At 44.4% G+C, this 269,514-nt stretch overlaps 2 protein-coding genes across 2 annotated transcripts; one reads left to right on the top strand and one right to left on the bottom strand.

Moving 5' to 3' along the window:
• The first annotated feature begins 38,216 nt into the window (after positions 1-38,216).
• TERT (telomerase reverse transcriptase) lies at positions 38,217-158,939 on the top strand. Its single transcript, XM_065398258.1, has 16 exons — positions 38,217-38,453; positions 40,021-42,004; positions 48,897-49,092; positions 57,561-57,750; positions 62,839-63,021; positions 67,360-67,521; positions 70,732-70,827; positions 101,429-101,514; positions 103,954-104,067; positions 107,482-107,553; positions 120,006-120,194; positions 123,582-123,708; positions 124,024-124,085; positions 130,154-130,278; positions 137,417-137,554; positions 158,836-158,939. Exons 1-16 carry the CDS (start codon positions 38,217-38,219, stop codon positions 158,937-158,939), a joined length of 4,065 nt encoding a protein of 1,354 aa, XP_065254330.1.
• A 13,193-nt stretch (positions 158,940-172,132) lies between these two features.
• Positions 172,133-263,548, bottom strand: LOC135873401 (sodium-dependent neutral amino acid transporter B(0)AT3-like). The gene is made up of 12 exons (XM_065397864.1): positions 263,389-263,548; positions 248,300-248,440; positions 235,185-235,322; positions 206,595-206,776; positions 206,156-206,266; positions 187,512-187,624; positions 185,274-185,402; positions 184,333-184,489; positions 183,002-183,206; positions 181,053-181,212; positions 175,693-175,855; positions 172,133-172,288 (listed from the first exon to the last, which is right to left on the bottom strand). Exons 1-12 carry the CDS (start codon positions 263,546-263,548, stop codon positions 172,133-172,135), a joined length of 1,815 nt encoding a protein of 604 aa, XP_065253936.1.
• Between the last annotated feature and the right edge of the window lie 5,966 nt (positions 263,549-269,514).

Raw genomic sequence — 269,514 nt, 5'->3', positions numbered from 1 at the left:
GTATAACTTCTGGAATATACACTTTAAACTGCATCACACAACACCATTCTAGGTTGACACCGGACATGGAAGGGCACAAATTGATGGGGGGTTAAAATCTCATGGCTGACCTAAGCTGTATGGAACTTCGAAATAAGAGTCCTCTGGCTTAAAATAGTCTTCCTGGAAGGAAGGGGAAAGTAACCCAAACAGTTAAACTTCTTAAAATATTGTCACGCTTTTAGACCATGATATGACTTTAAATCTTAATTTATTTTTAAATGGCAGAGATTTTTATTGTAGAAAGCTAGTGAGCGTGTGCAGCAACTGTCAGTGACTATTTTTAGTACATATATAAAGTTGCATAAACCTTTCCTGCATTGCTAGGGGAATGGGTCCCTTGATTCCCCATTAAAATGGGTATTTATATGACTGACACAAAGCATTTTGATGTACTAGGAAAATACTCTCTTAAACAGTCTTGCAGCCTTACATGTTTGCATGATAGACACCATTGTGAACTATTGTGCCAACTCTCATATGCTTTCACAGGCAAAAGTTTCCTAGTCCTCTTGATTTGTATTTTAAATTAGGTAAAGAAAACATACAGCATTCAGCTAATTGGAAGAGGATTGCTTGAACTGATACTTGCTCAGAATATTATTTATAGAAAAACCATAAGTAAAACAACCTTCAAAATGTGCCCATAAGTTAATTTTATTTCCAGTAGCAACAATGTTTAAACGGTGAAGTGTCACTCTAACTTCCTATCATGTTATCAGTTTGGATATTGTATTTATCACTGAAATTCAGCACTTCTTGCAAATTGTTAGAATATGCTAAAATAAAGTATATTCAAATGGTAGAACAGTATGCATTTAGAACCCCCATTATGCAGTTTTATGAAATAACAACTTGCATTTAGTGAGCACTATAGTTAAATAACCTGCATTGAGTAACACTGAAAATACATGTTGCTTTCCTCGCAATAATAAACAAAACATTTGATTCCCAGAACCAGCATTAGCAGCTAAAGCCTAGTTTAATTAAATGCTTTGTTTTAAAGTTAAATTGATTAACTTCTAGAGACTTTATGTGGAAAAAACCAACACTGCTGACCAAAGCTACGTCTTTCTTTTAATTTACTGCGTATTTTTGGTGGGCTGTCAGAACAGTTTTTTGGGTTTTTTTGGTTTTTTTACTTCAATATGCCACTAAATCAAAATGTAAATAGTTCAAGTGAAGAAAATGTTGCTCTAATTTTGTCATAAATAGAAAACAATGGTTTGTTTTATACAGTAGGCGTTGTCAAATCCCAGTGTTCTAATGGTTTGAAAGCACAAAGGCTGTCGTCCTGTAAAGACAAGGCATATGCTTAATTTGACACACTGAGTAGTCCTACTGAAGTCATTGGATCTTAACTTCACTTACACTGAGGCCCCTTTACACCATTCTGATAGTGTAAAGCTGTCATAAAGTGGATATTAGTTTAATGCCCACTTTAAGGCCACTTTACAATTCAGTAGTTCCAAGGGCCTGATTCTCATTTATACTAAAATCCTTTTACACTGCTATAGCAATGTAAAGTTACACATGTGCATAAGATCTTGTAGGATTGGGATTGAAGTTGAGACAACCAAGATTTTTCTCATGTTGCCAGCTGCAGCTCTGCATTTTTATGCAGACTGCTCTAGGACTCCTATTTCATAGTAGTAAACATCTAGTTTTGTATGTTGAAAATAACTTGTCCTGATATTTAGTAACTTTATACATTGGTCCTTTCTGTGCCATTTTAAAATGAATTTGAGTCATTAATTTTTCTGAAGTGGCCTCTGAAAGTCTAATTACTGCATTCAGGTAATTTACATTTATATTGAACATTCCTTTTTTGTGGGTAATTGTTTGAAAATCACTCTTACATCTTTATGTACTGTTAGTTTATTACCCTTCATAACTTTCCATGTCTTCTGGTGATATAAAAGATGAATAATTTCCCATACAACAATGGTAATGCTGAATGTAAGGTTAGAACATTTGATGTTGTAATAAAGCAACCAGGCTTTTTCAGGCTTTGAATCAGTGATTTGTTTCCTGCATTCCATTTGCAAATAAAACATGTGTGGGATGAACAGTTTGAGTTTTGATCTATTATTAGAAAGACTAAGGCCTGGTCCACACTAACCCCCCACTTCAGACTAAGGTACGCAAATTCAGCTATGTTAATAACGTAGCTGAATTCGAAGTACCTTAGTCCGAACTTACCGCGGGTCCAGACGCTGCAGGCAGGCTCCCCCGTCGACTCCGCGTACTCCTCTCGCTGAGCTGGAGTACCGGTGTCGACGGCAAGCACTTCCGGGATCGATTTATCGCGTCTAGACAAGACGCGATAAATCGATCCCAGAAGATCGATCGCTTACATCCGGACCAGGAAGTAAGTATAGACGTACCCTTAGTTACTGCATGTGTTACATAACTTAATGACGGATGAAACAGGAACTGACATTTCTTTTTTAAAAGCTTTTTTTCGGTGCAATAAAATAGTCTTACAAAATGATGAAGTGGTGTTCCATTGAATACTGCATGTTTTGAGCTATCGTCCTCTTGGTTTGAAATAGATTTAAAATGTGTCAATCTTTTCCTCCTGAATTTTTCAAACATAAATGGAAAGAGCTTCAATGCCTTTCAGAGGAGAATACTATTGAAGTGCAAAATATTATATTTTAAAATGCAGGATTATAGATGTACATTGTACTCATGATAATACGTGTGTTCTTCTGGCACACTGACACACAAGATGAGCTAAGTAACCACCATTTTAGTATAGATTGTATATGACAAATCCTATGGTCTCTGTTGGATTTTAAGGGCTACATTTAGAACTTCCATAATTAAATCCCAAGCATTATTTTAAAAAATGCACAAATAAAACATTTGAGTTAAGTAGGCTGTCTTGTGCAACTTGAGACAAGCTCACCACATCTTAAATCTCCCTTAGTAATGCTCTCTCATTTGCACGGTGGCAAGAAATTGAACTATATAATGTCACAAACTATTAATAAAGGATTATCAGAATTAGGAATAGTGGGATTTTAAAAGTTGCTTAAAACATTTGAAAATAGCCAGCATGTTCAAGGTGGACCTGCAAGGAGTTAGTCCTGATTTCGTTTTCCTGCTGCATTGATGTTATTGTGGCACCTTTAAGACTAACTAACTGTTAGTCTTAAAGGTGCCACAGGACCCTCTGTTGCTTTTTACAGATTCAGACTAACACGGCTACCCCTCTGATAATTGATGTTATTGTTATCCTACCTTCCCACACCTAAAACTCTGCAAGGGTGCCCTACTCTCTACCCACCCACCCCAAAAAAAGAAAAATTCCAGGGATGCACCAGGTCCTGGGGCCAAACAAACTCAAGCTGCAGAAGCAAATTAAAACGCAGCCTCAGCAGGGACAAACTGCTTCCTACCGTTTTTACTCTGGAAATTCCCTTGTGCTGATTGGCTGTTTGGTCCATCTGTTCCCATCCCCTTCCTCAGTTTCTTCACCTCAGCATCATTCTACTTGCTCTTCAAGCTGTCCTGTTTCCTCTGCCTTTCACTATTCACCACATCTCCTTCCTTTTGTCTTTTGTTTAGCTAATTGCCCATAACAAAACTATACCCAAAGAATGTTATAAGAACTCAATCTTGGAACTAGCATATTAGCAAATCATCACTTTGTTCACTCGCCTTGTAGGTTGTATCCTTTTCCTACTTCCTTTGTCATAAAAACGGTCATATTGGATCAGACCACTCTTTCATCTATCCTGTTTGTGACAGAGGCCAGCAACAGATGCTTTAGAGAAAGGTGCAAGAAATCCTACAGTAAGCAGATGTGGGATAATTTTTCCACTATGAAGGTCTCAGCCTAATAGTTAGAGATGCCGTGAAGTATGAAGCTTTTTCTATCCCTTCCAAATTTTTTGTTAGCAATAGCTATTAGAACTCTGGATATGTTATACATATAAATGCCCAGTATCCTGACTCTTGCTAGCATTTGGTCTTAATATCCCCCTGCAATAAGTTCCAAAACCTAACTATGCATTTTGTTGAAAGTATTTTAGTTGGTTTTGAATTTCCCACCTTTTAATTTCTTTGAATGCCCCCTTTGGCTTTATATTCTGAGAAAAAACAAGTATTATAGAAGGAACTGGTAGGAAAACCTGTAAATTGAGGTTGCCTGACCCTTTCCATTATAAGACCCTGTTTTCAGTTGCTTAAACTTGGCCAAAATGTAACCATTTGGACTGAAATTTTCAATGTCTGCCTTAAACTGATTTTTTGGGGGGAGGGGGGAGAGTTGCAGTTAACAGTTAAACTATTTTAGAAGGAGATGAGGAGAAAATATGTTGAATTCTTACAACTGTTTGTAAGACCAAAGCAGACTGCGAAGAGTTACAAAGGGATCTCCCAAAACTGGATGACGGGGCAATAAAATGGCAGATGAAATTCAATGTTGATAAATGCAAAGTAATGCACATTGGCGAACATAATCCCATCTCTGTATATAAAATGATGGGGTCTAAATTAGCTGTTACTACTCAAGAAAGAGATCTTTGAGTCACTGTGGATAATTCTCTGAAAACACCCACTCAATGTGCAGTGACAGTCAAAAAAGCTAACCGAATGTTGGGAATCATTAGAAAAGGGATAGATAAGACAGAAAATTTTATATTGCCTCTATATAAATCCATGGTATGCCCACATCTTGACTACTGTGTGCAGATGTGGTCACCCCATCTCAAAAAAGATATATTGGAATTGGAAAAGGTACACAGAGAAGGGTAACAAAAAATATTAGGAGTATGGAACAGCTTCCCCATATGATGAGAGATTAATAAGACTGGGACTTTTCAGTTTGGAAAAGAGACGACTAAGGGGGCGATATGATTGAGGTCTATAAAATCATGACTGGTGTGGAGAAAGTAAATACGGAAGTGTTATTTACTCCTCATAACACAAGAATTAGGAGTCACCAAATGACATTAATAGGCAGCAGGTTTAAAACAAACAAAAGAAAGTATTTCTTCACACAACACTGTCAACATGTGGAACTCTTTGCTAGAGGATGTTGTGAAGGCCAAGACTATAACAAGGTTAAAAAAAAAAAAAAAAACCTAGATAAGTTTATGGAGAATAGGTCTATCGATGGCTATTAGTCAGGATAGGCAGGGATGAGGTCCCTACCCTCTGTTTGCCAGAAGCTGGGAATGGGTGACGGGATGCATCATTTGATGACTACCTGTTCAGTTCATTCCCTCTGACGCACCTCGCATTGGCCACTGTTGGAAGACAGGATACTGGGCTAGATAGACCTTTGGTCTGACCCAGTATGACCATTTTTACGTATGTTTCATTGAAAACCTCTTCCAACTCCATGCATGAAGCTGGAGGGAGGCTACTAGTGGAGTTCCTCAAAGATTGGGACCGGTCATATTTAACATTTTAATGAATGACTTTGGCACACAATGTGGGAGTGTGCTAGTAAAATTTGTGGCTGGCACAAAGTTGGGAGGTATTGCTAATACAGAGGAGGATTGGAATATGACACACGAAGATCTGGATGAACTTGAAAACAGGAGTAATAGAAATGGGATGAAATTTAATAGTACAAAGTGCAAGGTCATAAATTTTTGCTATAAGATGGGGACATATCACTTGGAAGCTACAATCAATTGTGATGTGGCCATGAAAAAAGCTAATGCAATCCTAGGATGCTTCAGTCAAGGTATATCCAGCAGAGATAGGGAAGTGTTATTCCTATTAAACAAGGCACTAGTAAGCCCTCACCTGGAATACTGTGTGCAAATCATAGAAGATTAGGGTTGGAAGAGACCGCAGGAGGTCATCTAGTCCAACCTCAAAGCAGGATTATCTGGTCTCCCGTGTTTAAGAAAGATGAATTCAAACTGGAACAGGTGCAGAGAAGGGCTACTAGGATGATCAGAGGAACAGAGAACCTACCTTATGAGAGGAGACTTAAGGAGCATGGCTTGTTTAATCTAACAAAATGAAGGCTGGGAGGAGATATGATTGCTCTCTCTCAATACATCAGAGGGATAAAGAGGAGTTAAAAAATTAAGTTAAGGGCCAATATTGGCAGAAGAACAAATGGATATAAACTAGCCATCAATAAGTTTATACTTGACCTTAGACAAAGATTTCTAACCATCAGAGGAGTGAAGTTCTGGAACAGCTTTCCAAGGGGACTAGTAGGGGCAAAAAAACTAACTTGTTTTAAGAGTGAGCTTGATAAGTTTATGGAGGGGATGGTATGATGAGATTGCCTACAATGGTATATGGCTCATCCACAACTGCTATTGGAAAATATCTCCAGTGGCTAGAAATGGGACACTAGATGGGGAGGGCTCTGAGTTACTATAGAGAATACTTTCCCAGATGTCTGGCTGGTGGGTCTTGCCCAAATGCTCAGGTCTAACTGATTGCCATATTTGGGGTCAGGAAGGAATTTTTCCCCAGGTCAGATTGGCAGAGACCCTGGGGGATTTTCACCTTTCTCTGCTGCATGGGGCATGGGTCAAAGAGCCAAGGAGGTGGGACAGGAGCACTGAGATTGGATAAAGAGCCCAGGGAAGGAAATTATGACTGGGGACACAATTGCTGGTTTGAACTAGTGTAAATGGTGGAGTGTCTGTAACTTGAAGTCTTTAAATCAAACTTTGAGGACTTCAGTAACTCAGCCAGAGGTTATGGGTCTATTTCAGGAGTGGGCAGGTCAGATTCTGTAGCCTGCAATGTGCAGGAGGTCAGATTAGATCATGAGGTCCCTTCTGCACTTAAAAGTCTGAGTCTACATTTTGGAATAGGAAATTTGGCAACAGGATCATCCCAGTCTGAGGGATGGACCTTTTGTCATCGGTCAAAATCTGTGCAAATTTTGCCAAGTTAAAGGCCTGTATGCATTGAGCATGCTCCATCCCCTCACAGCTCCTATGTGCTGATTGGATTGTGCAAACACCATTCCCATAGAGTGACTGAACATGGTCCATCGTAGGGCCGCTGAGGCTGAACCAGATTTTCCCTGTTTTTTCTCCTCCTGGAGGGGTGGAGGGTCACTGTGGTACAAGGCACTAGAAGAGAGAACAGGAAGAGTCTTTCCTGTGTTCTCAGTGCTCTCTGCTTGTGCTCACCCAGCATGAAGGTAAAGAAAAGAGAGCAGCGGATGTGAGCAGAGGGGGAAAAAAGGACAAAGGGTCTATAACTACTAGAATATACCTCCAGAACCTGATGCTGTCAGCAAATATATCTGAAATCCACTAGCGAAGTATGTCTCGTCCACAAAGCTGTGATAACCTATTGCTGCTACTAGTTACTCTGATAGCTCAAGTGGTAGACGTCTATGCTGCGGATCTAAAAAGTCTGGTTCTGTTGATGATCCATGTCAATATGCTGCCACAAAATGAAATTTCTGTTTGCTTTTTCAAAAACTTTGGCGGGGGTGAGAGGGAGCGTTAAGTATAACTTCCTACATTAAAAGAATGTTAAGGTAACAAACTGAAGTATTCAAAAGTTAGGAACTTTGCCTGTGCAATCTTAATTCAGCCCCCTTGTGTATGTATTAAGTCTAATTAAGACATGATCACATACAATTTTTTCCACAAGACCCTGCATCGATCAGTGCACAGAATGGACAGTGCTCAGGGAATGAATCAGGGTTGTGTAGAGGAGACTTGTCTGTAGGATCCATTCTTTAGTTGTTGCAGAAGTTTGAAGGTGTGTAGCGAATGAAGCAAGGGATAGGAAGAGAAACAACGGTCTCATGCCTTGTCCTTGCCTCAGTCCTTTCTTTTTTCCTACCCCTGGCTACATCCCAGTTCTGTTCTCCTCACAGAACCAATCCCAGTCTCAACTCCTCAGGTTTCTCATTCCGGTCTCCATGCCCCGCCATTCCCAAATCTTCCCCTTACCCCTCAGTTCCCAGTCTCCAGTATCTTTGACTAGCCACTTCCAGTTCCCCACCCCCCAGACCCTCATCAAATCTGAGGCCTGGTCTACACTACGAGTTTAGGTCGACTTTAGCTGCGTTAAATAGACTTAAGCCTCGACACGTTTACACTACGAAGCCCTTTCTTTCGACTTAAAGGGCCCTTTAAACCGGTTTCTTTACACCACCTCGACGAGGGGATTAGCGATAAAATCGGCCTTAGGGGGGTCGGAATTGGGTTAGTGTGGACGGAATTCGACATTATTGGCCTCCGGGAGCTATCCCACAGTGCTTCATTGTGACCGCTCTGGACAGCACTCTCATCTCAGATGCACTGGCCAGGTAGACAGGAAAAGCCCCGCGAACGTTTGAATTTCATTTCCTGTTTGCTCAGCGTGGAGAGCACAGGTGACCATGCAGAGCTCATCAGCACAGGTAACCGTGATGGAGTCCCAGTCCCAGTCTCGCAAAAGAGCTCCAGCCTGGACCGAACGGGAGGTACGGGATCTGATCGCCATCTGGGGAGATGAATCAGTGCTGGCCAAACTCCGAAACAGTAAAAGAAATGGCAAAACATTAGAAAAGATCTCCAAGGCCATGAAGGACAGAGGCCATAACAGGGACGCACAGCAGTGCCGCGTGAAAATTAAGGAGCTAAGGCAAGCGTACCACAAAGCCAGAGACGCAAACGGAAGGTCCGGGGCTGAGCCGCAAACATGCCGCTACTACGAGGAGCTGCATGCCATTCTAGGGGGTGCAGCCACCACTACCCCAACCGTGTGCTATCAGTCCCTCGCTGGAAACAGGGAAGCGGGTTCGGCGGACGAGGAAGATGAGGATGGAGAGAACATCATAGATAGCTCACAGCAGCAAGGAAGCGGAGAAACCAGTTTCCCCAACAGCCAGGATATGTTTGTCACCCTGGACCTGGAACCAGTAATCCCCGAACTCACCCAAGACCCTGTGGGCACACAGGGGACCTCTGGTGAGTGTACCTTTGTAAATATTACACATGGTTTAAAAACAAGCGTGTTTAATGATTAATGATTAATTTGCCCTGGCAATCGCGGCCAGTACAGCTACTGGAAAAGTCTGTTAACGTGTATGGGGATGGAGCGGAAATCCTCCAGGGACATCTCCAGAAAGCTCTCCTTCATGTACTCCCAAAGCCTTTGCAAAAGGTTTCCGGGGAGGGCTGCCTTATCCCATCCGCCATGGTAAGACACATGGTAGGTACCACGCCAGGCCAGTAGCACGTAGTCTGGAATCATTGCATAACAAAGCATGGCAGCGTATGGTCCTGGTGTTTGCTGGCATGCAGACAACATCCATTCCTTATCGCTCTTTGTTATCCTCAGGAGAGTGATATCATTCACGGTCACCTGGTTGAAATGGGGCGATTTTATTAAGGGGACATTCAGAGGTGCCCCTTCCTGCTCTGCTGAACAGAAATATTCCCCGCTGTTAACCACGCGGTGGGGGGGAGGGGTGAAGTGACCATCCCAGAGAATTGGGTGTGTGGGGGAGGGGAGTTAGTTGGGTTTGTGCTGCATGTTAAACCTGAAACCGCAGCCCCTCCTTTTACATTGCAAACCCATTTTAAATCGCCAACCCAACGGGTGCTTGGTATGGTTAATGAGAGCAGTACTGTTTTAAACCATCCCCACTTGTTAACAAGGTTAAAAAAGCCAAAAGACTGTGTCTTACCATGGCTGCCTGCAAGCTGAAATCTGTGGCCTGGCACTGCGTGAGCGATCTCTCACACCAAACCGGCAGGCCCTCAATATAAGAGGAAAAATGCGACCTTGTAACGAAAGCACATGTGCTGTGTGATGTGAACAGCAAAATCTAACGTGAAAGAGTGTACCCCATTGTTCTCTAAAATGTATCTTTTTTAAACAACTCTCCCTTCTCCTCCACCAGCTGCAAATGTTTCACCTTCACAGAGGCCAGTGAATATTCGAAGAAGGAAGCGAAGGACGCGTGACGAAATGTTCACTGAACTACAGACTGCCTCCCACGCTGACAGAGCACAGCAGAATGCGTGGAGGCAGTCAATGACTGATTTTAAAAAAGCCCAATATGAGCGAGAGGACAGGTGGCGGGCTGAAGAGGAGAAGTTGCGTGCTCAAGAGGAGAAGTTGCGTGCTGAAACGCTGGCTGAAGAGGAGAAGTGGCGTCAACTTGTACTCATAAAGCAAGAGTCGATGCTCCGGCTGCTGGAGCATCAAAGTGATATGCTCCTGCGTATGGTTGAGCTGCAGGAAAGGCAGCAGGAGCAGAGACCGCCGCTACAGCCCCTCTGTAACCAACAGCCCTCCTCCCCAAGTCCCATTGCCTCCTCACCCAGACGCCCAAGAACACGGTGGGGGGGCCTCCGGCCACCCAATCACTCCAGCCTAGATGATTTCCAGTGCAATAAGTTTTAAAGTTTTAAAGTGCAGTGTGTCCTTTTCCTTCCCTCCTCCCCCACCCATCCCGGGCTACCTTTGCAATTATCCCCCTAGTTGTGTGCTGAATTAATAAAGAATGCATGAATGTGAAGTAACAATGACTTTATTGCCTCTGCAAGTGGTGCTTGAAGAGGGGAGGGTAGGGGAGGGTGGGGTGCTTGGTTTACAGGGTAGTAGAGTTAACCGGGTGGGTGGGGGGGCTGCAATTTCATCAAGGAGAAACAAACAGAAGTTTCACACCGTAGCCTGGCCAGTCACAAAACTATTTTTCAAAGCCTCTCTGATGCGCACCGCGCCCTGCTGTGCTGCTCTAACCGACCTGGTGTCTGGCTGCGCGTAATCAGCGGCCAGGCGATTTGCCTCTACCTCCCACCCCGCCATAAATGTCTCCCCCTTACTCTCACAGATATTGTGGAGCGCACAGCAAGCAGCAATAACAATGGGGATATTCTTTTCGCTGAGGTCACAGCGAGTCAGTAAGCTGCGCCAGCGTGCTTTTAAACGCCCAAATGCACATTCCACCACCATTCGGCACTTGCTCAGCCTGTAGTTGAACAGGTCCTGACTCCTGTCCAGGCTGCCTGTGTATGGCTTCATGAGCCATGGCATTAAGGGGTAGGCTGGGTCCCCAAGGATCACGATAGGCATTTCAACATCCCCAATGGTTATTTTCTGGTCCGGGAAGAAAGTCCCTTCCTCCAGCTTTCGAAACAGAAGAGAGTGCCTGAAGACGCGAGCATCATGTACCCTTCCCGGCCAGCCCACGTTGATGTCGGTGAAACGTCCCTTGTGATCCACCAGGGCTTGCAGCAGCATTGAAAAGTACCCCTTGCGGTTTATGTACTCGGTGGCTTGGTGCGCCGGTGCCAAGATAGGGATATGGGTTCCGTCTATCGCCCCACCACAGTTTGGGAATCCCATTGCAGCAAAGCCATCCACTATGTCCTGCACGTTTCCCAGAGTCACTACCCTTGATATCACCAGGTCTCTCATTGCCCTGGCAACTTGGATCACAGCAGCCCCCACAGTAGATTTGCCCACTCCAAATTGATTCCCGACTGACCGGTAGCTGTCTGGCGTTGCAAGCTTCCACAGGGCTATCGCCACTCGCTTCTCAACTGTGAGGGCTGCTCTCATCCTGGTATTCTGGCGCTTCAGGGCAGGGGAAAGCAAGTCACAAAGTTCCATGAAAGTGCCCTTACGCATGCGAAAGTTTCGCAGCCACTGGGCATCGTCCCAGACCTGCAACACGATGCGGTCCCACCAGTCTGTGCTTGTTTCCCGGGCCCAGAATCGGCGTTCCATGGCATGAACCTGCCCCAGTAACACCATGATTTCCACATTGCTGGGGCCTGTGCCTTGTGAGAGGTCCATGTCAATTTCCTCATCACTATCGTCGCCGCGCTGCAATCGCCTCCTCCTCCTCCTCAGCTGGTCCTGGTTTTGCTTTGGCATGTCCAGGCTCTGCATATACTCCAGGACAATGCGCGTGGTGTTCATAGTGCTCATAATTGCCGCGGTGATCTGAGTGGGATCCATGATCCCAGTGATAGCTATGGCGTCTGGTCTGAAAAAAGGCGCGAAACTATTATCTAAAGACCAGGGGAAGAAGGGAGGGAGGGAGGGAGGGAGGGGCGAGTGACGACATGGCGTACAGGTACAGGGAATTAAAATCAAGAAAGGTGGCTGTGCATCAGGGAGAAATACAAACAACTGTCACACAGATTGCCCACCCCAACAGAGATTGAACTCCTAAGCCTGGGTTTAGCGGGCCGTTGATTTGACGGAGGGAGGGGGGAAGGAAATTAATACAGAACAAATCTATTTTTTACATCTTAAGACGACAGTGCAGCATGACTGATAGCCCTCGGCATTTTCTGGGTGCTTGGTAGCAATGTAACCCTACGTGTGCCAGCCACATCTCTGCCAGCACCCAGATCGCCCTCGGCCTTTTCTGGGTGCTTAGCAGACAATACTTGGCAGAAAATAGTATACTACGACTGGTAGCCATCATCGTCCAACGAGGACGGTTAAAGGCAGTAGCCAGAAGGATCGGTAAAGGCGCTCAGGCTACAATAATCTATGAGCATTTCAGGCAACCTGTAAATTTGTCCGACGAGGATGGTTACCAGTCGTAATAAACCATCTACTGCCAAAAGGCAAGGGGCTGGTGCAATGCAGCCCCACGGCTGCCAGCCCCACAGCTACCAGCATCCCGATCGCCGATGAAGGCTACCACTCATGCTGCACCGTCTACCGCCAAAAGGCAGTAAGCTGCTGCTGCTGTTTAGCAATGCGGTCCCACGTTTGCCGGCACCCGGAAGACATATGGTGACGGTGAGCTGAGCTGAGCGGGCTCCATGCTTGGTGTGGTATGTTGTCTGCACAGGTAACCCAGGTAAAAAGGCGCGAATCTATTGTCTGCCGTTGCTGTGACGGCGGGGGAGGGGCCTGACGCAATGTACCCAGAACCCCCCACGGCACTGCTTTGCATCATTCGGGCATTGCGATCTCAACCCATAATTCCAATGGGCGCCGGAGACTCCGGGAACTGTGGGATAGGTACCCATAGGTACCCATAGTGCAATGCGCCGGAAGTCGACGCTAGCCTCGGTACTGTGGACGTGGTCCGCCGACTTCATGCACTTAGAGCATTTTATGTGGGGACACACACAATCGGCTGCATAAAACCGGTTTCTATAAAACCGGCTTCTATAAATCCGACCTAATTTTGTAGTGTAGACAAGCCCTGAGTTTCTGTCAAACTTTGCCATCCCCACTGCCTCATTTCCTGTCCCCAGTCACAATTTCCTTCCCTGGGCTCTTTATCCAATCTCAGTGCTCCTGTCCCACCTCCTTGGCTCTTTGACCCAGTCCCCCCACCAACTCATTTTAGCCCACGAAAGCTTATGCCCAAATAAATGTGTTGGTCTCCAAGGTGCCACAAGTACTCCTCGTTCTTTTATCTGATCTCAGTCTCCCTCCACCTATGGGGCCCCAATACCTCTCCATTTCTTTCCACAGATCCCAGTCCTGGTATCTTTGCCCAGCCAGTCCCAGTGTCCACCACCCCCCCTTTCCACCTCCAGTCCCAGTCTACTTGCCCAGCCAATCTGTCTCCACATCCACCCTAACTCAATCTTCCCTCTTCAGTCCCAGTTTCTGCTCCCCACCCCCACCCCCAGGGGCTTCTTGTCCTAACGTTCTACTCCCATCTTTCCCTCCCCCTCCCCCCCCCCCCCCAATCAGGCTCTTATCCCCTCTGCATTCAGATCAAGCAGATTTCTCCATCATGCTGTCTAGGTTTAGCAGGAGGTGAAAGACCAAAGGAGAGACAGGCTCCCTGCTCTAAATTCAGGTGACCAGACCAGGCACAGTCCACAGCAGCCCATATTGTTTCCTACAGCAAATAAACTGCACTCTGCACACAACTCTTCCAACTGCTTTCTGGTGTGCTTAATGTGCTTCTCTGCTCATCCTGCCTTTTCTGCTCTTCTTTTCCCTTACCTGAAATATACAAACCGAATCCAACAAACAGTAACCTTTTCTGTTTCCAACCTTCACCCTCTTTAATCATTCTGCAACTAGTTTATAAGTGCTGGGAGTGCAGTCTTTGGCTAGCTGGAAACGGGGGTACAGATCCTGCTACTACCCCACTGTGAAGGAGCTTGGGGCATCAAAGATTGTGAGTCGCCTTGTTACCCCGTCTACAGCATGAGAGAGTCTTACTGTGCCTAGCTGGCTGTCATCTCCCTAATACCACCAGTCTTTCAGCCAGTCAAGCTCTCTCTTCTAGGCTATGCCAACCCTGTCTTCCCCTGGCAGGTTAACAATTGGTGCACCCCAGTCCCCGAGAACCTTTGAGGCATTCCCCTGTAATAGTAAGAAAGGATACAGCCGTGGGTAGGAGAATGGACATAAGGAGGAAGGGTAGTGTAGATACCGGTCTCTAGGTGATACTGGCAGTAGAATGTCTGTGCCTAATCGGGTAAAGAACATGAGCGAAGCCAAACAGCAAAAATTAAGATGTTTGTACACCAATGCGAGGAGCCTCGGTAACAAAATGGAGGAACTAGAGTTACTGGTGCAGGAAGTGAAACCAGATATTATAGGGAAAACAGAAACATGGTGGAATAGTAGTCATGACTGGAGTACAGGTATTGAAGGGTATGTGCTGTTTAGAAAAGACAGAAATAAAGGCAAAGGTAGTGGAGTAGCATTGTATATCAATGATGAGGTAGACTGTAAAGAAATAAGAAGTGATGGAATGGATAAGACAGAGTCTGTCTGGGCAAAAATCACATTGGGGAAAAAAGCTACTAGAGCCTCCCCTGGGATAGTGCTTGGATTGTGCTATAGACCATCGGGATCTGATTTGGATATGGATAGAGACCTCTTTAATGTTTTTAATTAAGTAAATACTAATGGGAATTGTGTGATCATGGGAGACTTTAACTTCCCAGATATAGACTGGAGGACAAGTGCTAGTAATAATCATAGGGCTCAGATTTTCCTGGATGCGATAGCTGATGGATTCCTTCACCAAGTAGTTGCTGAACCAACAAGAGGGGATGCCATTTTAGATTTGGTTTTGGTGAGTAGTGAGGAACTCATAGAAGAAATAGTTGTAGGGGACAACCTTGGTTCGAGCGATCATGAGCTAATTCAGTTCAAACTAAATGGAAGGATAAACAAAAACAGATCTGTGACTAGGGTTTTTTATTTCAAAAGGGCTAACTTAAAAAAATTAAGGAAATTAGTTAGGGAAGTGGATTGGACTGAAGAACTTGTGGATCTAAAGGCGGAGGAGGCCTGAAATTATTTCAAGTCAAAGTTGCAGAAACTATCAGAAGCCTGCATCCCAGGAAAGGGGACAAAATTCATAGGCAGGAGTTGTAGACCAAGCTGGATGAGCAAGCATCTCAGAGAGGTGATTAAGAAAAAGCAGAAAGCCTACAAGGAGTGGAAGATGGGAGTGATCAGCAAGGAAAGCTACCTTATTGAGGTCAGAACATGTAGGGATAAAGTGAGAAAGGCCAAAAGCCATGTAGAGTTGGACCTTGCAAAGGGAATTAAAACCAATAGTAAAAGGTTCTATAGCCATATAAATAAAAAGAAAACAAAGAAAGAAGATGTGGGACTGCTAAACACTGAGGATGGAGTGGAGGTTAAGGATAATCTAGGCACAGCCCAATATCTAAAAAAATACTTTGCCTCTGTCTTTAATGAGGCTAATGAGGAGCTTAGGGATAATGGTAGGATGACAAATGGGAATGAGGATATGGAGGTAGATACTGTATTACCACATCCGAGGTAGAAGCCAAACTCGAACAGTTTAATGGGACTAAATCGGGGGGCCCAGATAATCTTCATCCAAGAATATTAAAGGAACTGGCACATAAAATTGCAAGCCCATTAGCAAGAATTTTTAATGAATCTGTAAACTCAGGAGTTGTATTGTATGACTGGAGAATTGCTAACATAGTTCCTATTTTTAAGAAAGGGAAAAAATGTGATCCAGGTAACTACAGGCCTGTTAGTTTGACATCTGTAGTATGCAAGGTCTTGGAAAAAATTTTGAAGGAGAAAGTAATTAAGGACATTGAGGTCAATGGTAATTGGGACAAAATACAACATGGTTTTACAAAAGGTAGATCGTGCCAAACCAACCTGATCTCCTTCTTTGAGAAGGTAACAGATTTCTTAGACAAAGGAAACGCAGTGGATCTAATTTACCTCGATTTCAGTAAGGCATTTGATATGGTTCCACATGGGGAATTATTCGTTAAATTGGAAAAGATGGGGATCAATATGAAAATTGAAAGATGGGTAAGGAACTGGTTAAAGGGGAGACTACAACGGGTCTTACTGAAAGGTGAACTGTCAGGCTGGAGAGAGGTTACTAGTGGAGTTCCTCAGGGATCGGTTTTGGGACCAATCTTATTTAATCTTTTTATTACTGACCTTGGCACAAAAAGTGGGAATGTGCTAATAAAGTTTGCGGATGACACAAAGCTGGGAGGTATTGCCAGTACAGAGAAGGACCGGGATATCATACAGGAAGATCTGGATGACCTTGTAAACTGGAGTAATAGTAATAGGATTAAATTTAATAGTGAAAAGTGCAAGGTCATGCATTTAGGGATTAATAACAAGAATTTCTGTTATAAGCTGGGGATGCATCAGTTGGAAGTAACAGACGAGGAGAAGGACCTCAGAGTATTGGTTGATCACAAGATGACTATGAGCCGCCAATGTGATATGGCCATGAAAAAAGCTAATGTGGTTTTGGGATGCATCAGGCGAGGTATTTCCAGTAGAGCAATGGTTCCCAAACTTTAACAACTTGTGAACCCCTTTCACTAAAATGTCAAGTCTCGCGGACCCCCTCCTAAAAATGAATATTTCCAGGGATTTTCTCCTTTACCTGAGCATAAATTATAAAAGCAGTGGTCTTGGAAATATTACACACTATTTATTATTAATTATTATTTATCATGACAGTATTTTTATTACATTATGAAAACAGCAACACTCTTCCAAGATCTCACTTTTGTAGCTTGTATCCAGGGCCGGTGCAACCACTAGGCCAACTAGGCGGCCGCCTAGGGCGCCTAGTGGTTGAGGGCGCCTAAAAGCCCGCTCAGGCGTGGAGGTGGAGTGAAGGTGAGCTGGGGCGGGGGGAGAGCCGCCCGCAGTAACAGGGAGGGGCGCACAGGGGAACCGCTCCCCGCCCCAGATCACCTCCACTCTGCCTCCTCCGCTGAGCACACAGCCCCCATTCTAATTCTCCTCCAATCGGCGCCACAAGCCTGGGAGGGGAGGAGAATTAGAGTGGCACCGGCGTGCTCAGAGGAGGAGGTGGAGTGGAGGTGAGCTGGGGCGGGGTCCCCGGGCGGGGTTAGCTGCCGCAGAGGGGGGGGGCGGCGGGCGGGGTTAGCTGCCGTGGAGGGGGGCTCCCCGGGCAGGGTTAGCTGCAGAGGGGGAGTAGCTGCTGCGGGGGGGGCTCCTCGGGCGGGGGGGCCACGGGGTCCCTAGGTTGGGGGGTGGCGGGCGGGATTAGCTGCCGCGGCGGGCAGGGTTAGCTGCCGTGGGGGGGGGGCTCCTCTGGTGGGGGGGTAGTGGGTGGGCGTGGTTAGCTGCCACGGGGGGGCGGGGTTAGCTGGGTGGGCGGGGGTGGCGCAAGGTGGAAGTTTTGCCTAGGGTGCGAAACTTCCTTGCACCAGCCCTGCTTGTATCACTTTGAATAAGCCTGTTATAAGACAAGGCTCCTATGTTTCATCAAGGAGTATCAGATGTGAAACAACATGAAGGTATTTAAAAAGCCAACTCAAAGAGTTCCTCCTACACAAGCATTCAGGTCTTGAGCAGTCCTGGCAAACAATGCACGTTACAACAAAGCTTAAACTTGTTCTTTATAATAATTTTTAAAACAATACTAGCTGCCTATTTAATTTTAAAAACAGCAAAAAATATCCACCTCCCTTTCTTATAAGGAGTCTTGAAGTTGAAATCTCCTCAGTGTGATAGATATGCTTGCATTGATCTGCTCAGCTCTTGGTGTGAGGCGAAACACTTGGAGATGGAATTAGAGCTGAAGCGCTTCGATCTGGAAAGGGCTAAACTGGGTCTACCAGATAACCCTAACAGTCCTTCTCCAGGTACCTGCTCCGCATTCCAAAAAATTCCCCACATACAAGGTAGGCGATGATACAGAGACCTTCTTAGAAAATTTTGGGCCTGCCTTGGGTACAGCATCTCTACAGACCAGTATACGGTCGAGCTGAGGCTGCAGCTCAGTGGACCCTTGGCAGAGGTAGCAGCTGAGATGCCTAAAGAACACATGAACAACTATGACCTTCTTTTAAAAAAAGGCCAGAATTAGAATGGGGATAACACCCAAACATGCCCGTCAGTGGTTCAGAGCCCTAAGGTGGAAACCAGACGTGGCATTTTCCCAATATGCCTACCACTTTGTAAAAAATTGGGATGCCTGGCTATCAGGAGCAAGTGTTAAATCTCTGGAAGATCTGTCTTTCCTAATGCAAATGGAGCAGTTCTTAGAGGGTGTTCCTGAGGAAATAGAAAGGTACATCCTAGATGGGAAGCCCAAAACTGTAATCGAGGCGGGGGAGATCGGAACCAAATGGGTGGAGGTGGCAAAAAAGAAAAAAGCTAGTAGCAGTTGGAGCGGATATCAGAAGGGGCAACCCGAAACAACACCCTACCACCGGGGGCAGCCCAAGGCCCCACCTACACCACAAGGAAAACCCCAGACACCTTATCGTCCCACCACACCATTCTCCAGCAACCCATCTCGCCCCAGTGACCAGTCAGTTGGGCAATGTTTTAAATGTAATGAGCTGGGGCATGTCAAGGCCAACTGCCCCAAGAACCCCAACAGATTACAGTTCATCACACCAAAGGTTCCCAGGCCCAGATGCCTCCCAGATACCCTCAGAGTGAAGGGAAACTGTGAGTGTGGGTGGGAAGAAGGTTATCGCGTGGAGGGACACCGGAGCACAGGTGTCAGCTATCCACCAATCCTTAGTGGACCCCAAATTCATCAACCCAGAGGCCCAAGTGACAATTCAACCCTTCATGTCAAACTCTTTAAACTTGCCTACAGCCAAGTTGCCTGTCTAGTACAAGGGCTGGCCAGGAATGTGGACTTTTGCAATCTATGATGATTATCCCATTCCCATGCTGCTGGGGGAAGACTTGGCCAACTATGTGAAGCTAGCCAAGAGGGTGGGAATGGTCACCTGCAGCCAGGCTAAGCAAACCTTCACACCTATCCCTGTTCCAAAGCCTTCTACCAGGGCCCCGTCTGTGTTACCAGAGACCCAAACTGAGGTGGTGGAACCGGACCCCCTGCCAATGACTGCAACAGCAATAGTGAATCCAGTCCCAGAGACCCAACCAGAACCAGCCCCAAAACCGGAATGGGCGGAGCCACCAGCACCAGAACCATTGCCAGCACTGAATCCAGTGCTTCCAACCCTGTCTACAACTCCAACGCCAGAGAGCACCACCAAGCCTGCACTGGCAGCAGCAGCTAAACCTGCGCAAGAGGCTCAGCAGGAGCCTGAAATACCGCATAGTGCACCAGTGGAGAGCGGTTCACAATTGTCGGAGAAAAACAGAGTTCTCACTCTCAGGTTGGGTGCAGCAAATCAGATACTTTTTTATCTCTAGCAATTGCGTGGAGGGAGAGAGCTAAACAGGTCTCTCTCTAGGTAAACAATTACAGCAAGCATTTATACCTTTGTTACATACAATAATGAGCAACAGCTGCATTTTGTTTATACATAGGTCATCCTGATATCTTATTTTTCTCACCTATATTTAGACTATAGTCTACATTCCATACTTATCTAACACAAGGTCACAACAACTTCTCACACAGTTCTTTCCCACTTGCCTCACACAATCCTCGCTTCTACAAATCTCGTGTTATTAGGGTTACAGCTAGCCTGACTCTTGCTAACAGAGGGGACTGTTTGACTATGAAATCCCCTTCAAATTCCTGTCAGTTCTTTCTCTACTTCCACAGAGTCAACGGACACAGCCCCATCACCTACATCGCTTCCAGAGGACCAAGTCCAAGTCCACAATCCAGTGAGGAACTGATGTCTCCAGCATCAAGGGAACAGTTCCAGGCCAAGCAGGAAGCAGATGACAGTCTCCAGGGAGCTTGGATGGCAGCACGGAGCAACCCACTCAGCTCTTCTAATCGATCCTGGTTTGTTGTAGAAAGAGGATTTTTATACAAGGAAACTCTTTCTGGTGGGCATCAGGAAGACTGGCATCCTCAAAGACAGTTGGTAGTTCCAACTAAATACCAGGTAAAGCTCTTGAGCTTAGCTCACGATCATCCTAGTGGTCATGCTGGGGTGAACAGGACCAAAGACTGTTTGGGGAAGTCCTTCCACTGGGAGGGAATGGGCAAGGACATTTCTACTTATGAGGTGTGAGGTGTGCCAAAGAGTGGGAAAACCCCAAGACAAGGTCAAAGCCTCTCTCCAGCCACTCCCCATAATTGAAGTTCCATTTCAGCGAGTAGCTGTGCATATTCTGGGTCCTTTCCCGAAAAAGACCCCAGAGGAAAGGAATACATACTGACTTTCATGAATTTTGCCACCCAATGGCCGGAAGCAGTAGCTCTAAGCAACACCAGTGCTAAAAGTGTGTGCCAGGCATTAACAGACATTTTTGCCAGGGTAGGTTGGCCCTCCGACATCCTTACGGATTCGGTAACTAATTTCCTGGCAGTGACCATGAAAAGCCTGTGGGAAGCTCAGGGGGTGAACCACTTGGTTGCCATCCCTTACCACCATCAAACAAATGTCTTGGTGGAGAAGTTTAATGGAAGTTTTTTATTTATTTAGTTAGTTAGTTAGTTTGGGGGCCATGATACATAAATTCATAAATGAGCAATCCAATGACTGGGACCTAGTGTTGCAGCACTTGCTCTTTGCCTACAGGGCTGTACCACATCCCAGTTTGGGCTTTTCACCATTTGAACTTGTGTATGGCCACGAGGTTAAGGGGCCATTACAGTTGGTGAAGCAGCAATGGGAGGGGTTTACGCCTTCTCCAGGAACTAATATTCTGGACTTTGTAAACAACCTACAAAACACCCTCCGAGACTCTTTAGCCCTTGCTAAAGAAAACCTAAAAGATGCTCAAAAAGAGCAAAAGGCCTGGTATGATAAACATGCCAGAGAGCGTTCCTTCAAAGTAGGGGACCAGGTCATGGTCTTAAAGGAACTCTGGGCCCATAAGATGGAAGCATCGTGGGAGGGGCCATTTACAGTCCAAGAGCGCCTGGGAGCTGTTAACTATCTCATAGCATCCCCCACCTCAAACCTAAAGCCTAAAGTGTACCATGTTAATTCTCTAAAGCCCTTTTATTCCAGAGAATTAAAGGTTTGTCAGTTTACTGCCCAGGGAGGAGATGACGCTGAGTGGCCTGAAGGTGTCTACTATGAAGGAAAAAGTGACGGTGGTGTGGAAGAGGTGAACCTCTCAATGACCCTCAGACGTATGCAGCGACACCAGATCAAGGAGCTGTGCACTAGCTTCGCGCCGATGTTCTCAGCCACCCCAAGACGGACCGAACAGGCATACCACACGTAATGCTCGCCCAATTAGAGCCCAACCTTACCGGGTGGCTCCTCAAGCCAAAACTGCTATAGAACGGGAGATCCAGGACATGCTATAGATGGGGGTAATCCACCCCTCTAAAAGTGAATGGGCATCTGCAGTGGTTCTAGTTCCCAAACCAGATGGGGAAATACGCTTTTGCGTGGACTACCGTAAGCTAAATGCTGTGACTCGCCCAGACAACTATCCAATGCCACGCACAGATGAGCTATTGGAGACACTGGAACATGCCCAGTTCATCTCTACCTTAGACTTAACCAATGCCTACTGGCAAGTACTGCTAGATGAATCCACCAAGGAAAGGTCAGTCTTCATCACCCATGTAGGGCTATATGAATTTAATGTGCTCCTTTTGGGGCTGCAAAATGCACCTGCCACCTTCCAGAAACTTGCAGATAGTCTCCTAGCGGGATTGGGAAAATCTGCAGTCGCTTACTTTGACAATGTGGCCATATTTTCTAATTCATGGGCAGAACACCTGGAGCATCTTTGAAAAGTCTTCGAGCACATAAGGGAGGCAGGACTAACTGTTAAGGCTAAAAAGTGTCAAATAGGCCTAAAGAGAGTGACTTATCTTGGACACCAGGTGGGTCAAGGAACTATCAACCCCCTACAGGCCAAAGTAAATGCTATTCAAAAGTGGCCTGTCCCAAAGTAAAAAAAACAGGTCCAATCCTTCTTAGGCTTGGCCAGATATTACAGGCAATTTGTACCGCACTACAGCCAAATCGCAGCCCCACTTACAGACCTAACCAGAAAGAACCAGCCAAATGCAGTTCAGTGAACTGAAGAGTGTCAAAAGGCCTTTAGCCAACTTAAAACAACACTCATGCCTGACCTTGTGCTAAGGGCCCCAGACTTTGACAAACCTTTCCTAGTAACCCAGATGCATCCGAGAGTGGTGTGGGAGCAGTTTTAATGCAGAAAGGACCAGATCAAGAATTCCATCCTGTCGTGTTTCTCAGCAAAAAACTGTCTGAGAGGGAAAGCCACTGGTCACAGAATCACAGAAAAGGAATGTTACACCATTGTGTACACTCTGGAGAAGCTACGTCCATATGTTTGGGGATGGCATTTCCACCTGCAAACCAACCATGCTGCGCTAAAGTGGCTGCATACCGTCAAGGAAAAAAACAAAAACCATCTTTGGTGAAGTTTATCTCTCCAAGATTTTGATTTTAAAATACAACACATTTCGGGAGCTTCTAACAAAGTGGCTGATGCACTCTCCCGTGAAAGTTTCCCAGAATCAACTGGTTAAAATCGTCCTTAAAATGTGAAAAATATTGTTAGTTTTTATATAATCAGTAGTATGTCTAGAGGTGCATGTGTCTTATTAATTCTGTTTTCTCCTAGAGCTCCAGGAAGAAATCACAGCCAGCGTGGAACAGGCTGTCCAGCACCGTCTGTGATTTGGGGGGGCGTGTCATAAACATAAAGATAAGGGTAGCATAAAATCCCTCCTGGGCAGCTGTACTGAATCACTTTACCTGTAAGGGGTTAAGAAGCTCAAATAACCTAGTTGGCACCTGACCAGAAGGACCAATGAGGAAAGAAGATACTTTCAAATCTGGGGGGGAAGGTTTTGTTTGTGGCTCTCTTTGTTTGTTCGCTCTCTGGATGGAGGGAGAGACCAAGCAGGAACAACATCTCCTGAAAATATACCTGGAATAATCCATCTAAAATTACAGAAATTGTAATTAGGCAAGGAAATGCATTAGGTTATCTTTTGTTTTAGCTTGTGAATTTTCCCTATGCTAAAGAGGTAGTTTTAGTCCTGTTTTTGTAACTGTGAAACTGAGTCCAGAGGGAAGTCCTCTGTGTTTTAAATCTTTTTATTTACCCTGTAAAGTTACCTTCCATCCTGATTTTGAAGGTGTGATCCTTTTACTTTTTCTTCATAAATAAAGTTCTTCTTTTAAGAACCTGATTAATTTTCAGTGTCCTAGAAACAAAGGGTTGGTCTGTGCTCACATTGCTAACCAATTGGTTGGTAAATTATTCTCAAGCCTCCCCAGGAAAGGGGGTGAAGAGGCTTGAGGGGATATTTTCGGGGGATAGGGATTCCAAATGACCCGTCCCTGAATTTTTGGGTAAATCACTTGGTGGTGGCAGCAATACCGTCCAAGGACAAGGAAAGGAATTTGTGCCTTGGGGAAGTTTTAATCCTAAACTGGAAAATATAGACTTAGGGGATCTTTCATGCGGGTCCCCACATCTGTACCCCAGAGTTCAGAGTGGGGAGGGAACCTTGACAGCACTTGTGAGCACTTAAAATAAAATAAAACTTACTTAAGAAAGAATGGAGAGTTAACTAAAAACAAGAGAGGGTAATGGAAACAAATGCTTAGAATACAAAACAAAATATAAAACACAAGCCAGGGTCTACACTTCTTAATATTTACCTTTCCTAGCTAATAAAGTAGGTTTCACCCTCAAAGCTTAGTCTGTTCCAGAGCTAGCTGGCTTCACAATAACCAGGATCTATTTTTTAATGAAAACACCTCATGCCTCAAGATGTTTCCTCAGTAAAAGGGTACAGAGTGCTTGTGCTCAACTTTGATTATACTGAAACAGTCTTTTGTATTCATTCATAGGCACGGTGATTGTCTGTTGTAATGTTCCTTTTTTTACTCCAAATGGTTTCAATTGTTTGCTGTTATCTTGGATTTTCTGTTGAAAGTCTTGGGATGAAGCAAGTTTAGACCAGTGGTCTCCAAAGTGGGGTGCGCAAGAGGATCCTTGGGGTGCGCGGCAGGAGGAGTGCTTTTTTTCTTTTTCTTTTTTTGCGCTTCGTCAGGCGGGAGTCCGAGCGACTTTTTTTTTTTTTTGCTTCGGCTCAGCAGAGGGTGCGTGCTCAAAATTTTTTTACTGATAGTGGTGCGCGATCAAAAAAGTTTGGAGACCACTGGTCTAGACCACTAAGTCTTGCATTTACTATCCTCCAGAGATACTAGTGGAATGTCCAAAGTGTTATCATCACTAGATGACACTATATCATCTGTTTTTCCCCCCAAATACAGAACAGAAATAATTATTGAACACTTCTGTCTTTTCTGCATTGTTATTGATAGTTCTACCATTTCCATCTACTAATGGACCAATACCAATGTTAGGATTCTTTTTGTTCCTAATATATTTAAAAATCTCCTTCCTATTGTCCTTAACTCAGATGGCCACATATTGCTACTTGTGTACTGTTGCTTCCCTTATCAATTTTCTAAAATGTCTAGCTCCTCACCTGTATTCATTACAATCAACTTCCCCTGTCTTCCATTTGTTTTATATTTGTATATATATATATTTTTATAGCTGCCTTCACTTCCCCTCTAAACCATGTTGTTTTTTTAATCAGTACAGCCTTCTTCCTCGATTGTGGCTTTTTGGGCACCTAGTAAGGTGTTTTTAAATGATTCCCAATTTCCATTCACATTTTTCTGATTAAATTCTTGCTCCCAGCTGATTGGCTCATAATTGTTTTCAGCTTTGTAAAATTAGCCTACACCAAGTATATGTATTGCTGGTCTGGACTTTATTCTGTTTGCACATTATAAATGTGATCGAGTCATGATCACATGTACCTAAACCACCATTAACTTTTAGTTCTGTGATCAGTTACTCTTTATAAAAAAGCAGTCAGCAGCAAACCAGCTGAGCAGTGAACAGCGGAGGCTAACAGAGGGAGTTTGTCTGGGATCTGTCTGACAGAAGGTACGCTAAGTGCTGCATTAGGGGGGCTGTGTTGGTGAGTATCTGAGTGTCTGTTGCGGGGACAGTTTGTCAGTTTGACCGTGTGCTTGATTGTTTGAAAAGTGTGAATTGGGAGTGCTTTGTTCCAGGTGGGCCTTGAGTGGGCCTGACTGTTATAAAAAGGCAGTCAGCAGCGAACCAGCTGAGCGGTGAACAGCGGAGGCTAACAGAGGGAGTTTGCCTAGGGAAAGCGCACTGAGGCTTTCATCTTGCAGGCTTCTCTGAGTAGTTACTGCAACAGCTGAGGAAGCTCTTAGAAGGAAGGTAATATGGATGGTGAGCGATCAGCTGTTGTTACCTGCACAGGATGTGCCATGTTTGTCTTTCTTCCACAGGACAGAAGCAACTTTGTCTGTACAAAGTGCAAGCTGGTCTCCATATTGAAAGAGAAGGTTCAAGGTCTGGAGAAACAAGTATCGACCCTGCGTTCCATAAGAGAAAATGAAGATTTCCTGGACAGACGTCAGGATATGCTTCTACGGGCACAACATTCTGAAGAATCAGAGCAGGCTGCGCAGCGGGGACAGAAGGACCATGAAGAAATTTGGCAGCATGTGACCTCCAGAAGAAAGAGGAGCGTCCATGTACCAGCAATGCAGATATAGGTGAGCAACCGTTTTCATGTTCTCTCCACAGGTACTAATGTGGAAAGTGGACTAGATGATACATCTGAGGGAAGGGAGCAGAAAGTGACTCCACCGATTGGAAGGTATGAGATGCACTGTCCTAGGGATGGGGGTTCCACAACCACCGCTCCCAAGAGAAGGAGGTGGGTGGTGGTGGTCGGGGACTCCCTCCTCAGGGGGACTGAGTCATTTATCTGCTGCCCCAACCAGGAAAACTGAGAAGTCTGCTGCTTGCCAGGAGCTAGGATTCACGATGTGACGGAGAGACTGCCGAGACTCATCAAGCCCTTGGATCGCTACACCTTCCTGCTTCTCCATGTAGGCACCAATGATACTGCCAAAAATGACCTTGAGCAGATCACTGTAGACTACGTGGCTCTGGGAAGAAGGATAAAGGAGTTTGAGGCGCAAGTGGTATTCTTGTCCATCCTCCCTGTGGAAGGAAAAGGCCCGGGTAGAGACTGTCGAATCGTGGAAGTCAACAAATGGCTATGTAGGTGGTGTTGGAGAGAAGGCTTTGGATTCTTTGACCATGGGATGGTGTTCCAAGAAGGAGGAGTGCTAGGCAGAGACGGGCTCCACCTAACGAAGAGAGGGAAGAGCATCTTCGCAAGCAGACTGGCTAACCTAGTGAGGAGGGCTTTAAACTAGGTTCACCGGGGGAAGGAGACCAAAGCCCCTGAGGTAAGTGGGGAAATGGGATACCGGGAGGAAGCACGAGCAGGAGAGTGCAAGAGAGGAGGACTCCTGTCTCGTACTGAGAAAGTGGGACGATCAGCAAGTTATCTTAAGTGCCTATACACAAACACAAGAAGCCTGGGAAACAAGCAGGGCGAACTGGAAATCCTGGCACAGTCAAGGAACTATGATGTGATTGGAATAACAGAGACTTGGTGGGATAACTCACATGACTGGAGTACTGTTGTGACGTTGCACTCTATATGATTTTTTGAAAATATGCTAATGTAACTGGAATATGCTTCATGCAAAAGGTCTCTTGTAAGGTATCATTACAAAGCTTATAATCTACTGAGTGTGATCATCCTATTTGTATAAATGTACCACTCTTGTATCTGAAACTAGAAATATGAAATATAACTCTGAGGCCCTATTGTAATTATGCAACGTGTGGGCCATTAATGGTGGTTTGGAATCTTGATGACTCCCATTAACCAGGACAATTGACTGCAGCTGGCTCTGTTTTACCTGTAAGTCTTCCTGTATACGTGTGTGCTGGCAAGTGGGTAATGAAGTCTTACAGTGACATGTGATCATGTCACCTGAACTGGAATCCATCTTTAACCTGGTGCTTTTCCATTGAGAAGGGTGGGGTGGGAACCCAGAGGGACAAAGGATTCCCACCTTATGCAAAAGATATATAAGTGGGTGGAACAGAGAAAAGTGGGAGCCATCATGAGGAATCCCCTAGCTACCATCTGAGCTGGAACAAGGGCTGTACCAGGGGAAAGGACTGTGCCCTGACTAGGAAGGCATCCAGTCTGTGAAAGAAACTTATTGAAACTTCTCTCAGGGTGAGATTTTATCTGTACTCAGTTGTATTACTGTATTAGGCTTAGATTTGCGTGTTTTATTTTATTTCACTTGGTAATTCACTTTGTTCTGTCTGTTACTACTTGGAACCACTTAAATCCTACTTTCCGTATTTAATAAAATCACTTTTTACTTATTAATTAACCCAGAGTATGTATTAATACCTTGGGGGGGGGGGGGAAACAGCTGTGCACACCTCTCTATCAGTGTTATAGAGGGTGAACAATTTATAAAATGGATTTATTTGGGTTTTAGACCCCACCGGGAGTTGGGCATCTGAGGGTTAAAGACAAGAACACTTCTGTAAGCTGCTTTCAGTTAAGTCTGCACCTTTGGGGCAAGTAATTCAGACCATGGGTCTGTGTTGGAGTAGATGGGCGTGTCTGGCTCAGCAAGACAGGGTGCTGGGGTCCCAAGCTGGCAGGGAAAGCAGGGGCAGAAGTAGTCTTGGCACATCACTTGGAAATTCCCAAGGGGGTTTCTGTGATTCAACCCGTCACAACTGTCATGGATGGATATAAACTGTTCAGGAATGACAGGCAGGGCAGAAAAGGTCGGGGAGTTGCATTGTATGTAAGAGAGCAGTATGACTGCTCAGAGCTCCGGTATGAAACTGCAGAAAAACCTGAGAGTCTCTGGATTAAGTTTAGAAGTGTGAGCAACAAGGGTGATGTCGAGGTGGGAGTCTGCTATAGACCACCAGACCAGGGGCATGAGGTGGACGAGGCTTTCTTCCGGCAACTAACAGAAGTTACTAGATCACAGGCCCTGGTTCTCATGGGAGACTTCAATCACCCTGATATCTGCTGGGAGAGCAACACAGTGGTGCACAGACAATCCAGGAAGTTTTTGGAAAGTGTAGGGGACAATTTCCTGGTGCAAGTGCAGGAGGAACCAACTAGGGGCAGAGCTCTTCTTGACCTGCTGCTCACAAACCTGGAAGAATTAGTAGGGGAAGCAAAAGTCGATGGGAACTTGGGAGGCAGTGACCATGAGATGGTCGAGTTCAGGATCCTGACACAAGGAAGAAAGGAGAGCAGCAGAATACGGACCCTGGACTTCAGAAAAGCAGATTTTGACTCCCTCAGAGAACTGATGTGCAGGATCCCCTCGGAGAATAACATGAGGGGGAAAGAAGTCCAGGAGAGCTGGCTGTATTTTAAAGAATCCTTATTGAGGTTGCAGGAACAAACCATCCCGATGTGTAGAAAGAATAGTAAATATGGCAGGCGACCAGCTTGGCTTAACAGTGAAATCCTTGCCAATCTTAAACACAAAAAAGAAGCTTACAGGAAGTAGAAGATTGGACAAATGACCAGGGAGGAGTATAAAAATATTGCTCAGGCATGCAGGAGTGAAATCAGGAAGATCAAATCACACTTGGAGTTGCAGTTAGCAAGAGATGTTAAAAGTAACAAGAAGGGTTTCTTCAGGTATGTAAGCAACAAGCAGGGCCGGCTCCAGGCACCAGCTTACCAAGCAGGTGCTTGGGGCGGCCACTTCGGAGAGGGGCGGCACGTCCGGCTGTTCAGCGGCAATTCGGCGGACGGTCCCTCACTCCTGCTCAGAGCGAAGGACCTCCCGCCGAATTGCTGCCGCAGATCGCGATCGCGGCTTTTTGTTTGTTTGTTTTTGTTTGGCTGCTTGGGGCGGCCAAAACCCTGGAGCCGGCCCTGGCAACAAGAAGAAAGTCAAGGAAATTGTGGGCCCCTTACTGAATGAGGGAGGCAACCTAGTGACAGAGGATGTGGAAAAAGCTCATGTACTCAATGCTTTTTTTGCCTCTGTATTCACGAACAAGGTCAGCTCCTAGACTACTGCACTGGGCAGCACAGCATGGGGAGGAGGTGACCAGCCCTCTGTGGAGAAAGAAGCGGTTCAGGACTATTTAGAAAAGCTGGACAAGCACAAGTCCATGGGGCTGGATGCGCAGCATCCAAGGGTGCTAAAGGAGTTGGCGGATGTGATTACAGAGCCATTTTCCATTATCTTTGAAAACTCATAGTAATCGGGGGAGGTCTCGGATGACTGGAAAAAGGCTAATGTAGTGCCCATCTTTAAAAAAGGGAAGAAGGAGGATCCGGGGAACTACAGGCCAGTCAGCCTCACCTCAGTCCCTGGAAAAATCATGGAGCAGGTCCTCAAGGAATCAATTCTGAAGCACTTAGAGGAGAGGAAAGTGATCAGGAACAGTCAGCATGGATTCACCAAGGGCAAGTCGTGCCTGACTAACCTAATTGCCTTCTATGATGAGATAACTGGCTCTGTGGATGAGGGGAAAGCAGTGGACTTGTTATTCCTTGACTTTAGCAAAGCTTTTGATATGGTCTCCCACAGTATTCTTGCCAGCAAGTTAAAGAATTATGGGCTGGATGAATGGACTATAAGGTGGATAGAAAGCTGGCTAGATCGTTGGGCTCAATGGGTGGTGATCAATGGCTCCATGTCTAGTTGGCAGCCGGTATCAAGCGGAGTGCCCCAAGGATCGGTTCTTGGGCCGGTTTTGTTCAATATCTTCATTAATGATCTGGAGGATGGCGTGGACTGCACCCTCAGCAAGTTTGCAGATGACACTAAATTGGGAGGAGTGGTAGATATGTTGGAGGGTAGGGGTAGGATACAGTGGGACCTAGACAAATTAGAGGATTGGGCCAAAAGAAATCTGATGAGGTTCAACAAGGACAAGTGCAGAGTCCTGCACTTGGGACGGAAAAATCCCATGCACTGCTACAGACAAGGGACTGAATGGCTAGGCAGCAGTTCTACAGAAAAGGACCTAGGGGTTATAGTGGACGAGAAGCTGGATATGAGTCAACAGTGTGCTCTTGTTGCCAAGAAGGCTAACGGCATTTTGGGCTGTATAAGTAGGGGCATTGCCAGCAGATCGAGGGATCTGATCATTCCCCTCTATTCGTCATTGGTGAGGCCTCATCTTGAGTACTGTGTCCAGTTTTGGGCCCCACACTACAAGAAGGATGTGGAAAAATTGGAAAGAGTCCAGTGGAAGGGCAACAAAAATGATTAGGGGGCTGGAGCATATGACTTATGAGGAGAGGCTGAGGGAACTGGGATTGTTTAGTCTGCAGAAGAGAAGAATGAGGGGGGATTTGATAGCTGCTTTCAACTACCTGAAAGAGGGTTCCAAAGAGGATGGATCTAGACCAGGGATCCCCAACGCGGTGGCTGTGGGTGCCATGGCGCCCGCCAGGGTATCTATGTGCACCTGCCTACTGGCCGCTGGACAAGCAGCCGCCGAGAAGTGGCAACGCCAAGAAGCGTCACCGCTGAAATGCCGCTGATTTTTGGTGGCATTTTGGCAGCAGCGCCTCTTGATGACGCTACTTCTCGGTGGCATTTCGGTGGCTGCTTGTCCAGAGGCCACGCTCCTCGGCAGCTAGTCGTCCGGCGCCCGCCACATGGAAAGGTTGGGGACCACTGATCTAGACTATTCTCAGTGGTACCAGATGATAGAACAAGGAGTAATGGTCTCAAATTGCAGTGGGGGAGGTTTAGGTTGGATATTAGGGAAAAAAATTTCACTAGGAGGGTGGTGAAGCACTGGAATGGGTTACCTAGGGAAGTGGTGGAATCTCCTTCCTTAGAGGTTTTTAAGGTCAGGCTTGACAAAGCCCTGGCTGGGATTATTTAGTTGGGGATTGGTCCAGCTTTGAGCAGGGGGTTGGACTAGATGACCTCCTGAGGTCCCTTCCAACCCTGATATTCTATGATTCTATGCTTTGTTAAAAGAACAGGAGTACTTGTGGCACCTCAGAGACTAACAAATTTATTTGAGCATAAGCTTTCGTGGGCTACAGCCCACTTCATCGGAAGCCCATGAAAGCTTATGCTCAAATAAATTTGTTAGTCTCTAAGGTGCCACAAGTACTCCTGTTCTTTTTGCGGATACAGACTAACACGGCTGCTACTCTGAAACCTGTCATGATTTGTTAAGATAGGTCTAGTAGACAATTCCCCTGTGTTGGCTGCAACACTTCTTGAGTTAGGAAATTGTCATCTATAATGTTTAGAAATTCCAGTGATGTTTTGATATTGGCAGCATGAGACTTCCAGCATCTGTCACTCATAGGGAAATATCGGGATGCCGGGGGGCGGGGGGGTGCCAATGGAGCAAAAAAAAAAAACACCCAAGAGCCGGCGGCGGAGGAAAAAACAAAAACAAAAGCAAAAAAAAAAAAAAAATTGGTTGGGGCTGAGCACCCACCAGCAGCTCCACGCACCGCCCCCCCGCACCAACTCACCTTTGCTCCACCTCCACCTCCACTGAGCTGGGGGCCGCATCCTGCTTCTCCCCTCTCCCTCCAGTGCTCGCGCTGCCATACAGCTGATTAGCGCAAGCCTGGGAGGGAGGGGTGAGGAGGAGGAATGCTGCGTGCTTGGGGAAGAGGCGGGTCCAGGGTGGGGATTTGGGGAGGGATCCAATGGGGCAGTGAGGGGGTGGGGTGGGGGCAGGGCAAGGGTGGGAATTTGGGGAGGGATACAATGGGGGAAGGAGAGGGGGGAGTCGGGGCGGAGGGGCACGAGTCTCCTCCGCCTGTGCCCTGGAGGGCAAAATATCGGGACAATTCGCATCCCTCAGGACATGGGACAAACAAGTAAATATCGGGACAGTCCCGATAAAATCGGGACGTCTGGTCACCCTAGTCACTCACATTGAAGTCCCTTATGATCACATGGCTTTTTTTCCTACACATTGTAGATAGATGTGTAAGGAGGCAGTCATCCTATATCCTAGTTTGATATGGTGGTTTGTAGTAGACACCAACTAATATCTCATCTTGTCCTCTGTCTGTTAGGACATTGATCTGTAAACATTAGACATCATTTTCTTCTGAGGTATCAGTAACTCAGAAACAGAAATGCCATTTTTGATATAGAGAGCCACTCCCCCACCCCTTTTGTACACTCAATCCTTCCTAAAAAGGTTATAACCATTGACTTTAACATTCCAATAGTGTGAATCATCCCACCAGGTTTCAGTACTTGGGGTTTTAAAATATGGGTCACCCTACTACAGTTTTGATAAAAAGGTTTTTACCCTGTATGTTTGTTTTCACTTTAATTTTGTTGCCTGATTCTTTGCATACAATAAAATTCTAATTTTGGAAACTCAGAATACAATATCTTTATTAGTTTACAACAAACAGCAGAGGATTCACAGCAGGAGGCAATAATACATTCATATTTATTTTCCATACATGAGAGACACTATTTCATGAAAGCATTGGACAACACTACTGTGGCTGACTATTAAAATAGTCTTTTAAGGCCTTCCTCAGTTATATAGCTCCATGATTGGCTCTTCTAATAGCTCTTGTGTCTGGCTGTTCAAATTCAGCAGATAGATGGACCAGCTTGACCTTCCACCCTAGTGGCAGTTTTTCTCCTTTTGCCTCAACAGATATTATTGCAGTACACAACATGCAGCGATCATAAAGGGGATGTTTGCCTTGCTGAGATCCAGTGCCAGTGTCCTTTCCATCTACCAAATGCACATTCAACAATCATCTTGCAGCTTCTTTCTTTGGTGCTGTCACATGGTCAGCAAAGGTTCCACAGAAGGCTGGGTTCCCAGAATCACTATTGGCATTTCAACATTGCCAATGATAATGCACTGGTCAGGGAAGAATGTTCCTGCATGCAGTGTTTTCAAAAGTCCTGAGTTCTTAAAGAGAAGCACATCATGCATCTTCCCTCACCAGCCCACACTGATAGCGGTGAAGTGTTCCCAGTGATCCACTAATGCTTGCATAACCATGGAAAACTATCCTTTTCGCTTGGTGTACTCAGTGATAAGGTTGGATTATGCCAGAATAGGGAGATTAGAAAGACAAAGTGGGTGAGATATCATCTTTTATTGGACCAACTTCTGTTGGTGTGAAAGACAATAACAATAACCTGTCATCCATTAACAACCCCACGCCCCCAGCTGCCTTTCCTCCCCTCCCTTCCTTTCCCCCCTATAACTGGAGGAGTGTTAATGGGCCATTTCACCTTGAATGGTCCCTTGAAATATATGTTAACTACTTATGCTAAACAACCTGTTACACCTTGTATTTGGCTGTGACATGCTGAGTATGTTTCCCACCCAAAGAGCTCTGTGTGAGCTCTAAAGCTTGTCTCTCCCACCAACAGAAGTTGGTCCTTTAAAAGATATTACCTCACCCACCTTGTCTCTCTAATATCCTGGGACTGACACAGCTAGAACAACACTGCATAAAAGAATACGGATATGTGTGCTATCACCTATCACAGTTTGGGAACCCCATTGCTGTAAATCCAGCCACTATTTCCTGTTCATTACCAAAAGTCAGAGTCCTGTGTAGCAGGAGATGGATGCGTAAGTGCACGGATGACAACAAATCCCACTGTGGATGGTCCAACCCCAGACTGATTGCCTACTGACTGATAGCACTTCAGCTCTGCAAGCTTCCAGAGTGTGATCACCACTGAGTTCTCCACTGTCAATCCAGCTCTCATTCTGGTGTCCCTGCGCTCAAGGTCTGGAGTGAGCTCAGCATACTGTGACGTTCCCCTGGTGTTATCTGGACCGGTGATCTGCTAGGTCACTCCAATCCTTGACTCTGGCAGCCAGCCTTACCCTGCTCTGCTGTGAGAACCCCCACTCCTGGGCTGTTCACGCACAGCCTCTAGCATGTAAACTGCTCCTTGGATTGTGCAACCGAGTGACACTAGCCAATATCTCTGGTCCCAGACACAACCATAGGAACCTCCGTCTTGCAGTGTCCAGTTATGCCCACTGGACGCTGCAAGCTTATATGAGTTTGTCAATTTAACAAAGAAATTGATATGTACCAGGCTTGTTATCCCAAGCGAGTCTCTGACACGCTTCAAACCAAACACACTGCTTCCGGTAGAATAAACAAAAAGATTTATTAACTACAAAGATAGAATTTAAGTGATATTAAGTGCTGGCAAAAAGTCAGAGTGGTTACCAAAATAAAATAAAATAAAATATAAGCACGCAGTCTAACCTCTCAACACTATTACACTGGGCAACATCTGGATTAAGCAGCTTTTCTCACCCCACTGGATATTGCAGTCCTCAATATACAGGTTTGTTCCTTAAACCTGGGCCAATCTCCTCTGTTGGAGTCTTGTCTTCTTCTCAGTGTCTTAGTTGCTTGCAGTGAAGATGGGGGCAGGAGAAGGGCCCAGTATGTGTCCACTCTGTTTTATACCCTCAGTCCATGTGCTTGGGAAGCACAAGTCCAGGCATGTCTGGGGGGCATTGCTGAGTCTCTCCAAGCAAGGTTCAGCAATTCTCCTGGTGTGGCCTCATGCAGGTGAGTCATTGCATTGTAGCTCCCTTGCTGGACAATGGCTGTTGATGGGTTGTTTGACACCCCACCTGGGCGTTGGTTACTTTCCTTGCTGTTGCCTCTGGGGAGATAATATCTGGCTGATTCCCCAACTTACAGCATGTTTTACTGACCACCATACAACACAATTCTGTATGCATTAATGATACATATATATGGATAGAGAAATTACTTTCAGCAGATCATAACCTTTCCCCTGATACCTTACAAGCAATTCTTTATATGTAAGATCATGATTATATGAAAATTAGGAATATGGGCGTTACAGTATACTCCCCCAGGCTATAGAATGTCACACACACTCATCCAGTAATGTGGCCTTTAGCACATTAAATGTAAATGTTCTGCAGCCACTGCTCATTTACCCAAAACTGCATTATGATAGGATCCCACCTATCAGTGCTCATTTTTTGGGCCTAGAAGTGGCAATTCACAATGTGGAGCTGCTCTGTGTATGTCAGCCCCAACCTGGTGTTTTTATTTTCACAGTGTGAATCAGCATCCAGTTATAGCCGCCCCAAGCAAAAAAAAAAAAAAAAAAAAAAAAAAAAAAGGGGGCGGCCAGACTGCCGAAGCAAAAAAAACAACAAAAACCGGCAGCCGCAGGGAGCGCGTGGAGGGCGGTCAAGGCAGGTCTCAGAGGGGTGAAGGGCGGCACCTCGCAGCTGGGCGAGAGGGGCTCCCCCCTCCAGCCTTGGGGTTTCTCTCCCGGCCGGGCAGGCAGAGCCCCCGGGGGCTGCAGGAGGTGCTGGCTCAGCCGCTCCTTTAAAGGCGGCTCGGCTGGGCCGGGCTCAGAGTGGCGCGGGAGGGGGAGGCCGGTGCAGGCAGCAGGGAGTGGCACGTCCCAGGAAGCCCGGAGGCACCGTGAGCGGCGGGGATCGCTAGTTCCTGCCCCCCCGGGTCAGGGTCCGTGCCCCTGCAGGGCTGGGCTGGGACTGGCGGAGCGCGGGGAGCCGGCCGGGGGATCCGGAGCTGCGGACCAGGCTGCCAAAGCAAAAAAAAAAAAAAAAAAAGAACCACGGCAGGGCGGTGGGAATGTGCCGCCCCAAGATTGGCCGGAATGCCACCCCTTACAATGTGCCGCCTCAGGCACGTGCTTTCTCGTCTGGTGCCTGGAGCCGGCCTTGCAAAAAGAGGACACTGCCATGGCGGAGGAGGGAGGGAGCTGGACGGGGGTACAGTTGGAGAGTGCTGGAGGGGTGTGTGTGTGTGTGTGTGTATACTGGGATGGGTATTTGGGAGGTGCTGGAAGGCTGTGTACAGGAAGGAGGTATTTGGGAATGCTGAAGGCGTTGTGTGTACTTGGGGGGGTATCTGGAAGTGCTAGAAGGATGTGCGCACACTGGAGGGGTGTATCTGTACTGGAGGGAGTACCTGGGGGGTGCTAGAGAAGGTACCTGCAGCCTCACTATCTTGGTGGGGAGCAGTGTTGCTCCCTGTCACAGTGTCAGAATGGCTGGTGCAAGGCCAGGAGTCAGGACCCAGTGCAAGCTGCCAGTCAGCACATCCATCCAGGCCCTCCACCCCAGGGCTGGGAGCTGGGGGTCTGGGTGGGTGGGATCTAGAAGCTGTGGCTGCAGGGGAACAGACCAATCAGCTGCGGATGCAGGAGAGGGACCAATCAGGGCACAGAGAGGACTCTTTCTGACATGGGCACTGACTCTGTGGGTACTCCGGGGCTGGAGCAACCACAGAAAAAAAAAAAAAGTGGGTGCTCAGCACCCCCGGTAGCCCTGCCGATCTGCTCCTTCCCCTCCCCCCCAGCACTTCCCACCTACCGGTGGGTCCTGATGATCAGCTCTTTCCCCTCCCCGCAGCGCCTCCTGCCTGCTGGTGATCAACTGTTCAGTGGTGTGCAGGAGGCGCTGGGGGGAGGGCGGGGTGCGCTTGGGGGAGGAACAGGGTGGGAAGAGGTGGGGTGAGGCCTTGGGGGAAGGGGTGGAGTGGGGGCAGGGCCTGAGGCAGAGTAGAGATCGAGCACCCCCGGAAAAATTAGAAAGTTGACGCCTCTGTTTTCTGAGCTGCAAAAATCCCACACATTGCCTCTTAATTGAAAAAATGCACCCAGGGAGAGGGCGGAGGATCAAAAAAGAGACAATGTCCAGATCTGGGAAAACCTGGACATCTGCAATTACAGGAGAATCATGCATCCTGTATTAGCAACACTCATGAGAATTGCGCTGAGCTGTATCCATGTGCAGGATACATGCTTCTGCAAGAACAATGTTGGAGACTAAAAAGTGGTGCACAGGACTGTGGGAGTTTTAAAAAATGGCATGAAAATTATGGGTGGAGAAAGTGGCATTGTGGGAACTTGACCTCCAGCTCTTAGAAATCCCTTGGCAAATCACTTGTATATCACAAAGCACTGTGAAAACACACCACAAGGCACTGAGCTGGACAGCAACATGGGGCACACCGACATACTTACCTGTGGTGTACCATGTTTACACTGACGCAATCACTCATGGTGAGTACACACAGGACCATCACAAATACAACCAGGAGCCCAGTGGCACCTTAAAGAGGACCATCACAAGCACCCAAGTATGCACACACCCAATCGATATACAGAAATTGGTGGCTGCACTGACCTAACTTTGGGTCAAGCAAACTTTGCAGTGTGCACATGGCATGGAGAACACCAGATACAGAACTTGGATGATTGCCTCCCCATCCTACCCACAGATCAGCCTCCCTAACTTTTCTAATTGAGCACTGTGTCCTATAATTAAATAAAAGGAGCTAAACGAATCTCTTTTAGAACCTCCTTGTTTAAATGCATTCTCTCTCCACAGAGAACGTGAGCGGTCGCTGCACAATCCTAACTGACAAATATGGTGTGGAAGCAGTTCACTCCTCGCAGAAACAGCATGCTTCCTCCAGCCCAGCCCTTGGGCCGCCTCCACCTCAACTCCTGCATGGTACGCGCGCCTCCCGCCCAGCTCACTGCTAACCTCAGCTCCCCTGCCCCTTATGCCTAGTCTGCTCCTTTGCGCTCCGGGGCGCGTGCGGCGCCAGTGAAGCCCGCTCAGGGAAAGGGCGGCGCTCCCGGGGGGCTTGTGCAGGCCCTGGCCGGGGTGCGAACAGGCTCACTCAGTAGGTCTGCGCAGGCAGGAGTGTGAGCATGTGCAGGAGCCAATAGGACTGGGTTGGGTTTCCTGTTGCCCCTGGGCTGGGGGTGAGCGAGTTGTCGCTGCTGTAGAGCTGTTGCTCCGGGCCCCGGGAACTCAATAGGTGCAGCGGCACACGCGGAATTTGTGGGTCTGGGAGGGAGACATTAGTGCTTCTGGGAAAGGTGGGTCGGTCCAGCAGGGAGGCGGCTCCGCTCGACTCCAGAAGCATGGCAGGCTCTGGGCCCTTTCGTGCCGTGCTGGCCATGCTGGAAGGCTGCTATGCCGAGGTGCTGGGGCTTGAACAGTTTGTGCAGAGGCTCCGGGAGGCGGCTGCCTGCGGGCCTGGCGAAGCTGAACTGCTGCAGCGCGGAGACTCCGAGCTTTACCAGACGTTTGTGTCCCAGTGCGTGGTGTGCGTCCCCCGGGGAGCCCGAGCCATCCCCCAGCCCGTCTCCTTCCAACAGGTACTGCCTGGGCCGGGGGTCGGTGTTCGCTGGGCAGCGGGAGGACGCTTCAGGGAGGAGGCTGGCGTGCCCCACTCTGTGGTGGGCAGCTATCGCCTACACCGCAAGCCTCTTGCTGGAGCGAAATGAATGGTTCCTGACTTCTTGCCTTTTCCACTGAAAATCATTGGAATTAATCCGCTTTTGAACAGCAGACTCTGTACTCCTGGCCTAGTTTGTTCTTCTGGTTGCTTGTACTCTAGCAAGCACCAGAGTAACCTCGTCTGGAAGGAAGAGCCTCTCTGCTTTCCTAGCCTGGCTTTTTTTCTCTTCTCACTGAAACAGCGATTCTGAAATGCACAGCGTGGGGGTGATAGTGCTGCCTGGGCGGCAGTCAGCATGGCGGTGGGCGTTTCTGGGGACATTGCACTGCAATAATCTGTAAAAGTGTTTGCACCCAATTAATGGTTGCTGCAAATACTGACTTCTGTTTCTCCCTCCAGCCCCAGATCGCTCAGCTGCCCCCACAAAAGGGGGGGGGGGGAGAATCATAGAGCTTTTTGTTGTTTTTCTATGGTCTTTAATTGGCTCGTGGATCTAATGTCGACCCTGCTCCTTGCCCTCCACATGTAATGGTGCTGCTCCTGTTTCCTCTTCTGTTCTTCTTTTCTTCTCTACTCTTGGTTTATGTGTGAGTTAGATCATGCAATTTTTCTTTAAGACAACAGCCACTCAGATGATTACTTTTATTCTTGGGGCTAGGTAATCTCTGTGGCCTGGGGGCAGGGGCTGTCTCTTAGGTTCTCCTGTCACAAGCCCAGGTTTTTCCTGTTTCCTTGATGGTGATGGATGAGAGCAAGTTTCCTGGTCCCTAGGCTGCATCTAGATCAGAGTCAAATCAGGGTTAAATAAAAGATTATATATGTAAGGTTCCTTGCCTTTGTATTTTCCTTGTACACTAACATCTAAAAATTAAAAACAGTGGTTTGTGTAATCAGAGCTGAATAATATTTTCACATTTTAGGAAAATATAAAGGGAAACAATTCTGTTCTATTATGTAAACAACAAAATCTTTTTTCCCTTTCTCTTTCAAAGCTACTGTATACAGTTATTGAAATGGGACTCCAGCTATAAGCTTATTGACCAATTTGTAAAACCATGAGCTGATATTTTATTGTTGTTAATTTTACGGTAGCACTTGAAGGCCCCAACCAAGACTGGGACCCTGTTTTGTTAGGTTCTGTGCAGACAAGCAGTAGGAGACAGCCTCTGGAATTTACAATCTAAATAGGATAGACAGTGAGTGGGGGGAGAAAGAATTTTGCCAATTTTACATAAGGGGAAATGAGAGGTTATTGATTTGCCTAAATTCAGAGTTGTAGCTTTCAATATGTCATAGCATGGAGTAGGAGTTTTCAAATGTGACATAATGTGGCATAATCCTTAATCTTGTTTTTAAAAGTCTTAATCTAGAACCAGAGTGTGGGGCTTTGCATGCTCTTGCACACACCTTTTAATAAAAAGGTGTATCTGTTGTTTATAAGGGGGTCTGACATGTAAAATTAACTTTTTTCTCTCTCTCTTCAGTTATCTAGTGAAAGTGAAGTAGTAATAAGAGTCATTCAAAGACTTTGTGAAAAAAAGAAGAAGAATGTCCTTGCATTTGGGTATACATTATTGGATGAAAACAGTTCCTATTCACAGGTTATGTCTACTTCAAATATATGCAGCTATCTACCTAATACTGCAACAGAAACTCTTCGGATGAGTGTCCTATGGGAAACGTTATTGAGCAGGATAGGGGATGATGTTATGATGTATTTATTGGAACACTGTGCTATCTTTATGCTAGTGCCACCTAGTTGCTCTTATCAAATATGTGGGCAGCCTGTGTATGAGCTTACTTCAAGTAATGCAGCACCTTCCGCAGTGTTTGTTAAACAAAGGTATTCAAAAAGTAGACATAATATTTTGTTTGACTACGTGCAAAAAAAATTTCAGTTATCAAAGACAAACAGGTGGAAATGGAAACCAAGATCAGAAATTAATATCTTGAACACTAAAAGTCAAAGGAATAATAAAACACAAGGCTCTGTGCCTGATTATGAGCATTCTGCCACAGCTAAGGGAGCTGTTGGGCAAAATTCTAAAACAAACAAACAGGTCAGAATGGCCACTGGACACCTGGAAAATCGCAGAGGACCTAACCTATATCCAGTTGCTACAGCCACACCTTCAAAAAGGAAGCTTGATAGGGATCAATTTGAAGTTACAGCTAAAAGGATGAAGATAAACCTAAGGGAAGAAGAGGATGCTTGGAACCTTGGTTCTAATGTAGATAAAAATAAGTTCACTCTGGACATCATTTATGATACACAGTCTCTTTCATTTGTAGAATCATTTTCTGTAAATAACTTTATTAAAATAAAGTCCATTTCTCAAGAAAATGAGGGCAGAGCAGAGACTCCTGATGCACCTTCTTTAGTGCAGGAAGTTCAAGATAGTAAGGAAAAGTCTGTGACAGATGATGAGAATTCGTTAAGGCTGCATGTTCAGTGTAATAAACTTTATAAATCTAGCACCGAGACTAAAACAAATTCCAGCAGAGAGGGAGTTGAGCTAGATATCTGTAAATTTCAGGTTGGTTCTGTACAAATGAAAAAAGCAGAAGATACATTTTTAAAATACAGAGGGCTTAAGTGCCCCCCAACTAATATAGCTAAGAAGCTATCCAATAAAATCTCACGTTCCAGAGTGTACATTGGGAGGAAAGGTCTCTTATATTCTTCCAGGAGCTTCCGAGAATGTTTTCCTAAATCATTTTTATTGAATCGCTTAAAAGGCTGCCAGGCAGGGGGACAACGACTTGTAGAAACGATATTCTTAAACAGCAAAATATTGGTGCAAAAATGCAGTGAAAACACACCAAGTTACAACTGGAGAAAGAAGAGATTGCCCAAACGCTACTGGCAGATGAGAGATGTATTTCAAAAATTGTTAAAGAATCATGCAAAGTGTCCCTATTTAGTACTTTTAAAAAAGAATTGTCCGGTCTGGATTTTTGAGACAAATTCAAGCAAAACTGACACAATGTGTCAGTCAGTTTCATGTGATGGAGTACAGATTGATAGGGAAGCAGAAGGTCATCTTGGGAAAGAGCCTCCTATATGTTTGACTAGCAATGGCAGAGAAGGTGGTTACACTGCTGTTCCAAATGGTTCGTGTTCGCTTTCAAAAAGAACTTCAACTGATTTAAGTATCTTAAGCAACCCTGAGAAATTTGTGTTTGGGCGAACAGAAAATGAAAGACAAAATGCTAAAGACTTCTGTGATCCTGGCTTGAAGGAGCTTCTCAGACAGCACAGCAGCCACTGGCAGGTGTATGTTTTCGTGCGGGAATGTTTAGACCTGGTGGTACCAGCAGAACTGTGGGGTTCTAGCCATAACAAATGCCGTTTTTTAAAAAATGTGAAAACATTCATCTCCTTGGGAAAATTTGCCAGGTTTTCTTTGCAGGAATTGATGTGGAAGATGAGAGTGAATGACTGTACGTGGCTTCGTGTGATCAAAGGTACTAATTGTAATATTAAAATAAGGCATTATACAGTGGAGGCAGCTGACCAATGTTCAGATTTAACCCAAGTGAGGACTTGAACTGAATGTTCAGTGTTGAAAGGCTAGTGTGGTTGCTTATTATTAGGGCTAGATTCTGTGACTTTCCGTGACCTCCGTGACTTCTGCAGAGGCCAGTGTGGCTGACCCCAGGGCCGCCCAAGCAGCTGGCTCTGGGGCCAGGTGCTTAGGTGGCCCCCAGAACAGCCACTGCTGGAGCAGCCCCAGGGACAGCCACACCAGCCACTGCTCCGGCAGCCCCCAGCGGTCCCGGAGCAGCCGCAGTCCGCTGGCCCCAGGCAGCGGTTCTTGGGTGGCCGGCCGGAGCAGCTGCGGTCCAATGCCCCAGGCCTGCCGCCCCCCCCAGCAGCAGCCCCCAGCACCTCTCCAGCAAAACACCTCCTCCCCCTCTCCCTCCCCCCCCGATTTAATCACAGGTATTTTTAGTCTAAGTCATGGATAGATCACGGGCTGTGAATTTTTGTTTATTGCCTGTGATGTGTCCATGACTTTTACCAAAAATACCTGTGACTAAAAATTATACCAACTGGCCCCAGATAGTGCTTTCTGTAGCTAATAGCTAGACAGGTTCCTTTACAACTCCCTGTTCCTATGTGCTTGAAACTTTCACTATTTAAACTCACATTTTCCATGTCTCTGCCTGAAGGTGGTTTCTTAAATTTCTTCACTGTGTTTTAATATGTTAGATCTGAAATAATGCATATTGGATGGCATGGCTCTCGCAATGAATACTTTGTTCAGTTTTGGTCACTTTAACTCAAAACAAAATATGTAGAAGGTGTCCAGAGGGGAAAAAAAAATCACTGTTTAGTTTAGAGAGGGGACATGATCGAGTTATAGAAAATAACAAATGATATAGAGAAGCGCAGCTGGGAAAGCTTACTCATGAATTATGAGAGGACATCCAATTAGGCTAAAAGGTAACAAATTTAAAACTGGCAAAAGAAAATACCCTTCTACAAAATGCAGAGTTAAACTGGAATTTGCTGGCAAAAGATATAAATGACTCCCAAGAGTTCAGGAGGACTTTTAAAAAGTATTGAGCTTATTGATATTAGGACTATCAAAAAAACTTCAGAGAGAGACCCTTATCCTGCAGGATATAAGTCTTATACTAAGCTGTTCTGGGGGTGAGCGTTGGTTTGGTGGAAACGTCCTTTGTGGGGTGGATGCTGTTCCATGACCTATTTTTTTGTCCCTTTCTCTGAAGCATCAGGTACCAGCCAATATTAGAGATAGGATATCAAACTAGATAGTCCAGTCTTGTATGGCAGCACGCAATTTAGAAACATATATGTGTGACCCAAACTGACACAGGCCTCTCTTGCTGCCAGGTCGTGTTTTTTTTCTCAGGACAGATAACTAGCAAATGACTGATCTTTTAAATTTCAGAGATGGTATACAGATCCTCATTAAGGATCACCCCCTGTTAAGTCTGGGGGGGAAATGGTTTGGTCTAAAATTTATTATGAACTGAAAAATCACTTAATATGTCTACACTAGGGGGCAACGCTGGCATAGGCTTCCTAGTATAGACATTGCCCAACTAGGAACTAAAGGCTAATATTATTAAGTCTGGGAAATTCCTTTTCCTTTCCTTTTTATTTAAGAAAGGAAATTTAAATGGAAGACCTGTGTTAACACCACTTTGAAGTTTACATGTTTGAGAAAGGAAATGAAAAAGTTAAGGGTCCTACAGAAATGTTAATGAAGCCCCAATACACATCATGGATATATTGTAAAATTGAAATAGTAAAATTATTAGGGAGGAGTGCTAGTTCCTTCATAGGTTAGAGCTCCAGCTACCCATCTGTTGTAAGTTTGACTTTTTTTTTTTTCACCCTCCCCACCCCTCTAAATACCCCCAAACTAATTTTTTGCTTGAAATTTCATAGAATCTCATTCATGGACATATTTTGATAAGTTTAGTGAAAATCAAGAAGGCAGTCTTACAGATGTGAGATGAAACTAGTCCATTGCTGTTTCAACACTTAATATTTTTTGACATTCATTATCTAACAAACACTTGCACATTTAAAAAAAAAAAACCTTGAACTTCATTTATAGGATAGATTAAGACAGGAAAAACAGAAAAATCAGTCTTCTTCTCTCCTATCTGTCTGATTAAGCACTTTCATAACTTTGAGTGTATTGAAGTTAATGGGTATATTGAGCATTGAAGTTAATGAGATTACACACTTGTTCAAAGTTATTCATGTGCTTATGTATTTTCCTGAATCAGGATCTTATGTCTCACATTACTGTAATACTTGATCTTAAAGAAACTATTCATTTCCATGTGAATGCAGAAGTACTAATGGGACTGATGTGTTTAATTGATGCACATTTATTTAAAATCTCACATTATAAATGCAGTATTATCAACCCCAAGTAGGGTGACCAGACGTCCCGATTTTATCGGGACTGTCCCGATATTTCCTTGTTTGTCCCGCGTCCTGACCAATGTTAGGTCGGGACACTGGACAAACAAGGAAATACTCCGGAGCTCGGAAGTGCTCGCGCCCCCCCCCCCCCCGACTCTGCCCCCCCCCCCCATTGGCTCCCTCCCCGAATCCCCGCCTCTTCCCCAGGCTCACCATTCCTCCTTCCTGCACAAGCACTGGAGGGAGGCCCGGGAGACGCAGGGGAAGCGCAGGGCCAGGGTGAGTGAGAGTCCGGCCTGGCCCCGAGTGCAGGCAGGACTCAGTTGGGCGGTAGGGAGAGTAGGGGGGCGGCCTGCGGGGCCAGGCGGCGGCTGTTCTCCCCCCCTGGGCAGCGGGACTCGGGAGCAGCCGCTGCTGCAGCTCCCACTGCCGCGGGGGGAGGAAGCGGCCGATGGCCAAGCTCGGCGGCTGCGGCTCTGGTGCCCGGGCCCGAGCCCAGCTGGTGCTATCCCGCGGCAGCCCCGGGGCGGAGGCATCGGCAGCCCAGCCCCATTCGTTCCCCTGCGGGACCCGAGCGGGACGGGGGGGCTGGGGCCTGCTTCCCCCACTCCGGGGCCGCCGCGGGATAGCACCAGCTGGGCAGCAGCCCAGACGCGACTGGCCAGGGGCTGGCCGCAGCGTGCGCGCTGCTGGGTCCCCGCAGCAGGCCCAGGCTCGGGGGGTTCAGGGGCGCCAGAGCCGCAGCCGCCGAGCTTGGCCATCGGCCGCTTCCTCCCCCCATGGCAGTGGGAGCTGCAGCAGCGGCTGCTCCCGAGTCCCGCTGCCCAGGGGGGGAGAACAGCCGCCGCCTGGCCCCGCGGGCCGCCCCCCTCCTCTCCCTACCGCCCGACTGAGTCCTGCCTGCACTCGGGGCCAGGCCGGACTCTCACTCACCCTGGCCCCGCGCTTCCCCTGCATCTCCCGGGCCTCCCTCCAGCGCTTGTGGAGGAAGGGGGGGGTTGTTTTGTTTTTGTTTTTTTTTTGCCCTGCCCCCTCCCGCCACACCCCCCGCCATCCCCCCCCGTGTCCCGATATTTGACTTGGGTGATCTGGTCACCCTAACCCCAAGCATTCAAAAATCATGAGTCAGGCTACACAAAAATCACAATATTGGATTAAAAATTACAAGAATTTAAAAAAAAAAAATAGACTTTTTTTTAAATTTGCCTTCTGATTTCTGTGGTTTTAGGGTGCACTTGCTTCATGTTTCCAAGCTTTTCTCCATGACCATGAGAGCTAGAACTTTACTTCAATGAAAGCTGAGATTCTCATGAAGTAATATGAATCAGAAGCAGGGGCTTTAAGAAAATCTCCAAAAATCTCAGGCAGTGTTTTAAATGCAGTTAAGTGTCTTGTATCATGTGACAAACATCAGAAGCTTTTTGTGTTGAATAATTTAAGACTTCAGAAATTATACTAGGTAAAGTGAGACATTAATAAAAGACTTTGAGGCATGTGTAATTCTCATACCTAGCTTTGGATCAGATTGTACTCCCTGCATGCAGAGGGGATCTTCTATGCATGGGTCCGTCTCTCTTATGGGGAATGGGTTGGCATTCACCAGAGCAACATGTTCCTCACTGCAACACAAAGATGGGTGCTTTGTGAATGCTGGGACCTATGCAGAAGGCAGGCAAAGAGGGCAGTGAGTGAAGGTGCCCAAATTCTGTTATGTTACTATGGATCCCCCTGCTGTAGGTGTGATTCCTCTTTAAGGAGAAGCGCCTCTGGGGCAGTCACTAGGTCTGGGAGTTGTCATAAGCTTGGAAGCCACTGGAGACTGGGAGCTGGCATAGGACCATCCGCTGATCACTCCAGGATATGTGTGATTCCCTAGGATTCCACAGTCTGTTCTGTGTGAAGGCAATGGCATGGTCCAGTGGTATGGGCACTAGCGTATGAGACCTGAGTTCAAGTCCCTGTTCTGCCACAGGTTTCCTGTGTGACTTTGAGCAAGTTACTTAGTTTTTCTGTGTCTCTGTTCCCCATCTGGAAAATGGGGATAATAGCACTTTCTCTCCCTCACAGGTGAGGGTTAACGTATTAAAGATTAAAAGTGCATCCACACTGCATGCTTCTTTCAGCAGCATGTAACGTACATACATGTGTAGACCCCTAGCATGGGTATAAATAGCAGTGTAGACTGTGAGGCACAGCTTAGGAGAGTAAAGAGATGCTTGAAGAGTCTGTGTATGTACTCGAATATATACCCGACGTGGCTCTCTACTTGCCCAAGTCATGCCTCCCTGTCTACGCCGCCGTTTTTAGCAGCAGTGTCCTCCTGCCTCCTGCTGGAGCCTTTCACGCTGCAGCATGAAGTGGTAGTGGTGTGCTTTTCACTGTGGTGTGTAGCTATATGTACGGTAAATGCTGCTGCCAGTGGTATATAGTGTAGAGGTAGCATGAGATTTCAGCCCCTTTAACACCCCATACTATGGAAGAACCTAAGGTGGGGGTATTGGGCCTTTTGACATTATAATTCTAGAAAATTTAATCAGTTCTTTTGTAGGATCTATTGGTTATTCTTAGGTCACATGGTACTTCTTGTAAATTATAATTCAATATTAAAAGCCAAGTAGCTTTTTCTATTTGTCATCAGGTATGAAATGAGAAGAAAAAACCTCCAACTATAAAGCTTATTTTCAGTCGCTTTCAACTTGGTGAAAACCAAACTTCTTGATACTTGTCATGCTGTGTCCAACCATAACACAAATATTTTGGTTAGTAATTCTGGGTGCATCAGAAAATGCATTTTCAAAATATCTGGATACAAATTTTTAGTGTCCCAAATTCTTAAATTTCAGCTAATATCTTTTTGACTCACTGTATTTCAGAGAATATGCTCCCTAGACACTCCAGTAGGATCTTGCTTTTTGGCCCTGATCCAGCAAAACTCTTAAGTATATGCTTAACATTTAAGCATGCTTTGCAGTTTGGTGGATCGGAACCTTTTTTCTCCATGAATAGCAGCATCTTTTTTCCTGTCCTCCATCCCTTCTCTAAAGACTGATTCCATAATGGTGAGAGATTTACATCTGTTGCCCCATATGTAGAAAATGAACTATCTGTTGCAAAGATAACTTCCAAATGTGTTACTTTCATATGTGTATTTTATTGCCTGGATGCTAGAACTTCATTTTCAGAGTTTTTCAAATGTTTAGTGTGTTTTTTTCGGTGATGTTACCTGACATCCATTGAAACGCACTTTATTTTATTTATTTAAATTATGGCAGATTTCCACCAAGATTGAGGCCCTTTTGTGTGCTAGGTGCTGTATAGAGTCCCTGCCCTAAAGAGCTTTCAGGCGAGATATATATAAAGGGTTGGGGACAAGGAAATACTTGTATCCCCATTTTACAGATGGGGTAAATGAGTTTCAACTGTAACTCTCTTATGAAATGTCTTGTTTGGAAATATGTTTAACAGGAATCAAAATTACCACCCATGTGAGATATGGCTGAGTTAACATTTCTATAGGAATCATAGCCTTTTCACTTCTTGACTTATTTTAGTTGTCCTGTTAGCATGTTTTGTTTAATGTTGATTTTGCATTTAATTTGAAAATATTTCTGGCAGAGCACCATAAATCCTGCATTGTAGGGCAGTATTTTTATTGCTTCCATTGCATGACTACCAAAAAAGATACCATCCAGTTTGAATATGACAGTGATCTGAGGTGATCTCACTTTATTAGGCCAGCAGAATATTTTTAGTACAATGTTTGACAAAACAAAGATAACTGCAACTGAAATCCAGACTACAGCCATTACGTTTTTTTTTTATTTATGATGTCCATCTTGAACAAAATCCACCTCTGCAATTAATCTGTGTAGAAGTTTATTAGGAAGCACAAGTATTGCGCTTTTCCTCAGTTAGCCCCACTGGCTCCCCCATTAATTTCAGAATCTGGTTCAAAATTTTCATCATTTGCTTATAAAACAGTCCATGAACTAATAGCTCACATCTCTCTTCTTTGTAATAATTTAGGGCCAGTTTCATCTTTTCCCTCACAATATCTTGCCACTGTGCATGCAAGAGTTTTCTCTGCATGCCAAGGGCTAGAGAGTGGGGAAAGTAAGTTAGATATAATTATTTCTCCTTTGGGCTACTAAATTTGTCACTGATCTGAATGGTTCCATTTCAACACTTATATTGGTTTCCCATGAAGCATTTTGCAACTACAAACTATTCTTTTTATCTTTATACTTAACATGTGCCATGCTTAAAGTCTGCCTAATAAAAAAAATGGGGGCTTAGGCTACTTGGGGGACCAGTCATTGTAAAATTGTTTGACAGTTTCTCTATCTCCCTTTTCCAACCTCAGCCTAAAAAATAGTGTGCGCGCGTGTTGGCTTTTAGAAATGTGAATGACAGATTCTGAATATAATTGAATTCTGCTTATTGTAGGTGATCATTTTGTTCCTGCTTTGGAACACCATTACCGTGAAGAAATTTTGGCCAAGTTCCTATACTGGCTTATGGATACCTATATTGTACAGCTGCTCAGATCATTTTTCTACATCACCGAGACCATGTTCCAGAAGAACATGCTTTTCTTCTACCGAAAACTAATTTGGAGCAAGTTACAGAACATTGGAATGAGGTATTTCTAATAAAAGTCTACCATTTATGAAATATGGAAACCTTACATTTTGCAGTAGTTAAGGTTAAAACTTTGCCCCTCCATCCCATTTTCATTCACGCAATTTCTTAAAACTCATTTTGAGATTAAAATGTTTATGCTGTGACAGTTGTGTGGGAAAACTGATTAAAATCCCTTCAACCATTTTTGAGTTCTCCAAGTGGGGTGTGGGGATGAGACAAGTATTTAATTTGTTTATATTAAAACAAATGTCTCTTTCTCATGGGTAACTCAAACAAATTAACTTCAGAACTAAAAAAATAAAAAGTTACACATGGATAGTGGCAAAGTCCCATAGTCAGATTGGGAAGACAATGTTAAAAGCTACTGAATTCATTTAATGAATGTTCAGTTTAAAAAAATAATAATTCTATAGTACTGGATTGTGGCATTACATAGTATCACAGCTAGGTTTTTCACCTTTAATAATGTCATGCAATAGGAAATGCTATAGCTTTTGCTTTTAAACAATGTAATTCTAGAACTCAATATTGTTTTTATCTTTTAAAAAGTAGTTTCACACATTCAAGTTCTTTGATAATGCAATATTTAAATTTGCAATATTTAAATTTGCAATTTTGAACCCTAAGGTGAGGAAATGCAGAAGTTTAAGATCTAATGACAGTGTTCATTCAAATACATTGTATATATATGGTAACTTCAGTTTAGTTCTTATAGACTACTAACTAAATAATTAGTGTATTGTATGTACAATTTGGCCAAGTTAACACTGATAAGGTCTTTGGGACAACTACTGTATCTTCATATGTGTTGGTACAATACCTGACCCAAGGAGGCCTATTGTATTAATGTATATGGAGTATATGTTAACATAATCCAGTCACTGTCCAGCATTAAACAGTTTTAAACAAAGTTTGGGGTTTGGTATACAGAGAGCTCAGTCTTCTTAATACCATGGCAAACACACCTTTTATACAAAAGTTAAAAAACAATGTAGTATCTGAAATACAAAATATTAAGGTCTTCATTTCAACACCATCCCTTGTTCCCAATCCTTCCCCCCCGGAAGGGACCTCAGGAGGTCACCTAGTCCAAACCCCTGCTCAAAGCAGGACCAATCCCCAGACAGATTTTTGCCCCAAATCCCTTAGCTCCCTCAAGGATTGAACTCACAACCCTGGGTTTAGCAGGCCAATGCTCAAACCACTCAGCTGTCCCCCCAGCTGAAGAGTGTTTTTAGAAAGAAACCCCCTTGTTTGATGGCCTAGCCAAAGGTTGTAACTCCTTTTTGGGGAAAAAAGAAGTTAGTTCAGATGGGCTGGAACTGTCACTGTTGCTGCTGTTAAAGTCTGATCCCGTTTCCTAAGGCCTTGTCTACACTACGAGAGTACTTCGATTTTAGTTAATTCGACTATGTGGAATCGATATTACTAAGTCGAACGTGTGTGTCCACACTAAGGACAGTAATTCGACTTTGTGAGACTTTGTGAGTCCACACTAACGGGGCAAGCGTCGACATTGGAAGCGGTGCACTGTGGGCAGCTATCCCACAGTTCCCGCAGTCCCCCCTGCCCATTGGAATTCTGGGTCGAGCCCCAAATGCCTTCTGGGTAAAAAAATGTGTCGAGGGTGCTTTTGGGCGCCTGTCGTCATCCGTCCGTCACTCAAGCCCTCCCTCCCTCCCTCCCTCCCTCCCTGAAAGCGCCGGCGGGAAATAATTTCGCGCGCTTTTCTGATTACTGACAGCGCGGACGCCACAGCAGTGCGAGCATGGATCCCGCTGCGACCATTGCTGCAGTTGTGGCAGTTCTCAACGCCTCGCAGCTTCTCCTCCACCTGTACCAGAGGCAGCTGCAGATCAATCATGAGAGGAGGCTACGGCACTACCGTGACGGCATGAAGTCGGACACTAGCTCCGACCTCTCTGAGAACATGAGACCCAGCGCCCAGGACATCTCGCTGTCACTGGGTCTTGTTGATACTGTTGAACGGCGATTCTGGGCCCGTGAAACCAGCACGGAATGGTGGGACCGCATAGTGCTGCAGGTCTGGGATGAATCCCAGTGGCTGCGCAACTTTCGCATGCGGAAGGGGACTTTCCTCGAACTGTGTGAGTTGCTGTCCCCTGCCCTGAAGCGAAAGGACACCCGGATGCGGGCAGCCCTGACTGTCCAGAAGCGAGTGGCCATAGCCCTCTGGAAGCTCGCAATGCCAGACAGCTACCGGTCCGTCGCTAACCAGTTTGGCGTGGGCAAGTCTACCGTGGGGGTTGCTGTTATGCAAGTAGCCAGGGCAATCGTCAAGCTACTGCTATCTAAGGTAGTGACCCTGGGAAACGTTGAGCTCATCAGAGATGGCTTTGCCGAGATGGGATTCCCAAACTGCGGTGGGGCTATAGATGGGACTCACATCCCTATCCTGGGACCGGACCACCAGGCCAGCCAGTACATAAACAGAAAGGGATACTTTTCCATGGTGCTGCAAGCACTGGTGGACCATCGGGGACGTTTTACCAATATCTACGTTGGATGGCCTGGCAAGGTTCATGACGCTAGGGTGTTCAGGAACTCTGGTCTGTGTAGACGGCTGCAGGAAGGTATTTACTTCCCGGACCACAAAGTAACTGTTGGGGATGTGGAGATGCCTACAGTCATCCTCGGGGACCCTGCATACCCGCTAATGCCCTGGCTCATGAAGCCCTACACTGGCGCACTGGACTCAGGGAAAGAACTATTCAACTACCGGCTCAGCAAGTGCAGAATGGTGGTGGAGTGTGCTTTTGGCCGTCTCAAGGGCAGATGGAGAAGCCTACTCACTCGCTGTGATCTCAGCGAGACCAATATCCCCATTGTGATAGCTGCTTGCTGTGTGCTCCACAATTTGTGTGAGAGCAAGGGGGAGACCTATATGTCAGGGTGGGAGGTTGAGGCAAATAGCCTGGCTTCTGATTACGTCCAGCCAGACAGCAGGGCGATTAGAAGATCACAGCGGGACGCACTGTGCATCAGGGAGGCTTTGAAAGCCAGGTTCCTGACTGAACAGGGTCTACAGTGACTTTTTACTTTGTGGACACAGATGCTGAACCTGCCCCCGTTTCTTTACCCAGTTACTGTTGACTATCCTTCCAAGTTACATACCCCCTTCCCCACCTTCCCAACAAATAAAATCTGTTCTGTTCTGTTAATGAACAAGGTTCCCTTTTCTACTGTTTTCGCGGGAATGTTTTAAACCGGGGACGCAGACTGTGGCGGGGGGCGGGCTTACTGTTTTGATGCAAATGATGCTTCTAAAGTCCGGGAATGACAGGCTCCGCAGTGCTGCGTTGGTTGTTTCAACGCAGCCTGCCAGCAGTCCTGGGCGGGACTGGATGTATGTGTCGGCCAAGTGACTTTCTGGCAGGGGGTGGAGGGTAACAGATCCCCTGCTGCGTGGCTCTGTGATCCAGGATAAGGACCGCGGCATAGGATCTCTAACTGCCCTCCCCCGACACAAAGTCACAGATCAACCCCCTCGCACCCCAGAACAAGAAAACCGCCTCCCAGACTGACCAGGGTAACTGGTGACTGTGCTGTGTATGTGTCCTGATGCTGGACCTGCCCCCGCCTCTGTAGCCTGCTACAGGTGACTGTCCTGTCCAAGTAACAAACCCCTTCCCCCCCTTCAGACAGAATCCCCTCCAAAAGACACTCTCGGAAACAGTACTTAACAGAAACAGATGTTTTATTACGAACCGCACATGAAAAGGGGGGGGGGAAGGACACTTGGACATGGGCTAGTGTGAGATGGGTAGGAAAGGACTTTTCAAAGTTTGGAACGAGAGCCTTCCATTGCTGCAGCAGTGTGCAGTGGCCGACTGACAGTTTTAACGGCCCTTGCCGCCCCTCCTTCTTTGTACTTTTGGTGAGGGGGGTGTGGGACTTGGTGGCGGGGGAGGGCGGTTAGAGATAGACAGCAGCAGTGCTCTGTCCTCCTGCCTCCGGTCTTGCAGAACATCCACTAGGCGCCGGAGCGTCTCCGTTTGCTCCCTCATTAGTCCAAGCAGGGTTTGAGTAGCCTGCTGGTCCTCCTGGCGCCACCTCTCCTCCCGTTCCATGACTGCTCTGTGCATTTGTGACAAGTTCTCCCTCCACTGTGTCGTCTGGGCTGCCTGCTCTCGTGAGCACTCCATAAGTTCATAAAACATGTCTTCACGAGTTTTTCTCTTCCTTCTTCTAATCTGCGCTAGCCTCTGGGAGTGTGATGCCAGGCTGGGTTGGGAGACAGTCGCAGATGTGTCTGTGGGAATGGGAAAAAGGGAGTAAATTCCTGAGCCAGATAAATGAAGTTGCTAACAAAGAGCATAGTCTTTCTCTGTGAACAACACCATGCACTGCACCTTTCACATGCGCACTCAGGACAAGGTCGAATTTTCGGCCCTCGCCTTATGTGTCTGGGGTCCTGCAGTTGCGATCAGAGAAGCGTTGCTGGACACCTCTACTTCTGCTGCGGGCAAACATGGTAAGCCGTAGACTTGTGGCAGCTTAAACATGTAATAGTAGCACTGGGCTCCTTTCGCACTGAATGCAAGGCCACTCTCTGCTGGCAGCAATCAGGGAAGCATGAGCTCTGCCCCTGTCCCACCACCTCGCGGCTGTCCCCGGGAAAGATCCCTGTATGCTGCCCCTCTGCCGCCTCCACCGCGTGGCTGTAAAGCAGTCCAAATACTAACATTCCCCTCCCTAATTTAAAGCAGGGCGTCATGTGTGACATAACCCTCATGAGGATCTCGGAGACCGAGAGGGGAAGGATGCTGCGTGAATGCATGCAGAGGCCTGGGCCATATGCCGCCATGCTGTGCCGCGCACTGATCCCCGACTACCTCATGGACTCATGGCGTGGGAACGTGTGCTACCACGGGGGACCAAACAAGATTGCCCTGCCGTTGAACCTCGTGCGCATGCTGGAGCGGTACCTCCAGGAGAGCTATGCGGAGCTATCCCAGGAGGACTGTCTGTCCATTCCCGGGCACATTGACCGCCTTTTCCTTTAAGTTGAGCATAACGGACTACAGAGTGGAGGGGCCGTGTTGTGGACTAATCATGAATATCCGGACAGTACTTGATTTTCTATACATAGTTAGTAGTAAAAAGTTTACTAAGCCAAATAAATCATGAACAACAAATTACTGAAATAGTTATTATTCCTGTTTTGTTATAAATAAAAGTTTCTATGTTTAACTGAGTGACTGAAAAGCCCATTCTTAACAATATAAATATTCCACTTATGTTAAAATGAAATGTTTAGATGTTTAAAGCACTCACTGCTTGATCCTTCCCCTGATTCGGTGTCCGGGGTAAGGGCTGTGGACGGTTGGTAGGGGATCTCGGTAAGGGTGATGAAGAGCTCCTGGCTGTCGTTGAAATCAGCGGTGCAAGCGCTGTCGACTGCCTCGTCCTCCTCATCTCCTTCCTCATCTTCCCCGTCACCTAACATTTCCGAGGAGGAACCGGTCGTGGACAATATCCCATCCTCGGAGTCCACGGTCACTGGTGGGGTAGTGGTGGCGGCCGCACCTAGGATGGAATGCAGTGCCTCGTAGAAACGTGATGTGTGGGGCTGGGATCCGGAGCGTCGGTTTGCCTCTTTGGTTTTTTGGTAGCCTTGTCTCAGCTCCTTGATTTTCACGCGGCACTGCGTTGCATCCCGGCTGTATCCTCTCTCTGCCATGGCTTTAGAGATCTTCTCATAGATCTTTGCATTCCTTCTTTTGGAGCGCAGCTCTGAAAGCACGGACTCATCGCCCCAGACAGCGATGAGATCCAACACCTCCCGATCAGTCCATGCTGGGGCCCTCTTTCTATTAGATTGCACGGCCAACTCTGCTGGAGAGCTCTGCATCGTTGCTAGTGCTGCTGAGCTCTCCACGCTGTCCAAACAGAAAATGAGATTCAAACTGGCCAGACAGGAAAAGGAATTCAAATTTTCCCGGGGCTTTTCCTGTGTGGCTGGTCAGAGCATCCGAGCTCGAAGTGCTGTCCAGAGCGTCAACAGAGTGGTGCACTGTGGGATAGCTCCCGGAGCTATTACCGTCGATTTCCATCCACACCTAGCCTAATTCGATATTGCCATTTCGAATTTAGCGCTACTCCTCTCGTTTTCGAGGATTACAGAAGTCGAATTTAAAAGAGCTCTATTTCGAACTAAGTAGCTTCGTGGTGTGGACGGGTGCAGGGTTAATTCGATGTAACGGCGCTAAATTCGATATAAGCTCCTAGTGTAGACCAGGCCTAAGAAGACAAAACAAGACAAGACAAACCCACACAAAAGGTGAGACAAGAGAACAGCAAAGCTAGAAAATGCAGTGTTTGTCTCTGATGTTGACTTGTACTTGCAGCCTTACTGTTAGAAAAACATAGGCAAAGCACATGGGCTTATCAGCTCCCCTAAGACCTGTCAAACTTGTACCAACATTGCTGATTAGGACATTGTTTTAGTTGTTCTGTTTCTGGTCACAGGCTTATTGCAGTGTTCCAAAATATGCAGTCTTGGCTGGCTAAGCCAGATTCTTATTAGAAAGAAGAAGAAAAAAAGGGGGTTAGGAAAGCGGTTAAATAAGGTAGGGAAGGAAAAGGACATGTGGGCCAGGGGGTGTTGGAAGGAAAAGGCGAGGGAGTCTCATGTTGCAGGTGGTGGCTGGGCTTCAGCCAGAGAAGTTAAAGGTGGTGATGCTGGGTCCCTCTCTCTGGCTTGGTCTAATAGAATATCTCTCAGGATCAGGATAATGAAGGCCCAGGTTCCCAAGAGATGAGGTGGCAACCATGATGGTGAAGTTCTCTCCTTCCCTGCTAGCATCGCCAGTAGCCTCTGTCCATTAGTCTGTATTTTCCTCCCAAAGTCTTTTTTCTTGTTTTTTAAACAACCCCAAAAGGAAGTGATGGGCATAATAGTCCATCTGCTTATTATTTTCATAGAATATCAGGGTTGGAAGAAACCTCAGGAGGTCATCTAGTCCAACCCCCTGCTCAAAGCAGGGCCAATCCCCAACTAAATCATCATTTTGTCCACCAATTAGTTTTTGACACACCAATTTGGGTCCAGTTTCACACTTTTCTTGTTGACCAGGCATGATCGTAAGAGCCCTTGAGATAGGTAGGCCTTTTTGTTTGGACTAATTCAGTCTTGCTTTTTTACACCTTTTCATATCAACACTTGTTGTTATAGATTATTGCAACATTCCATTAACTTTCGCTTCTCACAACTTGAGTTCACAATTGGGCCTATAAAGTTGGCCTAATTATCACAACAGGTCCACGGTTGTTGCATTTTCTGGGCAAAACACATTATAAATATTATATAATAATGAGCATTGTTTGGCATATCATATCTTGGGTTCAAACTAGCAACCTTAATGTGCACAAACACATAGGCTTTTACACTTAATACATTACAAAAGATTAATTTATTTTATATTTGATTAATAGCATCTAACATAACCAAATAACATTAAATATTGAACTTAATAAATACTAACAATGTTTTCAACTTTGTTTTTAAAAAAGAATCTGTACAGAAAGACCAGGAAGTTTTATTTACCAAAAAATAAAACAAACACTAGCAACATTTCTGTATGCAGGGGTCCATGGAAGTGGACCCCTGCATACAGACCCATTTACTTGAATGGGACTCTGCACCCTGTGGCCCCATCCTAAAATCTGATCCATGCAGGTGGGTCCTTATGCCTATGTGTGACATTACCCAATCTGGACTCATGGACAACTGTCCCCCCTCAATTCTCCAAGCTGGAGTGCCTTTTACACTGCTTCGTTGTGAGAACAACCACTCCTGGTCTGATTACACACAGCCTCCAGCATGTAAATCACTCCCAGCTATATTGTAAGAATGCTATAGCCAGCCGACATGAGCAAACTCCCATTCCCAGACTTCCCTCCAGAAATGTGCATCTTGTACTGCCCAGCACCCTCCTGGACAATATAAGCGCATATAAAGTCAGTCATTTTATTAATAGAAAATGATGTGCACTAATCCTGTTATTCCAAATGAAGTTTCCCAAACACTTCAATCCAAACATACTGGTTTAGATAAAACAAATCTATTAACTACAGAAGGAGAGATTTCAAGTGATTACAAGTCATGAGGCATAAAAGTCAGAACTGGTTACCAAGAACTAAAAGATAAAACTAAAAGATAAAACGCAACTAACACCTAACTTAACAAGCTGAGTGAATTCAAAGCAAAGGTCTCTCTCACCACAAGTTCCAACAGCCTTACTGGTTGTGTGGACAGGAACCTTAATTCTATTCTGAATAATGCTTTTAGCATAATCTGTTTCCTTTGGTAAAATAGTTTCCACACAGATAATTGAATATATGTGATTATTTCCTGAAACTGAATACTTCACTCGGAAGATAAAATATATGCAACTTATTGTATTTAAGTCCCTTTAAACTTAATGTCCGTTTTTATTTTAGAAACCATTTTGCCAAAGTGCATCTTCGTGCATTATCTGCAGAGGAAATTGAAATAGTACAGCAGAAGAAATGTGTTCCTATGGCATCAAAACTTCGGTTCATCCCTAAACCAAACGGGTTGCGACCTATAGTAAAAGTGAACAGTGTTTCTGGAGCAAAAACATTGAACAGGAAAAGCCGAGACAAGAAGGTCACTGTATTCTGAATTTGCCTATGTTCTTTTTTGTCACATTGTAACTAATATCCAAGGGGGTTGTGGATAGTTGTTTATATTATTATGTATAAATAACATCAATTTTAAAATAAGATTGCAAACTCAGGCACTCAAAAGTCAGGAAATGCCAAAACTAAGGTTGGCCATGCAACTCTATTTTGGGCCCCCCATGCATATGCATTATGACCATCTTTTTAATTACAAGATCACATACAAATCCCCCCACACACCCTCCCCTTTCCCTCACCCTGGATTCATTCAGAGTATAGTTTTACTAGTGTTAACTGAATGAACAGTTATTCAACATTTATTTTAATACTCATTGCAGTAAATAGAGGATGGGACCATATACTGGACAAACAGTCCAAACCCTGCAGTGAAAAACTCTAAATTAATAATTTCCTTATGGGTTTTTCTGTGATTCTCATCATAGAATCAGAGTGCTTCACAAATATTCACAATACCTGGGTAAAATGAAAGGATACTACTCCCAGTTTACAGATGGGGGAACTAAGGCACAGAAGAATATCAAGACCAAAATTGTTGAAGTAATTTGGGATTCCCAAATTGATGTGCCTAGGGCCTAATCTTCAGAATATTTAACATTTTTATCATACTTTATATGTTCCAAATACAGCTCCAATTGCTGTTGTGAATACTCAGCATTTCTGCAAATCTGGCATTTTGTGTCTCAGACTGGGCACCCATGAAATGAGGGATACAATTAATGGCCATTTATGAAAATTTTGATTTAAGTGACTTGCCCAGCAACGTACAAGAATTCTTTGGGCAGAAGCAGGGATAGAATTAGTTTCCCCAGGGTGTCATTCAACTTCCTAAACCACAAGACCATCATTTCTTTTCCTGCAAATCTCCTGCCTTATTTACTACACACTTTCCAACTTCAGAAACAAACGGGGCCAGAGCCCTATAGACACCAGCCCCATTCACTACGCAGCCCTGCTTCATCCCCCCAGCAGGTCCATCCTATGCAGTGAAAGAATCAGGGGGCCCGTGAAAAAAATAGTATGTGATCATGTAATTAAATACTCATTACATATGTTCAAGCAGGTTGAATTAACATTGGCCAGGCAGTTCCTAGCTCTTGAGTGCTCAACTTTGCAATCTTAGCTTTCTTTTGATGTAGCTTTTTATGCTATGTTTTCCCTAATTTCTTTTAAAAAAGGCACAAATGAAATAGGAATTTTATCATGTGGAACTATACTGACTCCTTTTGAAGGTCAAGGTGATCTTTTCATTTGAATCAGGACACTTTTCCCCCAATTGCATACTAATTGCAATGTCAGAAAAGAAACAGATTTTTAAAGTTCTGTGAAGGTCTCTCTTAATAGATCTGAGTCCTTTGGGAAAGTTGATAGTCTTTTCAAAGATCCCATCTGAGTCTTTAAGATTTTCAGGTATGTTCACCAAAGTGGATTAGATCTGTCATCCACCCTGTTTTCTGATGGTTCTCCAGTACAGAACTTGGCTTGTGCAGCAATAGACCAAATTGCAGGAGAACATTTTGAATTTTCAAAAATCTTTGGCTCTCTCAAGTTGATACAAAAATTAAGCTGGTTGAAAATTTTCAAAATATTTTTGAACAAACCTATTTAAAAACTTTGAAGTAAGTGTGTGTGTGTGGATTTTTTCCTCCTAGGATTGAGGACAGTATGTAACAGAATGTTAAACTGCTATGTGGTGCTATGTGTAAAATTGTTATTTAAGCTAACCTTAGCCATACGTAGCAGAGCATTAAAGGATCTTATAGTGAACACATCTGGTGTAAATCTCTCTGAGAAGTAAGCTCTGTAGTCAGTCTATATCTGATACGGAAACCTGAACTGCTACTAGCAGACCTGCAACCTAGTCAACTAGTGCCAAAAGAGAACAGATACAAAAGGAACAAAGGTTGCAGGATCTCATCAACATGCCACTCTTCAGTGACCCAGAGCACTTCAGCTGTGACAGACTTTCATAATGGGTAGACCGGAAGCAGTATTTTGCAAGATTTCGCATTGCAAACAAGGTAACAGGTATCATCTTTAATTTATGCTATGGGCAAGAAGCAGAGCATTTATTTAAATCCTTTGACTTTACTGAATACATTCACAAAAGAGACACTGAAATGGTTCTGGCTATGTTTGATGCATACATTATACCTCTGAGAAATGTAGTTTATGAAAGACCATGTTTTCAACAGAGAATTCAAGAACCAGGGGGAAATGTTGAATGGCTGAAAACTGAGATTTTTGGAACTTGAAAACATGAAAATATCAGAGACAGGCTGGTTATTGGGTTAACAGATAAATTTTTTTCACAGCAGCTGCTATTGAAGGCATACTTAACCCTATCCACAAAAGCAGTCTGAACTCTTCAAACAGCAGAAGAAAAGGCAGGAGCAACTTGAAAAACCTGAAACTAGCTTAGAATCTCTAAACAGCAGGATGGCTAAAAGTCATTATAAAACTCTGGGGTCTATCACTTGTGACTACACAAAACTTGCTTGGAGAGTGAAATTGAATATTTATGACAAGACTATCGACTTCTTGTAGTCATCTCAGAAGGGGCTTACAATTGCCTTAAATGCCTCCAAGAGCTAGAGTCACCTGCAACAGCTCTGACTAGCCCTGGAGGTATTCTGAACTGCATGGGCCCGTTCACCACAAAAACAACATACAAAGACAAAAGCTTTGCATTCAGAGTACATGTGATCAAAGACCTTCTCAGCCACAGCATGGCAGCCGTGATGGGCCTAGTAAGAAAGGTGGAAGAATTCAACAGAGGATTTGATGTTATTGGACATTTGAAAGGAGATACTGTAAAAATTAGCTTAGCAGACAATGCTGAACCATACAAATTGGATGGACAAGGAGGTTGGACAACTCCAGCTTCGTAAAGAAAAATAATTCAGGCCCAGATCATATGTGATCAAGACTGTCAGTGGAGAGTTCAAGAGAAACCATTGACAACTTCAGTTTGTTCCTCAGGAGGAATAATCAACAGAGCAGACTCTATAGATGGTGGATGCAGAATAAGAAGACTCAAGGATTCCAAACTGACCATAGCCAGTTGTTGCAACTAATGGACAGTCAGATGACTAAGCCATTATGCGTTCAGGCCATGTAATTAGAAAACCAGTATGATTCAGAGACACTTAACAGACTGATACTGAAGTTCAAAGATAGTGTGATAGTGTTGTGACAAAGTTCCTCCTCTATCTTGGTGGGTCCTGCGCTTATTGGCGGATTTTCTTGCCTCAGAGATTCACCATGTGGGTTGGGGAACAGCCCAGAGACCTTCCCCTCTGGAAGAACCCACAGTCCAGGTCAATTGGGAGGTTTGGGGGGAACCCGGGCCTGCCCTCTACTCCGGGTTCCAGCCCAGGGCTCTGTGGACTGCAGCTTTCTATAGTGCCTCCTGTAACAGCTGCATGACAGCTACAACTCCCAGGGCTACTTCCCCATGGCCTCCTCCAAACACCTTCCTTATTCTCACCACAGGACCTTCCTCCTGGTGTCTGATAACGCTTGTGCTCCTCAGTCCTCCAGCAGCTCCTTGTGCCTCTTGCTCCCAGCTCCTCACACTCACACTACAAACTGAAGTGAGCTCCTTTTAAAACCCAGGTGCCCTGATTATCCTGCCTTAATTGATTCTAGCAGCTTCTTCTTAATTGGCTCCAGGTGTCCTAATTAGCCTGCCTGCCTTAACTGGTTCTAGCAGGTTCCTGATTACTCTAGTGCAGCCCCTTTCTCTGGTCACTCAGGGAACAGAAAACTACTCATCCAGTGACCAGTATATTTGCCCTCTACCAGACTCCTGTACCCCACTGGTCTGGGTCTGTCACAGTGTATATTTGTAAATGGTAGGAATGTAGAACTTTAAAGAGTGAGAGGTAATGGAATGCTAAACTGTATTATAGTAGTCAACCACATAAAAATGCCTTACTTAAACTAACCTTAGCATACTTGGCAGAGCATTAAAGAATCTTATAGTGAACACATCTGATAAGTGTCTCTGAGAAGTAATCTCTGTAGTCTGTCTATATCTGATACAGGTGCCTGATCTGCTAGTAGCAGCCATGCAACCTATTCTGTACAAGAAGTATGTGACCCAGTATCCCTTTTCTGTGTGTAATTTGTAGCTTTTCTCTACCTATAATGGGGTAACTTGAGGTGCAGGTACCTAGTTTTACACCAGCAGTACAATTTAAGGAGCAGATTTTGCAGGTGCAAACTGTTTTTTTTAAATGTGGGGCTTTTGTGGTCATTGTCTAGATGTGATTAATGACAGAGTGTGACTTTCACCATTAACCAAGGACACTTTTAAAAAAAAAAAGTTGGAGAAGTAAATTAGGCAGTAATTTTGTTAAAAATAATTACTAATCTTATTATGTAAACCATTAAAGTAAAATCAGACACAGTAGAATTGTTATACTAAAGAAATAAAATCTAATCTGCTTGATTTTCACAGTTTTTTATTGAAATCTATAATTGATTTTTCAGTGTAAAAACATGCTCCGAAACACCAAAAAAATTCGGAAATTACAAATTTCTGTACACCTTTGTCATGATTAACATATAACTTTGAGAGGGTGAGAACTCTGCAGTCTGTGTACAAACTTGGGAGGATTCCTAATCCCCAAACTCTGAGACAGGCAAGAGATGGGAATCCTGAGGGGGCAATTTTGTGGTCTTCAGCATCTTGAGCAGCCAGCTCTGACAACTCTTGGATGTCATTTGTTGGTTTCAGAGGGAGTTGTGTACAGCTCTGATTGGCTGCAGGATAGCTATGTAATGTAAAATTGTTTGCAACAGGAATAAAAGCTTTGAGGCGTTTTCTGTGACAATGACCATTAAAGCATTATTGAGGCTTTTTGTGTAGTGCAGCTTACTAGAGAAAATATAGTAAAGATATGAATCAGTTTTGTCTATTTGCCTTTTTTTAACACTCTGTGATTTCAGTAATTATTAGAGAGCCCTGGGTGCTCATTTTTTTGTATGTAAAATCTACATACTGAACGTGAAATATAATATTTTAAGTTTGGCTTTTGGTTTCCCATAGGTTCATTATTTCAACACTCAACTTAAAAATCTATTTAGTGTTCTGAATTATGAACGAACCGAAAACACCAGTCTTCTAGGCTCCTCAGTGTTTGGGAAAGATGATATATATAAAATATGGAGGAAGTTTGTTTCTGAAGTTCTTGAATCAAATGATAAAATACCTCGTTTCTACTATGTGAAGGTATGTTTCCATTATATATTTTCTCCATTGTTCAAACTGATCTTGTTGAAATAATGAAGGCTTTTATTATTTTTTTTAATATTATTTAGGACCACTTTTTTCTTAAAGGTAAGCTTTTCTACTAGCCATGAGCTGAGTGTACAATTGTTTTTCAGCAACAGCTGATGTTCTTAATGCAGCACAGGGAGCTGCTTTCACTGGATTTTTCTGTTTCCATAATGCTGATTCTTTCCCAGTGAGGGGAGTGTTTCATTTCTTTTCTAGAATATTTGAATCAGGTAGTAGTCAAACTATTATGGATCATGTATGTACTTGTTTTTTAATAGCTTCTAGCACTTTTTGTATAAGTGTATATGAGCAGGTGTGGGTGTGTTGGTTGGGATTTTATTTTCTTTAAAATGTAAGTTCAGGGCTTGTGAAGACTTGCCAGATGGGTTTTCAGTCAGAAGAGTATCTCTGTAAGCAAAATTACTCCTGGGGGGATTCTATGCCAAAAAATTCAAAATTTTGCAAAATTCTGCACATTTTATTTGTCAAAATAATGCAATATAATCACACCCGTTTCAATTGTTTTGGTAATTTATTTAAACTACAATACAGAAAAATGTCACAATAACTATTCAGCATTTCCTAAACACATGAAAGTTAAGTTACAAATACTTGGTAACTAATACCCTGAATTCCAGTTATAATCCTGGATTTTCATTTAAATTACATTACAGAACACCAAACAGGAAAAAAAAAGTAGAATGTCATTTTAAATTGCTCAGACTTTCACACATGAAAGTCATACAGTTTTGCTAATCATTGTCCTGGACCTGGCTGGGTACTTTGGGAAGTGCTTGATTCTGATTGTCCTGACATTTTATTAACTGCTTGGTAAATGTTCTATTTGCCTTCAAAGTCTTTTTTTTTTTTTTTTTTTTTTTAATGAGTAAATAAAATAAATCCTGAGTTGAAATCTAACCCCATTGTGCCACTTCGGCACAGGAAAAAAGTGAAAAAGAACATAAATCTTCCTAGTTGAGGATTCCATAAGAAGAATATAAGTAACTATTCCCTTACTGTCATTTATAATAAGGCTCTTTTACATCACTCTGGCAATGTAGGGGCCTTAAAACTTTCACAGGTTTTATGCTCCTGGGGGAATTGACAGAGAATGGGAATAGTTAACTAACAATAGGAACATTAACAATGTTACTACTTAGACAGGCTGCTATATTTCTGCCTCAAAGAATGAGAACAATTAACCATCAACAGCAACTTTAACAACGTTATTACACAGTCAGGCTGCTACAGTTATGCCTCAGAGAATGAGATGATTTAACTAACAGGCAGGCTGCTACATTTCTGCCTCTAGCCTGCCTCATGCATAATAAAAAGCCCTACCCTTCCACGCCAGCGAGCTGCAGTAGCAAATGAGAGGGACAGTCTCTCTCTCTCTTGCTTGTTGGCACGCACATACCCCCAGCCCTGCCCCCCCGATGGTGATCAACCATGCAGGCACGCATGCCCAGCCTCCCTCCCCGTCTCTGAGGCTGCTCCAGGCACGCTGGAACAGATGTGCTGCCTGGGCTGCTGGGGAATTGGTGTGTGTGATGGGTTGGACCCCCGTCCAGGATGCCACCTGATGTACTGGGGTCCCACTGCATCCGCACGTTCCACCAGCCTGGGCTTCTTCACCCTGTCCTTGCTGTGCCAGGCCCTCAAGCCTTCTCTAGTACACACGCAGGTAAGGCCACACCCAGCTGCAGACACAGACTGAAATCAGTTGTGTGTGGAAAGATTCAGCTCAAGGATTTATCCAACACTCACATGCACACCTCCTTTGGGGTGTAAAACCAAAATAATATTGTCTTGCGCAATATAGAAAGATCTGCACAACGCAAGCTCATAAAAATTGCCCCCTCCCTCAAGGTGGAGAGAGAGATGCACAGCTTTTTGCCTCCTCTCTCCCACCCTGGATATGAATTTCACAAACCGGGTTTTGAAATGAACAAGAAATAAGTTTATTAACTACAAAAGTTAAATTTTAAGTGATTATAAGGGATAACAAACGGAACAAAGCAAATTACCGAGCAAATAAAACAAAACATGCAAACTAAGCTTAATACGCTCAAGAAACCAAATGTAATTTCTCACCTTAAATGTTGTTTTAAGCAGGTTGCAGAGTTTCTGTAGCTTAGGCTACATCTACACTACGGGGGGGGGTCGATTTAAGATACGCAAATTCAGCTACGCGAATAGCGTAGCTGAATTAGACGTATCAGATCCGACTTACCCTGTTGTGAGGGCGGCAAAATCGACTGCCGCGGCTCCCAGTCGACGGCGCTTACTCCCACCTCCGCTGGTGGAGTAAGCGCGTCGATTCGGGGATCGATTGTTGCGTCCTGACGAGACGCGATAAGTCGATCCCCAAGAGATCGATTTCTACCCGCCGATTCAGGCGGGTAGTGTAGACCTAGCCTTAGAGTTACAGTTATTTCTCTTTACAGACTGGACGCCTGTCTCAGCCTGGACTCAACCCTGCCTTTCCCTCCCAGGTGTTTTTAGCAGTCTTCCTTCCTGGGCAGGCAATGGAGGAGAGTCAAGATTAACCCCCTCCCCAGCCTTAAAAAAGATTTACCTAAGGCGGTAATCCTTTGTTTGATCCCCATCCCCCTACAGTGGAAAAGTACCAGCAAGTTAAGATATTGTCCAGGGTCACCTGACCCTGCAGTGCCAATGCAGCATCCCAGGAAACTTCTCAGGAAGGAGTGAGATAAGCATTTTTAAAGTCCTATTGTTCTCCTTAATGGCTCATCCAGGCTCTTTGCCTACTGTCTGGTGGGCGTTTCCCAGGTGAAAACACAGTTTTAATTGTTACATAGTTAATATCCCTTACTCCAGATACAGAAATGATACATGCATACAGATTGGATAAACACATTCAGCAAAACATAACCTTTTCAATGATATCTCACATGACCTATCTTGCATAAAACATATCTTAGTTATGCCATATTCATATCATAATAATATTTCTATGAAGAATATGGAGTGTAACGTCATAGCGTGTGTCCCCCGGCAGATTTTTGTGTGTGTTTTTCTGCTTGGAGGGCACAGAAAAATATGGGCCATATGAATTCTGTGCGGAGTACAAAATGCTGATGTGAAAGATGACCTGGATGTGTGAAGGTTTTAGATGGGCGAAGTTCAGGAGCACCATTCTGGTGGGAAGCCCAGCCCGCTTAGCCTCAGCTTCTGTACCTGACCCTACTTCAAAGGCTGCTTTTTTATTTATTTATTTATTTATTTTTGGTCTGCCTCTAACTAGTAAATCTTTTGGATAAATTTGGAGCCTTCCCCTTCTGCCTACCCTCCTTTTCCTGCTGGAGGTGCAACACCCAAGCTCACCCCATAGTCTCCTGGCTGCTACAAATGTAACCCAATGTGTGTTTTTGTCTCTCTTCTAGTGGCTGGTCCACTTAAGAGATTAAATAATTAAGGGAGTTACTACTTGAGCTAAAGTGGAAGAGGCTCATGCTTTTAGCATTGAAGGTCTTATGGTTAGGTACATTGATAACCCAAGGTGAGGGTCATTTCTGAACGATCCAGTGGGATTAGGCTCCTCTATTGCTTCCCTAACCTCAATTTTCGGCAGTACTCTCCTGTGAATAGTTCTGTTGTTTGCCTCAGGTGCTTTTCATTGCTTTTCCAAGCAGCATCACTGCTAGTGAAACTGACCTGACACTTAACTTTACTTTGCCTTTATTTGACAATGCCATGAACAGTGGTAGGTGCACAGCAGCTGTCTGTCTGCAAATTCAGGAAGACATTAGATAGATCATCTTCATGGTCATAATGCATAGAAACATTTTTAAAAAACACCTGCAAAAATGATTACAATAAAGTTATTTAGAATGCAGAGTCAAGCACTGGAAAGTTCAGAAATGTTAGATTTAAGGTTTCATTTGAAAACTTAATTCTGCTCCTTATGTACTCACAATATGCCAATTTCTATTTTCATGGTCCGATACTATTTTTTTAATAATAGGTGTTAAGCAATCTAAATATAGCGACATCTATCACTCCCCTTATAATAACAGCTTAAATTCAGTTAAAGCTGATGGTTTGGGCATCCCCACTTGTCTGAATAAGGGAATGGATTATTCAACATAGAGAACACAGAGTAGCCTTTCATTTTTGTCACTGAATTGGACTAACTGGCCCAACAGGCCTCCTCCAGCCTAATACATTCTGTGCAATTTTGTCCTTTTACCTTAGCTTTGTTCTTATGTGTACGAGAGTACTTACAGTAGCATAATATGGGATTGATTTTTTTTCTCCCTATTTCAGGCTGATGTCACTGGGGCTTATGATACTATTCCTCATGATAAACTTGTGGAAGTGGTCTCTCAAATCTTAGATCCCGAGAAAAGAACAGTCTACTGCATACGGCGCTATGCAGTGATCAAGATTACCATGAGTGGACAAATCAGAAAATACTATAGAAGACACGTATGACTAGTTAATTTCTTATTCTTGCTATTAACATTTTTCTGTATTGGGACATATCTGTTTAATCCTTTTTTAATTAACAAGCCTTAGCTTAATTAGCTAGTTACCATATACATGGACATTCTTAAAAAAACAAAAAATAAAACATACAACCACACTTTATAGGGGAAACTTGCTGGAGGAGACAAGGCCTTTTCCCCCAAGCTTCCTAACAGCTATTCTTCTGTCCCCTTCCCCTGACCACCTCTGCAAGGCGAATAGTAAAGGAAAGTCTGAGTTACCTCTTTACTAGGTAGCTGTTGTTGCCCCTGCAGCCTGTCACAGTACGATGCAAGATTGTGGTAACAAAGGACTTATGCTGTGGTTTAAACAACTCTCCGCTTTGTGATATGAAAACTGTAAGTTTCCATTGTTTTAATGACTGTTAAGTTAATGGATTGGTATGTAGCACAACAGAATTAGGCCCACTGAATATAAGAATGGCCAGGCTGGGTCATACCAATGGTCCATCTAGCTCAATATTCTTTCTTCCAACAGTGGCTGGTGCTGGATGCTGCAGAGGGAATGAACAGAACAGGGCAATTATCAAGTGATCCATCACTTGTCATCTAGTCCCAGCTTCTGGCTGTGAGAGTGTTAGGGACACCCAGAGCATTGCTAATAGTCACTGATGGACCTGTCCTCCATGAACGTACTTGATTCTTTTTTGAACCCAGTTATACTTTTGGCCTTCACAACATCCCCTGGCAACAAGTTCCACAGGTTGACTGTGCATTGTGTGAAGAAGTACTTCCTTTTCTTTGCTTTAAACTTGTTGCCTACTAATTTGGGTGACCATTTTTTTGTGTTTTTGTGTTATTTGTGTATGTTTGTGTTATTTGAAGGGGTAAATAACACTTCCTTATTCATTTTTTTCCATCCCATTCATGATTATATAGACCTCAATCATATCCCTCCCGTTAGTCGTTTCTTTTCCAAGCTGAACAGTCCCAGTCTTCTTAATCTCTCCTCATATGGAAGCTGTTCCATACCCCTAATCATTTTTGTTGCTGTTCTTTATACCTTTTCCAATTCTAATACATCTTTTTTGAGATGGAGTGAGGAGAACGGCATGCAATATTCAAGGTGTGAGCATACCATGGATTTATATAGTGGTATTATGATATTTTCTGTCTTATTTTCTGTCCCTTTTCTAATGTTTCCTCGCGTTTTTAGCTTTTTTTGACTTCTCCTGCACATTGAGCAGATGTTTTCAGAGAACTATCCAAGAAGACTTAAAGATCTTTCTTGACTGCTAACAACTAATTTAGACCCCATCATTTTGTATGTATAGTTGGGATTATGTTTTCCAATGTACATCACTTTGCATTTATCAGTATTGAATTTTATCTGCCATTTTATTGCTCAGTGACTCAGATTTGTGAGAACCTTTTGCAGGCAGCTTTGGACTAACTATCTTGAGTAATTTTGTATCATCTGCAGACTTGGCCACCTCACTGTTTACCCCTTTTTGCCAGATTGTTTATGAATAGGGTGAACAGCACTGGTCCCAGTATGGACCCTTGTGGAGACCCCGCTATTTACTTCTTTCCACTGTGAAAACTGACCATTTATTCCTACCCTTTTGCTTCTAATCTTTTAACCAGTTACTGATCCACAAGAGAACCTTCCCTCTTATCCCATGACTGCTTACTTTGCTTAAGAGCCTTTGGTGAGGGATCTTGTCAAAGGCTTTCTGAAATTCCAAATACAATATATCAACTGGATCACCCTTGTCCACAGGTTTGTTGACCCCCTCAAAGAATTCTAATAGATTGGTGAGGCATTTCCCTTTACAAAAACCATGTTGACTTTTCCCCAACAAATCATGTTCATCTATGTCAGGGTTTCTCAAACGGGTTGCCTCTTGTGTAGGGAAAGCTCCTGGCGGGCCGGGCCAGTTTGTTTACCAGCCCCGTCGGCAGGTCCGGCCGATCGTGGCTCCCACTGGCCGCGGATCGCTGCTCCGGGCCAATGGGAGCTGCTGGAAGCGGCGCGGGCCGAGGGACTTACTGGTCGCCGCTTCCAGCAGCCCCCATTGGCCCGGAGCAGCGAACTGCGGCCAGTGAGAGCCGCGATGGGCCGGACCTGCGGACGGGGCAGGTAAACAAACCGGCCCGGCCCGCCAGGGGCTTTCCCTACACAAGCGGCGACCCCTGTTTGAGAAACCCTGATCTATATATCTGATAATTCTGTTCTTCACTATAGTTTCAACCAATTTGCATGGTACTGACGTCAGGCTTACTGGCCTATAATTGCCAGGATTGCCTCTGGAGCCATTTTTAAAAATTGGCATCACATTAGCTCTTCTCCTGTTACTTAACAGAATTAGTAGTTCTGCAATTTCATATTTGAGTTCCTTAAGAACTCTTGCATGAATACCGTCTGGTCCTGGTGACTTATTACTGTTTAATTTATCAGTTTGTTCCAAAATCTTCTCTGTTAACACCTTAGTCTTTAATAGTTCCTCAAATTTGTCTCCTGAAAAAAAATGGGTCAGGTTTGGGAATCTCCCTCACATCTTTTACAGTGAAGACCAATGCCAAGAATTTCTTTAGCTTCTCTGCAACCACCTTGTCTTCCTTGAGTCCTACTTTAGAACCTCAGTTGTCTCATGGCCCCACTGACTGGCAGGTTTCCTGCTTCTCTTGTACTTAAAAAAAAATTGCTGTTCGTTTTTGTGTCTTTTGATAGTTGCTCTTCACATTTTTTTTAGCCTGCCTAATTGTACTTTTACATTTGACTTGCCAGAATTTATGCACCTTTCTGTTTTCTTCAATTGGATTTGATTTCCAATTTTCAAAGGATGACTTTTTTGTTTCTAACCTCCTCTTTTACTCTGTTTAGCCATGGTAGCTTTTTTTTTTGGTCCTTTACTTTTTTTTTTTTTTTTTTTTTTTAATTTGAGGTATACATTTAGTTTGAGCCTCTATAATGGTGTTTTTAAAAAGTATCCATGCAGTTTGCAGGCATTTCACTCTTGTGCCTATTCCATTTAATTTCCAATTAACTAGCTTCCTTATTTTATTATAGTTTTCCCCTTCGTAAAGTTAAATGCTACTGTGGTGGGTTTCTTTGGTATTTTTCCCACCTTGCAAGGACTATTGATTATTGCTGTTAACTAAAACATCTTTTGCTGAATTTTATCATTTCTTTACTCTCTGTATACAGGTTTCTACTTTCAAGGATTTTATGTCCCATATGAGATTATTTGTATCCCATCTGCAAGAGAGTACATCGCTACAAAATGCCATAGTAGTTGAACAGGTAACTGTTATGAGACATTTCTCTTCAAATGAGGAAGAAAATCAAATAAGTTAATTCTTAATTTATATATTAGAGCAGGAGCTGATAGTGCCCTCTTTATTTAGTTTGCCTAACACTTTCCGTTATAAGAGATTCTTATGACCTTTTCTTTGATCTTTGCTTGCAGCAGGCCTTTCATATTTGGGAAGGGGCCTACTGAGTGCCTTTTCTCTCTCCCTGGAAATTCTGTTCAACGTTTGCTAAAATATGAACAATTACAAAATGTCATTTCCTCTTTCTTGCTTTTGTTTCTCAGGGTAATTTTGGCAGTATGCAAATAAATAAATAAATAGTAAAAAAAAACAACCCCCCTTCCCCCTAAATATACAAGCATTTTAAGTCCAAGCTGATGCTACTGCTAGAGCAACAGCAGCAGTGCACACTGTCCTGCTGATGGGGGTGAGGAGCTGTCAGTGGCTGGGGCCGGAGCTGTCCCCACCCCGCAGCTTGGGACGCAGCTGTCAGCAGCTGGGGTGGGGCTGGGGCTGGAGCTGGAGCTGTCAGCCGCAAGGGCTGGAACTGTCCCCATCCCCCCAGTGGCTGGGGCCAGGGCTGGAGCTGGAGCTGTCAGCCGCAAGGGTTGGAACTGTCCCCATCCCCCCAGTGGCTGGGGCCGGGGCTGGAGCTGTCAGCCGCAAGGGTTGGAACTGTCCCCATCCCCCCAGTGGCTGGGGCCGGGGCTGGAGCTGTCAGCCGCAAGGGTTGGAACTGTCCCCATTCCCTCAGTGGCTACAGCTGAGCTGTCCACACCAGTGACTGATGCTGTCCCCCTCCTGCGGCTGGGGCCAGATCTGTGAGCAGCTGAGGCTGGAGCTGTCCTCCCACCCCTAGCGACTGGAGCTGGAGTTGAAGCTGTTTCCCTCCCCCCGGCAGAGGCAGGAGCTGTCAATCCCCTCTGTGGTGGGGCTCAGGCTGTCAGTCTCCCCCTGCAGTCAGCCCTCTCCCTTGGTTCTTTTTAGTGAAAGTCTTGGACAGGTCACGGCCTTCCATGAATTTTTGTTTATTGCCCCTAACCTGTCCATAACTTTTACTAAAAAATAACTGTGACAAAATATTAACCCTACTAATGATGCATGATTTGCGGGGGAGGGGTGGGGAGGGCTCAGCTTGTACTTATACATAGTAGAATTTGTTTGTAGCTTTTTCCTCTAAAGCAAAACCAAACATAGGAAATTAAAATAACATTTTAGATTGCAGAATGAAGCACTCCAAAATTTGGAAATTCCAGGTTTACAGTTGCCTACAGTTAACCTTAATTCTTTGTCTTGACACCCTGCCCCACCCTGCAGGGCACATGCACTATGATACAATTATGTGTGATTTAGTGATTATGTGATTATATACTATTATATACTATTTTTTTGCATAGGACCCCTGCCGCATTCAGTACACAGGATGGACATGTGGTGGGGCCAACTTAAGGTTTCTTGTGTAACCTTCAGTCTGGAATTTCTTAATTGTTGAATACTTCAACTTTGCTGCCTAAATAATGTTCTTCTAACATAGTTTTGTTGTTGTATGTAATGTATACAATATTGTTTTAGGGGGTTGGTTTTTCAAGTCAGCCATTTTAGTAAAATTTCCAGTGCAATATGGTGAAGTAGCAGTGACACCATAGTAGAGGTTGTGCCAGATTCTTCATTTTAGTGGGGCTGATACAGTTACCTAAAAACTGTGTGTGTTTTGGAGTGAGAGAATTAATGAAAAATGATTGTCGTTTGTGAGCTTATCTGATTTTTCTTTTCCTTCAAAATATTGTAGAAAATTCAATTTGAGCTTAGTTATAGTTTTATTCCAAAAAACATTACATGGCAACATTGTCTTTAGACCCCTTGTAAATTATAATAAAACCATATGAGATATGAAACTTCTTTAGTATATATAGTTTAGAGAAAAGTTTGTTAGAAGTTGCAACATGTTTTATGATCCCCTTTTATGGTTTTAAAAATTAACATTTTGGACACTGATAAGACATGTTAACAATGTCACAACCAAAAGAGTTGTAATAACACAATTGTTGGAGAAAAACAGAGTTCTCACTCCTTCGGTTGGGTGCAGCAAAGTCAGATACTTTATTCTCAAGCAATTGCATAGAGGGAGAGGGCTAAACAGGTCTCTCTACAGGTAAACAATTACAGCAAGCATTTATACTTTTTGTTACATACAATAATGAGCAACAGCTGCATTTTGTTTATACATAGGTCATCCTGATATCTTATTTTTCACATCTATTTAGACTCTAGTCTACATTCCATATTTATCTACACAAGGTCGCAACAACTTCTCACACAGTTCTTTCCCATTTGCCTCACACAATCCTCGCTTCTACAAATCTCGCGTTATTAGGCTAATAGCTAGCCTGACTCTTGCTCACAGAAGAGACTGTTTGCATTGAAATCCCCATCAAATCCCTGTCAGTTCTTGCTCTATTTCCACACAAGTTATAATAAAATCTCTTTCTGCTGGAGTCATCAATCCAAAGGCAGAACGCTTAAGTTGACAGTGCATTAGAGGTATATGTTACCACAATAATTGAAGGCTTCAGAAGATGTAACTGTAATACAGTAACTCCTCGCTTAACATTGTAGTTATGTTCCTGAAAAATGCGACTTTAAGCGAAACGATGTTAAGCAAATCCAATTTCCCCATAAGAATTAATGTAAATGGGGGGGGGGGGGGAGGTTAGGTTCCAGGGACATTTTTTTCACCAGACAAAAGACTATATTATATTACACACACACACACACACACACACACACACACACACACACACACACACACAGTATTAGTTTTAAACAAACAATTTAATACTGTCAAGTATCAGAGGGGTAGCCGTGTTAGTCTGAATCTGTAAAAAGCAACAGAGGGTCCTGTGGCACCTTTAAGACTAACAGAAGTATTGGGAGCATAAGCTTTCGTGGCATCTGAAGAAGTGAGGTTCTTACCCACGGCATCTGAAGAAGTGAGGTTCTTACCCATGAAAGCTTATGCTCCCAATACTTCTGTTAGTCTTAAAGGTGCCACAGGACCCTCTGTTGCAATTTAATACTGGTACACAGCTATGATGATTTTGAAGCTTGGTTGAGGTGGTGAAGTCAGAGGGTGGGATATTTCCCAGGAAATGCCTTGCTGCTAAATGATGAACTAGCAATTGGCTGAGCCCTCAAGGATTAACTCGTTGTTAATGTAGCCTCACACTCTACAAGGCAGCAGGAATGGAGGGAGGGGAGACAGCATGGCAGACAGAGACACACACCCTGTATGTGGGGGAGAGAGAGAGATGTGCATTGCTCCTTTAAGTACGCTGACCCCACTCTGAGTACACTGACTTTTTAAGTAGATCAGCAAGCTGAGATGGCAGCTGCTGCCAGGAAACTCCCTCCGTCCTGAGCCCTGTCGTGTGTCCCCCTGCTCTATGGAAGATGGGGTAAGCAGGGTGAAAGATCAGGGGGAAGGGGGACACCCTGACATTAGCCCCCCTCTCCTCCTCACCCCACACAGCAAGAAGGAGGCTCCGGGGAGCAGCTTCAAGGCAGAGGGCAGGAGCAGCACATGGCAGTGGGGGGAGGGACAGCTGAACTCCCGGCAATTGATAGCTGGGAGGCTTGCCACACAGGGAACTTAGGGGAACGGGGAGCTGATAGGGGGCTGCCGGTCCACCCTGGTTCCAAGCCCCCACCAGCTAGCTGCAATGGGCTGCTCTTCCTGCAAGCAGTGGACAAAGCAGGCGGCTGCCAAACGATGTTATAAGGGAGCATTGCACAACTTTAAACGAACATGTTCTCTAATTGATCAGCAACGTAACAATGAAACAATGTTAACTGGGTTGACTTTAAGTGAGGAGTTACTGTATATTTTAACCCTATCTGGCTCTTTGTCTCTCTGGAGTGACTACACAACACACGGAGATTTCTGAGTCTGCTGCTGCCTTGTACTTCCATATATTTTAAGGCTAGAAGGGACCATTAGGTCATCTGTTGTTAAGTGTAGAGGGCTGGAATGTCACTGGCTCAGTAATGCTGTTCAGGCTGCTCAGTGCTGCCATCCTTGGAGCTCCACTGTTATCAGTATTAGCAGATACTGCAGCCTGCTAATTCAGCAAACCTCAGTGTTACTCATAAAGAAAGACCACAGGCACAGTTTGGTGACAGTGGCACTCGGACAGGTTTACTGCCCTCAAGGTACAGTCCTAGTGCAAACAACTGGGATAAACAACTTACATACCATCTTTCGTGTTTCATGGCATCTGTTCGTTACTTCTCCTTGTTCCTGATATCTTGGACAAAACATCCCTATTAATTATTTTGTCAAACCATCTTATCTTGTACTAGTTTGGGATATATCTGTAATAGCTGGAATATATTTATCTAACTATCTAGTGCCTAGTACCCTAGCAACAGTGTTGCCAAGTTCATGTACCAGACAGTGAACTTGTGAGCATCTGCTTTAATACATGGCCTGACTTTGGTTCAGGCCTCAGATCTCGCACCAGCCCTAATGTTCTAGGCTCTCTCTCGCTACTACATCATCTAGTCTGATCTATATAATACAGGGCATGGAATTTCACTCATTTACTTGAGCCCACTAAGTTTTGTATGGTCCTTGTTCTTTAGCTGAAGGAGTAGGGACTTATGCATTTAGATATTGTGTTTCTTTGTTCAGTCCACATAAAAGCAGCTACTAGGGGTATCATGACAAGTCAGGGCCCAGGTGAGGATTTGAACTGATGGGGGAGGGGGGGGAGTGTAAACATAATTTATTGTCATACATGTATGGCTATGCCTACAAGGTGTGGTTAGATGTTTGGCTACGTGTGTGTATTCCCTCTGTGTGCCGCCCCAGCCCTGCACAGACAGCTGGCATGGCAAACCTCGAGCAAACCGCCCAATGACCACAAGCTCCGTTAAGGGACGAAGGCACCCAGCCAGGTTTATTGTCGACGAAGCACGATATTAGTATCCCACAGATTCTACTGGACCACTAATACATGTATGCCCGTAACAATGGACCAGCTCAGTGAATAGCAGGACTTTCTGTTCCTCCCTAGGCTAGACAAAGATACTCTCTCTGAGATACATCTTTATACCCTGATGCAAACAAGTTAGTACTGCCCGTCTGACATAGTTACTGCCCTCTAATGTGGCTAGTTATCACCGATCACCTTGTACATGTTGGTTTGAACAAAACATCTCTTTTACATACTGTCATCCTGACCTTATCTTTTAGGAGGGGTCAGTGTGTTCCTGTTATCCTTGGGGAATGTTTCTGTACCCTCCTTGATATTGGGATGTTCTGGTACCACATGATATCAGCATGTGTTTGCGTGAGCACTCTGTGACTAGCACTTCTTAGGAATGTGTATTTCTGCAATATCAGCCCAATTCTTGCCAAATTCTGTGAGCAGCTCCTGCCTCATACCAGGCCTCTGATATAAGGGCTTATGTCTCAGGCTCTCTTCCTACTACACAAGGTAGAGTCAAGGTTGTTTGGGTGCTTTTCTTATCTTAACAAATTTAAGTTTCTTTTCAGTGTAACATTAACTCTGACTTTACTGGGTTTATAATGCATGGTTCAGCAATAATTCCATCATCCTTGTAATGACTTTTACTCTAAAACTATTGATACATACTCTCAGCTTTAATCCATCTTTTGTCTGGGAATTTCTTGTATTATTACTATTATTATGAAAACTTTTATACATGAACACAAAACAAAAAATAGAAAGAAAATTCTACCATGTGACATTTCTAATGATTTGAAAATACATCATATTGGCCTTAAATCAATTTCTTTCTTAAAAAATAGCTATTTAAAAGCAGATTGACTGGTATGCCAAAGTAGTCAGTGTGCACCAGTTATGCTAGGTTTACAGCTACTTTGGGTACGTCTATACTTACCTCCGGGTTCGGCGGTAAGCAATCGATCTTCTGGGATCGATTTATCGCGTCTTGTCTAGACGCGATAAATCGATCCCGGAAGTGCTCGCCATCGACACCGGTACTCCTGCTCCGTGAGAGGAGTATGCGGAGTCGACGGGGGAGCCTGCCTGCTGCGTGTGGACCCGCGGTAAGTACCTTGTAGTTCGAACTAAGATACTTGGACTTCAGCTACGTTATTCACGTAACTGAAGTTGCGTATCTTAGGGCGGGTCCACACTACCCGCCCAATTCGGCGGGTAGAGATCGATCTTCTGGGATCGATTTATCACGTCTCATCTGGACGCGATAGATCGATCCCAGAAGCGCTCCCCTGTCGACTGCGGAACTCCTGCTCGCCGAGAGGAGGAAGCGCTGTCGACGGGGGAGCCTGCCTGCGCCGCGTGGACCCACAGTAAGTAAATTTAGTTCGATCTAGGAAACGTCGACTTCAGCTACGCTATTCTCGTAGCTGAAGTTGCGTTTCCTAGATCGATCCCCCGCCCCAGTGTGGACCTGCCCTTAGTTCGAACTGGGGGGTTAGTGTGGACCAGCCCTTAGAATCACCAGAGTAGGTAAAGCATCTGAAGCATATTGGTGAATCTGACCTTTAACTTGCATTGACTTATTGAGACTGTTGCTATTTGAAGAGGGGAGCAGGGGAGCCTGATTGCTGAGTCTTGATGTCTGTGAAATGCAGTGAAACTGAGGGTGCAGTGCCATTGGGACACTGATACCCAAACTACCTTGCCACTATGGATTCTTTACCTAGCTCAACTGTATTTTATATAATCTACTAATGAGAACTCTTGACATATGTCTAGTCTCCCTCATATTACTGAGTCGATATGAAAAAAATAGTTGCATGCAAATTAGCAAATTGTGATATCACAATTAAACCTGAGTGAAGAATGGATTTTTATTTTTATTTTATTCACTGGCAATTCTAAAAAAGTACATAAAATTTCAGTTCAAGTGCAATGTTTCATTTAGATTTGGAGCATTTTTTGTTTTTGTTTTGAAATTTCCTTCAGTTTATTTATTTTTTTTAAAATCCAAAAGTCATTTTGAACTAAAAATCAATATGTTTCATTTAGAAAATGTCAAAACAAAACACTGACTTTTTCAGCATTTGTGTTTTTTACATAAACAATTCAGCAAAACATTCATGAAATGTTTGTGTCACAAAATCTGCATTTTGTTCGTGAAAAAGAGTTTCAGCCAAAAAAATTCTCTCAACCCCTAAGTGAGGCCATTGTGACTAGAGCTATTTGAGCTGTTGATCTGAATCTGTCTGCATTCTATATAATCATAACATTGAGATATAACAGCTGATAATAACTTAGCCATCAAGCCTTAATTAAGTTTCAGATATAGTCTATGTAGAAATTTTGAAGTATCTCTTATTAAGTTTGAAGTGTCTCTTATGACACTGATACTATTATTTATGCAAAGCAAAGAGGTTTAATCCTTGCCTTATATGCAAAATAGAACTCAGTTTTAGCTACAAGGTTGCAACCAGTGCTTCCAAAATGTAGCCTTATAAGACTACCAGATTTTCTGTTCTTTTTTGCAATACTTCTTTATGTAGAATCTTATCTTGGAGGTTTATCTGGATACCACTTCCAGAGGCAAATCTCATTGAAGCTGCTTTTAGTGAGATGAAGTTAATAGAATTCCTTTAAAGAGTAAAGGGACCTAGACAAATTAGAGGATTGGGCCAAAAGAAATCTGATGAGGTTCAACAAGGACAAGTTCTGAATCCCATGCACTGCTACAGACTAGGGACTGAGTGGCTAGGCAGCAGTTCTGCAGAAAAGGACCTAGGGGTTACAGTGGACAAGAAGCTGGATATGAGTCGACAGTGTGCCCTTGTTGCCAAGAAGGCTAATGGCATTTTGGGCTGTATAAGTAGGGGCATTGCCAGTAGATCGAGGGACATGATCATTCCCCTCTATTCGACATTGGTGAGGCCTCGTGGAGTACTGTGTCCAATTTTGGGCCCCACACTACAAGAAGGATGTGGAAAAATTGGAAAGAGTCCAGCGGAGGGCAACAAAAATGAGTAGGGGGCTGGAGCACATGACTTATGAGGAGAGGCTGAAGGAACTGGGCTTGTTTAGTCTGCAGAAGAGAAGAATGAGGGGGGATTTGATAGCTGCTTTCAACTACCTGAAAGGGGGTTCCAAAGAGAATGGATCTAGACTGTTCTCAGTGGTACCAGATGACAGAACAAGGAGTAATGGTCTCAAGTTGCAATGGAGGAGGTTTAGGTTGGATATTAGGAAAAACTTTTTCACTAGGAGGATGGTGAAGCACTGAAGTGGGTTACTTAGGGAGGTGGTGGAATCTCCTTCCTTAGAGGTTTTTAAGGTCAGGCTTGACGAAGCCCTGGCTGGGATGATTTAGTTGGGGATTGGTCCTGCTTTGAGCAGGAGCTTGGACTAGATGACTTCCTGAGGTCCCTTCCAACCCTGATATTCTGTGATTATAAAGAAATGATCAGCTCTCAATAAGGCAATATCCTCACACATTCTGGGAATTACTGGGAAGCTTAAGGCACCACACCTTGGAATTTTCAGGCTTGGTAAACTCTTCAGTTCTTTACCTAATTTTGTTCCAGTGGGGACCCAGAACCTCATTCAGGCTTTTCCACTAGATAATGATATCTTGCCAATCCATGAGTCCATTCACCAAGGGTTAAACCCTTTTTCAGTGACCGTTACCTAACCAACAAATGGGCTCTAAAAAAAGAAGAGGGATGACTCATGGAGTTTCAGAATGCCCCTTTTATAAACTCCTTTAAAATCTGTAATCTGTTCCTGCAGAAACTTCTATTTGGAGAGTATATATTATAGTCCCCACCACCGACAGGCTCTTATTTCCAGATTCCTTGTGTTTGCCACGCATAACAGAGGTTTCCACCTATTTCTGGATCTCTACTTTAAATTTGTCAGTAAGGCACTCTCTTTAGTTTTGATTGAAGTGTCAACTGTCCTGCTCCAGGAGTGTAGTACTCTGACTTTGGGCTTGTCTGCATGACCCTGCATTTCTTACTCTGCCGGGTTGTGAATTGCAGTACACACCAAAGTGGTGCGCTGTAACTGCCCCATGTGGAGGCTGTGGCGTGAACTAAAAAGTGCTTAGTTCACGATAATGTAGTCCTTTTAGGACTATGTTAACGCAAACTAGGCACCTTTTAGTTGGCAGCAGCAGCGTCCACATGGGGCAGTTACAGCGCAGCACTTTTGTGCATGCTACGTTTCACACCCCCGTAATCCAGACTGTGATGTAGTGTAGACATAGCCTTTCTCTGCTTCATTTATACAGCCATACATCCTATGCTTCTATCCAGCACTATTCCAAGTAATGACCCTAGGTCTTTCTTCTGCACTAGGAGCAAGACTGAGGCAGGCATGCAAGTATACAGTGTAACTGGATGACCTTTTAGCAAGTTTCAACATTCAACGTCTTAGTGCTTCATATACAGCAATCTGTCAGGTTCTTGAACAACAAGGCTTCAACATCAACCACCAGAAGCTCCTTCCTAGTACATTTCAAAGAGCTCCTTCTGTGACGGGTTGGATCACAGAAACCCCCTTGGGAGCTGCCACCCAATGTGCAAAGACTACCCCTGCTCCTGTTTTCCCTGCCAGCTCCGGACTCCAGCACCCTGTCTTGCTGAGTCAGACACTCTTGTCTGGCTCCAACACAGACCAAGGGTCTGAATCACTTGTCCTAAAGCTGCAAGTTTACCCAAAAACAGCTCACAGGAGTGTGCTTGTCTTTAGCACTCAGATGCCCAACTCCCAAAGGGGTCTAAACCCAGATAAATCCGTTTTACCCTGCATAAAGCTTATGCAGGGCAAACTCATAAATTGTTCGCCCTCTATAACACTGATAGAGAGATATGCACAGTTGTTCGCTCCCCCAGGTATTAATACATACTCTGAGTAAATTACTAAATAAAAAGTGATTTTATTAAATACAGACAGTAGGATTTAAGTGGTTCAAAGTAGTAACAGACAGAACAAAGTAAGTCACAAGCAAAATAAAATAAAATGCGCAAATCTATGCCTAATCAAACTAAATACAGATAAGTTCCTCACCAGTTCCAGAATGCTCCCTTTTACAGGCTAATCTTCCTTTAGCCTGGGTCCAGCAATCTCTCACAACCCCTGTAGTCACTGTCTTTTGTTTCAGTTTCTTTCAAGTATCCTGGGGGGGTGGAGAGGCTCCTTCTTTAGCCAGCTGAAGACCAAAATGGAGGGGTCTCCCCCAGGTATAAATAGGCTCTCTCTTGTGGGAGGAGACCCCCCTCCTCCCTCCTATGCAAAGTCCAGCTCCAAGATGGAGTTTTGGAGACACCTGGGCAAGTCACATGCCCCTGCATGACTCAGTCTTTACAGGCCGACGCCATTGTCCACATGGTATCTTGCATGTCTCCAGGAAGACTTATGTGGATTGGAGCATTCCAAGATGCATTGTTCCCCAAGTGTTTCCCGATCAGGTACTTAACCTGGCAAATTCCTTCCTAAAGAAGCTGACCAAATGCCTCACCAAGCTTACTTAGAAATCAAGCAAGCATACAGCCCATATTCTTAACCTCAAGTAGAAAATGGTATATAAGTACAAAGGATGAATAGATATAGTAGACCATAACCTTTACGGAGATATGTTACATGGCACAGGCAGCACAAAACATATTTCAGTTATATCATACATACATTTATAAACACCCCCCCATAAAGCCTTATGGGGTACGCTGTCACACCTTCATCTTCAAATATCTTCATTTCCACCCCAAAGTTGAAAATTTTAGACCAGAGTAAGTTAAATTTCATGTTTAAATAAATTGGGGGTTGCTGCTCTGATTGTAGTGGCCTGGTGGGGACTCTGAGGAGGGATAGCACTAATGGGGAGCAGTGTCACATAATTCCAAGGTCTTTGCAACATGCGCTAAATCTAATGTGCCATATTAGCCATGGCTGCTTAGTTAGACTTCTTTTGTTTTGTTCTAACCTGTTAATTTTAAGTTTCAAAACCAGTTGGATTCTGGGTCATATACCAGTCAGGGTCATTCGATCAGGCCTGCTTATGTAGAAGGCAATGCAAGTTTACTGGGTTAACTGCTGAGAACTGGAAAGAGAAGAATGGAAATTCAATCCAAAAATATTTGAGCAAATACAGATGGTATCTGCCCCAGGGAATGGGGTGAAGGGTCTGTTTGTATCCCATTCCAAAAGACCTTAGTCTCTGTTCTTCTTTGAGTGATGGTCCCTATTGTATTTCATTGTGGGTTATACATGTGCACCATGTGTCTGGAGCCAGAGAATTTGAAAGCACTGTCTGTTGGTCCGTGCATGTGTCCTGGCTTACCTCATGCCTGCATCTGAGGGATAAAGGGCTGGGCAGATGGATCACCTCTCCACTTCCTTCTCTCCGCCGCACCTCACAGGACATTTTTGCTCTCCTGAATCCAGAATCCCCTCCTCCATTGGGTGCCTCAGTCTCCAGGGAGATAATATCAAACTCCTTCCAGTGGTTGATTCCCTCAGAGGTATCACCCGTCCCATATGTGGAATACATTTCCCCTCCAATGGCACTGATGGTACTGCTTCTGGAACTGGAATCAGCCTTCTCTTCAGTGGGAGATTCTGAACCATGCAATGAACCTTTCTTCCCCTATCCTACGTGTCCTCCACTGCCCAAAAGACCTGCACCGGTTTGCGATCAACCTCTGCCTCATCTAACTTAGTCACAGCCATGGGGGCCCCTGTGACCATTTATTGACCCCTCCTACTGGTTGTACTGGGGGCCTTGGTACCAGTACTCCCCTGTAGTTTTGATCAAATCTGCCAGGGAGTTACCCCTTGCTTTCCCTCTAGTGGGATGCTCAGATCTGCCCCCAGATCCAGTGGAGGAGGAGGAGGGGGAACATTACACTCTGGATCAGAAAGTTCAGCTGGAACCAGAAAGAGTGCCATCTTCATCCTTGGATGAAGAGGTGACTCCTACATCTCCCCCCTCCAAAAAGACTTCAGGCAGTTCCAGAACCTTCTCCCCAGAGTTGCTGGAGAGCTTCAGATTCCTCTTGAGGAGTTCCAGGACTCCGAGCACAAACTCTTAGACATTCTCCACTCATCCAGACCCAACAGAATAGCTCTCCCCATTCATGAAGCTAGGACAGTTTGGCACACACTTGCCCCCTGCACTCCTACCCCCAAAAGAGTGGAGAAGCGTTATTATGTGCCAGCCAAAGGAGGGGAATGTTTGCTTTCTCACCCTGCTCCCAACTCACGGGTAGTCCATGCTGCTTCTAAAACAGCTAGATAGCAACATCCCCAGTCAATGCTGCTGACAAAGAGGGCAAATGCCTGGATCTGCTAGTGAGAAAGATCATCTCATCATCCAGCCTCCAGTTCAGGATAGCCAATTATCAGGTGCTAATTGCTAAATACAATTTCTTGAATTAGACCAAATTTCATAGAATATCAGGGTTGGAAGGGACCTCAGGAGGTCATCTAGTCCAACCCCCTGCTCAAAGGGGGGGACCAATTCCCAGACAGATTTTTGCCCCAGATCCCTAAATGGCCCCCTCAAGAATTGAACTCACAACCCTGGGTTTAGGAGGCCAATGCTCAAACCACTGAGCTATCCCTCCTTGTGGAGTTTACTGACAGCTTTCCGCAGCAGGACAGAGCTCTGATAGCTGTAGGCATTCTGCACTCCAATCTGCAGTCGATGCTGCTGATACCTCTAGATCTATGGCTACTGCCATTGTCATGCACAGGGAGTCATGGCTCCATGTGTCAGGATTCCCTAGGAGGGGCCAGAATGCCATCAAATACCTCCTATTTGATGAATTGCAACTCTTCAACCAGAAGATTGACGAGTCCCTCCATACTCTGAAGGACTCCAGGACTACCCTCTGCTCGCTGGGGATATACACTGCTGCCCCAAGAGGAAGTTTCACCACCCATTGTTCAGCTCTAGACATATGACTTAGCAGTTTTTCCATCAGAGACCCTATGAACTACCATGGAAGAGACAGATGGTTCAAAAATCCCGCTTCACTGCACCATCTGCAACAGGATCTGCATCTCAATTTCAGCCACCCACTTGACATTATTTTCGATGGGAGCTCGAAAGCCACAAAACATTTAAGCCCAAAAATTCCTGACCCTCACACACCATTTGAGGGTCATCTAGCACTCTTTTTAAACACCTGGAGTCCAATAACAACAGACAAGTGGGTACTGAATGTCATCCACTCTGGCCACACAATAGTGTTTGCATCCCTGCCTCCTCCAAAATCCCCCTCACCATCCCCCTGCCCCTTCAGGACGATTCTCACAAGAGTATTTTCAAACAATAGGTGAACTCCTTTATTGCAGCAAAGAGCAATAGAACACGTCTCTTCTCAATACCAACAAAGTGGGTTTACTCGACGTACTTCCTGGTACCCAAAAAGGGCAGTTGAAGACCTATCATTGATCTCTGTCATCTCAACTGCTTCGTTCGCAGACTCACATTTTGCATGGTCATGTTGGTAGCTATAATCCTATATTTAGAAAAGGGCATGTGGTTCATGGCTCTTGATTTGAAGGATGCCTACTTTCACATACACATTCATCCTACCCAGAGATACTTCCTTAGATTCATGGTGGGCTCTAATCATTTTCAGTACAGAAAACTCCCCTTTAGAATAGAGACTGCCCCCAGAATCTTTTCCAAGATATTTTCTGTAGTAGCAGCCCATGTCAGACGTGATCATCTCATTGTCTTCCCCTACCTCAACGATTGGCTCCTTGTCACCAAGTCCTGCTAGGAAGCCTATATGTCAACTTTCATGATGCTACATCTCCTTTCTTCACTGGGTGCCAAAACACTGATAAATCTGTTTTCACCCCCACAATCTCTGTACTTCATCGGGGCAACCTTGAATTCTATCGCTGCAAGAGTGTACCTGCCCCAGGACAGATTCCAGTCCATGAATAATATCATAGCTTACATCATAAACAGTCCTTGAGTGCTGGTTAAGTCATGTCTGTTTCTCCTAGGTCAGATGGCCTCATGCACCTATGTCACTCCATTTGTAGGACTCTGCCTTCATTGCCTTCAAACATGGCTGCAGTCAGTATACTCTCCAAACCGCCATTCCATGAATGTCATGGTCTTCTCTGCTATGGTGGACAAATCCTCATCATGGGCATCCCCTTTCTCCCTTCCTCTCTGAACAGGACCATTATTACAAACGCATTCCTATTAGGTTGGAGAGCCCACATGAACAGCCACATGGCACAAGGTACCTGGATGTCTCAAGAGTCCAGGATGCACATCAATATCCTGGAGTTGCGAGCAGTCGGGAAGGCCTGCAAGTCCTTTCTTCCATTCATCCATGCCCACCATGTTCTTATGTCAGACTGTTTTCTACATCAGCAAGCAGAGAGAAATGAGATTGGCCTCCCTTTTGTGCAGAAGCAGTCAGCCTCTGGAACTGGTGTATCAGCAACCTCTGGAACTACCTTCCAGAGAAGCAAAATGTGCTTGCAGACTCCCTCAGTAGACATTTTGCAGTTAATTTTGAGTGGGAGCTCCATGACTCAGTGCTGTGAAATATTTTTGCACTATGGGGAACTCCAACCAGGGATCTGTTTGCCTCTCAAGCTAACAGGAAATGCACCACATATTTCTCCAGAGAAGACCTAGGTTGCCACTCCCAGGACAACACTCTGCTTTTTATTTGGTCGGATTACCTAAGTTATGCCTTCTCTCCACTACTGCTCCTGCCATGAGTTCTATGCAAAATACAGCAGGACAGTTCTGGTCTCCAAACCTCCTGTGCATGGCATCCCAACCACCAATCATCCTCCCAACATTTCTTCATCTGGAAAGCTCCTGACCCAGTGGAACAACAAGATCCACATTCACTCCACCTCAGGGCACGGTACATAAGAATGGCCATATGGGGTCAGACCAAAGGTTCATTTAGCTCATTATCCTGTCTTAAGACAGTGGCCAATGCTAGGTGCTTCAGAGGGAATGAACAGAACAGTTAATCATCAAGTGACCCATCTCCTGTTGCCCATTCCCAGCTTCTGGGAAACAGAGGCTAGGGACACCATCCCCTGCCCATCCTGGCTAGTAGCCATTGAGGGACCGATCCTCCATGAACGTATCTAGTTCTTTTTTGAACCCTTTTTTGAACCCTTGTCCTTCATAACATCCTCTGGCAAAGAGTTCCACAGGTTGACTGTGCGTTGTATGAAGAAATTCTTCCTTTTGTTTGTTTTAAACCTGCTGCCTATTAATTTCATTTGGTGACCCCTAGTTCTTGTGTTATGAGAAGGAGTAAATAACACTTTCTTATTTACTTTCTCCACACCAGTCATGATTTTATAGACCTTTATCATATCCCGCCCCCTTAGTCGTCTCTTTTCCAAGCTGAAAAGTCCCAGTCTTATTAATCTCTCCTCATATGGATGCTGTTCCATACCCCTAATCATTTTTGTTGTCCTTCTCTGTGTACCTTTTCCAATTCCAGTATACCTTTTTTTTTGTTTTTTTTTTTGAGATGGGGTGACCAGATCTGCATGGAGTATTCATGATGTGGGCGTACCATGAATTTATATAGAGGCAATATGATATTTTCTATCTTATTATCTATCCTTTTCCTAATGATTACCAACAAATACCAAATACAAATGGTATTTGAATGGGTATCATCCTTAGAACGTTCATGCTACATAGCCATACAAGGCATCCTCTTTAATAGTAGAAAGGACTCTAGAAAATGTTACCTAGCTAAAGGGAAGCACTTTTCTTCTTGGGCACATCAAAGAGGCTTTCTCCCAGAAACTACAGATATTCCTCTCATCTTGGACTATATCTATCTTTGAATACATCAGGTTTGTACATCAGCTCATTGGGAGTCCACTTGGCAGTTATTGCTGCCTACCATCCACCTCAGGGCTACTCGGTCTTCACACATCCATTGACCAATAGATTCTGGAAAGGCCTAATAAGAACCTTCCCATCTATTCTGAAGCCTACTCCCCAGTGGAACATAAACCTTGTTCTCTCAGTACTCAGAAGCCTCACTCCCCCTCCCACCCACCACTGAACCTTTTGCTTCTTGCTCCATATCTCTCCTTTTCATGAAGGTCACTTTCATTGTAGCAGTCACCTCAGCTAGAAGGGCTGGCAAACTTGGAGTGATGGTGGCAGATTCTCCATACACTGTATTCCATAAGGATAAGGTTTCTTTGCATCTGCACCCCAAATTCACCCCCAGGTAGTTTCAGAATTTCACTGTAACCAATCAGTTCATTTACCTCTGTTCTTCCCAAAACTTCATGCTTCTGCAGATGAACAAAGACTCCACTCCTAATTGTTTGGTGGGCCTTCGTCTTTTACCTGCATGGAACAAAAGCAAACAGGAAATCCCTGAGACTGTTTGTTGCTGTAGCAGAAAGAGTCAGAGAGCACATGATCTTCACACAGAGAATCTCCGATTGGCTCTTTGGCTGTGTTCTACTCCGTTCGCTATCAAACCTTCCCCTCTGCCCATGGGGTAAGAGCTCATTCCACCAGAGCACAAGCAACTGTCACAACTATGGCATCTCTTCAGGAGGCACCCCTATTGGACATCCATAAAGCAGTCATGTGGGGCTCTGTTCACACATTTGCAAGACATTATGCCCTGGTGCAGGACTCTTCTGCTGATTGTCTCCTTTGGGATGGTGGTACTCCACTCAGCCCTACCGTCTACTTCCTTGCATCCTCCTCCTACTTAGGTACTGCTTGTCAGTCACCCACAGTGGAATACAATAGGGACCGTCACTCAAAGAAGGGGAGGAGGTTACTTACCTGTAACTGTAGAATCTTTGAGATGAGTGGCCTCTATCTATAGAGGGTAGTGGAAACTACCCACCCTCCTTCCCCTCTGCTTTGGATCGTATCAAAGTGGTTAGTCTGCTCTGCCCTTTATCCCCTCAGACAGAGGCACAAGGTGAGCCAGAGCGCATGTGTGGACCATGGGACACTACTCTCAAATTCTCAGAATCCGGATGCATGGTGTGCATGCATAATCCACAGTGGAATACAGATAGGGACCACACATCTCAAAGAACCTCCAGTTACAAGTAAGTAACCTCCTCTTCCCATCATGATATCCACATGTTCGCAGATATGGAAGATAGTTTGACTCTCATTCCCCTGCATGCTTTTTTCCTTATTCCCTCTGAGAGACAGAAAGGTGTGCAAGGATCATGTATTCATCACTAGCATTAGTGACCCTGATTATGCAGGCTAATGCATGTGCCAATGGACTAACTATGGATTGTCTTCAATTTCAAGGACCTCTTCCTCTAGGGTCCATGTACTTACTCTGATTTCCACTGGTTGAAGCTGTCCACCTGGAACCAGAACAGTTGCATCTCCTAAAGCATGCCTTATTCCTGGGAAATTGTGGTATTTCTGCTAACGTCTAGGAAAGATTTCATGTCATGCTTTTGATAGAGTTGATTCTCCACTTAATGGACACTTTGGAGTATAGCTTGGGAGGTATTAAAAAGGTCTGAAAATTAGTTTCTTAAAGGTTCAAGTTTTTGATCTTGTAATAAACCTCATTCTATTTTATTAAACCCTCATATCTCTCACTTCCTTAAAGCCATTGTTAAGCCTGCCTTGAAGCCAGTGTTCTGGAGCAGCCACGTGTCATCACACAGCCATTGAAACAGTGCCTTTGACTTTCTGTAGGAAGCTCTCATGAAAGTTTGATTTTAATCCTTGTCAGAAGTATCTCTATTTTGTAACCTTCAGTCTCTCTTCTGATAATTAAATTACTGAGGGAGTCAATTAGCTGGAAGCTCTTTCATTAAAGTACCATTCATACAGCTTTTTCCTGAAAAGATAGTACTCAGGCCAGTTCTACACTTCATACCTAAAGGCAATAGACTTTCACTGGAACCAGTCAACTACATTGCTTTTATTTAGTTCTAAGTCCAGATATGGTCTAAAAAGGAAATTGCATATGTTGGCTGTGATGAGAGCAACTATCTGTAATTCTGTTTTCATAGAGCAAAATAGTGGGGAAGGTGAGGTGTGTGTGTGTGTGTGTGAGAGAGAGAGAGAGAGAGAGCGTTTCAAGGCAGCCAAGATGCTTACTTTCAGATGAATAAAACTTGCCATATTTATTCCAGGCTGTTAGGGAGCTTGTGATTTAGCTGATCTGGGTCACTTGCTCTACCAAGGCTACAACAACATCCAGAGGCTGGGGGGAAGTATAGGATGAAATATACTGAGTTGCAACTTGATCTTTGGTTTGCTTCTTTACCAGATAGATAAACTGGTATCATCTGACAGAGCATTTAGGAGTTGGAGTAGTTAATTTTGCTCTTAGTTCTACTCAGTGAATCCATTTTAATTAAGAAGTACTGAATTGAGTCCAAAAGTAAAATCTGTAGGCCTTGGAGGGCCTTTGTGCATTCCCATTTGTAGGATATGGTGTCCCCTTGTGTTGAGTCACAGATCCTCTACCAAAGCCATGTTAGTTAGGATTGCATAAGCTCCCCTAATGATGATTAAGATCAACACCTAAGTGTATATAAAGGATTGTGGCCCTCACCTGTTTCAGTTTCTTCTCTTCCGTAGTAAAGAGTGTTATGAACCTCTCTAGTGGTTAGTTTAGTTTAGTCAGTGTCAGCCCTTTCCCTCTGAGAAAAAAGAGGGCTCCCTTCTGGCTTGGAGACTGCACAACTATCATGGCTATAACTATAACACAGAGGCTAAAAAGGGCTATAAGCTCTGGACTGCCTGTTGTTCTACAGACCTGAAACTGGACATTCGTGTGCACTGTTTAGTATGTTTGGGTGAGGACTGCAGCCTCTTACAGAGCTCAGTCTGTAAGGCCTGTCTAGAACACACTGGTAACAGCAACTTAAATTGAGAGCACCTGACTGGGGACGTGCTAAAACCTACAGCCTTTGCAACATTCAACTAGGCTGATAATGTGGGCCCTCACTGACCCATGTCAGCACCAAGCCCTCCTCCACTAAGTGGGCAAAACCTCACCTGCTGAATTCCAAGTTGTTACTGTCTTTGGCACCAACATCTAGAAAGGGCTTGGACACTGGATCTTCAAAGGCCTTGCTATGATCAGCACCTTCTTAAGTTCGGGAATTGTCCTTGGCACTGAGAGTTGTCACCAATGTCAAAATGTGCACAGGTGCTCTGAGTTCACTGGACTGAAGGGGAAGTGGCTACATCAACAGCTCAGTCCTTTTTGGTACCAGGCACTCTGCTGCCATAGCATTGTTCTTCCTTTCAAGATGCCAGAGAAGAAACAAGATCTGACTTGAATGAGACAGTTCGGATAAAGAGACCCCAACTAATCCTAGGGAAGCTTGAACAAAGAAACAACTCAACCCTCCAAGTGCCAGTGGCACCACAAAAGAGCCCATGTTCACCAATGCATATTCCATATGTGCACTGGGCATTGCTGAGACCAAAGGGTCATCTATTGTATCAGACTTCTGAGACTCCACTATCAGCATTTGACTTTACTTTCAATTTGCAGGCTGTTTGATCTCTGAAAAGCCAGGGAAAAGAACCTTTCCAGCCTCCTCCACAGTCTATCACCTCATTTCACCAAACACCCCTTCAGTCCCAGATGATTAAGGGGACTTTCTACATTGACCCAAGCAAAATGTGTTGTAGCCTGCACTACAGGACATGGTAAAAGCCTCTTTGATCTGGCTCAGTTGAGAGCATCAGGCCCACCATCATTGGCCTCAGTATGTTTACCATGCTTGGTCACGTTCACTACTCTTCCCCCTCAGCTCCTGGCGGCTTTGTCACAATGTCCAACCCTGCTGGCACCAAACCTGGCCCTGCCAGCACCACCTCAGCCCATGCTACCACCTGAGCAACCAATGGTCTTGCCTAGATCCTGTTGGCTCTGGCACCAGTTTTGCTACTGCTACCAACATTGCTACTTGCAGCTCCAGGTAACCAGACGCCTACAAACCTGGATACCATTGGAGATGTTTACATGAATGATGATGATGATGATATCCCTGCAGATTACATTCTGACTAGTGGAACGTCACCAGATGAGAACATTACATCCCCACCAGGTGAATTCCACTAGCTTCAAGAACGGTTGAACAGGATGGTGAATAGACTCAGCTGTACACTCCTGAGGCGCCAACTACAAACTTGGTCCTTTATTTCACATCTTTCAGTCAAAAACTGAAGGTTAAAATTTCCTACCCGCTTACTGTGTCTATTTGATTCAGCTGGAAATGTCTGGCTTTACACCCTCATCATCATCGTCAGCAGTCTTCAGTAGATACAATAGGCTGTATCTGATTCCTAATCAGGACTTTTCCTTCTTTCCTTACCACTCCAATGCTAAGTTCCTGATGGTTGCAGCAGCTGTCAAGAAATCAGAGCACAAAGACCTCTCACTCCTCTTTTGTGACTGAGAGAGGATGCAGACTGAACTGTGTCAGCATTAAGGCATGTTTCTCTGGGTCTGCCTATTATCAAGGAATGCTAGCACATTACCAATATGGCCTGTGGGAAGCTACATTGCCCATCTTGGATTTGGTCCCTGAGGGAAAAGAAATAGCTGGTGAAAGATCTAGCCTCAGAAGGAAAGATTGCAGCTTCTGACCCTTTATGGACTTCAGCCAGCTTATGACACTTCTGCCTGCTGGGATCTCCTGTGAAGAGACACTTCTGGTTGAGAACATGAGGCCTTACTCCTGAGGTGCATGGCCCAATAGAGGACTTGCCTTTTGATGGAAGAGACATTTTCAGTGAGAGAATTTACAAGACTCTCAGGAGCTTGAAGTCCACAAGCTACCATAAGGTCCTTTTGGTTCAGCTCAGCCTTCTCAAGGACTCACCGTTGTACACTTCCTTCAGATACTACAGACTAGCTTTGTCAACCAGATGTGCCTGTGCACCTTAAAGAAAGCCATGGCCAGCATCTCACCCAGTTTATTCTCTGAAATAGCAAGGAAAGCAGAAGACCCATTGCATTGGCTCCACCCACATTGCTGCATTTGCCTCTAAATTGCAGGTTTGACATTATGATTGAGAGCCACATATCAGCATCCTGCACACTATACCCTTTCTCTACAGCCTCTTTATTGTGTGTGTGTGTGTAGGGGTCATCTGCAAAGCCTTGTATGAGATCACATTGTATCACTGGGTATGTCAGATTATTCCATTGAATTCATCCCGAGAACATCTCCTAACCTCGCCTTTCCCAATCCTTTTCCAGGATCCTTCTCATGAGACCTCTTCTTGAAGAGTTGTCAGCTGCCTCCAATCCAAGGAAGCAAGAGAGGAGGTTCCTCGGAAGTTTCTGAGGAAGAGCTTCTACTCAATACTTTGTGATCCACAAGAAAGGAAACTGCCTGTACCCAATCCTATACATGAGAAGACAGAACAGATATGTAAAGACCTTGTAAGTTCAGAATGCTCTCTGTAGATATAACCATCCCCTCCCTGTCCCAAGAAGACGGGTATTCAGCTCTCGATCTCAAAGTTTCTTACTTCCAGATAGGCATTATCTGCAAAAAATACCTGTCTTTTTACATTGAGAACAAACACTTTCAATACACATTTATCCTCTTTGGCCTGTCAACTGTGCTTAGAATATTCACAGTGTCTGGCAGTAGCATCAGCACATCTGAGAAAACAAGGGGTGCACTGTGTTTGCCTGCTTGGATGACAGGTTCCTCAAGGCCAGTTCATGTCAGGAGCTCCTTCACTCAATAGCTCTAATTTGTCACTGGTTTCATGTGCTAGGGTTGGAAAGCAGCTGGAAAAATCACACCTGGTCCCGTGTCAAAAGAGAATATTGACCATAGGAAGAGTTTTCCTCCCAGAAGACTGATTTCTTCAGATACTACAAGCTGTACAGATCCTTTAGCATCAGCTATGCCAAAAACCAAGGTTCACCCTCAGATTTGTCAGGTGCGTGATCATGATATCTACATTTGATACTCCATGCAAGGCTTCACCAGAGACCCTTATAACATTAGCTGGCACAAGTGCACATCCCAAACAAGGACAGAGCAGAGGCATATGACTATCCCATCAGAGGTGTTGCAAAAACTCCCTTGGTGGAAGTCTACAGAGACTGAATTAGCAGGAATATTATTCAGCCATCCAACTCCAATTGCACTGGTCACAAAAGACTCATCCATGCTCAACTGGAAAGCTCACTTTCAGGGTGTGCTATCTTAGGATCTGTGGAATTCACAAAAACTCAGACAACATGACAGCATCCTGGCACTTTGGGACATACACTGAACACAAATCCTTTCTGTGATGCTGGTCAGCTCATGCCAAGGCCCCAGGCCTCAATGAACACTGACAAATGCATAGCTGGAAACCAGTTTGGCTTACTTATGCATAGCTGGAAACCAGTTTGGCTTACTTATGGGTTAGTATAGTTAAAATAGCTATTAGTGTTTATAGGAATATGTTCAATGTTTAGACTTTATGGAATACTTGTAGGATGCTGCATTTATTAATCCTACTTATAATATGTGTAGTCCCTGGTATAAAGTTATATTGAGTGTTTGCATTGTAAACCTCTGTAATTGTGTAACTCACCAAACAGGAAAATCAGCATTAAGGTAAAGTACTTGTCCTGCAGACAAGATGCCTCATTGAAGGTAAATGAGGCATTGTGTTCCATCAGAGGACAGAGACATTGATTGCATTCCTCACTCCCTCCCTGGAGGGGAGACCTGCACATGAACTTATCCCATTGGCTTGGAATTTGGGGTGAAAGCGATAAAAATCCCTGACAAGGAGATACTGAGATTTTTATGCTATCTGGACTCTGAAGGGCAAAGATCCCTAAACATAAGCATCCCCATGCTGCTTGGCATGGGGCAGCCCTAAAGGACATACAGGCTTCTACAATAAGCAGCTCCATATTATCTTCTTAGACTGTAACTCATTTGTGTGTGTGTGTGTGTTTCCTGTTTTAACCTTGTAAATAACTAATTTCTTTTCTAATTAATAAATCTTTAGGTAGTTTATTACAGGATTGGCTACAGGTGTTGTCTTTGGTTTGAGACCTGCGATAAGTGACTGGTCCTTTGACACTGGGAGTAATCTGGATATTGTTGTGATTTTTGGTGTAAAGTGACCATATATGACATAGTCCAGCTTGCCTGGGTGTCAAGATAGACTGTAATACCCAAAGGGACTGTCTGCGACTCCATGGTAAGACTGTTATAGTGTTTTAGGAGTTCACACTTGTTACTGGGTTGGTGAAATCTAATTACAGAATATACAGCCAATTTGGAGTTTCTGCCCTGCTTTTTGACAGTCTGCCCTGAGGTTGGCACTCTGTCGTGAGCCACTCCAGACAGCGTGACACTTCCTGCCCTCTCAGGGCAAATGGTTTAGATCCCTGATGGACAAAAGTGCTTGCATGCAATATCTGAAAGATGCTCTTTTTCAGGGCTCACTCTGCCTGTACCATCCATGTTCTAGTAGAGGGAACTGACAGAACAAAGAATAAAAATCTTCAAGAGGAATTCTTGGAACCTACTTTTTGATCAGTGGAAAAAAGTGTGATAGCCTATCCTTAGATGGCCAGACCTGAGATGTGTTTGTTATGAGAAATGAAAAATTACAGAATGCTAAGCAACAAAACTAATTTTACTTTTTCATTGTTTTTTTTTTCCAAACTATGATATTAGTTTGTTCGAAGTTTAAATATTTTTCACTCTTAAATGAATTCAAAACTGTTTTTAACCAATTACACTATACATTTGACTGTTCTAAACCAAACTTTGTGCTGCAGCCTCTAAACTTACATTACAGACCACTAGTTACTGAATTACCTGATTTGGATTTATGCCTGCAAGTTTAGAGGACAGGTTGAAACTAGCTGAAAAGTTCCTTTCCAGCATAATTTGAAATTATAAGGTAAATAGAGAGTCATATTCTTCTTTTATATACTCTTGTGCAACTCCTTCCATTGATTTTTGTTCATCAAAATTGTATCACTATCAAATAGAATAGGGGTCGGCAACCTACGGCACGCGTGAGCCGATTTTGCCTGGCACACGGCTGCCAGCCAGGGTCCTGGCTGCCGGCCCCGCTCAGCCTGCTGCCGGCTGAGTGAACGGAACCCCAGGCCGGCAGGAGGCTGAGCGGGGCCGGCGGCCGGGACCCCAGACCGGCGGCAGGCGCGCCCCCTGGCTCCCCACTCACCGCGTTCGGGTTCTGCGGCTCCCGGGAGAGTGGGGAGCCAGGGAGTGCACGGGGACCACCGCCTGCATGCATCCGCTGCAGGCGGCTGGGAGCCGCAGCCTGGGCAGGCGTGCCCCCCGGCACCCCCCTCACTGCACTTGGGTTCTGCGGCTCCCGGAAGTGTGAGCCGCCGCTGCCCCTCCCGGAGCTCCCCCCTCCCGCTGCCTCAGCACTTTGCGGGGGAGGGGCTGTGCGCGCGGCAGCCCAGTAGCATGTTTTGCCTCCATGTGGAGCCAGCGTCTGACCGGCATGGGCATGGTAAGGGGAGTCCTGGGGGGCAGTCAGGGAGCAGGGGGAGGTTTGGAAGGGTTGGGAGTTCTGGGGATCCTGTCAGAGGGCGGGAAGTGGTTGGATGGGGTGTGGGAGTCCCAGGGGTCTGTCTGGGGGTGTGGATAAGGGTCGGGGGACAGGTAGGGGGTAGGGTCCTAGGGGGGCAGTTAGGGTGGGGGGGTCTCTGGAGGGGGCAGTCAGGGGACCAGGAACAGGGAGGCTTAGGTAGGGGGTGGGGTTCTGGGAGGCCGTTAGGGGCAGGGGTCCCAGGAGGGAGCAGTCAGGGGACAAGGAGCGGGGGGGGGGTTGGAGGTTCTGAGGGGGGCAGTCAGTGGGTAGGAAGTGGGAGGGAGTGGATGGGGGCAGGGCTCTCCCGCCCCGTCCTCTCTTTTGATTGTTGAAATATGGTAACCCTAGGTGAGGGGGGAGCCGGGGGGCACATGGGTGCTCACGCCCGCATGCATCCGCTGCAGCCTGCAGGAGCCCCCAGGAGGGGCACCGGGGCGCATCCTAGGCAGGAGGGGTGGGGGGGTGCAACTGCTCCCCGCTAGTGGTGCCGCCGCTGCCTTTGCAGGGCTGCTGCCCCCCTGCACCGCGCCGGCTCCTCCATGGCTGGGGCTCGCTGCTGCCGCAAGCAGGACACTCTGGCTCTCCGGTGCCTCCGGAAAGCGCCTTCTCCCTGCCGAGCTGCTGTAGCGGCCCAAGCCCGGCAAAGCCAGTGAGTGGACTCGGGGCGGGGGCCACCGGGGTGGGGTGGGGAGGACTCGTGGGGGCGCTGTGCATCCCCCAGGGGAGTTCAGGAGGCGGGGAGGGGGAACCTGGTCTGGGGAGCAGCCCCTGGGCACGGCTGGCCCCTGGGGTCTATAAAGGCTCGTTGGGATTTGCCCCTCAATGAACCGATGTGCAAGGGGGAGGGGGAGGTGGAAGTTTCGCCTAGGGCGCAAAATATCCTTGCACTGGCCCTGCCCCAGGGGGTGCATGCACCCCAGGTTAAGAACCACTGCACTAAACTGATAAGATCTGCATTTTAATTTAATTTTAAATTAAAGCTTCTTAAACATTTTAAAAAACTTGTTTACATACAACAATAGTTTATAGACTTATAGAGAAGACCTTCTAAAAACGTTAAAATGTATTACCGGCATGTGAAACATTAAATTAGAGTGAATAAATGAAGACTCGGCACACCACTTCTGAAAGGTTGCTGACTCCTGAAATAGAACATGGAACTCATAATTGGCAGCCATGCACAGGGATAACTTAAAGCAATTTTTTGTGGTAGAGGGAAGTATTTTTTCCCCCTTCAGACTTATAAATGTATGTATAGGTGGCCATCCTCTGCTCTGGTTACCTGTCGCATACATTAAACTACAGAATTATGGTAGAATGATAGCAAAGCCATAGTTCAGGTTGTATACCAGAGAATAACTGGAAAAGATTGGAAATATGCTAAATATTTTATGCCAGAAAAAACATACAAAATAGAGTGTTCAGGGACTTAGTTTTCTGTGCAATTGGAATTTTTAGGGATGTGATGTATTTAAAATATTTTGAAATTAAAAATGGTTGTTTTTTGATGTAGGATCCCTAATGTATCACTTTTATATACATGGAAATTCTACAGTAAACCTCTGATGTAGATTACTGTATATCTATAGTTTACAAAAATACCAATTTTATGTTTTTCTCTGTTGTAATTTTTAAGAATAATGTTCTTTGAAAGTGTGGCATTAAAGGTATGATGATTTTATTTTGCTTAGGAAGCAACCCATGTCAACATAGTGCTATGTGTAGGGGTTTACATGATGAACTATTGACTGCGTAGAATTCAGAGGATGCAATATTTACAACTTCTGGCACACACAATAGAGACAAACAGAGAGAAACTCTTTCCCCCCACTCCTTGACATTCCTCTTTCCAGCTTCCCAATCTCCAGTTGTACCAGATGCCCAATCCTTTCCCTCTCCTGCCCTCAGCTCTCTAGCCCCCTGCATCCTTCTCCTTTCTTCCAACCTCTATTCTCCTCAGCTTCCTTTTGGCCCAATCCTCCACACTCCACACCCAGCTCTCCTGCTGCTCCCAGCCCTCCTTGCTCCCAGGGACTCCTCTTCTGCTTTCAAACTCCCCCCTCTCCTCCCTAACCTTGGGGAGCTATCTACCAAGGTACACCAATACTGTATAAAAAGAATTAGTAAATTAATACAAATAAAAACTTCATTTTGTGACATTTAAATTTGTACCCTGCCAACCCAAAACCTTAAAAGCATGAAAATCAGAAGTTAAGGAAAAAGTCACTGGCATTCATTGTCATTTGCACATTGCCAACAACACACCTCATCAGGCTTTTGCTTCCATCTCTTATTATTCCTGGAGGCATTCTGCACCAAAAAATTAAAAATTCTGCACACAATATTTTAAAATTCTGCAAATTTTATTTGTCAAAATAACACTACATAATCACACCGGTTTCAATTATTTTGGTAATTTATTTCAAAATACCTGTCGACAATTATGTCTGCGGGCCCTCCCTTGGTCAGATACCCACACCCCCAGCCCAGCCGCGGGGCCCCCCTTGTCCAAATACCTGCACCTCCACCCTCCCAGACCCCAGCTGTGGCCCTCCCAGCCCAGATCTTCCCCTCCCTCCCCCCTCCCCCCCCCCCCCCCCCGAGCCCAGGGATCCAGAGGGAGAAACAGCCTGATGCTTGGTCCCAGGCTTTTCCTCAGGGCATGCTGGGAACTGCAGCTGTCAGGAACCCACTAGTTCCCTCCCCCGTCAGTGTCTATGTGCGAGCTGGGCTCTGCTGGGTCCAGTGGCCCCTAGTGGTGGCCAGCAGCACTGCAGCCCATTTCTGTGGGAGAAAGGAAATTCTGTGTGCACAATGAGAACAGGAGTACTTGTGGCACCTTAGAGACTAACAAATTTATTTCAGCATAAGCTTTCGTGGGCTACAGCTCACTTCTTCAGATGCATAGAGTGGAACACACAGACAGAAGATATTTATACATACAGAGAACATGAAAAGGTGGAAGTACGCATACCAATTGTAACAGGCCAATCAATTGAGATGAGCTATCAGTAGCAGCAGAAGAAAAAACTTTGAAGTGATAATCGAGATGTCCCATAGAAGGTGTGAGGAGAACTTAACATGGCGGGAAAAAATTCAATTAGTGTAATGACCCAACCATTCCCAGTCTCTGTTTAGACCTAAAAAGAACAGGAGTACTTGTGGCACCTTAGAGACTAACAAATTTATTAGAGCATAAGCTTTCGTGGGCTACAGCCCACTTCTTCGGATGCATATAGAGTGAAACATATATTGAGGAGATATATATACACACATACAGAGAGCATGAACAGGTGGGAGTTGTCTTACCAACTCTGAGAGGCCAATTAAAATTTGTTAGTCTCTAAGGTGCCACAAGTACTCCTGTTCTTTTTGCGGATACAGACTAACACGGCTGCTACTCTGAAACCTGTTTAGACCTAAGTTAATTGTGTCTAATTTGCATATTAATTCGAGTTCAGCAGTCTCTCTTTGGAGTCTGTTTTTGAAGTTTTTTTGTTGCAAAACTGACACCTTCAAGTCTGTCACTGAGTGATTAGAGAGGTTGAAGTGTTCTCCCACTGGTTTTTGAATGTTATGATTCCTGATGTCAGATTTGTGCCCATTTATTCTTTTGCGTACAGACTGTCCAGTTTGGCCAATGTACATGGCAGAGGGGCATTGCTGGCACATGATGGCATATATCACGTTGGTAGATGTGCAGGTGAATGAGCCCCTGATGGTGTGGCTGATGTGGTTAGGTCCTATGATGGTGTCACTTGAATAGATATGTGGACAGAGCTGGCATCGGGCTTTGTTGCAAGGATAGGTTCCTGGGTTAGAGTTTTTGTTGTATGGTGTGCGGTTGCTGGTGAGTATTTGCTTAAGGTTGGGAGGCTGTCTGTAAGCGAGGACTGGTCTGTCTCCCAAGATCTGTGAGAGTGAGGGATCATCTTTCAGGATAGGTTGTAGATCTTGGATGATGCGCTGGAGAGGTTTCAGCTGGGGGCTGAAGGTGGCGGCTAGTGGCGTTCTGTTATTTTCTTTGTTGGGCCTGTCTTGTAGTAGGTGGCTTCTGGGTACTCTTCTGGCTCTGTCAATCTGTTTTTTCACTTCAGCAGGTGAGTATTGTAGTTTTAAGAATGCTTGATAGAGATCTTGTAGGTGTTTATCTCTGAGGGATTGGAGCAAATGCAGTTGTATCTTAGAGCTTGGCTGTAGACAATGGATCGTGTGGTGTGTCCTGGATGGAAGCTGGAGGCATGTAGGTAAGTATAGCGGTCAGTGGGTTTCCGGTATAGGGTGGTGTTTATGTGACCATCGCTTATTAGCACAGTAGTGTCTAGGAAATGGACCGCTTGTGTGGATTGGTCTAGGCTGAGGTTGATGGTGGGATGGAAATTGTTAAAATCATGGTGGAATTCATCGAGGGCTTCTTTTCCATGGGTCCAGATGATGAAGATATCATCAATGTAGCGCAAGTAGAGTAGGGGCTTTAGGGGGACGAGAGCTAAGGAAGCGTTGTTCTAAGTCAGCCATAAAGATGTTGGCATACTGTGGGGCCATGCGGGTACCCATAGCAGTGCCGCTGACTTGAAGGTATATATTGTCCCCAAATGTGAAATAGTTGTGGGTGAGGACAAAGTCACAAAGTTCAGTCACCAGGTTTGCCATGATGGTATCGGGGATGCTATTCCTGATGGCTTGTAGTCCATCTTTGTGTGGAATGTTGGTGTAGAGGGATTCTACATCCATAGTGGCCAGGATGGTGTTTTCTGGAAGATCACCGATGGATTGTAGTTTCCTCAGGAAGTCAGTGGTGTCTCGAAGATAGCTGGGAGTGCTGGTAGTGTAGGGCCTGAGGAGAGAGTCCACATAGCCAGACAATCCTGCTGTTAAGGTCTAAATATCTTCTGTCTGTGTGTTCCACTCTATGCATCTGAAGAAGTGAGCTGTAGCCCATGAAAGCTTATGCTGAAATAAATTTGTTAGTCTCTAAGGTGCCACAAGTACTCCTGTTCTTTTTGCGGATACAGACTAACACGGCTGCTACTTTGAAATCTGTGTGCACAATGTTAATTTTGCAAAATTCTGCGTTGTGCAGTGGTGCAGAATTTCCTAAGAAGTATCTTTATACATACCAAGAAGCCATATGTATTCCCAACTTTTAGACTTGTACTGTCGTGCAAAAAGTTAACTGTGATCTTGTATACTTTTGTATCAAAAGATCGGTGCATCTGATTGTTACACCGTCCATGCATTTAGGAAGTTATTTTGTCTTAATGCTACTGATGTCCCCCTGTTAAGGAGTGCTCTCAGTATTCCTTTTTTTATTTGATTGATAGAAATGAAAGCCTCATGGGGTGTTGGGGTGTTCTGGACTATGTGAAAATGTCAATGTATTCAGGATGCTTTTCCCTTAACTTTCAATTTGCATAATTTTGAAGTTTTGGGTTGGTGTGGTGTGCCTTGTTGCTATCACTATACGAAGGTTTTGTTTATATTATTAAAAGAAAAGGACTGCCCATAAGTATCAGGCAAACCTCAGCTCACCCCTTTGCAGCATTCCTGGAAGATAAAAAAATCCACATGCAGACAGACCCAGATGCAGAACGTGAAGAGGATGATAGATTATGGTAGTATGCTATAGAATATTATAAATGATCATGTGTAAAACAGTGAAGTTACTAGGATGTTATATATCACATTTTATTGTAATAAGTCACTGTATGCATTTTAAAATCACAGTTAGACATTTTTACCTGGCTTTCTCGCCACCTCTCACCATTTTGAGAAAATTGCCTCTTTGCTAAAAATGCAAATGTTGCACAAATTGTGAATTCTGATCTGTTTCCAAATGTGTTTGTGTGTAGTGCATTTTTAAATACAGAATCTAAAATTTTGGTTTTATTGAGGTTTTTGATACTTTAAATCGAGACTAAAATATGCTTAAAGTCAAAGATGCATCTTTTCAACTTGTTCTTCCTTATTAATTAGGACAACATCTTTTCCTTTTTTAATTTTTTTAGAGCCTTTCTTTAAATGAAACAAGCTCCAGCCTGTTTGCTTTTTTTCTGCAAATGATCCATAACAACATCTTGGAGATTGAGGGCAGGTAAATGAGTTTATGAAAAATAACATCAATCTCTGCTATTCTGCTCTGTCAACCGAAAATCTTTCAATTGGCACTAAGGATGTAACCTTCTTAACTAGCTTTCATTAGATGGGATATGTTACTTGACCTTACTTTGAAATGCAGTTGTCATTTAATTTAGGTTAGAATCTATAAAAGCATGAATTGTCTTGGAGTGGAAACTTTTTATTCACATAATAAATTCTGTTTCTTTCAAATGAAAATATACACATTTTTAAAACATCTTGCCGTTTCCTGTAAGTCAGAAACCACTTACAGTTAAAAACAAGTGAATAAATTGCAAAGGAAAGAGATCAAAAAAGCTTTATAAGATTTTTGGAGATTCACAGTGGCTACTAGGAAGAAAGCAACATCAATACAGTTTTACTAATCTTATTTCAGTTCTCTAATCTGCAAAAATTACTTTCCTCTTTTTTAAGTTGGGCTTGTTTAGAAGGGTGAGATCAGGGGAAAAATGCAAATATGATAACTATTAAAAATACTGGTAACTATAAAACTAGATAGCAAAGGTATAAAGATGCTGTAATACTGTAGATTTTGCATTATGTTATCAGAATTTACTTGTAGCCACTAGGTAGCAAATGTGTACCATATTCACAAAGGAAGTGCTTGCAAGCCACCTACTACTTTGTCTTTGGTTTAAAGTTCAGAGTTAAAATGGTGGTTTATGTTGGGATTAAAGAGTAGCTGCCATACGCCACTGATGCTGATATTTAACACATTTTGGAGTACATGGGAAGATCCAGAGGACTAGAAAGAAGCTAATGTTGTGACTGTTTTTACAAAGAATAAATGGGATATCCTGGTATCTGTAGGCTGGTTTGGTATTGATATTTATTCTGGGCAAAATAATAGAAAGGCTTTCAATGGTCCAAAGGTGAAAATGTGACCTGGCAAGATAATACTACACTGAGGGAATCTAGAAAATCACCATTTGACACATTTCTCTCAAATGGTTTCCTACAGATACAAATGTTGACCCTCTCATTTGTGGAGTCTTAAGGAGTTTCCAAGGGCTTGTCTACACTTACCGGGGGATCGATGCGCTGCGGTTGATGCATCGGTGGTCGATTTAGCGGGTCGTGAAGACCCGCTAAATCGACAGACATTGCTCTCCTGTCGACTCCTGTACTCTGGATTGAGAAGAGTAAGGGGAGTTGACAGGAGAGCATCTCCCGTCGACATCACGTAGTGTGGATCCCGCGATAAGTAGATCTAAGCTACCTCAACTTGAGTTATGCTATTCATGTAACTCAAATTAGATCAACTTTTCCCTGTAGTGTAGACAAGGCCTAAGGAAACTATGCAGGGTGATACTGTGAGACAGAAGTTGATTGAAGTGAATGAATTTAATGTTGTCTTCTGTTTTCATACAGAATGGCCATGAATTTGTTCAATAAATAATTGAAGTTATATAATTTTAAATGAGTTTAATTTATCATTGGTATGGACATACATCATGATTTTAGTGGTGGGAATTGAAAATTGCAACGTTTGGTTATATATTTTCTTTTTAAAAATGGTACTATTACAATTTTCAGACTTTTTAGCAAGAGCTTAACATTTTATGTATTTTAATTTTATAATACTTACAAAGTTTGTTTGGAATTTGAGTTTTCTTTCTAAACTGGAATGAAAATTTCTTTTCTAAAATTTGTTTTAATTAACCAAGGTATCACTGTCTTTTTTTAAATATAGTATTGAACATGCAGCATTTGTTCAGAGAAGCATTGATAATAATTATTATAAAAATATTTTTAAGCAATGAAAAATGTTTTAAGAGAACTAATTACTTCTCTACACATCCCTACATTTCCTAAAATAACCAGTAACTTGTTAGTGTGTATTTCAAGTCCTTTCACTTTTTAGTTAACAGTTGCTCTAAGAAGTCTAGACAGTGTTCAGACGTTACTCAATAGTTGTTATAAAGGTTTCTGTCATCCTCTATATCTTCTAAATATTTATATTGTCACATTTTATTTGTCTGAAAAAATAAATTTTGTGGCTATAGAAGGTGGCATAAGAGAAATGGTTAGGTGAAGTGTGGATCTGAAAATATATGAAAATAGAAGACAATTGTGCTTTGAGGTCAGTTATAAACTTAGAACTTCCAGTGATTGAAAATGTGTAATAATTAGGCAAAGGAAAAAAGTTCTAGAATAACTAATTACTGATGTCAGCTTTGGAACTTCATATGCCTGTGTTCTTAGAAGAAACACAACTAAACATTAAAGGAATAGATAAGTGTATAAGTCTTCCAGGTGTCTAATATTAAGCATATGTGTTTCTTGGATATATTGCTTACCTTTTCGTATGATTATAAAAATTGTAAATAAACCTCTCATGGCTAACTGAAGTTTCCTGTTGCCAGTTCTAATTTACATTCTGCTTATTTACTAGGTACTACTTACAGTGTTGTGGAATTCCGCAGGGCTCCATTTTATCAACTCTGCTTTGCAGTTTATGCTATGGAGACATGGAAAACAAATTATTCTGTGGAATACAGCGAGATGGGTAGGGTAATTTTTCTTTTTTTATACTTCGGTTTATTACTTCTATGGTGTTATGACTTTGCATATTTCTTTTCAGACTTTCTGTTAGATTTGAGAAATCTTTGCGGTAGTGGCATAACAAATACTGTACATTATAAAATAGGATATGCCAATTAAACTTTTTTTTTTACTATACAAAAAGTTGCTTTTTTTCTGAGCTTCTCCCAGTGCTTTACCTACAATGCTGCTTTAAGTGTTAGCCCCATTTCAAAGCAACAAAGATCCATTGTTTTGGGAGAAAATCATCAATTCTCAAGGAATTGTGAAATCTAATGGCCAATAATAATACAAATACCTAGCTGTTATATGGCAGTTTAGATCCCAAAGTGCGTCACATCTTTAATATAGTTACTTTATCCAAAATGTCTTGCGTGTTTCAGATAAGGAATTCTAACCTGTCTCCCCTAAAAGCTGCATAAAATTATAGATTTGAATAAAACACAGTAAGGATGTTCAAACACTCTAATTCAGAGTAATTAAAATCTTTATTGGAGTCCTCGAATACCATGCCAGTTTATAGCAGGTTCTTCACTAGTTTGGTTGATCACACTGCAATTGTGTGGAGCTTCATGATATGGTACAAAGGGGTTGGGAATTTACCTTACAAAAACATTAGAGTTTAAATATATAAAATTGCAGAAATTTAGGAAGTTCAATAAAAGCTAAACTTCTAGGAAACTGTCTTTTGAAAGCCTGGAAATTTACCTTAGAGCTAGCTAAACTTCTTTCACTGTGCTGTCCGTTGAGATTCCACCCTGCCATTTTCCATTATTTGCATATACAATATTCTAGATGAGCACCACACATTTGGTTTCATAATTTTTCATGCATGGTTGAGATACTAATTAAGATGATTTGGCAGCAAGCTAATTTTTGCTGTTTTCATGTAACAGCTCTAATTTCTTTATCTATGGATATGAGACTAGTATATAGGGGATATACTAGGTATGTCTCTGACACTTAAATAATTGGCCTCCCCAAGGAATCTTAGGCCCTGACCTTGCTGCATGTTAAGTATTCTTGGTGTCTCACAGGACCAAGCCCTTACAAATGAATTTCCTTAAATATGTTATTTGTCTAATCAGGAATTTGTAAAATTCTTTTGTCTACTATTTATGAGGAGAACCAAATCCATAAAATGGCCCAACTACTATACCATTAATAGCATTTTAGTTCTTGTGGTCACCGATAAAATGAAACTGTTTATTGTGGATAGGTAAAATCATATGAGTTTCTGGTTTTCTGAGGGCCTTGCTGTAGGGACAGAGTGAAGATAGTTTGACTGCCTCAACTGAATTTCCATACTTTCCAGAGTTAGGGGTTTCTCTAAATTTAATCTTATTTCTGAATTTTCCTGGGTTTCTAACTCTGTTGTTTTTAATATCAGTGTTCTCATTCTTGGAAATTGATACCCATTCAAACCACTGCAATATGCCTGCAGCCTTAACTCCACCATAATGAAAGTTTGTGCAGGAATTTCCTTAGCGTCTTTGTTCCACACCCCCATTCCCTTCTTGAGGTCTGCAGGAAGGGAGCTTCAATATTACGTCCTTCAAAGTCCTTATGAAGGGAGCCCAGCTCCTGTGGATCTTAGGAGGCTCTGCCTTGGTAAGTATATCAACTCTCTGAGTCTTAGGAAATTTGCCAGATACTCACCAACGCTACAGGTTTAGGAGGATTGTAAGATGTCCCCCAGTCTCTTCCCACAAGCATTACGGTTACCTGGCATGATCAGTCCTGGGAGGCTTGTAGCCCATCGCCCACATGTGAGATTTAGGAGGCTCTTTGAGGGCTTCCTGAAATCCTAGCCTCCATGAACGTAAAGAGATTTACTGCCCTCCCACACCCATGCACATACACCAACACCTGCTAGTCTTAAAATGCTTATCAGGGCCACAAACTTGCTGTGGGTCTTAGGAGGTTTGTGAGTTCCTACAATAAACCATAGCAGGGTCATGGTCCACCACCTCCTGAATCTTAGAGTGGCCTTTGAGTGGCCTCCTAACACACATTTTACCCTGTGATCTTTAGGGGAGGATCTTTGGTGGAAACCCCTCACTTCAGGAGTCTTATTTGTATAGAGGTCCTTCACTCCTGGTCTTAATAAGCTACTCAGCCCAGCTGACCCATAACAGGATCATTGAATCCCTAATGAGCCAAATTAGGGACACGGGTCATCATTGGGGTATATCTCAGCTCCCTTAGGTTTGCCCCTGCCATCTAGCCTCCATAATCTCCCTGTGGATTCTTTTCTCCCGTGAACCTTAAGAGACGCGCAGGAGTATCACTCCACCTGGGTAACTGCATCAGCCCATTGTTAAATATTAGGATGCCTACTTCAATGGCACAGAAGTGAGGAGGCTAGTAGACTTCTACCCATACCCATTCTCCACAAGTATTAGTAACCCACCAATACCCACTGCACAAGCCTCCTTAAGTCTTACAGGGCCCCCTGTAGGTTAATTAAAATGCCAATAAGTAGTTAAAGATTTATGTATTGATTGAGTGAGAACTGGGAGTTAAGCGCCTAGGTGCTTCCACTGAATTTGAAAATCTCAGCCTTTTTAATGATGCAATTTAGTACTGGATTGACAGCTTTGGAAATCTGAAATCCTCTGTCTGCAGGAAACTACAGAACAGGCAGCAAGAAGATAAACATGCCTAAACTGGTCAGTCAGTCTTAATTTGTGCTTTTATGTGGCCATGAGAAGTAAGTTGCTATGGTCATATATGAAATTCTGTTCCAGCTACCTGTATGTGACCCTGCATTATGGCAGACTACAATACAGATATGCTTTAGTTCCCAAGTTCACTAATTAAAGTTCATTATAGGAAAAATTAGCTAATTAAAAGTGTGTGTGTGTATGTTTGTACACTTAGGCCTAGTTGCAACTAAAACTTAGGTCAACCTAGCTACGTCTTACAGAGGAGTGAAAAATTCACACCCTGGAGAGATATAGCTAAGCTGACCTAAGCCCCAGTATAGACACCACTAGACTGACAAAAGAAATTCTTCCATTGACTTAGCTACTGCCTCTTGAGGGAGTGGGTTTACTACAGTGATGGAAAAACCCTTCCATTGCTGTAGCAAGTGTCAACATTGTGGTACTACAACTGCAGAGCTGTAGCTGTCCCTCTGTAGTGTCTGAAGCGTAGACAAACACTTGGGGGAACAATGTAAGAATGGGGAAAATTCTCATTGAAATTTTATGTAGGCAATTTGGAGATCTTATTGCTCTCTTTCATTTTGTGAATAAAAACTGAATAAGTACACTAGTCCACAGCCATCCACTTTAGGAACAACATAGAAGAAAAGAGTATTTCCAAATTAAACATAAATTTGTTTTAACTTTTTTTTCTTTTTTTTTAATTCCAGAGTGCTGATACGGTTAATTGATGATTTTTTGCTACTTACACCTCACTTAACACTAGCGAAAACTTTTCTGAGGTATGCTGTCAAAGACCCAAGTTTAAAATAATAAGCATTCGTACATTTTGTTTGCATTACCTCCAGTATAGAAGCGCATATATTTTGTTCATTGATTAATATTTAGGTTCTGATAAAATAAAATAAATTTGAAGGTTTTTTTGTTTGTTTGTTTTTTTCAAGAAAATGTTTAAACTTCCTGTTCTGGAAAGGTGAGTGTCATGGTAGATCACTGTTTCTGAGTCCATGCTCTGTTGTATTTGACTGGCAACAATCCTATAGTTAAGTACTTGGACACCAGCCAGTATCAAAATAGTATATGTCTGCCCCAGCTAGGATCTCTGGTGACCCCTACTGTCCCTAGTTTAAAGCCCCTTCCTACCTGCTGATGTTGATGGGGCTTCATGCTGCAGTTGTTAAGGTGGACTGGGCCGGAGCAGCTGACCATTGTCTATTTGATCATTTTCTCTCAGTCTTTAAAAGCTGTTCTGGATACATTAATAAAAAGTCCATACTAAGCAGTCATGACTGCTATCTTCAATTCTGGGGGAAAGGCTTTGACTCTTAGATGGTCTATCAGCACTAAACATTCTCTGATCTGAATGATCTTGGGTGAGTATCTGAAGATACTCCTGGCCTCCCTGGTGGCAACAAAGATGTCCAATATGAAACTTCCTTGAAAGGACTCAAAGAACAATTCTTTAAAATTCTTCAGAGTTATATTCTTCTGTTGGGTGCCAAGAGAGGCACCCAGATACCATGGAGATGAAAGCAGCATAAATAGCTGAGGGCGAGAAGGTGCCAAATGCCTTTTTGCAAGTCCAATGGGAAAAGTCTTGAAGGTGTATTTTAATGTTCTTAATGCAATCAGCTGTATCTTGCTCTTTGTGGCCAGTTAGACATTTTGAGGGGTTTGAAACCTGGTGGTGTCTAGTATCAATTAGAAGAGATTAACTTGAGCCTCTCTAAGTGCTGGTTGAGGCACTAGTGAAATAAGTCATACCACTAATGTGCTGTGAACACCCCTTGTTTTACTCCGTGGGGGGGAGGAGGGTGTGTGTGGAAGGGGGAATTCTGCACCAAAAAAATAAAAATTTTGCATACAATGCTTTAAAATTCTGCAAAATTCTGCATATTGTATATGTCAAAATAATGCAATTTAATCACGCCAGTTTCGATTATTTTGGTTATTTATTTAAACTACAATACTGTGGATGGAGAATGGGAGTGGGGAGCAAACCCCAAACCCCCTTTGTCTAATAATAATGTAGCTTTGTTCCTTTATTTCTAGTTATTAGTAAACAAATATATGTAGCCATATGCTCAGTGTTACATCATAGGCAATGAAGAGAAAGTGAGGGCTGGGGAACCAAACTCACAATTTATACTGGCTACTGACCATCTCCAGAAAGGTCAGTAGCAAACAGTTCATGGAGCACATTTTGATAGGAAAATTTTTCAATCCAAAAATTCAGACCAGTTCTAATCATTAAAGCACCATAAGCATTTATAAGGCCATACTGTCATTTGCAGTAAGGCTCCTTTACACCACTCTGACAATGTAAATGAGTGTTAAAACTTTTACACCTGCTTTATGCTCCTGTGGGAATTCACTTAAGAATGGGAACAATTCACTAACAACAGTGGGAACAACTAAGCAGGCAGGCTGCTACATTATGCTCTGTGTGAGGGAACAGAGCCTACCTCCGAACACCCCAAAGCCCTGCACCTCCATGCTGGGTGCACTGCAATAGCGAGCGAGAGGGACAGAGTCTCTCTTAGCCCTGGTCTACACTACGAGTTTAGGTCGAATTTAGCAGCGTTAGGTCGATTTAACCCTGCACCTGTCCACACGACCAAGCCTGTTTTATCGACTTACAGGGCTCTTAAAATTGATTTCTGTACTCCTCCCCGGCGAGGGATTTAGTGCTAAAATTGACCTTGCTGGGTTGAATTTGGGGTAGTGTGGACGCAATTCGACGGTATTGGCTTCCGGGAGCTATCCCAAAGTGCTCCATTGTGACAGCTTTGGACAGCACTCTCAACTCAGATACGCTGGCCAGGTAGACAGGAAAAGCCCCATGAACTTTTGAATTTCATTTCTTGTTTGGCCAGCGTGGCGAGCTGATAAGCACAGGTGACCATGCAGTCCCAGAATCGCAAAAGAGCTCCAGCATGGACCGAACGGGAGGTACTGGATCTGATCGCTGTTGGGGGAGAAGAATCTGTGCAGGCAGAACTCCGTTCCAAAAGACGAAATGCCAATATATATGCCAAAATCTCCAAGGGCATGATGGACAGAGGCTACAACAGGGACACACAGCAGTGCCGCGTGAAAGTTAAGGAGCTCAGGCAAGCCTATCAAAAAACAAAGGAGGCAAACGGTCACTCCTGGTCAGAGCCCCATACATGCCGCTTCTATGATGAGCTGCATGCAATTCTAAGGTTGCCCCTACCACTACCCCATCACTGTCTCTGGACACCTGCAAGGGGGGAGTCTCACGCAATAGGGACAAGGATTTTGTGGATCAGGAAGACGGGGAGGAGGTTGAGGATAGCGCACAGCAGGCAAGCGGAGAATCCTTTCTCCCTGGCAGCCAGGAACTGTTCATCACCCTGGAGCCAATACCCTCCCAGCCCTCCCAAGGCGGGCTCCCGGACCATGAAACACCTCTGGTGAATGTACCTTTAAACAAAAGAAGTGAGAAGGCACCTCTGGTGAGTGTACCTTTGTAAATATAATACAGGGTTTAAAAGCAAGCGTGTTTAATGATTAATTTGCCCTGAAGACTTGGGATGCATTCGCGGCCAGTATAGCTACTGGAAAAGTCTGTTAAAAGTCTGTTAACGTGTCTGGGGATGGAGTGGAAATCCTCCAGGGACATCTCCATGAAGCTCTCCTGGAGGTATTCTAAAAGCTTTTGCAGAAGGTTTCTGGGGAGGGCAACCTTATTGCGTCCTCCATGGTAGGACACAAGCCAGTAACAAGTAGTCTGGAATCACTGCAGAACAAAGCATTGCAGCGAATGGGCCCAGGCTTTGGTGGCATTCAAGCAACATCCGTTCTTTATCTCTCTCTGTTAGCCTCAGGAGAGTGATATCATCCATGGTCGTCTGGTTGAAATATGGGAAATTTGTTTAAGGGGACATTCAGAGGTGCCCGCTCCTGCTGGGCTGTTTGCCTTTGGCTGAAAAGAAATCATCCCCGCTGTCAGCCACACGGTGGGGGGAGGCCCGTTCATGCTGAGCTGTTCACGTTTGGCTGACAGGGATCTTCCCTGATACTAGCCACGCGGTGGTGTGTGTGTGTGTGTGTGTGTGTGTGTGTGTGTGAACCAATCATCCCAGAGAATTGGGTGGTGGTGGTGGGGGGGTTGGGATGTGCTGCACATTCACCGTAAAACCGCAGCCCCTCCTTTTAAATGGCCAACCCAATGGGCTTTGCTTGGTATGGGAAAGGAGGGTGCTGCTGTTTGAAACCATTCCCACATGTTATGAAGGTTGAAGAAGCCGAAACCCTTTGCCTTACCATGGTTGCCTGAAAACCGAATTCTGTTGCCGAGCCAAGCGTGTGTGATGTCTCACACCAAACCAGCAGGCACTCAATATAAGAGGCAAAATGCGACCTTGTACCAAAAGCACATGTGCTATGTAATGTGAATCGCTTGATTCAGTGTGAAATAGTCTTCCCTTTGTTCTCTAAAATGTATCTTTTAAAATACTACTCTCCCTTTTTTTCCTCCCGCAGCTGCAAATGTTTCTACGCTCCCCCTATCATCTCCATCCCAGAGGCTAGCACGGAGTAGAGGGCGAAAAAAACGCACTCGCGAGGACATGTTCTCAGAGCTCATGCAGTCCTTCCGCACTGAAAGAGCTCAGCAGAATGCGTGGAGGAAAACAATGGCAGAGTCTAGGAAAGTGTTAAATGAACGCGATGAGAGGAGGGAGGAGCACGGTGAGAGGTGGCAGGATGCAATGCTGAGGCTAATGGGGGAGCAAACTGACATGCTCAGGCGTCTGGTGGAGCTGCAGGAAAGGCAGCAGGAGCACAGACCGCCGTTGCAGCTCCTGTATAACCGCCTGCCCTCCTTCCCAAGTTCCATCCACCACCCCACCCGGTGCTTTGCTCCTCACCCACCCCTCCCGGACTACCTTGCGAGTTTTCCCCCTATTTGTGTGTTGAATTAATAAAGAATGCATGATTTTGAAACAATAATGACTTTATTGCCTATGAAAGTGGTGATCGACGGGGGAGATGGGTTGGCTTACAGGGAAGTAGAGTCAACCAAGGGGGCAGGTTTTCATCAAGGAGAAACAAAGAGAGCTGTCACACCATAGCCTGGCCAGTCATGAAACTGGTTTTCAAAGCTTCTCTGATGCGCAGGGCGCCTAGCTGTGCTCTTCTAATCGCCCTGGTGTCTGGCTGTGCGTAATCAGCCGCCAGGCGATTTGCCTCAACCTCCCACCCCACCATAAAGGTCTCCCCCTTACTCTCACAGATATTGTGGAGTACACAGCAAGCAGCAATAACAATGGGAATATTGGTTTCACTGAGGTCTAACCGAGTCAGTAAACTGCATCATTGAGCTTTTAAACGTCCAAAGGCACATTCTACCACCATTTTGTACTTGCTCAGCCTATAGTTGAACTGCTCCTTACTACTGTCCAGGATGCCTGTGTATGGCTTCATGAGACATGGCATTAAGGAGTAGGCTGGGTCCCCAAGGATATCTATAGACATTTCAACATCCCCAATGATAATTTTCTGGTCTGGGAAGTAAGTTCCTTCCTGCAGCTGTTCAAACAGACCAGAGTTCCTGAAGATGTGAGCGTTATGTGCCTTTCCCAGCCATCGCACTTTGATGTCGGTGAAACATCCTTTGTGATCCACCAGTGCTTGCAGCACCATTGAAAAGTACCCCTTGAGGTTTATGTACTGGCTGCCAAGGTGGTCCAGTCCGTCTATCGCCCCACCACAGTTAGGGAACCCCATTGCTGCAAAGCCATCCACTAAGACCTGCACATTTCCCAGAGTCACTACCCTTGATAGCAGCAGCTCGGTGATTGCGTTGGCTACTTGGATCACAGCAGCCCCCACGCTAGATTTACCCACTCCAAATTGATTCCTGACTGACCTGTAGCTGTCTGGCATTGCAAACTTCCAGAGGGCTATCACCACTCGCTTCTCAACTGTGAGGGCTGCTCTCATCTTGGTATTTTTGCGCTTCAGGGCAGGGGAAAGCAAGTCACAAAGCTCCATGAAAGTGCCCTTACGAATGTGAAAGTTTCGCAGTCACTGGGAATCATCCCAGACCTGCAACACTGTACAGTCCCACCAGTCTGTGCTTGTTTCCCAGGCCCAGAATTGGCGTTCCATGGCATGAACCTGCCCCATTACCACCATGATGTCCAAATTGCCAGGGCCCGTGCTTTGAGAGAAGTCTGTGTCCATGTCCTCATCACTATCGTGATCGCGCTGTCGTTGCCGCCTCGCCTGCTTTTGCAGGTTCTGCACATACTGCAGGATAATGCACGAGGTGTTTACAATGCTCACAGGAGCAGCGGTGAGCTGAGCAGGCTCCATGTTTGCTGTGGTATGGCGTCTGCAGAGCAGCAGAGTTGCAGTGGAAGCAGTGGATGATGATGGATGCCACAAGAATAGATATTTATACAGAACAACGAGAGGACCTGCGAGGTGGACTCATGGCACCAGGTGAGCAGGAGAGCAGAGTTGCAGCAGAAGCGGTGGCTGATGACAGATGCCACGAGAATGGATATTTATAGAGAACGACAAGAGGACCTGTGAGGTGGATTCATGGCGCCAGGAGAGCGGTGGATGACGACGGTTAGCAGTCCTACTGCACCGTCTGCTGACAGCAGCACCCAGGACACAACAGCAGTGGTGATGGTGAGCTGAGCTGAGCAGGCTCCATGCTTGCCGTGGTATGGCATCTGCACGGAAAAAAGGCACGAAACGATTGTCTGCCGTTGCTTTCACGGAGGGAGGGGCGACTGACGACATGTACCCAAAACCACCCGCAACAATGTTTTTGCCCCATCAGGCATTGGAAGCTTAACCCAGAATTCCAATGGGCGGCGGAGACTGCGGGAACTGGGGGATAGCTACCCACAGTGCACCGCTCCGTAAGTCAATACTAGCCATGGTAGTGAGGATGCACTCCGCCGACTAAATGTGTTTAGTGGGGACATACGCAATCGACTGTATAAAATTGATTTCTAAAAATCGACTTCTATAAAATCGACCTAATTTCATAGTGTAGACATACCCTCAGTTTGATTAATCATCTTGATGATAAAGTGTAGCAATTTGGAAAGTATGTCAGTGTCTGTCTTTGTCATCATCATGGTTCTGGAATTTGGGTAACGTAGAGTAAAGTTCTAACTTGTTTTCCCAGAGATAATTGGAATACATGGTGCTCTCCTAGTAATGGCTGGTTTCAGACCTCCTGGATTTGGCAGAGAGGTTTTGTCAGACACAATAGGTTTCTGCAAGGACCATGCTTTAGGTGTTGGACCTGGTGGATACAACAGCAGAGTATTCCCTTGCAGCTAACAGTCGATTACTTCTGTCCTCTTCAAAGGCTTGGAAAGCTCTGAGTGTTGTATGTCGCCATGCTGATCTATTTGACACACCTTTCTCAAGATCATCCGGTTTTATTGCACCAAAGTGTATGCTGTTTTTGATGCTGTCCTTGTAGCGCTTTCCCCCACCCGCTCCGGGAGTCGTTACCGTGGTGCGTTGAATCGCCGCTACCAGGGCTATGGGCGCGTGCTCATCATATCTACATTCTTGCGGACTATCCCATATAGCTTCCTCCCAAGTTTCCCAGGGGTCCCATATTTTTTCCTCCCAGTCTGGGCTTTCTCCATAGAAATTTTTTTCGAAGTCGATGTTCAGGCATCTTCAGGTATCTGGGTAATAACACTTGTTTCAATTGAGGATGGCCTGTTCAGTAGTTGGCTGAAGTGTTCAACCCATCTCTGTTCCATGCCATGTTTGTCTTTGAAGATTCTCCTGCCATCAGCCTTCATGAGTGAACCTGTGCCCACCTTTGAAGGTCCATAGACTAGCTTCAAGGAATCAAAGAACTTCTTTGTTTCATTTGTTTCTGCATACATTTGAATGTCTTCTGCTAACTTCTCCCACCATTTATTTTGTGTTGAGCGTAGTTGTCTTTGTGTCTTGCTTTGCAGATGTTTGAATCTGTCTTTCAGGTGGACTGAGTATCATTTTGCCAGTTTTCGAAAGCCTCACTTTTTCATTCAAGAGTACTATGATTTCCTTATCATTTTCATCAAACCAGTCACGGTGAGCCCTTTTCTTCCATCCGGGGATGTCAGTTGCAGTTTTTTGTACTGTCTCTCTGAATTCCTCCCATGAGACAAGGTTGGTTTCTAGTGCACTTTGTAGCTTGTCTCGGTAGGATGCATAGTTTAATTTAGCAATATCAGGGGACATGGTGGGGATGCACTGGCGGTTATGGAGGCTATTTCCTTGTGGGTATTTTGTAATCTTGTAGCTTCTCTTACCAAGTCAGGTGTGGGTGCCCCATCCCACTGAGCTCGGTTGGCTCTGTACTGCATCAGGGTTCACCAGGCTAGTCGGCAAACCTCATTATCAGTTAGCTCTCTCTCTTCCCCCTCATCCTTCTGCCTAGAGGTGTCGGCCTGATATTGCCAGAGATCTGGGTATACCCGATCCCCCTGCCGACCCCTATCCCCTCGTCCTCCGGAACGACCCCTAGCATATCCTCCCTGGGACCCAGTAATCCCTTTTGTATCACTTTCGTTCGTATATGTAACTGCTGGTTCTATTGCCGCCACATAAGAGACCCTTTCTTTCTTTATGGTGGGTTGTGGTCAGAGTGAGTAGTTATTTGTTGGACCAATCCCCTTAGCTCCCCTAGGTTAGCTGGGTGGTTATCCTGCCAAACTGCAAGTTTACCAGAATAATAGGGGGCCAAAGAGGCAGCGCCATCCCTTAAGGACTGGACAATGAATGCTAGCTCATCTATCGGGGTGGCACCATCAACTGCTACCAGACCAGCCATTACTTGCATCAGAGCCCATCAGGTTAAATAATTCTTGGGGTCCTCATTAGGCTCCTGGATGGAGGCCACAACTTGTGCTATAAAATTACGCCTACCTATCTGTTCCCCAAATGTTGCCATTAGACCCAGGATACCAACGTCCTTGGTGACTCCCAACCTCTAATTTCCAAGGCCGCACATACCCCTATGAGTCGGTGGACTTCCAAGGTAGTTAGCCCCTCCTTTGCTGCAAGTAAAAATGCGTTGGTACACCATCTAGAAAAGGTGTCTCGCTTCAGGGTCCCCAAATGTTCAGCAATCGCCTTTAAATCGGTGGCCGATACTGGAACTGTGGTAATGGTTGTGCTCCCCCCACCCGCTCCGGGAGTCGTTACCGTGGTGCGTTGAATCGCCCCTACCAGGGCTATGGGCGCGCGCTCATCATATCTACATTCTTGCGGACTATCCCATATATCTTCCTCCCAAGTTTCCCTGGGGTCCCATATTTTTTCCTCCCAGTCCGGGCTTTCTTTGGGCAAGTTTTGATCCCATTATCCTGCTGTGACTGCTGCAACTTGGCAAGTTTCGAAGCCTAGCTTCTGCTTAAGCTGCTTGATAATGGATTCGCAGTGGTTATGGTTTGCAGGAGCTCTGCCTTGTTCTAACGTTAATTTCTTCACCATGCCCTGTAGGACTTGGTTTTCTTTTAATATTTTATTTTTTTCCTCTACCTGTTCCAATAATTCCTTCTCCCTTGCTTTTTAGTTCCCGTACAGTATCTTTAAGCCTGTCCAATTGTCCGTGGACCCCTGTAGTTAATACTTTCCATTTATCTGCGTCTTGTTCACTCGCGCTGAGCTTTTCACACAGTGTAGTATTTTCTGCTTGGCAATTTGCCAGCCGGAGAAACGCCTCATTACAGGCTTCCCACAATAGCCAGAGGGCAGCCGAATCCTTTTTTATTGGGGTTGAAGGTTTATAAATCAACAAATATTTTGTCAATTTGTCTTCCAAATCGGCTATGGTGTGGACATCTGCTATTGCTTGTTCCGTCCATGGGCTATGGCCAAATTTCTGCAAAATTTGTAAAAAAGGGGTAATCTCTTGTACACACAGCAGCTTTTTCAGCTCCGCCTGAGCATCGTCCTCAGGGGACTCCTTTCGTCTGAACATTTTGTATTTAAGGTCTTTGGTTGGTTTATATTTCTAATCATTCTAAGATTCTGTGTGCCTGTGCTTGGTTCGGGGCTTACAACAACCCTTTCTTTTTTCACCTCTGTTGCCCGTGCCAGTGCCGGGGCTTACAAATTTAACCCGTTCTGGGCCAGAGGGAGAGACGCTAAGCCTCCCTCTGTATCACTCGACCTACTACCACCGAGGGTTCATACACAAAGCATAAAAATCCCTCCCAGAATCAGAGCGAGAAACACTAAGTTCTCCTCCTGTGCTCAGTCTTGCTATGGCTGAGGGTGTATGCACTGAGGCTATTTCGGGTTGGAGTGAGGATCTCTAAGTCCTCCTCCTACTGCCCGACCCTACTACGATCGGGGGCATACCCACCTCCAATTATTTTTCCCCAGCAACCCGGGGTGGAAAGAGGAATGCTAAACCTTTCTCCTATTTCTCAGCCCTGCTACGACTGAGGGCGTGTATACCTTTTAACCATCAAAATTTTCAGGTCATAGAATATCAACAGTGAAGACAATATTAACCACAAATGGTTCCCTCTTTACTGCCTGGTATCTCTATGATGGGGTGTCCACACCTGAATGATCACTTTTAAGTTTATGGTATACCTTTTTAGCAGTATTTTCAACAATTACAGAGCATATTCTTCACCTTTGCATTCTCCACCAAAAATGTTATGCTTATACAAAGCACACAAGATCTTTTATAGGGGAGAAGGCAATACGCCACATTTATAGAGAATACAGCAGTTAGCATATGGTTTTCAGTCACACACACACACACACACACCATGCACACAGCCCCGCCAGTTGATGTTATAGTTACCAGTCCAGAGTCTGGATCAATCTAGTGGCCAGCCAGATTGGTCGCAGAGGGGAGCTGGGCTCTGTCGGTCGCAATCCGATGCTCCTGGAGTTGTTGGCAAGACAAACCGAAAGTTCCATGGCAAAGCACCCTGTTCTTATAGTTCTTTCTTTTCGTTGAAGTCTATGGATTTTGCTGTGTCATTTTATGACCGGTTACTCCTTAATTGGTGTTATCTTTTCATGGCTTCTTTCATTCCAAAACACCTCCGGGAGGGTCATCCTGTCCTGGTTTCGATTTAATTAATTATCTTGTGTTTAAGGGTGCTAGCCTCCACCTCAGGGTCATCAATCTGCCCTTTCTCAATCATGGATGTGCATTGATGGTTCTCTGGCGTCAATAAGTCTCATTAAGTCTCTCCTCCCTTGATCATCTGTCTTCAGCAATGGCCTTCACACCTTATCTTTTCCTGATGTATACATTTCTCATTCACACAAACAGTTCTTTGCAGAGACTTTCCAAAGGTAACAAATAGCAGTGTTTTATGTTGAACAAGAAAGGCATCGTAAAATAGACCTTACTAAATCTTGTAACTATCTTTTCCCACATTGGGGCCTGGGCCTCCAAAATTCCTCTAATTTAATTAACATAGACACAGATAAGATCCTGTCTCTGACTTACAAGACATGAATAAAAAGAAAATGGCTAATACTAGTATCCACTATCCTATTCATTTATTCTAATACCTTAATTCTTACTATAATACATACAATGTATATAGTCAAAACATAATCAATTATATAGCACAGTACCCATGGTACAACACAGTGCAATCCTTAAAAGGGCTGCCCTGTCGCCTGGGGTGTTGCCAAGCTTCCTTACTACCCTTGGGTCAGTGATGGGCGGCCAATGTCCCAGGCCACCTGTGTGCAGGCTTGTGGCTATGACTGCCAGTAATCATCTTCACCTGTTGCTTTGCCACTCCCCCATTGCTACAGGACTTTTGAAGAGAGATGTGCATGAATGACTTGTGTGAGAGGTTGATTAAAATGGGAATCATTGCACTGGGACAATCCCATTCTCTCAGCTGCTGAAGCTTGGCCCAGTGGCACAAAGGCGGTTACAACTGGAGGGTTCTTTAGCTGCAGTGGATAGCCATGACTTCTGTAGTGCCCCGTCGTGCCTTTCACCTTCCACAATGCGTTGTTGCACTGCTTTTCAAGCTGTTGGACCAATATATGGTCTCTTCTGCCTTGGCTACCAGAGCAGTCTTTGTATGCTTGGGAGGGCAATCCTTAAATCACCGTCAGTTTTCACACTTCCGGTTACCCTCACCAGGTTTAGCCCGCATGCCGAGGCAGTTTACCAGGGTGTGGCCGCTGTCGCATACTTACAGCTACTTGGAGCCACAGGTGAGATCTGAGTGTACAGTGAGGACCAAAGAGGAAAAGAACCACTCAATATCCCTTGTCTGTGTATACATGCACAATAACACACTCAAGACCTACCTCCTATGGCACATTAGGCCGAAATTATGTATCTGGACCTTGTAATTGTGTGGCACTATCCATCCCAAGACTTCTCCTCTTCATTACTCTTCCAAGCCTAGTATACTTCAATCAATGTAATGTCCCTTAAGGGGTTTAATTTGATATTAAATTCAATTTATTTTACTCTGACTCAAAACTTGCAGTGTCCTTCAGATGTTAGTATTACATGTATAACTGCATTGTAGCTGTTGGGAAGCAGTTGTAGATTTTGACAGCAGGAGAGTAGGGAGCCATTTATGTCAGTTGATACTGTCAAGGGGTTGCATTTACTCTTTCTCTCTCCGTTTTGGGGAACGGCAGAAGTGAATTTAAATTTGACAGTATATGTTTACCCAACCATACCCTACCCAATATCTGTCTCTAAATTGTTAGCAATAGATATATTAGCTTGATATTTCTGCTACAATGAAATCTGTGGTGTGAACAGGGGCAGAGTTAAGATTGTTTATCATTTATGTAATCTTATTTGTGATTTTTTTTTTTTATAATCTGTAATGTTTTTATCTCATTTTCTGCTCTCTAAGAATTAAACTCTTCATTTCATTAATCATTTCCTTAACCCTTTTATTGGTTTGTTTTGCCTTAAGTGCCTTCAATTTTTGGATCTCTGGGAGCATTCACTCAGCTAAAGAGTTGGTGACCCTTTGATTTTGGAACACCTCTTCTGTATTTATTCTCAGAGATTTCTTCACTTGTGTTCAAATTATTTCTCAACATTTGCAGTAGTTTATATAATGGACAGTAATCAGGATTCTTTTTCCTGGAAGATAGCCATAACAATTTTGGACTTGCTTTTGATAAGTGGCAGGCTAATAGGTTAATGTCACTTATATTACGCATCACACATTATATTTTTGCTAATCATTTATATCTAATTTAGGACTCTGGCAACAGGCATTCCTGAGTATGGCTTTTTAATAAACCCCAAGAAGACCATGATGAATTTTCATGTTGATGAGGATATCCCAGGATGTTCCAAATTTAAACAGTTACCATATTGCAGTGTGATCCCATGGTGTGGGTTGTTACTAGATATACAGACACTTGAGGTTTACTGTGACTACTCCAGGTAAATATGGACACTGGTTAAACTTCCTAGTATAAATTAATATGTACTGAGATGCACAAGAATATTGTTTTTGCTAATGATATAGGTGAGTCCACTACAAAATGAGTCTGATCAGCTCTTCTTCCCATACAATGAATGAGAACATTCTCTTGTGCAATAAGAGGCCTTCGTCATCACTCCACTCTAGTTTAACATTTCAAATCCAACCCAGTCAGTAGTGGTTTCTAAGAAATGCATCTGATGGTCTGTAGTTCAGTTTCAAGTGGACAGATGTCTATAACACCACAACCTCATAGCCTCAGGTGGTATTACAGGACATCTTGCTGACATTCTGAATGGAAGACCTAAGGATTGAATGGGCTATGGAACTTGATTAATTTCCTGTGGATTATTGGGGACTAAACATAGACTCATAGATTCATAGACTCATAGATTTTAAGGTCAGAAGGGACCATTGTGGTCATCTAGTCTGACCTCCCGCATGATGCAGGCCACAAAAGCTGACCCACCCACTTTCCCTTAACTCAGCTGTTGAAGTCTCCAGATCGTGATATAAAGACTTCAAGTCGCAGAGAATCCTCCAGCTTGCGACCCCTGCCCTATGCTGCGGAGGAAGGCGAAAAACCTCCAGGGCCTCTGCCAATCTACCCTGGAGGAAAATTCCTTCCCGACCCCAAATATGGCGATCAGTAGAACCCCGAGCATACAGGCAAGAATCTCCAGCCGGACCCTCATTTTACCAGCGATGGCACGTTATTGCCTAATTGACTAAAATCACGTTATCCCATCATGCTACACTCCAGTGATATTCCCTTAGTGGGGCTAAGTCATATTGATTGAACTGTATCATGGAAAATTATAGTGGTACCTTCCATGTGTGTACCTGATCTCTGGATAAACTTTGGTTTCTAAGCTTGTCAGTCAGGCACTTTTCATCACCAAAAATCATATGAAAAAGATTATGGTTCTGTTTCTACTCTACCATTTTTGTGGGTGTATATGTGTGCACACACACTGTGTGTATATATTTTTTTGTTCATGGTTGGCACTCTTAATTTTTTTTTCTTTAAGGAGAGAATATACACCCATGGCAACTGTATCTTGTGAAAAAGGAGGCGGTCACAAGATGTGAACCAGTGTTTTAACAGTAGGCATGGAGGAAGAATGGTGGATTTCAGAAATATTTATAGATGGCAAAGTGAAAGGTTTGGTGAAAGCCTAGTTTCAAGGAGAGAAAAATGGAGGGTAATCAAAGATAACTTCAAGGTTGCTAACTAGAGTGACTGGTAGGATAGTGAAATTGTCATCTGTGATAGAGAGAGAATTGCTTAAGTGGCTTGGAAAGAGAACTTTAAAATAGGACTGATGCAGGGCATTTTCTTGGCGGTCCCTTCCTTGCTATGTCTGTTATAAGAGTGCTATATATCTGTATGTAAATAAATAAGGTGCCAGTAGATGGCACTCAAGAAGATGAAAAATTATTCCTGGATTTTGTAGGATAAGCAAAGCTTGTTGATGGGCTCAGCAAATGGCTTCTTCTGTGCAGCTCTTTACATGGTGCTCTTAACACAATGCAAGCAAAGAAACTCTTGACACTATGGACCCACGTGCTGAGGGAGTATTGGTGGTGGGGAGAAGGGATGGGGTGGAGGAACTTATAGAACTTTGGAATGCCTCCTGAGAACGTCTTTGAGTCAGATGGGCTTCACTTAGGTTGCTAATCCTCTTTTATTTTTAAGGGCCATCAGGGACCACTATAATAATCTAGTCTGACTTCCTACCTAACTTAGGCATGGAATTTCACCCAGTAATTACTGCAGCAAATTCAAAGTTGGTTGAGATAAAGTCTGTCTTTTAGAAAGACATCCGTTTTTTATTTAAAGATTTCAATGAATGGAGAATTATCCCATTCCAATGGTTAATTACCCTCACTCACTGTTTAAAAAAAAAATTGCACCTTATTTCTAGTGTGAATTTGTTTAATCTTTCACCATTGGACCTGTTGTGCCTTTGTCTGCTAGATTAAAGAGCCCTCTCCTATCAGAAATCTTATCCTCATGTGGGTACTGTAGACAGTGATCAAGTAACCTCTCAATCTTCTTTTGGATAAGCTATATAGATGGAGCTTTTAAAGTCTCCCGCTGAAAGGCAACTTTCCAGATCTTGAATTCAAGATCATTCAAGCTATTGTCTAAACCCTCTCCAATTTTTCAATGTCTTTTTAAGTATGGACACCTGAACTGGTCACAGAATTCCATTAATAGTTTCACTGCACTAATGCCTTACACAGAGATAAAATAATCTCCCTTTTTCTACTTGATATTCCCTTCCTTATACATCCATGGGAGTGCATATTGTAAGTACGGCCTACGTTCTTTGTTCTTAGATATCAGGGCCGGCGCTTCCATTTAGGCGACCTAGGTGGTTGCCTAGGGCACCAGGATTTGGGGGGGGGGGCGGCATTTTGCCGCCCTCGGCAGCAATTCTGCGGCGGGGGGTCCTTCCGCGCTCCGGGTCTTCGGCGGCAATTCTGCGGCGGGTCCTTCACTCACTCCGGGACCTGCCGCCGAAGTGCCCCGAAGACCGGGAGCGCGGAAGGAGCCCTCCCCCCCTCCCCCCCCGCCGCAGAATTGACGACGACGACCGGGAGCGCGGAAGGACCCCCGCCTATGGTGCCAAAAACCCTGGTGCCGCTCCTGCTAGATATATATCCTAGGTCATATTAAAATGCATGGTCTGTATAAGTGACCTGTTGTCCTTTTTATTTACCACTGATTCTTGTGTTGTCAGCAAACAATTAACTAGAAAAAATGTAAATTCATTGCTTATAACGATAGTGAATATTACTGCCCCAAAACAGATCCCTGCAGGACCCATTGCAAACATCTCCATTGGATGATCATTTCCCATTTACTTTTTGGCACCTCTGACCACTCCTTTAATAATAGTAAATAATACAATCTGTATAGAATAAAAAGGGAAGAGCTAGTCAGAGTGCAAGAAATGGCTTCAGGAGGGGCTGCTGAAAGTCCTGAGGATAAAAGAACCTATACTGGAAATAGAAATGGGAGCGGGGGAGGGTTGTGAACACAAATATTCAGGATAATTTAAGGAAGAAAATATGGGGAGCAAAAAGGCAAAATGAGTCGTCATAGCAAATCCCAAAGGGATGTAGCCTCTTTGCAGCTCGAGCTCTACCTGGATAGATCGCTAATTAGGCTCAAAAAGGTAAGGGGCAACAGGAAGGGCAGTTATAAGTATATCAAAGGAAAAAATACTAGTAGCAATAGGATGATTATACATCTATTTTAATCTTTTTCTACCATTTATGGAGTTTACAGAAATAATCATGTTAAAACTGTATTGTTTTTCCTCTTGTCTTTGTAGTTATGCCTGTACTTCTATCAGGTCAAGTCTCGCCTTCAATTCAAGCAACACAGCAGGGAAAAACATGAAATACAAACTTGTCACAGTCTTGAAGCTGAAATGTCATAGTTTATTTCTCAATTTACAGGTGAAAATACTTTAATTTTTTTTTATTTAGTGTTTCCAAAGTAATTTTAAATGTCCTTAGTTCTGACACTTAGTCTGATTGTACAAAATGCTGAGCATATCCTGGAGGTGCTGAAGTTACTGAAAATTGAGGATGCTCAGCACTTTGCAGAATTGTGTGAATATGTGATTATAGGAATTTTTCAAGGGTGGTATAAAATCTTATTTCCCCGTGGTCCAATCCCAGGCTGTTGGATTTGAACAAAACATACATTTTTAGAAGCATTCTAATATACATTTGTGTAGATTTATCCTTTTTTTGTATCTTTTATTCTAGGTCAACAGTCTTAGAACAGTTTTCATTAACATTTATAAGATATTTTTGCTGCAGGCCTACAGGTATGTCAATGTCTTCTTCAATAACTCAGAAAATTTCAGTACTGTTACATGCCATGTGAAGGAGCTTTGGATTAGAGAAAAGTAATGCCATAAAAGTTTGCCTGATAGTTTTTGTATCAAGTTGTAGAATTCTTTCTACAGGTATTAAAATATATCAGCCCATGTAATGTTGAAAGATTCAGGATGTGCCGGTATATGAAGTGTATGTTTAGGTTACACTGCATTTTAATAAGTTGATCAGGAAGCAGTTTTGTTTTTAAATATTTTTAAGCATGCACAAGTGACATAAGGAAGAAGAAAGCTGGGATGAAATACTGTTTTGCTCCATTAGGATGACCAGAAAACATAATTCATTAACCAGATTGTACTGAGAACTGCATGTCTGGTGCAAAACTGTCAGGACTTTGACCTGTATTCTTCTGGTCCTGATTAAGGTATAATTTCTCCAAACTGCAGTTCCTTAACTGCTGATAATTTTTAATGACTTTATAGCTGAACAAGTGTAGCTGTTCTCAGTGAACATTTGCTGATCATCAGATAAAGTTTATATTTTGGTCAAGGACGAATGTAAATGATCGGTAGTTGACAACCAGCTAAAAAAGAGAGATTTTAATCTTTGTGCTTCACTTTCTGCTCATCTGCATTGGATGTGGGGGAGAGCAAAGTAGAACACAAAAGGATGGAAAGGTCCAAAACCATAGGAATGGGGGCTGCGTAAAAACCAAGTAGCTTGCTACCCATAAGATTGTAGGAGCCTCTCCATGCAAACCATGCATGATGGGGCAAGATGATGTTGCCCTATAATTCAGATGAGCTAATACGTCCTGTTTGTAAAATTCTCTTGTCAGTCTGTATTGTTCTCTCCACTGGACCATTCCCTTGCTGGTGAGGGGAGCTGGAAGTAATGTGCTTGCAATTGTACTGTATGGCCCAAACTTGCAATTAAGAGCTGATAAACCATGGCTTGTTGTCAATGACTATTTCTTCTTGAATGCCAAAAAGATGTCTTTTTAAACTTTTCTTTGACTTTTTGACTTGTGGATCTAATTCTAATGAGCAGATTTTCTACAAATTTAGAAAAATATTCAGTGGCTATCATATAGGTAGGCCTCCCCTGTTTACACTGATCTAGTGCTTTTCTTTTCCAAGGGCTATCATTAGGGCCCTACCAAATTCACAGCTGTGAAAAATGCATCACAGACCGTGAAATCTGATCTACCTTATGATATCTGGCTACTGTAGGGGAGGGGCAGGGCTGGATGCGCCTCAGCCGAAGGCTCTTGCCGTGTGCTGGGCTCCAGTGGCTAGTCCCGGCTGGGCTGGGGAGGGATGGGACTTCCTCTTCCCCTGCATAGGCCACTCCCAGGGCCGGGTCAGACCCACCTCCGGGAACCTCCCCCGGCTGCAGGAAGCTGTGCAGCTGCACTGCCTTCAGGGCTCACCTGTAAGGTTGGCTCTGCCCCCCCCAAGAAGAGATGACCCCTCATATCCTGTGACCCTCACTGCTACTGGTGGCAGCACTGGCTTTAGTGCCCCTGCCAGCAGCAGTGCAGAAGCAAGGGTGGCAATCCCACGACCCCCCTACAATAGCTTTGCGATCCCCCATGACTCCCTTTTGGGTCAAGGACCCCCATGGTTACAACATTGTTAAATTTCAGATGTAAATATTTGAAACCCACTGACTATTTTTAAAATCCTATGACTGTGAAATTGACCAAAATGGACTCTGAATTTGGTAGGGCCCTAACTATCATGTAATGCTGTGGCTGAACGGTTCTTTTAGTTTTATCTTTCTGACACCAGACTTGCATGATTTACCCTGCATTTTAGGTGAGTTTGTTGGCCCACTACACTGACATTTATGCTTGCTTCCACCATTTATTGAGGCCCTGGTGTCCCTCATGTAACAATTCCAATATGTCATCCTATAAGGTCTGTGGGCTAGATCCACAAAAGACTTAGACACTTGACTACAAATAATTATTAATAATGATAATTGCCACTTTAGATGTCAAAGTCCTACATATATGCACCACTGCAATCCTCAAAACCCTCACTCAGCTGTCACCAACTCTGTAAGTACCTAAGTTTCTCCCAGTGAGCATGTGCACAGCCATCTCAGACTAGGTGCTTGGATGCCTACCTCATGCTAAGCCACAATGGGATCCTCAAACTAGGTGTTCCCCCACTTGTCCTGCCTGTGTGGACCAATCCACTGCGCATGCTCAGAGCATGCATAACCCCACTCAAAACAGGAGGTGCTCCTGTTATAACCTTTTGTCCAGTGTCTCGAGCACTCCCGCATGATATGGGAGACCCAGGTTCATTTCCCCAACTCCCCCTAATGTTGAAAAGGAATTTGAACGTAGGGTCTTCCCTCTCCCAGGAGAATGCCCGGTTAGGCATTCCAGGGCAGGTTTCTCTCAATCTTTCCTATTGAAGTTGTTCCACTTTTTATAAATAGTAACTATGCATTGGAGCAGTGGGACTAGAACATGGGTCTCATATTCCAGGTGAGTGCCCTAACTCCTGGGCTGTAGAGTTATTCTCTCTTTTATTGGCCCAAAGATTATTTAATAACACACAGTGCAGTAGCTAGAGCATTTACCTGATAGGTAGGAAACCCATATTCAGATCCTTTCCCCACATCAGGCAAAAGGGGGAATTGAATCTGGGGCTCCCAAATCCCCAGGTCAATGCTGTAACCACTGTGCTAAAAGTTATATGGGGGCAGTGGTGATACCAGCATTTACTAACTACGTCTAGAGAGGAGAACTACTGCACCAACTAACCAACTATCTTCTGCTGGTGTACATTTTTCTAGCTCTATTGAGTACTACTGCATCTGTGCTACGTGAGCGATGTGGCCCTTTATTTTCCGTGACAAGAGCAATATACCTTTCCCCCCCAGTATTGACTCATTAAACTTGTTTAAGTCTACAGATATCACCATACGTACGTTTTTCATACAACTCCATAGGAAGACACCATTCTGTTTCAATAATTCACTCTAATACATCATTCTATTCCATTCTAACTAATGTTTCACTTTGGGAAGCAGCAGGTTTGGGCAGAGCTCAAAGGGCATAGCCCACTTTCAAAAGCACTTGCACAGGTTCTCCCTTAAGTAAGCCATCTTTCCAACACCATTTCAACTTCCTATATGTTTTATGTGGCCTATCTCTGTGGCTGTGGTTTGAGCTAGGAGATTACTTACAATGGATCCATTAACATCAAAAGTGTGAAACTCTTACTGTGACACAGGGTCTGGGGTCCCTCCCTAAGCTATATTTCATAACAAGGGAGACTGGGTAAGAGAAAAATCCAGTCTGCCTACTTGAATGGCCTAAGTCGTAAGTGTTCGATAAATATTTCTGTTCTGTAGTTATATCATATGATGATTATGAAACACTCTCCATTCCAAGAGTAACTCAAGAAGATATTGAGTAACAGTGGCTACTAGAATTAGACATTTTTAAATCAGCAGGTCTGGATGGATAATTTGCATCCAAAAATTTTAAAAGAACTGGCTGAAGAGCTCACTGAACCATTAATGTTGATTTTCAATAACTCTTGAAACACTGGGGAAGTTTCAAAAGAGTGGAAGAAAGCTAATGTTATGCCAGTATTTAAAAAGGCTAAATGGGGTGACCCTGGTAATTATAGTTCTGTCAGCAGGGGCAATACCAGCCTCTTCCTGGTGGAGGGGCTGAGGTGGGCTAGACAGAAAACTAGGGGAGGGCTGCGCCCCTTCCCTCTCTAGTAAATTCTGGTCCCACCCTTTGCCAAGAGGCCCTGCCTCCTTCCCATTGCCCTGCCCCTCTCCCTGCTCCTCAGATAGGTGCTGGCCCCCCCTTGCCACGAGGCTCTGCTTCTCTCCGTGGCCCTGGCCCCTGCTCCTCAGGTAAGTTCTGGCCCCACCTCCTCCTCTCCCCACCCCGAGGCCCTGTCCCCTGGCCAGGTCGGAGGCCAGAAGCCAGAACTGGGCAGTGCAGGGTGGCTGCTGCGCTGGCTGGTGCCATGGTGCAGGTGGCCACGGTGCTCCCCCGTCTCCTCCTGCTGCTGGTGCCCGGGGGGCTACAGCTGCTCTTCAGCTCCCTGCCTCCCTTTGACTGCTTGCAGCCAGTAAGAGCCACCTGGGCGGGGGGGGGGTTTCTTGGGGAGCAGCGACCGCGGGGGGGGCAGGGCACAGGAGCCTGGGCCAGAGTGGGTCAGTCCAGGCCATTGTGGGGAACCCCAGACCCTCCATCTTCCCTGGGCGGCATGCCCCGGCGGGCAGGGACACAGGCTGGGGACTGCTTTTGGGCCCCCTAGCCCCTGCTCAGTCTTCCTCTGCTGGTGGCGGTGCTGCCTTCAGAGCTGGGCACCTAGCCAGCAGCCGCCACTCTCCAGCCACCCAGCTCTGAAGGCAGCACCACTGCCAGCAGCAGTGGAGAAGTAAGGGTGGCAATGCATACCATGCCACCCTAACTTCTACATAAAGTTTGATCTTTGCACTGGGAGGACTGGCTATGACAGGGGGGTGCTAAGGGAAAATTTGGGGAGGCTATAGCCTTAACAAGCCCCGCACCCCCCCGTCTGTCAGCCTGACTTTGATCCCAGGCAAAATAATGGTACGGCTGATATGGGACTCAATTAACAAAGAATTAAAGAAGGGGAATACAGTTAATGCCAATCACCATCCATCATCCAACTTTTTTGTCCGTGTCATGCGGTACCAAGCCAAATGCCTTACCAGAAGTGTATTGCATCAACACTATTGCCTTTATCAACCCAACTTGTAATCTCATTAAAAAAAACTAGAACGAATCAAAATGAACATGGCACACATTAAATGAATTCAAACTGGCAGGTCTCAAAATGTAATTGTAAATGGGGAATCATCAAGTGGAAATATTTCTACTGTGATCCTGCAGAGATCAGTTTTTAACTACGCTTTTAACATTTTTACTAATGACCTGGAAAAAAAACCATAAAAACATTTGGGGAGTGGTAACTGAAAAAGACTTGTGGGTCATGATGGATAATCAGCTGAACATGAGTTCTCAATGCAACACTGTGGCCAAAAGGGTTAATGTGCTCCTTGGATGTAGAAATGGGGAAATATTGAGTAGGAATATTGTATAGCTCTAAATAATAAAGAGGACAGGTCACTGATACAGAGCAACATGGACTGCCTAAGTGTAAGCAAACAATTATGCATTTTAATACAACTGAATATAAACTTATACCTCTAGGAACAAAGAATGTAGGCCAGACTTTCAGGATGAGGGACTCTATCCTGCTGTAGCAGATGCTGCACTGGGACCACCTGAAAGCTGCCAGAACAGCTGTTGCTGGGAATGGAGAAGAGATTTGGCCTGAGTTCCTCACCACCATCCTTTAAGGAGCACCATGTGGGGCAGGAACTGGGCAACCTCTTCTTCTTTTCCCCCCACCCTGTAAATGTATGTCTGTTTTCTCCTCTCTTCCCCCCACTGTGACCCTCAGACCCAGTATCTGGTGCCAGCAGTTCATTCTTCCCTTTCCCCAAGAAACTAAGTGGGGCTCAAGTTTCCCACTGCCTTTCCAAGAAAGGTATACAAGAGAGCCAGACCACGCTCTTCCAACTACCACTCTAGATCTGGCACTGCATGGCTTGGGGTACTGGAGGAACGGTATCTTTCTCTCTGTGCTGTCATGGCAGTTTGAGTCAACTGGGTTGCTTGTTCTGACAGTCCCAAGACTGGAATATGTTTGAGCCAGGAGAAGAGTCATTTTCACAAGACTGTGATACTGAGTAGGGTGTCTTGAGAATTCACTTCCCCTTTTCACTGTCACACACCACAACCTTTGGTCCACCAGTCTGACCTTCAGCAAACACCTAAGAGAAGGGCCTTAAACAGAGCCTGGAGTAATGGGGAGTGTATAGTTTAGCTGCAATAGTCTAATAATGTTGATATTGGTAAAGAAGCTATTATTATACTTCTAAATATTGTGTAGTGCCCAGAGTCTCTGATCAATGTTTTTAATTTTTTTAAGATTATCACTCGAGATTTTAAAAGTTTAATAGACTCTTTTATTATTAGGTTCCATGCATGTGTTCTCCAGCTTCCCTTTAACCAGCAAGTTAGAAAAAACCCTTGCTTCTTCCTGAGGATCATTTCTGATACTGCATCATGCTGCTATTCTATTTTGAAAACCAAAAACACAGGTATGGCATATTAAGTGGTTATGAATACCATAAAATAAAGAGGAATTTTAAAGTTTTAAAAATACATGTGTGATGGGGTTCAGAAGTGCAATCCAGACCAGTGAGGGGTTGCCACTTGCCCGCAACCCTGGGTGCCTCACAGTGCTTTGCTGTTGTAGCTCACAACTAGCCTACTAGCGTGTAGGTCACACACTGAGCGTCTGTATGATAGACAGCCCTTGTTCAGCTGTTCTGACCTCAGTAGCCTGTCTACAGCACCACTCTGGCTTCTACCAGCCTTGGTTGCAACTAGCAAGATAAGCCAAACTCACTCATAGTTTGTTTACCTAATATGTAAAAATGGACCATTGTCTTTTCCTGATTGGGCTGGTCAGAGAATCAAATATACATTCCTTTGTCTAATGTTTATCAACAAGCTTGTTTATCAACTCCCCGATTTGCCTGGCCTGAACACATTTTAGTTATCCTTCAAAAATATGTCCATAACTCTTAATACCCACCACAGACATACATCACACAAGATTACTAATGATCAGTGAGTTGTTGATTTTCAAGCAATACCTCACAAGGCATATTTTGCACAAAGCTTATTACAGTAGTGTGTACAATGTGAATACAGGATGCTTAGGGTCATCCCAACCCCCTTACAAAGCTGCAGGAGGGTTAGCCACTGGCAGCAGGTTAGAACCCACTGTTCTCCAACATCTCAATATGTTTAATTACATCTGAAATGACCATCCTAAATCTATAGATTAAGGGGCACTTTCCCCCTCCTTAGCATCCATATTTCCCCCAGTGGTTGCTTCACACCCCCTGGGTCATCCAGCCCAGAGTTCTGTCTTCCCTGAAGGTTCTCAGTTCTCTGAGTCTGCCCTGCTCTCAGTGGAGTTCTGGCCCATAGTTATTTACCTAGCTGTGCCAGAGTTCCACTGCTCCTAGCAGATCATGGGCCACAGCACCATCTTACTGTGCCTCAGTTTTCCTCACCCAAAACAGTAAAAAGTTGTCACCCTTAGGACATGAAACCAGGTATTGTCCCCCTCAGAGTCTGCCCTGCGCCCAGCTGCGTTCTGATCCACCACCATCTCTCTGCACTCAGCAGTTTCTGGGCCACTGCACTGTCTAGCCTTGCCTCAGTTTCTCTGCTTTCAGTGGAGTTCTGGCCCACAACATTCCTAGCTGTGTCAGAGTCTTTAGCACATCAGCAGATCTTGGGCTACAGCACCTTTTCAGCTGTACCGCAGATACATTCAGCACTGACTCCGTTTTCCTGGTGAGGGTTTACTGCTTCAACCACTGAGTCTGGCTATGGCGGGCTTGTATCTGAGCCCTCAGGCTCAACCCGGTTACCTCAATACAGCGCAGTACAGCATTACAAACAACACATCAAGAAAAAACACTTACCACAGTCAGAATCCTGGAATAACTTTTAGAGCCCATAATGTCGAAGGCTACAGACAGAGTGATACGGTCCATCATACCCACATCTGGTTGTCTGCTAGCCTCCTATCAGGTACACTTTTATGTCCTTCCTCCTGGGTTCCATGAGCATGACATGCCACTCCTCTTCTGTCTGAGCTGCCTGTTTGTCTTTGTCAGCAAGCTTCTGTTGCTCCAGCTCTGCTTTCTGACTCAGACAACTGATCTCCAGATCTATCCGTCTCTCCTCCACTAGCAGCCTTTTCCACTCCAAACTCCACAGCTCTGTACGTCTCGCTATTGATACTGCTTCTGTTGGATCATCTGGGGAACCATCTGCTTGGTCTCCTGCATGTCCTGTAGGAGAAAAAGGGACCTTCATCCGGCTCCCGGTTTGCAGCAAATGCCCCATTCTGTCTCATGGTTTATGAGTGCAGCATGGCTACTCGCTCCATTTTCTTCTGAATCTGATCAGCTGCTGCGAGATCTCACTGTTTCTTGGTGAGCTCAGCATCTGCTTCTTTGCCCATCCTGCCTTTTCTGGTGCTTATTCATGTTTAGGCCTTTCTTTGACTGCTCCCAGCCTTTTCACTTGAGAATCACTTAAAACTATTTCACCAGTGCTTAAAGTGTAAACCTCAGTTATATTAGTAAGCTGTGTGTAAATCCTGCATAACTGTGGCACTGTGATGGGGTTCGGGTAGAGAGTGCATGCTTGTTGCTCACTATCGTTGTCCCAGGCAGAGAGCCACAGTAGCAAGGCATTGTGAGGCACTCAGGGTCATGGGGTAAGAGGTGACCCAACTCTTCTCTGGTCTGGATTGCACCCCAGAACATGACAACACCTCAGTGGCACAATAGCTGCAGTCACTGGTATGCTTATCTGTTGGACTGGCAGTGAATCATTCTCCCATTCCAGGGTAACTAGTATGAATGATCAAGCAGCATGTTCTAGCAGGAACAAAATGTTTACCTATCTAACGTATGTAGAGAGGAGGTATTCCCTTGTGGATAAAATAATGGAGATGTCACAGTTCACATTTTTAATAAACCGTGGAAGCATTGGCAACTGCAGCTTTGGGACTGATCAGAGACAATTGATAGACAATTGAGTCCCTTTCCTTCAGCCAATAAAACCACTGGAGATGGAACTAATTAACAGATTTTACTTTTAAATTCTCAGAAAATAAATTCAATAAGTGTTGGTGTAATGCAATCCCTGGGGTGCAGCCTAGGACTGTGAGACCACTGTGCCCCCTTATCTCTCTCCAGCCTGGGCTGCCTCTCACAATGCTTTGCTAGTGACAAGCAGCAAACCCCTCCAGGCGCTGTTATAACTCAGCACAACAGCATGTGGAGGCCCCCACCTAGCTAGATTGCATGAATGCTCCCAGAGTCACAAGACGAGCAGTGCAGATTTATTAATTGGTTCACCACTTCATCAATGGGAAGTGGATATACACCAGCCTTTGCAAACCTGAACAGATTACCAAAGACTTCAGGCAAACTCTCTGGTAAAGATAAACAGTTAAATTTATTGACTACAAAAGATAGATTTTAAGTGATTATAAGTGATAGGCAAAAAGTCAGGGTTAGTTACCAAAATAAAATAAAATAAAATAAAATAAAATATATAAGCACGCAGTCTAAACTCTCAACCCTATTAGACTGGGCAACATCTAGATTAAGCAGTTTTTCTCACCCCACTGGATATTGCAGTTCATAGTACACATATTTCACCCTGGAAACTTGGACCAGTCTCCTCTATTGGAGTCTTAAGTCTTCTCAGTGTCCTTGTTGCTTGCAGCATAGGTGGGGGCAGGAGAAAGGCCCAGCATGGGGCTCCTGTGTTCTGTTTTATACCCTCAGTCCCATGTGCTTGGAGAACACAAGTCCAGGCATGTCTGTTGGGCATTGCTGAGTCTCCAGGCAAGGATGAGCAGTTCCCCTGGTGTGGCCTCATGCAGGCAAGTAGTTGAGTTGTAGCTCCCTTACTGGACAATGGTTGTTGATGGGTTGTTTGACACCCCGCCAGGGTGTTGGTTGCTTTCCTTGCTGTTGTCTCTGAGCTAATATCTGGCTGATTCCCCCAACTTACACCATGTTTTAGTGACAACCATATAATACAATTCTCATAACTACATATGCATTAATGATATACATATATGGATAGAAAAAATTACTTTTATCAGATCATAACCTTTCCCCAGATATCTCACACGGCCTGCTCTATATGCAAGATCACAATTATATATAAATGAGGAATATGGGGGTTACAGGGTGCTCCCCTAAGGTACAGAATGTCACAGTTGGGTCCTCTCATCCTTCATTATGGAGTCATGATGAACTTCTGTATATGAATTAAAGGTACTTACAGTACATTTCCGCAGAGGTGGGTGAGTACAGTGGGTGACCTCAAATGTGGTGTTTACCACCTTTAACTTTATTTATATTTATAATATTCCATGTACTTAGAATGAAGGATTATTACAAATATTGTGGTATCTGCTTAAATGGCTACAATAAGTAAATGCAAGTTTTTGAGTGTGTTCACAGTATTATCTCAGGTTAATGATAAGGAAACTGAAGCACAGAGATGTTAATGAACTTGCCTAATGTCACAACAGAAATAATCATCAGAGTTCTGTACAAATCCAGGTTTCCTGACTCCCATTTCCATAGTCACTGGGGTCACTGCCTCTAATACACTTTTTTAAAAGTGTATCATATTATGTAGACCCTTTCATGCCTGTGGTTGCCAACAACCTTTTCTGGGCTGAGACTTGAGGGTATGTCTCAACTGCAGTCGAAGGGGTGATTGCAGCACGGGTTGGCATATCTGCACTAGCATTAAGCTAGCTAGCAAGGCTAAAAATAACAGTGAAAATGAGGTGGCACAGGTTTCAGCCTGGGCTGTACAAACATGCCAGGAATCTTGGGTATATACTCCCATTGCTAGCATGCACACGCTCCCCCCCACCCCCCAGCACTCTCTCTCACTGGAGGCATTCTTTCTTGTGTGTACATTTGTCTTTCTGTCCTTTCTCCACATAGGAAAGGACTATTGGGAGAGGGTTATTTTCCTGCCCCATGGGGAGGGCAGATGACACTGAGCTTGAGCTCTAGGCTGAGTGACTTAACTTGATCTACTCTCCGGCCAGGCACAGTAACAGAGTCCCAATCAACTGCTCACTCTGGTCTCTGCTGTAGCTTATGCTTGGGGTAGAGGATGGAGGGTGAGGAAACTGCAGGCTGCAAATGTGGGAAGTGGAGTTACACAGTGGCATCTTGGGACACTATGGGATGGGAAAAAGGAAGTATCTGAGAGAGGCAGTAGGATTTGAGGAGAGAATGCAGCAGGGAAAGGATTGGTTTATATTAGATACCAGGTAAGATTGATTATTTGTTCTTTGCTTGACATGTCTTCCTCCTGCCTCTTCCGTCACGCCTTCATTTTCTTATTTGGTTGCTTCTCCTCCCCTCATTTACTCTCTGGTGATGTCCCTTCGAGCACATTCCTTGGTCACCGCTCTCCCCGCTGCGGTTGAGCTCATACACTCTCATAACTTCTTATTGATGACACCCTCCTCTGCTGCTCCTCTTGGAGCCTCAAGTTGAAGCTTCCATTTGCTCCCATTTCTGTTACTGGGTGTTCAGCCACTAACTCAAACCCAACATATTAAAAATGAAATTTCTTGTCCTCCTCCTCCCATAAAAAACCCTCTCCTTTCCCTTCCTTTATTATTATTATCCTTCCCACCATCTTTCTGGTCATCCAGGATCACAATCTTTGTTATATTCAACTCTTCTCACTTCCTTTTCCATTTAGGCTGTTACTAAATCCTGCTGTTACTAATTCTTTTCTCATATTGTGAAAATCTGTCCCTTCACCTCCATCCCCATTCCCAAAACCTTGGTCCATGCTTTGATTATCTTTTGCCTTGGCTACTGTACCTTCTCCTTTCTAGCCTCCCAAAATCTCACCTTGTGTCTCCTCAAATCCTTTTGTCAGGATGCAGTCATCTGCATCCTCCTCCTCTGCAACTATTTCATTTTCCCTCCTTTGGTCCCTTCACTGGTTTCCCATCCTTAATATTAAATTCAGACTTCTTATTCAGGGCTGCACAGTACTGCTTCTACTGAAATCTTATATTTTGTTGTTACCTTCTTGTTATTTGCACAAGTATTATGCCATTCAGCTCTCTTTAATGCTGTTTTTGTCTTCTCCTTTCCATAAACAGCTATGCACCTTTTCTTATGCATCCCCCTATGCCTGGAACATCCTCATGCTCCTCTCTTCAGATCCTACCCCCATTAGCTTTCTGTTGCTGACTGCTACTCTGGCCATCATTCTACTATGCCTAAACTTAAATATATTAAATCTGCATATTTTAAAAGGTGTATATATAGGAAGTAATAGACTGCATATATAACAAGCAGCATATCTCCGGATCAGGCCCTTTGTTGTTCCTCATCCTCCAGTACCTCATTTTGTGTGTGGTATAGGTCTGACTTTTTTTTAAACTTTCTATAAAATAAGGGCAATACATATCTGTAGTACTATAGAAATAATATACACAAGGAATTGTGCAAAGAAGAAAAGTACAAGAGAAAATTAAATCCAGAAACTAATTATAGAGAGATTCTATAACCTATTACTGACTCTTTCATACATTCCTCCTTTGTCTTGTAGTAGTTCTTAATCTGGATTTTTCAAATTAATGAACATTTTACCAACATATCTTTTGCTCTAATTTACTCTGTTTCTGTGGCCTATAGAAGACAGTGTGATTCTTGAAACCTGCATGACATTTTTTCTAGTCAATCCCATAATAGTCACCTACAGTTTTTTTTTCCTATTTAGTAAAAGAGTTGACACTTTCATTTTTCATAAATTATTTCTTTACGTGTTCATTTTAACCAAGTATTATTTTCTATTAATTGTCCTCATGTAACATCACAACATAATCTCACACAATGGGTGAGAGATTCCGTGTTGTGCTTCTAAGAGGTGGAGCATAGAATTTGCAGTCCAGGGCCGAGGGGGATAAAATGGCTTTAAGACATCTTTGCACCTTCTTGATTCTGGGCTGCTAGCCTGCTTAGATAGTGTATGTAAGTTATAGAAGCCTCCCTGGACTGTCCTGTCTGTGATAACAGTGTGTGCTGTGGTCCTGCCCTACCACAGCCCTCCTGCCCCCATGCCAGAACTTGTGAGAAGGTCCTTGGAAGACAGCCTTACAGCTGTCTTCTGCAGAGTCTGTATCAGAGGAATTCTCTCTGAGATAGTTCGGAAGGAAGAAGATTCCATTTTGATCCTTTTACCTGGCATAAAAGATGTGGAGTAGGGATGAGAATCATACCCAATGTGATAATTTTTTTAACTTTCACTTACTAAAGATGCACATTTTTTGTTTGTGTTTTAACCTCTCCCATCCCCAGCAGTCAGGGCTTTTATTCATGAGTTATGGACAGGGAAATGATCTTGTGGTTAACTAGTTCCCAGTTTTACTGTACACTTCCTATGTGACTTGGGACTGAATGTCTCTGTGCCTCAGTTCCTCATCTGTTAAATGAGGGCACAACTTCCTTGCCCTCATGGGTTTTATAAGAAAAAATCCATTCAAGTTTGAAGTGCTCTGATTGGAGGGAGAGAGATTTGCTGCTCATCCTTGAATACTAATCAGCTTTAGGTAAAACTATGTTTGTTTCATTTCAGGGATTGCTTTAGGTACCAAAGGTGCTTCTGGGCTATTTCCTTCTGAAGCAGCAGAATGGCTTTGCTATCATGCTTTCATTATCAAACTGACAAACCACAAAGTTGTCTACAAGTGCCTTCTTAGGTTCCTAAAAATATGTAAGTACAGAGTAACGTTGAAAGTGAAACTTTTGAAATATAGATAATGTATTCAAATCTGCTTATGCACATGCAAACAAAAATGGTATAATTTTTCACCATTGCCTACAGCCCTGCTCTAGTTAAAGAAGTGTCATTTCTATTATGTGACACTTATTAAAGGTTTATGTAAACTAATTGTTTAACTTATATTAGCCAAATATGGGTATAGAAATTCTCTGCCTATTAAATGAGTTGCGATTTAAATGCTCTGATTACTACCCCAAAAATACATAACTGACGCTTAAAATATCCTCCAAGAACATAAACTCTTGGCAAAAGATTGACATTGGGAACCACTAGTTTTAACAGAAAATCATCATTGCGCCATTTATATTGTATATACTCAGCATGATTGCCATTGTCAAGGTTCTAGAGCTCTTCCATTCAGTTTTATTTTACTTATTTTCTCTTTTTTTTGCTTTTGTTTTAAACTTTTGTAATGTTCTAAACACAAGCATGTACAGAGGTGCACAAGATCTGTTCAGGTATAGAACCCAGGACTCCAATATAACAGGATCAAGGCTCATCCATTTCCCACAATCTTTCAGAAGAAACATGGCAAATTAGATGCTTCTGTAACCCACACTACCACATTGTGGCTCTGTCACACTGTAGCAGCTAGACCACTGCAAGAAAGATAGGATATAAAGCAAACCTTAATTTAAACAACTGTTTAACTGATTACACCTACCGCCTTTCTTAGGGTTCTTTTAATTTTGATTGCTTAACTACAGAAAAGGACTACAGAGTTAAATTTAGTTTTGTAGAATTTTATTAAATATCCTTAATGAAAGCAACTAATAGTATAGTATATGTGATACAGAAGGGCCAGAGGGTACCAGGAGAGTGATAGATGCGAGAGACATAAGCCCCAGGATGATCAGAGCCTTATTCCCTGTGGACTGAGGAGAGGTTACTACAAGTTAATTAGAGCACCCGGAGCCAATTAAGGCCCTGCCAGAGATCTAATAAAAACCTCTGATTCAGTCAGACAAGGAGGGGGGAAGGATAGCTGACTGTAGTTTGGAGGAGTACTGTTGTTAACCAGAGGATCACAGTACCAGAAAAGGCAGAGCAGAGGGACTCCCCAGGCACAGAGGACTGAGGGAAACCCTGCCCAAGGAGGGAGAGGGGAGGAAGCCCGCAAAGCTGAAGGGGCTGGGACCCCGAGTAGGGGACGGGCCCGGGTCCCTTCCTGCTCTCCTTCTCTGTTCCACCAGGGCACTAATAGAGCCCTTGATGCCCAAGAATAGGGGCAAGAGGTGGCGCCCTGACCCATCACACGAAAGGAGAGCACAGGACCTACCATAATAGTGCCAGCCATTTGCCACATGTGGTGTGAGGAGTGGGATTCCGTACTGTGAAGTTAATCCAGGGTGAGCCAAAACCATCCCGTCCCCAAGATGGTCGACATGGTCAAGGCACTAGTGCAAGCCACAGCGGCCCAACAGAAGGCTACCCTGATCCAAGCAGCTGCCCAACAGGAGGCGGTATGGCTGCAGCAGGAGACCAATCGCCTGCTGATGAGCCAGGACCGCACTGTGCTGCATGAAGTGGTGAACCAGGTGAAGGCCCTTATGGAGCTGAGCCGTGAGTGTGACGGGACACAGACTGTATGGGCCAGCAACTGCCTGCAGAAAATGATGCGGGAGGAAGATATGGAGGCATACCTCTTGGCCTTCGAGAGGGCAGCCCTGTGGGAGGGCTTGCCCCAAGATCAGTGGTCTGGCATCCTCACCCTGTTCCTGCGTGGGGAAGCCCAGGAGGCCTACTACGATATGGCCAGGGAGGCTGCAGCAGACTACCACAGCTGAAACCAGAAATCCTGGCCAGATCCGGATTAACGACGGCGTTGTGAACCCAGAGGTTCCATGAGTGGCAGTATAGTGAGGACAAGGCACCACGGTAGCAACTGTTTGACCTAATCCACCTGACCCGGAAGTGGCTGCATCCCGAGGCCCTCAGCTCTGAGAAAATGATGGATCTCCTGGTGCTGGACCGGTATATGAGGGGGCTATCCTCGGGCCTCCGAGCCTGGGTTGACCAGAATGACCCTTCCACCTATAATGAGTTAGTCACCCTCATAGAGAGACAGCTGGCAGCCCGTGAAGTGTTCCAGACCTCAGGAGATGAGGCACAATAGATCACAAAGCCAGTCCCAACCCCGAGGCCCCAGACTATCGAGAACTCCAGGAGAACTGTAACTGGAAGGAGGGGCACCGAGGAATGGCCTGAAGCCATGAAGGGACCTGAGGGCTTGCGGGGGAGAGGGTGCGGGCCGAATAGCCCAAGGCAGAGGGTGACAACCAGGGTAAGGTATCAATGTTATGAGTGTGGGGAATTGGGGCACATAGCAGCCCAGTGCCCCAGCAGGGAGGAGCCCATGCAGTGCAATCTGGGGGATCACAGGGAGCAATGTAGCCTAATCGGCCTGGTGGGGGTTGCAATGACCCCACATGGGTACACCTGTGGTTGGTAAAAATGAATGGCATTGAGACCACAGATTTGGTGGATTCTGGGAGTGCTGTCACGCTGGTCTCAGGGAAGTTAGTGGGGCAAGACCAACTGACCCAGGCCAAAAACACAGGAGTAATGTGTGTCCATGGCACCGTAAATTTCTACATCACAATCCCAGTGCGGATTGAGATCTAGGAGAATACTACCAAGGTGACCACAGGGTTGGTCCCCAGACTCCCCTACCCGGTCTTAATCAGGAGGGATTTCCAGGGTTTGAGAACCTACTCCCCCCAATAGAGCTAGGGGAGGGTAGTAATCCCCGGGCTGAGATCAAGGCACCCATGGATAGCCATGCCCCAATTTTTGCCAGACTTGCCCCAGAATTATTTTCAGCATCCGAAAGCCCTGGAAATCTAGGCAGGAAAGGAGGGCAAATAAAAGGTAAGGAACCAGGATTTTGGCAGGGAACCAGAAAGCCGCCCTGGTTAGTAGGCAAACTCGTCCGGGAGGCCAGGAGACAGCTCGGACCAGTGAGGATCCGGAGGCGGTCCCCAGCACCAGTAAGAGCAACTCAGGGGGCAGAATTGAAACCCATCCCATAAAATTAGGCCAGATTGGTCCCGCACACGAGAATTTCGGGAAGGACCAAGCCTATGACCCACTCTATGCAAACATGAGGGAGCAGATAGTGGAGGTAAACGGCATGCCCATAGAGGGGAAATCCAAAGGCCCAGGGCCATTCTATGTGGTCAAATGCAATCTGTTGCACTGTTGTAGCCCAGATATGGGGGGAAAAGATAGAGCAGCTCTTAGTACCACAGGGGGGAGGGATAGCTCAGTGGTTTGAGCATTGGCCTGCTAAACCCAGGGTTGTGAGTTCAATCCTTGAGGGGGCCACTTAGGGATCTGGGGCAAAATCAGAAGTTGGTCCTGCTAGTGAAGGCAGGGGGCTAGACTCAATGACATTTCAAGGTCCCTTCCAGTTCTAGGAGATAGGATATCTCCATTAATTTATTTATAAGCACACAAGGGCAGTGTTAGAGCTAACTCACAGCCATTTATTTGGGGGACACCCTAAGAGTAGATAAGACCCTGGATAAAGTCCTAAGGAGGTTTTACTGTCCAGGAGTACAGGCGGAAGTCCAGTGCTATTGTGCCTCCTGCCCAGGATGCCAGTTGCACAGCTCCCGACCTCATTTACAGGCCCCGTTGGTGCCCTTGCCTGTTATTGAAGTCCCTCTCAAAAGGATAGCCCTGGACCTAGTGGACCCGATAGAAAGGTCGGCCCGGGGCCACCGAAGCAAACTCTTCATCCTTGACTATGCCACACGGTGCCCAGAAGCCATTCCCCTAAGAAGCCCCAGGGCCAAGGCAATAACAAACGAAATGCTCCAGGTTTTCGCTAGAGTGGGCATCCCTAAGGAGATCCTGACTGACCAAGGGATTCCCTTCATGTGAAAATTAATGAGGGACTTATGTACCTTACTCTGCATCCAGGCCTTATGTACCTCAGTCTATCATCCTCAAACAGATGGTCTGGTCAAGTGATTTAATTGTACCTTCAAAAGCGTGATCCGGAAAGTGGTGGCTTGGGATCAAAATGACTGGGATACCCTTCTACTACCCTGATGTTTGCGATACGGGAGGTCCCCCAGGCGTCTATTGGATTCTCCACCTTCGAGCTACTATATAGAGGCTACCCACGCAGCATATTAGATATCACCAAGGAGGATTGGGATGAAGAGCCCAACCCAGCGAAGAATGTCATTGAGCACGTGGCACAGATGAGAGAGCGAGTAGCCCAAGTGACCCCCATAGTAGGAGAGCATTTAGAGAAAGCACAAGAGGCCCAGCGGACCTATTATAACTGCTAGGCGAAAGCATGAAGATTTCAGCCAGGAGAACAGGTGCTGGTGCTGGTATGGCCATATGAGATAGTGGAAGTCATTGGGGAGGTGGACTATAAGGTAAAGCAACCAAGACTGCCGAAGGCCCAAGCAGGTCTACCACGCTAACTTATTGAAACCCTGGCATGATCGGGAGACATGCCTGGTCACCCAGGGAGCTCCACCCCAGACAGATGGCCCACAAGGGTAGGTGAGGATATCCCCCGAACTAACCCCGGAACAATAACCAGAGATCATTGATATGATCCAGCAGAACCAAGACATGTTTTCCGTGCAGCCAGGCCATACGACAACGGTCCAACACCATAGCGTCACCTGCCCCGGAGCAAGGGTAACAATAAAACCATACCAAGTACTGGAGGCCAAAAGGGAAGAAATTAGGATGGAGGTGAGGAGGTTTTGTAACGACTTCCGGAAGTTGAATGAAATACCCCAATTTGATGCCTACCCAATACCATGCATCGATAAGCTAGTTGATCAGTTAGGCAAGGCCTGATATTTGACCACCCTGGGCTTCACCAAAGGCTATTGGCAAATTGCCCTGGCTGAGGACACCAAGGAGAAGACCGCCTTCTATACACCAACAGCCTCTTCCAATATACTGTCCTCACTTTTAGGGCCCCCGCAACATTCCAATGACTAATTTACAAATTACTATGACCCCACTCCAAGTATGCTGTTGCCTATTTAGACGACATAAACATCCATAGCCCTGACTGAGAGATGCACCTAGGAAAAGTAGAAGCGGTGCTAGATGCCCTTATACAGGCCAGCCTCAGCGCCAACCCTCCCAATTGCATGGGAGGGCTAGCCGAGGTATGTAGTAGAAAAGGGCTTGGTGAAACCCCAATGGAACAAAGTAGAGGCAATACAGGATTGGCCCCGACCGGTCCACAAAAAGCAAGTCAGAGCTTTCCTAGGGATAGTGGGGGACCCACCATAATAGCGCCGGCCATTTGCCACAGATATAAGACGACAAAAATAGCACTGGAATATGATTTGGTATAAACTAGAAAATTAGTTGATATAACCATTCAGGTTTTTAGAATCAAATAACACAACCAGAATAGAAAATAACACTTATATTCAATCACTATCTTGAGAGAATCATAGAATCATAGAATATCAGGGCTGGAAGGGACCTCAGGAGGTCATCTAGTCCACCCCCCTGCTCAAAGCAGGACTAATTCCCAACTAAATCATCCCAGCCAGGGCTTTGTCAAGCCGGGCCTTAAAACCTCCAAGGAAGGAGACTCCACCACCTCCCTAGGTAACGCATTCCAGTGCTTCACCACCCTCCTAGTGAAATAGTGTTTCCTAATATCCAACCTAGACCTCCCCCACTGCAACTTGAGACCATTGCTTCTTGTTCTGTCATCTGCCACCACTGAGAACAGCCGAGCTCCATCCTCTTTGGAACCCCCCTTCAGGTAGTTGAAGGCTGCTATCAAATCCCCCCTCATTCTTCTCTTCTGGAGACTAAACAATCCCAGTTCCCTCAGCCTCTCCTCATACGTCATGCGCTCCAGACCCCTAATCATTTTTGTTGCCCTCCGCTGGACTCTTTCCAATTTTTCCACATCCTTCTTGTAGTGTGGGGCCCAAAACTGGACACAGTACTCCAGATGAGGCCTCACCAATGTCGAATAAAGGGGAACGATCACGTCCCTCGATCTGCTGGCAATGCCCCTACTTATACAGCCCAAAATGCCGTTAGCCTTCTTGGCAACAAGAGCACACTGTTGACTCATATCCAGCTTCTCGTCCACTGTGACCCCTAGGTCCTTTTCTGCAGAACTGCTACCTAGCCATTCGGTCCCTAGTCTGTAGCTGTGCATGGGATTCTTCCGTCCTAAGTGCAGGACTCTGCACTTGTCCTTGTTGAACTTCATCAGGTTTCTTTTGGCCCAATCCTCTAATTTGTCTAGGTCCCTCTGTATCCGATCCCTACCCTCTAGTGTATCTACCACGCCTCCTAGTTTAGTGTCATCGGCAAACTTGCTGAGAGTGCAGTCCACACCATCCTCCAGATCATTAATAAAGATATTAAACAAAACCGGCCCCAGGACCGACCCTTGGGGCACTCCGCTTGAAACTGGCTGCCAACTAGACATGGAGCCATTGATCACTACCCGTCGAGCCCGACGATCTAGCCAGCTTTCTATCCACCTTACAGTCCATTCATCCAGCCCATACTTCTTTAACTTGGCAGCAAGAATACTGTGGGAGACCGTATCAAAAGCTTTGCTAAAGTCAAGGAATAACACATCCACTGCTTTCCCCTCATCCACAGAGCCAGTTATCTCATCATAGAAGGCAATTAGGTTAGTCAGGCACGACTTCCCCTTGGTGAATCCATGCTGACTGTTCCTGATCACTTTCCTCTCCTCTAAGTGTTTCATAATTGATTCCTTGAGGACCTGCTCCATGATTTTTCCAGGGACTGAGGTGAGGCTGACTGGCCTGTAGTTCCCCGGATCCTCCTCCTTCCCTTTTTTAAAGATGGGCACTACATTAGCCTTTTTCCAGTCATCCGGGACCTCCCCCGATCGCCATGAGTTTTCAAAAATAATGGCTAATGGCTCTGCAATCTCATCCGCCAACTCCTTTAGCACCCTCGGATGCAGCGCATCCGGCCCCATGGACTTGTGCACGTCCAGTTTTTCTAAATAGTCCCGAACCACTTCTTTCTCCACAGAGGGCTGGTCACCTTCTCCCCATATTGTGCTGCCCAGTGCAGCAGTCTGGGAGCTGACCTTGTTTGTGAAGACAGGGGCAAAAAAATCATTGAGTACATTAGCTTTTTCCACATCCTCGGTCACTAGGTTGCCTCCCTCATTCAGTAAGGGGCCCACACTTTCCTTGACTTTCTTCTTGTTGCTAACATACCTGAAGAAACCCTTCTTGTTACTCTTAACATCTCTTGCTAGCTGCAACTCCAAGTGTGATTTGGCCTTCCTGATTTCACTCCTGCATGCCTGAGCAGTATTTTTATACTCCTCCCTGGTCATTTGTCCAATCTTCCACTTCTTGTAAGCTTCTTTTTTGCGTTTAAGATCAGCAAGGATTTCACTGTTTAGCCAAGCTGGTCGCCTGCCATATTTACTATTCTTTCTACACATCGGGATGGTTTGTTCCTGCAACCGCAATAAGGATTCTTTAAAATACAGCCAGCTCTCCTGGACCCCTTTGCCCTTCATGTTATTTTCCCAGGGGATCCTGCCCATCTGTTCCCTGAGGGAGTCAAAGTCTGCTTTTCTGAAGTCCAGGGTCCGTATTCTGCTGCTCTCCTTTCTTCCTTGTGTCAGGATCCTGAACTCGACCATCTCATGGTCACTGCCTCCCAGGTTCCCATCCACTTTTGCTTCCCCTACTAATTCTTCCCTGTTTGTGAGCAGCAGGTCAAGAAAAGCTCTGCCCCTAGTTGGTTCCTCCAGCACTTGCACCAGGAAATTGTCCCCTACACTTTCCAAAAACTTCCTGGATTGTCTGTGCACTGCTGTATTGCTCTCCCAGCAGATATCAGGGTGATTAAAGTCTCCCATGAGAACCAGGGCCTGCGATCTAGCAACTTCTGCTAGTTGCCAGAAGAAAGCCTCGTCCACCTCATCCCCCTGGTCTGGTGGTCTCTAGCAGACTCCGACCACGACATCACCCTTGTTGCTCACACTTCTCAACTTTATCCAGAGACACTCAGGTTTTTCTGCAGTTTCATACCGGAGCTCTGAGCAGTCATACTCCTCTCTTACATACAACGCAACTCCCCCACCTTTTCTGCCCTGCCTGTCCTTCCTGAACAGTTTATATGCATCCATGATAGTACTCCAGTCATGTGAGTTATCCCACCAAGTCTCTGTTATTCCAATCGCATCATAGTTCCCTGACTGTGCCAGGACTTCCAGTTCTCCCTGCTTGTTTCCCAGGCTTCTTGCATTTGTGTATAGGCACTTAAGATAACTCACTGATCGTCCCTCTTTCTCAGTATGAGACAGGAGTCCTCCCCTCTTGCGCTCTCCTGCTTGTGCTTCCTCCCAGGATCCCATTTCCCCACTTACCTCAGGGCTTTGGTCTCCTTCCCCCGGTGAACCTAGTTTAAAGCCCTCCTCACTAGGTTAGCCTAAGCTGTGATGTCCCTCAAGAGGGAGAGTAAATGGGTTGCAGACTTAAACCCAATCCCAGAGTGTTCTTAGGACCCAGTAGGCAAGGCCTTTCTGGTGTAGCCTCGCTAGGTATATCGGGGAAAGAAGTCCTCTAGAGGTACTAGTGTCCCACCCCTTCCCACAGGTGGGGAATCACACCCAGCATGTCCCTCTGGGTAAGGCTCAGGGCAGTGAGAGATGGGCTGCTTCTCATCCCACTGAGATAACGTAGAGTGGGGTAAGGTCCCATTCTTCTTTGAGTGCTTGTTCACGTCCATTCCACATTAGGTGTGTGTGCGTCGCGTGCACGAGTGTCGGAAACTTTTTCCCTTAGCGGCTCCCATCAGGCTGGCGGGGCCCCTGCCAGAGTGGCGCCACTGCGCCGTGCATATATACCCCTGCTGGCCCGACCCCCTCCAGTTCCTTCTTACCATCCGTGACGGTGTTGGAACAACCTCTTGCTCTCGTAAGAGAAGCAATTCCCTTAGCCTTAGTGTTGCATAGCTGTTATCAGTTAGTTAGCGTTTCATTGTTGCTGAACTCTTAATAGATTAGGTGCTTGGAGGACTCTGGCACCCGCCCCGGGCAGCGGGGCATGCCGCAGGCCCACGGATTTAAGCCTATGTCACAAGCCTATGCCCGTTAGTGACCCCCACAACTCCTGTCTACGTTGCCTGGGGGAAGCTCACCAAACAGAGAGGTGCAAGATTTGTAAGGCCTTTAAGCCGAGAACAAAGAAAGAGAGAGATTTTCATTTAAGGTAGCTGTTGATGGAGGCCGCGCTGCAGCCACCGGGCCCGGAAGGCCCCAGCCTCCTCGGTGCGGAGCACCCCGGAGTCGTCAAGACACCCGGTACCAGCCAAGCATCATAAGCCATCGGCCTCGGAACACCAAAATAGGCCCCGGCACCACTCATCCTCCCCGGTGCGGTCCAAGGCAAAACCAAAGGAGGGGCGCGGACGCTTCCCGCAAAACAGACGGGCGCCATCTCAGGCCCCAGGCACCGGGAAGAGCGGAAAGGATGCTGCACCTACTCCGGCACCGGTGGCACCGGCTCCACAAGTCCCACCGAGTCCAGCTATGAGTGAGCTCAGTGCGGATGCAGGGCTCGAGGGCATGATAGATCAGCCCTCTACGCCTGACACCTTTGAGGCTGCAAAAGACCTCATCGGATTGTCGGCGGCGAGCCCCCTCCCGGCCAGGGAGAAGCCTCTGGCACCTGGACCCAGGGTGCCGTCGAGGGGAAAGCTGGCAATGGTGCGCCGTTCGAGGTCACCATCCCGGCACTGGTCCCGGTCGAGCTCTGAGTCCGTGGACTCCCAGCTACCCTTGACTCAGACGGAAGTCTCGGTACCGGAGACGAGTCAACGCACGGGGTTAGTGCAGGACACACGGCGCACCCCAGTGCCCCCCCAAGACCAGCACCAGCAGGAATCGAGCCGGGAGTCGCCGAAGGCGCCCAGAAGGCACCGGTCCCAGTTTCGGGAACACCGGCACCGGTCCCATTCCAGAGAGCAGTGGTACTGGTCCCAGTCCCGGTCAGCCAGAAGCTGATCATCAGCCTCCCGCCGGCACAGATCGACGGCACCGCCGTGGCCCTCGCGCTCGGCATCGCCGGAGTCCGGCGCCGACTCAGGCCAATACAGCTACCCGCAACAGGCCCTGGACAGCAGGGAACAACAAACTGGCTGGCTACCACAATGGGGACCGCCAGGACACTGGCCCTTCTAGACCCCGTGGGCCTACCACCAGCGTCAAGGTGCTCTCTCTAGGGCCAGCTATTCGTTACAGTGGTCCCGGTCCCTGCACCAACGCTCTCCTGTAAGGGAAGCTACGGTGTCCAAGTCGCCTGCAGCCTCGCCAAGCGAGAGACCGGCGAGCCCGGCACCGTACCCGGTGCTGTCCCAGGATCACCGGCCCCGGCTCGAGCCGGAAGCCCCTCCCCTGGGGGAGGAGGACCGGGGGGACCAGCAGGAGGAAGCTGAGCAGCTGCTAACTTCTTCGTCATCCCTGGATGAAGCAGTAGCAGGCACGGCGGTGTCAGGACCTCCGCCATTAGACCACAGGGCCCACCAAGAACTGCTTTGTAAGGTGGCCCATAACTTGGGGTTGCAAGCCGAGGAGATGGTTGAGCAGGAAGACCCCATGGTGGACATTCTGAGCCCAGAAGGTCCTTCCAGAATAGCGCTCCCGCTCATTAAGACCATTCAGTCTAATTACATGACTATGTGGCAGACCCCGGCATCCAGCGCACCAACGGCCAAAGGTGTGGAGCGCAAGTACTTTGCCCCGTCAAAAGGTTACGACTTCTTGTTCTGTCACCCGAGCCCATGCTCATTGGTAGTCTCGGCGGTGAACAAGAAAGAGCGCCATGGGCAACAAGCCCCGGCCCCCAAGGCCAAGGAAGCAAAACGCCTAGACCTGTTCGGCAGGAAGGTGTATTCGTCAGGGGCCTCCAGTTGAGGATTGCTAACCAACAGGCCATCCTCAACAGGCATAACTTCAACTCCTGGGTGGTGGTGGGGAAGTTTAAGGACAACCTCCCGCAGGGCTCCCAACAGGAGTTCACGGCCCTAGTGGAGGACGGCAAGGCCATAGCGAAAACCTCCCTCCAAGCATCCCTGGACTTGGCGGACGCAGCGGCCAGGACAATAGCATCAGGCGTGGTCATGAGGCGCTCAGCGTGGCTTCAGGAGTCAGGTTTGCCGCCTGAGGTCCAGAATTCGATATAGGACCTCCCATTCAAAGGGTCCAGACTTTTCTCGGACCAAACTGATTTGAAGCTACATAGCCTTAAGGACTCTAGAGCCACACTCAAGTCACTGGGTATGCATACCCCGGCGACTCAGAGGAAGCCCTTTAAGCCGCAACCTCCTCCCCAGCACCCGTACCAGCCTTGTCCTCGGCAGTAGCCTTACTGCAGGCGAGGCGGAGACAATAGGAGGCGGCGCAATAATAACAACAATTCTAATAGGCCAGGCCAGAACCAAGGCCAACATAAGCCTCAGCCGGGCTCTAAGCCAGGCTTTTGAAGGCGCGCTCGAGAACAGCGTACCAGATCATCCACCGGATCCATCCCTGTGTTTCCTCAACCGCCTGTCCCGCTTCTCCCGTGCGTGGTCCAGCATTACGTTGGACCGTTGGGTGTTGCGCACTGTGCGAAGCAGGTACATGCTACAGTTTTCCTCCCTGCCTACCCCACACAACCCTTCCCCGTCCCTCTTCAGGGACCCTTCTCACGAGCATCTCCTAGAAAAGGAGGTTCACTCGCTCCTAGAGGCAGGGGTGGTAAAGATAGTGCCCTTAGACCTAAGGGGGAAAGGGTTTTACTCCCACTACTTCCTCATCCCCAAGGCCAAGGGGGGCCTTCATCCCATCCTAGACCTGCGCGGGCTCAACAAGTTCCTGGTCAAGACCCGGTTCCACATGGTCTCTGGGTACCATCATCCCCTCCCTGGATCTGGGAGACTGGTATGCTGCCCTCGACATGAAGGACGCGTACTTTCATATCGCCATCCACCCAGCGCATCACCGATTTCTGCGCTTCACCGTGAACCAGGAACATTACCAGTTTTACCGTTTGGCCTTGCTGCGGCCCCATGGGTATTCACAAAATGCATGGCGGTGGTGGCAGCATGCTTGCAGAGACAGAGGATTCGAGTTTACCCTTACCTCGATGACTGGCTCCTGGTGGGTCGGTCCGAAGAAGAGGTTCGGACTCATGTACAGACGGCATTGAGTCTATTCCGTAAGCTGGGGCTCCTGGTCAATGTTCCCAAGTCCACTCTTGTCCCAACACAGAGAGTGGAGTTCATAGGGGCGGTCCTAGATGCGGTACAGGCAAGGGCGAGCCTCCCAGAATCATGATTCCTGGCCATCCAGCAGGCAGTGAGCTCCCTGTGCCAGTTCCCCACTACGACGGCCAGATGTTGCCTGCGACTGCTACATGTGGTCAAGCATGCCAGACTGAGACTCAGAACTCTGCAGGCTTGGCTCACCCGTGTATACCGCCCTGGTAGGGACCCCCTAGACTTGATGGTGACAGCCCCGGGGGACGTGCTGGACTCATCGAGGTGGTGGCAGTCCCAGACCGTAGTTTGCGAGGGCATCCCCTTTGCCGCACAACAGCCGGACTTGACGCTGGTAACAGATGCGTCAGACCTCGGATCGGGAGCTCACCTGGGGAACCTCAGAACTCAGGGCTTGTGGTCAGGGATGGAGCAATCGCTCCATATCAACGTGAAGGAGCTCAGGGCAGTTTGTTTAGCATGCCAGACCTTTCACACCACTCTGAGTGGTCACAGTGTGACAGTTCTGACAAGACAACACGACCGCCATGTTTTATATAAACAAGCAGGGCGGAGCCCATTCCTCCCCACTTTGCGACGAAGCTCTCCTCCTCTGGACCTTCTGCATAGCCCATGCCATTCACCTCGAGGCGGTGTATCTCCCGGGGGAGCAAAACGAGCTGGCGGACCACCTCAGCAGGTCCTACTGCATGCACGAGTGGACGCTCAAAACGGACATCGTGCTTTCGCTCTTCCGGAGGTGGGGGTTTCCCCGGGTGGACCTGTTCGCTACCAAGGACAACACCCAGTGCCCACATTTCTGCTCGTTCCAGGGTCGCAGCCCGGGCTCAATAGCCAACGCATTCGCGATCCAGTGGGGAAGGGAACTAAAATACGCTTTTCCCCCCAGCCCCCTAGTGCACAAGGTACTGCTCAAGGTGCGCAGGGACAGGACGTCGATCATTCTCATCGCCCCGGCATGGGCCCGCCAGCATTGGTTCACCACGCTCCTGGAGCTGTCGGTGGAGGCCCCGATAACCCTGCCCCTACACCAGGACCTCATTACACAGGACGGAGGGCGGCTTCTCCACCCCGACCTGCAATCACTGCATCTGACGGCATGGAAGCTACGTGGTTAAATGCTTTGGAGAGCCAGCTCTCCCTTCCTGTGCAGCAGGTTCTACTTGGTAGTAGGAAGCCCTCTACCAGGGCGACTTACTTGGCCAAGTGGAAGAGGTTCTCGTGCTGGTGCGGGTCACAACAGGTGCAACCGCTCCAGGCCCCGGTTCCGACCATTCTGGAATACCTTCTGCACCTTAAGCAACAAGGGCTGGCCCCATCCTCGATTCAGGTGCACCTGGCGGCTATTTCCACCTTTCACCCAGGGTTTTTAGGTAGCTCGGTTTTCTCCCACCCAATGGTGGGACGATTCCTCAAAGGTCTGGAAAGGGTGTTCCCTTACTCACGCCCCCCTGTTCCCCCATGGAATCTCAATTTAGTCCTTTCTAAGCTCATGGGGCCCCTGTTTGAGCCCGCGGCTACCTGCTCCCTTCTCCACCTTTCCTGTAAGGTGGCATTCCTGGTGGCGATCACCTCAGCCAGAAGGGTATCAGAGCTGAGGGCTCTCACCTCGGAGCCATCATACACTATGTTTCACAGAAACAAGGTGCAGCTCGGCCCACACCCTAAGTTCCTCCCACAGGTGGTCTCACAATTCCATCTGGGTCAGGACATTTGCCTGCCGGTGTTTTTTCCCAAACCCCATACGGACCCATATCACCACAGCCTGCACTCCCTAGATGTTTGCCAAGCATTGGCATTCTACTTGGAGCGCACCAAACCCTTTCGTAAGTCCACGCAGCTATTCATGGCCGTGGCTGAGAGGATGAGGGGCAGTCCGGTGTTGACACAGCGAATCTCGTCGTGGATTACGGACTGCATTTGGGCGTGTTATGACCTCGCTGGTGTCCCAGCTCCGGCGGTCACGGCCCACTCGACCAGAGCGCAGGCAGCTTCCATGGCCTTCCTGGCGCAGGTCCCAGTCCAGGAGATCTGCAGGGCGGCCACCTGGTCATCGATGCACACCTTTACGACCCACTATGCGGTCAACCAGCAGGCACGGGAGGACGCGGCAGTTGGCGGGGCGGTCCTCCGATTGATTGTTTCGTGATTCCTACCCTCCTCCAAAGGTAAGTTTGTGATTCACCTAATGTGGAATGGACGTGAACAAGCACTCGAAGAAGAAAGAACGGTTACTTACCTTTCGTAACTTGTTCTTCGAGATGTGTTGTTCACGTCCATTCCACCACCCACCCTACTACTCCTCTGTCGGAGTCGCCGGCAAGAAGGAACTGGAGGGGGTCGGGCCAACATGGCGCAGTGGCGCCGCTCTGGCGGGGGCCCCCCGGCCCGACGGGAGCCACTAAGGGGAAAAGTTTCCGACGCTCGTGCACACAATGCGCGCACACCTAATGTGTAATGGACGTGAACAACACATCTCGAAGAACAACAGTTACGAAAGGTAAGTAACCGTTCTTTTTACAATACTCCTTCCCTAATCCCAGGCATTATTAATCAAATAGTAACATTTCTGATTATTTCATTCCATGCTCAAGTGTCCTTATAAACACACTATTTGATTTCAGTTCCTATTATTTGCTTTCTCTTTCGGCACAGGTGATAGCATAAGCATACTTAACTACAAATATTAGCCTTATTTCTTCACTTGATCACTAAACTAAAATAAATCAATATGAATGCAACCCCTTTCCTGACCTAACAGGATTGCCGATAAGGTAAACTCTGACAATAAAGTATACAGTATTTTGCCCAAAGCTATATCACTTATAGTTGACTTCCATTTTATACATATAACTTCATTTAATCACAGTATCAGGTTCCATTAAGTTCCCTATTATCCGACACATCATATAATATCTTGATGTTTGATATCAATTTTTTAAATTAATTTATTCACAGATGGAAAAAAGGAAATTTCTTCAGCTGTACCAACAGTGCATTCTTGTGAAAGGCAGCAAAAACATTGTTTCCTCAGACCGTCTAAAGAAACTTTGCTCTTAGATCTTGAGTATTTTTCCCTCATCTCTCTGTCCTGTCTTTTCTCAGCTGCCTTGATGCCCAGGCAGTTCTCAAATAGTAATAACTCATAACTTTGGGGCCTTAGTTACTGCACCATATATAGAGGTTTATGATTCTGCTGCTGTTTCTGTGCTAAGACAGATGTTTCTTTATCTCAAGTGGCAGCATGTCATGCTTTTACATCCAGAGATCCTGGGTTCAGTCCCCATTTACCACCTGTACAACAGTCATGTTATTTTTGTGTGCTGTTTGTAATCACTGAAGCGCAATCTGATCCAAGAGCTAGGAATAGAAAAGGAATCCTGACACACAATTTTTGAGACAGCTGGGCAACTCCGTCATAATGTGTGTGTTGTGTCTCCCTGTGTGGGTTGGTCCACACAGAGGATAACATTGTGCTTTCCCCCTCATTCCTATAACAGAAGTGGAAGATGTTTCACTGATTCTGAAAGTTCCTGATCACCTAGTTGAGGGTGTGTGTGACGGATTCCCCAGGGTGCAACCGGAACTGGGGTACCTCTGAACTCTCTGTCTTACCAACCTGGGCTCCCTCTCACACTGTGATGCTGTGACAAGCTGCAAACCTCTCCAGGTACTGCACTTACACAGACATTCACAGGCAGGGACACACCCAGCTGCGTTACACAAAAGCTTTTCTAGCCATTCATAAACCAACAATAGAGACGCTCCAGCTAGTTCCCCAGAGCTCCCCAGCCTAGGACCCCAGAGCTGTACCGTCTTGCCCTGGTCAGAAACCTGACCGTGTGTTTATTACCCAGTCCATCTTTCCCTCAATGTGGAGAGGACATGTACCAGCTCTTGTCCCTGAGCAGATTTCCCATGCACCTCAAGCAAAATCCACTGTTTTAGGTCAACTATAAAACAAATTTATTAACTACAGAAAGATTTTAATTGATGATATATAATAAATGTACAGATCAAAGTTGGTTACCTAGGAAATAAAAGTAAAATTGCAATCTAAATAATATAAATTAGATAGGATTTAAATCAGGCAGAGTCTCACCCTGATAGATGGGAGAGTTCCTTAATACACAGGCTGAGATTCTCCTTTCCAGCCTGGGACCACTTCCCCAGTTCAAAGTTTTTGTCCTCCAAATGTGTTTCCAGGTGTTGAGTTGTGGGGGGAGTGAGGCCAAGTGATGATGTCACTTCCTCCTTTTATATTTTCTTCCCGCTTGCTGGAAAGATCCTTTGCTATGACATGAGTCAAACAGTCTCCATTGTCTACATGTCTCTCTGAGAGGTTTCCATTGTATACAGTTCCTGGGGTAGTCCTTTGTAATGAGGATTCCCCTTAATGGAGGGCAAACGCTGTCTTGCTTCTCCATTGTTGTACCTGAAAGGCTGGTTGTGGGTGTTTCCAACTTCACAACATATTTCAGTAACACACACGCAGCAAAACTTCATAACTTCCTATAAAACGATAGCACATACAACCCAACAGGATATTAATATTCAACAGATCAAGACTTTTAAAATGATACCTTACAAGGCATACTTTGTACAAAACATATCAAAATTATATCACCATGGTGAATATGGGGGTGCCAGGGTGTTGCTTTGGGGTACAGAGTATTACAGGGTGACGAAAGTATATTTTTATAAAGTTAGTGTAAAGACCTTAGAGTATTTGTTGCAATGACTTTATGTTGCAAAACAGTCTGTGTAGAAGTTAATTTGAATGTTAATGTTTGTTTAACTGTTGCATTTTGATTAATGAGAACTCCCTCTTTAAGAACAGAATGTGGCAAATAGAGTATGTTTGATACTGAGAGGAAAGTGTGTGTGGGGTTGCCTGTGAATCCAGAGAGTGGAAGGACTTGCTTGTGTAAACATACATTTATTATATATTTCCAAGCCTCATTCTCACAGATGTAGCATTAATATTAGGGCATTGCTAATGGGCCTCTCAATTATAGGTCACTGGTTTTGAATCATGCCCAGCTCAGCAGGGATTAAAAGTTGTTCCCATCTAATGAATGTTTGGCAGCTCCTATACGAGATAAGTTTAGGGAGTCTGACATCAAACTCACTACCATTCTTTGCAGTAGGTTGTAAGTGCTTCTGTTCAAGGACCATATCCTGGGTCTTATCTAAACACAAAAGCTGTGCCATTTTGACTATACTGGTACAGTTAAATGACACGTCTGTTTTCCACCTTAGGGCTCTGAACCGCCGACGGGCATGCTCGGGTGTTAGCCCCATTCTGATTCTGGCCTTGTTTTTAAAAAGTTCATAACTGTTCATGTGTTCCTTAGGCATTTCAGCCGCCACCTCTGCTAAGGGTCCACTGAGCTGTGGCCTCAGCTCTACCATGTACTGGTCTGTAGAGATGCTGTATCCAAGGCAGGCCCTTTCGAAATTTTCTAAGAAGGCCTCGGTATCATTGCCTGCCTTGTAGGTGGGGAATTTTCTGGGATGGGAAGGGGTGCCTGGAGAGGGGTTGCTAGGGTTGGCTGGTATATCCTGCATAGCCCTTGCCCTCTCTAACTCCAGTTCATGTTTCCTCTCTCTTTCCCTCTCCTCCATCTCTTTTTCTTTCTCCTCCATAGCTCTCTTGTGGGCAGCCTCGTTGGCTTTCTCTTCTCTTTCAGCAGCTTCTTTCTCAAGTTTTTTTTAATTCGAGCAGTCTCTTATGATTCTTTTCATTTTCTTCTGCTGCCAGTCTGGCCAGCTCTAGTTTATTAGCGGCGTCACTGGTATTCATTTTCCTGCTTCCTTGTGCTGGGCCACATCCCTTCTGCAGTTCACTGAAACTGGGATGCACTCAGCTCAGGGCTGCTTAGTTAACAGAGACTTTCACAGCATTCAACGTTTAGCCTTTCTAAGCTAGCTGTACCCGAGAGTTAGAAAGAAAAAAAACAAAACAATTCAGCTTGTAAATTCCTTTTGCTAGCTGCTTGCTCACAGCTTGAAACCTTCCATTAACACCTCTGCCTTCAGGCAAAGAGAGATAAGATATGCATCTACCTTCAGCTCTGCTTTCTAAGCAGCTAAAAAGGAGGGGGGGGAAATCTTACTGGCTTTTGGTTTAAAATGATCCCACCGCTCTGCCACCATGTCAAGGTTCCTTCCCCACTCTGAACTCTAGGGTACAGATGTGGGGACCTGCATGAGAACCTCTAAGCTTAACTACCAGCTTAGATCTGGTTTTGCTGCCACCACCCAAATTATTTATGAGTCATTTGGGAAACTCTGTCTACCTCCCCCCCAGAATATCTCCCTCCCAAGTACTATAACCCTTCCCTGGTGAACACCGATCCAAATCCTTGGATCTTAAAACAAGGAGAAAATAACCATTCCCCCTCCTTTCCCCCACCAATTCCTGGTGAGTCCAGATCCAACCCCCTTGGATCTTAAAACAAGGAAAAATCAATCAGGTTCTTAAAAAGAAGGCTTTTAATTAAAGAAAGAAAGGTAAAAATCATCTCTGTAAAATCAGGATGGAAAATAACTTTACAGGGTAATCAGATTCAAAGAGCCCAGAGGAACCCCCTCTAGCCTTAGGTTCAAAGTTACAGCAAACAGAGGTAAACTCTCGAGCAAAAAGAACATTTACAAGTTGAGAAAACAAAGATAAAACTAACACGCCTTGCCTGGCTGTTACTTACAAGTTTGAAATATGAGAGACTTGTTCAGAAAGATTTGGAGAGCATGGATTGATGTCCGGTCCCTCTTAGTCCCAAGAGCAAACAACCCCCAAAACAAAGAGCACAAACAGATGCCTTCTCCCCTCAAGATTTGAAAGTATCTTGTCCCCTTATTGGTCCTTTGGGTCAGGTGTCAGCCAGGTTACCTGAGCTTCTTAACCCTTTACAGGTAAAAGGATTTTGGTGTCTCTGGCCAGGAGGGATTTTATAGTATTGTACACAGGAGGGTTGTTACCCTTCCCTTTATAATTATGACAACAATCAATAAGTACCTACATGGGAAAGAAATATTTGATAATGGGCCCTTCAGCCTAGCAGGCAAGGGTATAACAAGATCCAGTGGCTTGAAATTGAATGTGTCTAGACACATTGACTGAAAATGAATACTGTGAGGGTAATTAACCATTAGACCAACTTACCAAGGGTCATGGTGGATGCTACATCACGGGAAATTTTTAAATCAAGATTGGATATTTTTTATATATGCCTAGTACAAAAGAAATTATTTTGGGGAAGTTCTATGGCATGTTATACAGGAGGTCAAAGTAGATTATCACAGTGGTCCCTTCTGGCCTTGGAAGTTATTAATCTAATGTATGTATCATCTGTAAACTTTACCATCATATTTTTTGTCCAGATAGTTGATAAAGATATTTCAATAGCACTGGATCAACAACTGATCCTTGCAGGACCCCACTTTAAATATCCTATTTAATGATGATTTCACATACACAATTACTTTTTTGAGATCAGTTACCAAGTTTTAATCCATTTAAATTTACTGCATTGATTTTATGTAGCACTAATATTTTATTCAAAATGTCGTGTAGTACTACATCAAATGCCTGACAGAAGTCTAAGTATATATATATATAAACACAGATACTTTAGTTTGATAAATGCTTCTTTCCATAAAGTCATGTTGATAGACATTAATTATGTTATCATCCTTTCCATGATTTCCCCTGGGCTCAGTATCAAGCCAACTGGCCTTTAGTTGCCCATTTGCTATTTTTAAATATTAGCACAAAACCAGTTTTTTTCCCAGTCATCTGGAACTTTCCCAATATTCCAAACTTTGTTAAATGTCAACATCAATGGCTCTGAGAGATTTTCAGACAGTTTAAAGAAGAAGGGGAGAAAAACACCTTTTGGGTGCAAGTTATCCAGTTAACCTGCAGAGTTAAAAATATCTAACCTTAGTAGTTGCTGTTTAACATCTTGCCTACACTTACCATTGGAAAAAATACTTCTCGTCTCTGTAAGATATAAATACATCATTCATCTTCTTTCCAAATACAAAACAAATATTTGTGGAACACTTCTACCTTCCTGAATCACTATTGACAGCTTTACCATCTCTGTCTAGTAATAGCATAGACTATTGCTAGGTTTTAATTTATTCCTGCTATATTTTAAACATTTCTTCATATTGTCCTTACCCCTATTGACAGTAAACTGTTCATTGATACTTTCCCTTCCCTTATCAATTATCTTCATTTCCAAACTACTTATTGCATTATATAGTTTTCCTCCTTCGTTCCTAAGGGAGATAAGAAGCTAGCTTAGTTCCAGTGGGTTTCAACACCAGGTGTGACTTTCCAGTTAGCAGCATCTCTTCTGCCAAGGAAGCACAGCAGCAGAAACAGCTGTCTAGGCCACAGCATTCTTTAGGCACAATTTCATGGGGCAAGCTGCTCATACATACTACTAGGATGGCATTTGTGTGGGTCTCAAACTCCGGCCTGGGAAAATTTGCCTGCCAAAAACCAGCATAAGGGACAAAATAAAAAGCATAAGCAAATAAATTAGTAAAGGGAAAGATTTGAAACATTACTTAAAATAAAGCTTTTCAAGTTGTCAGTGTCTCTTTCACTTTCCCTGGTGTACCTAGTTATTCAATACATGGCCTCACAGGCTGACATTCTGAGACACAGTGTAGGTGGTTTTCACAAGTGTGTGGAAAGAAAACTTCTAATTTATTTATTGTAAAATGAATGAGAACAGCATTTCTTGCCAGTATCTTGGAGGTTTGCTGATAACTTTTCAATGTAATAACAGAAACGTTTGTTTCCTGAAAATCAACTGTTAACTTTATTCTACCATATTAGCATTTTGGCAAATCCTTTTATTGTGAATTTCTCTGAACAGTGATTTATTTTTGCAATGTCTTTGTAGGTGAATTGCAGCTATTCAAGAAAATCCCAAAGGCTACTATGCAGCTGTTGAAGACAGTGACAGAGCCAGCTCTTTGTAAAGACTTCAAAGCCATCATGGATTAATTGACCTAATCAGGTTATTTTATAACCTTTATAGGATTGATAATAATTGCTGTGTGTTAAGAATTACTGACCAGTTTTTATTTTGATATTTTGCAAATGATGTGCCCACAACAACTTTTATGTTAGAAATTTCCCCTAGCTGTTTCTCAGCTGGCAGTGACAGGCAGAAGAATGTATTAGATTTCTTTGCTATTTCTGTTACATATTTCCTGCCCACTTCTAATGGCTGTATCCAATCACAGACTTTCTGACCATCTTGATGATGATTACATTTATTTATAAGATTTACTCATATGGCCACAACTTTCTCCTCTGCTTTAGTCCATCCTTTCTATAAAATTCCTCTCTATCTCTTTGTATTTCATATTGCAGTAGTAATAATTAAACTGTTGGGTAATTACAAATTGTTTGTTTGTTTTTTCTGGTATTTAATTCTACAATAATCTGCAATGTTATGTTGCTACTGCTGTGATCTGATGGATGGACATGTACATTATATCTTGTCCTAAAATGACCATTCTATGTCCAGGTACACAGAGCAAGTGTATTTGATTGGTATGATGTCCCGTAAAGAAATATCAGTCTCATACCTAGGAGAGTACTATAAATGTAGGCCAAAAGTTTCAAAATTGAGACCACGACCATGTTTTGGTACTTAAGCTCTTTGGGCCAGGGACCATCTTTTTGTTCTGTGTTTGTACATTGCTTAGTACAATGGGGTCCTGGCTGATGACTGGGCTCCTAGACATGATGGTGATACAAATAATAAAGAAGTGGCCTGATTTTTTCAGTGGTGCTGAGCATCTGCTGAAATAATCAGATATATAGACTGAAAAATAAGGTAGTTTTATATGTAAACCCCCACCCCACAAATTGGAGTTGTTGGTTAGATATGATAGGAAATAGAGTATTCCTTTTCTTGTACTCTCTCAGTGAAATTCACCCTTGTGCAGACAGTGAGCACAAGGCTTGTGCTCCACTTAATTCCCATTGAAGTCTCACTTTAGCCCTCAAAATAGGACTGAAGTGGTACATGGGCCTTGTGCTGACTTTGCACAGGAGTGAATCTTACCCAATGGTTCTGTTCTGATGGGCAAAGAGGGCGTGTTAAGTAAACTGAGTTAGCCTAACATGACTGAAAAGCCCTCTAATGCTCATTAAGGTGCATGTCTGAAGCTGTGTTAGTTAGCTTTGTTGTAGCCTAGACCACAGCTTCTGGTAGGCTCTTTTTCAATGCAGATGGAAGACATCTTGCTGGTTCTGAGGCAGAATATAGGCAGCATTGCTGTGGATCTGTAGACAATGAATGACAACATGAGGATGCTTGTCATGGAGGATGTGGGTCACCTAGTCCCACACAGCTCCCAGAGGCCCAGTGCAGAATCCAGGCCCCTACATCAAGAGCTAAGGCTGGCCCATGTTTTTCTATAATCTTACAATGGGAGTCCAGAGAAATGTGGATTACGTTTTCATAGGTTGTATATTCCCAGTGAGTGTCTTAGACCATAAAACAAACGTGGTATGCTCCTAATAGAGCCATATATCAGCTCTTCCTGCTCCTCTTTTAAAGTTATAGTCTTCTACAGATTTCAGAAGTTTGCTTTTTTCCTCCAATAACACCATAATGTGGTCCATAGTTTGGAAAAAAAAAATTCATTGCCATGTTTTCTGCCTGGTTTTGTAAACCATTGTAATGTGCTTTGTGGATGGATTGTGTGGGGAAACAACTAAGCATTGTATCTGTAACTAGCATGGGGCAATGTGATAGGGAATGCAGTACAAATCATGTTCCTATTTGCACTGTAGCTGATGTGAAAACAAAAGTTTTTTAGCTCATGTTCATTTACATGCAAATTAGGCACATAAGTAGTTTTCCCACTCTCATCCTGTTCTATTTGTCCCTGTGTATGCAATGTAGTGACCCCATGAAATAGTAATGGTATGGCTAACGCATTTTAGTGTGTGTGGCCCCTGGAACCCTGCCTATGGGCATTTCTATACTGCATCTGGGAGCGAGCCTCCTAGCTTGGGTCCACAGACTTGTTCTAGTGCTCTAAAAATAGCAGTGTAGACACTGCTTTTATAGTGCAGCTCGGACTCTCAAGCCCTGCCCCGGCTTCAGAGTCTGAGCTCCAGCCTTAGTCACAATAGTTACACAGATATTTTTAGAATGCTAGCGCAAGCCCCACTAGTACAAGTCTGTATAGTTTTAAGAATGCTTGCTCCAATCCCTCAGACAGAGACAAACACCTACAAGATCTTTATCAAGCATTCTTAAAACTACAATACCCACCTGGGGAATTGAGGAAACATATTGACAGAGTGAGACGGGCACCCAGAAATCACCTACTACAGGACAGGCCCAACAAGGAAAATAACAGAACACCACTGGCCATCACATACAGCCCCCAGCTAAAACCTCTCCAGCGCATTAGCAACGATTTACAACCTATCATGGAAAACGATCCCTCACTCTCACAGACCTTGGGAGGCAGGCCAGTCCTCGCTTACAGACAGCCCCCCAACCTGAAGCAAATACTCACCAGCAACTACACACCACACCACAGAAACACCAACCCAGGAACCAATCCCTGTAGCAAACCTCGTTGCCTACTCTGTCCTCTACTGTAGCCTACTGGCCCATCAGAAGACCCAACCACATCAGCCACATCAAGGGCTCATTCACCTGCACGTCTACTAATGTTATATATGCCATCATGTGCCAGCAATGCCCCTCTGCCACGTACATTGGCCAAACCAGACAGTCCTTACGTAAAAGAATAAATGGACACAGATCAGACATCAGGAATGGTAACGCACAAAAGCCAGTAGGAGAACACTTCAATCTCCCTGGACATTCTATAATAGATTTAAAAGTAGCTATAATTGAACAAAAAAACTTCAGAAACAGACTTCAAAGAGAAACAGCAGAACTAAGGGTATGTCTTCGCTACTGGCCGGATCGTGTCTAGACGCAATAAATTGATCCCCGAGCACTTTTCCGTTGACTCCTGTACTCCAGCTCAGCGAGAGGTGCAGGCAAAGTCGACGGGGGAGCGGTAGCAGTCGACTCACCGTAGTGAAGACACCGCAGTAAGTCGATCTAAGTACGTCGACTTCAGCTACGTTATTCACGTAGCTGAAGTTGCGTAACTTAGATGGATTCCCCCTTCCTCCCACCCCCCAGTGTTGCCCAGGCCTAAAATTCATTTGCAAATTTAACACCATAAATTTGGGCTTGAATAGGGACTGGGAGTGGCTGGCTCATTACAAAAGCAGCTTTGCCTTTCCTGGAATTGACACCTCCTCATCTATTATTGGGAATGGACTACATCCACCCTGATCAAATTGGCCCTGTCAACACTTGTTCTCCACTTGTGAGGTAACTCCCTTCTCTTCATGTGTCATTATATGCCTGCATCTGTAATTTTCACTCCATGCATCTGAAGAAGTGAGGTTTTTTACCCATGAAAGCTTATGCCCAAATAAATCGGTTAGTCTTTAAGGTGCCACCGGACTCCTTGTTGTTTTTGTGGATACAGACTAACACGGCTACCCCCTGATACTATTTTCATAAGAATATAAGAATGGCCCTACTGGGTCAGACCAAAGGTCCCCCTGGTACTGTACACAGTAAGTAACTTCTCATACTGCTCTCTGAGTGATGTCCCAACCCACCCAGACAGACACTGTAGCACTCTGTCCTTCCAGATGACAAGGACCACTCCAGACATACAGGAGAAACTAACAGACTGTGTCCTCATTAAAATCAGAGTAGCATTTAGGGCAGGCTTGGTGGCTACATTTGGCCTGTACCCAACCACTTTACCTAACAGAGTTGCCAGATGTCACCACTCCTTGGCTCTTGTCCTCAGGATTCCCTCTGGAACATCACCTGCTATACTTCTGCCCTGTGTGCTAGAGAAAAGTCTTCCAGGAAACAGAAATGCCACACTTCCTTTTAGGCAGCCAGTTTGTTTTCCTGTGAGGTGCTGCATACTGGGAGAGAGAAACAATAGAACCCAGGCCAGAACAGTTGCAGGCTGGAGCTAGACTAGACTAGAAGGAAATTTTGAAATAATGAAAATGTTTGAGGATCATTGTGTTCCTAGAAAAAAGTTACTTATGAGAGAGAGATGTTCAGGATGAGAACACAGAATGAAGAGGAAGCAATAGATGAGTTTATCACAGACTTAAAACTAAAACATCAATTCTCTGAATATGTAATATTAAAAGATTCAAAGACCAGATTTTTCTAGGGTGTAGCAATATAAAAATCATGAATGGTTACTAAGGGAGGTGGCTCTGACACAAGTCAAATAAAAAGACTACAGAAAGTCTCAAAGCATGTGACTGGCTACCATAGCTAAATCAGCAAAGGAAAAGTTCACAGAACTTAAATCGCTCAAGGATGGAAACTTGGAAAGTAGGAAACAGTGCCAGCAATGTGACAACCAGTATGAGTGTAGGAAATGTCCAGCATTAAGGCAAGTATGTACAAAGTGTACTAAACCCAACCATTATGCTAAAAAGCGCATGTAGTAAGTGCAGATGATAGGAATTCCTCAAGTGAAGAGGAAGAGATGTTCTAAAGCTCAATAATGGAAGAGTCTGAAAACTCAAAAGATTGGCTAATTAAAATGTGTGCACAAATGACACATATGTGACATACAAGATAGATACTGGGGTACAGATAAATGTAATAATAGAAACTGAAATAGTGGTAAGGAGCACATAAAAGTGGAAAAATCAAAATGTCTGTGAAAGCCTATAATGGAGGAAAAATTCTAGTGTTGGGAAAGTGCATACTGACACTTAAATACAAAGGGAAAATGATAAAACAAGGTTATGGTGTTGCACAGAGGCAAGCATCCAGTCTTTGGCCCACACATGTGTGAGATCCTTGATCTCATTAAGAGGAGTCAGAAGACTCCTTAGTAATTGTAGAGAAAAAGAGAGGGACTATGCCTGTAGATGGACCCAAAGGAGCTTAAAAAACATAAAAAGAGAACATTTCCACTTGCCTACAAGAAGTGAAATATTGTCTGAGATGGCAGGAGCCAAATTCTTTAGCACTAGCAGGATTTTGGCAGATCCCTTTGGACACAAAGAGCTTCAAGATCTGCACTTTCAACACAGCAGTTGGCAGAAGATACAGCTTCCTAAAACTGCTTTCAGAATATATTTTGCTCCAGAAGTATTTCACCATAATATGCCAGATGCTAGAGGGTCTAGAGAGAGTAAAAGTGTACATAGCTGACATTAATTTTGGGCAGCACTGCAGTTGAACATCAGGAACGACTGAGTAGAGTACTGGAAATTGGGAGAGCTACTAGCCTTAAACTCAATAAGGTCAAATATCAATTTCAAACAGAAATAACATACTTGGAAGAGAGACTGACCTCACAGGGAATCTTGCCCGATGAATCAAAGATTTTGGGTATGTCTATAGTTTGACCTGGAGGTGTAATTTCCAATTTGAGGAAATTGTGCTAACTCTGATCAAATTAGCATGCCAAAAATAGTGGCATGAGTAGCAGGAGAGACCAAGAGTACATGACTAGCAGCTCAGGCTGAGAATGTCTCTTTGAGTTGGGAATTACACCTCCAACTTGAAATGTAGACATAACCTTAGGCATTAGTTAAAATGCCAAGACCTGAAGATTTTAAAAAAAGAATTCAAAGGCTGCTAGGCATGTTAAGTTATGTCAGCAAGTTCTTACCTATCAGTACAATTCACAAAATTTACCTAAGACTGTTCCTCCACAAGGTCACCAAATTGGCATGGTTGCCAGAGCATGAAAGACAGTTAAATGATTTAAAACACATATTATCGGCTCCAGTGCTGCAATTTTTTGACCCAGTGAAAGATGTTAAACTTTCCACAGTTGCCATGAAAGGAAGGCTGGGAGCAGTATCATTACAATGTCATGGAACTGATTGGTTTCCAGTTTGGTATGCTTCAAGAGTTATGGTAGCCGCAGAGAAGATGTATGCACAAATTGAAAAAGAGACATTAGATCTGGCATATGGATTTACAAGATTTCACAACTTTCTCTTTGATTGTAGCTTCAAAGCAGAAACTAATAACAAATTGCTGATTGCAATACACAAAAAGGGATCATAGAATATTAGGGTTGGAAGGGACCTCAGGAGGTCATCTAGTCCAACCCCCTGCTCAAAGCAGGACTAATCCCCAGATAGATTTTTGCCCCAGATCCCTAAATGGCCCCCTTAAGGATTAAACTCACAGCCCTGGGTTTAGCAGGCCAATGCTCAAACCACTGAGCTATCCCTCCCCCCTGCCTTATGTGGAGAAGCACCATCCAGGATACACAGTGACTACTTTTGAAAATACAGAAGTATTATGTGACCTTGGAATTCTAGCCTGGACTCCACTTAGTAATGACAGACACACACTCAAAAGCATATACTCCCTCTGTCAGTACACTGCCTGATGATCTGGAACATACTTATGAACATGATAAAAACACCACGTGCTATATGTCAAAGAAGTCACCTTCTTCATATTCGGTGATGACAGAGGAAGGCAAAATCTTATGAAGAAATTTTAAGCATCTGCTTAAGATACCAGAGAATTTGGCAGAGACAAGTGAAGTGACAGAAGGCATGCAAGTTGAAAATAATAATTATAATTATATAAATTATAATTCACCTAATAATGCCTGCTAGTGACTCTGAGAGTGAACAGTCTGTTACACAATGACTCGCATAAAGTACTCCTGGGGGGATTCTGTGCCAAAAAATTAAAAATTCTCCACACAATATTTTAAAATTCTGCAACATTCTGCAAATTTTGTCAAAATACCTGTCAGTAAGTATGTTTCTAACAATACAGACACACACACACATATTCCCCCAGGAGTAGAGAGTTAAAGAAACCTCTAAGACAGCCCAGTTCCTGTTTCTCTGCCCCCTCTCCCCCCAGAGCCCAACCGAGGGGCCAGACACTCACAGCCCTCCCTCCCAGAGCCCAGCCATGGCCTCCCCAGCCCAGACACACACACACACACACACAGACACTCACATCCCCTCCATCCCCAGCCGCGGCCCCCCCAGCCCAGACAGTCACACCCTCTACCCCCCCCCCCCCGAGCCCAGCGATCCAGAGGGAGAAACAGCCTGATGCTGGGTCCCAGGCTTGCATGGAGTTTTCTGTATGCCGCTGCCTCCTTCCTTCAGGGCGTGCTGGGAACTGCAACTGCTGGGAACCCTCCAGTTCCCTCCCCCGCCCACTGACCTTGTCTTCTATTTGCGTGCTGGGCTGGGCCGGGTCCAGTGGCCCCTAGTGGCTGCCAACATCTCTACAGCCCATTTCTGTGGAAGGGGAAAGGAAATTCTGCATGCACAGCATTAATTTCTGCAAAATTCTGCATCGCGCAGTGGTGCAGAATTCCTCCAGGAGTAAAGGGGGGGGGTATTGCAATACAGCTGATCAGGAAGACTCCTGAAATGCCTTAAGAGACTGATCAGGACATGTTAATGTTGTGTTAAAGCAACATGGAGGCTTCTTAAGTTAGCTATTGTATTTGTTATTCTTTTAGTTAAATTAAACTGTCTTAGTTCAGTCAGGAAATTTTATAAAGGTCTCTAAACAAGGGAAGGTACGTTTCAGCAAAAGTTCTCCAGGAAATATCAAGATGCCACATGTGCTGTATGCTCTTTATGCAACTTGTCTGTTCTTGTGAGGTGCTGCATGCTGGGACAGAGAAACAAAGGAGCCCAGGACAGGGCAGTCACAGGCTGCAGCTAGAGAATAGTAGGAAGTTGTATCGTATTTCTGTACATGGTTTATATTCTTAATGAAGGGCTTGTCTTGAAATCTGTTTGCTCATCAGTAAGATGCTACACTGTGTACTGCATTGTCATATATGCTACCAGACTGCTAGAAATCCCTACAGCAAGAATAGATGATTGTGTTCCTATCTTTGTACAACCCACATAACACAGCACAAAAATAATGGATTTTTCTTTCTTTCTGGGAAGATGCATCTCTCCTCATATCACAGAGAGAGCTGTGGCAATTTGGTGGATGTAATTCATGCACTAGGCAATACAGCTGTCCCTAACATAATGAAGGGCAATTGGAGTGCATGCAGATAAATGAAAGAATACAGTTCCAACCCTCTGCCCTCCTTCTGCAATCACAGAGGAAGGTTTCTGATAAAGGGGGGAAGTGAAAGCAGCAATAAAAATAAATGTAATATTTAACAAATTAAGAAGAAAATATAAATGCATACAGATTCACAGTAAGGAAATGCAGACTACTGGTAAGGGAAGCTAAAGTTATCAATGAAATGTCTATGCCCAGTAGGGTTAAATACATCAAAGAGTTCCTTCTGATTGTATATCAGGAATAAATGAAATTCCAGCAGTGGTATAGGTCTCATACTAGAAAAGGATGGCAAAATTATCTATGGTGTAGTAAAATCATAAGTGTTCCATAAATATTTTTATTCTGTATTTTGAAAGAAGCAGGATGACTATTCACATATTCCAGTGATAATGAAGTACTTTCTCGTCTATCAGTAACTAGGGAGGATGGTAAATAGTAACTATCAAAGTTAAACATTTGGCAAGATTCGATAACTTGCGCCCAGGAATATTAAAAGCTCTGTGAACCATTAAAGTTGATTTTTAACAAATGTTGGGATACTGGGGAAATTCCAGAGGTCTGCAAAAAAGCTAGTATTGGGCCTATATTTCTTAAGGGTAAATGGGATGAAATGAGGCATCTTTAGGCCTATTTGCTTGACATCAGTCCTGGGGAAAATCCTGGAAAGATATGGAATACCATCAGTAAAGAATTAAAGGATGGCAACATGAGTAATGCTAGTAAACATGGTTTTACATAAAATAGTTCTTTGTCATGAGAGTCAACATTTGGGGCTAGATCCTCAGACTCAGCTTTACACCACCACTGAGCCAGAGAACGAATGAGAGTTGCTTTTTAGGCCAGCGGTAGGGGACTCATCTTGGATGTGGGAGATCCAGGTTCAAATTGTTATTCAAATGACTAATTATTTATACAAACAGATTCAGCAGGAACAGATTCAACAGGAGTGTTTGTGAGAACCATAGCCTAGTGCTTAAGGCCCTCTCCAGAGGGTTCAAATCCCTGCTTCAGGTCAGGCAAAGGAGCAATTTGAGCTCTGGTTTCCCACATCCTGGCTCTAACCACTGGTCTAAAAGCTATGAGGGGAAAGCTTTTCCAGCTGTGTTTTTGTGTGGGGCCCAATCTGTTAGCCTCTGAGAATACCTAGGAGAATTTTCACTAGGAGGGTGGTGAAGCACTGGAATCAATTACCTAGGGAGGTGGTGGAAGCTCCTTCCTTAGAGGTTTTTAAGGTCAGGCTTGACAAAGCCCTGGCTGGGATGATTTAGTTGGGGATTGGTCCTGCTTTGAACAGGGGGTTGGACTAGATGACCTCCTGATTCTATGATTCTAATACCTATTAGGTCAGGGTCCACAGGCGAGAATGGTGTAGTAACACCTAGTTTGTGAATCTTCCTGGGACTTAGGCGTGAGATAAGTGCTGGGCATCAGGATTTATGTGACTATGCACATGCACAGTGGCATACTTGTAGGCAACTTTATTGGCAGGAATTTTCATAGATTCCAAGACCAGAAGGGACCATTGTGATAATTGTGTCTTACCTCTTGCATAACACAGGACATAGAACTTCCCCAAAATAATTCCTGTTTGAACTAGAGGACATCTTAAAAAAAAATCCAGACTTGATTTAAAAATTGTCAGTGATGGAGAATCCATCTTGGTAAATGGTCCCAGTGGTTAATTACCCTCACTGTCAAAAATGTACGCCTCATTTCCAGTCTGAATTTGTCTAGCTTCAACTTCCAACCATTGGATCGTGTTTGCTAGATTGTAGAGCCCATTATCAAATATTTATTTCCCATGTTGGTACTTGTAGACTGTGATCAAGTCACCCTTTAACCTTCTCTTTGGTAACCTAAATAGGTTGAACTCCTGGCATCTATCACTGTAAGGCGTTGTCTAATCCTTTAATCTTTCTCGTGGCTCTTCTCTGAACCCTCTTCAATTTATCAACATCCTTTTTTAATTGTGGCCACCAGAACTGGACACAGTATTCCAGCAGTGGTAGCGCCAATACCACATACAGAGATAAAATAACCTCTCTACTTCCAAATGAAGATTTGAGGATTGTGTTAGCCCTTTTGGCTACAGTGTCGCACTGGAAACTCACGTTGAGCTGATTATCTATTGTGACCCGCCCCCAAATCTTTTTGATGGTCACTGCTTCCCAATATATTTATAAATAGACAAGCAAAGGAAAAGGAAAATATTTTCCAAAAACAATCAAAGATGTTTGGTTTTTTAGATGCTAAATAGTTAACTTATGGAATAATAATGTATTAATATATTAATGAAACACAGCTGGTAGAGATGGTCATTGAAACAGTTCATGCTTTAATTTAATTGTAAACCCTTATAAATTCTACTATTGTACATTTTCATTATTCAGAGTCACAATTTATCTTTATTTTAATACACTGTGCAGATTTTGTATAAACGGTTTTCATGGATTATTTCTGCATACATAGTACTACAAGATAACATCCATGTATCTATGATTGTAGAAACATTGAATGGTATTTTATTGTATTCCTTTGCCCTGTCAAGATTCACAAGTTTCCAATTTTATATTATTTACTATTGGATCAAAATTGGATCTTATAAAATCTTTTTGGTGGGTATTTGCTCTTCATAGTTGCTCATTTAGTCTCTACCTTTTAAAATGTAATTTAGAACAGACAATTATGTGCATTATTTCTGATTTTTTTTTTAATTTTAGCTTGGTTTTTGTCCCCAAACCCACTTAGTGAAATTAACTCTCTGGGGCAGTTCAGAGTTTGTAAAAATAATAAAAATATTGAATTCTGATTGATCTCAACTTTATGCTTTGGATTTTATTATTGTAACAAGAGCCAGGGCTTCAGTGACTGAGGGCTTGTCTTCACTACAGCTGCAGGTCGATCTAAGCTACGCAGTTTAAGTTACATTAGTAGCATAACTCAAGTCGACGTAGCTTAGATCTACTTACCACCAGGGTCCACACTACGCTATGTCAACAGAAGACTAGACGCGATAAATCGATTCCCTCTGGATCGATCGCTGCCCGCCGATCCGGCCGGTAGTGAAGATATACCCTTAGATTTCCAGGAAGCCTTTGACAAGGTCCCTCACCAAAGGCTCTTACATAAATTAAGCTGTCATGGGATAAGAGGGAAGATGAGAACTGGTTAAAAGACAGGGAACAAAGGTAGGAATAAATTGCAAATTTTCAGAATGGAGAGGGGTAACTAGTGGTGTTCCCCAAGGATCAGTCCTAGGACCAATCCTATTCAACTTATTCATAAATGATCTAAAGAAAGGGGTAAAAAGTGAGGTGGCAAAGTTTGCAGATGATACTAAACTGCTCAAGATAGTTAAGACCAAAGCAGACTGTGAAGAACTTCAAAAAGATCTTACAAAACAAAGTGATTGGGCAACAAAATGGCAAATGAAATTTAATGTGGATAAATGTAAAGTAATGCACATTGGGAAAAATAACCGCAACTATACATACACTATGATGGGGGCTAATTTAGCTACAACTAATCAGGAAAAGGATCTTGGAGTCATCGTGGATAGTTCTCTGAAGACATCCACGCAGTGTGCAGCGGCAGTCAAGAAAGCAAACAGGAGGTTAGGAATCATTATAAAGGGGATAGAGAATAAGACAGAGAATATCTTATTGCCTTTATATAAATCCATGGTATGCCCACATCTTGAATACTGCGTACAGATGTGGTCTCCTCATCTCAAAAAATATATACTGGCATTAGAAAAGGTTCAGAGAAGGGCAACTAAAATGCTTAGGTGTTTGGAACAGGTCCCATATGAGGAGAGATTAAAGAGGCTAGGACTTTTCAGCTTGGAAAAGAGGAGAGTAAGGGGGGATATGATAGAGGTATATAAAATCATGAGTGAAAGTGAATAAGGAAAAGTTATTTACTTGTTCCCATAATGTAAGAACTAGGGGCCACCAAATGAAATTAATGGGCAGCAGGTTTAAAACAAATAAAAGGAAGTTCTTCTTCACACAGCGCACAGTCAACTTGTGGAACTCCTTGCCTGAGGAGGTTGTGAAGGCTAGGACTATAACAGGGTTTAAAAGAGAACTGGATAAATTCATGGAGGTTAAGTCCATTAATGGCTATTAGCCAGGATGGGTAAGGAATGGTGTCCCTAGCCTCTGTTTGTCAGAGGGTGGAGATGGATGGCAGGAGAAAGAGCACTTGATCATTACCTGTTAGGTTCACTCCCTCTGGGGCACCTGGCATTGGCCACTGTCGGTAGACAGGATACTGGGCTGGATGGACCTTTGGTCTGACCCAGTACGGCCATTCTTATGTTCTTATGAATCCTTAACCCAAAGAGTTTACATTTGAAACCTACAAATAGGCACAGTCCCTGAACTGAGTTGTAGGTGTTTGTTATTGCTGATAGCATTTAGGAACAGATAAGTTTTGATAAGAGGTAAAGGAAGAGTTGGAGGAAGCTTGGTATATAATAATTAGCAAATAGCACCAAGTATAAAGGCACGCTGGGAAGAAGGTACAAAGATGGCAATGGGTGAAAGGGGCCCAGAGGACAGTCAGGACTGAAACTTGTGTGGCATGTAAGAGCAAGAGAGGATGGACAAGATGTTGTTGGAAACTGGAATTGTGAAGGTGTTTGAAAATGAGAAGGGAAATCGTTGACGCGTATACTGTAGAAAAAACACAGTAGTGGCCATTTACAGTTCTCTGAAAAAAACAAGTTCTTGAATTAAAATGTAGATTATTGTACCCAAATGGATAAATATTGATGCTAATATATCTCTACTATAAGAAATACTTTAGTTGTCAGTGCTGTAAATATGTGTATGGGCATAAAGTGGTCTATTAGAAATTGAGAAAAGGAGAAAAATTAGGGAATAAGGAGATATTGACAGTAATTTAAAGAGAAATACTGATGGTGCTACTGTCTAACAATAACAATTTGCATATATTTTGTTGATTTATAGTTAGGATGAATACATATTCTTGAACTTTATAAAAAGCATTATCAGTTTCCTGAGGTGCCATTGGAAGTGTTTTCATAGGGTTAGGTTCCTTCCTTCTTTCTCCTTCCTAGCACTCTTTTGATCAGATGATAGAATGCTACCATAGGTATGAATATACAAGGGAGGACTACCAACAGCACACAAATGGCCAGTATCCAAGCTGGATAGTCTTTCTCCTCCTTCATGGGAAAATCTTTCTATGGAAATAAAAATAAATATAATCAATAACTGAAAGATTTCATTACTTATGGCATCAATTTACATATATGGAAAAATAAGAATAAATAATAAGAATAAGAATAAGAAGAATTATGCTAGAAATAAAAACAGGGGACCAGTGACACTGTTACTGTACCTGTTCTTCCAAATTGAAACATGAAGGGTTTTTAATGTATACATTTTACTGTAAACAAATATTTAAACATACAGATTGGCATACTTGAAAAAAGAACAGTATAGAATAAGTTTAGAACAGTATAGAATCAGATAAAACCAATTTTAAAAACAGAAAAATTAAGTTTATATTGAACTTAATCCCATAATTTTCTAACTTCATAAATCAGAAGAATTTTTTTTCCGCTTCAATTTTAGCATTTTCAGTTGTGATTTTAGGTCACAATTTGTCCTTGGCTCTTGTGTGGGTTCAAGAACCCTTCCATCACCTTTGCATGAGGCTTACAAGAACCAAGCAGCAGGCCCAATGCTACCAGGGGGACAAAAGGGACATTTCCCTCTCCGCCCCAAATGATCTTCAAAGAGTTCCAAATTATTGTCAGAAAGGCCAAAATATGTACAGTTATTCAGTATGAAGCACTGGAATAGCAGCAGATTGGAGAGTCTTCATCCTTTAAATAAATTATAAATCACAGCAAAATACTGACACAGTCACCAAATTTTACTTTTTTAAACTCTTACAATCCAAGATTTTCCAGGGGTCCAACTGTCCCTTGAATTTCTGGAAGGTTTTTTTTTTTTTTTTTTTAAATAGCTACATCCAGGGACCCCAAAATACTCACTCCGTCCCCATAATGGGACACTAGAACTGGCCCTGCCAAGCAGTGTTCCTTCTGTGTGCCCCTACTGAGAAATATCTTCTCAAATGGGACAAAGAAGAAGCTGGGCTAAAGCCCTGCCCACCACTTGCAACAGTTTACAGGGTGGATGAGACAAACAGGAGGCAGCAGGATGCTCTGTGCTAAAGAACAGTGTTATCTGTCATGTCTCTCTGTAGACTGGGGAGCTCAGGGAAGCATAATCCTTCTAGGAAGTACTGCTGAGGTAATATGGGTCTATACTACCCCCCTTTCTAAGGCCTTGTTAAGATTGGAGGACTAAGTTGATTGTAAATGAACCAACTGTTTTGGACGAATTGTAACACACATGATTCAGTGTGTCCATATTACCCATGCTGAATTTTGTTAAAAGATAGCTTCACTTTTGCTCTTTCTCCACATGTTCAGTTGCAATGTCCTCTCAGTAACTATCGCACAGTGCCTGCTACAGCTGCAGATGCTATGCAGTCTGAAGGATTTTCTGCAGGCAGTGTGGGATACATCTTGGAGCATATGGAACCCCTTGTGGAAGGAGTTATCAAACTTTCAATATCTCCTGGGAAACGCCCATTATTCTCATTATTCTCCCAGAACTCGCTTGATGTTAGCACAGTTACTAGGCTGTTTTGTAATATGGAGCCCAGGCGGAATGTTCTGTTGTCTTCTTTGCCAAAGAAGAAACGTTTGTGCTGGAGCTTTTGAGGCATCTTCAGTGAGGACGTTGTGAGCATTCTGGAGATTCCTGTAGAGAGTCTTTGGCCAATATAAACAGTGCATGCACTTCAATGGGGAAGGTTCTTGCAAGCAGTGCCTGCAAAGTTCATGGCTGCAAGCCATACAGCAAGATGCAGTGTACACTGTGGAATCCTTTTGGAACTAGACTACAGCTACAGTTTGGTGGGACCACATAGTTCTCAAGACCTGGGGTAACTGGCAGTGGCTGCAGCACTTCATTTTGAGGAAAGTGACATTCCTGGAATGCTTTGCTGAGCTGGTCCTGACCCTGCAATGGCAGGCAGCTACCTAGGTTAAGTGTTCCCTGCCCTCTTTTGAACACTGAAAAGTGAATAGCAGTTGCCCTGTGGAAGCTGGCCATACCAGATTGCTATTGGTCAGTGGAGAAGTAGCATAAAGTTAGGAAGGCAGTGTGGCTTAGTGGACAGAGCACTGCAGTGGGACTTAGAAGACTTGGGTTCTATTCCTTGTTTTTCTGCTGGGTAACTTTGGGCAAGTCATAGCCCTTCTGGGTTTCTCAGTTTTCCCAGCTCTAAAATGGGGATAACAATACTGACATCCTTTATAAAGTGCTTTGAGACCTACTGATGAAAAACACTATGTTCAAGATATGTAGTATTATTTAATCCACCATGGAGATGTGCAAGAACAACCGTCATGTTTTTCAGTGTCATGTGATCAAGGTGTCCAATGTTCTACTACTTAATGAGGGACTAGAGAAGTCTTCCCAAACCATACCAGAACAACTGTGTATCCAGGTGCCCATTCTATGTCTTCTACGTCAAGCCAAAGACTACATTAAAAAATGGGGTATTGCTATTTGATGATACGGACCTTAGTAGATCCAAGGACCTCTAGATCAGATGGCCTGGAAAAATGTATGATGTGAGAATTTCTAAGAATTTAGTACTCTTTTAGAGAGAGTCAAATAAAAATCTTTGTAATAATCTTGGGACCAATTGTGATATTGGGGGCCCTGCATAGCCACTGCTACCCTGGATTATGGGACCTTATACTGAAAATGTGCACAAAGCAAATAAGACGATTCAACTGAGCAGATGCCGGGTGTCAACTGAATGTGTTTTGGGGGGATGGTAGGCCAGCTGGAGATGACTTTTGACTTGCAATTACTGTTTTGCTTATTTGTTTTCTCCCTAATTTCTATGTTTTGCACAATGTATGTGAAAATAAAGGTATTTAAAAAGAATGAAATGTGCAGGCGTCCACTTTTGCACAAATGGACTTGAGAGTAGAGCTGGACAAATAATTGATTTTCAGTTCAGCAGCAAACTGAAAAATCAGAGGAAGTATTTAGTTTGGTTCTGAAAATGTGTGGAATTTGTCAGCAAATTGGAAAAGTCCAGTCAGCTTCAGAAATGTGTGTGTGTTCCCCTCATCACCTTTAGACCAGTTGTTATGGCACTTGCCTTGGGATATGGGGGACCCAGCTTTTGAATCCCTGTGCTGAAGTAGGAACATGAACTCCTTGCTCTCCCCTCTGAAGTGAGCATCATAACCACCAGGCTATCGACTCTTTGGGGTTGGATTGCTCTCAGTTGCTACTGTTGAAGCTGTTCCATATAAATACTTAAATACTCATTGGGCCAAAACGAAAGACAAATTGACTTTTTAGCCTGGTGATTAGGGAGGTAGGAGATATGGATTCAAATGCCTCCTCTGAATCAGGCAGAGAGAAGGTTTTAATTACATCTACCACCCAGGTGAGTGCCTTAATTTTGAAGCATCAAGAGATAGGAGAAGATTGTAACAATGTTTTTAGAAAATAAATGGATTAAAAATATTGGACAACATACATATTTAGGATTCCAGGCTCCATAGCTTGGTTGCTCCTGTGTCTGAAGGGTAACAAAGGCAATAAAGACTGTAAGCATTAGCAGAGGGCTAATAATTCTCCATGACACCTGCCAGTAGAAGTTTGGTTGTCGTCCTGTCATCCATTTCACATCATCACTGAACCTATGAGCCAAATAATGTTTACAATTATTTTTAGATTTATACAATTTTTTTTACATTTATATTGAGGAGTATATTATATATTTTATGAGGAGTATATTAAGACATACATGCTTCCACCATTCTTATGTCCTTACCCTGGATTTTAATTAATAACAAAAACCTTTAAGTTACAATTAAGAGGCCAGATCCTCAGCTTGTGATTTTCATACTTTTTAATTATCAGGAGGTAGCCATGTTAGTCTGTATCCACAAAAACAACAAGGAGTCCAGTGGCACCATAAAGACTAACAGATTTATTTGGGCATAAGCTTTCGTGGATAAAAAACCTCACTTCTTCAGATGCCTCACTTCTTCAGATGCCTGCATCTGTAATTTTCACTCCATGCATCTGAAGAAATTAGGTTTTTTACCCACAAAAGCTTATGCTCAAATAAATCTGTTAGTCTTTAAGGTGCCACCGGACTCCTTGATACTTTTTAATGTTTGAATTGTTCTATAAATCTGCTCAGTGGTATGTGTGCACATGTATTGCTCTTAGAAACCTTATACCAGATGCTCAGCTGGAGTCAATGGATGCAACTGTATTTACATCAGCTGAGGATTAAACCACCCCCCAACTAATATAGCACACACAGATCTTAAAAAGAAATTCTCAGTGACCATCCCCTTATCTGTGCCCCTGAATTGGTGTTACGATGACCATGCCTGAGCCAGCTTGGATATTAGGAAAAACTTTTTCACTAAGAGGGTGGTGAAGCACTGGAATGGGTTACCTAGGGAGATGGTGGAATCTCCTTCCTTAGAGGTTTTTAAGGTCAGGCCTGACAAAGCCCTGGCTGGGATGATTTAGTTGGGGATTGATCCTGCTTTGAGCAGGGGGTTGGACTAGATGACCTCCTGAGGTCCCTTCTAACCCTGATATTCTATGATTCCACTGAAATCAGGGTCAAATCTTTGACATTACTGGGAGCTGGCCTGAACTTTCATATGCGTTTTAAACATGATAAATATGAATAATATAACTGCATGTATAGTTGTGTAGTATCAAGTTTGATTTTTTTTTATTACATGAACAGTTTGTTTTAATGTATAGGACAGATTTATAATCTGGAGTGAGAATTATGTTTATTCTATGTTCAAATAGTGGCTTTGTCTCCAATTATATTAGTCTAATTAGAGAGAGTTGGAATTATTTTGCTCACTAGAAAATCTGTTTGGATGTGTTTATACCTTATGGGTTCTAGGGGCCAGATTAGATGGACAGATTGATGAAATTCAAATACTATTGAATCAAATATATTTTGTGGATAGTATATAGTATTTATGTAAGGCCAGACTTTTTCCAGCCTCTGTATGAATAATATTAAGATATTTTAATGTAGCTAGCTTAGCGGAAGCTATCTACTGAATGCTTAAGGTTCGTTTAGACTGTGTAGTGATTGTGAGTGTTGATGCCAGGGGCACAGTTAAGTTTGCCTGGGTGTCAGTCATTGGAATTTTTTTTTTTCTACTTAATTGTGTACTTGAGGGATGGGAAGGTGTTTGGTGAGAGAGAGATCTGATTATTAAGGTTGGTGTTAAATTGTTTAGGAAACCTTACCTTTTGATTTACAATTTTTAATTTTTAAATTGATTACAAAATGTTTAATGATATGTCTTCTCATGAATTACACTTAGCAGCTTCCATAGTAATTGAACAACTTTTTATTTAAATACCTATTTAAAAAAAAATTTAATTGAAGTTTCTGTTAAAATTAAAATGGGAAGTGATACCTATAATGACTGCAAAATCTCTATTCTATATAGATGCTATGTGCCCTATATTTAAGGCTACATTTTATAGTAAAAGTCATGGACAGGTCACAGTCAGTAAACAAAAATTCACGGCCCGTGACCTGTCCATGACTTGTACTGTATACCCCTGACTAAAGCTTGCGGAGCTGGCAGCCCTGGGGGCCACCGTGGGTGCTCAGGGGAGAGCGGCCCGGGAGGTGCCGTGGGTGCTGGGAGGCGGGGTTGGCAGGGCTGGCAGGCTCCTTACTTGGCTCCTCACAGCTCCCCAGAAGCGGTGACATGTCTGTCCCTCAGCTCCTAGCTCCGCATGCTGCCTGGACCCAAACACTGGCTCCGCAGTTCTCATTGGCCAGGAACCGCGGCCAGTGGGAGCTGTGGGGGTAGTGCCTGTGGTCAGAGGCAGCGCGCAGAGCTAGGAGCTGAGGGAGGGACATGTTGCCACTTCTGGGGAGCCCCCCAAGGTAAGCACCACCCAGAGCCCTCACCTCCTCCTGCGCCCCAGCCCTGAGCCCCCTCCCACACCCAAAGTCCTGCTGCTGCTTCGGCGGGAGGCGCTGGCCCGAGACTGCCCCAGCAGCATCTGGTGCAGCTGGTCCTGGGGCTGCCCAAGCTGCTTAGGTGGCCCCAGGCCAGCTGCACCGGCCACTGCAGAAGTCCCGGAAAGTCATGGAATCCATGACCTCCCTGACAGATTTGCAGCCTTACCTATATTCCATAAAAAACTGATAAAAGAATAAGAAGTTGGTAAAGTGAGGTACTCAAAAATAAAAATAAATTGTCAAGATTAAGAGTAGTAGTTTTAACCAGACTATTAACAAAATTAAATAATTTTTAAACAATTAAAACAAGAATAATTTGTAAAGTTACTGGGCTCCGTTTTTTGCACTTCATTTCTTGGATTCTCTGATTTCCTTAGCTGTTAAGATATCCAAGGACTAAATCTTGGGGTTTTGATATCTGACAATTACATAGTGGCCTTTGCAGAATTCTATTCCTTGGTAAAATGCAAGGAGAAAGTATAACTGTTTTAAATATAGATAAGTATAGACAATTATAAAGAAAAAGGTGAGCACATAAGTTTTAGTCAAAGGATTAATGTCAGGCCATAAGGGAATTAAGCAATCTATATATATATATATATATGCCAAAAGAAAAACAAATATCTTGATAGGAAGATTTCCCCCTGATATATGCAGAAATTTAGACAGAGAGAGATGATAGTGAGAGGAGATTTTAAATGGCATGTCAGGTAAAGTGAACAAACAATAGATGAAAAAAGATGTGGATAGATAAGTTTGCTTGTTTCTTGAAGGAGGCTGTGAAGAGAAGAGTGTGCGGAAAGGATTCCTTTCATCCCAGGTACTTAGGGAGAGTCCACATGTGCAGCCCATCTGGGTGTTACACTGGGGACAGTATTTGGTGCTTACTGTAAAGTTCTGAAAAATTTACAATAAATGGAAAGATACAATAATATATATTTTTTAAAAACCCATGTATAACAACATGAAGATGTTCCCTGTCTACAAGGCAGTCAGGCTCACCTAGAACAGTAAACCACTTGACTTTTGACTTTCGGACTTCATTTAGACTTGGATGCATTCATTACCGCATAACCAGGAAGCACCCTCAATTTATTTAATATATATCTGTTTTACAAGTACAACCCCAGACAGGAAGCATACGAAATTAGCCACATTCACAGCAATAGCGAAAAGCACTATCGAAATCAGTAAAGTTATAATATATTACTATTTCATCTCTAACATTCACAGAGTTATAGAAATGTATGTATCCTACAGTAAATGAAAAAAAAATAGGGCAGTCAAATGAGTAAAAAAAAATCGCAATTATTCATGAGATTAAAAAACGTGATTAATCACAGTTTTAATCACACTGTTAAACAGAAATAGAATACCAATTTAAATTTATTATAAATATTTTTGGATGTTTTTCTACATTTTCAAATATATTGATTTCAATTACAACACAGAATACAAAGTGTACAGTGCTCACTTTATATTATTATTTTTATTACAAATATTTGCACTGTAAAATAGATTAATTAAATAGTATTTTTAATTCACCTCATACAAGTACTGTACTGCAATCTCTTTATTGTGAAAGTGCAACTTACAAATGCAGACTTATTTCTTTTACATTGCCCTCAAAAACAAAACAATGTAAAACTTTGCAGCCTACAAATCCACTCAGTCCTACTTCTAGTTCAGTCAATCACTAAGACAAACAAGTTTGTTTACATTTATGGGAGATAATGTTGCCCACTTCTTATTTACAGTGTCACCTGAAAGTGAGGACCAACGCACCTTAATTTTCATCATCTGAGTCAGATGCCACCTGCAGAAGGTTGATTTTCTTTTTTGGTGGTTCAGGTTCTGTAGTTACAAGAGCAACACTCCAATGCAGAAAGACTTCTGACAGCATGTTCCACACCTCATCCCTCTCAGATTTTGGAAGGCATTTCAGATTCTTAAACCTTGAGTCGAGTGCTATAGCTATCTTTAGAAATCTCATATTGGTACCTTCTTTGTGTTTTTTGCCAAATCTGCAGTGAAAGTGTTCTTAAATAAACAACATATGCTGGGTCATGATCCGAGACTGTCATAACACAAAATATATGGCAGAATGCGGGTAAAACCATAGAGCAGGAGACATACAATTCTCCCCTGAGGAGTTCAGTGACAAAATTTAATTAATGCATTATTTTTTTAATGAGTGTCATCAGCATGGAAGCATGTCCTCTGGAATGGTGGTCGAAGTATGAAGGGGGAATGCAAATATTTAACATATCTGGCAAATAATACCTTGCAACGCCGGCTACACCAGTGCCATGTGAACACTGTTCTCACTTTCTGGTGACACTGTAAATAAGAAATGGGCAACATTATCTCCTGTAAATGTAAACAAACTTGTTTGTCTTAGCGATCATCTGAACAAGCAGTAGGATTGAGTGGACTTGTAGGCTCTAAAGTTTTACATTGTTTTGTTTCCGAGTGCAGTTATGATAAAAAAAATTCTACATGTGTAAGTTGCACTTTCACGATAGAGATTGCACTACAGGACTTGTAGGAGGTGAATTCAAAAAGACTATTTCTTATGTTTATCTTTCTTACACTGCGAATATTTGTAATAAAAATAATATAAAGTGAGCACTGAACACTTTGTATTCTGTATTGTAATTAAAATCAATATACTTTGAAAATGTAGAAATGTAGAAAACAAATTTAAATGGGTATTCTATTATTGTTTAACAGTGCGATTAAAACTGCTATTAATCACAACTAATTTTTTTTAATCTAGTTAATTTGTTTTGCATTAATCGTTTGAGTTAGCTGTGATTAATTGACAGTCCTAAAAAAAAAATCCAAACTTGTTCCCAGTTTACCTTTTAATTCCATAAACATAGACAACACCAGTCACTTCAAAGAAAGCGATGATTAGCAAAGGCAAGGAACCCGCATAACTGTCAAAAACTTCAAGCCAGTAACTGCCAGACCTCAGGGTAAAACATAGAGCTGTCACAAAGGAGACCAGGCATATTACACCTAAATAAAAAAGTTATTTCTGTTAATAAAGAATACATGGTGGGTACTCTGTTCAGATATGGTTAATATTTTTGCTCTCATTTTAACACTTTTATCCAACAAACTTTTGTATGGAGCTATAACTTGCTATCTCAGTGTAAGCAACAGTTAAATTCAAAGTACTACATTGTTTGGGGAATTAATACACAGGCCAAATTCTCCCTGGCATTTTGGCCAAGAGATGCTGGAGTAACCGGCCACAGGAAAATCAGTATAGTGCAGGAGGATCCTCTAGAGTGTAGAGCAGGTGTGGCAGTTTTTTGTCAGAGCCCCCAGCTGCCTGTGGCCAATGTGAGAGGTGTGGCTAGGGCTTTTCTGCAGTCTGGTAATCGCTGACTCCTGTAAAGACCCCTTGGGGCAAATGGCTTCCAGCATAATTTAGAATGGCCTTCAGCTGCCTTAATTTATACTGCGGAACTGGCCCCAAAACAACCCAGGATTGTGGACTCTTGAGTCCCTAGTCTCCTGAAGTTGGGCTGTGTGCTCTGAATGGAAGATCTCAGCCTGTATGCCACTGTAGCACAGTGTATACATAAGGGTAAGGGCTAACTGTGCATTAGCTAGAGGTCAAGGAGTAGTATTGGGCCAGAGAAGAAAAGAAGTAGTTCCATTTTAATGTCATTTTTATCTGGAAAGGGGAAAGAGCTTTTGAAACATGGGTGTGCTAAGACAAGGATGGTCACAAATGCTCTTTTTAGTAGTGCAAATGTCAAATCATACTCCCGTGACCACTGAAATGGTCTTCTCACCCAACCTATGCAGAACTCATCAATGGAACTTCAGTGCAGATGCTTACAAAACTCTGTAAATCTACCGGTATCTGGAGAATTTTCCAGTTCTGTATTGCTTCGTTTTTCTGTCAGTCAGTCAAAATCCTGCATTGTGGTAATCTCTGATTCCTGTAAAGACTCCTTGGGGCAAAATCCCCTCCTCACTAATTGTGTGCCCAGAGTAATTTTTTTAATAGCGTACATTTCCTTGGGTTCATTTTCAGATCAGCACCCGTATCCTTATTGCAGACCTTTTGTAAATGTATCAATTCTTGCTCAAAAGTTTTATCATGAACTAGGATCCAAGTGTAATAGGCTTAGAGAGAGAGATGGAATGCAATACTCTCTCCAAAAGCTTCAGCAGTGGCAAGGACATTGCATAAACCCAGAGCTATTACTTTAAATTTCCACAGGCCTTGTCCTGCTGTGAAAGCAGTCTTTCCCCTGTCCTTTGGATCCATTTCCAGTTGCCAATAATCACTTTTAAACTCCAGTGAGGAAAGCCAAACCGAACCTGCTACAGCACCAATGGCCAGTTCCCTGGGAGCAATTCTGCTTCACTAATTGGCTCTCATTAGAGAGATTAAGGTAGAGAACACTCTTATTCTGTTTGCTTCCAGAAAAGGAAACTACATATGAAAACTAACAATATCACAAGCATTTTTTCAAAGATGGAACAGTACTCTCAAGCTAAGAAAAAAATGTGAAGGACTATGTAACATCATCATCTGGCAACTTCTGCCATAACAACACATTATAACAACACTGATCTATACATTGTGTCTCCTATAAAGAGACTTGATAAAGCAGTTGAACTCACAATTGTAATATCTTCATTTACATTCTGAAGTGGCTATGAGCAAATATTGCAAGCTAATTCCCCATAAAATGTTTACAAACTCATGAACTCTTAATAGTTTAATAAAGAGCCTAGCTTCTGTAAACAAAATGAAGAAAGTCACTATAAACAACCTGCTCACCTGATAGAACTTCCTTGGGTACAGATTTAGATACAACATGAAGCTCCAAGAGAGGAGTCAAAATTCCCTCAATGTTTCCAAACATAGAAGAAAGACCCAAGCTGAACAGCATTACAAAAAACAGGACAGCCCAGCCCTGTGAGCCAGGCATCAGAATAATTGCTTCAGTGAAAACAATAAAGGCAAGGCCAGTTCCAGATGCACTCTGCAGAATTCACAAACAGATAACACATTTTGATGAATAAGATTTATTTTTCAAACATATAGCATTATAATGCACATGCAGATCTTGTTCATTCAAATTCTAAACTCCAAGGTCAAGATTTTGGATTGTATGCTTTTCTAAACGAGATGCTTTAATTCAGGGATTGGCAACCTTCGGCATGCGGCCCGCCAGGGGCGGGCCGGGCCGGTTTGTTTACCTGCCGCGTCCGCAGGTTCGGCCGATTGCGGCTCCCACTGGCCGCGGTTCGCCGTTCCAGGCCAATGGGGGCTGCAGGAAGCGGCGTGAGCCAAGGGATGTGCTGGCCACTGCTTCCCGCAGCCCCCATTCGCCTGGAACAGTGAACCACGGCCAGTGGGAGCCGCGATTGGCCGAACCTGCGGACGGGGCAGGTAAACAAACCAGCCCAGCCCTGGCGGGCCGCGTGCCGAAGGTTGCTGATCCCTGCTCTAATTTCAAGCTATTGGACTTGAAGCAGGAATTAATTTAGGGAAGTCCTATGGCCTGTGTTATGAAGGAGGTCAGACTTAGATGATCCCTTCTGGCTTAAAATCTAAGAATCTATTAATTTTAAGAAAATGAGTTTGTAAATTAGGCTCCTATATAAATTACCTGGTTTTCAGAAGTGTTAAGTACTGAAGTCAGTGAGAACTGCTAGCTGCTAAGCACTTTTGCAGATCAATTCACTTATTTAGGTGCCTAAATATGTATTTAGGGGTCTAGCATAAGATTCTTTTTTTTTAAAAATTCTTGGTCCAAATGTATTTCCTGTGCTATGCAAATAAGCCAAATTAGGGTGAATCATGTGCCCATGGTAGCTTCCAGATGGGAAAACCTTGGTGCAGTTTAAAAAATTGTGTTATGGTGTAAGTTGATAGAGGAATTCTTGGAATGATAAGCCAGAGACCTTTGAGCTCAAAGTTTTTATAACAATACCGATGCCTGAAACGTAGAAAGAAAAGAAATATGGTCGGTTTGGTAGGTATCCCATGTTCTTTTTAGCAATGTTTTGCAAGTACAACGGAACATATACATTAGGAAGATGAAAAGTATCACGGTCCATAACATTTTTGGGCAAGGGTTATTTTGTAGCATGCAAGCATGATACCTGCTCAAGAAATTCTTGAAGGTCACAACTTCTCAATTTGAGACTACCAATTTTTTTTGGATGGGTTGTGTTCAGGAATCCAAACCAGATTGTATAGTTGTCTCTCATGATGCTTTGGTCTGGAAGATCAAATTCATTGATGATACCGATAATGTTCCTGCCAGAGAAAGCATGCTTCAACATTTTTCCTTAATGTATAAGAATTTGTTTAGATATCTTTAGATTATAGCTACAGAAGCTTTTGCTGGGACCCATTATCTATTTTGCACTCACCTAGCTATAGTCAGTACTGTATATATTTATTAAAATATTAATAGAGAATTGCATTCAGTTATATACAGTGTTCATAATAGAAACAAAAATGTTAAATGGGGGTATTGTTGTCAAAATAATTATGGGGAAAATATTTGGAGAACTAATTACTACAATATGGCTTATAGTTTCAAATACAAACTCCACCTTCAGACTCTCTATGAAGACAGAATACATACAGCAGGTCTTTGTAAAAACATGTTCATATTATTGCTACCTTGTCCTCTCTCCCTCTCGCTTCCACCTGTTATCAGAGCCACTTGTGTTTTGTAAGACAGAGTTCTTTGGGGCAGGAAATGTCATTTTACTATATAGTTGTATAGCACCTAACACAACTTAGCACTGATCCCTGACTGGGGCCTTCAGGCACAACTGTAATACAAATAAATAAATAAATAATAATAATGAATAAGTATTTTAGTATTTGTTTTACGTGTTATTAATGCCTCCTCTGATAATTATTGATAATGACCTTTTAATGTGCATATGCCATAAAAATGTTTATATTAGGTTTCCTATTTATAACTTGTTCTCCTTCAATACAAATGTGTTCTCTGAATATATGTTTCTGCAGTAGGTTGTTATCTATTTAGGCTGCACTGTAGCATCTGAAAATCCAAGCGTCTCACCTGTCCAGGCAGTCCCAGTAACCAGTGGTTGCCTTAAATCCCAAAATAGAAAAAACTGGGATGGAGGCATACAGTGATGTCATACTATTTACAATTGCTATTGTCACAGCATCCTTCTCACAGTCATTTCTAGAAAGAGAACACATACAAATTAATTTATACAACATGATAGGGTTTATTCAACATATATATTTAGCAAAATAATTAGTTTTTAATCACTAGTCTACAATTTAATTCATGGACCTAGACTGTGGACTGTTTATATATATATATAGGGTTGTCAAACGATTAAAAAAATTAATCGTTCAATTAATTCCACTGTTAAACAATAATAGAATACCATTTATTTAAATATTTTTTGATGTTTTCTACATTTTCAAGTATATTGATTTCAATTGCAACACAGAATACAAAGTGTACAGTGCTCACTTTATATTTATTTTTATTACAAATATTTGCACTGTAAAAAAACAAAAAATAGTGCAATCTCTTTATCATGAAAGTTAAACTTACAAATGTGGAATTATGTAAAAAAACTGCATTCAGAAATAAAATAATGCAAAACTTTAGTGCCTACAAGTCCACTCAGTCCTATTTCTTGTTCAGCCAATCTCTCAGACAAACAAGTTTGTTTACATTTGCAGGAGATAATGCTGCCTGCTTCTTGTTCACAATGTCATCTGAAAGTGAGAACAAGCGTTCGCATAGCACTGTTGTAGCCAGCATCGCAAGGTATTTACATGCCAGAGGCACTAAAGATTCATATGTCCCTTCATGCTTCAACCACCATTCCAGGGGACATGCGTCCATGCTGATGATGGGTTCTGCTTGATAACAATCTAAAGCAGTGTGGACCGATGCATGTTCATTTTCATCATCTGAGTCAGATGCCTTTGGCAGAAGGTTGTTTTTCTTTTTTGGTGGTTCGGGTTCTGTAGTTTCTGCATTGGAGTGTTGCTCTTTTAAGACTTCTGAAAGCATGCTCCACGCCTCAACTTTTGGAAGGCACTTCAGATTCTTAAACCTTGGGTCAAGTGCTGTAGCTATCTTTAGAAATCTCACATTGGTATCTTCTTTGCGTTTTGTCAAATATGCAGCGAAAGTGTTCTTAAAATGAACATGTGCTGAGTCATCATCTGAGATTACTATAATGTGAAATATATGGCAGAATGCAGGTAAAATAGAGCCAGAGACATACAGTTCTCCCCCAAGGAGTTCAGTCACAAATTTAATTGATGCATTATTTTTTTAACAAGCATCATCATCATGGAAGCATGTCCTCTGGAATGGTGGCCAAAGCATGAAGGGGCATATGAATGTTTAGCATATCTGACAAGTAAATACTTTGCAATGCCGGCTACAAAAGTCCCATACGAACACCTGTTCTCACTTTCTGGTGACATTGTAAATAAGTGGGCAGCATTATCTCCTGTAAATGTAAACAAACTTGTTTGTCTTAGAGATTGACTGAACAAGAAGTAGGACTGAGTGGACTCTAAAGTTTTACATTGTTTTGTTTTTGAGTGCAGTTATGTAACAAAAAAAACCTTACATTTGTAAGTTGCACTTTCACGATAAAGAGATTGCACTATACTACTTGAATGAGGGGAATTGAAAAATACTGTTTCTTTTGTTTATCATTTTTACAGTGCAAATATTTGTAATAAAAATAACATAAAGTGAGCAGTTTGTATTCTGTGTTGTAATTGAAATCAATATATTTGAAAATGTAGAAAAACATCCAAAAATATTTAATAAATTTCAATTGGTATTCTATTGTTTAACAATGTGATTAAAACTGCGATTAATCATGATTACTTTTTTTAATCACAATTAATTTTTTTGCGTTAGTCACGTGAGTTAACTGTGATTAATCGACAGCCCTAATATTTGTGTGTGTGTTTGTGTATATAATTTTACCCACAGGAAAATCACAAAATGTAAGTCCTGAAATGAAATTATGCTCAGTTTCAATAAGAAATAATATTCATAATATTCTTGCAAATAGTGATATTTGGGAAATAGTCTTCTTTTTTTCCCTTCAGGTTTAAAATGAGTAATTTTTTCTTTCTAATCTATTTAAAATACACATTTATAGTGTGAACATAGTTTAGCCATTGGAAGGTCAAACTTTGATAAGATACTTTACAAGTATCACAAATAAATACTGTTTTTGACAGTTAGAAGAATATGCAACAAATGGTTAATCTAATCTGTGAAAGTCGTAGCCATACTTACTTTGGTGAGTTGTAGCTTGAGAATGCTATGAGTCCTCCAAAAGCCAAGGAGAGAGAGAAAAATATCTGGGTGGCTGCATCAAGCCATACACGGGGATTTTTGAGAATGTTCATCTGAAACAATTGCAATGAATGTGAGTATTAGACTTGCTTTCAAACTTTCAGTTGTCTTTTTCTTTGTTCTCATAGTTCATGAATTGTGGCCCTACTTAAGTGTGCTGAAAAATGGAAGTGAATGCCAAAATATTCCAATAAATCAGCATAATTTGAAGGCCCATTATGTAGGGATTCTGAAATTTGTTAATTTTTAAGATCTCACTCCAAAAAGTAATTGTAGTATTGATCTTCTATTTTATGATATAACAATTTTTCTGAGTGACACTTTACATGGACATATTAAACTTTGACTAATACTTTTTTCTCCCTACTTATGTATATGTATTTCTATGGTGCTCATCACAGTAGTAACTGAGCATCTATGAAATCAAGCTACTTCAGTATTGTCTTGCTAGTGATATCTGCTGGGAGAGCAATACAGCAGTGCACAGACAATCCAGGAAGTTTTTGGAAAGTGTAGGGGACAATTTCCTGGAGCAATTGCTGGAGGAACCAACTAAGGGCAGAGCTCTTCTTGACCTGCTGCTTACAATCCAGGAAGAATTAGTAGGGGAAGCAAAAGTGGATGGGAACCTTGGAGGCGGTGACCATGAGATGGTCAAGTTCAGGATCCTGACACAAGGAAGAAAGGAGAGCAGCAGAATATGGACCCTGGACTTCAGAAAAGCAGACTTTGACTCCCTCAGGGAACTGATGTGCAGGATCCCCTCGAAGAATAACATGAGGGGGAAAGGAGTCCAGAAGAGCTGGCTGTATTTTAAAGAATCCTTATTGAGGTTGCAGGAACAAACCATCCCGATGTGTAGAAAGAATAGTAAATATGGCAGGCGACCAGCTTGACTTAACAGTGAAATCCTTGCCGATCTTAAACACAAAAAAGAAACTTACAAGAAGTGGAAGATTGGACAAATGCCTGGGGAGGAGTATAAAAATATTGCTCAGGCATGCAGGAGTGAAATCAGGAAGGCCAAATCACACTTGGAGTTGCAGCTAGCAAGAGATGTTAAGAGTAACAAGAAGGGTTTCTTCAGGTATGTTAGCAACAAGAAGAAAGTCAAGGAAAGTGTGGGTCCCTTACTGAATGAGGGAGGCAACCTAGTGACAGAGGATGTGGGAAAAGCTGAAGTACTCAATGCTTTTTTTGCCTCAGTCTTCACAGGCAAGGTCAGCTCCCACACTGCTGTCCTGGGCAACACAGTATGGGGAGGAGGTGAGCAGCCCTCAGTGGTGAAAGAACAGGTTAAGGACTATTTAGAAAAGCTGGACATGCACAATCCCATGGGTCCAGATCTAATGCATCTGAGGGTGCTGAGAGAATTGGCTCATGTGATTGCATAGCCATTGGCCATTATCTTTGAAAACTCGTGGCAATCCAGGGAGGTCCTGGACGATTGGAAAAAGGCAAATATAGTGCCCATCTTTAAAAAAGGGAAGGAGGAGGATCCGGGGAAATACAGGCCAGTCAGCGTCACCTCAGTTCCTGGAAAAATCATGGAGCAGGTCCTCAAAGAATCAATTCTGAAGCACTTAGAGGAGCGGAAAGTGATCAGGAACAGTGGACATGGATTCACCAAGGGCAAGTCATGCCTGACTAACCTAACTGCCTTCTATGACGAGATAACTGGCTCTGTGGATGACGGGAAAGCAGTGGAAGTGTTATTCCTTGACTTTAGCAAAGCTTTTGATATGCTCTCCCACAGTATTCTTGCCAGCAAGTTAAAGAAGTATGGATTGGATGAATGGACTATAAGGTGGATAGAAAGCTGCCTAGTTCGTCGGGTAGTGATCAATGGCTCCATGTCTAGTTGGCAGCCAGTATCAAGCAGAGTACCCCAAGGGTTAGTCCTGGGGCTGGTTTTGTTCAATATCTTCATTAATGATCTGGAGGATGGCGTGGACTGCACCCTCAGCAAGTTTGCAGATGACACTAAACTGGGAGGAGTGGTGGATATGCTGGAGGGTGGGGATAGCATACTGAGGGACTTAGATAAATTAGAGGATTGGGCCAAAAGAAATCTGATGAGGTTCAACAAGGACAAGTGCAGAGTCCTGCACTTAGGACAGAAGAATCCCATGCACTGCTACAGAATAGGGACCGAATGGCTAGGCAGCGGTTCTGCAGAAAAAGACCTAGGGGTTACAGTGCACAAGAAGCTGGATATGAGTTGACAGTGTGCCCTTGTTGCCAAGAAGGCTAATGGCATTTTGGGCTGTATAACTGGCTCTGTGGATGAGGGGAAAGCATTGCTAGCAGATCGAGGGACGTGATTATTCCCCTCTATTCGACATTGGTGAGGCCTCATCTGGAGTACTGTGTCCAATTTTGGGCCCCACATTACAAGAAGGATGTGAAAAAATTGGAAAGAGTCCAGCAGAGGGCAACAAAAATGATTAGGGGGCTGGAGCACATGACTTATGAGGAGAGCCTGAGGGAACTGGGATTGTTTAGTCTGCAGAAGAGAAGAATGAGGGGGGATTTGATAGCTGCTTTCAACTACCTGAAAGGGAGTTCCAAAGAGGATTGATCTAGACTGTTTTCAGTGGTACCAGATGATAGAACAAGGAGTAATGGTCTCAAGTTGCAGTGCTGGAGGTTTAGGTTGGATAGTAGGAAAAACTTTTTCACTAGGAGGGTGGTGAAGCACTGGAATTGGTTACTTAGGGAGTTGGTGGGATCTCCTTCCTTAGAGGTTTTTAAGGTCAGGCTTGACAAAGCCCTGGCTGGGATGATTTAGTTGGGGATTGGTCCTTCTTTGAGCAGGGGGTTGGACTAGATGACCTCCTGAGGTCCTTTTCAACCCCGATATTCTATGATTCTATGATCAACTGTGATATATGAAAATTGTATTTAACCTTCATTGCTTTTTTTTTTTTTTTTAGAAAAGTGTGTTTATTTTTCCATGTCTCTTGAATCCATGTGTTTAAAAAAAATTTCTAGCGGCACCAAAAAGCCACAATCACATAACAAGGTTTTATCAGTTAAAAAGGCGTACTAATTGCAGAGAATAAAAAGTAAAGAGATAATCAGAAAAAAGGGGAAGTTGATGATAATAATGAAAAATGAATTAGAAGTTAAGAAATGCAAACAATTGATAAAGGGAAGCTAAAGGTATCAGTGAAAGAATTCATGACCGATAGGGTTAAAAACAATGTCAGTGGGTAGGTGGCCCTCTGATAGGCTCCACAATGGGGAATGAGGCAACTCATGTTCACTTGGGAGTAGTTAACTCATCAAGTAACTGAGAGGTAGTTAATTAGGCAGGGAGGCACCCAGGCATGATAAAAGGACCTCAGTTAGAGGGGGAACTTCTGAGGAGAAGAGAAACTGCCAGAGAGGCAGAAGAATTGCAGTGATATGATCCCTCCAGTAGACTGGGGAGAAGCTACCAGAGAAGCCAGTGCTCCAAAGAGGGAGAAGCAGGGCCCTGGGCAAGAGGCTGGGGGAGCCTATAGCGAAGGAGAGGTAAGAAATAGCTTATAGAGCAGCACGGAATAGAGAATGATTGGTTCTGGCTGCCATAAACAAGGGCCCTGAGTTGGAACACTGAGTGGAGTGCGTGGGTCTGGGTTCTTCTACCTTCTCCAGCCAAGGACTCTTGAGAAGAAGTCTCTAAACCCAGGAGACCTAGGGCTGTCCAGCCCCACTAAAGCCATGTGGCTTCTGACTCTCCATTATCCTGGAGGGCAGAGACTATTAAGAGCCTGGCCACAGCTCTGAGTTTTAAAACAGTTGGCCAGAGAACTCTATGGCTCACTGACGATAATTTTTTAGTAGATCCTGGAATAGTAGGGAAGTTCCAGAAGGCAAGAAAACAAATGCTGTGTCAATATTTTAAAAGGGCTCAGATCTATGCCTGACACTAGTCAATATTTTCATCAGTTATCTGAAAGTAAATGTAACATCACTGAGTAAAATTTGCAGATAACACAAAGATTGGCAGGGTGGTAAATGATGATATGGCAACTATAGAAAGTGATCTGGGTCTTTTGGTAGGATGGGCCAATTGAAACAAAATGCATTTTAAGGCAGCCAAAGGCAAGCCCATGCACATAAGATCAAAGAATGCAGGCCACACCTTCAAAATGGAGGACTATATCCTGGAAATCAGAGATTCTGAAAAGGATTTAGGAGTCATAGTGGACAAGCAACTGTTATATTCAGGTTCTTATACCGTGCTCATCACCCTAATATCTGAGCACCTTTGTGCAGTATGTGTGACTAACATCTGCCAGATGTTTATTTTCTCATCCTCTGAGCTGAATAGTGTGATAATGTGGCAAAAAGAGTGAATGTATCCTTGGATGTATAAACAGAAGCACATTGGTGTCAACTGGCAAAGGGTTCACTGTGCTTTACAGGCAACTCCTGTCTCAGACCTGACAAACTCACTACACCTAATACACTGCTTTCATGGTATTTATCCATAAAAGTTAGCATGTGAGGTCTGTACTAAAAGCTTGTAACATATGACTATTCAATTATAGCAGATGTGTGTCTGGGTAATATTTAAGGATTAATGTAACTACATTGAAAAATTGTGCCCTTATAGTCTTGGCGTGAAAGTGAATCATTGGGGAATAATATATCTCAGAGATGGCCCATTCAAATGGGAGGTGGTTGTCATCTTTCCTTGGTTGGTAAGGTAGTATCTACCTTTGCACCAACCCAGAAGTCAATGGAAACCACCAAAGACAAACTATAAATAAGGCTGTGAGTCTTTCACGGAAGTCACAGATTTCAGGACTTCCTGCAGACGCTGGTGCAGCTGACCCCAGGGCCACCCGAGCCCCTGGGGCCAGCCACACCAGCCACTGTCCACCCCCCTTCCCCGCAGTGGCAGCGGCAGGGCCCCCAGGCCGCCCCCTCCCCTGGAGCGGCAGCGTTGGGGCCCCCGGGAGTGGCAGGGCCCTGGGCTGCCCCCCCGCCTTCCCCCCGCAGCAGCAGAGTCCATCAGAACGCCCGTTCCCCTCAGAACACCTGCAGCACCTAAAATTTAGTCGGGATATTTATAGTACAAATCATGGACAGGTCACAGGCCGTGAATTTTTGTTTATGGCCTGTGGCCTGTCCATATTACTAAAAATACCCATGATTAAATCATAGCCTTATCTATAAACAATCGAAACCACTCAGAAGTGACAAGGAATTCTCTGACAGAGAGGGGACTATCTTGTCTGAATAAAGACAAGACTCATTCGGTATATCTGGTGGTAGGGAAAGATACTCTGCATCCATTCACTATGGAAGTATCTTGATAAGCAGGGGTGCTTCATGGAAGACTGGCCCTAGCTCCTTGGGACTAGAAAGCTCTGTAAGAAACTGAACTTTGAGGTGACAATCTACTTTATTAGATAGTTAAGGTAGCTATTAATTGTACACCTAGTACATGTTTTCTGATTGTTTTGTGTGTAAGAAACATCACTCACACTTATTTCTATTTGAATCTCTATTTTTTCTTAAATAAATTTCCTTTTGTTTTACTATAATTTAACTCAACTGTTGTGTGATACAGAAGTAGTGATCAAGGTAAAATGGGTAAACTGTGGTACACTTTCCTTTGGGAACAGAAGATCTGGGATTTCTATGGGTAATCAGTGATCAGGGCTAGAAACCACATGGGGACACTTTGAAGGGACTCAGGGGCTGGGGTGCATCTATTTTCAACCTTCAAGGCAAAGGAAGGGTTGTTTGTGTTAGGGAGCTAATCCCCAGCTGGCACAGGCAAGAATCCCTCTCACTGGAGGCAGGTGGTAACGAGGTGACTCTCCGCCCCAGATGGCTTGAGAAACATCACAATAGGTCACTAATACAACATGATATAGATTGCTTGGTAAACAGGGTGCAATCAAAGGTGCATTTTAATAAAGCCAAATGCAAGGTTATACATGTAGGAAAGAAAGAATGTAGGCCATATTTACAAGATAGGGGACTGCATCCTATAAAAAAGTGACTCAGAAAAGGACTTTGCTCATGTCAGCCATGACCCCTATCAGTGCAGGGCTATTGTCAAGGGGGATATAAGGTGATCTTTATATGTATAAACAGAGGAATATTGAGCAGGAGTATTAAGGTTATTACCATTGTATTTGGCACCAGTGAGACCCTCTATTGGAATAGTGTGTCCGCTTCTTCTGTTAACATTTTAAAAAAGGATGTTGAAAAATTGGAGACAGTTCAGAGGGAAGTCCTAAGAATGATTTAAGGAGTTCAATCTATTTATCAAAGAGAAGATTAAGAGAGGACTTGATTGCAGTCTAGAAATACCTTCATCAAGGATCGACATCCTATCCTAAAGGACGATCCCTCACTCTCACAAATCTTGGGAGACAGGCCAGTCCTCGCTTACAGACAGCCCCCCAACCTGAAGCAAATACTCACCAGCAACCACACAACAAAAACACTAACCCAGGAACCTATCTTTGCAACAAAGCCCGTTGCCAACTCTGTCCACATATCTATTCAAGGGACACCATCATAGGACCTAATCACATCAGCCACACCATCAGAGGCTCGTTCACCTGCACATCTACCAATGTGATATATGCCATCACGTGCCAGCAATGCCCCTCTGCCATGTACATTGGCCAAACCGGACAGTCTCTACGCAAAAGAATAAATGGACACAAATCAGACGTCAAGAATGATAACATTCAAAAACCAGTCGGAGAACACTTCAACCTCCCTGGTCACTCAATTACAGACCTAAAAGTCGCAATTCTTCAACAAAAAAACTTCAAAAACAGACTCCAATGAGAAACTGCAGAACTGGAATTAATTTGCACACTGGACACCATTAAATTAGGCTTGAATAAGGACTGGGAGTGGATGGGTCATTACACAAAGTAAAAACTATTTTCCCATGCTAATTTTCCCCCACTGTTACTCACACCTTCTTGTCAACTGTTTGAAATGGGCCATCCTGATTATCACTACAAACGTTTTTTTCTCCTGCTGATAATAGCCCACCATAATTGATTAGTCTCGTTAGAGTTGGTATGGCAACACCCATTTTTTCATGTTCTCTCTCTCTCTCTCTCTCTCTGTGTGTGTGTGTATATATATATCTTCCTACTGTATTTTCCACTCCATGCATCTGATGAAGTGGGCTTTAGCCCATGGAAGTTGATGCCCAAATAAATTTCTTAGTCTTGTTACATTGATTTTTAAGGGAGGCTATAATGCAAAAAGAGCCCTGGTCTTGGTTTAGCACACAAAAAATGGAATATGGGAGATCTAGGTCCCAGGGGAACCTTGGGAATTGTAAGCTGTATCAAGACAGGATGAGAAGGAGTTCCAGGAAATATAAGGCAAAACCTTCCTTCAGTACAGAGAGAGGCCAGGGAAACCTATACCTGTTAGGCTCCATTCAGAGGAAGAAGACACTAGCGATGAAGCAAGATCTGGAGTAGGAATCTCCATTAAGAGTACTGGTGAAGGGCCAGGGAGCAGGCCTAAAGGGGCAGGAACTGAGGAGGAGGATACGATGTTTGAGACCGGAAAAGGAAGGAATCCAAAGAGGAGGGACAAATGACTATTGATATTACCCTTACATCAAGAAAGGTGATCCTGATCACAAGTGGTAAAGATTTAAACTTGTGGTGGAAGTAGAAGGTTAGGGCCTGGGAGGAGAGAACTGGTGTGAGCAAGAGGCCTGCTGTGCATTCCTGCTTTTATTGAGGGGTCCCAGACCAGGGGTTCCTGAAAGAGAGGGACAAAGCCCCACTTCCAGTGTTGACAACTCTTGTGTTTCTTGTGAGTCACATGAGTTTGGCTGGTGCAGAAGCCAAGGTCCATTCTCCTTGGATGATAGGAGAAGCTCCAGCCCTCTTGCAAATTTCAGCTCTGACTTAGGGTGACCACCTTTTCAAAAGGCAAAAGTGGGACATGTGTGGGCAGAGACCCTGCCCCCTGACCAAGATGGAATCTGGAGCCAGGCCATCGTAAGAGGCTGGGGTGCCTGAGAGCAGTCCCCAGCCTGTGTCCCCAACCCCCAAGGGCAGGTGGAGGGTTCAGGGCACCCCATAGCAGCCAGGGCTCTCTGAGCATCTCTTACCACAGCCCAGCTCTCACTTCTGACCTGGCCAGGGGGTGGGGCTTGGGGTGAAGAGGAGAAGCAGGAGTGGAGCCTCCTGGGGGGAGAGGGGAGCTAAGGCCCAGCTCACACCTCCTCCCCCACCACCGTGAAGAGACTGGTGCCAGCTCTGAGCCTCAGGCAGGCATGGAGCAGCACCGCAAGGAAACCTGGACAAATGCTATCTGAGTCATTCAGTTGAGGACCAGGACTTGAACTCTGTATTTTGGGATTGTCCTGCCCAATTCGGGATGGATGGTCACCCTACTCTGACTGTGGGAAATCCCCTTTTGACTGGCTGTTTTTCCCACTATCCCCCCTCCTGGGACATAGCAGCCAATCAGAGCTGGTGCCGGAAGGGCTCTCCCTCCTCCCCACAGGAGTAGACACCTCTCTCAGGCCTGGTCTACAGTAGGAGTTTATGTCGAATTTAGCACCATTACATTGGATTAACTCTGCACCCGTCCACACCACGAAGCTATTTAGTTCGACATAGAGGTCTCTTAAATTCGACTTCTGTACTCCTCCCCAACGAGGGGAGTAGCGCTAAATTCGACATGCCCATGTCGAATTAGGCTAGGTGTGGATGGAAATCGACGGTAATAGCTCCGGGAGCTATCCCGCAGTGCACCACTCTATTGACGCTCTGGACAGCAGTCCGAGCTCGGATGCTCTGACCAGCCACACAGGAAAAGCCCCGGGAAAATTTGAATTCCTTTTCCTGTCTGAGCAGTTTGAATCTCATTTCCTGTTTGGACATCGTGGCGAGCTCAGCAGCACTGGCAACGATGCAGAGCTCTCCAGCAGAGATGGCCATGCAATCTCAGAATAGAAAGAGGGCCCCAGCATGGACTGATCGGGAAGTCTTGGATCTGATCGCTGTGTGGGGCGATGAGTCCCTGCTTTCCGAGCTGCGATAGAAAAGACGGAATGCAAAGATCTACGAGAAAATCTCTAAAGCCATGGCAGAGAGAGGATACAGCCGGGATGCAACGCAGTGCCGCATGAAAATCAAGGAGCTGAGACAAGGCTACCAGAAGACCAAAGAGGCAAACGGACGCTCCGGATCCCAGCCCCAGACATCCCGTTTCTACGAGGCACTGCATTCCATCCTAGGTGCGGCCGCCACCACTACCCCACCAGTGACCGTGGACTCTGAGGATGGGATATTGTCGACGGCCGGTTCCTCGGACATGTTAGCGGACGGGGAAGATGAGGAAGGAGATGAGGAGGACGAGGCAGTCGACAGCGCTTACAACGCTGATTTCCCCAACAGCCAGGATCTCTTCATCACCCTTACAGAGATCCCTTACCAACCGTCCCCAGGCGTTAACCCGGACACAGAATCAGGGGAAGGATCAGTCAGTAAGTGTTTTAAACATGTAAACATTTATTTTTAACAGAACAGGAATATTAACAATATTAACAATGGGTTTTTCATGATTAGTTTGCCCTAGACGCTTCACATTTCAGTCCTTGGCAGTGCAACTACTGAAAAAAAATCTAACAATGTCCGGTTTAGCATGATTGTTTTGCCCTAGGCGCTCTACTGTTTAGTCCCTGCCAGTGCAGCTACAGTAAAATCTGGTCTATATGTCCGGGGATAGAGCAGAAATCCTCCTGGGACATCTCCACGAAGCTCTCCTGGAGGTAATTGGAAAGCCTTTGCATCAGGTTCCTGGGGAGAGCGGCCTTATTGGGTCCTCCGTGGTAGGAAACTTTTCCGTGCCAGGAGACCATCAAGTACTCGGGTATCATTGCCTTGCAGAGCATGGCGGCATACGGCCCTGGTCTTTGCAGGCTTTCCCGAAGCATCCGTTCTTTCTCAGTCTCTGAAATCCTCATCAGAGTGATGTCGCTCATGGTGACCTGCTTTGAATTAGGTAGGGGCATGTTAGTATTGGGACTGCTTGCCTGTTCCTTTACAGAACTGTAACCGGCGGTTTAGAGCCACGCGGTGGAGGCGGGAGAGGAGCAGGATACAGGGATCTTTCCCTGGGACAGCCGCGAGGGGGTGGGACAGGGGCAGAGTTCATGCTTGCCGGATTGCTGGCAGCGGGGACTGGCATTGCTTTGAACGTGAAAGGAGGCCAATGCTATTATTAAAGTTTTAAGCAGCCACAAGTCTACGGCTTACCATGTCAGCCTGTTACCCAAATTCCGCTGTCCTGTCCCGCTTGTCTGATCTGCACTGCAAGACCCCAGGCACTGAATGCGAAGGCCGAAAATTCGACGTTGTCCTGAGTGCGCATGTGATAGGTGCTGTGCATGGTCTTGTTCACAGAGAAAGACTATGTTCTTTGTTTACCCAAAAATTTATCTTTCTGAGGAATTCACTCCCTTTTTCCCATCCCACAGCTGCGACTGTCTCCCGAACTACCCTGGCATCACACTCCCAGAGGATAGCGCAGATTAGGCGTAGGAAGAAGAGGACACGGGAGGACATGTTCTCGGAACTTATGGGCTGCTCCCGAGCCCAGGCAGCCCAGCAGACCCAGTGGAGGGAGAACTTGTCCCAAATGCACCGATCACACATGGAACGGGAGAAGAGGTGGCGGCAGGAAGACCAGCAGGTGACTCAAACGCTGCTTGGACTAATGAGGGAGCAAACGGACACGCTCCGGCGCCTTGTGGATGTTCTGCAGGACCGGAGGCAGGAGGACAGAGCCCCGCTGCAGTCTATCTCTAACCGCCCTCCCGCGCCACAAAGTCCCATACCTCCCTCACCCAAAGTCCCAAGAAGGAGGGGCGGCAGAGTCCATGAAAACTCTCACTCCACCCCTGCAGACTGCTCAAGTACCAGAAGGCTCTCATTCCCCAAAATTTGATAAGTCCTTTCCTTCCCGCCTCACACAAGCCCCCGTCCCAGTTTCATCCCCCAGTTTCATGTGTAGTTGCTAATAAAAAATACGTTTCTGTTAATTACTGTTTCCATCATGTTCTTTTAGAGGAGAGTCTGTTTGAAGGGGGGGAAGGGGGTTGGTAATTGGACAGGACAGTCACCTTTACCAGGGTACAGACGCGGGGGCAGGTTCAGCAGCAGGGCACACACACATTGCATTCACTGCATCCTGGTCAGTCTGGGAGGTGGTTTTCATGTTCGGGGGGGGGGGGGGGGGGAGCGCTATGTGACTTTGTGGCAGGGGAGGGCGGTTAGAGATCTTATGCAGCGGTCCTTATCCTGGATCACAGAGCCACGAAGCAGGGGATCTGTAACCGTCCTCCCCCTGCCACAAAGTCACATAGCCCCCACACACAGAGTCCTGAACAGGAGGGGTGGCAGGCTCCGTTGAAACAACCAGTCCACCAGTGCGGAGCCTGTCATTCCTGGAGTTTAGAAGCGTCCTTTGCATCACTACACTACACCCGCTCCCCACCACAGTCTGCGTCCCAGGTTCAACACTTTCCCGCGAAAACAGTAATAAAGAAAACGGTGTTCATTAACAAATTTCAAGTGATTTTATTTTTAAACGTGTGTTGGAAGGGGGTGAATGGGGTATGTAAGTGGAGAGGATAGTGAACATTTACTGGGTAAAGAAACGGGGGCAGGTTCAGCTTCTCTGTAAACAAACTTAATAGTCACAGGTTACCCTGCTCACTCAGGAACCTAGCTTTCAAAGCCTCCCGGATGCACAGCGCGTCCCGCTGGGCTCTTCTAATCGCCCGGCTGTCTGGCTGGGCATAATCAGCAGCCAGGCTATTTGCCTCAACCTCCCACCCCGCCATAAAGGTCTCCCCCTTGCTCTCACACAGATTGTGGAGCACACAGCAAGCTGCAATAACAATGGGGATATTGGTTTCGCTGAGATCAGAGAGAGTCAGTAAGGTTCTCCATCTCCCCTTGAGACGTCCAAAAGCACACTCCACCACCATTCTGCACTTGCTCAGCCGGTAGTTGAAGAGTTCTTTTTCACTGTCCAGGGCGCCTGTATAGGGCTTCATGAGCCAGGGCATTAGCGGATAGGCTGAGTCCCCGAGGATGACTATAGGCATCTCCACATCCCCAAGAGTTATTTTGTGGTCCGGGAAGTAAATACCTTCCTGCAGCCATCTAAACAGACCAGAGTTCCTGAAAACACGAGCGTCATGAATCTTGCCCGGCCATCCGACGTTGATGTTTGTAAAACGTCCCCTATGGTCCACCAGTGCTTGCAGCACCATTGAAAAGTAGCCCTTTCGGTTAATGTACTGGCTGGCCTGGTGGTCCGGTCCCAGGATAGAGATGTGAGTTCCATCTATAGCCCCACCGCAGTTTGGGAATCCCATCGCGGCGAAGCCATCTATGATGACTTCCACGTTTCCCAGGGTCACTACCTTTGAGAGCAGTAGCTCAACGATTGCGTTGGCTACTTGCATCACAACAACCCCCACGGTAGATTTGCCCACGCCAAAGTGGTTCGCGACTGACCGGTAGCTGTCCGGCGTTGCAAGCTTCCAGAGGGCTATGGCCACTCGCTTCTGGACAGTCAGGGCTGCTCGCATCCGGGTGTCCTTGTGCTTCAGGGCAGGGGACAGCAACTCACAAAGTTCCAGGAAAGTCCCCTTCCGCATGCGAAAGTTTCGCAGCCACTGGGATTCATCCCAGACCTGCATCACTATGCGGTCCCACCAGTCCGTGCTTGTTTCCCGGGCCCAGAATCGCCGTTCCACAACATCAACATGACCCATTGCCACCATGATGTCCTCGGCGTGGGATCCTGTGCTTTGTGACAGGTCTGTGCCACTCTCAGACTTCAGGTCCTCACCGCGCTGCCGTAGCCTCCTCGCCTGATTTCTCAGCATCTGCCTCTGGGAAAGGTGGATGATAAGGTGCGAGGTGTTGATAACGGCCATAACTGCAGCGATGGTCGCAGCGGGCTCCATGCTCGCAGTGCTGTGGCGTCCGCGCTGTCACTGACCAGAAAAGTGCGCGAACTGATTTCCCGCCGGCGCTTTCAGGGAGGGAGGGCGGGAGTGACGGTTGGATGACGACAGTTACCCAAAACCACCCTCGACACATTTTTTTCCCCAGAAGGCATTGGGGGCTCGACCCAGAATTCCAATGGGCAGCGGGGACTGCGGGAACTGTGGGATAGCTGCCCACAGTGCACCGCTTCCAATGTCGACGCTTGCCCCGTTAGTGTGGACTCACAAAGTCGAATTACTGTCCTTAGTGTGGACACACACGTTCGACTTTGTAATATCGATTCCACATATTCGATTTAAGTAAAATCGAACTACTCTCGTAGTGTAGACATACCCTCACAGATGGGAGGAGGGAGCAGAAAGAGCCCATGAGTTCAGGGCAGCTCTGCTCCCCTTTCCTTTCCTGCAACACCTGGCTTGGCAAAAGGCTGAGGGGGGTGAAGGGCCCTTGGAGTTGCCCCCCCAGTCTGGAAAGGAGAAGAGGACCCTGCTGCAATCCTCGCTAGCCTAGAAGAGAGGGATGAAGAGACCCAGCAACTGCAGAAGGAGCAGAGGTGAAGTTGGGTGGGGTGCAAAATTGATTGATGGGCAGATGTGTGCATGAGATCTCATGCAGTGGGGGGTCAAAATCACTTTAATACATTTGGGAGTGCTGGCAACACTAATTGTCTCACTCACCCAGTGTGTGAGCAGGGAGCGTTGAATAGTCAAGAGACCTAAACACACAACATAATTTTAAAAATTCCTCATGATTAATGATTTTTCAGCCAGAGTCATTATTTTTGAACTTTGGGGTTAGCAATACTGCACCCCTCACTCCTCTGAATGAAGGTAGCAGGCAGAGGGAGAACATATGTTCCTGGAAGAAGATTATGGCTGGGGAGGGGAAAGGAATGTATTTTGTTTTTTCTGTACGTTTTGTTATCCTGGAAAGCAAAGACTTTATGGTTTGGGTGGAAAGCTAAACTGCATCAAAATCATGCAACTACCCCAAATGAAGGGAAACTGAAGTACCATAGTAGAGACATGATTAAGGCATTGCCAAGACCCTACAGTAAAAAAGTAATAGATCCATCATAGGCCTACAGATGTGGTATATGCAGAACTCTGAGGACTGGTCTACATTACCACTTAAGTCACTAACTTATGTCACTCGGGTGTGAAAAAGACGTAAGTTACACTCTCCTGCCGACATAGCTTCCACCTCTTGTGGAGGTGGAGTAATTATGCCGATGAGAGAGCGCTTTCTCGTCAGCATAGCGCCAGATGTAGTGTGGTAATGCTCTCAATTAAGTCAATGGGAGTACTACAGAGGGAGCAGCTGCAGGAGTAAACCTTTAATTTATATTAATTATACTTTAAAAGAATCAAGAACATATATTTATAAAATTAGTATTCACCACTTTCAACTTTGCTTTGACAGCATAATTGAAATGTTAGATTCATTCATTTTAAAATCTGATTGTTCAATTTATAAACTAAATATTTATAAAATATAGCATCTTAAAAATATTATTTGAAACCATCTAGAAGGCAGGCTGGTATTTAATGCAATTTAATTCCCCTAGACACTAACAAGGTGAAACTTCAAAAGTTGTTTCCATTATTTTCACTTTATAACCTGAGCTATATGTTATTTCCTTTTGGAGTATGTACAATTGCAGTCTAAGGTTTAATGTGCTTGTGATGGGGTGGACTAGGTCCTGAGGCCCCCTGCCACATCCTGCCCCAGAAAAGGACAGTAGAGCGGTCCTCCAAGCTGCCTAGAGTGGCTGTGTGGGAAGCAGCCAATCGGGACCCAGCAGGCTAGTGTAAGAAGAGCTGCAAGGCCAGTATGAGTCCAGTCCCTTGCTTGGAGGAGAGTGGATGGCATGCCTGGCTGGCTGAGGGAACTACAGGACCTTGAACAGGGCAGTGCTGCTGAAAGCCAGGGAGAGCAAGAAGGAGCTCTGAGCTGGCTGCTGGGACTTCATCAGGAGAAGACCCTGAGGTAAGGGTGAAGGATGTGCTGGAAGTGGCCCAGGGAATTAGAGCAGCAGTGTAGCTTAGATAAAGGGACATGGCATGTCTGCTACTAATTGGGACCTGGAGTAGAGGGTGGGTCTGGGTTCCCTCTCACCCCAGCCACTGGGAAAGTGGCCTGAACTTTGAGGCACCCCAGAAGGGGAACTGAACTGTAGTGGCCTAGCTGAAGCCAGAAAGGCCCTGAGAGGGTGAAGACACTGCCTCCAGGGAAGGAGGCCTGGAGCACTGCTCTGTTCTGGAGCAGGGACAACTTGAGAGAGATGTTACAGAGGGCACTGAGAGAGGCCCCTGTTGGACATGCACCCCGGAAGACAGACTTGGCTGGAGGGCTGAGTCATCGAAGACACACCAGAAACTGAGAGTGTGCAGGCACACTCACTGAGACGGGGTGCTCATGAGAGGTGAGTGCACCTTGTTACAATACTGTAATTATATTTTTATGTAAATAGAATTTGAAATCTTTTAGAAAATTTTAAGAATTAGATACATCTTGCAGTACAGGATTTTATAGTAGTTATTTTAGCTATTAAGACAGTGAAAGTCAATTCAGTAGTTTCGTGGACAAAACCCTATTGATCTGAACAGATTTTTAAGACCTCTGTTTTCCAATTTTATAAAGAAGCATTCTTATTTAGCTGTAGGAGAGAGACTGAAGTGCCATTGTTGTCATACTCCTCTGCTGACATGAATTTAAAATACTTTGTGTAATATTTAAGGACCTAATCCAAAGCCCATTGATGTTTATAATGCTAGGTTCTAGGATAGTTGCAACATCCCTGTAATGTAGTTTACCCTAAATTGCTAAACCGTACGCTCCACCTTAACAACATCTTAACAGTTTTTGCCTAGGAGTGTCCTTCTTTATAAAATAAAATTTCATACATGAGTACTGAAGAAACTTAATGTCACCATGTGGTGGTTTAATGATTTGAAGATATGAAGTATCAACCTTAAATCACTTTCTTAATTTTAATTTTTATGGGCAGATTTACTGGTACACTCTAGCTGCTTTACCTTACTATGGAGCCAAGCATATGGATCAGTTAAAACTTGATTTTTCAACTGCCTTCTTAGCTAGAGCAGAAGAAAATAGCCAAAGTGTACACCAGTTTCGTCCTCCCTTCTGTCCTCCAAAGTTCCCCTCCCTCTCATGCCTCCCTACATTACCCCATGTGCACCACCTCCAAATTCACCCCTCTTCTTGGACCTCCTTATGTGACCCTGCATATACACACACACACAGCCTAGATACCCCCTCCTGGCCTACCTGTGGAGTAGATCTGATGCAATGGGTAGCTTTTGAAAACATATTTAGGATTAATGGTCACTTTTTGCCATTTATTTTTCATAAATGAGTTTATCTTTCACAAACTGCTGCCCCCTTTCCATTTTTCTCAATGGGGATTGAAGCCATAACTGCCCAGAGGGAAGATGGTAGCCCACTATGCTATGAGGAGCCAGAGACACTGTGGGACACAAAGGGACTTAGTGGTGCCTAAATAATAGCCTTCGATGCCTGACATTCACAAAACCATTGTTCTGCTGCCTAACCCTGTCAGCACCTAATCCCAATTTCCCCCCACTGGGAATACACAAAGTTGCCTAAATCCTAACACTTCCCCACAGCTAGATGAGCTGCAAGGAGCCTTACCCCAATGTGATTTTCGAACTAGGCTTTCTCCTGCCTATCTTGCCTTTGTGGCCCGATCTGGTAGGCATGCTCTGAGTATGCCTAACCCACACAAAATACAGCTGGGGTGAGCCAGCTGGGGATTTTGGGGACTGGTTGGTGTGTATGTTCAGAATACCCAATATCCCAGTGATTAAGGCACTCACCTGGGAGATGTGAGAACAGAAACATCCAAAGCAGGGACTGCAGCAGTAAGGGATGGTAAAATGGTGCCCAGCTGGGCCACTCCTTCCCTGGTCCTAGAACAGTGATGGGGAGACCCACATACACTCTGGGGATACTAGGGTCCAGGTGGTGCCACTCCTCTCCTCCCACATCATGTGGCATTTGGGGAGAAAGGTAGAGAGGAGCCAGCCAGAGACTCCAGCTAGCAGAAGCAAAAGTAGCTAAAGCAGGGACCTGTGGACAGGGCCGTCTCCAGGCACCAGCCGAGCAACCTGGTGCTTGGGGCGGCAGCTTGTAGGAGGCGGCATTCCGCCCAATCCTAGGGCGGCACGGCCGCTGCTTTTTGTTGTTGTTGTTGTTGTTCCGCTCCGGCCGCCCTGTAGGGGGCAGCGGCGTGGAGGACAGGAGCGCCCTGCAGCAAGTCCGGCAGGGCAGCCCGCGTCCTTCCCTCCCAGCCTACCGGAGTGGTGCGGAGGGGGCACGGCGGGAGGGGCCACGTGGCAGCGCCCCGCTGAAGCCCTGGCCGCCCCCCTTCTCTCTCTCCCCCCGCTAGCCGGGGCACATCTGCAGGACAGGAAGGCACCCTGGCTCCGGCCGCGCCGCAGGTTTTTTTTTTTTTTGCTTGGAGCAGCCAGAAAGCCAGAGCCGGCCCTGCCTGTGGACATTCCAGGCAAAATCAGTAGATAGTTCTGACTTTCTCTGCCCTGTGCTGATTTGCTGTTTGTGCCAACCCTCCTCCTCCCTCAGTCTCTCTTCGCCTCAGCTTCACTGTACAGCTACACTTCCTGCCTTCTCCCCTCCCCACGAAAAAAGCAATTACAAGCTAAGTAGTTGTCTGAAAATGGCTACAAATGAGGGGAGCTGTGCCTTCAGTCCTATTGAGAACAATGGGGGATGGCAGTCATTTTGAAATAGGACAGTTCTGCATAATAAATCCTGATTCTTTCAGGCTCTGCTGAAGAAGCTTTCAATTATGAAGAATGGGGGGGGGGGAATTACCATTAATCTTTAAAAAAATCAAGTGTTTAATTCCTAAAGTGAATTATTTTTAAAATCTCAGAAGATTAATTTTTTACTCAGTAAGTACCATAATTTTCAGAAGGATACACATTTTTCATAAGAAGCTGAATCATCCTTTAAGTGCAAAACTCAATTCCACTTTAACTTTGGTGTCACTAATGATGCCTTCATAGTATGCTTCCACCTAAGCATATACTTAGGTTGGATATTAGGAAAAACTTTTTCACTAGGAGGGTGGTGAAGCACTGGATGGGTTATCTAGGGAGGTGGTGGAATCTCCTTCCTTAGAGGTTTTTAAGGTCAGGCTTGACAAAGCCCTGGCTGGGATGATTTAGTTGGGAATTGATCCTGCTTTGAGCAGGGGGTTGGACTAGATGACCTCCTGAGGTCCCTTCCAACCCTGATATTCTATGATTCTATGATACTGTATCATAAAGTATGGGAAAATGCTTAGTAAAAAAATGATTTAGTACTCCTTTCACTCTTATCACAATCTAAGATATATTCATAGAACTACAAATACTTTGACTGAAAAGAACCTTAGATGAAGTACTGGATAGGAAGTTTTTGGAAAAGTGATATTTGAAAGCTAGATGGCCAGTATAACTAGAAAAAAGTATGTTTTTGAATACAGCCAACACTGATACTTACATTAGGAGTGAAGAAGTAAACTAAACCTTCAGTGGCTCCTGGTAGAGTGAGTCCACGAATAAGGAATATAGTTAGGACCACATAAGGAAATATGGCTGTTACATAAATAGCCTAATAGGGAAATAAGAAAAGCGAGATAGAGACAACAAGGTCAATAGAGGTTATTTTAGTTACTACAATATCTCATTCTAGTACAATGTTTTTGAAGCAGCATATTGTAAGTATAACATGTTTTTTTCAGGAAGCAGAAAGACCAGTTAGAATTTGTTTTGTCATAAAATCCCTCCCTAAAATACATTTGGGGATATCTACTCTAAGAATTAGGGTTTGAAAGAACATACTTGTTTTTGTATTTCCCATGAAGATGAAATCTAGTACTTTAAGGACAAGAGACAGAGCAGCAAGTCAACTTTTCTAGGTGGTCTCTCTATTTCCTCACCTTTCCTGTGGATTCAATTCCTCGAATGGTACAAATGTACACAATTGCCCAGCAAATGGCCAAGCACAAAACTAACCACCATTGTAAGTTGCCATTGTCAGTGATATCAGAGCTTATGTTTAAAGCTCTCCTGTACCAGAAATAATTTACTGCAGTACTTTCATGGCATTCTTCAATGTATCCTGAAAAGAAAAGTATGACAAGTATTACTAAACTGGCAAGTGTGAAATTTAAACAATATCTCATTTCCCATGTACTGTGGGAACAATAATTAAGAAGCAACTTTCTATATTAGTGAAGAAAGGCAGCTATTCTGGAAACTTAAAATATTAGTCAAGACTAAAAGATCAAGGACTGAAATCCTCATCTGGGTAGTGTACAGAAGGGGGCCTTACATCATTTTTACAGCCACTCTATGGGACCAGTTTTAAGCAGCCTTGAGGAGCTATTCTAAATTGCACATGGCAACAATGCCTGCCCAATGGACTTTTGCAGCAGCTAGGGATTGACAGAGTGCAGAGGAGGCTATGCCCATGCCCCAATATATCATCCTATGCAAGGGCTGTGAAGGGGAGACAGAATGCTGGTCATCCTTCCACTGGTGAATTCCCTTATATTGAGGGACTCCTCAGCTGAAAACCACTTTCAGTTTACTTTGTGAAAGCCAGAGTTGGAGCCATGGGACCCAATATTCATCAGCACACAATGTCTGACATCTTTTATTCAGTTTCCAAGTCTGCAGTCTTAGCTAGGGCAGCAATATCCAAACTGTGGTCCACGGACCACTGGTATTCTCCAGATTGTTTTACCAGTGGTCAGTCCTGTGGAATAGAGCTGGGCAAATAACTGAGTTTGTGGTTCAGTGGCAGTTCCAAAAATGAAAAAAAATAATTGGTTTGAGCAAAACTGAAATTCAGAATGTTTGGCAAATCGGAAGTGTTGACAAAATTTTTTTAAATGGAATGAATCATTTTATTGTGGGGCTTGTGTGTGTGTGTGTGTGTGTGTGTGTGTGTGTGTGTGTGTGTGTGTGTATGAAAACACAGGAAATTAAGAGCTAGATTGACAAGACAGGAGGAGGACATGATGGCATGTGCATTCACCCTTTCCCCCCAAGGGGCTAGGGCATTCACCTAAGATACAGAACATAAGAATGGCCGTACTGGGTCAGACCAAAGATCCATCCAGCCCAGTGTCCTGTCTACCAACAGTGGCCAATGCCAGGTGCCCCAGAGGGAGTGACCCTAACAGGTAGTGATCAAGTGATCTCTCTCCTGCCATCCATCTTCACCCTCTGACAAACAGAGGCTAGGGACACCATTCCTTACCCATCCTGGCTAACAGCCTTTAATGGACTTAACCTCCATGAATTTATCTAGTTCCCTTTTAAACCCTGTTATAGTCCTAGCCTTCGCAACCTCCTCAGGCAAGGAGTTCCACAAGTTGACTGTGCGCTGTGTGAAGAAGAACTTCCTTTTATTTGTTTTAAACCTGCTGCCCGTTAATTTCATTTGGTGGCCCCTAGTTCTTATATTATGGGAACAAGTAAATAACTTTTCCTTATTTACTTTCTCCACACCACTCATGATTTTATATACCTCTATCATATCCCCCCTTACTCTCCTCTTTTCCAAGCTGAAAAGCCCTAGCCTCTTTAATCTCTCCTCATATGGGACCCGTTCCAAACACCTAAGCATTTTAGTTGCCCTTCTCTGAACTTTTTCTAATGCCAGTATATATTTTGAGATGAGGAGACCACATCCGTATGCAGTGTTCAAGATGTGGGCGTACCATAGATTTATATAAGGGCAATAAGATATTCTCCATCTATTCTCTATCCCTTTTTTAATGATTCCTAATATCCTGTTTGCTTTTTTGACTGCCGCTGCACACTGCATGGACGTCTTCAGAGAACTATCCACGATGATTCCAAGATCTCTTTCCTGATTAGTTGTAGCTAAATTAGCCCCCATCATAGTGTATGTATAGTTGCGGTTATTTTTCCCAATGTGCATTACTTTACATTTATCCACATTAAATTTCATTTGCCATTGTGTTGCTCAATCACTTAGTTTTGTGAGATCTTTTTGAAGTTGTTCACAGTCTGCTTTGGTCTTAACTATCTCGAGCAGTTTAGTATCATCTGCAAACTTTGCCACCTCACTGTTTACCCCTTTCTCCAGATCATTTATGAATAAGTTGAATAGGATTGGTCCTAGGACTGACCCTTGGGGAACACCACTAGTTACCCCTCTCCATTATGAAAATTTACCATTAATTCCTACCCTTTGTTCCCTGTCTTTTAACCAGTTCTCAATCTATGAAAGGATCGTCCCTCTTATCCCATGACAACTTAATTTACGTAAGAGCCTTTTGTGAGGGACGTTGTTAAAGGCTTTCTGGAAAACTAAGTACACTATGTCCACTGGATCCCCTTGTCCACGTGTTTGTTGACCCCTTCAAAGAACTCTAATAGATTAGTAAGACATGATTTCCCTTAACTTACTGGGCAAAAGACAACATGGTTTCTGTAATGTTGTTCTATGCGTCTGACAATTTTATTCTTTACTATTGTTTCAACTAATTTGCCCGGTTCTGACGTTAGACTTACCAGTCTGTAATTGCCGGGATCACCTCTAGAGCCCTTTTTAAATATTGGTGTTACATCAGCTATCTTCCAGAAGCAGATTTAAAGGACAGGTTACAAACCATAGTTAATAGTTCCGCAATTTCACATTTGAGTTCTTTCAGAACTCTTGGGTGAATGCCATCTGGTCCCGGTGACTTGTTACTGTTAAGTTTATCAATTAATTCCAAAACCTCCTCTCGTGACACTTCAATCTGTGACAATTTCTCAGATTTGTCACCTACAAAAGGACGGCTCAGGTTTGGGAATCTCCCTAACATCTTCAGCCGTGAAGACTGAAACAAAGAATTCATTTAGTTTCTCCGCAATGACTTTATCGTCTTTAAGTGCTCCTTTTGTATCTCGATTGTCCAGGGTTGTTTAGCAGGCTTCCTGCTTCTGTTGTACGTAAAAAACATTTTATTACCTTTTTGAGTTTTTAGCTAGCTGTTCTTCAAACTCCTTTTTGGCATTTCTTATTACATTTTTACACTTAATTTGGCAGTGTTTATGCTCCTTTCTATTTACCTCACTAGGATTTGACTTCCACTTTTTAAAAGATGCCTTTTTATCTCACTGCTTCTTTTACATGGTTGTTAAGCCACGGTGGCTCTTTTTTAGTTCTTTTATTGTGTTTTTTAATTTGGGTTATACATTTAAGTTGGGCCTCTCTTATGGAGTCATTGAAAAGTGTCCATGCAGCTTGCAGGGATTTCACTCTAGTCACTGTACCTTTTTAATTTCTGTTTAACTAACCTCCTCATTTTTGCATAGTTCCCCTTTCTGAAATTAAATCCCACAGTTTTGGGCTGTTGAGGTGTTCTTCTCACCACAGGAATGTTAAATGTTTTTATATTATGGTCACTATTTCCAAGCGATCCTGTTATAGTTACCTCTTGGACCAGATCCTGCGTTCCACTCAGGACTAAATCGAGAATTGCCTCTCCCCTTGTGGGTTCCTGTACCAGCTGCTCCAAGAACCAGTCATTTAAAGTATCAAGAAATTTTGTGTCTCCATTTTGTCCCGAGGTGACATGTACCCAGTCAATATGGGGATAATTGAAATCCCCCACTATTATCGAGTTCTTTATTTTGATAGCCTTTCTAATCTCCAAAAAATAACAGGAGTACTTGTGGCACCTTAGAGACTAACAAATTTATTAGAGCATAAGCTTTCGTGGGCTACAACCCACTTCTTGGTTGTAGCCCACGAAAGCTTATGCTCTAATAAATTTGTTAGTCTCTAAGGTGCCACAAGTACTCCTGTTATTTTTGCGGATACAGACTAACACGGCTGCTACTCTGAAACCTTTCTAATCTCCCTTAGCATTTCATCGTCACTATCACTGTCCTGGTCAGGTGGTCGATAATAGATCCCTACTGTTATATTCTTATGAGAGCATGGAATTACTATCCATAGAGATTCTATGGAACATGTGGATTCATTTAAGATTTTTACTTCATTTGATTCTACATTTTCTTTCACATATCGTGCCACTGCTCCCCCCCCCATATGATCTGTTCTGTCCTTCCGATATATTTTGTACCCCAGAATGACAGGAAACTCTGGAGTAGGAATTTGAGCCAAGATCTCCCCACCCTCACCCCCTTAAGTGAGTGCACTAATCCCAGACTTGTAGGTATTCTGGGCTGGAGCTCGTTTGCGATTCTGGGGGGATTGCATGGTCACCTGAGCTCGCCATGCTGACCAAACAGGAAATTAAATTCAAAAGTTCCCAGGGCTTTTCCTGTGTACCTGGCTAGTGCATCGGAGTTGAAAGTGCTGTCCAGAGCGGTCACATTGGAGCACTCTGGGATAGTTCCCGGAAGCCAATAACGTCGATTTGCGTCCACACTACCCCAAATTCGACCCAGCGAGGCTGATTTTAGTGCTACTCCCCTTGCCGGGGAGGAGTACAGAAATCGATTTTAAGAGCCCTTTAGGTCGACGGAACAGGGTTGCTTGTGTAGACGCATTCATTATAAAATTGACCTAACGCAGCTAAATTCGACCTAACCCTGTAGTGTAGACCAGGGCTCAGTCTCTTCTGTTGAAGCCGTTCTGGTTTGTATCAAATACTTGAGTAGTCATTGGGCAAAAGAGATGATGACTATAGCCTGTGCACAGTGGTTTTCAAACTGGGGTGCATATACCCCTAGGGATGCATGAGCTTTCACTGTGGGTACACGAGGAAAATCATCTAATGGCAGACAATGCATTTTATTTAGTAAGACTTGGCATCTAATCATAGGGTCATAATATACCTATCTCAGATGGGGATATGCGGTAGACTGCATTATTTGGAAAGGGATACACAACCTAAAAAATTTGAAAACCACTGGCCTAGGGTACTCGCCTAGGAAGGAGAGACCCAAGTTTAAGTCCCTGTTAGTGAGTAGGGATTCAACCTGGCATTTTCCACATCACAGGTGAGACCCACTAACCTAGTGTCTAGGGTTATGTGGCAGCAGTAGCTCCTCCTCAGGCACCATTCACAGAACAACCAAAATCCCTTTTTTGAATATAGCCTCCCACAATTATTTTTTTCTGAAACTGTTCCACTAATGTGTCAAATTCACAAATAGTTTTGGTTGACCCAAAACTGCATTTTTGGCAAATAAACTCTTCTTCCAAAAATTTGGCCCAGCTGTACTATGAAGCACTAGGGTCCCACATCAGTGTGGATGCCTGTAGAAGATGAGAGGAATAACTAGCTGAGCAGCAACGAGTAGGGGCCACTATAAGAAGCAATAACAGGGAATCATGACACCAGTCACCAGAAAACAGTTCCCTACCAGTAGCCAGGAGAGGGTACTAGTTGGGATCTGTTACAGATTACCAAATAAAATCAGACAACAGGATTAGTTGCTTATTTGTCTGTGTGAAAGAAAAAATGGGTGATGAGGGGTCATCAATTTGGGAGACGTATGCTAGAGGTTTCATTGAGCCAGGAGCAAAATATCACTAATTTCTAAAAATTATAGGTGGAGATTTTCTATCACAAAAGGTATTGCACTCAATAGGAGGCAGTACTACTACTTTGGACCGCATTATGGAAGATAAATATGAATCAGTCACTGGATTAAAAGTTGGTGATTGCTTCAGGGCTAGTGATCATGAATGACCTGATTATATTAAATGTGGACAGAGGACTGATCCAAAGAGTAATACATGTGCTTGGTGTTTCAGAATGCCTCATTTCCCAAGTATGGGGAAACTATGAGTAAAACTGATTGGAAGGGAAAAAATTAAACAGTAAAATGTGAATGAAAATTGGGAGCTCTTTAAGAGTTTATTAGATGGCCCAAAAGCCATAATCAAGGAGGACAAATTTGGCTAAAAACCTATCCTGGTTCTGTTGTGAAGTTAAGGTAGCAATTAGAAATAAAAAAAAATAACAAATGGCCTAACAATCAATATAAATTAGAAGTCAGGTGGTGCAGAAAATTGATAAGGAGAGCTAAAGACATTAGGGAAAAATCCATGGCTGTCAGGGCTAAGGACAATTAAGAGTTTAAGTATATTAAGAAAAAAGAAATCCTATCAATTGTATAGGCACATTACTACATGGAGATAGTATAATTGTTAATGATGCAGAAAAGATAGAATTGTTCAATAAATATTTCTGTTCTGTATATGGAAAGTAGGAATATGCACTGCCTCACATGATGAAAGGACCTTCCAGTCCATTAGTAATTCAGGACAATGTTAAACATCAGCTACTAGGGATAAACATTTTTAAATCAGCAGGCCTAGATAACATGCACCAAAGAGTCCTAAAAGAGTTGGCTGAGGAGACATCTGGACTGCTGAAACTCATTTTTAATAAATCTTGAATACCAGGGAACTTACAGAAGACTGGAAAAGTGCTATTGTGTCAATATTCAAAAAGGGCAAGCAAGAGGGCCCTGTTAACTATAGGCTGGTTAGCCTGACATCAATCCCAGACAAAAATAGTGGAAAGGCTGATATGGGATTCAGTTGATCAAAAATATATCACTAATGCCAGTCAACATAGCTTTATAGAAAATAAGTCTTGTCAGACAAACCTGATTATATTCTTTGAGGTGATTAGAAGTTTGTTTGATAAAGGTAAGTGAGTAGATGGATTGTACTTAGACTTTTGTAAGGCATTTGACTTAGTACTGCCTGACATTCTGAGTCATCAGTTACTGTTAAATGTATTAAGAACTGGCTAACTGATGGATCTCACAACATAGTTGTCAACAGGGAATCATCAATGAATGAGAGGATTTCTAGGTGGGTTCAGTACTAGGCTTGATGCTATTCAATATTTTCATCAATAATTTGGAAGCAAATATAAAATTTGTGGATGACACCAAGACTGGTGGAGTGGTAAATAATCATGAGTACAGGGCAATCTAGTAGAGTGATCTGGATTTCTTGGTAAACTAAGATCATTTGTGAAGGACTGTTCTACCCCTTTAAGGATCAGCCACAAACTGGCAATCAGAACAGTCTGAGTATAATCGAGGAGGCTCACTAGTCTGCCCTAGGACTGACCTATTTAAACAGGAACAAGAAGCTGAGCAAGAGAGAGGGTACTAGAAGTCATTCAAGTAGCAACAGATGGTGATCTGTCTTCCAGGCTCTAGCAAGCTAGCCTAAACAGGCTAGGAGACTTTGAGGATTTTGAGTTGAGGAGCTTATATACTGGGGTCCTGTAATAAGGCCCTCTTCAACTGTTATTACAAATGCTCTTTCCATGAGATCTTGTTAAAAGAAACACTTATTTCTGGTTTGCTTGTTTCTTTCGGGTCCCCTTGTCCAGATTCCTTTGCAAGTAATGTTTTATGTCCCAATTTGGGGAAGTAAGGCAGAGGTTCACCTGCAATATCAACCTTAGCCACAAGGGGGTGCACAGGATGGTACATTCATGCCATTCAAATAAAATGTGTTTAATACAGCCAAATGCAGAGTTATTCATCGAGGAACAAGGAATGCAAGTCATACCTACAGAATGGGGGGGGGGGGATTGTACCCTGGAAAGGAGTGACCCTGAAATTTTTTTACCAGTCACAGTGAACAAGCCCTCAACATGAACTTCCAGGGTGTTGCTATGCCAAAACAGGTATCTTGGATGTGATCCTTGAATTTATAAACAAATAAGTAGTGAGTAGTAATAGGGAGGTGATTTTTCACCTCTGTATACAGCATTGTTGAGACTGATACTGGAATACTGTGAATAATTCAGTGTCAACATTTCAAGAGAGATGTTGGAAAATAGAGGGTGCAGGCAAGAGCCACAAATGATTTGAGGACTGGAAAAAAGTGTTACAGTGAGACTTAAAGAACTCAAGCTGTTTAGTTTGTCAAAAAGAATAAAAGATGACTTAGTGTACAAGTACCTTCATGGAGAGAGAATACTGGGTACTAAATGGCTCTTTAATATAGGTTCAGAGCTTCTAAGGCCATAAGAGACCACTGTGATCATCTCATCTGAGCTTTATAGAACAGGCCATAGAACTTCTCCAAAATATTTTTTTGTTTGAACTAGAGCACATCTTTTAGAAAAAATCCAATCTTGACTTAGATTCTCCAACATTAGCAATTTTTATCAGGCCTGCTGGTTGTAGTAGTAGTCAGAGGCAAGGAGCCAAAGCCAAGGGTCACAGCCAAAGTCAGGAATTGAGCTGAGGATCAGAGCTGGGTTACCTGAAATGAGGCAAGGCAGGAGCAGGGCTGGGTCCAGAGCAGGTGCAAGACTGGGAACAAGCAGGAGCTAACACAGCCATGGGTGAATGCTTTGAGCAACCAATGAACTGCTGCTGCTGCCAGGCTGCTGCCTCTTCCAACCAATCAGGCTGTATAGCCAATTAGGCAGCTTACTATAGGCCAGCTGCACTTGTTAGGTTGTCTGGAGACTGGCTCTGCTGGTGTAGTCAAAATCCATGGTGGCTGGTACTGGGGAACTCATGGGCAAGTCTGGGTGGAAGTGGGGGTGAAAACCATAGTTTGCAAAGAATTGGCTATGTTGGGTCAAGGCATGGATTGCATTGTTATATGTAAATTGGGCATTGCACAGCAGCAGAAGCCAGTTGTCCAGGTGGTAGCTCAAAAAGCAGCGAATGTACTGCTTCAAGATTTGATTGACTCTCTGTATTTGCCCATTAGTCTGTGGGTGCTAGACAGACAAAGTGAGGGACTTGATGCCTAGGAGTCTAAGAAATTCTTGCCAGAATCAGGAGATGAACTGGGGACCCCAGTCCAATACAATGCTTGTTGTTAACCTGTGGTAACAGAAGGCATTTTCTAGGAAGAACTGAGCTGTCTCCCATGAGGTAGGAACAGTACAGCACATGATGAAGTGCACCATCTTTGTTAGGAGCTCAACAATAACAAGGATTACCGAGTGTCCCTGGGTGTGTGGCAGTTATACAGGGAAGTCTCTTGAGATAGTAGATCAAGGCTGTTAAGATATGGACAGAGGCTGGAGGAGACCCTAAGGGCTTTGATTGTGGGAATTGGTTGTGGCGGCCCATGTTTTGAGATAATACTACACCTACAGCAAAGTTTGAAGTGTCTGCCTTGATTGTAAATTGTTTAGTGGTATCTGGGTGGTTCAGGGTAGGTGCTGAAGTGAATGCCCTCTTTAGTTAATCAAAGGCCAACTGAGCCTCCATGGACCAGGTGAACTGGGTCCCCTTTTGCAGGACTGCCATTATGGATGCAACCAAGCTTCAATAAACTGCTGGTAGAAATTGCCAACCCCCAGGAATTGCTGCACCCCACATACACCCTTGGATGCAGCCCAGTCAGATGTTGTCGCTACTTTATGCAGGTCTATGGCGAGTCCCTCAGGTGGGATGATATATCCCAAGAATTCCATGGTGTCCTGATCAAACTCACATTTCTCGAGCATTGTGTAGAGGTGGTTTTTTGGCAGTCTCTCTCCAAGACAATGTGCACATGATGATTGTGGAGGTCCTGCCTTTCAGAGAAAATCAGGATGTCATCCGGGTGAATGATGACAAATTGGTCTGGCATGTCCCTAAAGATGTCCTTTATGAAGTGCTGGAAAGTCATCAGGGTGTTGCAAAATCCAAACAGCATGACCAAATACTCAAACTGGCCATAACTGGTATGGAAGGCTGTCTTCCGTTTGTCTTTCCTGATCATCATTGGTTATAAGCTCCATGGAGGTCCAACTTTGTGAAGACCTTGGTGGAGTGGAGTCTTTTGAACAACTCATTAATAAGTGGTTATGGCAGGGGTCCCCAACGCGGGGCCCACGGGTGCCATGGCGCCCTCCGGGGCATCTAAGTGCGCCCGCGTACTGGCCGGCGGATGAGCATCCGCTGAAATGCCGCCAAGAAGCAGCGTCATCCAGAGGCGTCACCGCTGCAATGCCTTTGATTTTCGGCGGCATTTCGGTGGTGACGCCTCTGGATGACACTGCTTGTCAGCGGCATTTCGGCGGCGACGCCTATTGATGTTGCCGCTTGTCGGCGGCATTTCGGCAGATGCTCGTCCGCCGCCACGGTCCTCTGTGGCTCGTCGTCTGGCGCCCGCCAGACAAAAAAGGTTGGGGACCACTGGGTTATGGGTACCAGTTTCAGACTGTAATCTTGTTCAGCACTCTGTAGTCCACAAAGACCATTAAGCCCCCCACTGGGGATGTGGAGAGGCCAATGAACCCCTTCTGCAGGTTTTCCTGTAGATAGTTGTGGAGTGCCTATAGATTGGTTTCAGAGAGGGAGTAAATGCACCCGAATGGAACCTTTGCTCCTGGCTGGAGGTCATTGGGACAGTCATAGCTGTGTTAAGGCAGTGCTGGTCAGCATTCTTTTTGTTGAATATGTTAAATAGCAACTGTATGCCAACAGAAATCCCTGCAGCAATTGGGGAAATTGTGCAGGTTGCCAAAGTTGCTTTTGGATCCTGTCTTCGTATCACTGAATTCGTTCAAGGACTGAATAAGCCACAACAGGTTGCTGGCCCCCCAGGTTTGCTCTTGGGGCGATAGGATTGTTGGTAAGACAGGGAGTCAAAGCATATCATGCCTGACCACCAGCAGATGTGCAGGTTGTGGGCAACGAGCCAGGGGATGCCAAGGACACCTAGTAAATGCTGTGCATGAAACCCAAACTAGATGGTTTCCAAATGCCCTTGAAGGGTAGTTACCTCTAAGTACATCTACGCTGCAATTAAAAACCCATTTCTGGCCTATGCCAGCTGAATCTGGCTAAGCGGTTTGGGCTTAGGGGCTGTTTAATTGTGGTATAGACATTTTGGCTCTGGCTGGACCCTGTGAGGTGGGAAGGTCCCAGAGCTCATACTGCAGCCTGAGCCCAAACATTTACACTGTAATTAAACAGCTCCTTCGCCCAAGACCAAGGAGCACAAGTCAGCTGGCACAGGCTAGACACAGTTGCAGTGTAGACATACTCATAGGGAGCCATCTGTTGGTGACCAGTCTCAACAAAAGGAGTGACCTGTCTATGGACTCCACTAACTTGGGGGAGTCCTTGCGCTCAGTGGGGATATTGTGTGCTTGGGGAAACTCCAGATTCATGAAATTGCCTGAGGCACCCAAGTCCACCTCTAAGTTGGTGTTGGGCATCACAGGGTGCTGGAGCCAGGGAGGGAGTTGGATAGCTGTAGGGCACTGATTGGCCATCACCAGGGTACCAGTGGATGAATGTTAGTATGGGCTCCTGGGAAGAGGGAGGGGTGCCAGCCCAGCCCAGAGTCCCCTATTGGGCTGGGGCTTGGCATTTCCTGAGTTAGGCACAGATTGGACCTTGGCAGGGCAGCTTGATGCAGAGTGTCCTGGTCTCCCGCAGTATATGCAGAGGCCCAATGCCCGGCATAGAGTCTTCTCGACATAGAAAGGCGAGGATAGACCTGATCAACTTGTATCGGATTGGATGACAGAGAAGGGACTGGTGATTTGGAGGGGGGTTGGTCCAGAGCCAGCAGGGCTGGTGGGAGCCAGGGGGACCATCTTTTTTTCTTGGTGGTGTTTGGTCAGGTGGTCTTCAATCCTGATGCATAGGTTGACTAAGGCATCCAGGCCAGATGACGATTCCATCAGTGCCAGTTCATCCTCAGTATCATTGTTTAGACTGAGTCAGAAATGATGATGCTGGGTGGCCTCATTCCACTTGGTGACTACTACCAAGCTGTGACCCAGGGATCTATTAGTGTTAGCTGGCAAAGGGTTCACTACTGTGTCAGCAACTCGTATCAGGTCTGACATACTCACTACACTTAACACACTGCTTTCAAAGTATTTATCCATAAAAAGTGTCATGTAAGAAATTATTTGAAACCGAGGATCATGCTGGTCATTAATATCCTTGTATGTTGTATGTACAGATGGTATTTATGGGACTGTGTATAAGTATTGAACATATACTTTAATACCCAGATTCTCAGGCTATAAGTAACTAGCAGAGACTGGTTCTCTCAAGCCAGGAGTGTTTGTCCATCTAGCTAATTGGCATGAAAATTAAGCATTGCATTGTTTCCCAATGGGCCTCCCATCATCAGTTTGAAGTAAATGCTAATAAAGAACAACGATGTAAAGTCAACCAAAAAAACCAACAACAAGCAAAGAAGGAGAAGAGTTTTATTGGGGGTGCACTTCAAGGGTTTACTGGAGTGTAACGGGGGGGCAAGTGAGACATTTTGTGTGCCATTTACTAAGGAAACACCTGGAAGGGCACAGGATGTTCATAAATACTTGGATTCCAGTTTTGACTGAAAACCAGCAGCTCTGTCAAACTGAATCCTTAGGAGAAAATCTACTTTGTTAAATAGAAAAAGAAAACATTAATAAGTGTAGACCTAGGATAGTGTTTTATGTTTTGTTTTTTATATGTGTAACCATTTCTGTTTCAATTTACTAAAACTTAACATTAATCATAAATTTATGGTTGTTTCACTGTAAATATATTTCAGTGCTGTAATGTTAAGAGACCTGATCCTGAGTTTGTACCAGTCTAGGTGAGCATACACTGTTTCTTTGAAAACAGTTTTTACCTAACAATTTCTGTGAGCAGCAGGGGGATGCTTCAGATGCTCTTTGAGATTGGGGTGCACCTAATGTTAACCTGCAAGGTGAATTTAGAGCTGGCATAAGCCCAGAGGAGAGTGCTTAAGTGACTGAAGGGCTGGCACTGTCAAGAAGCTGACACCAGCTACCACAAAAAAAACAAAACACCACACCCTCCTTCTTGCTGAAAACAAGGTGACTCAGTCCTGGGCACCCCAAAAAGCCATCAGTGTCACAACCCTGGGCACCATAAAAAAGTGTCACACACGGGTTGGAACTCAGCTGCATGTTTTAGTAAGTGACTGGTGTCCCTACAGCAACACCCGAAGCGTAGCTTCAGCTCTCTGATTGCGACTTGGGTCATCAAAGAGCACAACCATAGCTCTAATGAAATCTTCAAATTGTCTCAGAAGCAGGATCAATTCTTCTAGGAGTGGAGATGTCTAAGCCAGGGCTTCCCCAGGAAGCAGGCTGATAATCTCACTCACAGTTCATCAGTGGATACAAATGTGGTCATAGGAGAAATAGGAGCCAACGATGATTTTAAGAACCCATTAAATTTGTTGCTATTGCCATTAAACTTGTCAGGCAGGGGAGCTTGGGCTTGCCCAGGGGTCGAAGCAGAAGGCAGTGTGGCTTGAGCTTGCAGCACTACAGGGTGCTACAGGGCAGCAGTTTGGGCCTCCAAGATCTGTAGGGCTTCCACTATCTCCATCAGAGAGAGATTGGCCTTTGCAGAGTCCATGCTTGCCATATCAGCTCTAGTTCTCTTATTGTTTGTGTTTGGGGCTGCTCAAACTGTCAGTGTCCAGGATATGGTGGTTGTGCCTAGTGGTTAGAGCAGGTATCGGGGCCAGGGCCAAAGCCAAGGGTCACAGCCAGGGCAGGAACTAGGATTTGGAGCCCAGGGTGAGCCCCATGTATGCCACACCTCTGCCAGTGCACCTTCTGCATCCCCAGCTCTGCCAATGCATACAACAAGTGGGAGCGTGCTAATAAAATTTGTGGATGACACAAAGTTGGGAGGTATTGCCAATATGGAGGAGGACTGGAATACCACACAAATAGATCTGAGTGACCTTTAAAACTGAAGTAATAGATATGGAATGAAATGTAATGGTGCAAGGTCATCCACTTAGCAAAAAATCTTGTTGTTAGACCTTATCAGCTGGGGCCATATCAGTTGGAAGTGACCAAGGAGGAGAAAGAAAAGGTTAGTAGCAATTGGACATCTGACATAGTGAATGCCAGTAAAAATGAGGTGGGATCAGAGGCTAAAATAAGGAGAGAACACGTTAAAAATTCTTTAGACAAGTCAGATGTCGTCAAGTCACCAGGGCCCGATGAAATACATCCTAGAATACTCAAGGAGCTGAATGAAGAGATCTGAGACATCAGCACCTCTCTTCAAAAAGTAGTGGAAGATGGGAGAGATTCTAGAGGACTGAAGCACTATATTTGCCCATCTATAAAAACGGAAATAAGGACAACCTCGGGAATTACAGACCAGTCAGCTTAACTTCAGTACCTGGAGCAACTAATTAAACAATCAATCAATTAGCAAACACCTAGATGATGATGATGATAATAAGGTGACTAGTAACAGTCAGCATGGATTTGTCAAGAACAAATCATGTCAAACCAACCTAATAGCTTTCTTTCACAGGCTAACAAGCCTTGTGTGTAAAACAGGGGTCCCCAACGTGGTGCCCGCCGGGGCGTCTAAGTGCGCCTGCGTACTGGCCGGCGGACGAGCATCCGCCGAAATGCCGCCGATTTTCGGCAGCCTTTCGGTGGCGACGCCTGTGGATGACTCTGCATTTCGGCGGCGACGCCTATTGACGTTGCCGCCACAGTCCTCTGTGGCTCGTCGTCTGGCGCCCGCCAGATGAAAAAGGTTGGGGACCACTGGTGTAAAAGGAAGCAGTAGATGTGGCAACCTGGGCAGTAGTGACCATGAGATGGTTGAGTTCAGGATTCTCACAAAAGGAAGAAAGGAGAGTAGCAAAATACAGACCCTGGACTTCAGAAAAGCAGACTTTGACTCCCTTAGGAAACTAATGGGCAGGATCCCCTGGGAGGCTAATATGAGGGGGAAAGGCGTCCAGGAAAGCTGGCTGTATTTTAAAGAAGCCTTATTGAGGGCCCAGGAACGAACCATCCCGATATGCAGAAAGAATAGCAAATATGGAGGCAACCAGCTTGGCTTAACAGTGAAATCTTCGGTGAGCTTAAACGCAAAAAGGAAGCTTACAAGAAGTGGAAACTTGGACAGATGACTAGGGAGGAGTATAAAAATATTGCTCGAGCATGCAGGGGTGGCCAAAACACAGTTGGAGTTGCAGCTAGCAAGGAATGTGAAGGGTAACAAAAGGGTTTCTACAGGTATGTTAGCAACAAGAAAAAAGTCAGGGAAAGTGTGGGACCCTTAATGAATGGGGGAGGCAACCTAGTGACAGATGATGTGGAAAAAGCTGAAGTACTCAATGCTTTTTTTGCCTCAGTCTTCACAGGCAAGGTCAGCTCCCACACTGCTGTCCTGGGCAACACAGTATGGGGAGGAGGTGAGTAGCCCTCAGTGGTGAAAGAACAGGTTAAGGACTATTTAGAAAAGCTGGACATGCACAAGTCCATGGGTCCAGATCTAATGCATATGAGGGTGCTGAGAGAATTGACTGATGTGATTGCATAGCCATTGGCCATTATCTTTGAAAACTCCTGGCGATCCGGGGAGGTCCTGGACGATTGGAAAAAGGCAAATATAGTGCCCATCTTTAAAAAAGGGAAGAAGGAGAACCCGGGGAACTACAGACCAGTCAGCCTCATCTCAGTCCCTGGCAAAATCATGGAGCAGGTCCTCAAGGAAACCATTTTGAAGCACTTGGAGGAGAGGAAGGTGATCAGGAACAGTCGACATGGATTCACCAAGGGCAAGTCATGCCTGACCAACTTGATTGCCTTCTATAATGAGAACTGGCTCTGTGGATATGGGGAAGCAGTGGATATGATATATCTTGACTTTAGCAAAGCTTTTGATATGGTCTCCCACAGTATTGTTGCCAGCAAGTTAAAAAAGTATGGATTGGATGAATGGACTGTAAGGTGGATAGAAAACTGGCTAGATTGTCAGGCTCAATGGGTAGTGATCAACGGCTCGACGTCTAGTTGGCAGCCGGTATCAAGTAGAGTGCCCTAGGGGTCAGTCCTGGGGCTGGTTTTGTTCAACATCTTTATTAATGATCTGGATGATGGGATGGATTGCACCCTCAGCAAGTTTGCAGATGACACTAAGCTGGGGGGGAGAGGTAGATATGCTGGTGGATAGAGATAGGGTCCAGAGTGACCTAGACAAATTGGAGGATTGGACCAAAATAAATCTTATGAGGACTCTGCACTTAGGACGAAAGAATCCCATGCACCGCTACAGGCTGGGGACCGATTGGCTAAGCAGCAGTTCTGCTGAAAAGGACCTGGGGATTACAGTGGATGAGAAGCTGGATATGCGTCAGCAGTGTGCCCTTGTTGCCAAGAAGGCTAATGGCATATTGGGCTGCATTAGTAGGAGCATTGCCAGCAGATCGAGGGAAGTATTATTCCCCTCTATTCAGCACTGGTGAGGCCACATCTGGAGTATTGCGTCCAGTTTTGGGCTCCCCGCTACAGAAAGGATGTGGACAAATTGGAGAGAGTCCAGTGGAGGGCAACGAAAATGATTAGGGGGCTGGAGCACATGACTTACGAGGAGAGGCCTAGAGGCATATGATCCTTGCGTCTGTGGCCTCATCCCTCAGGAGCCATCAGGATTGGCTGCCCTGGCCCAGGGAGGTGGGGCTGGAAGGTTCCTTCCAGAGGTGATGTGGGGTGATCACGTGCCCCCCCTTTACATTGTGCCCCCTACTATCAGCAAGCATGAGTCATCTCTTGGAGTAGTACTTTCCTAGGGGTGCTGTGAGGATAAATATGTAATACTGAGAAATTCAAGCCGAGATCCACAAAGGGACTTAGGTATTGCACTGCTCAGCGTTGCAGCATCTAGAAAATCACAGGAACAACACTATGATTCCCAAAATCTGAGTTGGGGACCTAATGTTCTCTATACAATGAAAGGAGAGAGACACATGCCTTAGGGCTTGGCTACACTGGTGCTTTAGAGCGCTGCAACTTTGTGAAAAACACCCCCCTGAGCGCAACAAGTTACAGTGCTGTAAAGCACCAGCTCCCAGCGCTGTAAGCTAATCCCCTAGTGGAGGTGGAGTACCTGCTCTCTCCCAGCGCTGGCGTGCAACCACACTCCACTTCAAAGCGCTGCTGCGGGAGCGCTCCTGCGGCAGTGCTTTGAAGTTTTGAGTGTAGCCACGGCCTTAGACTGCAGTTCACAAAAGCTAGCACACTAGGTGGGGAGCTGCCTAAGCTAGCCAATAGGAGACGCTGATGACAAGAATGTGTCCTAAGCCCCACTGCTCTTATGGAGATAGGTGCCCAAGGGCTTGTGTACATTTTAAATGCTGCAGCTGTGCTGCTGTAGCACTTCAGCATAGACACTACTTACACAAACGGGAGGGGTTCTCCTGCCAGTGTAGGTAATCCACCCCTCCAACCCCACCACCGAGAGGTGGTAGCTAGATCAGTGGAAGAATTCTTCTGTCAGCCTAGCACTGTCTACACTAGGGGTTAGATCAGTATAGCTACGTCTCTTGGGGGTGTACATATTTCACATCCCTGGGAGACATAACTATGCCAATGTAAATTCCCAGTGTAGACTAGCCCTAGGTCTGGGCTGCTGGGAGGGGACTATCTCTACTTGTGATCCATGAACAGGAACCCCTCTCCTAGAGTCAGGTGGACTAGGTGCCTAAATAGTTTTTGTGGGAATGAGTGAGATGTCTGTCTCATTCTACACAAAAGAGCTGGAGGAGCTGCCTGCCTTATAACTTTTACTAACTTTTACCAGTGATTAGAGCACCTCACCTGGGATGTGGGAGACTGCGTTCAATTCCCCACTCTCTGTCAGAGGTAGGAAGAGCGAATCTGAACAGGGAATGCTCACCTCACAGGAGCATGTGCTAACCACTGTGCTATGAGATTCCTTCAAACTCCCCTGGTGAAGCTGTTCCACTGTGAATAAATAGAGTGATTAGGCCAGGGGCCTTGGCCCTGTAGTCTCCCACATATGAAGTAAGTGCCCTAACCACTGGACTATGGAGTAATTTTCTTTCTCCCACCCAATGACACTAAATATTTATTCACAGTGGAACAACTTCACCAGGAGAGACTGAGGGAGCCCCCATATAAGAATATCCCATATCTCAGTAGTTAGAGTACTCTCCTGAAAGGGGGAGACCCCTGTTCAAATCCTTTCTTCCCTTCCAGCAGAGTGGGGAATTGACCCTGGTCTCTGAGATACCAGGTGAGTGCTCTAACCTCCTCCTCCAGACAGACTGGGACCTGATCCAGTAGGTGACCTCTGAGCATGCCTACCAGATTTGTAGAGTCCTGGATATCTGCAGATCATTTTTGCAGATCGGACGTGGATACAAAGTTTGTATCTGTGCAGGGCTCTACAGATTTGGCTCCACACATTACTTTGATATTCATTGACCTATCTTCCCCCAGTTTGTGGATCACCTTGGGGGTTAGATGGGAGAAAGGTACCAAGATGCCTAGAGGGAGGCAACAGTGTGCATGGTCAAAGGTAGAAACTTAGGCACCGAGGGATCTTTCACCCTGAACACTTAGGTGCTGAGTGAGTTTAGGTGCTTACAAGGTTCAGCATGAATTTTATGGATCATGGTGGAGCCTAAAACTGGGACTTAGGTGCCTACGTACCTTTTGTGAATCAGGGTTTCAGATACTAATGTAATGGGAGGGGGGACATATAACTACTAAAGTTGATCTCATTAGACAATTGGAATGCATAAATGCCACCCTACTGCTACTCTTTCATGGTGCTTAACACAACAGTCCTGTGTCAGCTACAATAGTATCAAGAGTGGGAGGTTGAGGTGGTCCATATGATTTTTTTTTTTTTTTTTTTTAAGTCTGAACATCTGATCTCAGGAACTTGTCACTCTGGAAAACTAGATCAACCCTTTCATGACATATTCAGTTTCTATACTCCAGGGATCTGGAATAATATGCTTTATACAGCCGTCTCAATCCAAGAAATCCCAAAGCACTTCACAAACTGTAAAGTATAGCACTACTGAAATTCAGCTAGCTCCAGGAGATGGAGCATGGAAGGAAACCAGTGCACAGTATCCTACACAACAATAGTGGGGATGGAAACTTTTTGTTGAAGAACATCAGGGAAAATTTCTTCCTCTTACAAAAAGTGCCAAGGTGTTTTTTAATGTCTTTCTAATCCAAATAAGACACTAGTTGTTCAGGTCTTCTCTTAAAGACCCATAGACAGCAAACTGCATTGTATTCTGATCTAACTCAGTAGGATAATGGGTTTAGTCAGTACCACTGAGGTGGTTCCAGGAATGCTAGGTGTTTGAAATCTGAAGTTTAGACTGTTAAACTATCACCTCTTTTGTTTGTTACGTTTGGGTGAAATATTTTTTAATTTCTTTTTCAAAAGGTGGCTCTGTGATGCTTTCTGGGAGCACCCAGGGTTGTGAGGCACCTTGTTACCACCTGCCTATAGCATGAGAGCATTTACTGTGTCTGCTGGATGTCAGCTCCTCACCTCCACTGGCCACAGGCAACACAAGCAGTCTCCTCTCAACCTTCAGAGGCTCCACTATCCCTCTGTAGGTTAGCGATAGGGACACTTCAAGCCCCAAACCCACCAAATATCCCTCTAGAGTGGCCAGCCCCTGATCCACTCACAGTATTCACAGACACAGATATGCTGCTGTCATAAATATAGAGGGAAGTGTAACAACCTTCCTGTATACAGTACTATAAAATCCCTCCTGGCCAGAGGCACAAAATCCTTTTACCTGGAAGGGGTTAAGAAGCTCAGGTAACCTAGCTGGCACCTGACCAAAAGGACCAATAAGGGGACAAGATACTTTCAAATCTGGGGGGGGAGGCTTTGTTTTGTCTGTTCTTTGTCTGTCTGTTCTGTGTGCTTGCCGGAGACAGATCAAGAAGGTAAGCAATCCAACTCAATTAGAATTAGTAAGTAATAATAAGGGATTGTGTTAGCTTACTTTTATTTTGGCTTGTAATTTTTCCTTGTCTAGAGGGAGGTTTATCCCTGGTTTTGTAACTTTAAGGTTTTGCCTAGAGGGGAGATCCTCTATGTTCTTGAGTCTTTTGTTATTCTGTAAAGTACTTACCATCCTGATTTTACAGAGGTACTTCTTTTACCTTTTCTTTAATTAAAATTCTTCTTTTAAGAACCTGATTGATTTTTTTCATCGTTTTTAAGATCCAAGGGTTTGGGTCTGTGTTCACCTGTACCAATTGGTGAGGATATTATTCTCAAGCCTCCCCAGGAAAGGGGGTGTAGGGGCTTGGGGGATTAGTCTCAAGCCTGCCCAGGAAAAGGGATGTAGAGGCTTGGGGGGGATATTTGGGGAAGGTAGGGCTCCAAGTGGCCCTCCCTAAATGTTTGTTTAAATCACTTGGTGGTGGCAGCATTACTTAATCCAAGGAATAAGGGAGAATTTGTGCTGTGGGGAGTTTTTAACCTAAGCTGGTAGAAATAAGCTTAGGGGGTCTTCATGTGGGTCCCCACATCTGTACCCTAAAGTTCAGAGTGGGGAGGGAACCCTGACATCTGCTCTCAAAGGTACAGAATATCTCAGCTTATCTGTTACACCTTAGGTCACAGCTCTGCTTAACACACAGCACTTAGATATGTTTATAGAAAAAATAAGCAAAAGTTTAATGAAGCATAGAGATTCAAATGATAAGTTGAAATAATGGAAACAAATGATTATATATAAAACAAAATCATTAAATACAATCTAAAACCTAGACTTAAGGAACAAGATACACTCTTGTCTAAAAGTTTAGTTCACTCCAAAGTCTTTCTCCCAGTGCCTAACAGCCTGCCTGGCTGTGATCCTCCAGTCATAAGACAATGCCCACTAGCAGCTTGTCTCCCCCATGTGAAGGATACTGTATGACTCTCTGCTCTGTCCTGATATAGCAAACTAATTCTTTGATCTTCATCATAAACAGGACACCCTCCTGCTCTGTGCTCTTTCCTGTAGATGTTGTGAACTCTTAGAACATAAGAAAGGCCGTACCGGGTCAGACCAAAGGTCCATCTAGCCCAGTATCCTGTCTACCGACAGTGGCCAATGCCAGGTGCCCCAGAGGGAGTGAACCTAACAGGCAATGATCAAGTGATCTCTCTCCTGCCATCCATCTCCACCCTCTGACAGACAGAGGCTAGGGACACCATTCCTTACCCGTCCTGGCTAATAGCCATTAATGAACTTAACCACCATGAATTTATCCAGTTCTCTTTTAAACTCTGTTATAGTCCTAGCCTTCACAACCTCCTCAGGTAAGGAGTTCCGCAAGTTGACTGTGCGCTGCATGAAGAAGAACTTCCTTTTATTTGTTTTAAACCTGCTGCCTATTAATTTCATTTGATGACCCCTAGTTCTTGTATTATGGGAATAAGTAAATAACTTTTCCTTATCCACTTTCTCCACATCACTCATGATTTTATATACCTCTATCATATCCCCCCTTAGTCTCCTCTTTTCCAAGCTGAAGAGTCCTAGCCTCTTTAATCTCTCCTCATATGGGACCCGTTCCAAACCCTTAATCATTTTAGTTGCCCTTTTCTGAACCTTTTCTAGTGCCAGTATATCTTTTTTGAGATGAGGAGACCACATCTGTACGCAGTATTCGAGATGAGGGCGTACCATCGATTTATATAAGGGCAATAATATATTCTCAGTCTTATTCTCTATCCCCTTTTTAATGATTCTTAACATCCTGTTTGCTTTTTTGACCGCCTCTGCACACTGCGTGGACATTTTCAGAGAACTATCCATGATGACTCCAAGATCTTTTTCCTGACTTGTTGTAGCTAAATTAGCCCCCATCATATTGTATGTATAGTTGGGGTTATTTTTTCCAATGTGCATTACTTTACATTTATCCACATTAAATTTCATTTGCTATTTTGTTGCCCAATCACTTAGTTTTGTGAGATCTTTTTGAAGTTCTTCACAGTCTGCTTTGGACTTAACTATCTTTAGCAGTTTAGTATCATCTGCAAACTTTGCCACCTCACTGTTTACCCCTTTCTCCAGATCATTTATGAATAAGTTGAATAGGATTGGTCCTAGGACTGACCCTTGGGGAACACCACTAGTTACCCCTCTCCATTCTGAGAATTTACCATTAATTCCTACCCTTTGTTCCCTGTCTTTTAACCAGTTCTCAATCCATGAAAGGACCTTCCCTTTTATCCCATGGCAGCTTAATTTACCTAAGAGCCTTTGGTGAGGGACCTTGTCAAAGGCTTTCTGGAAATCTAAGTACACTATGTCCACTGGATCCCCCTTGTCCACATGTTTGTTGACCCCTTCAAAGAACTCTAATAGATTAGTAAAACACGATTTCCCTTTACAGAAACCATGTTGACTATTGCTCAACAGTTTGTTTTTCTATGTGTCGGACAATTTTATTCTTAACTATTGTTTCGACTAATTTGCCCGGTACAGACGTTAGACTTACCGGTCTGTAATTGCCGGGATCACCTCTAGAGCCCTTTTTAAATATTGGCGTTACATTAGCTAACTTCCAGTCATTGGGTACAGAAGCTGATTTAAAGGACAGGTTACAAACCTTATTTAACAGTTCCGCAACTTCACATTTGAGTTCTTTCAGAACTCTTGGGTGAATGCCATCTGGTCCCGGTGACTTGTTAATGTTAAGTTTATCAATTAATTCCAAAACCTCCTCTCGTGACACTTCAATCCGTGACAGTTCCTCAGATTTGTCACCTACAAAAGCCAGCTCAGGTTTGGGAATCTCCCTAACATCCTCAGCCGTGAAGACTGAAGCAAAGAATCCATTTAGTTTCTCCGCAATGACTTTATCGTCTTTAAGCGCTCCTTTTGTATCTCGATCATCAAGGGGCCCCACTGGTTGTTTAGCAGGCTTCCTGCTTCTGATGTACTTAAAAAACATTTTGTTATTACCTTTGGAGTTTTTGGCTAGCCGTTCTTCAAACTCCTCTTTGGCTTTTCTTATTACATTCTTGCACTTAATTTGGCAGCGTTTATGCTCCTTTCTATTTGCCTCACTAGGATTTGACTTCCACTTTTTAAAGGAAGTCTTTTTATCTCTCACTGCTTCTTTTACATGGTTGTTAAGCCACAGTGGCTCTTTTTTAGTTCTTTTACTGTGTTTCTTAATTTGGGGTATACATTGAAGTTGGGCCTCTATTATGGTGTCTTTAAAAAGCAGCTTGCAGGGATTTCACTTTAGTCACTGTACCTTTTAACTTCTGTTTAACTAACCCCCTCATTTTTGCATAGTTCCCCCTTTTGAAATTAAATGCCACAGTGTTGGGCTGTTGAGATGTTCTTCCCACCACAGGGATGTTGAATGGTATTGTATTATGGTCACTATTTCCAAGCGGTCCTGCTATAGTTACCTCTTGGACCAGCTCCTGCGCTCCACTCAGGACTAAATCTAGAGTTGCCTCTCCCCTTGTGGGTTCCCGTACAAGCTGCTCCATGAAGCAGTCATTTAAAGTATCGAGAAATTTTATCTCTGCATTTCGTCCTGAAGTGAAATATTCCCAGTCAATATGGGGATAATTGACATCCCCCACTATTATTGAGTTCTTAATTTTGATAGCCTCTCTAATTTCCCTTAGCATTTCATCATCACTATCACCGTCCTGGTCAGGTGGTCGATAATAGATCCCTAAAGTTATATTCTTATTAGAGCATGAAATTTCTATCCATAGAGATTCTGTGGAACATGCGGATTTGCTTAAGATTTTTACTTCATTTGATTGTACATTTTCTTTCACATATCGTGCCACTCCCCCCCCCCCCCCTGCACGACCTGTTCACTCTTGTGATTTTTTTGCTGTCTTGATTAGCTGGTGGCTCTGCATGCAAATAGACACGCATTGTAAGATGCAAAATAAACAAACAATGACCAGTCCGGAAGATGAGTGTCTCCTACCCCTTGCCTGCATAGAAACTGTTTATCGCCTTCTGGTGACTTAACTTACATATCTTAAGAACATAGTTTTCAGTATAGATACATAACTTGTAAATATCCTTACATACACTTTGCAATGATTGGTGACCAGCATATTACTGGCTTTTGGTAGATGCCACACATGCCACCTTTTACTGAATTATTATGTATATATTTGACCCACAGGATTCCAGTAAAACTCTATGTACCCCCTGTGCCCTCAGCCATTTGGCATGAAGAGGTCCCTTGGTCACACTATCTTCTGGAAATCTTTCTCACAATAGCATCTACATTGCCAAGTTATAGTCTAAAAATATGCGAACTGAATACAAAAATATTAACACACTAAACATAAGTATCAAACATACAAATGATTTTATTATAGCTCTTACAGACTTTCAGTGAGATTTAGGAGCTTAAGTAACTTCTGAAATGACTTCAGACAGTTAAGCCCCATTTAGACCTTGCAGTGCTGAGCAGAGCAACACCTAAATGTACACATCTAGGAAGAAAGAATGCAGGGCTCATAACCTAAAGAGAATGAAGGTAGTGGAGAACAGGAAGAGGGGCACCCAGGTACCACAGTGCCTATGAAATCCCCAGCCATGCCTCTGATGGAGCAGCAAGGGGAGGTCAGGTGCTGCACACCTTTTTTACTCTCATGACTTTATGTTTCTTAAGGTAAAGTAACCAAACTGGAACTTCAAGTATGGAGCACTGATTACAGTTCAATATAGTAGAGCTTATTCACCACTGTAACTTTGTGTCATTGCTTACAACAGGGCAAAGTGGATGCAAATTACTACATAATTATATCATTTTATACCAACTTTGCACTGGTGTAACTCTGTACCTCAAAGCAGCACCCCGGAACTCCCATATTCACCCTATCATATAATTATAATATATTTCATATAAATCATGTCATATAAGATCTTATGAAACCCACTGTTTGGTCAAAATATGTGTATTAGTGTATATCAAGTTATCAGATTTTGCTATATATTGTTGTTACTGAAATATGTTGTAAGTGACATAAAAAGAAGGCAAACCACTCCCAGGGGGGTGTTCAAGCACCAGTAATCATCAGGGGAGTTGTAATCAAAGGATTTACAATTCAATGACAGTTGCACAAGCACCACACAATGTGGACTGCTGAACTAATCACTCAGGGTTTGTCTACACTGGCACTTTGTCGGCAAAACTTTTGTCATTCAGGGGTGTTAAAAACACACCCCACACCCCGAATGACAAAAGTTTTACCGACAAAAAGCACTGGTGTGAACAGCGCTTTGTCAGCAGGAGTGCTCTCCTGCTGCCAAAGCTGCTGCTGCTCGGGGGCGCGGGGGGAGGGGAGATGTGGAAGTTTTTTGTTGGCAGAAGAGCTCTCTCCTGCCAACAAATAGCAGCTACACTGCATGCCTTTTACCAGCACAGCTGTAGCAGCACAGCCGTGTCGCTAAAAGCCTCGTAGTGTAGCCATAACCTCAGTTGCACAAGACCACAACAGGGGGATTGCTCAACTCTGTGACTCAGCGAAGCCCACCAGGACATGTCTGGGCTAGTATTTTCCAGGCACATGGACTGAGGGTATAAAATAAGGGACAGTGGCATCATGCCTTGGACTTTCTCCTCCCCCACCTATGCTGGAAACAACAAGAACGCTGAGAAGACAAAGACTTCAACTGTGAAGACTGGTCCCAGGCTTGAGAGAGAATCCTGTTTATGAAGAATTGTAACATCCAGTGAGGTGAGAAAACTGATAGATCCAAATACTGTCTAGCGTAATAAGGTTTAAGATTTAGACTATGCACTTACCTTTTTATTTTCTTCGGTAACTGTAGTAAGAGGAGGCCCTGAGATATAAACCTTGGTATCAGAGGCCCAGTATGAGGCCTAAGGCCTGAACTAAAGTAATGGTCAAGACTTTGCTAACATAAAGCAAAGTTAAGCTGTGAGCCAGAGGCAGGCCCTGCTCACAGAAGCTGGCAAGGAAAGGGCTGATGCTGCAAAAAGAGACATACCTAAAAGGTACTGGACACCAGATATTAGAACATTCACATACTTGTACATTCTACACACAACAAGGAACAGGCTGACCCATCCCAATGACAGGGCCAAAAGGGGAATATGATGGATCGTGTTGTTTTGTTCGAACCAACATGTACAAGGTGAGAGGCGGCACCTTATTGCGTAGAGGGGTTGTACCTTGCTGCGTAGAGGGGTTGCACCTCAATATGTCAGGAGTGATGTGTAACTTGTTTGTATCTGTGTATAAGAATGCATCCCTGAGTGGATATCTTTGTCCAGCCTAGGGGGCAGTGGAAAGTCCCGCCACTGACTGAGCTGAGTCCATTGCCAGGGGGCACATATTCGTAGTACATCCTCTAAAGTAAAGTCTAGGGGGAACTATTACTGTGCTTCGTTTGACAATAAACCTGGCCGACGTGCCTTCGTACCTTACTAGAGTCTGTGGTCATTGGGGGTTCTCTTGGGATCTGCTGTGTCAGCTATCTGCGCAGAGCTGGGGCAGCACACAGAGGGAACACGCACGCAGCCGATTGATATCAACATTGAACAGAGCAGAGCACCACACCGGGAGCGTCTGACAACAGTAACTATTTCTGACCTTCTATGACTACCACTTATTAACTACAGAAAGATAGATTATAAATCAGTTTTCTGTTTTACTTAAAACAGTTTGCTTTGGTTGAAGTGTGTGGGAAATCTCAGCTGAGTTCACAAAGGCTTGTGTGTATGTCCTCTCCACATTGAAGGAGGGGTGGACTGGGTAATAAACTTACTTACACTGGTCAGGCTTCTGACTAGAGCAAGATGGCATAGTCTGGGGGTGCAAGCCTGGGGGCTTGGGAGATTTACTGGTGCCTTTCTCTGTGTGATTTGTGAATGGCTCTGGGAGCATTCATGCAATCTAGATGGGTGTATGGCTCCACATGTTGTGCTGAGTGATAGTAGTGCCTGGAGGAGTTTGCTGCTTGTCACTAGTGAGAGACAGCCAAGGCTGGAGAGCTAAGGGGGCACAGTGGTACCCCATGTTGTACCTGGGGTATTGCCTGTCACAGGCAGTCCTGTGAAAAGGAAAGTGTGTAGTTGCATCTCACCAGAAAGGAATTTGATCGCCGATACTAATTCCTTCTCTGCTTCCCTCTAAATCCTGAGAGAAAGTAACTCACTACAGACTCTTACAGGGTACAGCTTACTCCCCTGTCAACACTGGGTACTGCACAGCTCCCCTTCAGTCCAGTTGCTCAGTTGGAGGAAGAAGTAGCCAACGTACAGACCTGCTCTTCACATCATGCCTTAGCTGTGATGTGGGGAATATTATTTGTCTGCAAAGGGATGATGGAAGCAAAGGCTTCACATGATTGTGTGACCATATAGGGCTGGGTCACCATCTAACCCTAAAGGTGCAAAGTAGGCCTGTTGATTAATCACAGTTAACTCACATGATTAACTCAAAAAATTAATTGTGATTAATTGCACTGTTAAACAATAGAATGCCAATTGAAATTTATTAACTATCTTGGATGTTTTTCTAAATTTTCAAATGTATTGATTTTTATTACAATAAAAAATACAAAGTGTACAGTGCTCATTTTATATTTTTATTACAAATATTTGCACTGTAAAAATGACAAAGAAATAGTATTTTTCAGTTCACCTCATACAAGTACTGAAGCGCAATCTCTTTATTGTGAAAGTGTAACTTACAAATGTAGATTTTTGTTTTGTTACATAACTGCACTCAAAAACACAACAATGTAAAACTTTCGAGTTTACAAGTCCACTCAGTCCTACTTCTTGTTCAGTCAATCGCTAAGAGAAATAAGTTTGTTTACATTTACAGGACATAATGCTGCCCACTTCTTATTTACACTCTAATGCGGAAACTACAGAACCCAACCCACCAAAAAAGAAAATCAACCTTCTGCTGGTGGCATCTGAGTCAGATGATGAAAATGAACATGCGTTGGTCTGCACTGCTTGGATCGTTATCGAGCAGAACCCGTCATCAGCATGGACGCATGTCACTTCATGCTTCAACCACCATTCCAGAGGACATCTGGGACATAAATATCTTGCGACACTGGCTACAACATGCAAACACCTGCAATGCAAACACCTGTTGTCACTTTCAGGTGACATTATAAACAAGAAGCGGGTAGCATTATCTCCTGCAAATGTAAACAAACTTGTTTGTCTGAGCAATTGGCTGAACAAGAAGTAGGATTGAGTGGACTTGTACGGTCTAAAGATGTGCATTGTTTTATTTTTGAGTGCAGTTATGTAACAAAAAAAATCTACATTTGTAAGTTTCTGAGTGCAGTTATTTTTTTGTACATAATTCTGTAAGTTAAGTTCAACTTTTATTGTAAAGAGATTGCACTTCATTATTTGTATTAGGTGAACTGAAAAATACTATTTCTTTGGTTTTTTACTGTGCAAATATTTGTAATAAAAATAATGTAAAGTGAGCACTGTTCACTTTGTATTCTGTGTGGTAATTGAAATCAATATATTTGAAAATGTAGAAAACATCCAAAAATATTTAAATAAATGGTATTCTATTATTCTTTAACAGTCTGATTAATCACACGATTAATCATGATTATTTTTTTAATCGCTTGACAGCCCTAGTGCAAAGAGAAGATTTTTAAATGAGCCATTAAAAAAATCTGTCCAGTAGAACTTAATGCCATGTTACAGGAATAAAAAAGAGGTTGTAACACTTTGCAACTTTAACACCATTAATGACAAGAGACTTGAAATATTAATTACCTGTTCTGTTCCCATTTAGTGGGCAAGCGCTCCAAGGAAGGGGCTCTTGGAATGAGTTAATGAAATACCACATTACCCAGGCTAAAATGGTGTTATAATATAAGCTCACAATGAACGACACCATCAATGAACCAATACCTATTGAATACAAAAAAATCTCAGTTTAAACATTGCTTACATAAGATATCAGAACACTTATTTACTTTACCCAACAAATCTATATCACTCCTGCTACTGCATTTGCCGTAATCTCTCATTTTTGTTTTTGTGTGAGTGTTTTTGATTTTTCCCTTTGGTGCTTTTAAAAACAGTCTAGGTAGGCTGTGACGGTCTCTTCCCCTGAATAGCACCAAGATGATAATTACTCAACATAGACAGGAAACCTCCCCTAGGAGTGAAAGTGCTAGGATAACATTTCAAATTCTGGGAGCAGTACAAGAGTGGCCACTTTTTCCTTACCATTCTGTGGTAGTGAAGGAAAGAAAGGATTGTGGAAGGCGATGGGATTATAACAAATATCTTTAAAATCTAAAATGAAGAGGTTGGAGAAGAAAAGTGATGGGAGTGGAAGAGTTTAAGAGTATGGGGGAAATGCAGATGCAGGTGACCAGAAGCCGCCACTCAGGAGAAGGGGGAGGGTGAAGGCCAGAACACTGAACTCTCATGCATGACAGCATTTCACAATAGTAGTGGGGAAACCAGGTATGGTTTGCTGCTGCCTCTGTGCAGAGGACTACGAGGTGTTTACGTATGGGTGGGTGGCAATGACAGTACAGCAATTCTATGGCATCAACTTCTGCACAGGAATCCTGAGGAGGTAGAGGTACTCCAAATGCATGAGGGAGAGGAAGAGCACAAACCTCAGGTCCCTGGCCCTACTCCCATGGCTATCCACAACACTTGATGCCACTGATGGTTCAGCATATAGTTTAACTTTTTTTTTAAGGTTCAGGAACAGCCCCCACCAGCTCAAGTGATGGGTGGGACCAGGAGTGTTTTCTGGTGCAGGAACATATAGCTTCATCTTACATCTATGGAACAGGAAGAGGGCCATAGAAAAGAAGTGGGGAGGAGGGTGAGTGGACTCAGAAGTAATCTGGAGCAGTAATGTAGGGCTCTACAGGAGTGTCAGCTGGCTTTTGCAACCTGGGAGAACATAAGAACGGCCATACTGTGTCTGACCAAGGGTCCATCTAGCTCAGTATCCTGTCTTCTGACAGTGGCCAATGCCAGGTGCTTCAGAGGGAAAGAACAGACCAGATAATCATCAAGTGAGCCATCCCCTTTCACCCATTCCCAGCTTCTGGCAAACAGAGGCTAGGGACACCATCCCTGTCCATCAGCCATTGATGGACCTATCTTCCATGAATTTTTCTAGTTCTTTTTTGAACCCTGTTATAGTCTTGGCCTTCACAACATCCTCTGGCAAAGAGTTCACAGGTTGACTGCATTGTATGAAGAAATACTTTTTTGTTTGTTTTAAACCTGATTTACTTTCTCCATACCAGTCATGATTTTATAGACCTCTATCATATCATAGGGTTGGAAGGGACCTCAGGAGGTCATCTAGTTCAACCCCCTGCTCAAAGCAGGACCAATCCCCAGACAGATTTTTGTCCCAGATCCCTAAATGGCCCCCTCAAGGATTGAGCTCACAACCCTGGGTTTAGCAGGCCAATGCTCAAACCACTGAGCTATCCCTGCCCCCTTAGTCTTATTTAATCCAAGCTGAAAAGTCCCAGTCTTATTAATCTCTCCTCATATGAAAGCTGTTGCATACCCCTAATCATTTTTGTTGCTCTTCTCTGGGTACCTTTTCCAATTCCAATATATCGTTTTTGAGATGGGACAACTGTGACAGGTTGGATCACAGAACCCCCCTTGGGAGCTGCCACCCGATGTGCAAAGACTACCCCTGCTCCTGTTTTCCCTGCCAGCTCAGGACTCCAGCACCCTGTCTTGCTGAGCCAGACACTCCCGTCTGCTCTAACACAGACCCAGGGTCTGAATCACTTGTCCCAGAGCTGCAAGTTTACCTGAAAACAGCTCACAGAAGTGTGCAGACAAGCACTCAGATGCCCAACTCCCAATGGGGTCTAAACCCATATAAATCCATTTTACCCTGTATAAAGCTTATACAGGGTAAACTCATAGATTGTTCGCCCTCTATAACACTGATAGAGAGATATGCACAGCTGTTTGCTCCCCCAGGTATTAATACATACTCTGAGTTAATTACTAAGTAGAAAGTGATTTTATTAAATACAGAAAGAAGGATTTAAGTGGTTCCAAGTAGTAACAGACAGAACAAAGTAAGTCACCAAGCAAAATAAAATAAAATGTGCAAATCTATGTCTAATCAAACTAAATACAGATAAGTTCCTCACCAGTTCCAGAATGCTCCCTTTTACAGGCTAATCTCCTTTTAGCCTGGGTCGAGCAATCACTCACCCCCCCTGTAGTTACTGTCCTTTGTTCCAGTTTCCTTCAAGTATCCTGGGGGAGTGGAGAGGCTCCTTCTTTAGCCAGCTGAAGACCAAATGGAGGGGTCTCCCACGGGTTTAAATAGACTTTCTCTTGTGGGTGGAGACCCCCCTCCTCACTCCTATGCAAAGTCCAGCTCCAAGATGGAGTTCTGGAGTCACCTGGGCAAGTCACATGTCCCTGCATGACTCAGTCTTTACAGGTCAAAGCCATTGTCCACATGGTATCTTGTATGTCTCCAGGAAGACTTCTTATGTGGATTGGAGCATTCCATGATGCATTGTTCCCCAAGTGCTTCCTGATCAGGTACTTAACCTTGCAAATTCCTTCCTAAAGAAACTGATCAAATGCCTCCCAAAGCTTACTTAGAAACCAAGCAAGTATACAGCCCATATTCTTAACCTCAAGTAGAAAATGATATATGTGTACAGATAGGATGAATAGATATAGTAGACCATAACCTTTACGGAGATATATTACATGACACAGGCAGCACAAAACATATTCGTTTTGTTCGTTATGTCGTACATACATTTATAAGCACCCCCCCATAAAGCCTTATAAAATACACTGTCACAACAACCACATCTGCACACTATGTGGCCATTTATTTGTGGTAATTATATAGAGGCAATAAGATATTTTCTGTCTTATTATCGATTCCCAACATTCTGTTAGCTTTTTTGACTGCTGGTGCATATTGAATGGGTGTTTTCAGAGAACTATCCACAATGACTCCAAGAGCTCTTTCTTTAGTGGTAACAGCTAATTTAGATTCCACCTTTCTGTGTGTATATATAGTTGGGATTATGTTTTCCAATGTGCATTACTTTGCATTTATCAGCATTAAATTTCATCAGCCATTTTGTTGCCCAGTCACTCAGTTTTGGGAGGTCCCTTTGTAACTCTTCGCAGTCTGCTTTGTACTTAACTATCATGAGTAGCTTTGTAACATCTGCAAATTTTGCCACCTCACTATTTACCTTTTTTTCCAGATCATTTATGAATGTTGAATAGGACTGGCCCCCCAGTACAGATCCCCAGAGGACACCACTATTTACTTTTCTCCTTTCTGAAAACTGATCATTTATTCCTACCCTTTGTTTCCTATCTTTTAATGAGTTACTGATCCATGAGAGGACTTTCCCTCTTATCCCATGACTGCTTACTTTGCTTGAGAGCCTTTGGTGAGGGACCCTGTTGAAGGCTTTCTAAAAGCCCAAGTACACTATATCCACTGGATCACCCTTATTTGTTGACCCCCTCAAAGAATTCTAGTAGATTGGTGAGGCATGGTTTCCTTTTACAAAGACCATGTTGACTCTTCCCCAACAAACCATGTGCATCTGTGTGTCACTGATAATTCTGTTCTTTACTATAGTTTCAACCAATTTGAAGTTAGGCTTACCGACCTGTAATGGCTGGGATTGCCTCTGGAGCCTTTTTAAAAATTGGTGTCACATTACTTATCCTCCAGTCATCTGATATAGAAGTTGATTAATGATAGGTTACATACCACAGTCAGTAGTTCTGCAATTTCACACTCCTAGTTGTCACCTATCACCCCACACTGGGACCCATACGGTGTATCATCAAACAGCTATACCCCATACTTGATCATGATCACATAGTGGACAGACACTTCAAAGTTTTTGAAAAAGAGCTTGGAAAGATGAACAACATGTCAGTGAAGCTTACTGTTAAATCTGAAAGCCAACCAAAGTATTGTGAGCCCAGAGTTGTGCCTTATGCTCTGAAGCCTCTGGTGGAAGCAGATTTGGACTGTTTATTTATCACTGGAGTCCTGTCACTGGTTTCACACAATGAGTGGCCTACATCCATTGTACCAGTAATCAAGAAGGATGGCTCAGTCTGAATTTGTGGAGACTTTGAAGTGATACTGAATCCAGCTTTATGTGCAGACCAGTGTCCACTACCTCCTATTGAAGATTTGTTTGTTAGTGGTGGACAGTATTTCAGTATATTGGATTTGCTCAATGCATACTGTGTCAGGATCGGGCAAAGGAGAGTGATAGAAGGCAGATATATTAGCCCCAGGTTAAGCAAGTCCCTTTAAACCAAGGGCACCTGGTTTAAAAAGGACCTCACTTCAGTCAGTGAGGGGCACGTGTGAGGAGCTGGGAGTGAGTTGGCATATTGCTGGAGGACTGCAAAGTACAAGCGTTACCAGACATCAGGAGGAAGTTCCTATGGTGAGGATAAAGAAGGTGTTGGGAGGAGGCCATGGGGAAGTAGCCCAGGTAGTTGTAGCTGTCATGCAGCTGTTACAGGAGACACTATAGACAGCTGCAATCCACAGGGCCCTGGGCTGGAACCCAGAATAGAGGGTGGGCCCAGGTTCCCCCCATCCCCTCAACTCCCTATTTGATATAAAAAGAGTTGATCTGGACTGTGGGTCCCACCAGAGGGGAAGGTCTCTGGCCTGTCCCCTGACCCATTAGGTGGGCTAGCAGAGACTTCGGGGATTGTTCTCCTCCTTTTCCCAATGCTGGCCAGTGATGAGGTTAGCCAAGTGAACGGCAGGTTTGTGCCACTAACAAAAGGAGCCAAACTGAGGACTGCCGTGAACCTCTGAGGAGAGCAAATCTGCCAGAAAGTGCAGAACCCACCAAGGCAGAGGAGGAACTTTATCACAACTGGTGTCAGGGTGGGATTTGGTGCGCACAGCGCAGCGGAAGAAAGAGGGTGATATTTAAAAAAAAAAAAAAAAGAGGTTTGCCCCCGCCCCCTCCACAATGGATGACGTAGTGCGGGCATTGATACAAGCCACAGCTGCACAGCAGGAAGCTACTCGTGTCCAGGCAGCCACCCAAGAGGAGGCAGTGCAGCTGCAGCAAGAGGCTAATCGCCTGCTGATGGACCAGGCTGCTCAAGACCGAGCTATGTTGCAGGAACTGGTAAGCCAGGTAAAGACCCTTACAGAGCTGAACCGGGGCCAGGATGGGATGCAGATCATACAGGCCAGCAATTGGCTGCAGAAAATGACATGGGAGGATGACGTAGAGGCATACCTCCTGGCCTTTGAGAGGACAGCCCTGTGGGAGGCTTGGCCCTGAGAACAGTGGTCTGGCATCATAGAATATCAGGGTTGGAAGGGACCTCAAGAGGTCATCTAGTCCAACCCCCTGCTCAAAGCAGGACCAATCCCACACTAAATCCCCAAATGGCCCCCTCAAGGATTGAACTCATAACCCTGGGTTTAGCAGGCCAATGCTCAAACCACTGAGCTATCCCTCCTCGCCCCATTCCTGTGTGGGGAGACCCAGAAGGCCTACTATGACCTGTCTGAAGAGGCTGCGGCAGACTAGTCTCAGCTGAAAGCAGAGATCCTGAGCAGATCTGGGGTAATGACCACAGTGCGGGCCCAGCGATATCATGAGTGGAGGTACCAGGAAAACAATACCCTGCGGTCCCAATTATATGATCTCATCCATCTCACACAAAAGTGGTTATGAACTGAGTCCCAGAGTCTGGAAGAGATACTAGAGATTCTGGTCATCGACCGATACATGAGGGGACTACCACCAGACCTTCATGCCTGGGTAAGCCAGAACGAACCCGCCACCTATGACGAGGTTGTCGCATTGGTAGAGAGGCAAAGGGTGGCAAGGGAACTCACCCAACCACTTAAGGAAGAGGCACCCCGGGTTAAACTAGCTAAACTGGGGGGGAGGGATAGCTCAGTGGTTTGACCATTGGCCTGCTAAACCCAGGGTTGTGAGCTCAATCCTTGAGGGAGCCACTTGGGGATCTGGGGCAAAATCAGTACATGGTCTTGCTAGTGAAGGCAGGGGGCTGGACTCAATGACCTTTCAAGGTTCCTTCCACTTCTAGGAGATGGGATATCTCCATTATTTATTATTAGCAGCACCAAGCTCCAGAGCTCAGGCGACTGGGCCCCTAGGAGGGCCTAGGTGGAAAAAGAGAGAGTCTGAAGGCCCATTGGAGGCCACAAAGAGTCGGAGCACTGAGGGGGAAGAGGATAGTGTCATTAGACTGCCCAAACCGAGAGACCAGGGAATGCCTAGGGCCCCATACAGATGTTACGCCTGCTGGGAGTGGAGACACATAGCTGCACGGTGTCCCAATGCTGAGGCGTCTATGCAGTGTAACCTGGGGACCTGGGCAGACACATGCTCCCTAATTCACCTGGTGGGGGTCACGCTAACCCCCGCATATGTACACCAGACCAGTAAAACTAAATGGGGCAGAAACCACGGCACTGGTTGATTCTGGGAGTGCTATCATGCTTATTTCAGGGAAGCTTGTGAAGCGCAGTCAGCTGCTGCAGGCAAAGCGCACAGGGGTGACATGCGTCCATGGGACAGTTACTTATTACCCCACCATCCCGGTAAAAATTGAGATCCAGGGGAACACTACTGAGGTAGCAGAAGGTGTAGTCCCTAAACTCCCATACCGAGTGCTCATAGGGAGGGAGTTTCCAGGGTTTGGAGACTTACTCGTAGTAGGGGAATTGGAGAAAGGGAGAAACCCTGAAGTTAGTGAGACATCCACAGTAGACTTCAACCCCCAGTCTTCTCTGAAATATCCCCAGATTTGTTCTCCACTCCCAGGCAGGGTAGAAAGATGAAAAGGGAAAGAAGGGCAGCTAAGGCCTTGGGAACCTGAATACTGACCCAAAGCCAGAGGGTAGCTCTCGTAGGTAGGCGGACCCGAGCAGCTGAAAAGGAGGCCGCCCAGGAGGGAGAAGCACCCCAGTCTGACTCCCACCTTTATGCCTCTGAACCAGGAGAGGCAACAGAGACTGCCCCCTGGGCAGATTAGCCCTGGGAGAGAAAATTTTGGCGGGACCAGGCTGAAGACCCAAGGTACGACAACATTAGGAAGGAGGTGACCAAAATAGATGGGGTCCCCGTGGAAGGGAAAACCCAGGGACCAGGACCCTATTTCATAATGAAGAAGGATTTCTTGTACCGGGTTGCACCAGTACAGGGACAGAAGGTACAGCAGATCCTAGTACCTCAAAAACAAACTGGAGGCTATCCAAAATTGGCCCCGGCCGAATCGGAAAATGCAAGTCTGGGCATTCCGGGTGTGGTGGGGTACTACCGGCGATTTATTCCCCATTTTGCCACCAGAGCAAGTCCCCTGACGGACCTGATAAAAGCCCAGGGTCCAGACGTGGTGAAGTGGACAGATGCCACAGAGAAAGCATTCACGGATCTACGGACAGCCCTCTGCAGTAACCCCGTGCTTATAGCCCCAGACTTCAACAAAGAATTCATTTTACAGACAGATGCACCTGAAGTAGGATTGGGAGCTGTCCTATACAGATGGTCGGAGACCGAAGAACACCCGATCCTCTACCTCAGCAGGAAACTCCTCCCAAGAGAGCAGAAGTATGCAGTGGTTGAGAGAGAGTGCCTTACTGTGAAATGGGCCATGGAAACACTCTGTTATTACCTGCTGGGACGACGGTTTACCCTTGTGACCAACCATGCACCCCCCTCCAGTGTATGCAGCGAAATAAAGAGAAGAACGCAAGGGTGACCAGATGGTTCCTGTCCCTACAACCTTTCCAATTCACCATACAACACCAGGCTGGAAGCCATCATGGCAATGCAGATGGCTTGTCACGGGTAAACTGCCTGACATCCCAAGTTGCCCAACCCCGTGGTGTTGAGTGGGGGCGGGGGGATATGTGACAGGGTTGGGCCAGATGGTTACAGGAGAGTGATAGACGGCAGCTATATTAGCCCCAGGTTAAGCAAGTCCCTTTTCCCTGGGTAAGGTAACAGGGGCAGTTCCAGAACAATCAGGAACTTGCCGGAACAAATTAAGGCAGACAGGCTAATTAGGACACCTGGAGCCAATCAAGAAGCTGCTAGAATCAATTAAGACAGGCAGGCTAATCAGGGCACCTAGTTTAAAAAGGACCTCACTTCAGTCAGTGAGGGGCACGTGTGAGGAGCTGGGAGTAAGAGGCGCAAGAAGCTGAGAGTGAGTAGGCGTACTGCTGGAGGACTGCAAAGTACAAGCGTTACCAGACATCAGGAGGAAGGTCCTGTGGTGAGGATAAAGAAGGTGTTGGGAGGAGGCCATGGGGAAGTAGCCCAGGTAGTTGTAGCTGTCATGCAGCTGTTACAGGAGACACTATAGACAGCTGCAATCCACAGGGCCCTGGGCTGGAACCCGGAGTAGAGGGCGGGCCCAGGTTCCCTCCATCCCCTCAACTCCCTATTTGATATAAAAGGAGTTGATCTGGACTGTGGGTCCCACTAGAGGGGAAGGTCTCTGGCCTATCCCCTGACCTATTAGGTGGGCCAGCAGAGACTTTGGGGATTGTTCTCCTCCTTTTCCCAATGCTGGCCAGTGATGAGGTTAGTCAAGTGAACGGCAGGTTTGTGCCACTAACAAAAGGAGCCAAACTGAGGACTGCCGTGAACCTCGGAGACGAGCAAATCTGCCAGAAAGCGCAGAACCCACCAAGGCAGAGGAGGAACTTTATTTCTGTTCCAGAAATCCATAGATGAGATTTTGAAGGGCTGAATGGAGTTATGCTGTTTGGATGACATCCTTGTTATAGGAAAGGATCATCTTCAAAATTTGGATGCTGTCTTGCAATGTTTGAAAGACCATGGACTGAGAGTATACCAAAACAAATGTGAGTTTTTCAAATCTTCAGTTGAATAACTTGGACCTGTAATTGATGCCAGAGGCTTAAGGAAATCACCAGAGAAAGAAAAGGTAGTTCTTGAAGTGCCGCCACCACCAGAGAACATTTCAGAGTTACATTCATTCTTAAGACTGCTTAACTACTATGGTACATTTCTGCCTATTCTGATGACAATATTGGCACCTTTACATGAACTGTTAGAAGCAAAGAAAAAATGGAAACGGACTAAAGAGTGTGAGTGTGCATTTAAGGAAGCAAATAAACTGACATCACCCGAAGTTCTTACACATTTTGATGCTTCACCACATGGAGTGGCTGCAGTTCTTTCCCACCTTTTTCCTAATGGCATGGAGAAAGCAATTGCCTTTGCATAATGAACATTCACTACTCCTGAGAAGAACTATGCTCAAATAAAGCAAGAAGCTCTCAGCATTATCTTAGGAATTCGGAAGTTTCCATACAATCTGTATGGTAGACATTTTACCTTGCTGATGGATTGTTGCCTGTTACTTTCAATTTTTTTGGACTGAAACCTGGCTTTCTGTCATTAGTTGCTGCTCATATGCAATCATGAGAATTGCTACTTTCAATTCATATTTATACTATACTGTACGGGACTCAGCATGGCAATGCTGATGGGCTGTTGCAACTGCTATGCTCAAACTCCTGTCAACCCAAAGAAACTTCAGACAAAGTAATCTATCTCAATTTGATTAATAGATTACTTTCATGGGGTGGACTAGGCCCAAAAGCCACTTGCTGGAGGCCTCGGGGTCCTGCCTCACCCATCCCAGGGAAGGAGCACTGGAGAGGTCCTCCAAGTGGGCTAGAGTGGCTGCAAGGGAAGCAGCCAATCAGAGAGGCTGCAGGGAGCAGCCAGTGAGGGCCCAGCAGGCTCATATAAAAGGAGCTGCAGGGCCAGAGTGAGGGCAGTCTGCAGAGACTGGGGGGAGCAAGAGGTGCTCCTAGCTAGCTGCAAGGGCTTAAGGCAGGTAGTTGCTGGCAGGGACTGGGGAAGTGAGGGAATAGCTTCTGGCTGGGTGCCAGGACTCACTGAAGACAGGCCCAGGGAAGGGACTGGCCATGGAACTTTTTACCCCTGGAGAGCCGGGGTCAGAGGACTAAAGGGCAGGCGACGAGCCCCCAGGGAGTGCTGCTCAATCCCAGAGCAGGAACCTTCACATGTAAGCTGGCCAACTAGAGTACTGAGATAGGCCCTGTTGGTCAGACTGAGGACCAGAGCCTGGGGAGGACTATAGGACATTACTGAGGGCTTTGAGATAGGCCCTGTGGGACAGTATAGGCAGCTCGGCCAGAGGAGGAAAGGGGCGCTCGCGAGAGGTGGGTACTGACTTGCTGAAAAGAATTAAGAGACTGTAGGCACTGTTGGCCAGAGAAAGGGGACGCTCACAAGAGGCAGGTGCTGACCCTGTTTCAATTACCTATCACTAGCACAGACATCAACAAAGTAACCACTAAGGATGATGTGCTTTTTCTTCTGAGAGGAATCATACTGCAATGTACAGTATTCAAGATCAAAAGAATCCCCAGTTTACACAATTTGTGTTATGTCAACGTGAATTATCTGTGAATCACAGTTGCATCTGATGCAGAATGCAAGTGATCATTCCAAAATCACTTCAGTCTCAGGTTTTGGAAGCTCTTCACGAAGGTCATTTTGCCATTGTATGTATGAAGACCATAACCCAGAATCATGTCTGGTAAATGAGGATCAACAAAGATATTGCGAGCAAGGCTCTACTAAGTGTCAGAAAATTCAGCATGATCCTAGCCCAGCTCATCTACATCCTTGGTCGTGGCCTCAGACTCCTTGGACACATGTTCATGTGGACTTTGCTGGACCTTTAGATGGTTATATGTTTTTGGTTGTAATCAATGCCCATTCAGAATAACCAAAGTTTCCAGAATTACTTGTGCTATAGTTACAAGGATGTCCAGTAGTCTTGGTAACTTGTTTAGCCAAGTTGGTTTACTGTTACAGTTGGTGAGTGACAATGGGCCTAAATTCTGTTCTGAAGAATTTCAGAGATTCCTTGCTTCAAATGGAATGAAACATATACATTCCGCTCCTCACCATCCTGCTACAAATAGACAAGCTTTGGCCTGAAGGATTGTGGTGCTGCCCATCCAATCACTTCCAATACTTGAGGGAATGTTCTAGGCATCAGTGGGCAGAACCGTATTTATTTTGGTGGAAGCCAGAAAAGCCTGATTTCCATTGATGTAAGTGGGAGGAAATTCATGCCCGTAGAGTGCCCATTTAGTGCTGCAGGCAGAGGAATCTCTCTGGTGCACCCTGCTGCTGTCTACACATTACAGGTAGTAGCTTAATATGCTGCTGTCTTTCATTGTGTATATGTGACCGAATAGGCCCATGTGTTCACACCCTACACATTACTGTAATAACTTTGTACAAGACATGTATTGTGTGGTATCATTTGTGTGACAACATTGTATGTGAAGTTATAATATTCCCCTGTATGGTGTTAACACATTTTCCAAACCCCATAGCTTTGCCTAAACAGAAGTTGCAAACAGGTCTGTCCTAAACAAAGGAATGCATCCTTGCTTTAATTTGCATTTAAGCAGTGAACAGATTCATCAAGCAGGAAGGAAAGACAAAGTTCAAACAGGTGAAAAAACCAGTAAGGGTTATCCTTCCACATAGACTCTTTGGTTCCTGGTTCTCAGCTGGAAATGTTTTTCAAGAAAGGGACTGAAACTATAAAAAGGAGGGACAAACACCCAAGGTACCCCCCTCCCTGCTGCCCATTGCATTCACTACACCTGAAGAGACAAAGGAAGCAGCTGTTGGACTCTGGGAGAGGAGTCTTGACCTGACAGTTTGGTCAGTAAAAGCATGTGGTGAGAACTTTGCTTTGAAATTAATATTTGTTAAGTTCGGCACCAGTTAAGGATTTTATCTTTATTTTTCTTGTACCCACTTCTGACTTTTATGCCTCATTATGTGTTTTCACTCAAAATCTATCTTTGTAATTAATAAAGTTGTTTTACTGTTTTATCTAATCCAGTGTGTTCAAGTTTAAGTGTCTGGGTAACTCCATTTGGGGTAACAAGTTGTGTGCATATTATTCCCTTAAAGGAATAATGCACTTAACATATTTGTACTGTTCAGGAGAGGGCTGGGCTGTACATATTTATGGGGTAAGATCTGGGACGGAGGGGGTGTTGGGATCACCCTGCAGCATAACGAAGACTGGTGAGAGCCAAAGTGTGGCTGGTTGGCTGCTGCGCACACATACAGACATAGCTGGGAGTGACTTACATGTTGGAGGCTGTTTGTGAGCATTACACCCAAGTGTCAATGGCCTGCAGAAGGTACTTAAGTTGGGGCTACGCTGTTCAGACCCATAATAGTGTTAGAGTATTCCTCTACATGCTTAACTGCTGGGGACTTGTACATTTTCCTATTATTTTTTTTTTGGTGGAGGGAGGGAGGTTTGTGTGACTCCTGATAAGGACCCCAAATGGTCTCCTGTTTTAATTAAGGGTTTGTCTCTGTCTAGGGTTAATGCCTAATTCATTTATTTTTTCCCAAACCGAGTGGAAGGGACCCAAAGGGGGATGGATCTAGTGGGAGGCAAGCAGGGTTCTCTTGGGCATGTCACTTGGGCCTTGAGATATTTTTAACAAACCCACTGTGTCCCACTAGACTGATTTTATTTTATGTAACTGTCTGTTGTGTTTCCTAGATAAAAGGGTTTTGAGGTTTCATATCAGAGAGGAGTCCTATGTGCTTGTGAATGGGTAAGAACTGCTGGACAGTGTGACCACGGAGATCAAACTTTAGTTTACTAGAGCCAGTATTGCTCTGGGCTGGAGCTTGAGGCACTTGTTTCAGTTATTTAACCAGTTCCCTAGACAGTATTGAATATGGCTCTTGACAGTGGGGTAACTAGTTTACAGAGAAAAAAAACAGAAAGAAACATACCAACTCCTCCAAAGTAAGGTGAGATGGTATTCCAGACACCAATGCTGCCTTTTCTCAAGCGCTGTCCTATGGCTAGTTCAAGATGAAACAATGGGATTCCTTCAAAGACAAGTGCTATGACGTATGGGATCAAGAATGCCCCTGAAAACATAATTAAACATGGTTAAGCCATAGAAGCTCTGCATCTCACACAAATTATTCTTTATTGCTGCTTGTTATATTTTATTACAGTAATACTCAAGGCCCACAATCAGATAGTGGCCCAACTGCCGTAGGCGTTGTACAAGCACAGGGTCAGATTACTCAGTCAGCAATTTAGTTGTGGGAGGCATGACTCAGATTCTTAGTGTTACAAACCCCCTACCCTTAAGCAATGCAGATTCTCTTCAGTAATCATAAGGCTCTAAATATCCTCAAACATTCCCTCAATTTCTCCTCCTTTCAAATGTTTAATCTCCCCTCCTCCTCCAGCAAACACTACTTATTCTACTTTTTCTCCCTCACCAGCAAACACCCTCATCTCACTTCCTAGCCAGTGCCTTTTCATAGAATCATAGACAATCAGGGTTGGAAGGGACCTCAGGAGGTCATCTAGTCCAACCCCCTGCTCAAAGAAGGACCAATCCCCAACTAAATCATCCCAGCCAGGGCTTTGTCAAGCCTGACCTTAAAAACCTCTAAGGAAGAAGATTCCACCACCTCCCTAGGTAACCCATTCCAGTGCTTCACCACCCTCCTAATGAAAAAGTTTTTCCTAATATCCAACCTAAACCTCCCCCACTGCAACTTGAGATCATTACTCCTTATTCTCTCATCTGGTACCACTGAGAACAGTCTAGATCCATTCTCTTTGGAACCCTCTTTCAGGTAGTTGAAAGCAGCTATCAACCCCCCCCCCCCCATTTTTCTCTTCTGCAGACTAAACAATCCCAGTTCCCTCAGGCTCTCCTCATAAGTCATGTGCTCCAGCCCCTAATCATTTTTGTTGCCCTCTGCTGGACTCTTTCCAATTTTTCCACATGCTGCTTGTAGTGTGGGGCCCAAAACTGGACACAGTACTCCAGATGAGGCCTCACCAATGTCGAATAGAGGGGAATGATCATGTCCTTCGATCTGCTGGCAATACCCCTACTTATACAGCCCAAAATGCCGTTAGCCTTCTTGGCAACAAGGGCACACTGTCGACTCATATCCAGCTTCTCGTCCACTGTAACCCTAGGTCCTTTTCTGCAGAACTGCTGCCTAGCCATTCAGTCCCTAGTCTGTAGCAGTGCATGGGATTCTTCTGTCCTAAGTGCAGGACTCTGCACTTGTCCTTGTTGAACCTCATCAGATTTCTTTTGGCCCAATCCTCTAATTTGTCTAGGTCCCTCTGTATGCTATCCCTATCCTCCAGTGTATCTACCACTCCTCCCAGTTTAGAGTTATCTGCAAACTTCCTGAGGGTGCAGTCCAAGCCATCCTCCAGATCATTAATGAAGCTATTGAACAAAACCGGCCCCAGGGCCGACCCTTGGGGCACTCCGCTTGATACCGGCTGCCAACTAGACATGGAGCCATTGATCACTACCCGTTGAGCCTGATGATCTAGCCAGCTTTCTATCCACCTTATAGTCCATTCATCCAGCCCATACTTCTTTAACTTGCTGTATGGCCACTGGGAAGCATTCATGGACAGAGGACTGTTCTCTCGGGATGGACTTCAGCTGAGTAAGGAGGGAAATAGACTTCTAGGATGGAGGCTGGCACAACTGATTAAGAGAACTTTAAACTAGGAATTTGGGGGAGATGGTTGGAAGATGTCCAGGTAATCTCCCTGCCGGAATTTAACATTGAGAGGGAAGAAAACGAAGTAAGAAAGGATACAGCCGTGGGTATGAGAATGGATATAAAGAGGAAGGGTAGTGTAGATACCAGTCTCTAGGTGTACTGGTGGTAGAATGTCTGTGCCTAATCAGGTAAAGAATGTCAGTGAAGCCAAACGGCAAAAATTAAGATGTTTGTACACTAATGCAAGGAGCCTAGGTAACAAAATGGAGGAACTAGAGCTACTGGTGCAGGAAGTGAAACCAGATGATATAGGGATAACAGAAACATAATAATAAATAAATGGAGATAGCCTATCTCCTAGAACTGGAAGGGACGTTGAAAGGTCATTGAGTCCAGCCCCCTGCCTTTACTATCAGGACCAAGTACTGATTTTGCCCCCTCAAGGATTGAGCTCATAACCCTGGATTTAGCAGCCCAATGCTCAAACCACTGAGCTATCCCTCCCCCCACAGGTGGAATAGTAGTCATGACAGGAGTACAGGTATTGAAGTGTATGTGCTATTTAGGAAAGACAGCAATAAAGGCAAAGGTGGTGGAGTAGCATTGTATATCGATGAGGTAGACTGTAAAGAAATAAGAAGTGATGGAATGGATAAGACAGAGTCTGTCTGGGCAAAAATCACATTGGGAAAGAAAGCTACTGGAGCAGGGGTCGGCAACCTTTCAGAAGTGGTGTGCCAAGTCTTCATTTATTCATTTTAAGGTTTCGCGTGCTGGTAATATATTTTAATGTTTTTTAGAAGGTCTCTCTCTATAAGTCTATATATTATATAACTATTGTATTGTAAAATAAACAAGGTTTTCAAAATGTTTAAGAAGCTTCATTTAAAATTAAATTAAAATGTCGATCTTACGCTGCCGGCCCGCTCAGCCTGCTGCCAGCCTGGGGTTTCTGTTCACCTAGGCCAGCAGTGGGCTGAGTGGGGCTGGCAGCCAGAACCCCAGACCGGCAGCGGGCTGTGCGGGGCCGGCGGCCGAGACCCCAGGCCAGCAGTGGGCTGAGCGGCTCAGCCCGCTGCCACTCAAGGGTTCCATCCGTCGGCTCCTGCCAGCCGGGATCCCGGCTGCCGGACCCGCTCAGCCCGCTGCCATACTGGGGTCCTGGCCCTACCCACATACAGTGGATACCTACCTTCTCCCTGGTTCTGGCCCATTCTCTTCCTCTCTCTCTGAACTGAGCTGAGGGTGGGAGTGCACTGAGCACAGGGCTGGGGGTGAAGGAGCAGGCTGGGGGTTGGGGTGTAGGGTCTGACCAGGAGCTAGAATGAGGGAGGGGGCTCAGGGTTGGGGCAGGAGGTTTGGGTGTGGAGCACTTACCTGGGCAGCTCCCATTTGGTGCGAGGGGTGCAGGTGGGAATGGGGGGGGCGTGCAGGAGCTCCCATTTGGTGCTCAGGGTGGGGGTGGGGATGTGGGGGGTGCAAGAGTCAGGATGTGGGGGGTGCATGGGGTGGGGGCTGGGTATGTGGGGGTGCAGGGTGTCAGGGCCTGGGTATGTGTTGGGGTGCTAGAGTCAGGGCTGGGGTCATGGTGGGGGGGGTGAAGGAGTCAAGCAGAGGGCTGGGTGTGTGTGAGGGGGGTACAGGGCTCAGGGCAGGGGCCTGGGGTGTGTGCGGGATGCAGGGCTCAGGGCAGAGGGCTGGGTGTGTGTGAGGGGGGGTTAGGTCAGGGCAGGGGTCTGGGGGGTATGCAGAGCACAGGGGGGCTCAGGGCAGAGGGCTGAGGGTGTGGGGGGGGTCAGGGCAGAGGGCTGGAGGGGATAATGCCCCTATTCCACCACCACCCCTTCCCCAAGGCCCTGCCTCAGTTTCTTCTCTGCCTCCACCAGGAGCAGCAAGCAGGCTGACCCTGCTCCTTCCGGACCCCCTCCCTCGGAAGGGCCATCAGCTGATCGGCCAGCAGGGAGGAGGAGGAGGGGCAGGAACCCAGCACACTGCTGGAAGAGACAGGGGAGCTGGCAGGATCCGGCAGGTCCCAGTTTCTGCCCCTTGTCCCCTGCCCCCGCGGGAGGGGGAGGCGGAGGGCAGAGAAGAGCGGGCAGGGCCGGGCTTGGCTGGGCAAGGCAGGATTTTTAATGGCACGCTGCTGCCTGCCGGGACTCGGCAGGCAGCAGCGTGCCATTAAAAATCGGCTCGCGTGCCATAGGTTGCCGACCCCTGCACTAGAGCTTCCCCTGGGATAGTGCTTGGGGTGTGCTACAGACCTCCGGGATCTGATTTGCATATGGATAGAGACCTCTTTAATGTTTTTAATGAAGTAAACACTAATGAGCATTGTGTGATCATGGGAGACTTTAACTTCCCAGATATAGACTGGAGGACAAGTGCTAGTAATAATCATAGGGCTCAGATTTTCCTGGATGCGATAGCTGATGGATTCCTTCACCAAGTAGTTGAAGAACCAACAAGAGGGGATGCCATTTTAGATTTAGTTTTAGTGAGTAGTGAGGACCTCATAGAAGAAATGGTTGTAGGGGACAACCTTGGTTCGCGTGATCATGAGCTAATTCAGTTCAAACTAGATGGAAGGATAAACAAAAATAGATCTGGGACTAGGGTTTTTGATTTCAAAAGGACTAACTTTAAAGAATGAAGAAAATTAGTTAGGGAAGTGGATTGGACTGAAGAACTCATGGATCTAAAGGCGGAGGAGGCCTCGAATTACTTCAAGTCAAAGTTGCAGAAACTATCAGAAGCCTGCATCCCAAGAAAGGGGGGAAAAGTCATTGGCAGGAGGTGTAGACCAAGCTGGATGAGCAAGCATCTCAGAGAGGTGATTAAGAAAAAGCAGAAAGCCTACAAGGAGTGGAAGATGGGAGGGATTAGCAAGGAAAGCTGCCTTATTGAGGTCAGAACATGTAGGGATAAAGTGAGAAAGGCCAAAAGCCATGTAGAGTTGGACCTTGCAAAGGGAATTAAAACCAATAGTAAAAGGTTCTATAGCCATATAAATAAGAAGAAAACAAAGAAAGAAGAAGTGGGACTGCTAAACACTGAGGATGGAGTGGAGGTTAAGGATAATCTAGGCATGGCCCAATATCTAAACAAATACTTTGCCTCAGTCTTTAATGAGGCTAATGAGGAGAGCTTAGGGATAATGGTAGGATGACAAATGGGAATGAGGATATGGAGGTAAATATTACCACATTCGAGGTAGAAGCCAAACTCGAACAGCTTAATGGGACTAAATCGGGGGGCCCAGATAATCTTCATCTAAGAATATTAAAGGAACTGGCACATGAAATTGCAAGCCCATTAGCAAGAATTTTTAATGAATCTGTAAACTCAGGGGTTGTACCGTATGACTGGAGAATTGCTAACATAGTTCCTATTTTTAAGAAAAGGGAAAAAAAGTGATCCGGGTAACTATATAGGCCTGTTAGTTTGACATCTGTAGTATGCAAGGTCTTGGAAAACATTTTGAAGGAGAAAGTAGTTAAGGATATTGAGGTTAATGGTAATTGGGACAAAATACAACATGGTTTTACAAAAGGTAGATCATGCCAAACCAACCTGATCTCCTTCTTTGAGAAGGTAACAGATTTTTTAGAGAAAGGAAATCTAATTTACCTCGATTTCAATAAGGCATTTGATACGGTTCCACATGGGGAATTATTAGCTAAATTGGAAAAGATGGGGATCAATATGAAAATTGAAAGGTGGATAAGGAACTGGTTAAAGGGGAGACTACAACGGGTCATACTGAAAGGTGAACTGTCAGGCTGGAAGGAGGTCACTAGTGGAGTTTCTCAGGGATCGGTTTTGGGACCAATCTTGTTTAATCTTTTTATTACTTATTACTTGGCACAAAAAGTGGGAATGTGCTAATAAAGTTTGCGGATGACACAAAGCTGGGAGGTATTGCTAATACAGAGAAGGACCGGGATATCATACAGGAAGATCTGGATGACCTTGTAAACTGGAGTAATAGTAATAGGATGAATTTTAATAGTGAAAAGTGCAAGGTCATGCATTTAGGGATTAAAAACAAGAATTTTTGTTATAAATTGGGGACGCATCAGTTGGAAGTAACAGAGGAGGAGAAGGACCTCAGGAGAAGGTTGATCACAGGATGACTATGAGTCGCCAATGTGATATGGCTGTTTAAAAAGCTAATGCGGTCTTGGGATGCATCAGGCAAGGTATTTCCAGTAAAGATAAGGAGGTGTTAGTACCATTATACAAGGCACTGGTGAGACCTCATCTGGAATATTGTGTGCAGTTCTGGTCTCCCATGTTTAAGAAGGATGAATTCAAACTGGAACAGGTACAAAGAAGGGCTACTAGGATGATCCGAGGAATGGAAAACCGGTCTTATGAAAGGAGACTCAAAGAGCTTGGCTTGTTTAGCCTAACCAAAAGAAGGCTGAAGGGAGATATGATTGCTCTTTATAAATATATCAGAGGGATAAATATCAGAGAGGGAAAGGAATTATTTAAGCTCAGCACCAATGTGGACACAAGAACAAATGGATATAAACTGGACATTAGGAAATTTAGACTTGAAATTAGATGAAGATTTCTAGTCATTAGAGGAGTGAAGTTCTGGAACAGCCTTCCAAGGGGAGTAGTGGGGTCAAAAGACATATCTGGCTTCAAGACTAAGCTTGATAAGTTTATGGAGGGGAGGCTATGATGGGATAGCCTAAATTTTGGCAATGAATTGATCATTGATTATTAGTGGTAAATATGCCCAATGGCCTGTGATGGGATGTTAGATGGGATGGGATCTGAGTTACTACAGAGAATTCTTTCCTGTGTGTCTGGCTGGTGAGTCTTGCCCACATGCTCAGGGTTTAGCTGATCGCCATATTTGGGGTCGGGAAGGAATTTTCCTCCAGGGCAGATTGGCAGAGGCCCTGGAGGTTTTTCACCTTCCTCTGCAGTGTGGGGCACCGGTTACTTACTGGAGGATTCTCTGCACCTTGAGGTCTTTAAACCACAATTTGAGGACTTCAATAGCTCAGATATAGGTTAGGGGTTTGTTACAGGAGTGGGTGGGTGAGATTCTGTGGCCTGCGTTGTGCAGGAGGTCAGACTAGATGATCATAATGGTCCCTTCTGACCTTAAAGTCTATGAGTCTGAGTCTATCACATCCGCCAACTCCTTTAGCACCCTCGGATACAGTGCATCCGGCCCCATGAACTTGTGCTCGTCCAGGTTTTCTAAATAGTCCTGAACCACTTCTTTCTCCACAGAGGGCTGGTCACCTCCTCCCCATGCTGTGCTGCCCAGTGCAGTAGTCTGGGACCGGACCTTGTTCGTGAAGACAGAGGCAAAAAAAGCATTGAGTACATGAGCTTTTTCCACATCCGCTGTCACTAGGTTGCCTCCCTCATTCAGTAAAGGGCCCACACTTTCCTTGACTTTCTTCTTGTTTCTAACATACCTGAAGAAACCCTTTTTGTTACTCTTAACATCCCTTGCTAGCTGCAACTCCAAGTGTGATTTGGCCTTCCTGATTTCACTCCTGCATGCCTGAGCAATATTTTTATACTCCTCCTTGGTCATTTGTGCAATCTTCCACTTCTTGTAAGCTTCTTTTTTGTGTTTAAGATCAGCAAGGATTTCACTGTTAAGCCAAGCCGGTCGCCTGCCATATTTACTATTCTTTCTACACATCGGGATGGTTTGTTCCTGCAACCTAAATAATGATTCTTTAAAATACAGCCAGCTCTCCTGGACTCCTTTCCCCCTCACGTTATTCCCACAAACCTGACCCTCCCTCAGTTCTCCACCCCAGGATCCCCACCTGAGTCTCTGTCCTTCCCCTCTGATCACCTGACATCTCACATACTTGAACCTTCTTCATAGTAAGGGGAGGGTCAGGAAAAAGTAAGAGATATGACTTAGACACCTAAGTCCAGCATTTACATGCCCCTTACATTCACAATACCCTATTCAGCTGCTGTTGAACCCTTTAGGTGCCTAAGTCACCTGTTGCCTAAATTTCTCCTGTTAAAGTTCTGTACATGCCTAAGTTTTTGCCTCTGGCTATGTGCATTGTTGTCTTGCTCTAGGCACCTGGATGTCTAAATCCCAGAGCAACCCACAAATGGTCTATTTCACCTACAGGGCCTGAATCAGGTCCATTCAAAATCTAGCTGGAGGAAGAGCAGCAGCAGCATTGTGTTAGGGAGAAGGAGGGAATTTCCACAATAGAAATCAGGGCCAGATTTAGACTCAAGTCCTTCTCCTACCTCCCCATCCTTCACTACCTATCTCTGATGTGAAACATGCCTGCCCTCTGCACTACTACTACTACTTCATGAGGCTGGACAGTGGGGGGAGGAGAAGGTTGCATGGCAGCTGAGATTAAAGACAGGGAGAAACAATTTTATAATTCTACCAAACTTCAACCGCTTGGCTGAAAATTTCCCTTGCCAAGTGTCTGCCTCAGGAAAGATGTTGATAAAATGGAGAGGCACTCCAGTTCAGAGAAGAGCTATGATAATGATTAAAGGATTAGAAAACCTAACAATTGCTGATATGGGCACTGGGATTCTGAGCAGAGCAACCAAGAGCAGGGAGACAGTCTCCTGGAACCCAGGGAACATCAAGAAGGTGGAAGCAACCTGACTATAATGCAGAGGATACCTGAATTGGTCGGGGAGCGGGGAGGGAAAGAGGGGAAGAGCGGTGGAGTTAATAGTTTGGCTGTGCAAAGGGATTTGGAGCAAGTAGGGGGAGGGATCTGAGGAGGAGCCAGGGAGAAGATTGGTTAAAGAGACTGGGATAGAGAGACTGGGACTCAGACAGATAGACCAGCAGACTGGGACTCACTAGATGTGGGAACCAGGACTGGTATGAGGAGGCAAGGAGGAAGCTGGGGAGACTTGGATGACGAGTTAGCCTGGGATGTGTGTAAGAAACAGAATGGGTACAGGCTGTCGGGGACACAGAGAAAAGTGTCTGTGTCCACTCAAATACACTCCCCTCTAGAGACTGGAATGGAAACCAAGATTCATGGGTTTCAACATTCCCCTGCTGCCAGCAAATATTGGAGAAGCCCCTCTCTAGTGCAGTTCCAGCTAGCAGTAGTAGGTTGCCATTTGAACTAATGAAATAATTGACAGAAGATGACAGATGTCTGTGCAGTGGATCTAGAAAATGAGGAGCACACCTGTGAAAAGTTTAGTTTCAGTGACTTGCCCAGTATCATACCAGAACTCTGTGTGAGAGGCAGGGCTAGACCCCACCTCTCCAGAGCAGCATTCCACTACCTTCATCATAAGACATTCTTTATTTTCCTGCAATCCCCTGTCTCATTCGCTACTCACTTTACGGTATCTGACTCGTTATGGAGGTGGACAGGACTGTTCCATTGCCTTTCCCTTTGGGGAGGGCATTGGTGCTCAACCAGCTGGTCCTGTCCATGTTCCGGCTGTTCCGGCACTGGTTCAACACCCTAAGCCTGCCCTCAGGAACCCTGGCTAGTCTCCAGAAGAAGATCCTGGAGTTTTTCTGGCTAGGACTGCACTTAAAGAACATAATCGGTTTAATTTATCAAAACAAAGATTGAGAGGTGACTTGATTGTGTATAAGTACATTCACAGGGAGAAAATAACAACTATGAAAGTGCTCTTTCATCTAGTGGAGAAAGCAAAACAGTGAATGGAAACTAAACCCAGACAAATTCAAATTAGAAATCAAGACCAATTTTTTTTTAACAGTGAGAGTGAGTAAAGATTGGAACAAACTACCAACAAAGTGGTAGATTCTCCATCTCTTGGAGTCTTTAAATTAAGACTGGGTGCCTTTAATCAATACAAGTTACTGGGCTCAGTACTGGAGTAATGGTGAAATTTAATGGCCTGTGATAAACAGACTTGGTGATCTAATGGTCCCTGCTGGCCTTAAATTCTATGAATATGCACTTACATGCACTATATCCAGATATGTGTACAGTGGGATTTAATTTCTTCCAACTTTATGCTCACATACCTGATCCTGTTACTTCCTTAGGAAAAAGGTACACTTGAATTTTAACCTCTCTCTTTCCGTACAGTAAAATGAAGGCCTCTTGAGTTTCAAACTTGGCCAGAAGCAGGAGCATATTAGACATCTATTCTACCTCCAATAACTTCATAATTCTCACTTTCAAGATCTAATCCATTTACTGAAACGACTAGTGAACTTCATATGTATAGGTCATATTTCCCTGCTGAGAATATAAGGAGTCTGTTTTATTCCAGACACTCTTGTATTTTGTGGCAGCTAGTTCAAAATCAGGCTAGAGGATAAGGTAGGCCATAGGGATTTCTAAGTCAGTTGTTTGGGTGCAGTTTAGCACTGCCTCCCTGATGGGATTTGAATGCCAAGTTGAAAAATGTGACTTTATTTCCCCACAATAAAACTTGCTCTTTGCAAGAAAGGTAACTTGTTTTTTGTTTTTTTTTAATTCATCCTGTAAGGTCACATGCTTGAGCTTAGGTGCAGTAGTAATAGTAATAGTTGATATGACCCATAAGATCTCTTACTGAGGACTTTTGCTTGAGGCAGACATACCTATAGTAGGCTATAATCAGAAATAAAACACTGCACCAAGTTGCTATTAGACTAGCTACTTCTTTTCAAGTCTTACATATTTTCCAAATCACAATACATATTTGTTATTTAAAAAACCTTTTTCGTATGTCAATTTTAAGTGCCAAAGTACATAACAGGCTCTTTAAAAATCATCTTTTACAATCCCAGTTGCCTGGGATCCTGTTTGTTTGCCTCCTATTACTCTGGCAAACAGCATCCATATCCATTAGTCATAGCGAGTAAATAACTTACTTAACTCAGGCAATAAACCCAAATAATCACTAACGACAGAGAGTGATAAAAGTTGCAGCACTGATATTGTGTTTTTCTCTGTGATTGCAAATCTATTGAGCTGAGCGTGTTAGACCCAAGTTACTTAGTAACACAAATTGCCATGAATAAGGTTCAGAGGTCTGATGGGAAGCAATTGACATTAATCGAAAATATGTTCCTACTTTTTATCTCTTGTTTTGTAGAGCGCTTAGAGATGAGGAAAAATATAACCTCTGATTTCCAAACACTTGGATAAAACCCAAACCTGAACCACTTGTGGGAACTGCAGTTTATGCCTTGGAAGTCATTGTGCCTGTCTATGACAGTTTCAAATTAGGCTACACTGCACTGGTGCATTGCAGCTACACTAAGGTAGTAGTGTACCTACATTGGCACAGATATTCCCACAGATATTCTATACTCTATTCCCCTCAGAGTATAGACTGGCTCTGAGGTACAATGCTTTACAGGATTTCATATGCTTCCTTGCTCAGGTCTGTGTTTGAAAGACGAGATTTTTTTCCCCCCCCAAAAAAAGTTTGTAAATGGGATTTATGTTCCTAAAGCATTGAAAGTCAAAGGGACTTGTGCTTCTAAGTTGTTTGAGTGCTTTTGAAAATCCCACCCAAAGTCACATTTTAGCTTGAAATTAACAAGACTTAAATAAATCAATCTAGCTATGTTATTTATTTATCTTGATTAACTTTATGGCCATCATTTTTTTTTAACTATAATCTGCAAAACATCTTCTAATTTCTACTTTCCAGAATAAATAATCTTGGGAGTTTCTGAATGCACAAGAAACACCTAGTTTGTATAATTCCTTAATATAGATAGTCAGGGGTATGTAGGGCTCATAACCTAAAGAGAATGAAGTAGTGGAGAACAGGAAGAGGGGCACCCAGGTACCACAGTGCCTATGAAATCCCCAGCCATGCCTCTGATGGAGCAGCAAGGGGAGGTCAGGTGCTGCACACCTTTTTTACTCTCATGACTTTATGTTTCTTAAGGTAAAGTAACCAAACTGGAACTTCAAGTATGGAGCACTGATTACAGTTCAATATAGTAGAGCTTATTCACCACTGTAACTTTGTGTCATTGCTTACAACAGGGCAAAGTGGATGCAAATTACTACATAATTATATCATTTTATACCAACTTTGCACTGGTGTAACTATGGAAGTGCAAAGCATAACACCTCAGCCTTTTCAATCCCTTTTTAAAATATCTAGCTTATTCTACTTTTTTTTTTTCTAACTGCTGCTGTGTGCTGGGTAGACATAAGCACTTGGGAATTGTCAGACTTGATCAGACTAATGTTCCATCTAGTTTACAATATCCTGCCTCCAACAGCGACCAGTACCAGATGCTTCATAGGAATGTGCAAGAAACCCTTCAGTAGGCAGATGTGCATTTTTTGACATTTATGCACGTTTATAATTTTTCTGCCATTTTTCATAGCTGTCCTAATTATGTTTAAATTAGTGAAGAACAAAATACAAAAGGTTTAGAAGTTCAATTTGGAATCTGAAAAATTGATTTGTAAATCTCAGAATAATGGACTTTCTCATAACATTTTGACACTTCTGCTTCCAGTCCAAAATGGAACCATGAAATGCAGAGGCATGTGAAAATGTATTTCAGCTGAAAGATTTTATTTGGATTTAGTTCAATTCAGGACAAAGATCTTTTTTTTTTTTTTTTTTTTTTTGAGGCAGATTGTGAACAAACTCGCTTTAAAAAAAAAAAGAAATCTAAATTTTTAAATGTGACCGGTGTAACCAATACAGTTATGTTTGCAGTGAGCCTGAAACAAAACCTCTGAGGTGTGAATGGCTCCATTCATTTATTTGAGTGTTAAGGCAGATGTGACTGATACTTTTTCACTGTTTATCAAAGCATGTAAGAAAGGCAAGGAAGTTATGTAGGGTAACACAGTGTACTCTGACAGATCATACATTTTGGTGTACAAGTGGATGAGTCTGGAATCATTTTTTTCTCCCCATAATTGAGATGGAACCAAGCCCAAAGGGTTAGCCAGGTGTCTGAGTCCCATTCAGGGAAAATCCCAAGCCAGAGGCCAACAAGAGTCCATGGCAGGATATGCTTTATTAGAGAAAAAATTATTCAATCACTGCCACACCAGTGATTTTTAAATGTTATTGCTAACTACTACTATTGTAAACTTGGGGAAATAATATTCTGGTTCATTTTTAAATACTAAAATAACTAAGATTCATAGATTTTTAAGGACATAAGAACAGCCATACTGTGTCAGAACAATGGTTCATCTAGCACAGTATCCCGTCTTCCAATAGTGGCCCTTGCCAGATGCTTCAGAGGAAATGAACAAGTCAGGGCAATTATTCAGTGATCCATCCCTTGTTGTCCAGTCCCAGCTTCTGGCAAGCAGAGGTTTAGAGCATGGGGCTGTGTCCTTGACCATCTTGGCTAATAGCCACTGATGCACTTATTCTCCATGAACTTATCCAATTCTTTTTGGAACCCAGTCATACATTTGGCCTTCACAACATCCCCTAGCAACAAGTTCCACAGGTTGACTGTGTGATGTGTGAAGAAACACTTCCTTATGTTAGTTTTAAATCTGCTGCCTATTAATTTAATTGGATGTCCCCTGGTTCTTGTGTTATGTGCAGGGCAAAATAACATTTTGCTATTCACTTTCTCCTCACCATTCATAATTTTATAGCCCTCTGTCATATCCCCCCTTAGTTATCTCTTTTCTAAGCAGAACAGTCCCACTCTTTTAAATCTCTCCTTGTATAGAAGCTGTTCCATACCCCTAAACACTGTAGTTGACCTTCTCTGTACCTTCTCCAATTCTAAAATATCTTTTTGAGAGGGGGCGACCAGAACTGCTCACAGTATTCAAGGTGTGGGCATACCATGGATTTATATAGTGGCAATATGATATTTTCTGTTTGATTATCTGTCCTTTTCCTAATGTTTCTTAACATTCTGTTAGCTTTTTTGACTGCTGCTGTACATTGAGCAGATATTTTCAGAGAACTATCCACAATGACCCCAAGAGCTCTTTCTTGAGTGGTAAGAGCTAATTTAGACCCCAACATTTTGTATGTATAGTTGGGATTATGTTTTCCAATGTACATTACTTTGCACTCATCAATATTGAATTTTGTTTGTCATTTTGTGGCCCAATAACCCGGTTTTGTGAGATCCCTTTTTAACTCTTCGCAGTCAGCTTTGGACCTGATCATCTTGAGTAATTTTGTATTGGTCTGCAAATTTTGCACCTCACTGTTCATCCCCAATGGCTAACAAGCCTTACTGTAAAAAAAATTATTTTAATCTAAATTTGTCTAGTTTCAGCTTCTAGCCACCTAGTACTTACTTATAAATCATCAGTAAGTCACCTCTTAACCTTCTCTGTGAGCTAATGTATTGACCTTTTTAAGTCTCTCACTGTAAGGCAGGTTTTCCAGACCTTGAAACATTCTTGTAGCTCATTTTTGCACCCTCTCAAATTTTTCAGCTTACTTTTTAAAAGGTGTGCATCCCATTTCAAAAAATGGTCTCACTGATGCTCGATTTAGTTGTAATAACACCTCCCTACATCTACTTGATAGTTCTCTGCTTATACTTGCAAGTGTTTATACTCTTAAACACTACATTGCACCAGAAGCTTATGTTCACTTGGTTATCCACCATGCCACCTAAATAGCTTTCTGAGCCACTTGTTTCCAAAGTGTGACATACATTCTTGGTTCTCAGATATCTGATCTTGTATTTAGCTCTATCAAAAAGCATATTATTCAACTAAACTTAGTTTACCAAACAATCCCGATTGCTCATTTAACACTTCATATTTTGTGTCATCTGCAAACTGTACTGCCATAGATTTTATACATTTACCAGATGTAAGCCATGTCCACTCACTGTGGCACGGTATTCCCTTCTCGTGGGGACTAAATCACACAGACATTGATGAGCCTTATACAGCCTTAGCATAGGATAGCTGAGTCTTTCAGCTCAGGTAGTAGTGGCTCATGTATTAAGATCCAGAAGTTCCAGGTTTGATTCGCTGATGATGATGACCAACCCAAAGGCATCAGCATTACACAGATTATTGAGAAAGATATTGAATAACATTGGGCCAAAACTAAATCCCTGTGTGACCCCACTAAAAACACCTCATTTTATGATGATAGTAAAAAGTTTTAACACTGATTTTTCCTAATTCATGATTATTGTAAAGCATTCTTAGTTTGTGGACATTTCCTAAATCAGTGAATCTTTTTAAAATATCACTTTCACACAGTGAGAAAGCTATTCTACTTTGTGGAAAAGGTTACATTAAAAAAGCAAAAATAGAAGATTAGATTTGTTAACATATTTTCCCTGCCCATTCATGCTTTATATATATAGTTAAATTAATATTGTATGTTTAATTTAATGAAAGATCCCAACTTGCTCTTACCTCCTCCATATATTTGACATAAGTATGGAAATCTCCACACATTTCCCAGGCCTACTGCAAATCCAACGCAGCTTAAAATATACTGGAATTTATTGTCCCACTTCGGTCTGTCATCTTCTTTAAGAACTTCAGGGATATCCAATGACTGAGCATTTGACATCCTTACAAAGTATGGTATTCTTTTATCCTGCTGTTTAACGAATGGGGGGGGGGAACTTTATATAATTCAGAGCCTGGCTCTCCTACAAGTTTAATATGAGGAGAGTCTGAAGATTTCTGGAAAAGAGGTGGAGTTTTCATCACTTTACATCACCCAAAATGTATGAGTGTAAGGATTTGCAATTTAAAACCAAAACTGGGAATGATGAATATGTAGATGGAGCTATCTCTCTGGCCTGTTTTTTTGTAATTTCCTTCTTTATTTGTAGAACGCAGAGAGATCCTGTTAATTGGTAACTCAGGGTAAAATAGTTTGTTTTGTTTGTAGATTCCTATTAAACCTCCAGGTTCTCAGATACTTTACAAAAGTTTTGTCATCTAAAAACAAAAAATATCTTGCAACATTCAGATCACATTAATGTAATAAAATATTTTTAAAAGTGTTTCTTAAAAATAATCCTAAACAGTTTTGATCAGAAAAAGCCATCCCCCAGCCTTGGTAGGAAGCTTACTTTGTTTCCATCACTCAGTTAAAAGGGTTGACTGATGACATCTTTTGGAAGAAAAGAAAAGTAAAGTAAATGTAAGGAAAAATGAAATTAAGCACTTTTATCAGTTAATGCACTGTACTGAGGGAGGCTATTTTGTTTGTTTCTCCCCTATACACTATTTGTATAGATGAATAATAAACATGAGTAACATTACCAAACTGAGCCTCTCCAAAAAATTACTGGGGGCAGAGCTGTTCCCTAGAATACCCAATACTCAAGTGGGACGTGTGAGATCTGGGTTTAAGTGCCAGCCCCAAGTCTCCCACATCTCCAGTGAGTGCCCTAACCATTGAGCTATTGGGTATTCTAGCTGATAGAAGGGGAAAGCACCCCTGCTGAAGCTGTTCCACTGTATAAATGAACAAACATTCATAGGGCCAGAGAGGGAGCAATTGACTCTATATCCCAGTGATTAGGGAACTCCCTGGGAAGCGGGAGACCAACCGTGGGATTCACAAAGGTACTTAGGTGCCTTAATCCTTGATTTAGTCACCTAAATCTGGGGTTTAGCCACCTAAATCCCAGCCTTAGGCTCCACCACTATTCACATAACTCCTTTCTGCTGTAAAAGTTCCCTTAGCACCTGCTGCCTCACTCAAGGCACATGGATGCCTATCTCCCACCTAAGACCTGAGTGATCCAGGGAAGATAGGCATTCACTTGCCTATTTCATGGGAAGGGTCCCTATCTGGTCCCATTCAAAATCTGGTGGGAGGTGGCAATTAGCCCAGTGGGATATTCTGGTGTGTGGCTCCTTCAATCTCTCCTGGTGAAGCTGTTCCACTGTGTATAAATAATTGAAGAGACCCTGGGGGGTCTCACTGCCCTAACCACCATGACAGAATCATTCTCTCTTGCTAACCCAATAAATCTTGAACTATCCCATAGCTCAGTGGTTTGCTCGATTGCCTGAGGTGGGTTGGAGACTACTGTTCAAATCCTTTCTACATCTCAGCAGAGGAGGGTATTGAACCTGGACCTCCCACCCCCCAAGTAAGAGCACCAGGCTAAAAGTAACAATGTGGGCCTCCTCTAGACGTATGTGGAGCAAGGTGCTCGAAAAATGATATATCTTAAGCTCCTAAGCCACCTCAGAACTCCCCTGTTAGCTGCTCCTGTTCGTTAGCTCCGCTGGTCACTTAGGCCTGGTCTACACTAGGAGTTTATGTCGAATTTAGCACCGTTACATCGAATTAACTCTGCACCCGTCCACACAACGAAGCTATTTAGTTCGACATAGAGGTCTCTTAAATTCGACTTCTGTACTCCTCCCCAAGAGGGGAGTAGCGCTAAATTCGACATGCCCATGTCGAATTAGGCTAGGTGTGGATGGAAATCGACGGTAATAGCTCCGGGAGCTATCCCACAGTGCACCACTCTGTTGACGCTCTGGACAGCAGTCCGAGCTCGGATGCTCTGACCAGCCACACAGGAAAAGCCCCGGGAAAATTTGAATTCCTTTTCCTGTCTGGGCAGTTTGAATCTCATTTCCTGTTTGGACATCGTGGCGAGCTCAGCAGCACTGGCAACAATGCAGAGCTCTCCAGCAGAGATGGCCATGCAATCTCAGAATAGAAAGAGGGCCCCAGCATGGACTGATCGGGAAGTCTTGGATCTGATCGCTGTGTGGGGCGATGAGTCCCTGCTTTCCGAGCTGCGATAGAAAAGACGGAATGCAAAGATCTATGAGAAGATCTCTAAAGCCATGGCAGAGAGAGGATACAGCCGGAATGCAACGCAGTGCCGCATGAAAATCAAGGAGCTGAGACAAGGCTACCAGAAGACCAAAGAGGCAAACGGACGCTCCGGATCCCAGCCCCAGACATCCCGTTTCTACGAGGCACTGCATTCCATCCTAGGTGCGGCCGCCACCACTACCCCACCAGTGACTGTGGACTCTGGGGATGGGATATTGTCGACGGCCGGTTCCTCGGAGATGTTAGCGGACGGGGAAGATGAGGAAGGAGATGAGGAGGACGAGGCAGTCGACAGCGCTTACAACGCTGATTTCCCCAACAGCCAGGATCTCTTCATCACCCTTACAGAGATCCCCTACCAACCGTCCCCAGGCGTTAACCCGGACACAGAATCAGGGGAAGGATCAGTCAGTAAGTGTTTTAAACATGTAAACATTTATTTTTAACAGAACAGGAATATTAACAATATTAACAATGGGTTTTTCATGATTAGTTTGCCCTAGGCGCTTAACGTTTCAGTCCTTGGCAGTGCAACTGCTGAAAAAAAATCTAACAATGTCCGGTTTAGCATGATTGTTTTGCCCTAGGCGCTCTACTGTTTAGTCCCTGCCAGTGCAGCTACAGTAAAATCCGGTCTATATGTCCGGGGATAGAGCAGAAATCCTCCTGGGACATCTCCACGAAGCTCTCCTGGAGGTAATTGGAAAGCCTTTGCATCAGGTTCCTGGGGAGAGCGGCCTTATTGGGTCCTCCGTGGTAGGAAACGTTTCCGCGCCAGGAGACAATCAAGTACTCGGGTATCATTGCCTTGCAGAGCATGGCGGCATACGGCTCTGGTCTTTGCAGGCTTTCCCGAAGCATCCTTTCTTTCTCCGTCTCTGAAATCCTCATCAGAGTGATGTCGCTCATGGTGACCTGCTTTGAATTAGGTAGGGGAATGTTAGTATTGGGACTGCTTGCCTGTTCCTTTACAGAACTGTAACCGGTGGTTTACAGCCACGCGGTGGAGGCGGGAGAGGAGCAGCATACAGGGATTTTTCCCTGGGACAGCCACGAGGGGGTGGGACAGGGGCAGAGTTCATGCTTGCCGGATTGCTGGCAGCAGGGACTGGCATTGCTTTGAACGTGAAAGGAGGCCAGTGCTAATATTACAGTTTTAAGCAGCCACAAGTCTACGGCTTACCATGTCAGCCTGTTACCCAAATTCCGCTGTCCTGCCCCGCTTGTCTGATCTGCACTGCAAGACCCCAGGCACTGAATGCGAAGGCTGAAAATTCGACGTTGTCCTGAGTGCGCATGTGATAGGTGCTGTGCATGGTCTTGTTCACAGAGAAAGACTATGTTCTTTGTTCACAAAAAAATTTATCTTTCTGAGGAATTCACTCCCTTTTTCCCATCCCACAGCTGCGACTGTCTCCAGACCTACCCTGGCATCACACTCCCAGAGGCTAGCGCAGATTAGGCGTAGGAAGAAGAGGACACGGGAGGACATGTTCTCGGAACTTATGGGCTGCTCCCGAGCCCAGGCAGCCCAGCAGACCCAGTGGAGGGAGAACTTGTCCCAAATCCACCGATCACACATGGAACGGGAGAAGAGGTGGCGGCAGGAAGACCAGCAGGCGACTCAAATGCTGCTTGGACTAATGAGGGAGCAAACGGACACGCTCCGGCACCTTGTGGATGTTCTGCAGGACCGGAGGCAGGAGGACAGAGCCCCGCTGCAGTCTATCTCTAACCGCCCTCCCCCGCCACAAAGTCCCATACCCCCCTCACCCAAAGTCCCAAAAAGGGGGGGCGGCATAGTCCGTGAAAACTCTCACTCCACCCCTGCAGACTGCTCAAGTACCAGAAGGCTCTCATTCCCCAAAATTTGATAAGTCCTTTCCTTCCCACCTCACCCAAGCCCCCGTCCCAGTTTCATCCCCCAGTTTCATGTGTAGTTGCTAATAAAAAATACGTTTCTGTTAATTACTGTTTCCATCATGTTCTTTTAGAGGAGAGTCTGTTTGAAGGGGGGGGAAGGGGGTTGGTAATTGGACAGGACAGTCACCTTTACCCGGGTACAGACGCGGGGGCAGGTTCAGCAGCAGGGCACACACACATTGCAGTCACTAGTTACCCTGGTCAGTCTGGGAGGTGGTTTTCATGTTCTGTGTGTGTGGGGGGGCTATGTGACTTTGTGGCGGGGGAGTGCGGTTAGAGATCTTATGCAGCGGTCCTTATCCTGGATCACAGAGCCACGCAGCAGGGGATCTGTAACCGTCCTCCCCCTGCCACAAAGTCACATAACCCCCACACACAGAGTCCCGAACAGGAGGGGTGGCAGGCTCCGTTGAAACAACCAGTCCACCAGTGCGGAGCCTGTCATTCCTGGAGTTTAGAAGCGTCCTTTGCATCACTACACTACACCCGCTCCCCACCACAGTCTGCGTCCCAGGTTCAACACTTTACCGAGAAAACAGTAATAAAGAAAACGGTGTTCATTAACAAATTTCAAGTGATTTTATTTTTAAACATGTGTTGGAAGGGGGGGAACGGGGGGAACGGGGTATGTAACTGGAGAGGATAGTGAACATTTACTGGGTAAAGAAACGGGGGAGGTTCAGCTTCTCTGTAAACAAACTTAATAGTCACAGGTTACCCTGCTCACTCAGGAACCTAGCTTTCAAAGCCTCCCGGATGCACAGCGCGTCCCGCTGGGCTCTTCTAATCACCTGGCTGTCTGGCTGGGCGTAATCAGCAGCCAGGCTATTTGCCTCAACCTCCCACCCCGCCATAAAGGTCTCCCCCTTGCTCTCACACAGATTGTGGAGCACACAGCAAGCTGCAATAACAATGGGATATTGGTTTCGCTGAGATCAGAGCGAGTCAGTAAGGTTCTCCATCTCCCCTTGAGACGTCCAAAAGCACACTCCACCACCATTCTGCACTTGCTCAGCCGGTAGTTGAAGAGTTCTTTTTCACTGTCCAGGGCGCCTGTATAGGGCTTCATGAGCCAGGGCATTAGCGGGTAGGCTGGGTCCCCGAGGATGACTATAGGCATCTCCACATCCCCAAGAGTTATTTTGTGGTCCGGGAAGTAAATACCTTCCTGCAGCCGTCTAAACAGACCAGAGTTCCTGAAAACACGAGCGTCATGAACCTTGCCCGGCCATCCGACGTTGATGTTTGTAAAACGTCCCCTATGGTCCACCAGTGCTTGCAGCACCATTGAAAAGTAGCCCTTTCGGTTAATGTACTGGCTGGCCTGGTGGTCCGGTCCCAGGATAGGGATGTGAGTTCCATCTATAGCCCCACCGCAGTTTGGGAATCCCATCGCGGTGAAGCCATCTATGATGACTTCCACGTTTCCCAGGGTCACTACCTTTAAGAGCAGTAGCTCAACGATTGCGTTGGCTACTTGCATCACAACAACCCCCACGGTAGATTTGCCCACGCCAAAGTGGTTCGCGACTGACCGGTAGCTGTCCGGTGTTGCAAGCTTCCAGAGGGCTATGGCCACTCGCTTCTGGACAGTCAGGGCTGCTCGCATCCGGGTGTCCTTGCGCTTCAGGGCAGGGGACAGCAACTCACAAAGTTCCAGGAAAGTCCCCTTCCGCATGCGAAAGTTTCGCAGCCACTGGGATTCATCCCAGACCTGCATCACTATGCGGTCCCACCAGTCCGTGCTTGTTTCCCGGGCCCAGAATCGCCGTTCCACAACATCAACATGACCCATT

Source organism: Emys orbicularis, chromosome 2 (genome assembly GCF_028017835.1).
Source record: "Emys orbicularis isolate rEmyOrb1 chromosome 2, rEmyOrb1.hap1, whole genome shotgun sequence".
In the NCBI taxonomy this organism is placed as follows: domain Eukaryota; kingdom Metazoa; phylum Chordata; order Testudines; family Emydidae; genus Emys; species Emys orbicularis.
The sequence above is the reverse complement of the archived record's forward strand: the minus strand, read 5'-3'. Positions and strand labels throughout refer to the sequence as shown.

Bases quoted from the DNA above. Each gene is read 5' to 3' on its own strand.
- TERT (XM_065398258.1), top strand. From the start codon at position 38,217: ATGGCAGGCTCTGGGCCCTTTCGTGCCGTGCTGGCCATGCTGGAAGGC. The intron at 70,828-101,428 runs GTAACTGTTATG...TAATTTTTTTAG, and splicing joins ATGCCATAGTAGTTGAACAG to AGCCTTTCTTTAAATGAAAC. The intron at 120,195-123,581 runs GTAAATATGGAC...TTGTCTTTGTAG, and splicing joins GTTTACTGTGACTACTCCAG to TTATGCCTGTACTTCTATCA.
- LOC135873401 (XM_065397864.1), bottom strand. From the start codon at position 263,548: ATGTCAAATGCTCAGTCATTGGATATCCCTGAAGTTCTTAAAGAAGAT. The intron at 206,267-206,594 runs GTGAGGAAATAG...TTTCCCTATTAG, and splicing joins GAATTGAATCCACAGGAAAG to GCTATTTATGTAACAGCCAT. The intron at 172,289-175,692 runs GTATGTTGTCCA...TTATTTCCATAG, and splicing joins GAGCCTGGAATCCTAAATAT to AAAGATTTTCCCATGAAGGA.